General features: G+C 43.9%; 1 protein-coding gene and 1 non-coding gene across 13 annotated transcripts; both read right to left on the reverse strand.

Moving 5' to 3' along the window:
- Positions 1-50248: 50248 nt before the first annotated feature.
- On the reverse strand, positions 50249-50446 carry LOC112129502 (U2 spliceosomal RNA). The gene has a single exon (XR_002911896.1). It is a non-coding gene; the product is annotated as a U2 spliceosomal RNA (small nuclear RNA).
- Positions 50447-65193: 14747 nt separating this feature from the next.
- Positions 65194-216804, reverse strand: WDR59 (WD repeat domain 59). 12 transcript variants are annotated; one of them, XM_054534137.2, is made up of 27 exons: positions 216508-216629; positions 197588-197637; positions 188298-188433; positions 183261-183346; positions 181505-181585; positions 180274-180311; positions 174478-174566; positions 169876-169992; positions 152695-152772; positions 150706-150862; positions 145651-145730; positions 143859-143991; positions 143602-143726; positions 139929-140093; positions 137542-137637; positions 137221-137377; positions 136630-136699; positions 131647-131800; positions 127414-127470; positions 121373-121506; positions 120185-120266; positions 117417-117529; positions 115879-116029; positions 115391-115463; positions 113975-114101; positions 113366-113508; positions 65194-65219 (listed from the first exon to the last, which is right to left on the reverse strand). In XM_054534137.2, exons 1-27 carry the CDS (start codon positions 216589-216591, stop codon positions 65209-65211), a joined length of 2787 nt encoding a protein of 928 aa, XP_054390112.1. In that variant the 5' UTR covers positions 216592-216629; the 3' UTR covers positions 65194-65208. The 12 variants fall into 12 exon arrangements, with proteins under 12 accessions (XP_054390112.1, XP_054390111.1, XP_054390108.1 ...); XM_054534136.2 differs by lacking the exon at positions 65194-65219 and adding an exon at positions 84580-85090; XM_054534133.2 differs by lacking the exon at positions 65194-65219 and adding an exon at positions 101340-102219 and having other exon boundaries at positions 216624-216804.
- Positions 216805-224173: the final 7369 nt, after the last annotated feature.

The following is a 224173-nucleotide window of genomic DNA, read 5'->3' on the forward strand; positions in this document are numbered from 1 at the left end:
CTGGTCTTGAACTCCTGACCGCAGGTGATCCGCCCGCCTCAGCCTCCCAAAGTGCTAGGATTACAGGCGTAAGTCACCGCACCTGGCCTTTAAAATTTAAAGTAGTTTATCAGTCTTTTATTTTATGATTATGGCTTTTGTATCTTAAGAAATATTTGACTACCCCCAAATTATAAATATATTCTTCTATATATTCTTTTCTTCTGGAAGCTTTATTTTTTTACTTTTCATATTTAGATCTAAAATTAACTTGGGATTGATTTTTTTAGTATGATGTAAGATAAGGGTCGAGATTAGTATTTTTTTTCCATGTATATATCTAGTCTATTCAGTAACACTTGTTGAAAAGACCACTCTTTTCTACACAGCTCTGAGGTATCACTTTCACATAAATCAAATGTATACAGTCATGTGTCACTTAATGGCAGGTATACAGTCTAAGCAATGCATCATTAGGCTATTTCATCATTATATGAACATCATAGAATGTGTGTACATGAGCTGGATGTGGTGGCTCACGCCTGTAATCCCAGCACTTTGGGAGGCCGAGGCGGGTGGATTGCTTGAGTCCAGTAATTCGAGACCAGCCTGGGCAACATAGCGAAGGCCTGTCTCTACAAAAATTAGCTGAGCCTGGAGGTACATGCTTGTAGTTCCAGCTACTCAGGAGGCTGAGTTGGGAGGATTGCTGGAGTCTGGGAGGTGGAGGTTGCAGTGAGCCGAGATCATACCACTGCACTCCAGCCTGAGCAACAGAGCCAGACCTTGTCTAAAAAACAACAACAAAAAAAAACTTGCATTAAAGTTCACATAACATAAAATTCATCATTTTAACCATTTTAATACATACAATTCAAGGGCATTAGTACAGTCACAGTGCTGTGCAATTATCATCTCCAAATATTTTCACCACCCCAAAAGGAAACCCCAGATCCACTGGCAGTCCTTCTCCATCCTGTTCTTCTCCCAGCTCCTGGCAACTACTAATCTGTTCTCTGTCTTCATGGATTGTTCTATTCTGGATATTTCATATAAAAGGAATCACACAACATGTGACCTTTGTGCAGACTTCTTTTACTTAGCACAGCGTTTTCGAAGTTCATCCACGTGGCAGCAGGTGTCAGTACTTCATTCCTTTTCATGGCCGAACAGTGTTCCATTCTGTGGATATATCCCATTTTGTTTATCCATTCATCGGGTGATTGACTTTTGGGTTGTTTTTGCCTTTGGCTATTATGAACAGTGCTGCAATGAATATTCAGTTTCTTTCTGTATAAAATAGGGATCAAAAATTGCTGTCCTGGCTGAGTCAAAGGCTGTCAGGAAACTCAAATGAGATAGCACAGAGGAAAGTTTTCTGTGAGCTGCTTGGCGTCGTGCAACTGTGGAGTGGAAGCTGGTGTTGTTATTGTTATGGTTATGGACATGTTCAGCTATCCTGGCATCAGGGAGGAGAGGAAGGGTCCCAGGCCTGAGCTCTCCCTCAATGCCAGCTTGTCACCCAGTGCCCAGTGTTGGTCCATCTGGCAGAGGCCAGCTGCTCACAAATTATATTAGTCCATTTTCGCACTGGTGATAAAGACATACGGCTGGGTGCAGTGGCTCATGCCTGTAATCCCAGCACTTTGGGAGGCCGAAGTGGGTGGATCACTTGAGATCAGGAGTTCAAGACCAGCCTGGCCAACATGGTGAAACCCAATCTCTACTAAAAATACAAACATTAGCCAGATGTGGTGGCAGGTGCCTGTAATCCCAGCTACTTGGGAGGCTGAGGCTGGAGAATCGCTTGAACCTAGTAGGCAGAAGTTGCAGTGAGCCGAGATCACACCACTGCACTCCAGCCTGGGCAACAGAGGAGACTCTGTCTCAGAAAAAAAAAAAAAAGAAAAAGAAAAAAAAGACATACCCAAGACAGGGTAATTTATAAAGAAAAAGAGATTTAATGGACTCACAATTCCATGTGCTTGGAGAGGCCTCACATTCGGAAGGTAAAAGGTACTTCTTACATGGCGGCAGCAAGAGAGAAATGAGAGCCAAGCAAAAGGTGTTTCCCCTTGTAAAGCCATCAGATCTTGTGAGATTGATTCACTACCATGAGTACAGTATGGGGGAAACCACCCCTATAATTCAATCATCTCCCACAGAGTCCCTCCCAAAGCACATGGGAATTATGAGATACCATTCAAGATGAGATTTGGGTGGGGACACAGCCAAACCATACCACAAGTGTATCTAGATATCAGTGCTTGGCCATTCGGATATAGCAATCAGGGAAAAGGGCCAGTTAACAATAACTTGCCTTGGAGTTCTACATCATTATTTGGTCTTGTTGCCTGTGGACCTGAGTTGGACGGAATAACTTTTGAACAAATCTGCTGGGTGCATTTAGACAGGTACGACAGGCAATGATTGGAGTTACTGAGAAACTCCCTAGTGCTCTAGGCTAGCTATAACCACAGTGCAGAGTAGTTTCACTTATTTACTCCCTCTATCTTTTTCAAATTCCTGCTCTCTGTCTTGAGCTGGGAACATAAAGGAAAGGGAAGACATCATTTATATGCCCCAGATTGTGGAAAAGAGCATGTGAAGCTGGAGGGCATTTCTAAAGCAACTCCCTCCAAAAAATTATCTAAACTGCCATGGTGCTGAGAGGCAGGGGGAATGTACACATATTTAAAAAGAGAGGGTTTAGTGAAATTAATAGAAAAGTCTCCTAGGAAGTGAGTACTTAGGTGACTATTAGAAAAAGGAAGGCTGGGCTGGGTGTGGTGGCTCAAGCCTGTAACTCTAGCACTTTGGGAGGCCGAGGTGGGTGGATCACTTGAGGTCAGGAGTTTGAGACCAGCCTGGCCAACATGGCAAAACCCCATCTTTACTAAAAATACAAAAATTAGCCAGGTGTGGTGGCGCACACCTGTAATCCTAGCTACCTGGGAGGCTGAGGCAGGAGAATCGCTTCAACCCGGGAGGCCAAGGTTGCAATGAGCCAAGATCATGCCATTGCACTCCAGCCTGGGCAACAAAGTGAGACTCCATCTAAAAAAAAAAAAAAAAAAAAGAAAAAAGAAAAGAAAAAGAAAAGGGAGGACTACAGATGGGTATATATTACCCCAGCAGTCCCAGAGTCTCTGCTTGGGGGGTCAGGGCCCACATCCCATCTTTTGTGACATCTACCCACTTGCTGGGACATACTATGGTGTGTGGGGTTGGAGTGTTGCTCCCTGTCTGCCAAATGGCCGTCCCATCTGCACAGCCAAACACTACTATACAACCCTAGAGCCTTCTTCCCCCTGTTCCCACTCCCACCCCCAGATCACATGGAAGAGAGCAATCGAGGCCAGAGCTACGGAGTCTCGGGTCCTTGCAGAGAGTTGGGGGCTGCTATATTTTCACTTCCTGCTTTGACCAGCTCTGGCCCCAATGTGTTAATGGGAGTATATTCAATGGCATCTTAATTATCCAGGCTGTCATTATGTCATTGCTCTTAGGTTGTTGAACATAACATACAACTTCTTTGTGGATCCTGACTCTCACTCCCCTAAATCTTTGCCAGCCTTTGATGGCACCTTCTTCCATCACTAGCATATTTTCTTTTTCCTGCCTCTAAAGAGGAGATATTTCCCAAGGTCGCCCGTGGCACTCCACTCTTCTGCCTGTACTCTTCCCCTTGATGACAGTATACACTTCCTCTACCTAACAACCATCTCTAGCTGTTGAACTATACACCCGTAGCTCCCTCTCTGACCCTCTTTCAAGCTCCAGAAAGGCATTTCTGATCACCATGTGACAACCATATCCCAAACTCAACCTGGCACATCCAAACCCATTATCTTGTTCCTAAAACGAGCTTTTCTATTTCTGCCATAAAACTTTAGATACTCAGCAAGGAACCTCAGAATCCTCTTTTATTTCTCCTCTCCCACCCTCCCCAAACCAATCCACTGCCCACGTGTGTCAATTCTACCTCAGAGATGACGCTCATGTTCACCCCAGCCATCAGCTGTAGATCCTTAACGTTACCATAGACCTGTGAGGACCATAGACCTCACGTGATTTCATTCAGCAAAGGGTGTTTAGTTAACTAGTTGACTACCAGGACAAATTAGAGTATGTAATACAGTCAGTCTGGCTCTGACTCACCATGAATTCCCATATTGGGAGGACTACTTGAGCCCAGGAGGTCGAGGCTACAGTGAGCCGTGATCGTGCCATTGCACTCCAGCCTGGGCAACAGTGAGACCCCGTCTCAAAAAAAATTTTTTTTGGGCTGGGCATGGTGGCTCACACCTATAATCCCAGCACTTTGGGATGGTGAGGTGGGCGGATCACTTGAGGTCAGGAGTTCATGACCAGCCTGCCCAACATGGTGAAACCCCATCTCTACTAAAAACACAAAACTTAGCCGGGCCTGGTGGCGCATGCCTGTAATCCCAGCTACTCAGGAGGCTGAGACTGGAGAATCGCTTGAAGCTAGGAGGTGGAGGTTGCAGTGAGCCAAGATGGCGCCACTGCACTCCAGTCTGGGTGACAGAGGGAGACTCCATCTCAAAACAACAACAACAACAACAACAACAAAAATTTCCCATACTATTCTCTGAGAACAGAGAATGTTCTAGTTGTCCTGGACATTCTTCTCCCTTTTTAACCTGTCTTCGGTTGGAGAAGTAGGAAGCAAACATACTAGAGAAACATGGCAGAGCTGCCTGGTTCTTTCGAGTATCTATTTGAGAAAGCTGGAAGAATTCGCACCAAGATGTTATTGGAAGTCACCTTCCTTTTCCATACGTATATTTCCTGCTTTTTTTCCCCCATAGTGAGCGTGTGTGGACAGTGGGGTGAGAAAAATAACTTTTTTAGATTAATGTATTTATTTATACAAGCAACACATAGATATATTGTCACTGTATAAAAGATCTGCAGATCAGGGGCAGGGGATGACCACAAGGGGTCATGAAGGACCTTTCTTGGGGTGATGGAAATACTCTATATCTTGATTTTGGTTATAACATGATGGTACATATTTGTCAAAACTCATAGGACTATATACCTCAAGGGGTGAATTTTACAGTATGTAAGTTATATCTCAATAAACTTGACTTAAAAGAAAAGAGTTATACTATAGAAAAGTTTACAGAGTGAGTGAGGCATGTCCTCTCACAGCCCTCCCTGCCCAGCTCAGTCTCCCCAGTTCCATTTCTCTGACAAGAGGCAACCACAACTCACAGTTTAGCATATTTCCTTCTGGTCTCGCCCACCCATCCCGGCCCCACATAAATTTTTTAACTACAAAAATTTCAAACTTACAGGGAAAGTACAAGCATAACACAATGAACACCCTTAAACTCTGCACCTGGATTTGCATGATTGTTAACATTTTTCTCTGTTTGCTTCTCTCTCTCTCTGACACACACACACACACACACACACACACACACAGAGATAAGACACACATCTATGTACATACTTTTTTTCTGAACAATTTTGAATAAATTATAGTCATTGTACACTTCACCTCTAAATATTTTAGCAGGTGTCTCTTAAGAACCAGGATGCTTTTTTCCATAACCACAATACAATTGTCATTCTCAGAAAAATGTTAACATTAGTGTGACATCTAATATGTAATCCATATTCAAATTTCATCCATTATCCAAATAATGCCTTAAAAAAAAAAAAAGCTGGGCCAGACATGGTGGCACATGCCTATAATCCCAGCACTTTGGGAGGCCAAGGTGGGCAGATCACGGGGTCGGGAGTTTGAGACCAGGCTGGCCAATATGGTGAAAACCCATCTCTACTAAAAAATACAAAAATTAGCCAGGTGTGGTGGTGCATGCCTGTAGTCCCAGCTACTCAGGAAGCTGAGGCAGAAGAATCGCTTGAACCTGGGAGGCAGAGGTTGCAGTGAGCTGAGATAGCACCACAGCACTCCAGCCTGGGCAACAGAGTGAGATTCTGTCTCAAAAAAAAAAAAAAAAAAAAGCTGATTTTGCTTTAAAGTCCAGGGCCTTATAATAAAAGATACACATTGCATTTAGTTGTCATTTCTCTTTAGTTTTCTTTAAGTTAGAACAGTTTTTCATATCCTTCTTTTGTCTCTTGTGACATGGACAATTCTGAAGAGTCCTGGGCATTTCTGAAGAGTCAAGGTTGTTTTGTAGGAGGTAGCTCAATTAGGATCTGCCTGATAGTTTCCTCATTACTAAATTCAAGTACAACATTTTTAGTAGGAATACTACATAGGAGATGTTGTGTCCTTCCTGGTGCCTCATAGCAAGAGGCATATGAGGTCAGTTTGTTCCATTATTGGTGTTTTTCACTGTAATCATTTGGTTAGGATCATGTCTACCAGATTTCCTCACTGTAAAGGTACATTTTCTCTTTTGTAATTAATAAAAAATCTGTGAGATGATAAGTAAATATCATCTCACATAAAGATATTTACTTGTCATCTCACAGATTTTTTTTATCTTACTAGGAGACTTAGTAAATATCCTATAATAATGTTCTTGCCTGAATCAGTTATTTCTGATTGTAACATGGTGATTTTCTATCATGTCTTCTGCATTTATTTGCTGAAGTTATTTTATTGAAAAAAAACCCTAAAACTTTCTCTTGAATGTGTTATAATCCATTTCTGCCATTATTCATTTTTCCACTCAAGTTAACCCAAATTTGGCCAGTGGAAGCCCCATCAATCTGGCTGTATTCTTTTGTCAAGTCTCTACTAGTTTTTTTTAACTTTTTTTTTTTTTTTTTTTTTTTAGAGCTAGGGTCTAGCTATGTTGCCCAGGCTGGTCTCAAACGCCTGAGCTCAAGCAGTCTTCCCACCTTGGACTCCCAAAGTGCTGGGATTATAGGCATGAGCCACCGCACCTGGCCATCTCTACCAGTTTTTAAGCACTTCCTTACTTTCTGGCATAACAAGATATTATAGACTCTCCTCGTACTTTCTGTGTCCCAGCTCTGGAATCATCCACTTCTTCAAAGAGCCTTAGTTTCTTTTAGTAGGGAGTGGGATTTTGAAAATAAGATCAGAGCACTATGTGTGCTCATTGCTAGTGGGGTGTCATTGCTTCCTGGAGCTTTCAATGCTCCAAGCAAGAAAATGTGTTTCTTAAAAGATCATGAGTTCATACTGATCCCTGTGGTTCAAATCCAGTATTACTGGATTCTTCTTCTCCTTCTTCCATTCCATATTATTATCTACCTTATTCTACAATGGTTTCCAACCAACATCAGCATGTGTACTTATTTGCATAGCCTGCAATGGACACAAGATATGTTCAGAGTTGTTACACAAGTACTACGACAAACATACTACATCAATTTCAGAAGTTTTGGGCAGTTCTTGTCATCAGATATATCAGTCCAGAATTGTATAATGACTTTCGGGACCGTTTCTCTATAAGACATTAAATATTATGTTTTATGACTATATCATTGTAAAGAATATAATCTAGACTGGATTCATCATTATATAGTAATTATTATCATGTTTCTTATTTTCTTCTGAGTTTTTGGATGCGTGTAGCCTGTTATTTTGGCCTGTATTTTTTATTGTGGCAAAATATACATAGCATAATATTTATAATTTTAACCATGTATAAGTGTACAATTCAGTGGCATTATATACATTCACAATGTCGTGTAACCAGCACCACTGATATGGCTTGGAGTTGTGTCCTTGCCCAAATCTCATGTTGAATTGTAATCCCCAGTGTTGGAGGAAGGGCCTGCTGGGAGGAGATTGGATCATGGGGGTGGATTTCCCCCTTGATGTTCTTGTGGTAGCGAGTGAGCTCTCATGAGATCTGGTTGTTTGAAAGTGTGCAGCACCTCCCCCTTCGCTATCTGTCTCTTGCCTGCCATGTGAAGACTGCCTGCTTCTCCTTTTGCCTTCCACCACGATTCTAAGTTTCCTGAGGCTTTTCCAGCCATGCTTCCTGTACAGCCTGTGGAACCATGAGCCAATTAAAACTCTTTTTTTTATAAATTACCCAGTCTCAGGTAGTTCTTTATAGCAATGCGAGAACTGACTAATACAACCACGCTATACCTAACACCTTTTCGTTTTCAACGAAAACTCTGCACCCATTAAGTAACAACTCCCCCTTCTCCCTCTCCCCAGCCTCTTGCAACCCCTATTCTCCTTTCTGCCTCTATGAATTTGCATATTCTAGGTACATAATATAAGTGGAGTCATACAATATTTGTCCTTCTGTGTCTGGCTTATTTCACTAAGCATGATGATTTCGAGGTTCATTCATGTTGTAGCATACATCAAAACTTTATTCCTTTTCATGGCTGAATAATATTCCATGTATGGCTGTGCCACATTTTGTTGATCCATTCATCTGTTAATGGACACTTGCATAGTTTCTACCTTTTGGCTATTGTGACTAATGCTGCTATGATCATTGGTGTACAAGAGTTTGTTGAAGTCCTTGCTTTCAATTCTTTTAGATGTGTGTCTAAGAGTGAAATTGCTGGGTCAGTAGTCCTATGTTTAACCTTTTGAGAAACTGCCTGTTTTCTATAGTGGCTGCACCATTTTACATTCCCACCAGCAGTGCACGAGGGTTCCAATTTCTGCACATCTTCACCAATAACTGCTATTTCTGTTTTAAAAATCATAGCCATCCTAGTGTCTCTTATGATGTTAAAGAAAGTAAAATTGGCTGGGCACATGTCTGTAATCCCAGCACTTTGGGAGGCCAAGGCAGGTGGATCACCTGAGGTCACGAGCTCGAGACCAGCCTCACCAACATGGTGAAACTCCGTCTCTACTAAAAATACAAAAATTAGCTGGGCATGATGGTGCATGCCTGTAATCCCAGCTACTTGGGAGGCTGAGGCAGGAGAATCACTCGAACCCAGGAGGCAGAGGATGCTGAGAGCCGAGATCACTCCACTGCAGTCCAGCCTGGGCAACAAGAGTGAAACTCCGTCGCAAAAAATAAAACAACAACAACAACAGAAGGAAAGAAAGTAAAATTAATACCTGTTTGTGGCTCTTAAAAGTATTGTGAACTGGGGCCGGGTGCAGTGGCTCACGCCTGTAATACCAGCACTTTGGGAGGCCAAGGCGGGCAGATCACGAGGTCAGGAGATCGAGACCATCTGGCTAACACGGTGAAACCCCGTCACTACTAAGAAAATACAAAAAAATTAGCCGGGCGTGGTGGCGGGCGCCTGTAGTCCCAGCTACTTGGGAAGCTGAGGCAGGAGAATAGCATGAACCCAGGAGGCGGAGCTTTCAGTGAGCCGAGATCGCGCCACTGCACTCCAGCCTGGGCGACAGAGCGAGACTCTGTCTCAAAAAAAAAAAAACAGGGTGTTTTGAATTGGACTCGGTGGTGCATGCCTGTAGTCCCAGCTACTGGGGAGGCACAGGTGACAGGAACTCTTGAGGCCAGGAGTTTGAGTCCAGCTTGGGCAACATAGCAAGACATCCAATTCCCCGACCAAAAAAAAGCATCATGGGACCCGCCTGATGAAGTTAGTCCTACATCTCACTGACAGTACCTGATAGAGTACAGTGCTCAAAACAAATACTGATTCACTGTTTCTTCAGTGTGGTTGTCATCAGTTTGGTATACATACAGTCCTGTGTTGCTTAACAATCCGAATATATTTTGAGAAATGCATTGTTACGTAATTTCATCACTGTGTGAACATCATATCAGGTACTTACACAAACCTAGGTGGTGTAGCCCACTACACACCTAGGCTATGTGGTAGGAGGCTGTGAACTTGTACAGCATGTTACTGTACTGAATGCTATATGCAATTGGAATACAGTGGTAATTATTTGTGTATCTAAACATAGAAAAGATACAGTAAAAATATGGTAGAATCTTATGGGACCACTGTCATACATGCAGCCTGTGGTTGACCAAAATACGTCAACTTCCATATGTAGTACAAGACTATACTTAGTTTCATTGTTTCTGTTGTATTCAGTTCTAGGGATTTCCCTCCTATGCTTGTGAATTCAATATTATTATTATTGGTTTTTTTTTTTTTTTTTTTTTTTTTTTTGAGACAGAGTCTCTCTCTGTTGCCCAGGCTGTAGTGCAATGGCATGATCTCAGCTCACTGTAACCTCTGCCTCCCGGGTTTAAGTGATTCTCATGCCTCAGCCTCCTGAGTAGCTGGGATTACACATGTGCAGCATCACACCTGACTCATTTTTGTATTTTTAGTAGAGACAAGATTTCTAGTAGAGACAAGATTTCACCATGTTGGCCAGGCTGTCAAGAACTCCTGACCTCAAGTGATCTGCTTGCCTTGGCCTCCCAAAGTGCAATATTATTTTTAAGTATGTAAAGAATTAATCTGGTTCAAGACTATACTTAAAAATCCCCTCAGCAAAGTCCATTCACTTCACTTCCCTATACCTTCCACCCTGTTCCATTTCCCATCGTAGTTAAACTGAATTCCTTAGTTTCTGGCTTATATTCCCTGTGTTTCATCTTGTTATGTATTTGTTATGTAATTATATGCTAATAATAAGCATATATATATATATATATTCTTATTTCCCTTCCTTTCTTACACAAAAGAGTGGCTACTATAAATATTCTTTTGTACTTTTCTTTTTCCTCCGAATGAGTTAGATTGTAAGTTACTCCATGTTAATTCATTTTCTCTCATAGCTTCATGGTATTTCACTGTGTGGATACACCATAGTTTATTAAACCAATCTCCTCCCTGTGTATGTACATTTAGATTAGTACTGGTATTTTGCAATTATAACTTATTCCAGAATAAATGTCATATGCATATGATTTTCGTATGACTTTGATGAGTATCTTCAGGGAAAATTCCTAAAAATGAAATTGCTGGATTAAGGGGTAAATGCATGTATAGTTTTGTTAGACAGGGCCACATACCCTTCTGTAGAGGTAGTACCCTTTTGTATTCCTGCCAGTAACATATGAGAGTCCACAGAGTATGTGGTTAAACTTTAGAATGCTTGTCCGTCTGATAGGGAAGAAATTTTGTTGCCTTAATTTGCCCTTCTTTTATTATGAATCAGGTTTTAATCTTTTAAAAGCCTTTCTGCTGAGTCTCTTTCTACTTAAATACATCCTTCATCCTGACTGTTGCCAAGTTAAACATATTTTAGCATTTTCCTAAAGCTTTCTGTATCCCTCCTTCTAGCATCAATTTCCTCTGCCATCTGTCACAATCCGTATTTCAACTATATCTCCAACTCTTGTCCACATATCAGAAGAGCAGACCGATTGAATTCATTACCCCTAAATACATTCCACCTTTTCTTGCCTCTGAGATTTTGCCCACTTGTGGTAATGCCATCTTTCTGGGATGGCAAATATTCTATTTTCATGGGTTGATATTTTGTCTATATTTCAGGGTCCAGCTCAAACATCCACACTGATTTTCCCATTGATATTTGTTTTGTCTGTGTATAAGCTGTACAACCTATCAGACTTTAGATGCTATACCAGTGACTTTCTCTAGGGGAAAGGGGACATATCAAATCACTCAAAGAGGACTTTTCTTTTAACATACATGCTCATCAGTTTGGCTCATCTCTCAACCCCAGGTGTATAAATGTTTCTGGAGCAATTTGGCATGTTCTAGGGGATGTGGTGAGGAAAACAGATAAATTCTCTTCTAAGGAGCTTAAATTCTTGGTGAGGCAATTGATAAATAAATTAGTAAATAAACAGGAGCTTAGGAAGTGAAAGTCAGCAGAGAATTTAAGCAGGGTGAGATGGTGACTTTCTTTTCCATTCAAGATGGAAGAGAACAAATTTATCTTTCTGCATGAAACAGCCAAAATACTGGGCAAAATGCATGAAACAATGGCTTCAAGACTTTGGACATCAGGCAACCAAAGGCAGTGATCCCTGAGACGTGGGGTAATAAATGAGGTGAGCTTCCTGATTGACCCAGTTTACTGCCTGGAAAGAGTTTCCAGGTCATAGTGCATGGGTAGGGAAGTGAGGTTTGGGATGGGGAATATAGGCAGAGCTCAGTGGTCATCCTCAGTTGAAGAGATGGAGCTGGGAGTTGGGGGACACCCAGGTGGCTGGAGTTCTCAGGGGAAAATACCAGAGTGGAGAGAGATGCACAGAGAACTCCAGAGATCTACAGAGTGTTTCCCTCAAGTATTTAGCTGATATTGATGAACACATGTGTGTGAAGAAACTGCTGAGAATCAGTAAAAACCAACTGAAAGTGATAGAGGGAACAATCCCTGAAGCTCACACAACCCAACATTCCACTGGCCAGACTGGAAAATCTCATAATTCTCGGGACATTGGGTTGAATACTCAAAGTGCTTTTACCTTAGTTGTGGAAAATAATTAGCTTCTCTTGTCTCTACTAAAACACTTTAAAGGCAAGTCCCCCCAAGGACAAAGAAGCAGAAAAATACTGCCTCTTTGGCAGTATTTTAACAGGATATTGGTAAACAGTTATGAGAAAAATTAGAAACTGTCCCACAAATTACAAATGATAAAGCTGATAGAATCAGTAGAAAGGAGCGTTAAAACAGTTATTGTAAGTGTTCTCACATGCTCAAGAAGCTACAGGAAAGACAACACCTTAAGTAGACGCACTGAAGACAGAAAAGAAAATATCCAAATCAAACTTCTGAGATGAAATCTACAATGTCTGAGATGACAAATACACTGGAGAGGATAAAGGACTGTTTAGAAATTGCAGAAGAAAAAAGCAGCGTTCACTGAAGATACATGCTTCACTATGAAGCTATAGCAATAGAAATTATCTAAAATGAAATACAAAGAGAAAGAAGACAGAAACAAAATCAGTAGAGAGTTGGTGAGCTGTGAGACAATTTCTAGCAGGCTAATATACGTGTAATTGAATTTCCAGAGGGAGGGAGGGAAACAAAAATATTTGAGGATATAAAGGCTGATAGTTTTCCAAATACGATGAAAACTATATATTCCCAGACCCAAGAATTTCAACAAACCCCAAGCACAAGGGGCATTAAGAAAATTACATTAAAGAACATTATAAGCAAATTGCTTAAAACTGGCAATAATGAGAAATATCCTAAAAGTAGCTGGGGAGGGGAATGGGCAGGGGGACGCATTACATACTAAAGCAGCAGTCCCCAATCTTTTTGGCACCAGGGACTGGTTTTGTGGAAGACAATTTTTCCAAGGACAGGAGTTAGAAGGATGGTTTTGGAATGAAACCGTTCCACCTCAGATCAACAGGCATCAGTTAGATTCTCACAAGGAGTGTGCAACTTAGATCCCTCACGTGCACATTTCACAATAGGGTTTAAGCTTCTACAAGAATCTAATGCTGCCACTGATCTGACAGGAGGAGGAGCTCAGGAAGTAATGCTTGCTCACCCACTCACCTCCTGCTGTGCGGCCTGGTTCCTAACAGGCCACAGACCAGTACCGGTCTGCAGCCCAGGGGCTGGGGACCCTTGTTTAAAAAACAAAGATAAGGATGACAACAGATTGCTCATTGAAAACAATGCAAGCCAGAAGACAATGGAGCAACATCTTTAAAGCACTGAAAGAATAAATCTTGTCAACCTAGAATTCTATACTCAGTGAAGATATATTTAGAGAACAAAAAAGAGTAAACAAAGACCTTTTCGGACATAAAAAAACTGAAGGAATACACTTATAGCAGACCTATACTATAAGAAATAAAGTCTTTCAGACAGAAGACAAATGATACCATATGGTAATACTGATCTATTGAAAGAAATGAACACCAGACATGATAACTATGTTGGAAATTTAAAAAAAATTATTATTATTTAAATATCTTTTTAAAATATTGTTTAAACAAGATGTATGTCGGGGATTATAACATATGTATAAGGAAAATATATGACAAAATGAATTTTACGAAGGCAGGAAGAGGAGAAATAGAAAGATACTGTTGTAAGGTTCTCACAGTATATGTGAAGGTTCATAACATCACTTGAAAGTAGACAGTTAAATATGTATTCCATAAATTGTAAAAACAACCACTAAAATAACAAAATGAAGAGTTATAGATAATAAGCTAAAAAAAGGGGTTAAGTGGAAACATAAAAAACACTCAATTAGCTGGGTGTGATGGCTCATGCTTGTAATTCCAGCAGTTTGAGAGGCTGAGGCGGGTGGATTATTTGAGGTCAGGAGTTCAAGACCAGCCTGGCCAACATGGTGAAACCTTGTATCTACTAAAAATACAAAAATTAGCCAGGCGTGGTAGCGCATGCCTGTAATCCCAGCTCTTTGGGAGGCTGAGGTGGGAGGATCACTTGAACCTGGGAGGCAGAGGTTGCAGTGAGCCAAGATTGCACCACTGCACTCCAGCCTGGGTGAGAGTGAGACTGTCTCAAAAACAAAAAACAAAAAACAAAACACTCAATCCAAAAAAAGTCAGTAAGATAACAAAAGGGGAACAACAAGCAAATAGGACAAATAGAAAACAAGGAGCAAGATGGTAACCCTAAACCTAACCATATCAATAACCACATTAAGTGTAAAGTTTGTCTGGGTAAAGTGACATACTTGTAATCCTAGCACTTTGGGAGTCTGAGGTGGGAGGATCACTGGAAGCCAGGAGTTTGAGACCAGCCTGGGCAACATGGCGAGACCCCCATCTCCACAAAAAATAAAAACAAAAATTAGGCAGACATGGTAGCATGCACATGTAATCCTAGCTACTCAGGAGGCTGAGGCAGGAAGATCACTTGAGCCTGGGAGATTGAGGCCGCAGTGAGCTATAATCATGCCACTGCACTCCAGCCTAGGCAACAGAGCAAGGCCTTGTCTCTAAAAAAGAAAAAATTTACGAGATTGGGTAGTTAAAATCCAACTATATGCTGCCTACAAGAAATCTCACCTTAAATATGAAGACATAAATAAATTCAAAGTAGAATGATGGAAGATCTACCACACAAACACTAATGACAAGTAAGCTGAAGTGGCACTATTGCTATAAGACAGAATAGATTCCACAGCAAAGAATATTACCAAGAATAAAAAGTAATCATAATAATTATTAATATATATAATTAAAACAATAAAGTAGCTAATAATCAAGAGACCATAATCTTAAATTTAAAAGAGTGGTAAGATACGCCTAACATAAAATTTACCATCTTAAATATTTTTAAACGTACAATTCAGTAGTGTTAAGTATACTCACCTTGTGCAACCATCACTGCCATCCATCTCCAGAACTTTTTCATCTTATAAAATTAAAACTTTATACACAATAAACACTTATGTTTTCCTTCTTCCCTCAGCCCCTGGCAACTGCCATTCTATTTTCTGTTTCTATAAATCTGGCTACTTTAGATACCTCATATATGTGGAATCATATAGTATTTGTCTTTATTTATCTGGATTATTTCAGTAAGCGTAATGTTTTCATAGTACATTCATGTTACAGTGTACATGAAAATTTCGTTCCATTTTATGGCTGCATAATCGTCCATTGTATGGATATACCACATTTTATTTTTGATGAACATTTGGGTTGTTCTCTCCTTTTGGCTATTGTGAACAATGTTACTATGAATTTCGGTGTAAACAATCCTCAATTTTTATATCCGTAATAGCAGAAATTCAAAATACAGGAAGGAAAAGTTGACAGAACTGCAAGGAGAACAAATTCATAATTTGTTCATAGTTCAAAAACAAATTCTTAATTATAGCAAGAGACTTCAGCACCTCTCTCTCTCAATGATTGATACATTATGTAAACAAAATCAGTAAAGGTATAGAAGACTTGAACGATGTTATGAAAACAACCTGAACTAATTGACATTTATGGAACACTCTATCACACAACAGCAAAATACGTTTTTTTAAAGTTTGCATGAAACTTTTATCAAGATAGACCATATTCTGGTCCATAAAGCAAGTTCAGTCAATGTATAAGGACTTAAGTCATGCAAAGTATGTTCTCTGACCACAATGGAATTAAATGAGAACTCACTATCAGAAAAATATCTGAAAATGCCCTAATATTTAGAAACTAAATATGCTTCTAAATAACTGATGGGAAAAAAAAAGAACTCAAAAGGGAAACTAGAAAGTATTTTGCATTGAATGAAAAAGAGTATAACTCATAAAAATGTGCTAGATGCAACTAAAGCAGAACTTTCAAGTTTACAGTGCCAAACACCAAACATCAAACACCAAACACCTGCACTGGAAAACATGAAAGTTCTCAAATCAATGACCTCAGGTTTAGGAAAGTAGAAATAGAAGAGCAAATTAAACTCAAAGAAAATAGAAGAAAAGAAATGTTAAAGATTAAGACAGAAATCAATGAAGTAGGAAACAAAATTTAAAACAGAGACAATGAAACCAAAGTTAGTACTTTGGGAAGATCAATAAAATTGGGAAATCTCTAGCCAGACCAATAAGGAAGAAAAGAGAAAAGACACAAATTACCAATATCAAGAATGAGAGAGGTGGCTGGGTGCTGTGGCTCACATCTGTAATCCCAGCACTTTGGGAGGCTGAAGTGGGCAGATCACTTGAGGTCAGGAGTTCAAGACCAGTCTGGCCAACATGGTGAAACCTCGTCTCTACCAAAAAATACAAAAATTAGCTGGGCGTGGTGGCACATGGCTGTAGTCCCAGCTACTTGGGAGGCTCAGGAGAATCGCTTGAACCCAGGACGTGGAGGTTGCAGTGAGCCAAGATCACACTACTGCACTCCAGCCTGGGTGACAGAATGAGACTCTATCTCAAAAAAAAAAGAGAGAGAGAGGAGAGATCAATAGAATCTGTCATTGTTAAAATATTGGTAAGGGTATATCACAAACAGATTTTTCTCCAATAAATCTGACAATGAGATAAAATAGACTAATTGTTTGAAAGACACAAACTACCAAAGCTTACTCAAGAAGACATAGATCACCTAAATAGCCCTATAACTGTTAACAAAATTGAATTTATAGTTTAACGTGTACTCACAAAAGAAATTTTAGATGGCTTCACTGGTTAATTCTATGGAATATTGGCTTCACTGGTAGTTGGACCAAATTTTTTCAATATCTCTCATAAAGAGAAATACCAAATATGTAAGGAAGAAATAATACCGATTCTATACAAACTCTTCCAAGATTCAAAGAAGTAGCAATACATTCCAACTCATACTTTGAAGTCAACCTTACTCTTATACAATACCAGAAAAAAAAAAAAAAACATTTTAAGAGGCTAGGCATGGTGGCTCATGCCGGTAATTCCAGTGTTTTGGGAAGCCAAGGTGGGAGGCTCTCTTGAGGCCAGGGGTTTAAGACCAGCCTGGGCAACATAGTGAGACCCTGACTCTATAACAAGTAAAAAAATTAGACAGCTGTGGTGGCACATACCTGGTGTCCTAGCTACTTAGGAGGCTGAGGCAGGAGGACCAATTGAACCCAGGAATTTGAGGTTATAGTGAACTATGATCATGCCACTGCACTCTAGCCTGGGTGACAGAGCAAGACTTTGTCTCCAAAACAAAGCAAAACAAAAAGCATTGCAAGGAAGTAAAACTACGGACCAATTCATCAACGTTATTGCAGAAATTCTTAACAAAACTTATGCAAATAAAATACAACAATATTTTCAAGAGATAATACATCATGAAGAAATGGGTTGTATTTCAGGAATTCAAGTTTGGTTTAACGTTAGAAACTTAATAATATTCACCATATTAACAAACTAAAAAATGTAAAACCATGCAAGTCTCTCAATAAGTACAGAAAAAGCATTTGACAAAATCCAGTCAAATCCATTTCTGTCATCCAATCATATCTACTCATCAAAGGAGGAATTGAAGGGAACATCTTCAACCCAATAAAAGATACCTACAAAAATCCAATAGCTAATACCAAATGTAATGGTAAATGATTGAATATATTCCCCCTAATTTCAGGAAGAATGCAAGGATTTCAACAATAAAAGTGTTGAATACCACTTTTATTCAACATTATACTAAATATTATATCCAATGCAATGGGCAACAAAAAGAAGTAAAAGACACTCAGATTGGAGAGAAAGAAGTCAAATTGTCTTTATTCGGAGATGACATGACTCAGTCTTTCATGATTAAGTATGATGTTAGCTGTGGGATATCTGTAGAGGTCCTTTATCAGGTTGAAGAAATTCTCTTTTAATCCTAGTTTGTCAAATGGTTTTATCATGAATGGTATTGAATTTTGTTAAATGCTCATTTTGCATCTACTGAGTATGTTTTTTTCTTTATCCTATTGATATGATATATTATTCATTTTCAAATGTTAAATGAACTTTGCATTCCTAGGATTAATCCTATTTGGTTGTGTTGTATAACCCTTTTTATATGCTGCTGGATTTGGTTTGCTAGTATTTCATTGAGGTTTTTGTTTGTAAGTTCATAAGAGATGTTGGTCTATAATTTTCTTGTGATGCCTTTGGTATCAGAGTGGTACTGGCATCATAATGAATTAGAAAGTGTTACCTCTTCCCCTATTTTTTTGATGAATTGCAAATAATTGGTATAAATTCTCTAATTGTTTGGCAGAGTTCACCAGTGAATCTGAGCCTAGGCATTTCTTTGCGGATAGTTTTCAAAATTACTAATTCAGTACCTTTACCTATTGTAGGTCTATTCAGATCTTCTACTCCTTCTTGAGTCAGTTTTGATACTTTGTGTTTTTCTGGGAATGTGTCCATTTTATATATGTTATCTGATTTGTTGGCATACAGTTCTTAGCGTTTCCTAACAGTCCTTTTATTTTATTTCTGTAAGGTTGTAGTAATGCTGTCTCTTTATTACTGATTTTTGTAATTTGAGTTCTCTGTCTCCCTCCCTCCTTCAGTCTAGCTAAATATTTTTGTAATTTGAGTTCTCCATCTGTCTCCCTCCCTCCCTCTTCAGTCTAGCTAAAGATTTGTCCATTTTGTTGATCTTTTCTAAGAACCGACTCTTGGTTTTGTTGATTTTCTCTATTGTTTTTTATTCTCTATTTCATTACTTTCTACCTTAATCTTTATTATTTTCTTTCTCTGCTTGCTTTGGGTTTAGCTTACACTTCTTTTTGTATTTCTTAAGGTGTAAGTTTAGGTTATTGGTTTGAGATCTTTCTTCTTTTTAAATATAGGTATTTATAGCTATGAATTTCCCTCTAAGCATTGTCTTCACTATATCCCATAAGTTTTGGGATGTTGTGTCTTCATTTTCATTCATTTCAAAATATTTTCAAAACACTATGTACCCTATAAATATGTACAATTGTTGTATGTCAATTAAAAGATACTAATTTCCCTTGTCATTTCTTAATTGGCCCACTTGTTATTTAAAAGTGTGCTGTTCAGCTGGTGCAGTGGCTCACACCTGTAATCACAGCATTTTGGGAGGCCGAGGCAGGAGGATCACCTGAGGTCAGGAGTTTGAGACCAGCCTGGCCAACATGGTGAAACACCGTCTCTACTAAAAACTACAAAAATTAGCTGGGTGTGGTGGCGGGTGCCTGTAATCCCAGCTGCTTGGTAGGCTGAGGGAGGAAAGTCGCTTGAACCTGGGAGGCAGAGGTTGCAGTAAGCCAAGATCACGCCACTGCACTCCAGCCTGGGCAACAGAGGGAAACTCTGACTCACACACACACACAAAGTGTGCTGTTCAATATCCACATATTTATGAAGTTCTCAATGTACCTTTTGTTGTTAATTTCTTTCTTTCTTTTCCCTTCCCTCCCTGTCCCTCCCTTCCCCCTCCACTGTCCCTCCCCTCCTTCTCCCCTCCCCTCCACTCTCCTCTCCTGCCCTTTCCTTTTGAGATAGGGTCTTGCTCTGCTACCCAGGCTGAAGGGAAATGGCATGACCATGGCTTACTGCAGCTTCAACCTCCTGGGCTCAAATGATCCTCCCACCTCAGCCTCCTGAGTTGCTGGGACTACAGGCACATGCCACCACCCCGGGCTAATTTTTAAAATTTTTGTAGAGATGGGGTCTCACTATGTTGCCCTGGCTAATCTTGAACTCCTGGGCTCGAGTGATCCTCCCACCTCAGCCTCCCAAAGTGCTGGGATTACAGATGTGATCCACTGCACCTGGCTGTTAATTTCTAATTTTACTCCATTGTGATCAGAGAACATACTTTGTATAATTTCAATCCTTTGTGAAATTACTGAAATTCTTTTTATGACCTAACATATGATCTGTACTGGAGAATGTCCCATGTGTACTTGAGAAGAATGTATATTCTGCAGTTGTTAAGTGGAGTGTTCCAGGTATGCATCAGGTCTAGTTGGTTTATAGTACTATTCAAGTCTTCCGTTTTCTTGTTGATCTGCCTAGTTGTTATATCTTTTGTTGAAAGCGAGGCATTGAAGGCTCCAACTATTATTGTCGAATTATCTACTTATCTCTTTAATTTTTTAAAGTTTTTACTTTATATGTTTTGGGCCTCTCTTATTAGGTGCATTTTTATTTGACTGACTAATAAAATTGTATATATTTATCATGTACAACATGTTTTGAAATATGTGTACATTGTTGAATCACTGAGTCAAGCTAATTAACATATGTATTACATACTTATTTTTGTGGTGAGAACATTAAAATCTACTCAGCAATTTTAAAGGATACAATACATTGTTGTTAACTATAGTCACCATGTTGTACAACAGAGCTCTTGAATTTATTTCTTCTCTTGAACTGAAATTGTATACCCTTTGACTAACATTTCCCCAACTGTTCCCCTACCCTAGCACCTGGTAACAATCATTCTATTCGTAATTCTATGAGCTCAACTTTTTTAGATTCCACATATAAGTGAGATCATTTAGTGTTTGTCTCTCTGTGCCTGGCTTATTTCAATGAAATAAGTCCTATTTCATTGGACTTTTCATAGTGTCCTCCAAGTTCATCCATGTTGTCACAAATGACAATATTTCCTTCTTTTTAAGGCTGAATAGTATTCCAATATGTATAAGTACCACATTTTCATTATCCATTTATCTGTTGATGGACAATTAGGTTGATTCCATATCTTTGCTATTGTGAATAATGCTGCAATGAACATGGAATATATAAATGTTAGACCTTCCTGGTGGATTGACTGATTTTTAAATTGACAAATAAAAATTGTATATATGTGTGGTGCTGTGAAAGGAAAATAAATCTCGGGGCCCCCAAATCACTAAACTAAAGGGAAAAGTCAAGCTGGGAACTGCTTAGGGCAAACCTGCCTCCCATTGTATTCAAAGTCACCCCTCTGCTCACGGAGATAAATGCATATCTGATTGCCTCCTTTGAAGAGGCTAATCAGAAACTCAAAAGAATGCAACTGTTCGTCTCTCACCTACCTGTGACCTGGAAGTCCCCTCCCTGCTTCGAGTTGCCCTGCCTTTCTGGATGGAACAAATATGCATTTTATATATATTGATTGAGGTCTCATGTCTCCCTAAAATGTATAAAACCAAGCTGTACCCCAACCACCTTAGGCACATGTCAGGACCTCCTGAGGCTGTGTCATGGGTACACGTTCTCAACCTTGGCAAAATAAACTTTTTAAATTAACTAAGACCTGTCTCAGATATTTGGGGTTAACATTTTAGTAACCACAAAGGGATTCTGAGTGGAGATGCGCCTGACCTTTGACAAATCTCCTATTGGTGCTTGGTAGCAGCTTGAGCTATCTTTATGGCTCAAACCAGTAGGACAATTTGCTGAGGCCTGGAAGTGTTATGAGATCTTTGGGGTGTTGATTTTTCTTCCCAGAAACCTCTGTGGCTGGTGACGCTTTTGCCTGAGTGTTTGTCCTGCATCCAGGAAGAATGAGGTATGCAGACAAGTGAATGGTGATGAAGATGAAGAAGAGCTTTATTTAGTGTTAGAATGGCTCAGAGGAGACCGGAAGTGGGTAGCTGCTCTCTGTAGGTAGGTCATCCCATGGAGTGTTCAGCTCTCAGCAAAGAGGAGGCCCTGGAGGGGGTAGCTCTTCTCTGCCCACTGGTCATCCTGCTGTCTGCTGTTCTCAGCAGAGAGGAGGCCCTGAAGAGGGTGGCTCCTCTTTGTAGGCAGGTTGTTCAGACATCTCTGCAGGTCTCTGAAGCTCTCAGCAAAGAGGGTAGCTCCTCTCTGCAGCTAGTTGTCCCCTTCCTCTCTCTGTCCTCTGGTCTTTGCCCTGCTCTGGCTGAGCCCAGGGCTTTTATGGACCTAAGAGGGGAGGAAGTGCATGCCAATTGGTCGATGTGCAGCCATGGGCAGGCCCAGAGGAGGTGCTTCAAGTCCCTACTCTGGTCTGTGTAACTGGCAGCCCGCCCCCAGCTGTCAGGCCCTCCCTGGTCTGAAGGTGGGACCTTACTGGGGACCTGCCCACTTCTGCCCAGGACTCTGCCTCCTGCTGCCATTCAAGGCCCCAGGGCTCTGCCCCAACCCCGCTCCAAGACCAGTGCCCTCCCCAGGAGAGGAGAGAGGCCAGGCAATGGGAGCAAACGCCCCCCAAGACAGCAGGGAGCACAGGAGGGTGGGGCTCCTTCCTTATCCATAGAACAGGAAGACCTAGGTCTGCAGTTTGGGTGGCTGCAGCGGCACCCAAGGAGCTCCCACCCCAACTCAGAAGGGGCGGGGTTCCCACGGGCTCCATGGAGTGTGCAGCCCCAACCAGCCTCCCTCCTGCAGCCAGTCAGAAGCACCTCCTCCAGAGAATCCCTGATCTCCCAAAATTTGGTCAAGATCTAAAGTTTATTTTTCTGTACAACTGCTTTTTTTTTTTTGGAGTTTTACTTGCTTTCAACACAAGGAAGGCAAGTTTTTCCTGTTTCCATGACAATGGACGGCAGGTAACTCCTTTATGGAGTTTGAACTCGCTCCCAACAGGGAAGACGAGTTTGAGTTTTTCCTGCTTCTAGGATGGTAGAGAGCAGGCTTTGGCCTAAGACCCATCCCTATGTAAATAACTGAATTGGGGTTTGTCTTGGCTAAAGTTAAAATTAACAACCAGCTGGTCTTAATTTCTCCTTACCATTAGAGTGCTCAGAAATCATATAAGTTGTGCAATCATTTGTTTCACTCAACTTTTTCTGTTGTTTGTTTCTTTTGTTGTTGTTTCAGTCTTTTTCCTATCGGGTTTGACCAACTCTATCCAACTTGATCATATCTGAAGGAAAGTTCCAAATTATGGGGAACAAGACCTTTGAAGTGGCTAAATTCCCCCACCCACAATAAAAGGTGGGGTGGTGGGGGGAGAAAAATGGCCAGCAAAAGGAGAAAAAAGGGAAAGATTTTTTAATTTTGACTACTTAAGGCTTTCTTTATTTACATAAGAGGGCTACATTTTGCTAGCCATGACAAACTGAAAGAGCAATGGCTGTTGCCCCATGCTGCAGTTCCATAGCTAAGGTTCTGCCTTCTTTTTTTCCACCACAACAGCCTGGATTTGGTTCCTAAATCAAGCCCTTTCTGGTATGATACTTGGTACTTCTGAAATAGCAGCAATTTGTCCTAGCTGAAATATGGTAATAAATTTTAAAAATATATATATTTAAAGGAGCTCAATGGTTAAAAGTCAGCTTAATTAAAAGCTAACATCTAAGATGTGTGTGTGTGCGTGTGTGTGTGCATGTGTGTGTGCATGTGTGTGCGTGTGTGCATGTGTGTGCATGTGTGTGTGTGTGCGTGTGTGTGTTTGTATTTAAAAGGCCTTCATGTTTTTGTTTTTGTTGTTTTCTCCTACAACCTTGTCTTTTTTTTTTGAGCAAAAGTTTTTTTTCTTTTCAGTTGACTGAATTCTGTTTTCTTCATTTACTTCTGCAGTCTCTCCTTTCTCTTGCACCCTGTGCTGCATGAGGGATTTAAAATAGTTTATAATAGCCTGGGGTTCCTTAAAGAAAATAGAGAAGGTGCCAGGCTCCCTTCTGGGGAGAAAACTCTGTTTTTCCTTATGGAACCCCAAGAGTGTAAACAGACAAATTCATTTCAGCTCTTAAACTGATTGCTTTTGTATTGTGTTACCTGATTTTTTTACTAAAATAGCTATTGCAACAGAAGCTACTCTTGAGTTTTTAAGGAAGAGTGTAGTTTAGACACTTAGAAATGTCTTTGTTTAAAAACAAATTTTTTTTGAGACAGAGCTTTGCTCTTGTTGCCCAGGCTGGAGTACAATGGTGCCATCTTGGCTCACTGCAACCTCCGCCTCCCTGGTTCAAGTGATTCTCCTGCCTCAGCTGGGATTGCAGGTGACCACAACCACATCCAGCTAATTTTTTGTATTTTTAGTAGAGACAGGATTAGTTATGCTGTTAGTCACGTTAGTCAGGCTAGTTTCGAACTCCTGACCTCAAGTGATCTGCCCGCCTTGGCCTCCCAAAGTGCTGGGATTACAGACTTGAGCCACTGCACCCAGCCTAAAAACGTTTTTTTTTTTTAAAGTGCACTGTAAAAGCATCATGTGGTCTAACCTCATAATAATTCTCCCTTTTTTGGAGTCTGAAGGTTCAGTGTGGGCTCTGCCCAGAGCTCAGAGATCCAGTTTAAAAATAGGTAGTCCCGATCTAAATAAAATTGGTCTCCTTGTACAATCCTATGATAAGTTTCTATAATTTTATGTTTGATTTGATATCATCTTTAATCTCCCTCTAGCACCACCAGACTTTTTCTCTCTGTACCTTGAGATGTAAATTTTGCTATCTGATTTTTCATCTAAGAGTTGTTTCCTTCAATATGCAGATTTATGGGTATTTAGCTGACAATGCCAGGGTAATGAAACAGGTTATCAAGAGTTTGCAAATCTAAGATAGGAAAAAAAAGGAGATCTTAGGAATCTACAAGAGTTATTTATACCGATATGCCTAATACGTCTATGTATTTATGTGTTGTGTACCTAATGTTTCACTACTAAAAATATATAAAAGAACTATAATTAATTAGCTTAAAGGAAAATAAAAGCGCTTAAATCAAATACTTTATCAGAAAAAAGGAAAGACTAGTCAAATGCTTTTCTAAGTTTACATAACATAATATATAAATAAGCTAGCTTTAAAATTATTGGTAATGTTAGAAATGTCTTAAGAATTGCCAGCATACATTTTTGTTTGCATTTATTGATCAAGCAATTTCATACTTATCCCTGCCAAATACTATGAAGTGTCAAAATTTGGCATGGGGTTACAAAACTATAAGCCCATCCCAAAACAGAATGATCTTTGCTTGTGTAATTTTTAATAAATAAGACATTGATATTGGCTTAATGAAAATAGTTACATCTTGAATTATTTAGTAAAATCACCATAACTTCTAATCTTGTGGCTTTAGGCAGTCTAGTCCATAGGCAGGAATATTTTTTTTGAGAAAGGACTGTTATTGTCTTCGTTTCAAAGCCAAACTATAAACTACATTCCTCCCAAAGTTAGTTCGGCCTATACCCAGGAATGAAGAACAGCTTGGAGGTTTGAAGCAAAATGGAGTCAGATCAGATATTTTTCACTGTCTCAGATATGGTGATTTCATAATTTTAAATGATGACTATCACAGTTTTCATAAATAATCTAGGTAAATAAAATAAAATAATTAGGTAATGTAATGGGATAAATACTTATAGACAAACTTCTCATAATTTAGAATCTAAAGTTATATTAAATAATAGATATTACATTATTTGGGTATTTTCCAATAAAAATATATTGTAGGAAGACATTCTAAATATATATGTGTCCTTCTAAAAAGGTGAATAATTTTTGTCTAATTCAAAGCTTATTTAAAGGTTATGTATAAAATGAGGTAAAAGAAACCAGGAAATAAGAGAGATGTAAACAAAGTTAGAAATAAAGAAGTATTTTTGGTAAGAAAAAGAGAAACAATTTTATATGAGAAAGAATCTTGTATGGTAAATTTTGTCTAGAATAAAATGACTGATTGTTTAAGAAAGAGGGATGTTCCAGACAAACCAGAAAGTCCAAGCATGCCATGAAGGGTCTGTGTAAGTCACAATAAGAGGATTTATTTTAAAAAAACTAAAAACTTTTAAATGATCAAGTTGTCTATAATTAAAGGGAAATTATAATGGTCTTTCTAGAGATTGGGTTTGATGTAAAAGAAAACACATATACACTAAATAATTGGTTAGAACAATGATATTTCCTTAAGGGGTTGATTTACTCTTAAAAAATTACAAGATTTTTTAATTTTTAAAAATTTTAACCCAAAGTTCAACTTTTATTGCATCTCATCGTTTTTGTTTTCTCTCTGCTTTTAAAAGGTGCAAAATAGTAATGCTCTCCTTCAACTCATTTTCAGCTCATATAAGGTTTTTTTCCCCTTTGGGTTCTGTTTATTGTGGCCTGATTCTAACAATGTTTTCGTAAAGGTCTAAAGGAAATGTTTTCTTCCAACATAATATTCTGTGAATTGCAGAAGGTCTTTTCTTGGCCTTTTGGTAACTGGCCTAACAGATTTCATGTCTTATCAAATAATTCTTATCCCATTATTATTAAGTTTTGGTTTGCTTAGAAAAAAAACAGATCAAAAATTTTTTCAATTAAGGTTATTACATCCGTGTATCTTTCTGTATGTGCTTTTAAAGTCCTTGTAACATTGAGTTGCTGGGCTTTGACTCCTGGGTCTAAAAAGGACACCAAATCCTGCTAACTCTTAAACACTGACAGCAATTAAAGCATCGTATTCAGGTCTGGTAGAAGATGCCAATCAAAATAAACTGCATTCCTAAGACACAGGGCCAGAAACTAAAGCTATTCAACTCCTCAAGGTCCAGGGACTATCACAGAAGAGGCAGGTGCATGAGATTGTAAGGGCCAATTTTGAGAGATAAAAGAAGTTCAGTTTCTCTATAAATTAACCATTAATGTCAAAGGCATACTGATGCAAGACCAGCACATGAGGCCCTGTGTCAGATTAACAAGGTTTTCTTGAAGTATTAACCAACTCCTTATTAAAGGTTATAAAGGTTATAAAAAGACTTATGGAAGTTACATGTTATGGTCAAAATCAACATTTTAGAGATTGTTTATAAAATTTTGAAAAACAAATTTAATTGGCTTCATGCTATTTTTATTAGGGCTTATTGTTTGGAAAATTAAGTCTCCTCTCTCAAAGAATGAAGGTTGTCACCTTTTTAGAAGACCCTTGAGTTATCACTTTGGTTAAATGAATCACTTATTTTACAATGACCTGTGATCCTATTTTGTGATATCAAGAGTTTTAAACCTTTGGTATTTGACAAACTTTTCAAAATCAAATTACACATATCTTTTTATGACCTAATTAATCTTTTTAGATATTAGGTTCCCTAAAGCCCAAAAATGACATATTTGGCCTATTTGGTATAAAAATTATACAGGAAGCATTGTCAAACATGAAATGGTTTGGTTTTCTTTGGGCTATATTTGTATAAACATGTTATTGGTATGTGTTCCAAAATTATGGGAACTCCTATAATTCTTATATGACTTTGTGTACATTATTAGTAGTAATAATAATAATTGTTATGTTAAATTTTTGTGTGCCACAGAGGTAACAGATTTCCTTGTCAATTATGTCTTTGACTATAGCTGCCCTAAAACTTTTTGTCATCCATGGACAATTGTTGTCTTGTTTTGGTTCTCTTTAAAAGGTGGTTTTATAATCTGCTATAAAACTCTAATAGGTGCTCTTGAATGCAGGTTTCTGATAATTTTGGAGATCGTGACATCAGAATAGAGGAAAAACTTTCAGGACTCATGGAGAGCTGAAATGTTCATGAATATCAAGCAGAACAGGAATTAACTACAAGGACTGAACTAATGGATGACTGAAATAATCTTTTTGACTTTTTGCTTAAAATGTTACTGATCTTTCGTTTTTCAGCATCAAGGAAACTTTTCTTTTGTGCTATTGACAGCTTTTAACAATTAAGTATACTCCTACAAACAAAATTTGGAGCATATTTGTTTCTCTTCACCTGATTTCTCCAGAATTTGGAAACTATTTTGAGTATTCTTAACTTACGGCTATATAGTTATTTGCACAAGTGCAATAAGAATCTGTTTTCATTTGTAACAGGACATGATTGGAGCAACTGGTTATTTTACCAAGTTTTGACTGGAATGGTATACTTTCCTTTAAGGAATCAAACTTGACTTTTAGAGCCAATAAAAGCCCCTTGGGAAAACTGGCCTCATACCTTATCTACACAGTCCCTGTACATGATTCTTGACCTGTGATAAGAAATAAATGTCACTTTCTGACAGGCCTGGGAGCCCCAAGTTATCTTGAGACCTCAAGGGGAGAGGAATTCACCCAACTCATAGGTATTTGATGGTACAAATCCATGGCTGGGCTTGGCTTTAAAAAAGTCTTATCTGAGATTCCTTCTATGGAGCAAAGTTCCATCAAAGCCAATTTAAAAAGCCTATGTGAAGAATAATTATTCTAGCTGCACTTTATACAAATAATCTGGCCAAGTATAATAAAGCAAATTGGTCCTATCATGATTTGTCTTTAGTAAAAATGGCAAACTGGGGAGAGAAAAATTATGTTTCAAAAACTAAAGTACACCTGTTGTTAGATTCTAGTCTTGCCTAATGTTTTTCTGTTTTTATTATTTTCTACAGTCTGGACTGAATTCCAACTTTTCCTGGCTACAAGTCTCCAAAATAATGTTTTCATTTTTTTCTTTCTTTTCCTTTTCCCCCCATTTTTCCTAATTTGAAATCACTGAAAACTAAGCTGTGCTTTCTTAAAGCCCTGCAAACTGAAACTAGACAACTTAAACTTCAAAAGAAAGTAACAGCAACGTTTTACACACATAAGCCACTTTTATACCTGCCTACTGATGTATGGACTTCAGAGTAAGGTGGCCTATATCAATTTTGCAGGATTGTTCTTTTGTTTGTTGTAGTTTTTCTCCCTTCTTCCTCCTATTTTCTCTTCATAGGACATAAGACTTCACAACCTGCTAAAAATGAGCTTTCCTAATAACTTGGAACTTATCTGTCTAGGAATAAACTGTCTTAGCTGTGAGAGAGCAGATGCAACCTGAGACCAGAGACTCTTTTTCTTCCAAAAATGCTTTCTCCAAAAGATTTTAGAAACAAAAGGGGGAAAATGTGAAAGGAAAATAAATCTTATGACCTCAAAATCACTAAGCTAAAGGGAAAAGTCAAGCTGGGAACTACTTAGGGCAAACCTGCCTCCCACTCTATTCAAAGTCACCCCTCCGCTCACTGAGATAAATGCATATCTTATTGCCTCCTTTGGAGAGGCTAATCAGAAACTCAAAAGAGTGCAACCATTTGTCTCTCACCTACCTGCGACCTGGAAGTCCCCTCCCTGCTTTGAGTTGTCCTGCCTTTTTGGGAGGAACTAATGTTTATCTTACATATACTGATTGATGTCTGATGTCTCCCTAAAAGGTATAAAACCAAGCTGTGCCCTGATCACCTTGGGCACACGTCAGGATCTCCTGAGGCTGTGTCATGGGTGCACATCCTCAACCTTGGCAAAATAAACTTCCCAAATTAACTGAGACCTATCTCAGATATTTGGGATTCATAGTATATAATATGTTTTGACATGTGTGTAGATTGTAGATTGACCCATCTCATATTACAAAATGTCCTTCTTTATCTCTAGTAACATCTTAGGGACACAGCGTTATGCTGTTAGAAGCCATACTAGTATTTCATTTAGGAGCTCTGCATTATTTAGGCAGAGGTTTGTACAAAGTTATTATGTGTGAAGTGTTCTGTAGTTCTTAACACACACACACCTGCTCGCATTCTCACTTATTATCTTAGCTTGCCCTCTAAGCTACCAGATCTGTATTCAAATTCTTTCTGTCCCTTGGAAATCCTATGGGTAAGTCTTAAACAGAGCAACATATAACCCTGAGGGCCAAATCCTGGCACAGACCTCAAGGCAAGTGCCTGTTGAGGAAATATCTTGTTCACACAATGAACTTGTGGGCAGGATGCCCAATACCCAGACAGGATCATGGCCTTGCTCCTTCTATCTGCTGCCACACCCAGCTCTGTAGCTTCCCTGAGCCCAACTACAAAAATAATCTGCCACTTATGCAGGGGGTACACCAAGTGGCTTCCCTGCTGAAGCTGAGGAAGGGGAATCTCCAGATCTACTTGGAGGAAAGGAGAAGTCCTCCAAAATGCCCATAGAAAGTAGAGCTTATGAATAACCCATCCCTCCCAGCATCCAGAACACCTAACCCAGGGCCTGGCCTGCATTGCCAGCCTCCCGAGGTGCAGTTATTGAGTACTGAGAAGCCGCCAAGGACTCAGCCTCGTCTCCCTCGGTGTTCTCCAAATGGTGGGATGATCTTCCTGTGATAACATTGAGTGCCAGAGTTTAAAAAAGCCATCCCCTTTTCAGTTTTTCCTCAAGTCATTCCAATCATGTCAAACAGAAAGCCTTTGTTTGATGCTACTAAGTCTTTAAGCCTAGCTGGAATTGATTAGCAGTAACAGAATTGTTTTGTCTTTGTTGTATTTGTCTTTATAATTATCTTATATTTGTGGCAAAGTATACTGGGTTTTCCATTTGCGATAGGGATGTAAACTTTCCATTTTATATGAATTAATTTCAGTTAAAAAGTGAGTCCCTTAAAGAAAGTTATTGCATATTTAAATAATAATGGGGTGGCAAAATTCATGAGGGTTGTGTTGGCTGTGCTCAGAAATGAAAGGCAAGGCCCAGCTGGGTGTGGTGGCTCACGCCTGCAATCCCAGCACTTTGAGAGGCTGAGGTGAGAGGATCGCTTGAGGCCGGGAGTTTGAGAGCAGCCTGGGTAACACAGCGGGACTCCATCTCTATATTTATAATAAAAGAAAAAAAAAAGGAACGCCCCTAAATATGACATGGGCGAATAGTTCCTACCAAGTGATCCTGGCCATGTATGCCCAAACCCAAAGAGGGTTGCAAAGGAGGACATTTAAATTGGGGGCTCTGCCAATGTTCCTCACTTTGGGGGGCCTGGGAGCAGGTGTTGGAGTGAGGGCACAGGAACAGCAGCCCGCTGTCTGTGACACCTGGGCTGTCTGTGACACCTGGGCTGTGCGTGGGCCTCGCCAAGGATGCGGAGCGCAGAGCCGCGCTTCACCACTAGGTGGTGAACGCACGCTCCCAGCATGAGCGGCGCCCACCCCGGGAGCAGCGTGGCCCTTTGCAGCCCGAGCTGCTGGAACAGGCTGGGACACGCCTGCCCTCTCGCGGCCCCCTGCCCGAGGGGCCCTGCACACCCGGAGCCGGGCTTGGCGAAGTCAGTCTCAGACCCCTTCAAAACCAAATCTCAGAGCTGCTTGAGCCACAAGGAAATGAAATAACTCCTAATGGAGACTCTTAACCTTACTTTGTACACAGACTGGTTACGCTGTGGCGCTCCTCTCAGAATAACCTTTTTAAATGCATGAACTAGATGGGAATAAATAACAAGATCTAGGAATTTGGAAAAAATGAGCACAAGTGACTTTTCCAGGTCACTGTAATGACTGTAATATGACATGAACATACCTTCCATTTCTATCGGCACTGCTAATACCACTATGGTTTATTTGCTGCCTGCATTCATAATTGAAGAAAATCCCAAGTATCACTTAAAGGTGAGTGAGAATAAGGATTTAATTATTTTCCTTTGCAAGTTCAGGGACCCCATAAATTCTATGCCCACGGTTAAGAAACCTTTAGTGTCTGGCAGTTTCCAGATGGGGCGAAAAAAAATAGAAAAAAAAAACCCTTAGTGAAAATCGAGGCAAGATTAAAGAAATTTAAACTGAGCACAACAGATTTCCCTGTCCATTTCCTGTTTTGCCCCAGCTTTAGTGCTCAGGGCCTCCTCAGTATCCACTCTCTGCCTTGACCGTCAGGAGCTGTGAGCAGCACGGGACATGCATGATCGTAGGGTAAGTAGGGACTGGGAGGGGGCTAAGATATCATCCAGGCTCAATTGTTCGGCTTCCAGACACTGAGACAGAGAAGGGAGTTGGCACCTAGCATCTCCTACTCATTCAGGTCAGAGCTAAAGATCCACGCTCCATACCCATTTCTCCATTTCAGCCTGGGGGACAATTGGGAGGGGACTGGTAAGCCTCCCCAAGAAAGTAACATGAGCTAAGACTTGGAGGAGGCATGTGGATCTCAGGGGAAGAGCATTTCCCTCTTCCCCTGAGAAGAGGAGGCATGGTGGGAACCATTCACTCAGGTCATATATAGAGGCCTTGCTTTTTTTCTTTTATATAGAGATGGAGTCCCGCTAAGTTGCCCAGCCTGGTCTCAAACTCCCAGCCTCAAGCGATCCTCCCACATTAGCCTCTGAAAGTGCTGGGATTGCGGGCGTGAGCCACCATGCCCAGCTGGACATTGCTTTTGATTCCTGAGCACGGTCAACACCACCCTCATGAATTTTGCCACCCATTATTTTTATTTATCATCATTATTATTTTTTTTTGAGACCTAATTTCACTCTGTCACCCAGGCTGGAGTACAGTGGCGTGATCTCAGCTCACTGCAACCTCCGCCTCCCAGGTTCAAGTGATTCTCATGCCTCACCCTCCCGAGTAGCTGGGATTACAGACGTGCACCACCACGCCCGGCTAATTTTTGTATTTTTAGTAGAGGCAGGGTTTCACCATCTTGGCCAGGCTAGTCTCGAACTCCTGACCCCAGGTGATCCATCTGTCTCAGCCTCCCAAAGTGCTGGGATTACAGGCATGAGCCACTGTGCCTGGCCCCATTATTATTTAAATATGCAATAACTTTAAGAAGAGGAAACAGCTGGTGCAGCAGCCCTGGTGGATAGGCCTGTCATGCTTCCAGAAGAAAGCCATGTAGCTGAGGCAGAGTGAAGCGTAAATGAGATTGGAGAGGTAGCCAGAGACCCGATCTAGAAAATCATCCTCTTATAAGGACTTCGGCTTTTGTGCCGTGAAAAACGTGGACCTGGCATAGAGTTGCTGGTGTTTGAATGTGTCTCCCAAAAGTCCATGTGTTAGAAACTATGCCCTCATGAATGGGTTGATGGATTAATGAGGACTCTGCTGTCATGAATGGATTCATGTTGTCACCATCGGGGAGTGGGTAATCATGGGAATGCCTTTGTTATCAAAGCGAGCTCTCTCTTATACATGCTTCGTTTTGCCCTCTTGCCACGTGATACCCTCTGCCATGTTAGGATGAAGGTAAAAGGCCCTCACCAGATGCTGGCACCACATCCTTGGAATTCCCAGCCTCCAGAATTGTGAGCTAAATAAACTTCTTTTGTTTATAGATTACCCAGTCTATGGTATTCTGTTACAGCAACAGAAAACGGACTAAAAGAGGGTTTTGAGCAGAGGAGGAATGAAATCTGACTTAGTTTTAATCAAGGTGATCACATGTTCTGGTTTGCCAGGGCCAGTACTGGCTTACTCCTGTTATCCATTGTAATTATCAATAGCATTTCTTTTTGCTCTCAAAGAAGGAGTCAATTATGGTTGCTTTAACAGCATGGCCTGGCTACTATACTGAGAATGGACTGGAGGGGGCAAAGATGGGAAGAGGGAGACTAGTCAGGATGCCATGGCAAATGATCCACGCAAGAGATAACAGCAGCTTTGACCAGGGTGGCCGCAGTGGAAGTGATGAGAAATGGAGAGAGTGCCCAAATTTAGCTTTTGTGATGTGAATCCAAGACATCGATTAGACTTCGAAGTAGTAGCCATTGGCCAAGAGGCAGATGCTGATTGTCCATGATGAGCCCCTAGTTCCTGTGCTCCGTCCCTTCTGCCTGTTACTACCTGGCCGCCACACACTTGTTGAGGATGCAGTCGGATGTAGGGGAGAAATGATGCTACAATCTGGAGATGATGGGGACAGACCTGGCTGTCCTACCCAGAGCCTGGACCAGAGACTCTCATGTCTAATAGTGACCCAGCTCCAGGGAGCTGTACTCTCCCATCATTTTCCTGTCCCAAGCAGAAGCCCAGGGTTTAGAGCGAACAGTATGCGGGGCAAGTTGTGTTCATAGTTCAATATGCAAATGTTCTCTATCGCCTTTTGCTAGGATTTCACACACCCTATATCCAGGATCAGCTACATAATTCGCAGGGCCCAGTGCAAAATGAAATTGCAGGGCCCTTTCTTCAAAAATGATTAAGAATTTCAAGATGGGGACAGCAGAGCATTAAACCAAGCACAGGGACCTGTGTGATTTACACAGGTCACACATCCACAAGCTCAGCCCTGCCTATAACTGAAAGATGTTTCATAATCACTTCTGGAGCTTAGGAGCGAAGCTCCTGTTGTCTGTGAGAAAGAAGAGGACATAATCCTAGATTAACAGAACCTTAAATGACAATTTCCACTTCTACCACCTGAATTGGAAATACTTATTTGTCTGGTGGACACCCTGATGCCAAGTGGATATTATAAGAAAAGACTGCCAGAGCCTTCCAGGTGATCTTGAAATCTGGGTCAAGCTGAATTCCCTGATAGGATGCCTACAGAAACCCTGGGGCAATGCACGAGGAAATTGCTGGAAGGAGAAAGTTCTTTGTGGCAACCCAGGGACAAACCAAGACAAGTAACTAGGTGATGTGCCAGGTAGTAGAGTTGCAGCAATGAATAAAGTGCCAGCAGCCCCCACACTGAGCTAACCCGGTCTGATATGGTGACCGTAAGTCCTGTGAGGCTTGAGGGTGGGAGGAGATGAACAGTGACATAAGTGTGCAGAAATGAGGACAAGACAGGGTCCTGCCACAGGTGAAGGGGTGGGGTTTTAGGGATGCTGCCTAGGAAGGGACTGGAGGGGCAAGATGAGTTTGGGGGTCTTGTAGAGGATTTGACGCTGAAAATAACTCTTTAGAGATAGTAATCCTTTCAGATGCTTCCCACAGTCCACATGGGTTTCTCTCTCCCAGCCAGTCAAGTCTGGCCTGACCCTCTCCATTTTTTGCTTATGATCTTTGCCCTAGTCTCTCCCATTTGATCTGAGGTCCTCCAGAAGCCATCCATGGCCCCACTGAGCCCCAGGAAGCTTTGAAATGTTTAGTAAGCATATCAATCATGGTCCATTCAGGAAAACAGCAACCACAATAGTTATCTTACCAGAGAGAATTTAATAGAGAGAATTAACAAATACTGGAGGAAAGGACAAAAAACAGACATTGTAACTTCAGGAAGTAACTCCCACCCCAAGGACTGGGAGAACAAGGGGGAGAGGTGGGTTTATTAGAACCTAGGAATAGATAGAGGAGTGTGGGGAAACCTCAGCTCAGGCTTCTGAGGAGAGGGCACTGCCAGGCGGGTGCTGGTGCCTTGGAAGGTGGATGGATGGTCCTGAGAGCCAGGACTCAGATCCCTATGGAGTGGGCACTGCCTGGCTGCTGCTGCTGCTGCTTTCTCTGATGGGGGTGATGAAGCTGGCTTGGGGAGCATACAGTGTCACTCTCAGAGGGCCAGGCACAATGGCTCATGCCTCTAATCCCAGCACTGTTGGAGGCCGAGGCAGGTGGGTTGCTTGAGTCCAGGAGTTCAAGACCAGCCTGGGCAACATGGCAAAACTCTGTCTCTACGAAAAAACAAAAACAAAAATTAGCCAGGCGTGGTAGATTGGGCCTGTGATCCCAGCTACTTGGGAGGCTGAGGTGGGAGGATCGCTTGAGTCTGGGAGGTGGCTATAACCAACACAGTGCCACTGCACTCCAGCCTGGGCGACAGAGCCAGACCCTGACTCAAAAGAAAAAAAAAAAGTGTCACCCTCAGGGTAAAGAACAGATGCTGTGGTGACGTTGGCGGGAATGGAGAGCAGAACAGGATGAAGCCGCTCCCTTCTCCCATCTTCCAGCATTTCAGTCTCCCTCTAGTACCACCTAGTGGTGCTTGGGCTCTGCCGAGAACCCAAGGTGGAACCAGCTGAGGGCAGAAATGTGGATTCCAGAGTCCCTTGATCTTGATCTGAATGTTCCCCATGCCCCTAGCTGAGTGCACATCCTCTTGTCCTCTCTGATAGCCAGGGCCACACAGCCACTAGCTCCCTATCCCCCACCCCAAGAACTCCAAGCATTACTGCCTGCCCTGCTTCCAGAAGTAGCACCCCCAAGAAATTCAAGCGAGAGCCCCTATCTCTAACAGACCCTGCTCTGTCCCTACTGTGGAGCACTGAGAGTTTTTCTATTCCTCCCCCTGTTCCTTCTAAACCAAAAAAGTTCACGGTCTTGTTGAAAAGCCCATTTCCCTAAGAAACCTCCTCTACTCTATATACACACATTGGTCCTGACTTCATAGTCTAGTAACCTCAAGATGAAGTTTCCCCTTCATCTTTTTTTAAATTAATAATAATCATATTTATGAGGTACATAGTGATGTTTCAAACATATAATATGTGGTGATCAGATTAGGATAATTCCCTATTCCACATATCCATCATCTCAAGCATTTATCATTTATTAGTGTTGTGAATATTCAATATCCTCCTGGCTATTTGAAACTACATATTCTTGTTAACTATAGTCATCTTACAGTGGTATATTCAGAGAAATGATGAACTTTCCCTCCTATCTAGCTGTAATTTTGTATCCTTTAACAAAGGTCTCCTTTTGCCACCCTTTCCCCACCCTTCCCAGCCCCTAGTATCCTCTGTTTTACTTTCAACTTCCATGAGATCAACTTTTTTTTAGCTTCTACATGAGTGAGAAAATGCAGTGTTTAACTTTCTATCCCTGGCTTGTTTCACTTAGCATAATGTCCTCCAGTTCCATCCATGTTGCCACAAATGACAGGATTTCATTCTTTTTATGGCTGAATAACATTTCATTGTGTATATACCACATTTTCTTTATCCATTAATCTGTTGATGGACACCTAGGTTGATTCCATATCTTGGCTATTGTGAATAGTATTGCAGTAACCATGGGGATGCAGATCTCCTCGATAGACCGATTTCCTTTCCTTTGGATAAATGTCCAGTAGTGGGATTGCTGGATCTTATGGTAACTCTACTTGTGGTTTTTTTTTTTTTTTTTTTTTTTTCTTCTTTTATTATTATTTATTATTATTAAACTTTAGGTTTTATGGTACATGTGCGCAATGTGCAGGTAAGTTACATATGTATACATGTGCCATGCTGGTACGCTGCACCCACCAACTCGTCATCTAGCATTAGGTATATCTCCCAGTGCTATCCCTCCCCCCTCCCCCCACCCCACAACAGTCCCCAGAGTGTGATGTTCCCCTTCCTGTGTCCATGTGTTCTCATTGTTCAATTCCCACCTATGAGTGAGAATATGCGGTGTTTGGTTTTTTGTTCTTGCGATAGTTTACTGAGAATGATGATTTCCAATTTCATCCATGTCCCTACAAAGGACGTGAACTCATCATTTTTTATGGCTGCATAGTATTCCATGGTGTATATGTGCCACATTTTCTTAATCCAGTCTATCATTGTTGGACATTTGGGTTGGTTCCAAGTCTTTGCTATTGTGAATAATGCCGCAATAAACATACGTGTGCATGTGTCTTTATAGCAGCATGATTTATAGTCCTTTGGGTATATACCCAGTAATGGGATGGCTGGGTCGAATGGAATTTCTAGTTCTAGATCCCTGAGGAATCGCCACACTGACTTCCACAAGGGTTGAATTAGTTTACAGTCCCACCAACAGTGTAAAAGTGTTCCTATTTCTCCACATCCTCTCCAGCACCTGTTGTTTCCTGACTTTTTAATGATTGCCATTCTAACTGGTGTGAGATGGTATCTCATTGTGGTTTTGATTTGCATTTCTCTGATGGCCAGTGATGGTGAGCATTTTTTCATGTGTTTTTTGGCTGCATAAATGTCTTCTTTTGAGAAGTGTCTGTTCATGTCCTTCGCCCACTTTTTGATGGGGTTGTTTGTTTTTTTCTTGTAAATTTGTTGGAGTTCATTGTAGATTCTGGATATTAGCCCTTTGTCAGATGAGTAGGTTGCGAAAATTTTCTCCCATTTTGTAGGTTGCCTGTTCACTCTGATGGTAGTTTCTTTTGCTGTGCAGAAGCTCTTTAGTTTAATTAGATCCCATTTGTCAATTTTGGCTTTTGTTGCCATTGCTTTTGGTGTTTTAGACATGAAGTCCTTGCCCATGCCTATGTCCTGAATGGTAATGCCTAGGTTTTCTTCTAGGGTTTTTATGGTTTTAGGTCTAACATTTAAGTCTTTAATCCATCTTGAATTGATTTTTGTATAAGGTGTAAGGAAGGGATCCAGTTTCAGCTTTCTGCATATGGCTAGCCAGTTTTCCCAGCACCATTTATTAAATAGGGAATCCTTTCCCCATTTCTTGTTTTTGTCAGGTTTGTCAAAGATCAAATACTTGTAGATATGTGGCATTATTTCTGACGGCTCTGTTCTGTTCCATTGATCTATATCTCTGTTTTGGTACCAGTACCATGCTGTTTTGGTTACTGTAGCCTTGTAGTATAGTTTGAAGTCAGGTAGTGTGATGCCTCCAGCTTTGTTCTTTTGGCTTAGGATTGACTTGGTGATGCGGGCTCTTTTTTGGTTCCATATGAACTTTAAAGTAGTTTTTTCCAATTCTGTGAAGAAAGTCATTGGTAGCTTGATGGGGATGGCATTGAATCTGTAAATTACCTTGGGAAGGATGGCCATTTTCATGATATTGATTCTTCCTACCCATGAGCATGGAATGTTCTTCCATTTGTTTGTATCCTCTTTTATTTCCTTGAGCAGTGGTTTGTAGTTCTCCTTGAAGAGGTCTTTCACATCCCTTGTAAGTTGGATTCCTAGGTATTTTATTCTCTTTGAAGCAATTGTGAATGGGAGTTCACTGATGATTTGGCTCTCTGTTTGTCTGTTATTGGTGTATAAGAATGCTTGTGATTTTTGTACATTGATTTTGTATCCTGAGACTTTGCTGAAGTTGCTTATCAGCTTAAGGAGATTTTGGGCTGAGACAATGGGGTTTTCTAGATATACTATCATGTCATCTGCAAACAGGGACAATTTGACTTCCTCTTTTCCTAATTGAATACCCTTTATTTCCTTCTCCTGCCTAATTGCCCTGGCCAGAACTTCCAACACTATGTTGAATAGAAGTGGTGAGAGAGGGCATCCCTGTCTTGTGCCAGTTTTCAAAGGGAATGCTTCCAGTTTTTGCCCATTCAGTATGATATTGGCTGTGGGTTTGTCATAAATAGCTCTTATTATTTTGAGATACGTCCCATCAATTCCTAATTTATTGAGAGTTTTTAGCATGAAGGGTTGTTGAATTTTGTCAAAGGCCTTTTCTGCATCTATTGAGATAATCATGTGGTTTTTGTCTTTGGTTCTGTTTATATGCTGGATTACATTTATTGATTTGCGTATATTGAACCAGCCTTGCATCCCAGGGATGAAGCCCACTTGATCATGGTGGATAAGCTTTTTGATGTGCTGCTGGATTCTGTTTGCCAGTATTTTATTGAGGATTTTTGCATCAATGTTCATCAAGGATATTGGTCTAAAATTCTCTTTTTTTGTTGTGTCTCTGCCAGGCTTTGGTATCAGGATGATGCTGGCCTCATAAAATGAGTTAGGGAGGATTCCCTCTTTTTCTATTGATTGGAATAGTTTCAGAAGGAATGGTACCAGCTCCTCCTTGTACCTCTGGTAGAATTCGGCTGTGAATCCATCTGGACCTGGACTTTTTTTGGTTGGTAAGCTATTGATTATTGCCACAATTTCAGCTCCTGTTATTGGTCTATTCAGAGATTCAACTTCTTCCTGGTTTAGTCTTGGGAGGGTGTATGTGTTGAGGAATTTATCCATTTCTTCTAGATTTTCTAGTTTATTTGCATAGAGGTGTTTGTAATATTCTCTGATGGTAGTTTGTATTTCTGTGGGATCGGTGGTGATATCCCCTTTATCATTTTTTATTGCATCTATTTGATTCTTCTCTCTTTTTTTCTTTATTAATCTTGCTAGCGGTCTATCAATTTTGTTGATCCTTTCAAAAAACCAGCTCCTGGATTCATTTATTTTTTGAAGGGTTTTTTGTGTCTCTATTTCCTTCAGTTCTGCTCTGATTTTAGTTATTTCTTCCCTTCTGCTAGCTTTTGAATGTGTTTGCTCTTGCTTTTCTAGTTCTTTTAATTGTGATGTTAGGGTGTCAATTTTGGATCTTTCCTGCTTTCTCTTGTGGGCATTTAGTGCTATAAATTTCCCTCTACACACTGCTTTGAATGCATCCCAGAGATTCTGGTATGTTGTGTCTTGGTTCTCGTTGGTTTCAAAGAACATCTTTATTTCTGCCTTCATTTCGTTATGTACCCAGTAGTCATTCAGGAGCAGGTTGTTCAGTTTCCACGTAGTTGAGCGGTTTTGAGTGAGATTCTTAATCCTGAGTTCTAGCTTGATTGCACTGTGATCTGAGAGACAGTTTGTTACAATTTCTGTTCTTTTACATTTATTGAGGAGAGCTTTACTTCCAAGTATATGGTCAATTTTGGAATAGGTGTGGTGTGGTGCTGAAAAAAATGTATATTCTGTTGATTTGGGGTGGAGAGTTCTGTAGATGTCTATTAGGTCCGCTTGGTGCAGAGCTGAGTTCAATTCCTGGGTATCCTTGTTGACTTTCTGTCTCGTTGATCTGTCTAATGTTGATAGTGGGGTGTTAAAGTCTCCCATTATTAATGTGTGGGAGTCTAAGTCTCTTTGTAGGTCACTCAGGACTTGCTTTATGAATCTGGGTGCTCCTGTATTGGGTGCATATATATTTAGGATAGTTAGCTCTTCTTGTTGAATTAATCCCTTTACCATTATGTAATGGCCTTCTTTGTCTCTTTTGATCTTTGTTGGTTTAAAGTCTGTTTTATCAGAGACTAGGATTGCAACCCCTGCCTTTTTTTGTTTTCCATTTGCTTGGTAGATCTTCCTCCATCCTTTTATTTTGAGCCTATGTGTGTCTCTGCACGTGAGATGGGTTTCCTGAATACAGCACACTAATGGGTCTTGAGTCTTTATCCAGTTTGCCAGTCTGTGTCTTTTAATTGGAGCATTTAGTCCATTTACATTTAAAGTTAATATTGTTATGTGTGAATCTGATCCTGTCATTATGATGTTAGCTGGATATTTTGCTCGTTAGTTGATGCAGTCTCTTCCTAGTCTCGATGTTCTTTACATTTCGGTATGATTTTGCAGTGGCTGGTACCGGTTGTGCCTTTCCATGTTTAGCGCTTCCTTCAGGAGCTCTTTTAGGGCAGGCCTGGTGGTGACAAAATCTCTCAGCATTTGCTTGTCTGTAAAGTATTTTATTTCTCCTTCACTTATGAAGCTTAGTTTGGCAGGATATGAAATTCTGGGTTGAAAATTCTTTTCTTTAAGAATGTTGAATATTGGCCCCCACTCTCTTCTGGCTTGTAGGGTTTCTGCCGAGAGATCCGCTGTTAGTCTGATGGGCTTCCCTTTGATGGTAACCCGACCTTTCTCTCTGGCTGCCCTTCACATTTTTTCCTTCATTTCAACTTTGGTGAATCTGACAATTATGTGTCTTGGAGTTGCTCTTCTCGAGGAGTATCTTTGTGGCGTTCTCTGTATTTCCTGAATCTGAATATTGGCCTGCCTTGCTAGATTGGGGAAGTTCTCCTGGATAATATCCTGCAGAGTGTTTTCCAACTTGTTTCCACTCTCCCCGTCACTTTCAGGTACACCAATCAGACGTAGATTTGGTCTTTTCACATAGTCCCACATTTCTTGGAGGCTTTGCTCGTTTCTTTTTATTCTTTTTTCTCTAAACTTCCCTTCTCGCTTCATTTCATTCATTTCATCTTCCAGGGCTGATACCCTTTCTTCCATTTGATCGCATCGGCTCCTGAGGCTTCTGCATTCTTCACGTAGTTCTCGAGCCTTGGTTTTCAGCTCCATCAGCTCCTTTAAGCACTTCTCTGTATTGGTTATTCTAGTTATACATTCTTCTAAATTTTTTTCAAAGTTTTCAACTTCTTTGCCTTTGGTTTGAATATCCTCCCGTAGCTCAGAGTAATTTGATCGTCTGAAGCCTTCTTCTCTCAGCTCGTCAAAGTCATTCTCTGTCCAGCTTTGTTCCGTTGCTGGTGAGGAACTGCGTTCCTTTGGAGGAGGAGAGGTACTCTGGTTTTTAGAGTTTCCAGTTTTTCTGCTCTGTTTTTTCCCCATCTTTGTGGTTTTAACTACTTTTGGTCTTTGATGATGGTGATGTACAGATGGGTTTTTGGTGTGGATGTCCTTTCTGTTAGTTTTCCTTCTAACAGACAGGACCCTCAGCTGCAGATCTGTTGGAGTACCTGGCCGGCCGTGTGAGGTGTCAGTCTGCCCCTGCTGGGGGGTGCCTCCCAGTTAGGCTGCTCGGGGGTCAGGGGTCAGGGACCCACTTGAGGAGGCAGTCAGCCCGTTCTCAGATCTCCAGCTGCGTGCTGGGAGAACCACTGCTCTCCTCACAGCTGTCAGACAGGGACATTTAAGTCTGCAGAGGTTACTGCTGTCTTTTTGTTTGTCTGTGCCCTGCCCCCAGAGGTGGAGCCTACAGAGGCAGGCAGGCCTCCTTGAGCTGTGGTGGGCTCCACCCAGTTCAAGCTTCCCGGCTGCTTTGTTTACCTAAGCGAGCCTGGGCAATGGCGGGCGCCCCTCCCCCAGCCTCGCTGCCGACTTGCTGTTTGATCTCAGACTGCTGTGCTAGCAATCAGCGAGACTCCGTGGGCGTAGGACCCTCTGAGCCAGGTGCGGGCTATACTCTCCTGGGGCACCGTTTCCTAAGCCCGTCGGGAAAGCACAGTATTCAGGTGGGAGTGGCCCGATTTTCCAGGTGCCGTCTGTCACCCCTGGAAGGGGAACTCCCTGACCCCTTGCGCTTCCCGAGTGAGGCAATGCCTCGCCCCTGCTTCGGCTGGCGCACGGTGCGCTCACCCACTGACCTGCGCCCACTGTCTGGCACTCCCTAGTGAGATGAACACGGTACCTCAGATGGAAATGCAGAAATCACCCGTCTTCTGCGTCGCTCGCGCTGGGAGCTGTAGACCGGAGCTGTTCCTATTCGGCCATCTTGGCTCCTCCCTCCCTACTTGTGGTTTTTTGAGGAGCCTCCATACATAGTGGCTTTACTGGTTTACATTTTTTTTTTTTTTTTTGGAGATGGAGTCTCGTTCTGTCACCCAGGCTGGAGTGCAGTGGTATGATCTCAGCTCACTGCAACCTCCACCTCCCAGGTTCAAGCAATTCTCCGGCCTCAGCCTCCTGAGTAGCTGGGATTACAGGCGCTTGCCACCAGGCCTGGCTAATTTTTTATATTTTTAGTAGAGGCGGGGTTTCACCATGTTGGCCAGGCTGGTCTTGAACTCGTGACCTCAGGAGATCTGCCCACCTTGGCCTCCCAAAGTGCTGGGATTACAGGCATGAGCCACTGCGTCCGGCCTTACTGGTTTACATTTTCACCAGCAGTGTATAAGAGTTCCCTTTTCCCCACATCCTTGCCAGCATTTGTTTTTTGTCTTTTTGATAACAGCCATTCTAGCTGGGGTGAGATGATACTCCACTGTGGCTTTGATTTGCATTTCCCGGATGATTAGTCATGTGGAGCATTTTTTCCATCTATTTGTTGGCCCATTTGTATGTCTTCTTTTGAGAAATATCTGTTCAAATCACCATTTTAAAATAAGATTTTTGTTTTTTTTGCTGTTGAGCTGTTTAAATTCCTTGTATATTCTGAATATGAATCTCCTGTCAGATGAATAGTTTGCAAATATCTTCTCCCATTCTGTAGGTTGTCTTTTCACTCTATTGTTTCCTTTGCTATGCAGAAGCTTTTTAGTTTGATGTAATCCCATTTGTTTATTTTTGCTTTTGTTGACTGTGTTTTTGAGGTCTTATTCATAAAATATTTCCCCAGACTAATGTCCTAAAGCATTTCCCGTATGTTTTCTTCTAGTAGTTTTATATTTTGGGTCTTATCTTTAGTTCTTTGATCCACTCTGAGTTGATTTTTGTATAGCATGAGAGATGAGTGTCTAGTTTTGTTCTTCTGCATATGGATATCCAGTTTTCCTGGCACTATTTATTGAAGAGATTGTCCTTTCCCCAGTGAGTGATCTTGGCACCTTTGTCAAAAATCAGTTGGCTATAGATACATGGATTAATTTCTGCATTCCCTGTTCCACTAGTTTATGTCTATTGTGCTGTTTTGGTTACTATAGCTTTGTAGTATGTTTTGAAGTCTGGTAGTGTGATACTTCCAGCTTTGTTCCTTTTGCTCAGGGTTGCTTTGGCTATTTGGGGTCTTTTGTGATTCCATACAAATTTTAGGATTTTTTTTTTCTATTTCATTGAAGAATGTCTTTGGTATTTTAATAAGAATGGCATTGAATCTGTAGATTGCTTTGAGTGGTGTGGTCATTCTAACAATATTGATTCTTCCATCTATGAGCATGGGAGGTCTTTCTGCCTGTTTTTATCCTCTTCAATTTCTTTCATCAGTGTTTTGTAGTTTCCCTTGTAGATGTCTTTCACCCCCTTGGTTAAATTTATTCCTAAATATTTTAATTTTTGTAGCTACTGTAAATGGGATTGACTTCTTGATTTATTTTTCAGGTAGTTTGTTGTTTGTGTATAGAAACACTACTGGTTTTTGTGTGTTGATTTTTGTATACTGCAGCTTTAGTGAATTTATTTATCAGTTCTAAGCGTCTTTTGGTAGAGTCTTTAAGTTTTTCTATATATAAGATTACGTTGTCTGCAAACAGGGACAATTTGACTTTATCCTTTCCAATCTGGATGCCCTTTATTTCATTCTCTTGCCTAATTGCTCTGAATCCTCTTCATCTTGATAAGGTATCTCCAAGATAATTTCTCTCTACCTTAGAGATAATGAAAATGTGACATGAGAACAGCCAGATGAATATTTGTCCAAAGAGTAGTCTGATTCTCATGCAGCCTTGGGGAGAATCCATAGACAGGACTAGGTGCCATGCTGTCTTTCCCAAAGTGTGACTGTAGCAGACCTGGTGCCCTGCCCATATTTTCTTTCCTGGGCTGGTACACCTTGCCCTCTAGCTCCTGGGTGTTGCCACTGCTCACACACCTACCTCTTTCTCTTGCTCTTGGTAGACAGAGCACCTTGCCTGGAGATGCCTTGTAGGTTATGCACCATCTTCAGGGCGCAGCCTGTGGCCAGTGACTAATGGAGGTGGGTATGTAACAGCCCAGCCCCCTTATCTTGGCAGGGGTACAGGGGCAACCTCTGTAGTAGAGTTTATTATACTCCAGTGCTCCCTGTGGGGTTGGGCTAAGGCTAAACTTAGCCTGAACTTGCATCTTTGCTTGGCTTATTCCCTGCCCTATACCAGTTTCTCCAGAGATCCCTCCCTCAAAAATCATATACACAAGAATCACCATTTCAGGTCTTGCTTCTGGAAAACCCAACCTATAACAGTGTCCCACCCAACACCAGTCCTTTGAGATGTTGATGAGAAATAAATTTAATGGCCAAGTAAATTTGAGCAACTGTGCAATTTTATTCTTCTCCTAGAGAGTCAAAATGCCTATTAAAGGTCCTGAAAAATCCTGCAATGAAGAAACCTGCTTACCCTTGTTCCGTCCTACCAATATCAGACACTTCAGGGAGACCCATCCAGGCAACGTGCCTCAAGGAGCCAGTCAAGCTCAGAAGGAGTAGGAGAGGGAATGGGAAAGGGGTATTGGGCAGAATCACTATTCTAGAGTATTCTAAGACAACAGTCTATTCCAAGACTGGCTTTAAGGTTTGGATTGGGTTTGGTTGAGGATTAGAGAGAGGGTTTGTTCTGTGGCTGGCCTGTAACCCTGGGGAAGCTTCCAGACCAGTGGTCTCTCAAGTCCAATCCTGAACACAAATGATGAGGTTAGAGCCAGCCCAATCCCCAGCATATGGGTGTGGAAGCCTCATGTGTCCTGGCCTGCTGGCTTCACTGTTAACCACTGTTATGACTCCCTCAGACCTTACTCTGCCCAAAGACTACACAGCATGACCATCTCTTCTCCTTTCACTGCCAAGCTGGAAAGATATTGTTTGACTAGAGAAAATTGGTAACTTTTTGTTAACTGACAAAGTCCCAGATCCAAATTCAGTCTAGGAGACCAGTTTATCATAATCCAGCTTCTCTTTTCTCTTCTCCATGAGGGTGTATGGGACTTAGTGTCTATTAACGAAGAGGGTTGACAGGTCCACGGTGATGGGGAAAAGTGATACCAACACAAACATGGCGGATCTGTTCATCATGGTAATCAGGTCACAATGTATACAAATATCAAAACATCATGTTGTACACTTTAAATAAATATATACAATTTTTATTTGTCAGTTATACCTTAAGAAAGCTGAGGTGGCTGGGCGTGGTGGCTCATGCCTGTAATCCCAGCACTCTGGGAGGCCGAGGTGGGTGTATCACTCAAGCCCGGGTGTTCGAGACCAGCCTGGCCAACATGGCAAAACCCTATCTCTATAAAAAAATTACAAATATTAGCCGGGCATGGTAGCAGGTGCCTGTAATCCCAGCTACTTGGGAGGCTGAGGTGGGAGGATTGCTTAAGCCAGGGAGGCATGGCAGAAGTTGCAGTGAGCTTAGATCGCAGCACTGCACTCCAGCCTGAGTGACAGAGTGAGAACCTGTCTAAAAAAAAAAAAAAGGAAAAGAAAAGAAGAAGAAGAAAGCAAGCTGGGGAAAGAATTTCACAATTCCACTTAAGATTATAAATCACATATGAAGTTTGCTTGAATAAGCCAGCTTATACTTCACAAATAGTTGAATTATCCCCAGATATTAAAAAAAAAAAAGGCCATGAGAATCAGTGGCTTGAATGTAGGAAAAAAATGTCCAGAAAGAAAAAAATAAAGGCCAGGCACAGTGGCTCACACCTGTAATCCCAGCACTTTAGGAGGCCAAGGCGGGTGGATTACTTGAGGTCAGGAGTTTGAGACCAGCCTGGCCAACATGGTGAAACCTTGTCTCTACTAAAAATACAAAAAATTAGCATGCACCTGTAGGCCCAGCTACTATGGAGGCTGAGGCACGAGAATTGCTTGAACCCAGGAGGCGTAGGTCGCAGTGATTCAAGATTGCACCAGAGTACTCCTTACTCCAGCCTGGGTGACAGAGTGAGACTCTGTCTCAAAAAAATAAATAAATAAAATAAAAATATACTTGATGAGAATACCAGCCCGTGTTGACTGATGCACTAGCACAGTGAACTTGAATCATCCTGATTTTTGTAAGTATGAGATGACCGATTGCCTAGGGCAGTGCTTTCAGAGGCCTGAGACCAAGAAGATGGCAGTACAAGAGGAAACCTGTAGTGTGGACATGGAGGCCTGTATGTACTTGAGAAGACTTATTGCGTGGACACGAAAAGCTGTGTATGCTTGAGAAGACGTGTGGCATGGGTGTGTGAACCTTGGGGACTAGTGGTATGGACAGGGAAGGCTATGTGCTTCTGAGGGAACATGTGGTTTGTTTCCAGAACATGTGGTTTGTTCTCCTGTTAGACACAAGGAGACTTGTGATGTGGACACGATGTTTGTCTGTGATCCAGAAACCTGACCGTGTGGACATAGAAGGCTGCGAGCACCTAGGGGACTGGTGGTGTGGACACTGATGGTTAGTGTGCAGAGGGGAGACACTTGTGCTGTGGCCACAGAAGACAGTATGTGTTTCAGAAGGACTTGTGGTGTGGGCGGGGGTGCCCTTGTATCCCTGAGGGAACTTCTGGAGTGGAGGTAGGAGGCTGTGTGTCCCTAAAAGGACTTGTGGTTGTGAAAGTAGAAAGCTGTCTATATGTGATGTGACTTGGCCGAGCGCAGTGGCTCACGCCTGTAATCCTAGCATTTTGGGAGGCCGAGGCGGGCAGATCACGAGGTCAGGAGATCAAGACCATCCTGGCCAACACAATGAAACCCCGTCTCTACTAAAAATACAAAAATAAGCCGGGCGTTGTGGCACGCACCTGTAATCCCAGCTACTTGGGAGGCGGAGGCAGGAGAATCGCTTGAACCTGGAAGGTGGAGGTTGCAGTGAGCCGAGATTGCGCCACTGTACTCCAGCCTGGAAACAGAGCAAGACTCCGTCAAAAAAAAAAGAAAGCTATCCATATGTGATGTGACTTGTGGTGCAGACACCGAAAATCGTGTGTTCCTGAGGGGACTTGTGATGTGGACAGAGAACATAGAAGGCTGCATAACTCGAGAGTATCAGGGACTTGGGAGTTTAAAAAAACAAGGCTGTGTGAACTTGAAGGGACTTCTGGTGTGGACCCTGGATGTGGATCAAGAAGGCAGTATATACCTGCAAGGGGTCATGACGTGCACACCGAGGTATGTAGACTCAAGACAACTTGTGGAGTGGATTAGAAAGCTGTTTGTTCCCAGCAAGACTTGTAGTGTAGACACAGGAGGAGGTTATACACGAGGACACGTGTGATGTGGCACAAAGGCTATGTGCACCTGAGGAGACTTCTTATGTAGATAAAAGGCTGTGTATGCCTTAGAGGCTTGTGGTGTGGACATAGCAGTTTTGTGACACTGAGGAACTTGTGGTGTAGACCAAAAAAAGAAAAAGAAAAAGAAAAGAAAAGACTGTGTGCATCTGAGGGGACTTTTCATGTCCAGGGGAATTGTGGTGTGTGTGGGTTGGGTAGGGAGGCTCTACGCATCTGAGGCCCCATCTGTGTTAGACGAGAAGGCTGTGTGTATTGGACGCAACTTGTAGCGGGAGGTAGAGCTCCTGTGTACCTGAGGTGCCTGGCGGGGTTGGTGTGGAAGATTCTGTATACCTGGGAGTGTTTGTGCTGTGGACACAGGAAGCTGTGTTAACCCAGGGGACTGGTGGTGTAGACCCAAAGGCTGTGTGTGCCACAGGGACATGTAGTGAGGAAGTTAAAACCATGAGGGAACTTGTGGTATGGACACAGCTCTTTGGGTTTTTTTGTTTTGTTTTGTTTGTTTTTTTTAAACAGGGCCTCACTCTGTCACCAAGGCTGGAGTGCAGTGGCACAAACATGGCTCACTGCAGCCTTGACCTCCCAGGCTCAAGCCATCCTCCCACCCTCAGCCTCTCAGAGTGCTGATATTACAGGCATCAGCCACAACACCCGGCCTGGACACAGTTCTAATAAAAAGACAGATAATAACAAGTGTTGGCAAGGATATGGGGAAATGGGCACCTCTTATGCTGCTGATGGGAATGTCAAATGGTGCAGCCCTTTCGGAAAACAGTCTAGAAGTTCCTTAAAATGTTAAGCATAGCGTTACCATAGGATCCAGCAATTCTACTCCTAGGTGTACCCAAAAGAAATGAAAATGTATGCCTACACCAAAACTTACCTGTAAATGTTCATAGCAGCGTTATTTATAATAACTAAGAAGTGGAAGCAACCCAAATGTCCATCAACCAATGAAAGGACAAACAAAACATGGCAGAGTAGCGCCCCCTTATCTGTGGTTTCGCTTTCTGCGGTTTCAGTTACCCATGGTCAACCATGGTCCAAAAATAGGTGAGTACAGTACAATAGCATATTTTGAGAGTGAGGCAAGAGACCACACTAAGTTTATTACAGTATATTGTTATAATTGTTCTATTTTATTTTTATTGCCATCAATCCCTTTCTGTGCCTAATTTATAAGTAAACCTTATCATAGATATGTACGGATAAGAAAAACATAGTGTATGTAGGGTTCAGTACTATTCATGGTTCCAGGCATCCACTGGGGTTCTTGGAACATACCTCCTGCAGATAATCGGGGACTGCTATATATCTGTAAAATGCTAGCAACCCTTCGTGCCGCACGCCTTGGGTTTCATAAGTCTCATCTCAGCTTCTGTTTTCATGTTGCCTTCTGTCTATGTCTCTGTGTTTTCTTTTCTGTCTTCTATAAAGACACTCATCATTGCATTTAGGGCCCACCCTAATCCAGGATGATCTCATCTCACGCTCCTTACCTTAATTACATCTGCAAAGACCCTTATTCGAAATAAGGTCGCATTCTAAGATTCCACGTGGAAAAAGATTTAGGGGGCCACAATTCAACCCGCTACTAGGCGTGATGGCTACAGAATACAGGGTTTCTTTCGGGGTGATAAAAATGTTCTAAAATTGATTGTGGTAATAGCTGTCTAACTTTGTGAACAGACTGCAAGCCATCGAATGGTATACTTTAAATGGGTAAATCATGTGGCACGTGAAGAATAAAGCTGTTATTAAAAAAACAAATAACAGCCCAGGCATTGTGGCTTCACACCTGTATCCCAGCACTTTGGGAGACTGAGGCGGGTCAATCGCTTGAGCCTAGGAGTTTGAGACCAGTCTGGGCAACATGGCAAAACCCCATTTCTACCAAAAATATAAAAATTAACCAGTCTCATAACCTAGCATCAAAATAAATAAGTAACTTTAAAATTAAAAATTAAATTTAAAAAATTTAAATAAAATTTTAAAGTGACAAGAACAGATACTACACTTGATCTTAGCCAAAAGGCCGAGAAGCAATAATAAATTTTTAAAACGCAGAAGAACATTCACAGCATCTTCTTGCACCCTCTATTACTCATGCGGCCATGCCTGGTAGAAACGAACAAAGCATTGCCTCTCTTCCAGCATCTTCAGCATGGTAGGACTCCCTGAAGACAGAGTCATTGAACATCTCGCTCATGACGTTGTTTTTGAAACAACTCCAAACTTTCAACTGTTTTTGAAAGACAGAAAATTGGCGAGTTAACAGGGCCTTTTCTTCTTTTTCAAGACAGAATATCGCTGTGTTGCCCAGGCTGGTGTGCAGTGGCGTGATCATGGCTCGCTGCAGCCTCTACTTCCCCAGCTCAAGTGATCCTCCCCTTTCAGCCTCCCTAGTAGCAGGGACCACAGGCACACACCACAACACTTGGCTAATTTTTTTTTTTTTTTTTTTAGAAATGAGGTATTACAGGCTGCTTTTAAACTCCTGGGCTCAAGCGATCCATCTGCCTTGACTTCCCAAAGTGTTGGGATTACAGGCGTGAGCCACTGCGCCTGACCCAGGGCCTCAAAGTGCCCTAGACCTCAAGATTATCACAGCAGAAGTTGAGCACTGACTTCCCAAACCTTCACTTGGCTTCACTTGGCACTGTATTTTTAAAAATCATTACTATACTTGGATGTTCTCACAAGGCAAAAGACAAAAAACAAAAAAATTCCAGCAATGTTTATCCATTCCTCACTAACTGGACAGACAAGGACATGAGGCCAAATAGTAAGATGAAGGTTCAAATATCAAAATATCCCTGACATTGACCTGGCCCTTTGCTGGGCTTGTCCGGCTACTGGGTTTTCATAGGGTAGGGAAGTTCATGGTGTCTTCCATGCCTCTGAAATGTGATTGAAGATTCCGAAGGGAGCAAACCCACAGCAAATCAGCACCTTTGAATTTCCTGCTGATCTCCGGAGAGAGAAGGACCCAGCTCAGACATCACTTCCTCCATGAAGACCTCCCTGATGCCTGGGACCAGCCTTTCCTGCTGTGTACCCCTGTGGCACATGACACATTCCCCTGTTAGACCACCTCCACATGGCCTGATTCATAGCAGATATTCAATAAATTGGGTGGATATAAACCTAATAAAGTATATTGTACCAGAAATTAGATGGGAGCCACAAAACACAAGCGACTCATAGAAACTTAAATTTTCTTGTAACCACATTTAAAAAGGTAAGAAGAAACCGGTGAAATTAATTGTAATACTATATTTCATTTAACCCAACATACTCCAAATATGATCAAGGCAATATGTAATCAATATAGAAACTACATTTCACTAAACTATAGAAACCTTATTTCACCTGACTTGGAGCTCGCCCTATGGGGTAGGGTAGGGGGAGCCTTTCCCCAAGCACATTTGTCAATAACATTTGAAGCAATTGTTTGATTTCACGGCTGACTGAGATCATGGTGAGGGATTTTATTTTATTTTTTAATGAAGACTTTTTTTTTTTTTCTTGAGATGGAGTCTCACTGTTGCCCAGGCTGGAGTGCAGTGGCATGATCTCAGCTCACTGCAACCTCCGCCTCCCGAGTTCAAGCGATTCTCCTGCCTCAGCCTCCTGAGTAGCTGGGATCACAGGCCAAATCCATCATGCCAGGCTAATTTTTGTATTTTTTAGCAGAAACGGGGTTTCACCACGTTGGTCAGGCTGGTCTCGAACTCCCGACCTCAGGTGATCCACCCACTTCGGCCTCCCAAAGTGCTGGGATTACAGGCATGAGCCACCGCACCCGGCCCTAAATGTAGTAAGTCTTTAGAACCCAGTACATTTTTCTTTTACGCTTACAGCACATCTCAATCCAGATAAGCCACATTTGTAGTGCTCAGTAGCCACATGTGGCTACCATATTGAGCAGCACAGATTTAGGGCATCTGCAAAATATAGCAGTTATTATGCTGAGCCCTTTACAGCCACATCCCTGTGACACAAACGATTAGAATCAGCCTGCTCCACCTGCCTCGTGCTTCTGCCACCCTAGGTGATCCGCTAAAGGATTCGCTTGGATTATTGTGTTTAATCTTCCCAGCAGTCCTGTAAATAAACACCATTATGACACTCACTTTCCCCATGAAGACACTGAGGATAAGAGATATTAGGAAACTAGCCCAAAGCTGCATATCCACTGAGTGAGGTAGCCAAGCCAGGAAGCCTTAGGCAGAAACTTTTCCCACAAACAGCCTCCACATGGTTTCCCCAAAGCCCCACATGCACCTTCTAAAGCAGGTTCCTATTACAGGGCATTTTGAAATAGAAGCCTATCTGTACCTTCTTTCAGGCTGAGTTAATACAGATTTAGCTCTAAATATGCATGCATTTTAGCCAACTGAATTCTCACCACCACAACATCATTGGCTGCTTAAAATGTTATTAAGAAATCAGGTGTGGGCTAGATTGCATCCATCTATCCACTTTTAGTTCAGAAGTTAAAAGGTTGTAATTTACTTTTCTATTGATTTGATTTATGATTTCCAGTTATGCAGGCTGTTGTTTTTCAAACAGAGATCAGAACAGGAAATGGCTGTTTCGACTTCTATCCATGTTTTGCAATGTGATTTAAATTGTTCTGAATTTTTGGCTTAGATGTGCCAAACTGCATTACCTTCAACCTTCTCCAGTAGCTTGCAGGGTGTATAGAACTAGCCACAAGCAGCGTCATTCAGAAGCAGTTTAGGGAAAGCAAGGACCCCAAGTTCTTGTGGCAATTTCTATACTATCTGGACATGGGATTCGTAAGATTAGTATGTTTTCTGTTTGCTTTGGGAAGGGGTAGAGAAAGCAAGGAAAAAAGTGCTATGATCCCTGTCTGCGGATTCTAAAGGCCTTAACATTTCTGGTATCATGTAAATTCTGTTGTTTTGCTGGCTCAGTAAGGTTGGTTTTTTAAATGTGGTGACCAAACAATGACTTTAAGTAGCAGTTTCTCAGATTTTAGGGTTTGGTACAAATCACTTGGATGCTTATAAAAATACAGATTTTCACTCTAACCCTCTGGAATGTTGATTCTGTATATTTGGGGTGGGGCCCAAGAATCTACAGAACTTCCAAAAATTCTGTTCTCCACAGGGCAGTGAGAAAACTGGCAAAAATCATCAGGATCAACTTTTTTTTGGAATTCTAGAAATTAACCAAATGGTTGCAGCAATCCAGGAAGCGTTTATTCAAGAAAAATGGCTCTTGGTAAGAACAGCTAGCATTGTGATGTTTTTACTTGCTCCAGTCCTAACCCCTTCTCTCCAGCTCCATGGTAACCTTGAAAACCAACAGCCTGCACTCATGAGGAACTCCAGTGGTCTGGCAGCCACCAGAAGGGGCTGAGGTTGGAGCGCCTTTGAAGTCTGTTTCCCAGAGAATTCTCATGATTTGACCTATCTAGTGGTTCCCCCGGAAAACCACTTGCAAAGCTTTATTTCACCTGACTTGGAGCTCACCCCATGTGGTAGGGTAGGAGGGGGGGGGGCTTTTCCCCAAGTGCATTTATCAATAACATTTAGAAGCAATTGTTTGATTTCATGGCTGCCTGAGATCATGGATAACAGCCAGATCAAACAACAGGCTTAACAAAAAGGCTTAAGAGGAAAAGCTTGGGAATGAGATTTTCATAGAGCTTTGATAAGCTCTGATATATTCCCAGGAATCTAGAAGGCCAGGCATGTGTAGAGTTGTGTCCATGCTCAAGAATGACATGAGAAATCCCTAGGCTGTCACCTCTGGCTGACTTTGAGGCTCTGCACAAATGGGAAGTGAAGGCTAAGGTGGAGTTGCCAATTGTACACTCCATTGCTTATTGAAAGCACACTCCAACATGCACACAAAACCCCTTAACAAAGACTTATTGGTTCCAGTTATTTAAGGAAATCTCTGTCCAATCACTAGTTAACCACTAAACAAATCACACAGAGGCTTCAGTGGCTAACACAACCAAGGAATAAAGACTTTATAAAATTACTTCAGAAATGTCATTAATCAAATTAACAAGAACAAATAGCAGCAACAACAAAATCTGGTGGGAGAGTGAAGAAAGATCTTATTTCCAGAGTTGCCATATTATATTACTTAAAATATCCAGTTTTCACTTAAAGATGAGACACATAAACAAAAAAGTATAATCCATACATAGGGAAAAATAATCAATAGAAACTGTCCCTGAGGAAGTCCAGATGTTGGATTTACTAAAGATTTCCATTTAGTCACCTTCAATATGTTCAAATAAATGAAGGCATTTACAATGAACTAAAGAAAAGTTTGAGAATAATGTCTCACAAAATAGAAACTATCAAAAGATAAAATTATAAAAATAACCAAATATAAATTCTGAAATGGAAAAGCACAATAACTGAAATGAAAAATTTACTAGAGGAGCTCAACAGCAGATTTGAGTAGTCAGAAGAAAGAATCAGACAACCTGAAGATAGATAGATCAATTGAGATTATCCAGCCTGAGGACAAGCAAGAAAAATGAATGGAAAGAAAAATGAGCAGAGCCTTGGAGACCTGTAGAACACCATAAGTATCCCAACAAACACATAATAAGACCCAGAAAAAAGGATAGAAAGGAACAAAAAGAATATCTGCAGCCTGGGCAACGTGGCAAAACCCCATCTCTAAAAAAAAAAAAAAAAAAATATATACAAAAATTAGCTGGATGTGGTAGTGCACACTTGGGGTCCCAGCTACTTGGAAGGCTGCGGTGGGAGGATTGCTTGAGCTCAGGAAGCAAAGGTTGCAGTGAGCCAAGATGGCACCAGCCTGGGTGACAGTAAGACCTTGTCTTAAAAATAATTTTTTGAAGAAATAATAGCCAAAAACGCCCCAGTTTTTTTAAATTTACACATCCAAGCCCAACAAACTCCAAGTAGAATAAATAGAAAGAGAACCACACCAAGACACATCATAATCAGATTGTTGAAAGACAAAGAGAGAATCTCAAAAGTAGCAAGAGAAAATTGACTCTTTACATTCACAAGAGCCTTGTAATATTAATAGCTGATTTCTCATTAGGAACCACAGAGGCCAGACAAAAGAAACAACATTGTCAACTAAGAATTCTATATCTGACAGAACTATCTTTTAAAAATGAAGGAGAAATTAAGATGTTCTCAGATAAACAAAACCTGAAAGGATTCATTACTAGCAATCCTGCCCTATAACAAATATTAAGAGAGTCCTTTAGCCTGAAATGAAAACTCTAGACAGTAGTAACTTGAATTCATATGAAGAAATAAAGAGCATTTGTAAAGATAACTGCTTAAACATAAAAGGCAGTATTAATGTATTTTTGTTGTAACTCTTTATCTCTTATCTGAAAAGACAATTGAGTAAAGCAAAATTATAAATCGGTGTTAATGTGCACATAATCTATAAAGATATAATCTGTAAGACAATAATGACACAAAGGAGGAAGGGGAGAATAAAGATTTTGTGTAATACTGACATAAAGCTGTATTAATCAGAACTAGATTCCTGTAAGATGTTCATTATAATTACCAGGGCAACCAACTCAAAACATATAGAAGTGACAATGGAATTGAAATGGCACATTAGAACATATCTACTTAACACAAACAAAGGCAGTAATGGAGATGTGTTTGAGTAAGCAGACCAAGGACCTTGGGGAAGAGAACGTGCAGTGTGAGAAGATAAGTAGGAGATTTGGGCAACATTCTAGTAAGTCAGACCCAGCCTTGTTAGCTAAGGCAGGGAGTTTGGAGTCTGTTTAAAGGGCAAAAGTGCAGTGGATTCTGTTGTCTCTATCTCTATGTCTCTGTCTAATCAAGAGAATGAACAGCAGGCAGAGTCCTGAGTGTATCTCCTGTCTTCTAGGGACCCCCAACTGATGCAAGCATATTTCTTAATGTTACTTTTAAAATTATTTTATTTCATTTTATCTTTTGAGACAGGGTCCTGCTCTGTTGCCCAGGCTGGAGTAGAATGGCACAATCACAGCTCACTGCAGCCTCAGCTTCCTGGTCTCAGGTGATCCTCCCACTTCAGCCTCCCGAGTAGCTGGGACTACAGGGACACACCACCATGGCTTGCTAATTTTTTGTAGAGATGGAGTTTTGTCATGTTGCCCAGGCTGGTCTCCAACTCGGGCTCAAGCGATCTGCCCGCCTCAGCCTCCCAAAGTGCTGGGATTACAGGTGTGAGCCACCACACCGGGCTAATTTTCGTAGAGATGGGGTTTCACCATGTTGCCCAGGTTGGTCTTGAACTCCTGGGCTCAAACAATCCTCCCACCTTGATCTCCCAAAATGTTGGAATTACAGGCGTGAGCCACTGAGCTCGGGTCTGATGCAAGTATAAACAGTGTGTAGAACCAAACTAAGAAAGTCCAGCTTGGTTTAGACCATCAAATAATTATTCAAGGAAGAACAACTCCTTTGAATGCATAAGAATAATTTATAATGAGCTACTGTGGTATGTTTTTAGTGAGGTGAACCTTTTGTTTCTGTGTAAGTTTCAATGATTTTCCTGCGTTCTTGCTCACACTGTTCATTTATTGATTTGCATTTTGTGTGAAGTCAAATGTCTACTTGGATTTCTTCTGGATTATCACAGTGCTGAATTAATGAAGCTTAACTTCATAAAATACAACTTGCTGATGGCCTGACCCAGGATTTATCCTTTCTTAATCTCTTGGTGTGACTCATGAAGGACGGAACCCCGCTAATCCTTGCTCTTCATCCCTGTTGCCAGAAGCAGGGACATGGGGCAGGTTCCTGCAGGCATGTCACCCTGAGTGCTGAACAGCTAACGACCTGGACAGGGACAGGGTTACCATGCTTGAAAAGCAGTTGTGGAAGGACTCACTGTGGAATTCATAGGAAGCTCCCGAGAGAGTTGAAGGCTTGCACCTCACACTTCACAGAGGGATATCCCTTTCTTTAATCGCACTTCTAAGAATGAAATTTCATTTCCCATGCCCTGAATTTTTTTTTTTTTTTTTTTTTTTTTGAGACAGGGTGTCACTCTGTCGCCCAGACTGGAGTGCAGTGGTGCAATCATGGCTCACTGTAGCCTTAACTCCCTGGGCTCAAGTGATCCTCCCACCTCAGCCTCCTGAGTAGCTGGGACCACAGGCACACACTACCACACCCAGCTAATTAATGGTGTTTTTTTTTTTGTTTGTTTGTTTTTTTTTTGTAGAGAAGGAGTTTCGCCATATTGCTCAAGCTGGTCTCAAACTCCTGGGCTCAAGAGATCCGTCTGCCTCGGCCTCCCAAAGTGCTGGCATTACAGCTGTGAGCCACCATGCCTTGTCTATCAGAGCTTCTTACAAGCACATCTAGCAAGTGAAAAGGAGAAAAATTTAATGGGAAACTTCCTCTCCACCCCACTTTCTACAATTCTAATATTGATTTTCATCCTATTTCCCACTTTTAGTCTTTCCTTCTATAAAAGATATGTTGACCACTTAAACGTTTTCATTTATTTATTCCTTCAACAAGCATTTACTAATGCACCACCCCACCCTTTGGGTATGCAAACATGACTATGTTAGTCATAATTCTTGGCTTCAAGCCACAGAAAACAACTCTACACAGAAAGGGAATATTCTGGAAGAAGCAGATGGGCGTCAAGGGCTTGGAAAATGATCAGGAAACAGGACTGCAGAAGAGGACTAGGGAACAGGAAGATAACCACTATTTTTCAGCAGAAGCCGTTTGGTCAGGACGCTACTACCAATGCCACCACAGGGTACCACTGCTGGACACCACCATCCCTGTGAATGATGCTCAACTGTTTGTCTTTGTGCCACTTGTTCAAGATTCTGTGCCCCAGGAAGGAGAAAGTGATTGGCCAAGCCAGGTCCCATGTCCACGCCCTGGTCACTTGAGACAGGGAAAGGGTGTTTCTCATCCTTTCATACTTCCAAGGTGGGAGGGAAAACATACAGTGGTGGGGGAGCTCAAATTTAGGAAGGGAGGCTGGGCGCGGTGACTCACGCCTGTAATCCCAGCACTTTGGGAGGCAAGTGGATCGCTTGAGCCCAGGAGTTCAAGACCAGACCAGCCTTGGCAACAGAACAAGACCCTATCTCTACAAAAAATACAAAAATTAGCTGGGCGTGGTGGCATGCGCCTGTAGCCCCAGCTACTCCAGAGGCTAAGGTAGGAGGATCACTTGGGCCCAGGAAGATGGAGGCTACAGTGAGCCATGATTGTGCCACTGCGTTCCAGCCTGGGTGGCAGAGTGAGATCCTGTCTCAAAAAATAGATAGATAGATAGATAGATAGACAGACAGACAGACAGACAGACAGATAGATGGATAGATAGGATGGGAAGGGAAGTTTGGAGGCTTGGCAACCAAAACCAATGACACATTTCAATAAGCATGGCACTGACCTTGTCCTTGAAAAGTGCCCCATCTTGAAGGAGAGAAAGACAGTAAATAAACCAAACCCAACACAAAATAATAAACACTGTGCTAGAGACATGATCAAGACAAAGCTCCCCGGAGTCAGATGAGCAGGAGACAAATCTTGGTTCTGTGAGGTGTAAGCTGTGTGAGCTTGAAAAGGCATTTAACCTCTAGTTACCTTCTCACTTGTAAAGAGAAGTTAATAATAGTCATGCCTTCAGAGGCTTTTATGAAATGAAGTATGGCAAGCAGACAGCATCATGCCTGATACACCAGATCACCCCAATCAATGTTAGCAATGATGGGTACCTCAGAGAGCTATGGGCACGCTATCGATTTTTGCTGAAAGGTCTTTTTGTTTTTTGTTTTTTGAGACGGAGTCTTGCTCTGTTGCCCAGGCTGGAGTGCAGTGGCTTGATCTTGGCTCACTGCAACCTCCACGTCCCGGTCCGCATCCCGTGTTCAAGTGATTCTCCCACCTCAGCCTCCTGAGTAGCTGGGATTACAGGCACCCACCACCACGCCCAGCTAATTTTTGTATTTTTTCTTTTTGTTTTTTTGAGACGGAGTCTCGCTTTGTTGCCCAGGCTGGAGTGCAGTGGCATGATCTTGGCTCACCGCAACCTCCACCTACCGCGTTCAAGCGATTTTCCTGCCTCAAGTCTTCCGAGTAGCTGGGACTACAGGCACGTGCCACCACACCCGGCTAATTTTTTGCATTTTTAGTAGAGATGGGGTTTCCCTGTGTTAGCCAGGATGGTCTCCATCTCCTGACCTCGTGGTCCACTCACCTTGGCCTCCCTAATTTTTGTATTTTTAGTAGAGATGAGGTTTCACCATGTTGGCCAGGCTGGTCTCGAACTCCTGACTTCAAGCCATCAGCCCGTTTCAGCCTCCCAAAGTGCTGGGATTATAGGTGTGAGCCACTGCACCCAGCCTTGCTGAAAGGTCTTTTGTTCACTCACACAAAACTGAGGCCCTGGGGCTCTATCTACTCACATTTTCCTAGAAAACAGATTCATTTGAACTTGATTTGCCTTTGGAAGTGGGTAAGTGACTCTGCCTGAAAGCAAGGCGTAACTGCAGTCATCTCTTCCACATTTCTTCCCAGTTCCTTGTTTAACTCAGAGAGAAGTGGAATGCGTGCAGCAGCAGCTGGTCATGATACTTGCATCAGATTCTCAGAAGGCTGGGCAACTTCAAAAACAAAGTCGGAGACTGGGCAATATCCTGAGTCCTCATCTCTACAAAAAATGTTTAGAAAGTTATTTGGGGCCAGACGCGGTGGCTCACGCCTGTAATCCCAGCACTTTGGGAGGCCAAGGAGGGAGGATCATGAGGTCAGGAGATTGAGACCATCCTGGTGAACACAGTGAAACCCCATCTCTACTAAAATATATATATATATATATATATATATATATATATATATATATTAGCCGGGCATGGTGGCGGGCGCCTATAGTCCCAGCTACTCGCGAGGCTGAGGCAGGAGAATGGCATGAACCCAGGAGGCGGAGCTTGCAGTGAGCCAAGATCACACCACTGCACTCCAGCCTGGGAGACAGAGTGAAACTCTGTCTCAAAAAAAAAAAAAAAAAGTTATTTGGGTGTGGTAACATATGTTTGTAGTTCCAGCTACTGGGGAGCCTGAGGGAGGAGAATCACTTGAGTCCAGGAGTTCGAGGCTCCAGTGAGCTGTGATCACACCACTGCATTCCAACCTGGGTGACAGAGCAAGACTCTGTCTCAAAAAAAAAAAAAAAAAAAAAAGTGCTGGGAGCCTCTGCATTCTGCAGTAGAAGGAAGCTGTGCAGAAGGAGGCTTCAAGAATCACGATGTCAGGGGAGGACCTGGAATGGCAGGCACATACCCAAATACGGACGTCCAAAGAAACGAGCTGAAGTTGAAGAATATTGCCCCCCACCACCGGCCCTCCACCACCCAGCCATTATCTAATATTCTGGGATTGTTTAGGGAAAATGTTTTTCTTCATTTCCACTGTCTTGTCGTGTGATCTCTACTAAGTCGGAATCACTTCACGTCTTGGTTTTGTCCTCCAAAGCAGCACCGTCCAGTAGAACTTTCCAGTAGAATATTTGGAAATATTTTATATGTGTACTCTCCAGATATGGTAGCCACTGATTATTATTATTAGTTTTTGAGACAGGATCTCACTTTGTCACCCAGGCTGGAGTGCAGTGGTGCAATCACGGCTCACTGCAACCTCGACCTCCAGGGCTCAAGTGATCCTCCTGCCTCAGCCTCCCAAGTAGCTGGGACTACAGGTGCATGCCACCATATCTGACAAATTTTTTTGTTTGTTTTTTGTTTTTTGGTAGAAATGAGGTTTTGCCACGATGCCTCAGCTGATCTTGCTCAAACTCCTGAGCTCAAGTGATCCTCCTGCCTCAGCCTCCCAAAGTGCTGTGATTACAGGCATGAAGCACTGTGCCCAGCTGACACTGATAATTAAGCACTTGAAATGTGCCTTCTGTGACTGAGAAACTGAATTTTAAATTAAATTAAATTTAACTTAATGTAATTTTGTTTGTTTTTATTTTTAGAGACAGGGCATCTCTCTGTCGCCCAGGCTGGAATGCAGTGGCACAGTCATAGCTCACTGCAGCCTCAAATTCCTAGGCTCAAGTGATCCTCCCACCTCAACCTTCCAAGTAGCTGGGACTACAGGCATGTGCCATCATACTCATTTGACTTTTTTCATTTTTGTCTCACTTTGTAGCCTGGGCTGGTCTTGAACTCTCGGGCTCAACTGATCCTCCCACCTCGGCCTCCCAAAGCGCTGGGATTACAGGCATGGGCCACTGCGCCCGGCAAAACAAGCCATTCACCCTTTGTGGAGTTCAGACTTTCTTGCTGTCTTGCTCTTTGCCTCATTGACTTTATGCTATATTTTCTGGGCCAGAAGAAAACGCTACAACAATGCCTTTTGTTTTGTTTTTTTGGCTTAACACAACACAAATTTGTTTATCTCAGAAGTCCAAAGTGGGTCTCTGGGGCTAAACTCAGCAGAGCTGCTTTTCTTCTAGAGGCTCTCGGGGAGAATTTGTTTTTTGGCCTGTTCCAACATCTAGAGGCCACCCATGGCCTCGACCTATGGCCCCTTCCTCCATCTTCCAAGCACATCACTCCAACATCAATTCCACCTTCCTATCTCCTCTCTGCTCTGATCCTCCTGCCTCCTTTTGAGACAGAGTCTCACTCTGTCACCCAGGCTGGAGTGCAGTGGCATGATCTTGGCTCACTGCAACCTCCGCCTCCCAGGTTCAAGCGATTCTCCTGCCTCAGCCTCCCGAGTAGCTGGGACTACAGGTGCATGCCACCACACCTGGCTAATTTGGCGACAAAGTGAGATCCTGTCTCAAAAACTAATAATTTTTTAGTAGAGACAGGGTCTCAAATGTTGACCAGGCTGGTCTGGAACTCCTGACCTCCGGTGATCTGCCCACCTTGGCCTCCCAAAGTGCTGGGATTACAGGCATGAGCCACTGCACCTGGCCTCCTGCCTCCTTCTTAGAAGGACTCTTATGATTACACTGGTCCCACTCACTTAATCCAGGATAACCTCTCCATCTTAAGATCCTTAATTTAATCGCATTTGCAAAGCCTTTCCTACCATGTAAGGTGACATGAATTCACAGGTTGCTGGGATGAGGCTGTGAGTATCTTTAGGGGAAAAGGGGTGCATGACTGTTGTCCAGGTGGCCTTGGACCAATTCAGTTCCTCCCTCTTTCTCACTTCTAGTTCTCAAGAACGATTGTAGAATGTGCTGAGAACGCAATACCTTCAGATAAAGAGGAACCAGTAGAACAGCCCAGGCTCTGTTTCTGTCCCTCCTAGAAAAGGATGCCCTTCACTCCTTAGCCCAGCAAGTCTCATGACTCCTAAGGTATAAAACCCAGGACAGCGTCCTTTCCAGGGTCCCCCAGCTGTGGTGCAAGTGGGTTCCATCCACCCCAGGAAGCTCTCCTGAGCCTCGGGGGACTGGCTCTCCATGAATCCTACGCTTCTGCCATCCCTTGCTGCCTATCTGTGAATAATAAAGTTGCTTTGTGGCCGGGTACAGTGGCTCATGCCTGTAATCCCAGCACTTTGGGAGGCTGAGGCGGGCGGATCACTTGAGGTCAGGAGTTTGAGACCAGCCTGGTCAACATGGCAAAACCCAGTCTCTACTAAAAATATAAAAATTAGCCAGGTGGCAGGGTGGTGGCAGGTGGCTGTAATCTCAGCTACTCGGGAGGCTGAGGCAAGAGAATCGCTTGAACCCGGGAGGCAGAGGTTGCAGTGAGCTAAGATTATGCCACTGCACTCCAGCCTAAGTGACAGATTGAGACTCCATCTCAAAAAAAAAAAAAAAAAAAAAAGTTGTTTTTGTAAGTTGTGTGAGTGTTCTGTCTCACTGGACTCATGCAAGTAGTAGAAATTGCAGCTGAAATGCAGTGGGCTAATGTGGTGCCAGTGTATAGGGAATCAGCCTTGCAGGGGGCACTGTTAAGCGTACCAGAGTAAGATTTTCTACTGTAAGCTGCCTACAACAAGGCTTTTACAAATGAATAGAAAATAGCATTTTAATTCTGGTCCTGATTTTTTTTGCTCAGCTCTTGTTTACCAACTTGGCATCTTGTGGCCAGAGCGAGCCGGCATGGGAACTTCAGAGAGTTTGCAAAACCCCTTTAAAACTAAGCTGCATAAATATCATTTGAAAAGGTTAGAGACAATGGGTGCTTATGGCCTCTCTTCTCTGTGAGCTTGCCAAGGCACGCCAGGTTTTACTCCTTTGGGATGTTTCCAACTACAAAGTACTTTTCCACTCCCAAGATCACACAGCCTTCCAAATGAAATATTTAAAAAAAAATCAGAGTCTGTGAGAAAAAAGAATATCTATATATATACACAAATATATATATACACAAATATATATATTTACATATATACACAAATATATATATTTACATATATATTTACATATATATTTACATATATACAAATATATATATTTACATATATAAAGACATATATGTATATATGTACATATATGTGTATATATGTACATATGTACATATATGTATATGTGTATATATGTACATATGTACATATATGTATATATGTATATATGTACATATATGTGTATATGTATATATGTACATGTGTATGTGTATATGTACATGTATACATGTATATGTACATGTATATGTATGTGTATATGTACATGTATACATGTATATGTATGTGTATATGTACACGTATACATGTATATGTACATGTATATGTATGTGTATATGTACATGTATACGTGTATATATATGTATATATATGTGTGTGTGTATATATATATATACAAATATATATATATTTACATTTAGGTATTTCCAGAGATTTTTATTTCAGATATAATAGAAACTCATGTTTTCGTATAACATATGGACTGATCAACAATAAGAATGGGCTAAATGAGCTAAGGTAAAAGGAATCTTTAGATTAGTCTGTGACTTTAGATTGGAAATGTGTTAATAGAAAAGGGAGTGATATAGGATACTTTAAACAATATCTTTGCCTGAAAGCCCAAGGCCTGTTCTAAGTCAGTGGATGTCAGTTTTTTGTATCACTTAGTGAACAATGACTGTAAGATATTTTTGCGTTTGTGGTACACAGATGTCACAATCAATTTGTTGCATCACAGCATTTTTGTAAATGTTTTCCTATGATCTTTCACCTATAGAGATGTGAAGAAATAGAAGGAGTAGAGGCAGGCAGTTGAAGGGTGAACGAGACAGTCGCCTGCAGATGCCCAACAGCAGCCAAGTCACATGTTGTCTACTCTTGACCTAGTCAGACGGTGGAAAAGCAGTGCCGATTATAGCCCTGGCCTTTCAACTGAAAACTTGTAATGAGAGACACTTGCTTCGTTTCTCAGTGGCCATTTCTTTACCTGAAAAGAATACCAATAGGGATGAGAAACTTAGCAAGGGGACACTCTTCACGTTTTGTTAGAAGTTCTGAGTTCAGTTTGTCAACACTGCAGGATGGCGGCTGATGGGTGGATGCCTCAACATAAGGAGAGTGCAGGATTCAGCTCACTCTTAACAGGCAGCAGGAAGAAACCCAAGTTGGGGGTAGGGGGAGAGTTGCTGAATTCCTTCTACTGAAATCTGAAAAGCAAAATTGGTAAGAATGACATTTGAAAGATCATTGGAATGTATGATGCGCTGGGTCGAGAAATTTACAATAAACTCCAGTTTGAAGATGTGGCGTCAAGAACCACACACTGAGAATGGATCACGCTGGTCCGCCTCCAGTTTGTTGAATCCAGGTTCCTGTGTTCCGGCTGCCTTTGGCCAGTAGCCCTGAGTCACCCTTTATCTGTCAAAGAATAAACAGGTTTTCTTCATTCAATGAGCAAATAAACTATTGTTTCCTTGCAATTTATATCTTGAATTGTGAAGAACATTTGTCCTGTAGAGTCTTCTATATTCTAGACCTTTTTGGTTGCATCCCTACACACTTCCTGTGAACTGGTGTTTACAGTACAAGCCCGAGACACTCACTCAGCTCTGCTTAAGTGGATTCATGAATTTGCAATCCTAGAAAGGCATAAAAAATAAGCATAGGCTGGGCATGGTGACTCACGCCTATAATCCCAACACTTTGGGAGGCCGAGGCAGGAAGATCACTTGAGCTCTGGAGTTCGAGACCAGCCTGGGCAACATAGCAAGACCCTGTCTCTAAAAAATAAAAATTTAAAAATTTTAAAAATAAAAAACAAAAAAAAAAAGAAATAAGCATATAGGTGACAAAGAAAATAAGTTTTAACACAAACTATATCAATCCTGGTGTGAAAAGTTGTGTAATCATTGTGTTTCTTTTTATATGCTTTCTTCAGTTTTCAGTGGTTTGAAACATTTCAGGCAATCTGACATACTAGAGAATTTAACATACAATTTTAATTGTAATCCTTAGGAAGCTCTAGCTATTTAAGCGTGCAATCAACGTTTAAATGCTAAAGAGTCCTGACTTTCTAAATAGATAAGTTTGATTTTCAACATCTAGAAACACTTTAAGATTTTGATCTTACTAAAGGTATATTTTGATTAATGTATATTTGACTTATAAGACTTATCTAAATCCCTGTCAAGATTTTATTCTTCAATATGTAAGGCTGTCTCTTAGGTGCCTGCAAAATTCAGATTTAAAGAAAGAGCTGAACTTTCCTATGTGAACTGCAGGGTAAGTTCTTCTTTTAGAAGAATATACAATATTGAGTGTAGGAGTGAAAGCCTTAGAGTATCATCATTCCACAAACGCTAAGAAAGTAATGATTCTAGACCATCAGCTGCCAAAACCATCAGGTGAAAAGCCAAGGGGACACACTCACAACAGATGCATCTGGCTAAAAATATATATATATTTATTTATTATTTTTTGAGACAGAGTCTCGCTCTGTCACCCAGACTGGAGTGCAGCGGCGCAATCTTGGCTCACTGTGGCCTCTGCCTCCTGGGTTCAAGCAATTCTCCTGCCTCAGCCTCCCAAGTAGCTGGAATTACAGACATGCACCACCACACCTGGCTAACTTTTGTATTTTTAGTAGAGACAGGGTTTCACCATGTTGGCCAGGCTGGTGTCGAACTCCTGACCTCAAGGGATCCACCCGCCTCGGCCTCCCGAAGTGCTGGGATTACAGGCGTGAGCCACTGCGCCCAGCCCATCTGGCTGATATTAATAAAACCTGAATCCATTCATCTCCGCATCACATCACATCACAAACAGAGGAACAGCCAGACATTCGTCTCCTGCTGGAAGTACACAATACCACCTAGAACACAGTCCTGCCAAAAAACCACTCCTGAGTGTGATCACTTCTCTAGGTTAAAGTTGTCAAATGTAGCAAATAAAAATGTAGAATGATTAAAAAAAAAATACAGGGGCTAAGCGCAGGGGCTCATGCCTATAATCCCAGCACTTTGGGAGGCTAAGGTGGGCATATTGCTTGAGCTTAGGAGTTCAAGACCAGCCTAGGCAACATGGCGAAACCCCTGTCTCTACAAAAAATACAAAAATTAGCCAAGCATGGTGGCTTGTGCCTGTAATCCCAGCTACCTGGGAGGCTGAAATGGGAGGATCACTTGAGCCCAGGAGGTTGAGGCTGCAGTGAGCTGAGATTGCATCACTGCACTGCAGCCTGGGTGACAAAGTGAGACCCTGTCTCAAAAGAAAAAAATACAGGATGCCTAAATATTACAGGGGGCACACTTACACTAATAAAATTATTCATTGTTTAGCTGAAATTCAAATTTAACTGGGCAGGCTGAATTTTATCTGGAAAATGTACTCTAAATCTAAACACCAGTTCACAGGAAATACATAGAGACACAGCCAGAAAAGTCTAAAATGTAGAAAACTCTACAGGACAAATGTTCTTCAAAAAATAAATTGCAAGGAAACAATAGTTTATTTGCTCACTGAAAGAAAAAAATACCCTATTTGTTCTTTGACAAATAAATTGCAGGAATGAAAGAGGGAGAAAAATCTATAGATTCTTTAGATTAAAAGGGACTTGGGCCAGGCACGGTGGCTCGCCCCTATAATCCCAGCATGCTGGGAGGCCAGGGTGAGGTGGGCAGATCACTTGAGGTCAGGAATTCCAGACCAGCCTGGCCAACATGGCGAAACCCTGTCTCTACTTACAAAAATTAGCCTGGTGTGGTGGCATGCACCTGTAGTGTCAGCTACTCGGGAGGCTAAGGCATAAGAATTGCTTGAACCCGGGAGGCAGAGGTTGAGCCAAGGTCACTCTACCACACTCCAGCCTGGGCAACACCGTGAGAGGAGAGGAGAGGAAAAGAGAGGGGAGGGGAGGGGAGGAGAGGGGAGGAAAGAAAGGAAGAAAAGGAAGAAAGAAACAAAAGAAAGTAAGGAAAGGAAAGAAAAGAAAGGAAGGAAGGGAAAAAAAGAAAAGGAAGAAAAGAAAGAAAAAGAAAAAAGAGAAAAGAAAGAAAAGAAAAGAAAGAAAAGGAAAGAAAGAAGACTTGAGAGGCATAGCAATAAATTTAATGTGTGGACTTTATTTGGACTTAATAAACATTTATGATACAATTAGGAAATTTGAAGACCAATAGAATATTTAGGAGTTATTGTTAAAAATTTTAAATACCATGATTGTGTTTTACAAAAGAATTTCTGTCTCTTAAATATACACCCTGAAGTATTATGAATGAAATGATTACAGTGCCTGAGATTTGCTTCAAAACAATCCTGTGGCAAGGTGCGAGGGGAAGAGAACAGAGATGAAACAAGATTAGCCGTTGCTGCTGGGCACTGTGGCTCACACCTCTAATTCCAGCTCTTTGGGAGGATTGCTGGAGCCCAGGATTTCAAGGCCAACCTGGGCAACATAGTAAGACCCTATCCGTACCAAAAAATTTAAAAATAAACCGGGCATGCTGGCACGTGCCTGTAGTCTCAGCTTCGAGGCTAATCATGCCACTGCGACCCAGCCTGGACAACAGAGTGAGACTTCATCTCCAAAAAAAGATTAGCAAGTGTTGATAATTTCTGAAGCTGGGGGAGAAGTACGTGGGTTCACTATATTAGCCTATCTTTGCACATATGTTAAAAATTTTTAGAAGTTTTTAAAAGGGGGGTTAAGAAAAACTAAGATTTTAAAAGTTTTTAAAAGGGGGGTTAAGAAAAACTAAGATTTAACTGTATAACTTAATAAATTGAATATTAAGACATCATCTGTAAGTTTGCGTGCCTTCATAATTGAAATAAATGAAAATTTAAATTAGAATTCACTGAAAAAAAAAATGCCATTTTTCCAATCTGTTTACAGACCACTTGAATCTACCCAGTGATTCCTCTGGAAACCTGGGGGCGTGTGAGGACACCGCCCTACAGAAAGTGAAGCACGGCCAGAGCTGCCTGGAGCCCTGCCTGCGCCAGCTCGTCTCCTGCCTTGAGTCCTTTGCGGTGGGAAGCAGGAAACTGTTGTACCAACTTATGCTTCGGTGTTTTGTTTCCTTTCTTTCTCCTAAAATCATGGATTTTCTGGTTTTGTAATGTCAGGTCTTTATTTCGTAATTCAGCTTTAAGACAGGTTGTGGATTTTTTTTTTTTTTTTTTTTTTTTTGAGACGGAGTCTTGCTCTGTCGCCCAGGCTGCAGTGCAGTGGTGTGATCTTGGCTCACTGCAAGCTCTCCCTCCCGGGGTCAAGCGATTCTCCTGCCTCAGTCTCCTGAGTAGCTAGAATAACAGGCACCTGCCACCACGCCCAGCTAATTTTTGTATTTTTAGCAGAGACAGGGTTTCGCCATGGTGGCCAGGCTGTTCTTGAACTCCTGACCTCAGGTGATCCACCCACCTCGTCCTCCCAAGTGCTGGGATTACAGGCGGGAGCCACTGCGCCCAGCCTGGTTTGTGGATTTTTAAATTTCAGAACCAGGAAGACAGCGCTTCCAGCAACCCGTTTGCGCTCCCCAACTCTGTCACACCCCCCTTACCGACATTTGCGCGGGTGACCACAGCCTACGGGTCGTACCAGGACGCCAACATTCCCTTTCCTAGGACTTCTGGGGCCAGGTTCTGCCGAGCAGGTGGGTCTCTTTGGTTCTCTGATTCTAGATTCTGAGAGGGAGCAGCTGAGAATGTCATAGATTCTGTATAAACATCTTCATCAGAAAATGTTTGCTTTTACTCCGGAGAACTCAAACGAGACTTTCATAGTAGCGTGGCAGGGTCTGAGGTCCAGTCGGTGTCTGTGGACTCATCCTAAGAGTGTGCACCAGAATGGGGGTCTTAACTTTCTTCATTCTGATGAGCTTGGATTTGAGTCTTTACTCAGAGCCCCGATTCTTAGCAGGGGACAGTCCCCTGGTAGGGAGGCTTAGAGTCCCGCTGATGACTCTGCCCAGGCCACATACATCCTCTCTCTGGACCCTGGAGTGCCGACCTTTGTTCCTGGTAAGGGTCACTGCAGTCATGAGTCTTGCAGCTTATGAAAATGTGTCTTACCCTCAGGTATACAGAGAGAGAAGAAAGATTGGCCAGTCCTGCCTCAGGATTTCCCACGTCCAGCTTGTTGACACCGATGGCTCACGTGATGTCTCCTCCTTTAGGTTACCTGGTGTATTTCACAAGGCCCATGACGATGCATCGGGCGGTGTCTCCCACAGAGCCTACTCCGAGGTGAGTCTGGGAGATGCAGAAGCCGTTCTACGTTCCTGGGGCCAGAAGTGGCCAGAGATCTGGGAAGGACCACTGAGTTTGTCTTTGGACAATGCGTTTTAGTTCTTCAGTAAACTCCCATTATAAGATTTGAGAAAGATGGAAGTTTATTATAAAAAAGCTGAAATTTCTGCTCTAAGGTTTCTATCAAACCATTTGAAGTAGCTTGACAAAAGCTATTGTCAAAACAAGGCAAATTCTTTTTAAATGTGCTTTTCTCCTATTTTTTGTTTGTTTGAGATACGGTCTCACTCTGTTGCCCAGGCTGGAGTGCAGTGGCACAATCACGACTCACCGCAGCCTTGAATTCCTTGGGCTCGGGTGAGTTTTAAATGTGCCTTTTTAAAAAAAAAAAAAAAATGTGCTTTTCTGCTTTTTTTTGTTTGTGATAGGGTCTCACTCTGCTGCCCAGGCTGGAGTGTGGTGGCACAGTCACGGCTTACTGCAGCCTCCAACTCCTTGGGCTCAGGTGATCCTCCCACCTCAGCCTCCTGAGTGACTGGGACTACAGGTGTGCACCACCATGCCCAGCTAATTTCTTTTCTTTTCTTTTCTTTTTCTTTTTTGTAGAGACAGGGTTTCGCCATGTTGCCCAGGCTGTCCTATTGTTAAAGTATTATTTATTTTTTAAAATTATTTTAATGTTATTATTTAATTTAATTAATATTAAATACAACCAAAAAAATAACAGAATGATCATCTGTAGTTCCATAACACTAATATGCCACTTCTAACCTTACCAAGACATGTAATTTTTAAAAATTACATAAGTAGGCGAGGCCCAGTGGCTCATGCCTTTAATCCCAGCACCTTGGGAGGCTGAGGCAGGCGGATAGCCTGAGGTCAGGAGTTTGAGACCAGTCTAGCCAACATTGTGAAATACTACTAAAAATACAAAAAATTAGCCAGACGTAGTGGCAGGCACCTGTAATCCCAGCTACTCGGGAGGCTGAGGCAGGGGAATTACTTGAACCTGGGAGGCGGAGGTTGCAGTGAGCCGAGATCGCGCCATTGCACTCCAGCCTGGGTGATAGAGTAAGACTCTGTCTAGAAAAAAAAAAAAAAAAAAATTAAGAAGTATGTTGGGAAAACTTAAACAATGAGGACGTTTTAAATTACAATGTGAAAGCCCTTCTTTTCCTTTTCCATGTCTCTGAGAGAGCCATGTTTAATAACGGAACATATTTCTGTCCAGTTGTCATTAATTTTCTGTGCTTTATTTTCTTTCTTTGTTTTTTTACAGATAATCTAGTGCAGCAGATAGGAGGGTGGACTTCAGAGCCAGACTGCTGGGTCCAAATTTTGGCCCTGTCATTTTATGACCTTGAGCAAGTTATCTCAACTTCAGCTTCAGTTTCTTCAACAGTAACATGGGGATGATCATAGCACCTACCACCTGCAGTTGCTGGGAAGATTAAGTTCCTCTAAAAACATTTGAAAGGCCGGGTGCAGTGGCTCACACCTGTAATCCCAGCATTTTGGGAGGCCGAGGTGTGAGGATCACTTGAGGTCAGGAGTTCAAGACCAGCCTGGCCAACATGGTGAAACCTGTCTCTATTAAACATAACAAAAAAAGTAGCCGAGTGTGGTGGCACATGCCTGTAATCCAGGAGGCCGAGGCAGGAGAATCGCCTGAACCCAGGAGGCAGAGGTTGCAGTGAGCTGAGATCGTGCCACTGCAGTCCAGCCTGAGTGACGGAGTGAGACTCTGCCTCAAAAATAAATAAATAAATAAATAATAAAATAAAAATAAGAAAAGCATTTAAAACACCACCTGGCACATTGGAAGTCCTCTATGTTTCCTGTTTCGATTACTGGTTTTTAAAACTTTAGGGTTATACAGTAGACTTCTGGTTCTGCAGTCTGGTGACCAAGATATAATAACTTGCAGACCTCCCTGCTGCAAACCCCTGAAGGTGCTGGACACAGTATAATCAGCATAGTTGTGAAGCATGAGCTAACAAGAAAGAAAGGGGACTGAGTGAGGTGTGTGAGCAGACACTGCTGCTTTGCCGAGAAGTGGCCAGTCTCTGCAGTAACCTGGGCAGATGACACCTGGGTCCCATGAGAACTGGGGTTCAGTACTAGGGAACACCTGCATCACTCCCAACTCCTTATTGGAGTAGAAAACAGTCCACTTTTCTCAAAGGGAAACAATATCTATATCTGGACTTTGGATTAGAGGGAAAATTGTTCCTATTAGAATGTTTTTCAACTGACAGTCCTTTACTGAGGTATAGTTGACAATACACAAATCTGAAGATTATAGCTCGGTGACCAACACTCATATTAAGATATAGAACATTGTCCTCACCCCTAAAGGTTCCCAGTCCCTTTTCCCCAGCCCTTCAGCACCCAGAGGACACCACTATCTTGACTTGTCATCATAGTTTAGTTTTGCCTGTTCTTGAACTTCATCGAACTGGAATCGTGCAGCATGGCCTGTTTTATGTCTGGCTTACTTTGCTCAACTTCATGTTATTGACATTGATCCAAATTGCTGCAAGTGTCAGTATGTCCATCGTACGAATATAACACAGTTTATTCATTGTCTTATTGATAGATATTTGCATCATTTCCAGTTTTTGGCTGTCATGGGCAAACCTGGACACATATGTTCATAAAAAGACTTGTATATTAATTCCTACACCTGACAAGAATTCCTCAGTCATTGGATAGGTGTATGTTTGAGAAATTACCAAAAGGTTTGTGCCCAGCAGTTGTGCCATTTACCCTGTCACCAGCAATGTTTCAGAGCACTGGTTGCTGCACGTTCTCTGCAAAACGTGGTACTGCCAATCTTTTTACACTTGATCTTGGCCAAATGGCCGAGAAGAGATTGCTAATCTTTTCAAGTTTAGCCACTGTGGTGATGAGAGAAAGAGCATGCAAACTGGAAGCAGCAGTGTGTTTATAACCCAATCTCAGAAGTGAGATGGTATCACTTCCCCCATATTGTATTACTGACAGGGATCAAAACAAAAGAATACAGACACTCGACCCAAACATATACTTGTACACCAGTGCTCACAGCAGCTTTATTCCCAATAGCCAAAAGGTGGGAACAGCTCAAGTGTCCATCAACAGATGAATCAACAAACAGAATGTGGTGTATCCATGCAATGGAATATGATTCCTCCACATAAAGGAATGAGGTTCTGATACACGCTACCACATGGATGCACCTGCAAAGCCTCATGCTGAGTGAAATAAGCTACACACAAAAGGACAAATATTATGATTTCACCAGGTATAGGAAAGAACTCCGAACAGGCAAATTCATAAACACAGAAAGTAGAGGTTACCAAGGGCCGGGCAGTGCAGAGAGTGGGGCATTCTTATTGAATGGGTATGAGGTTTCTGTTTGGGAAGATACAGTCCCGGATTTGGATAGTGGTGATGATTGCACAGCATCATCAATGTACTTAATGCCACTGAACTGTACATTTTAAAATGGTAAAAATGGGGGAAAATGTTTAAAATGGTAAATGTTTATGTTATATATATTTTACCACAATTTAAAAAAAAAGCATCTATTCACAAAGCGGGTCTGTGCTGTGTACTAATTAAGGTCCACTTGATAACAAATGCTCTTTTTATAATTAATTTTTAAATTCGTTTTTCTTTATATTTATTTTGTTTTTACCACAATAATGCCTAAGAAATGCTTTTTTTTTTTTTTTTTTTTCTTTTTAATTGGCTTCCTCAAATGCTGGGGAGCAAATGCCAACTCCTTTTTCCAGAACGCCTGTGCTCTCTTTGCCTGTGAACAGTAACAACAAATGCTTATATCTGGTCTCTTGGATGTCAACTTGGAAAAGCTAAATGATTTTTCAAAATTGTTACCAAGGCTTTCTTGTGGTTGCCTAAGAAATTCTCATAAGCTCGAAACAATCATTTCTGAAATCTTAGAACCAGGAGATAAAAATCACGATACATTTGCCAAAGTCTACCCCGAGGTTTTTGCTGTAACTCGGCTACTAGTCATTCAAGGCATAAAGGGAAAGCAGGGGGGAGGTTCGAGCCCTCAGCCACAGGTCCACTGTGTGTGCATGTCAGTTACACTACCAGGGAAACAAGAAACGAGTATCCTACACAAGGGAGAAAAAAGTTTGTACAGCTTTTATCGTAAAGGAAAACTTAAACCTTAAAGGTTAAAACTTAAACCAGGCTGGGCGCAGTGGCCCATGTCTGTAATCCCAACACTTTGGGAGGCCGAGGCAGGTAGATCACTTGAGGTCAGGAGCTCGAGACCAGCCTGGCCAACATGGAGATACCTCATCTCTACTAAAAATACAAAAATTAACCGGATGTGGTGGCGCATGCCCGCAGTCCCAGCTACTTGGGAGGCTGAGGCAGAAGGATCACTTAAACCCCAGAGGCAGAGGTTGCAGTGAGCTGAGACTGCCCCACCGCACTCCAGCCTGGGCGACAGAGCAAGACTCCATTTCAAAAAATAATAATAACTGAAATCAAACATCGTGATTGTCTAATCCAGATGGAGAGGCCTTACATTACAGTAGGCAGATTAGAGGTGGTGAGTGATATAAGTGGTGAAGGGTGGGCTTCCAGGAGCTGCTCAAATTTGTGGGGCCTGGAAACCACACACAGGAAGCCCCAAGAAAGCTCCTCTAAGCACAAGGGGCATTGGTCGTCTGCTGTGTCAGACTGCCACGTGGCCAGTGGGTCACCAGCACACCACAGGGTCCATTCACAGGTGGGTCCCCAGCCAATGGGCGGGAGCGGGAAAGAGGGGTCCATGCCAAGGCCAACCTAGGTTTTCAGAATGAAAGAAGAATGGGTTCGTTCGGGAATCTGACCATGTGCCTCTGACTCCAGCTCTGCCAAACACTAGGCACCACTCTTAACTAGGTCTCAGTTTCCTCATTTGTAAATGTGGGAAGAAAATACCCCCCGTTCAGCGTTGCTATAAGGATGAAAGGTAATGAACTATTTATAAAGTGCCTGTTGTTTGGGGTGCTCAGATGAATGGGGGCCACCATGCTGAAGTCTGCCTTTGTTATTTAAAATAGTTTTAATGATATGCTCTATGGGAACTCTGTCCTTTCTGCTCAACTTGCAGTGAACCTAAAACTGCTCTAAAACATAGTCTATTTTTTAGAAAAGCAAGGTTCCCTTTGAGCATCACTGCCAACTTTGGTCTTCCTGCTGCTCTGAGGTAACCAGTTATCGGTTTGGTGTGTCCTTCCAGAATATTCTCTATGTATTTACAGATATATACATGTACCATAGCAGACATAACGCATCATTTCGTGTTTTGTTTTGTTTTTTGAGATGGAGTCTCTCTCTGTTGCCCAGGCTGGAGTGCAGTAGCGCAGTCCCTGCTCACTGCAACCTCTGCCTCCCGGGTTTGAGCAATTTTCCTGCCTCAGCCTCCCGAGTAGCTGGGACTACAGGCATGTGCCACCATGCCTGGCTAATTTTTTTGTATTTTTAGTAGAGATGGGGTTTGCCATGTTGGTCAGGTTGGTCTCAAACTCCTGACCTCAAGTGATCAGCCCGCCTCGGCCTCCCAAAGTTCTGAGATTACAGGCGTGAGCCACCACGCCTGGCCCATTTTGCATATTTCTGTGTGCTTGTTGATACGGTTTGGCTGTGTGTCCCCATCCAAATCTCATGTTGACTTGTAATCCCCAGTGCTGGGGGAGGGACCTGGTGGGAGGTGATTGGATCATGGAGGCAGATTTCCCCCTTGCTGTTCTCGTGACAGTGAGTGGGGAGAGAGAGAGCGAAGTGGAGTGGGGGAGGGTGTTACACACTTTTAAACAACCACATCTTTGCTCTTTCTCTCCTGACACCACATGAAGACATGCCTTGCTTCCCCTTTGCTTCTCACCATGATTGTAAGTTTCCTGAGGCCTCTCCAGCCATGCAGAACTGTGAGCCGATTAAAACTCTTTACAAATTACCCAGTCTCAGTCATGTCTTACAGCAGGGTGAGAACAGACTAATACACTCATCTCGATCTCCTTTCTTGCTGTCATCTGACTGTTCTATGAATCTTGATTAAAAGTATGTGATCGTTAAGATACTGACTTATACATCATTTGTTGGAAGGAAGAAAAAAAAGAAGCAAGAGAGGAAGAGACGAAAAGATAAAAACTGGGTTTGTTACTTTGAAAGTGGAGTTGGCCTGACAAAATTAGTCATAATTGCGGGTGAGACAGAGGAAGGCAGCCCTGACACCCTTGGCTGTGTGTTGCTGTTCTGCTGGTGAGCACACACAATTTCACACAGCGTCTGCATCAGACAAGGATCTCCACGATGGTGACGGATCAAGACAAAAATCAAGACCACTTGGTTATGGTGTTTGAACACAGACAAAACCTGAACATTTTCGAAGCCACAAATACCAACCATTGCCCCGACTTCTCCCAGCCAGTATGAGGGATGGCTACTTCTTTACCAATTGCAGCTATAGCCTCACTCTCATCTACCCTTCCTATAATTAAGCTTTAGTAAGATATCCAATCATAGAATTATCCTTGCTTCCAACAGCAACATCTAACCCTGAGCAAATCTCCACTTCCATAAACCCACCCCCAAATCACCAGCCAGAAGTGCAAATCCTGTAATAAGGCCCTTAGAGCACTTTCTTTCTGAAATGCCCCAGGTTTCCATGGTGCAAGGTTTTCCTTCTCTGAAATGAGCAATAAACCCAACTTGCTTAACCGCAGGTGTGTTCCTGCTGGTCTTCAGCTGGAGGTATTCACAGGGATTTTCTTTAAAACTTGAAAAACAATGGATCCGGTGGCTCACACCTGTAATCCCAGCACTTTGGGAGGCCGAGACAGGTGGGTCACCTGAGGTCGGGGGTTCAAGACCAGCCTGGCCAACATGCTGAAACCCTATCTCTACTAAAAATACAAAAATTAGCTGGACATGGTGGTACGTGCTTGTAATCCCAGCTAATCGGGAGGTTGAGGCAGGAGAATCGCTTGAACCCAGGAGGCGGAGATTGCAGTGAGCTGAGATTGTGCCACTGCACTCCAGCCTGGATGACAGAGCAAGACTCCATCTCAAAAAAAAAAAAAAAAAAAAAAAGAAATCAAAGAAAAACAATGGATCCTGCCCTAAATACTCATAGGCCAACCCTCATTAATAACTGCTTCCCACAGTGGATTTAATGACCACCTTCCCGATACCCATTTCCCATTTCTCTTGGTAACCACCACTAAACCCACTTTTCAAGTAACCCCTCCCAATCAGCCTACCTGTCCAACAAGTTGACTTCCAGGAGCCCCCAAGACCCAGGCACTCAGAGATGAAGCCAGAGTAGATCTTTCACAGGGCCCAGGAAACTTCCAGGCCCACCTGCAGGGCCCCAAGCTGACTGGCAAGCACTTAAACCTTGCTGGTGGGCGGCCCAAGGCTTCACTACACCTGTCAGCCCCTAGACCTCAGCAGCCGATTGGTATAGGAAAAGCAGATGGATGGACTGGAATTGTGAATGGGATTATTTTTCCATGATTTAAAATGTGTATATGTGCAGAATTTTGGTTTTTTAAAGAAAAACTACTAACATAAATTTAAGTTCTTTGTCATGTCTTTTTTTACTTAATATATTATCATTATTTGCTCCAAATTATTCCAAATCCCTTGCACTCAAATCTCTCAGAACTGACTTCAGCTGGCCTGTTTGAGTTATTAACAAAACCTCTCTTCCCTTTTACTCTCTGCAATCAGCTTTTGAGACTATTTAGAAGAAAAGTCAAGTTCTCTTGGGTGACACTATTATTCCCATGGACTATGTAATAGTCACAATGCCAAAACTCTTTAGGGAGGGACTTTTCAAATATAATTTTAATTTTCACTATCTATTAAGTAAGCTATTAACCTTAATGTCAGGCTGATGACTTCTGGCCATATTGGCATAACATTTGAAATGTCAAACACACCCATAAAAGCTGCCTCGTAATAAATCTGTTGATAAGCACACATTCTTTGGGTGTGTGCTTTATTTGACCCATATAAACATTTGGCTCCAGGTGTAGCCATCCCTATTAAAACAAAGTGGAGGAATGAATGAAAGTGGTTTGCACCCAACAATGGGTGCTGAGTGCTGCCTCCAATACGTGTCATTCTCAAGAAAAAAAAAAGAAAAGACTGGCCGGGCGCGGTGGCTCAAGCCTGTAATCGCAGCACTTTGGGAGGCCGAGGCGGGCAGATCATGAGGTCAGGAGAACGAGACCATCCTGGCTAACACGGTGAAACCCTGTCTCTACTAAAAATACAAAAAAATTAGCTGGGCGCGGTGGCGGGCACCTGTAGTCCCAGCTACTGGGAAGCTGAGGCAGGAGAATGGCGTGAACCTGGGAGGCGGATCTTGCAGTGAGCGGAGATTGCGCCACTGCACTCCAGCCTGGGCTGGAGTCTCAAAAAAAAAAAAAAAAGAAAAGATTAATAATAAAATACATGTCATTCTTCTTAGCCATGCACTGAGCAGCCTGCAAAAACTTCCCTTTTTATATTTAAAAAAGTTTTGTTTTGGGTTTTTGTGGCAAGAAAACCTTACAATATTTAACTAGCTTTTGTTCTGTTTAGTTTTTGTTTTAAGACAAGGTCTCACTCTTTCACTCTGTCACCCAGGCTGGAGTGCAGTGGTGCAATCATAGCTCATTGCAGTCTCAACCTCCTGGGCTCAAGGGATCCTCCCGCCTCAGCCTCCCAAAGTGTCAACTAGCTTTTGTTTACATGTAAAAACTCAAAGAAACATTAAAAAATCAAACAGGGCCAGGCGCAGTGGCTCATGCCTGTAATCTCAGCACTTAGGAGGCCGAGGCAGGTGGATGGCTTGAACTCAGGAGTTCAAGACCAGCGTGGGCAACATGGTGAAACCACGTCTCTATAAAAAATACAAAAAAATTAGCTGGGTGTGGTGGTATGTGCCTGTAGTCCCAGCTACTTAGGGGGCTGAGGCAGAAGGATTGCTTGAACCCGGGAGGTCGAGGCTGCAGTGAGCCGAGATTGTGCCACTGCACTCCAGCCTAGGTGACAAAGTGAGACCCTGTCTCAAAAAAAGTAAATAAATAAAATCAAACAGTACAAAACATTAAAAATATAAAAGTAAAATTCTGTTCCCACCCCAACTCCCTCAGGCCGATTCGCCAGAGAAAATTCTCATTAACAATGTGGCCTTCCAGAAATTATCTATGTATTTATAAATGTTTCTTCATCAATTTATAAATACATTTAGAAATGTACATTTATATATAATTGATATATATTTATATATCAATTATATATATTTAAACATTGATATAGTTTATATATATCATTTTTAAGAAACAGAACCACACTGGCCGGGTGCAGTGGCTCACGCCTGTAATCCCAGCACTTCGGGAGGCCAAGGCAGGCAGGTCACAAGGTCAGCAGTTCAAGACCAGCCTGGCCAACATGGTGAAACCCCGTCTCTACTAAAAATACAAAAATTAGCCAGGCGTGTAGGCAGGTGCCTGTAGTCCCAGCTACTCAGGAAGATGAGGCAGGAGAATCACTTGAACCCGGGAAGCAGAGGTTGCAGTGAGCCGAGACCGCGCCATTGCACTCCAGTCTGGGTGACAGAGCAAGACTCCATCTCAAAAAAAAAAAGAAGAAAGAAAGAAATAGAACCACTTTTTTATTATTATTTTTAATTATTATTATACTTTAAGTTCTAGGGTACATGTGCACAACGTGCAGGTTTGTTACATATGTATACATGTGCCATGTTGGTGTGCTGCACCCACTAACTGGTCATTTACATTAGGTATATCTCCTAATGCTATCCCTCCCCCCTCCCCCCACCCCACAACAGGCCCTGGTGTGTGATAGAACCACGTTTTATATGTATTTTGTCTATGTGTTCTTTGAACAATATTTACAGCAGCACATATAATCCGGATCCATGTTTTCCCAGTGTTTTGTAGTATTCCATTGTATGAACATATCCACAATTTCTTTTATCAGTTCCCTGTTGATGAACATGTATTTAGGTTGCTTCCCCTTTTTCTCACTGTAATAAACAAAGTGAAAGTAAACATTCTGGCCAGGTCCAGTGGCTCTCATCTATAATCCTAGCACTTTGGGAGGCTGAGGTGGGAGGATTACTTGAGCCCAGGAGTTCAAGACCAGCCAGGGCAACACAAATGACACGCCCCCATCTTTACAAAAAATAAATTTAAAAAAAGTAGCTGGGCACAGCAGCTCATGTCTGTGGTCTCAGCTACTTGGGAGGCTGAAGTAGGAGGATCGCTTGAGCCCAGGAGTTCAAGGCTGCAATGAGCCATAATCTCGCCACTGCACTCCAGCCTGGGCAGCAGAGTGAGAAAGAAAACCATTCTCATACAAACATTTTTGTGCATTTGCGTAAGCACATCGCTGGGGTCCATTCCCTCTAATGAAGTTGAATGAAAGGACTGAGTATTGAACATTCAGAGCACTGTTGCCAAAGTGTTTTCCAAGAAGGCTTCCCCAATTCACAATGCCATCAGCAGCGTACAACCCTGCATGCTTCCCCACACACTCGCAAACACTGTGTTTTCTCAGCTTTTAATCTTGCCAGCCAGGGAGGCAGGAAGTGCCATGGCCTGTGTACGTGCGTGTGCTTTTAGCCAGTACGCAGTGAGTTCAAGGTTGCTGCCATTTCTGAATACAGGGGCCCAATTAAATAAATGCACATGCAGAGTACTAAGAGGTATAAATGCTGTTTCAAAAGTTTGTCTTTTTTTTTTTTTTTTTTTTTTTTTTTAGAGAGTCTTGCTCTGTCACCCAGGCTGGAGTGCAGTGGCACGATCATAGCTCACTGTAGCATTGATCTCTTAGGCTCAAGCAAACCTCCCGCCTCAGCCTCCCTGAGTAGCCCTGAGGCACGCACCACCACACCTGGCTAATTTTTAAATTTTTTTTGTAGAGACCGAGTCTCACTGTGTTGCCCAGGCTGGTCTCGAACTCCTGGTCTCAAATGATCCTCCTACTTTGTCTTCCCAAAATGTTGGGATTACTGGCGTCAGCCACCATGCCCGGCCTATCCTTATTTCTAAGCATGACTAATTGGCTTTGCAGCCTAAATTGGAAAGATTTTCACGTACTAAGTAGCACTTTTGTGCCACTTTCTGATTACTCCTTGATCTCAAAATGTCAAGCTAAGAATCAAGAGAACCTCAAACTATCATAATTACAATTTTGATTCAATTATTTAGAAAGGCCACCTCATGTACAGGCACGGTGGCTCACACTTGTAATCCTAGCACTTTGGGAGGCTGAGGCAGGAGGATCACTTGAGCCCAAGAGTTCAAGACCAGCCTGGGCAACTTAGTGAGATGCTGACGCCATTAAAAAAAAAAAAGTCAACCGGGCGTGGTTGCTCACACCTATAATCCCAGCACTTTGGGAGTCTGAGGCAGGTGGATCACAAGGTCAGGAGATCGAGACCATCCTGGCTAACACGGTAAAACCCCATTTCTACTAAAAATACAAAAATTAGCCAGGCATGGTGGCACGCACCTGTAGTCCCAGCTACTTGGGAGGCTGAAACTCCCGGTTCAAGGAGAAACACTTGAACCCGGGAGGAGGAGGTTGCAGTAAGCCGAAATTGCACCATCACACTCCAGCCTGGGCGACAGAGCGAGACTGTCTCAAAACAAAAAAAGAAAAAAGTCAGCACAAGTCATTTGAAATCATGGTAATGGTAACAATTCATAGGGGTCACCATATTGTATGTTTATATCAATATTCTCAAGAATATGCTAAATAGAAATCAAGTATAAGTATGGTAAATCTTACACCTTTTCTTTACCTCTAATGAACAGCTTTGGAAGAAGGTAATTACTGTTGTTATGAGAAGTCTTAAAACCCTTACTGGCCAGGCGCGGTGGCTCATGCCTGTAATCCCAGCACTTTGGGAGGCGAAGGTAGGCGGATCACCTGAGGTCAGGAGTTCAAGAACAGCCTGGCCAACATGGTAAAACGCCATCTCTACTAAAAATACAAAAATTAGCTGGGTGTGGTGGTGGGCGCCTGTAATCCCAGCTACTCGGGAGGCTGAGGCAGGAGAATTGCTTGAACCCAGGAGGTGGAGGTTGCAGTGAGCCGAGATCGTGCCATTGCACTCCTGCAAGGGTGACAGAGCGGGTGACAGAGCGAGACTCTGTCAAAAAAAAAAAAAAAAAAACCTACCAATAAACTTTTTATTTTAGAAGATTTTTAGATTTACAGCAAAATTGCAAAGATGTACAGAGTTCCTATATCCCACGCCCAGTTTACCCTATTTATTAATAAATACAGTGATCTCATGTACAGGCACGGTGGCTCACATTTGTAATCCTAGCACTTTGCGAGGCTAGGATTAATATTAATATTGTACATTAGCATGGTACATTTGTCATCATGAATGAACCAATATTGGAACATTATTACTAACTAAGGCTCACACTTTACTCAGATTTCTTTAGTTTTCACCTAATGTCCCTTTTCTGTTCCAGGGTCCCATCCAGGATCCCACATGACATTTCGTTTTCTTCTCTCCCTCCGTAGGTTCCGCCTGGCTGTAAGTTTCTCAGATTTTCCCTGGTTTTGATGATCTTGACAGTTTTGAGGAGTGCCAGTCAAGCATTTTGTAGACTGTCCCTCAGATGGGATTTCTTTCTCACGAGCCTAGCCTTAGGTTCTGGATTTAGAGGAGGATGGCCATAGGGGCAAAATGCCTTCTTCACTGCATCATACCTACTATGATATCATATCATATCATACTACCGACATGACTTTTATCACTGTTGGCGTTGACCTTGATGGCCTGGCTGAGTGAAATACATTTCTAAACTTTCCCTGTTGGCATAAACAAGGATACAGGGCGTGATGAGTTGAGTCCTGATGGTTTCCAACGTAAATCATGGTGGTGAGGTTGTGTATTAAGGGGCAGGAAAGGCACGTTCTTTCCAGGAGGTCCCATCAGGAGAGCAGGAAGAACTCTATGCCAGAGCATAAAAAACTTCAAGGCGCCGGCACGGTGGCTCACGCCTGTAATCCCAACACTTTGGGAGGCCGAGGCGGACAGATCACCTGAGGTTGGGAGTTCGAGACCAGACTGACCAACACGGAGAAACCCCGTCCCTACCAAAAATACAAAATTAGCCAGGCGTGGTGGCACATGCCTGTAATCCCAGCTACTCGAGAGGCTGAGGTAGGAGAGTCGCTTGAACCCGGCAGGCAGAGGTTGCGGTGAGCTGAGATCGTGCCATTGCACTCCAGCCTGGGCAACAAGAGGGAAACTCCGTGTCAAAAAAAACAAAAACAAAAACAAAACAAAACTTCAAAGCATATTAGAAATTTAGAAATGCATTCTTCAAATGTATTGAGATAAGACTATTACCCGCACTTTGCAGAGAAGGAAATTGAGGCATAGTGCCAAACACACCAGCAAGCCGAGATGCAAATCCACATTGTCTGGCCACAGGGTCCAGGCTCTTAATTACTACCCACTGACTCACCAATGCGATCCTTTGTCTTAACTTGCATTACCCTGATTACTGGTGAGAATGGCATCTTTTTCGATTGATTGGCTATTGGACTTCTGTTCAAGACCTCGATTTGGAGAGGTATATAAAGGGGGACCCATGAGGAACAGGTTCAGATTTCCAGAGTCAGAGCTGGCAGAGACCTCGTGGGGGGGCATCGCCTGCTCAGAGTCAGGGCTGGGTAGCATCGCTGGTATCAGCACCTAGAATCATCTCAGAGTATAATTTAGGCAATTAGCCACCTTGGCTAGGATGGCCAGATTTTGCAAATAAAAATGCCAGATATCCATTTAAATTTGAACTTCAGGTTAAGAACAAGTATGTTCCAAATGACATCAGATTTGCCTGAGGATCCTGTATTTTATCTGACAGTACCCGCAGTGGCTGCCTTAGCCTTCAAGCCTGGTTTTCCAGCCTCCCTGGAATTTCTGTGAATTACTCAGTAATTCTTTTTTTTTTTTTTTTCTTTTTTGAGATGGAGTCTTGCTCTGTCACCCAGGCTGGAGTGCAGTGGCATGATCTTGACTGACTGCAACCTCCACCTCCCAGGTTCAAGCAATTCTCCTGCCTCAGCCTCCCAAGTACCTGGGATTACAGGCACACACCACCACACCTGGCTAATTTATTTTTATTTATTTTTAGTAGAGTCAGGGTTTCACCATGTTGGCTAGGCTGGTCTCGAACTCCTGACCTCAAGTAATCCGCCCACCTCAGCCTCCCAAAGTGCTGGGATTACAGGTGCGAGCCACCGTGCCCGGTTCAGTATCTCTTTCATAAATCTCTTTCCTGCTTAACACAGCTGTAGTGGAGATTGTTGTGTGCCACTAAAACCCTTTACACTGTGTCTTTATCAATGTGGAAAAATAAATGAAAGATCTAGAAGGCTGAGTGTTTTAAGAAAAATGGGACAGAACACAATTTTATATACATATATATTTTTTATTATATATTAGTTTTCTTATATATATTAGTGGTATATTTTATTTTAGGTTCAGGGCTACATGTACCGGTTTGCTATTTAGGTAAACTCGTGACTTGTGGGTTTAGCGTACATATTATTTTGTCACCCAGGTACTAAGTGTGGTACCCAATAGCTGGCTTTTATTTTCCTGAACCTCTCCCTCCTCCCACCCTCCACCCTCAAATAAGCCTGTGTCCGTGGTTCCCCTCTTTCTGTCCATGGAGAACACAATTCTCTATGGAAGAGAAAATAATGCAATATGCTTAACATGCTAAGTGCCTGCCTGGAGAATTCTACTTAATGTGGTTATGAAACAAATCATAACACCTGCTTGCTTCATGGACTTACATTACGTGCCCGAACCCTGTAGGTTTTGGAGTTTGTAACACCTGGAATAGTTCTGCATTTTTATTTTATAGATGAGTAATTGGAGATTGACAGAGGTTCTGTGTCTTCTCTCAGTCACACAGCAAAGCTGGAGTGAGCACAAAGGTCTCCACATTCACAGATGCTATTCCCACTGCTCCGAATTCCTAATCCAGAAAATTCGTTCCAATAAGTTTCACGCATACAAAAATGTATCATAAAAGAGCAGGAATCATGTCTAATTAACAAGTGTGCCCCCACAAAGGGTAGCATAATTGCCTGAAACTGAACAGATACTCCTTAAATGGATGGATGGATGGAAAAGTAGAATCAGGCCTTTTAAAAAATAGTCAGTGATTTAAATATTAATTTATTGAGCACCATGAAATTTTTGCCAACCCAAAGTCGACCTTTGAATGATAGGACATAATCAGGCAGGTAAAAGGAAAGGTGGTCAGCTTCTCTCATAAGGATCTTAAAATTTTTATTTTATTTTATTTTTTTGAGATAGGGTCTCACTCCATTGCCCAGGCAGTTCAGTGGTGTGATCCTGGCTCACTGCAACGTTGACCTCCTGGGCTCAAGTGATCCTCCCACCTTAGCCTCCTGAGTAGCTGGGACCACAGGTGTACACCACCATGCCCAGCTGTATTTTTTTTTTTTCTTAGAGACAGGGTCTCCCTATGTTACCCAGGCTGATCTCAAGCTCCAGGGTCAAGCAGTCCTCTCACCTCAGCCTTCCAAAGCGCTGGTATCACAGGCATGAGCCACTGTGCCCGGGTTTCATAAGGATCTTTATAGCTCATTGGTGCACCCTCTTAACCAATGCAAGAATTCCCTCTACAACAGCTTTGACAGACGTTCCCAAGAGAACTCTTCCAGTGAGGGGGAGCTCACTAACTCATTACTGGACAATTTTAAGTCTCCCCTAGTGTAATCTAGATACCCCCAACCCCCTCCCCTGTCCTGCTGAAGTCACCTTTAAGAACTAAGGAAGGCAGTGGGTACAGCACACCAACATGGCACATGTATACATATGTAACAAACCTGCATGTTGTGCACATGTACCCTAAAACTTAAAGTATAATAATAATAAAATTAAAAAAAAAAAAAAGAACTAAGGAAGGCAGATTGTGAGTGTCCTCCTCCAGTATTCCCCGTATTGAGCAGTCTGTCCAGGCAGTCACTTGCCTGCCACCACTGCCTACAGTTCAGTGTCCACATTCATCGTCTTCTCTCTGGGGCCTCTCCGTCCACCATGAATTCCAGTCCTCTTCTGTCACTTTCCCCGCCAAACAACACTGATACACTGTGTCTGGTAGACTTTTCTGAAGGGTTAGTGGTCGTCGACAGTAATTATGGCACCAAACATAGTGGTCGTTTGAGGGTAATTAGGGCACCAAACATAGTGGTCGTTGAGGTTAATTATGGCACCAAACAGGAAATAATTTCAAACTTAATGAGAAAATAGCCATTCCCCACCTTGGCAAATTTTTCACTCCGTGAGTCCTGGACTTTCCCCAGACCTCCTCACGTTTCTTCCTTCCTTCCACGGCTCCCCGGGGAAAGCAAAAATTCTTCCCATCTTACCAGGCAGTAGAATTGGACTTTATTTTTTGTATCTTCCTCCTCTGACTATAGCCAGAGGCAGTTCACCTTGCACAGCCAAAGAGGCTCATTAAGGTTATTTCCCTAAGCGGAAATACTCTCAGGTGAGTTATGTCATAGCCATTATATGTGAAAGTCAGTACTATCGATTGATTCAAGTTATTTTTTTCTGCTACACCTAAACTGAGCTGAAATCTATATCCTTGTAACTTGATTCCATTAATCCTACTTTTGATTTCTGGAACTACAGAATAAATCTAATTTACTTTTAGCCATTAAAAGTCAGCTTTTCAGGCCAGACTTGGTGGCTCATGCCTGCAATTATGGCAGTTTGGGAGGTTGAGGTGGGAGGATTGCTTGAGGCCGGGAGTTTGAGAGCAGCCTGAGCAACGAGGCAAGACCCTGTCTCTACAAAAAATTTAAAAATTAGCCAGGCATGGTGGCACGTGCCTGTAGACCTAGCTACTTGGGAGGATCACTTGAGCCCAGTTTAAGGCTACAGTGAGCTGTGACTGCACCACTGCACTCCAGCCTGGGCAACAAAGTGAGATCCTGTCTCTTAAAAAAAAAAAAAAAAAGTCAGTTTTTCATATCTTCTCTATATCTTCCCTTTACCAGGTTAAAATTTTCCAATTTTGCAGTAATTCTTTTTTTTTGAGATGGAGTCTTGCTCTGTCGCCCAGGCTGGAGTGCAATGGCGTGATCTTGGCTCACTGCAACTTCCACCTCACAGGTTCAAGTGATTCTCCTGCCTTAGCCTCCAGAGTAGCTGGGATTACAGGCGCCTGCCACCAAGCCCAGCTAATTTTTGTATGTTTTAGTAGAGATGGCGTTTCTCCACGTTAGCCAGGCTGGTCTCGAACTCCTGACCTCAGGTGATCCACCCACTTTGGCTTCCCAAAGTGCTGGGATTACAGGCGTGAGCCACCGCACCCGGCCAGTAATTCTTCATTGTATATAGTTTTCAAATTTGTCACCACTTTGCCCATCCTTTGAACTGTCCCTCTAACAACGTCCTCGAATTGAACACACTGATTCACAAGTGGGTTAATAAAGTAGAATAAATGGGGCTATTTTTCTCTCTCCATTCAGTGAATTATGAAATTTCATTGACCTTTTTGATCATAAATGCACACTGTTGCTTCATACCAAGCAGTTCGCTAAAACCTCTGGGTCTTTTTCATGGGAACGCCCTCATCCTGCACTTCTACAGTTATTTCCAACCAACTGGAGACTTTGCATCCATCCTTCATTAAACCTTTTTCTTTTTTTTTGAGACAGAGTCTCGCTCTGTCGCCCAGGCTGGAGTGCAGTGGTGCAATCTTGGCTCACTGCAACCTCTGCCTCCTGGGTTCAAATGATTCTCCTGCCTCAGCTTCCAGAGTAGCTGAGATTACAGGCATGCACCACCATGCCCAGCACATTTTTGTATTTTTAGTAGAGACTGGGTTTCACCATGTTGGCCAGGCTGGTCTCGAACTCCTGACCTCAGGTGATCTACCCACCTAGGCCTCCCAAAGTGCTAGGATTACATGCGTGAGCCACCGCACCCAGCCCCTTTGTAAAAGTTATCTTTTCAGCCTGGATCTACAACCATCATTTGTTGAGATTTTTTTCATCTGGATTCGATGCAATTATCCAGCACATGAATTACCTATCTCAGCTCTCTGGCTTCGACCCATCTTAAATAGAAGGATATGTTGTCTGTGAACTGTCCCCACCATGGTAGCTACACATTCTTGCCGTTAAAGCAATGTGATAGAGCAAAAGAAGTCAGGCTCACCTATAGGAGAGCTGGGTTCCAATCCTAGCTTTGTTGTTCTTCCTGTGAACTACAGCAAAGGTCTCTGAGCTTTATTCTCTCAGAATTGTCAAATGAGCTGTGTCTCTGATAGGGCTGGTTTGAAGGTCAACGGTGAAATACACAGAAAGACATGAACCTGGTTTCAGCTCATTGTTTTTATTCTTTTATCTTTTATTCGTTACTTCAGTTCCACCTTTGAACTCCAATGCTGGACTCTATGTTGTTGGAGTCCCCCTACCACCTTACTGACCAAGCTCCTGGATTTGATGTGACCACATCCATCTTCCTTATTTATATGTGCATTGTAACTGTGTTTCTCATTTTAAAATGTAATTCCAGGCCAGGCGCAGTGGCTCATGCCTGTAATCCCAGCACTTTGGGAGGCCGAGGCAGGCAGATCACCTGAGGTCAGGAGTTCGAGACCAGCCTGACCAACATGGAGAAACCCCGTCTCTAGTAAAAATACAAAAAAATTAGCTGAGCATGGTGGTGTGTGCCTGTAATCCCAGCTACTCTGGAGGCTGAGGCAGGAGAATTGCTTGAACCCGGGAGGTGGAGGTTGCAGTGAGCCGAGATTGCGCCATTGCACTCCAGCCTGGGCAAGAAGAGTGAAACTCTGTCTCAAAAAAAAAAAAAAAAAAAAAGTAATTTCATGTTAATGTGTAGAGCTCTGATTTTAGCAATAATGTGTAAGACACGTTCATGACCAAGAAGGTGAGAGGCAAGATTTCAAACAGCTTTTCTGATGTTATGTTTGTTCAATCATTGCATCAATAAATCCAGAATGAATTATAAGTGAGCTGATCTTTCATTTCACAACTAGAGAAGCGAGTGTAGACTAGACTGAATTAACCCTTAACCTTACCTGCATTTCAGATGGATGACGCGCTCACCTGCACTAGGTCTCTGCTGCCACCTAGTGTTAATAATTTCTCAGCTTTAAAGATGTCAGTGTTCAGGAAGAGACCAATGTTCTAAAAATTACACTCTCAGCTCTAAAAATTACACTCCGAGCTCTTGCAGCCATCTCTTACGGGATCTCCAACTCTTTCAAGGCCTTTTGTGGGAAAAACAAGAAAGAGTGTATCCTCTATTTATACTGCACAAGCAACCAGAAGCTTGGGACAGTTAAAGCTGAAAGAACTTTCAATCCGGAAGCACCCAAGGGGAAGAGAAAATGCCTCCCGAATGGCAATTCAGGCCTATGACAGCAAAGAGCTGAGTTCAGTGAGAAAAGAGCTGCTATTTCTATTTCATTGTTTTTCTCATCCTTTATATTGTATCTTGGATTCACGTAGCAAAATAAAGGCAGTAGTTAGAGATTGTGTTGTAATTTATGTTGCTGTCAGAGAAAAAATATTTATGATAGAAGAAGAGCTTGGTCCTCATGTCTTTCTTTCTTTTCTTTTTTTTTTTTTTTGAGACAGAGTCTCGCTCTGTCACCCAGGCTGCAGTGCAGTGGCTCAATCTCGGCTTAGTGTAACTTCTGCCTCCCAGGTTCAAGTGATTCTTCTGCCTCAGCCTCCCGAGTAGCTGGGATTTCAGGCACACACCACCATGCTCGGCTAATTTTTTTGTATTTTTAGTAGAGATGGGGTTTCGCCATGTTGGCCAGGCAGTCTCAAACTCCTGACCTCGGGCGATCCACCCACCTCGGCCTCCCAAAGTGCTGGGATTACAGGCGTGAGCCACCGCGCCTGGCTGTGGCTGCGGTTTTCTTACGTTTTTCAGTTAGCCCACTGTGAAAACAGCTTATCCATGGGCCTTCCCATATGCTAATAGGCATTCTCCCTGATGGCACTCTCCCTGATGGCAGCAGTGGGATTTTCTGATATCTGGTTTGGGAGGAAATAACCAGTCTCCTGAGATGAGTTGTCTATTTCCAAAGTGATGGCGAACACCATGGTTGTCCACTATTCCTGAAAGTTCTATTGCTTTTCAACCACAAGTGTAACTGGAAAATAATTACGACTACCATAAGGGAAATATAGAAAGAGAACTCAGAACACAAATTAGATGATATGGCTTGGCTCTGTGTCCCCACCCAAATCTCATCTTGACTTGTAATCCCCATAATCCCCACGTGTGGAGAGTGGGACCTGGTGGGAGGTGAATGGATTATGGAGGTAGTTTCCCCCATGCTGTTCTTGTGATAGTGAGTTCTCATGAGATCTCATGGTTTTATAAGTGTTTGACAGTTCCTCCTACGCACATACTCCTCACCTGCCACCATGATTGTAAGTTTCCTGAGGCCTCCCCAGCCATGCAGAACTGTGAGTCAATTGAACCTCTTTCCTTTATAAATTACTCAATCTCAGGCAGTTCCTTACAGCAGGGTGAAAACAGACTAATACACTAGATATGCTTATTATTTAACATCAGACAACCCTTCTAGTAGTGGCAAACCAGGGCTGAACTCAGTTCCACTGAGTCTACCACCTAAATATCTGATTCTTTCCTCTTCTCTCCAATGCTACTCCTTATCAAAAAGAGTTTCACTCACGATTGTTACTCCCTTTACTCAAAGGAAAGACAAAAATTTTTACCATGACCCACACAACGAGCTCCTAGTTTCTTTGCTTGTCAGGCAAGGGAGCACACACCATGCATGGCTCTGCCAGAAGAGAGAGCAGCTGGGGTGTTGGTGTGTGTGTCAGGGGGTGAGTGTGCTAATTAAGCATCAAATTCTGCTCCCTAGGTAGGACAGAATGAGTCTATAAGCCCCTGTGCAATTCGTTAAAACAAGTCCCACTGGCAAGGTGTGTGGCTCACACCTGTAATGCCAGCCCTTTGGGAGGCCGAGCTGGACACTTGAGGTCAGGAGCTCGAGACCAGCCTGGCTAACACGGTGAAACCCCATCTCTACTAAAAATACAACACGGTGAAACCCCATCTCTACTAAAAATACAAAAAGTAGCTGGGCATGGTGGCAGGCACCTGTAATACCAGCTACTCAGGAGCTGAGGCAGGAGAATCACTTGAACCCAGAAGGCAGAAGCTGCAGTAAGCTCTGATTGTGCCACTGCACTCCAGCCTGGGTGACAGAGTGAGACCCTGTCTCAAAAAAAAAAAAAAGAAACAGTCTTCAGTTATGTCCAGAGAGGGTCTAGCACAGCTAAGTTGATGTTCAAAATTCAGAATTGTTCATAGCGTTTATCGGACCCAAGTGTGGTGAATCACAGTATCCAGCTTTTTTTTTTTTTTGAGACGGAGTCTTGCTCTGTTGCCCAGGCCAGAGTGCAGCGGCGCGATCTCGGCTCACTGCAACCTCCGCCTCCCAGTTTCAAGCGATTCTCCTGCCTAAGCCTCCCAAGTAGCTGGGATTACAGGCGCCTGCCACTGCGCCTGGCTAATTTTTGTATTTTTAGTAGAGATGGGGTTTCACCATCTTGGCCAGGCTGGTCTGGAACTCCTGACCTCGTGATCCACCCACCTTGGCCTCCCAAAGTGCTGGGATTACAGACGTAAGCCACCACGCCTGGCCCACAGTACCCAGCTTTTAAAAAATAATTACACTTTTTATTTTGAGAGAATTGTAGATTCACATACAGTTTTAAGAAATAATACAGACAGCCAGGCGCAGTGGCTCACACCTGTAATGCCAGCACTTTGGGAGGCTGAGGCAGGCGGATCACCTGAGGTTGGGAGTTTGAGACTAGCCTGACCAACATGGAGAAACCCCATTTCTACTAAAAATACAAAATTAGCCAGGCATGGCGGCGCATGCCTGTAATCCCAGCTACTCGGGAGGCTGAGGCAGAAGAATTGCTTGAACCCAGGAGGCGGAGGTTGCAGTGAGCCAAGATCTCGCCATTGCACTCCAGCCTGGGCAGCAAAAACGAAACTCTGTCTAAAAAAAAAGAAAGGAAGGAAGGAAGGAAGCAAGAGAGAAAGGAGGGAGGGAGGCCGGCCGACAGGCAGACACTCTGTATGCTTTGCCCAGTTTCCCCCAATGGTAACATCTTGCAAGACTACAGTACAGTATCACACTCAGGATACTGACATTCAGACAATCCACCCATCTTCCTCAGATTTCCCCAGTTTTACTTGCACTCGATTGTGGGTATTTAGTTCTATGCAATTTATCACGTGTGTAGGTATGCACTCACCACAACGATCAACACATGAAAAGGTCCCATCCCCACAAGGGTCCTTTGCGCTGCCCTTTTATAGCCACACCTCCCAACCTCCTGCCCCTACCAACCGCTGACGACCGCCCAACTCTTCTCCAGCCATAACCACCCAACGGGTTCATTTGCCTGCTGCCCAGACAGAGCCCATTTATCAAGACAGGGGAACTGCAATAGAGAAAGAATTTAATTGGCACAGAGCTGGTCGAACAGGAGACTGAAGTTTTATTACTCAAATCAGTCTCTCCAAAAGCTCAGAGCCTAGGGTTTTTCAAGGATAGTTTGGCAGTCCAGGGTGCTGCTGATTGGTTGGGGGTGCAATCCTAGGGGTGTTGAAAATGGTCCTTGCGCACACTGAATCTGCTTCTGGGTGGGGTCACAGGACTGGCTGGCTGGCAGGAATGGAGCCATCAATAGTCAGAAATGCAAAAACCTGAAAAGATGGCCAGGCGTGGTGGCTCACGCCTGTAATCCCAGCACTTTGGGAGGCTGAAGCAGGCGGATCACTTGGTCAGGAGTTCGAAATCAGCCTAGCCAATTTTTGTATTTTTAGTCTCTATTAAAAATACAAAAATTAGGCTGGGTGCAGTGGCTCATGACTGTAATCCCAGCACTTTGGGAGGCCAAGGTGGGTGGATCACGAGTTCAGGAGTTTGAGACCAACCTGACCAACATGGTGAAACCCTATCTCTACTAAAAATACAAAATTAGCTGGGCATGGTGGCACATGCCTGTAATCCCAGCTACTGGGGAGGCTGAGGCAGGAGAATCGCTTGAACCCAGTAGGCAGAGGTGGCAGTGAGCCAAGATCGCGCCATTGCACTCCAGACTGGGCAACAAGAGCAAAACCCTGTCCCCTCAAAAAAAAAAAAATTAGTTGGGCATGACGGCAGGTGGCAGTAATCTCAGCTATTCAGGAGGCTGAGGCAGGGGCATTGCTTGAACCAGAGGTTGCAGTGAGCCAAGACTGCACCACTGCCTGGGCAAGAGTGAGACTCCATCTCAAAAAAAAAAAAGACTGAAAAAACATCTCAAAAGACCAACCTTAGTTTTTTGAGGTGTTTTTGAGACAGGGTGTCTCTGTCACCCAGGCTGGAGCGCAGTGGCACAATCTCGCTCGGCTCACTGCAACCTCTGTCCATCTCCTGAGCTCAACTGATCCTCCCTCCTCAGCCTCCTGAGTAGCTGGGACTACCGGTGCATGCCACCATGCCCAGCTAATTTTTGTATTTTTTATAGAGATGGTGTTTTGCCATGTTGCCCAGGCTGATCTTGAACTCCTGAGCTCATGCGATCTGCCCACCTTGGCCTCCCACAGTGCTGGTGTTACCGGTGGAGGGTCTGGACTGCAAGTTTTCCAGGTTCTTGGCGTTTTGAACAAAGAATTGGATGAAACGCACAAAGCAAGAAAACAATGAAGCAACAAAAGAGATACATTGCAAGCACACTCCACGGGGTGGGAGCAGCCCAGGAAAGAGGCTCAAGGGCTCTGGTTACAGAATTTTCTGGGGTTTCAATACCCTCTGAGGTTTCCCATTGGTTACCTGGTGTACACCCTGTGTAAATGAAAAAGATATTTCCTGTTATTGCTGAAGTGTTTCCATTTGATTTTGTTCTAGGAAGCCCTTAGGTTCCCTACTTCCAGTCCCTATTCTCTTGCCTCACTGGTATTATAGGCTTAAGACACTGTGCCCAGCCCCAATCTTAGTTTCTACAATAGTGATGTTATCTGCAGGAGTAATTGGGAAGTTACAAATCTTGTGACCTCCAGAATAATGGCTGGTAATCGTTTATGTCTACAGCGTAGCAGAATTCAGGCTCTTCTTATCCTCCTAAACTGGTGGTCTTCCATCAGCTTCACAAAGGCAGTTTAGTTTTGGAGAAGGGCTATTATCATTTAAACTATAAACTACCTGTCTCCCAAAGTGAGCTTGGCACAAGCCCAGGAGTCATTAAGGGTAGTTTGGAGGTTAAAGGCAAGATGGGGGTTTGTTAGATCAGGTCTCTTTCACTGTCATAATTTTCTCTCTGCTCTAATTTTTAATTTTTGCAAAGGCAGTTTCACAGCTCTACAGTTTTGCCATTTCAAGAATGTTATATAATAACAGTTATCAGCCAGGCGCAGTGGCTCACGCCTGTAATCCCAGCACTTTGGGAGGCCGAGGCAGGCGAATCACCTGAGGTTAGGAGTTCAAGACCAGCCTGGCCAACACGGTGAAACCCTGTCTCTACCAAAAATACAAAAATTAGCCAGGAGTCAGGTGGCGAGTGCCTGTAATCCCAGCTACTTGGGAGGCTGAGGCAGGAGAATCGCTTGAATCTGGGAGACGGAGGTTGCAGTGAGACGCGATCTCACCACTGCACTCCAGGCTGGGCAAGAGAGTGAACCATCTCAAAAAAAAAAGAAAAAAAGAAAAAAAAAAGAGTCATGTGGAAGGTAACCTTCTAGGGTTGGCTTTTTTTCACTCAGCGTAATTCGCTTGAGAGTCACCTAGATTGCTGTGTGTATCTGACGATATAGGAGTGAAGAAGAAACTACTAAGGCAGATAGTGAGGTTATAGGAGTCCTCAGGAAGGTTTCCTTTTTAATGAAAAGCAGCTCCCAAATCATTTTCTTTTCTAACAAAGAGCAGCCTGTGAAATCGAGCTGCAGACATAGATAAGCAAGCTAGAAGCTTGCACAGGTGAATGCCGGCAGCTGTGCCAATAAAAAAAGGCTACCCGGGACTAGGCATATTCAACATGGCGGCTCCATCTTCCCTTCTCTTTGCCAAACCACGTGTACGGTAATGAAGAGACAGCCTGGCGCCAGCCAGGCAAAGACCCCATCCACATAATAAGATTACCGTGGGGCGACCAGCTTCCTCGTGTGCTAAACCTCACATCTGGTCCACCCAATCTGTGGGCCCTATGTAAATCAGACACTGCCTCAATCCCGTCTATAAAATCTGGTGCACTCAGCCTCAGGCCAGAATTCCCACTAGGGTGCCCCTCTCTCTCACAGGAGAGAGAGCTATTCTCTCTTCTCCTTCTTTCGCCTATTGAACCTCCACTCTTAACCTCACTCCATGCGTGTCCGTGTCCTTGATTTCCTTGGCATGAGGCAAAGACATGCCAAGACATGCCCCAGACCACAACACCGCTTCATTTCTGGGGTTCATTCCCTTTTATTGCGGAGCAGCATTCCACAGGACAGAGGCTAGAGTGTGTTTAACCATTCGCCTACTGAAGGACACGTAAGAGAATGTCAGTTTGGGGCTATTAAAATCTGCCGTTTTAGTCTTTGTTTTCTGTTTATTTCCTGTGTTTCTTGTTCTTCTGTTTCTTTTGTCTTGCCTTCCTGTGGGTAGTAAGACTTGCCCTCACATATAAGCTCCTATGCTTTTTTCTTTTTTGAATACATATTTTTAAAATATAGAGATAGGGTCTCACTATGTTGCCCAGACTGGTCTGGAACTCCTGGGCTAAAGTGATCTGCCCACCTCGGCCTCCCAAGTGCTGGGATTACAGGCGTGAGCCACTGTGCCCAGCCTCCTGTGCTTTTTCTAAACTCTAGCTGCTTTCTCTCCCTGGGAAGCAGCGCTGAGGCTCCCTATACCTTCTTCATAAGGAGATGGCTTTCACCTCTTTTTGCCTTGTGTCTGTGTTTTTCTGATTTGTGAAAATAAAAATAAGCCCTACTTATGGAAATCATATGGAATCAAGGCAGAGAGAACAAAATAGTAACAATATTTAAAGTGCTTCTATAATTAGAAAAAAGACAATCAAGATATAAAAATCTTTTCTTAAAAATGTGTGGGTCAGATAGACCTGAGTGTGACTTGAGACACTGCTTTCCTTTTCTGGGTGTGATACTGTGATTTAAAAATGTATATCCGGTCTCTGCCCTGGTTCCTGACATAGAGCTCCTCAACCCTGTCATTTCCTGAGCAATAGGGCTGCTATTTAGTCTTTGATCTGGGTTCCTAACACAGAGCTCCTACGACCTTTGTAATTTCCTGAGTGATGAGTGTCTGACACAAAGCTACTAAATCCCTTGGAATTTTGTGAGAGGAACAGCTTTTGTTCTAATGAGTGGGTTCTTCGTGGGCTCCCGGACAGCCTCAGGATGCAGGCTGGTTGCCAGGGGAACCAACCCTGTGTGACTGTCCAATGTATCTCTTCATCTGGCTGCCCACCTGTATCCTTTGTAAGGCCCTTTATAATACCTAAGTAGCCAGGTGCAGTGGCGTGCAGCGGCTCATGCCTGTAATCCCAGCACTTTGGGAAGCTGAGGCAGGAGGACTGCTTGAGCCCACGAGTTCAAGACCAGCCTGGGCAACATAGACCCCATTTCAACTAAGAAAAAAAAAAGAAAAGAAAAATACACAAATAAATGCAAGTAAAGTGTTTCCCTGAATTCAGCACATCTCCTAGTGAAACCTGAGTAGGATGTCATTGGAACCCCCAATTTAGAGCCGGTAGGTAAGAAGGCACAGGTCACACAACCTAGGACTTGAGACTGGCATCTGAAGTGGGGGGCAGCGTTGTGAGGGTGAGCCCTTAGCCTGTGGGATCTGACACCATCTCCAGGTAGATGACGTCACAACCTGGGACTTGAGACTGGCATCTGAAGTGGGGAGCAGCACAGGCTCCACTAAGAAACTACACACAGCACCCCCAATGCCATGGTGTCTTGTCCTTGGCACAGTCCTTCCCTGCGCCCTCCCGCTCTTCCTCATTGAAAACACACTTCATATGAACTCAGCAAAACCCCCCTCCTCTGTGCAATCTCGGCCCTTGGTGGAGTTCCTTCTTTCCTCGGAGGCCAACAGCACGTTTTGGTGTAAGCACTTACATATTTAAGTTTCCCACTAGACTCCGCCTCCAGCAGGCCAGAGACCACATTCTGTATGGTTCATCTTTGCCCAAGTGTCTATTCTCATGTCCAATACTTGATGAATTGTACCAGACCTTCTCAGATTTGAGGAAGAAATACTAAATTAGTGATATTGTGGCGACATAAACTTGCCAATGTGACAGAATGCCAACATGGGAGATTTAGTTCTGATTCTGACAAAGCCATTAGATTCTAAGAAGGATGCAGAAAGCCAGGTGTGTTTCCCCCATGCCCGGGACCCGCCACTGGGTGAATCATACCCCATGGCTGGCACCACCTTGAGGGTGGGCATGCAAAGGTGAGCCATAAAGAAGAGGGTGTGATTTGTCACCCTGTTTGCTGAACTATTTTGCCATAATTAGCAAAACCAACCCTTTAAGAAATTGTTCAGGGGCCAGGCACGGTGGCTTACGCCTGTAATCCCAGCACAGCACTTTGGGAGGCCGAGGCGGGCAGACCACTTGAGGTCAGGAGTTGGTGACCAGCCTGGGCAACATGGTGAAACCCCGTCTCTACTAAAAACACAAAAAAAATTAGCCGGTGTGGTGGCGCACACCTGTAATCACAACTACTCAGGAGGCTGAGGCACAAGAATCGCTTGAGCCTGGGAGATGGAGGTTGCAGTGAGCAGACATCACGTGTGCCACTACACTCCAGCCCGGGCAACAGAGAGAGACTCCATCTCAAAGACCCTGACCCTAGGGTGGCTACAGCCTAGGTCCTCTCCTGAGTTCCTGCTGCACTAAACCACTAAAAAGGAGCTGGCTTTCTCCCCAATCCTACCAGCCACCCAGGGAACCACTGAGTAAGGCAAGGAGCTCCCAGCAGGTGAACTTGGTGTCTTCAGACTGAATGCATTTTTATATTAAATTAAACAAAACATTGTTGGCTGGGCACGGTGGCTCACGTCTGTAATCCTAGCACTTTGGGAGGCCGAGGCGGGCAAATCACTTGAGGTCAGGAGTTCGAGACTGGCCTGGCCAACATGGTGAAACCCCGTCTCTATTAAAAATACAAAAAACAGCTGGACATGGTGGCACACGCCTGTAATCCCAGCTACTCAAGAGGCTGAGGCAGGAGAATCGCTTGAACCTCGGAGACAGAGATTGCAGTGAGCTGAGATTGCACCACTGCACTCCAGCCTGGGTGACAGAGCAAGACTTTGTCTCAAAAAAAAAAAATTGTTAAAGCGACATCAATTCTATCTATGTGACATTACTAAGGAAAGCATTATACCATTTGTGTCTTGGGGGGTTAGGGACAGGGACAAATAGTCAACCTGGTGGTTGCCCTGAGGCTCGCCCCTTCCCCCATCCTTTCCAGTAGGCTGCCTGAGCAACCTTTTGTTTCTGGTGCACAAATAAGACTGCTGGGCCTGTTTTCTTGCAAACGTACTTTCAAACTAGCTTGTATTGCTTTTATTCATTTATTTTTTTTGAGACGGAGTTTTGATCTGTCACCCAGGCTGGAGTGCAGTGGCGCAATCTCGGCTCACTGCAACCTCCGCCTCCCGGGTTCAAGCGATTCTCCTGCCTCAGCCTCCCGAGTAGCTGGGATTACAGGTGAGCGCCACCACGCCCAGGTAATTTTTGCATTTTTCGTAAGGACAGGCTTTCGCCATGTTGGCCAGGCTGGTCTTGAACTGCTGACCTCAGGTGATCCACCCACCTCAGCCTCCCAAAGTGCTGGGATTACACGTGTGAGCCACCCCACTTGGCCTTGTATTGCTTTTAAAAACAAACAAACAAACAAACAAAAAGACTCAGGTGCTTGTAATCATCTATTCTGCGACTGACAGAATATCGGCCATGGCCCACAACCACACAACCAACCTGTTTCCAAAACGTGAATATTTTAAAATATTAGACTTTTGTTCTGGTAACTTGGAAATTCAAAAGGAATTTCCATATTGAAGGATGACATTATGTAATATTTTAAACTTGAAATTTCTTCACACCCATTATTAAGGTTTTTCAGTCTTGAAAGCCAATGTTCCTCTAACAATAAAACAAGAAAAACATCTCATTCTTGATGGGGACAGATAGGTACAGATTTTTACATTAACGTAAGCAGTGGGGAACAGGAAAAGATTGTTCTCTGCAAATGGCGCGATTTCACTGAGGAACGCAACAGATCCTTTCTCTCTGTGTAAATCAGCTAACCTAATCTGTGATCATCATTAAAATAGAATTTGCATGCGCAAATTCCCAGCTGGGCCTCCTCCTGTCATCCTCCCAGCGGCCCCCCCGCCCTGCTCACTCTACTGAGACACTGGCACCTTACCTCAGACCACAGCCCAGCACTAAACCTCTGGTTCCACTGCACAGGATCTAAGTTCTTTCCTATATCATGAAGTTTCGTGCCCAATAACACAGGGGACGAGGTATAAGCTTCATCCAAAACAGTGTTGTGAAAATGTTTTTGACCCCAACTTTCAGTAAGAAATGAGTTTACACTGTGATCTGGTATACACCTGTGCACACGTGTGCTGCACACGCGTAAACAAGTTACACAAAACATTTTCCTTAGCTATGTATGGTACATTCTGATCATTTTTCTCTTACACCGCTTCATTTTTTTAAATGCTGGTTTTCCGCACTAGATCAATGTCACAATCCACTGATGGGTCCTGACCTGAAGTTTGAAACACATGAATACACAATACTCTCCCATTATGAGACATGTTCTAGTCCCTAAGTTAATCTACTTGGAACTGTAAAATTCTAAGAAACAGAAATAGATATTTCAGTAGAAATAATAAAAAAGATTTCTTTTCACTGGCACATACAAAATGTGAAGTTGAAAATCATTCTGAAATTAGCCAGGCATGGTGGTGCACACCTGTAGTCCCAGCTACTCGGGAGGCTGAGGTGGGAGGATCACTTGAGCTCAGATGATAGAGGCTACAGTGAGCTATGATTGCATTACCACTCTCCAGTCTGGGTGACAGAGTGAGACCCTGTCTCTCTCTAAAAAAAAAAAAAAAAAAAAAATTTAACTTTAAAAAAGAAAATCATTCTGAAGAATTGGTGGACACAGGTGTTATAACTACTCAGAACACAGGCAAAAACAGGCAGTTTGCGAGGGAGCCCAAAGGAAGAGTGAGGGCACTCACTGGAACCCAGCCCATCTGAATAGAGGCACGGAAGACTTTGGTTTATTGACAGGGTCTCACTCTGTTGCCCAGGCTGGAGTGCAGTGGTGCAATCAAGGCTCACTGCAGCCTCGACCTCCTGGACTCAAGTGATCCTCCCACCTCGGCCCCTCAAGTAGCTGGGAACACAGGCATGTGCCACCACACCCGGCTATTTTTTTAATTTTTTTTTTTCTTTTTTTGAGACAGAGTCTCACTCTTGTCACCCAGGCTGGAGTGCAATGGCATAATCTCGGCTCGCTGCAACCTCTGCTTCCCAAGTTCAAGCGATTCTCCTGTCTCAGCCTCCCCAGTACCTGGGATTACAGACGCCCGCCACCATGCCTGGCTAATTTTTGTATTTTTAGTAGAGATGGGGTTTCACCATGTTGGCCAGGCTAGTCTCGAACTCCTGACCTCAGGTAATCCTCCCACCTCGGCCTCCCAAAGTGCTGGGATTACAGGCATGAGCTACTGCGCCCGGCCTATTTTTTAAATTTTTTGCAGAGATGGGATCTCCTTATGTTGCCCAGGCTGGTCTCGAACTCCTGAGCTCAGGTGATACTCCCACTTTTGCCTTCTAAAGTGTTGGGATTACAGGCGTAAGCCACAGTGCCTGGCCAAGGGAGACTTTTCTATTCATGCTGCACGGCAATCTTGTCCTCCTTTTGCTAGAAGAATAAAGACTCTTGGGGCTGGGAAGAACCTTAAATGTCAAATTCTATTTTCTCTTGTCAGATGACAAAAGTGTATCAGCATTTCCTTTAAAAATCAGAGCACTGACTTTGGTCCTATTCAAAATAGCTACCTTCAATTAGAAGTAGGGTAAAAAATGATTCACCAAATGTTGTTTAACTTTCTCTTTTTTTTTTTTCCAAATAATTACTAGAATTTTATTAGCCAAGGGATAGCAGCTGGAGGAGAAATAACAAAAAAATACATCTTAAGAATCCTTAAGTACAGTGCATATTTACAATTTAAGCGTCATATTGTAGAAGGCCACTGTCCGTCAGCTCAGTAAATGTACCAGCTTCTAAAGCCATGATGCCACAGGCCCATTTGTTGATTAAATTCCTACCCACTGTCCTCCAGCTCAGGAGACTGTCTTTTCCATCTGACTCTGGTCTCTGCATTGGCATCAGGAGAACGCTGCTCGGTGGTTTAAGGCTAACACCTTAACACTGGCCCTGGGTAACACTGGCCCTGGAGCCAGGTGCTTTTCTCCATGAAAACTTCCACCTTGGTAGTTCAGCCGACATAGACAACACACAAAGCACAGCTCTGCACTTCTGCCCTCATCTTCCCACAGTGGCATCCACACCAGGTAGCCAAACAGAAGAGAAGGCAGAGGCCCACCAAGAGCTGACGCTGCACAGTCCTGGGGGGACCATCCTCCCGTCTCACTGGGGACGAATCCAGGTTCTGGAGCCTCTCCCCTGACAGACAGCTTGTCACTGGCATTTATGGGCCCTCTGGGATTTCAGACAATACCCAAGGTCTGTAGGTTCAGAAAGTGCTTTCAAGCAAGCAGTGGCACCCACACCCAGTGGGACACACCTCCTGGGTCCGAAACCACTCCATCATGTGGCTGGTGTGGCCACCGTGCCCACAAGTCAGGCAGAAATTGGATGATCCCCGCACAGCCACGTGGCAGATGGCACACTGGAACGTGAAGCCTTTGCAGATGGCACACTGTGTGCCACGGACCTCACTCCGGCAGTGGCTGCAGTACACGCCGAACTCTGGAAATGGGCAGGGATGGGCAAAACAAGAGGCAGCATGAGTTTAGTTCTGAAAAAGGAAACGGGCTTGCCAGGAAGAAGGACGTCTTCCTCTTAAATCTCTAGCAGATTCTCTTAGACCAGTGGTTTTCATTTTCTGTTTCTTTATTTTGTTTTTCTTTTTGAGACAGAGTTTCATTCTTGTCACCCAGGCTCGAGTGCAATGGTGCAATCTTGGCTCACTGCAACCTTCACAGCCCGGGTTCAAGTGTCCTGCCTCAGCCTCCCGAGTAGCTGGAATTACAGGCACCTGCTACCACGCCCAGCTAAGTTTGTATTTTTAGTAGAGATGGGGTTTCGCCATGTTGGCCAGGCTGGTCTCGAACTCCTGACCTCAGGAGATCCACCTGCCTTGGCCTCCCAAGGTGCTGGGATTATAGGCATGAGCCACTGTGCCCAGCCTGTTTTTTTTTGTTTTTTTTTTTTCACACCAGAACTCCTTCTTCTGAGCCACTGCACCCGGCTGAGTACTGTATTTTCTCAGGGGCTCCACGTGGAAACCCAGTGCCCCACAGCAGGGGGCAGCTGTCTCTGATGCCTCTTCCCACCCCGACTGCTGGCCTGGCACGCAGGAGGTGTTGAACAGGTATCAGTTGAAAGAACTGAATGACTCGGCAGTAATGCTTCAACAGAGGGCAGACTGGCTTTACCAACGCCTGCTACTGCCCACTTGCCACTGGCCCAAGTCAGGACACCAGGATGCTGCTCCACCGCTGGGCGAGGACTGGTTCCACTGGGCTACCCTGAGTGAAACCTGCTCTATCTACTCTGCTGGCAATAGTCCCCTCATCACCTGACCCTCCTGCCTCTGCTGGCTTTTGGACGAAAGGCCATTTCTTGCTTAAGTCCTCTGACTGCAGGGGCAGTGGGTGGGGACTGGGTCCCATCGCTGCCTCCAGACCATGACCTTTCTGCTGGAGGCCAATGTCATCCATCTTCACCAGCCTTTCCCCCTTTTCTCTGTGTCATCTGAGGACATTCTGGAGACACATCCCCATTCACTGAAGACTTGTTCTTGGCTCTCAATTTTCTCTCTACCCCAGTTCTTAGATGATCCTGGAGATCTCCCAAACCTACACCACTAACCCAGTGCCCACCTGGCCATTCAGGTCTTTGCCCTCATCCCTAACCCACCACCACTAACCCTTCGGTCCACCTGCCCCTTTCTAGCTGCAATTTGCCCTTTGGCCAACCTGAATTACATGGACTCACTTTATAATCACTTGTTTTGCAAATGCCTTCAATTCCTTTGCCCAGCTCCTGCGCCACCTGGCAAAACCTCTACCCTGGATGAACCGTATCACCTGCCTACTCCATGCCTGCCCGCAAGAGGCTGAGCAATCCTGGAGAAAGGCCCATGTTCAAGAAATGCATCTCACTTCATACATGCGATCACCGACGGACACAACATCTAGCCCTGTGCGGAGCCTGTGTTTCCCTTCTGTCCCCGAGATGGTGACTTCGGGCCTCCGCCACGTTCTACAAACTCCTCCCTCATGCCTTTTCTCCCAGCTCCTGCACCTGCTGGCCTCTTCTCTCATTCCCTTTGTTGTTACACCAGGCATCTTCCAATCTCCCACCTCTCCTTCCCTCTTACAACAGAGGGAGGGTCCTTTCTTCCAGCAGAACTGGCTACTCTGTTGAATGACAACTGGTGGTCAGAAAAATACACCAATAAAAACTCCTCTGATATGTGGTACCTAAGGGCATATTTTATGATAGTCCCAATTAAGGCAAATCCTGAGACAAATCAGACTAGTTTGATAATTTTGGTTTAAAAATAGCTATGTCTTCTCCCTCTAAGCATAATTTTTTATATTATGTACAAACTTTGGTTATGTTCTCATGAAAAGCCTAATTAGTTGAAAACTCTCAAATTTTCATTACTGGTTTTATTGGCCAACATTTAACATTACGAGAATGTAAATATTGTGTGTTCAGGTAAATTTAATTCTCATGTTTAAAAGGGTTTGTTCCTTGGTACTTGAGATAACTGTAAACTTCATTATTCTCCGTATCTATCTGGGTAAAATTATTCAAATGTCATCTCACAGTATCATTAATAATTGTGTTTCTCTACAGTGAATCGGATTAAATATAGTTTTCAAGATCCTTATTAACTTTAAGACCCTGAACTAATATTTCATTTTGTTAATTAGCGAATGATCTTTGGGGGGATCTGGACAATTTCTAAGGAGATCTAAATTCACAAAGACAGAAAACATAAAAACCCCAGGACGCTCTCCCTTGCCTCTGCCCTGTATATACACAATGGAATGGCTCAGCATATGAACCGGTTGAGAAGGATAGGCAGATGCCCGTGGGCCTTGCTGGTGCGTGCTTCCTCTCACCACTTTAGGGCATACAAAGGGATGTGGAATGTGTTCCCAAAAACAGAGCTGGCAAGGTGTCTCACACCTGGCTGCCTTTGGAATTTCCCTGACAATCCACTAATCGTGCCGGTCGCTAACGGTTCCAGGTTTTCTCTGGGTCTCTGAGGGAAGAAAAATGACTCTGGGAGGCTGGGGCTACACTAGATACAAATTGCAAAGCAGATACCACTTGCAAGTATGAGATATGAATCTGTATTCAAGATAATTGATGTGTTCTATTAGTTCATCAAGGGAAATGTTCCAGTTTTATTAAAACAATCAATCAATGTGGTGAGGGTATTGTCTTACTGAATGTGCTGATAAAGTCAGTATATTTTAAAGTTAAAAGATTTAAATTTGCTGGTTTTTTGTGTATCTCAAAACACACACACACACACACACACACACACAGGTATCTTAACATTTTTAAACAAAATTAAACGATATACACTTTAAGAGGAAAAAAACAATAATTCCAAAGAAAACTGTTTAGTGACGAAGAAAACGTCAAATGTGATTCTGTGCCTGGATAAGAGAGGTTCCTTATAGCACCAAAATTATCTCACTTGACAGCTGGTTAATTTTTGGTGTTTTTTGTCATGCTTTTGAATCACATTAAACAAAAATCTACTTCTGAAAAGTCTAGCGTTCTTAATTATTTACTGCTGTGTTTGTTTATTTATTTATTTTTTTTTTTTTTTTTATTTTTGAGACGAAGTCTCGCTCTTGTCACCCAGGCTGGAGCGCAATGGTGCGATCTCAGCTCACTGCAACCTCCGCCTCCCTGATTCAAGCAATTCTTCTGCCTCAGCCTCCCGAGTGGCTGGGATTACAGGCGCCTGCCAACATGCCCGGCTAATTTTTGTATTTTTAGTAGAGAGGGGGTTTCACCATGTTGGCCAGTCTAGTCTCGAACTCCTGACCTCAGGTGATCCATCTGCCTCGGCTTCCCAAAGTGCTAGGATTACAGGCGTGAGCCACCGCACCCTGCCTGCTGTGTTTATTTTAAATATCATCATTCTGAACCAAGTATTTTACAATGTCTTGTCTTTAGGCATATAATAACTTATGCTTATATCGAATCACCTCTGACAACTCTTTCTCAAACTGCCTTTTCCCAAATTTGGAAGAATAAAGCTCTCACTGTCTTCTACAAACGTCAGCTACCTGTATAACTCCCCAAATGACAAGTGGCCAACACTACAGATTTGTTCCCTCACTATAGGAAGGAGGGAAGCCAGACATGATTGGGAATGTCTGGTATTCTCTATACTTTTAACTGGTTTAGCATTATTGTAAGAGCTCTTGTATTTATTAAACCCACAATATAAGAAATCAAATAGGGACGTTCAACCTCCCTGGGGAACTGTATTCAAGTACAAGATTATTAATGGGAATTTTTCAGCAACTTCTTTCAAGATCAATAGAAGGATACTCATATCTATTACAAAGACTGGCATATCTTTCAACAAATTTATTTTTTAAATTTGTTTAAACATAAACAAATTTATGTTTAAAATGAAAATACAGTACTTGGCCAGGTGCCGTGGCTCTCACCTGTAATCCCAGCACTTTGGGAGGCCAAGGTGGGTGGATCACCTGAGGCCAGGAGTTCGAGACCAGCCTGGCCAACATGGCAAAACCCATCTCTACTAAAAACACAAAAATTAGCTGGGAGTGATGGCGCACACCTATAATACCTGGAAGGCTCAGGTAGGAGAACTGCTTGAACCTGGGAGGTGGACGTTACAGTGAGCCAAGACTGTACCTCTGCACTCCAGCTTGGGTGACAGAGAGAGACCTTGTTCCCACCTCCCCAACCAAAAAAAAGAAAACAAAAGTAAAAAGAAAATATAGTACTCCTTTTGTTTGGCAATAACCTTACAAACATTTTACGGGATGAATTAAAAGAGCCTGGAGATTTGTCAACATCCTCAGTGTCCAAAATATTTTAGTGTTGGGTAACCACTAACTGAATCCTTAGGAAATGATTCTGCTCCATAGGATATTGTTATCATAAACTAGCCAGAGCCATTTCGCTTTATTGCCAATTGCCAGTTTCTGCTTTTGCCTCACACTTGCCTAAAGTCACTTGCTATAAACTATAGGTCAGAAATAGAAACTTAGAGAAGACATGTCAAAATAAAGCCTCTTTAGGCACTATTAAAGGTACTCTTCACTACTGATATTACTGAAGAGATTCCTGAATACCAACTTTCCAAATAAGCTGACACCGGCCAGGAGCAGCTTCTCATGCCTGTAATCCCAGCACTTTGCGAGGCCGAGGTAGGGGTATCGCTTGAGCCCAGGAGTTTGAGACCAGCCTGGGCAACATGGCAAGACTCCATCTCTACAAAAACATTTTTTAAAAAACTAGCCGGGCATAATGGTGTATGCCTGTGGTCCCAGCTACTTAGGAGACTGTGGTGGGAGGAGTTGAGCCCAGCAGGTAGAGGCTGCAGTGAGCTGTGATCATGCCTCTGCACTGCAGCCTGGGTGACAGAGTGAGACCCTGTCTCAAAAAACAAACAAACAAGCCAAACAAATAAGCTGACACCATTACCACCAGGAGACACTTGTCAGACTGTGGGATGGATCAGGATTTCTAGGACTTTTTGGTTCAGAAGCAGATGACTTCAGTGAAAGTAGATGGGTAGAGAATCCAAGATAATTAGAACAAGAATTACTTAGCAGGGACTGAATACAACTGATGGAAAAATTTAATTCTGGCTAATGATCTATTTTCTACTAGAAAGGAGAAAACATTCTTTCTTCTTTCTTGCTCCATCTCTACCCTCAGTTTAACACGTTATATACATTGAAATGAAACACTCTGGAAACGGTATCTTGTTCTAACTACCTTCAGGAGGAAAAAAAATCCAAAAAAGATCTTAATATAGACTATAAGATACCAGCTCACCAGGAAAAGCTTAGAACAATAACTCCATAGGAAATATCATATGTTGATTAATCTCATCTGCAAAAGTGCTCAGAACAATGGGTAAGTACCACACAAAAGCCTTTTCTTTTCATGACAAAACACCTATACAGGTTCAGTGAGAGTCTGCTGGGGCTGGGTGTGGCAGCTCATGCTTCTAATCCCAGCACTTTGGGAGGCTGAGGTGGAAGGATCACTTGAAGCCAAGAATTTGAGACCACAATGGACAACAAAGTGAGACTCTGTCTCGAAGCTGCCCTCCTCCTTATTATGATATACATGGATAGATCAGATTTACAGCCAAGGTCATGCCCAAAATGTCACATTTAGATTCAAATCTCATTTAAATTAGGTATGATACGGCAGGGTGCGGTGGCTCATGCCTGTAATCCCAGCACTTTGGGAGACCGAGGCAGGCAGACCACGAGGTCAGGAGATCAAGACCATCCAGGCTAACATGGTGAAACCCCGTCTCTACTAAAAATACAAAAAATTAGCCAGGCGTGGTGGTGGGTACCTGTAGTCCCAGTTACTCGGGAGGCTGAGGCAGGAGAATGGCGTGAACCCGGGAGGTGGAGCTTGCAGTGAGCCGAGATTGCGCCACTGCACTCCAGCCTGGGGGACAGAGCGAGACTCTGTCTCAAAAAATAAATTAATTAATTAATTAAAAAAATAAGTTAGGTATGATAAGCCATTATGAAGGGGAGGAGATGGCTTCATACGTGGACATGAAGCCCACAAGTCCTCCCAGGAAACTACTTTGGCTTAGGGAATCCCAGCCTTGCACAAAGTACAGATGTCATTTCCTGACAGGCCAGAAACACTGACTACCCTGAGGATCACAGGTAAGAGGCACAGGATGACAGGATAGGTTTTGCAGGTGAAACTTGATAGAGGTGAAATGAATCATTCTTGGGTCCTAACAGACAAACTAATAAAGACCATAAAAATACTCCCAGCACACAGAACAATCAAAGTATGATTCCAAGGCTTCTCAAAACTTCCAGGAGGAAGCAAACTCCAAAGGCGCAGGGTCATATGGCTCCAGTTTGTTAACCATACAACAAAAAGTTTTGTGTATTAATCAACATCACCTATTACACAAAAGTAAATAAAACTGGCCAAATAAATAAGATGTTAAATTAATATACTGAACCAGTAAACTGCTGAACGAAATTTAGTTGAGCAGATCTGTACCTCTATGGAGGGAATTCTCCCCACGGGGAGGCAGGGAAAGCAATCACTTTGCTCTGCCACCATTAAGACCAAGCGCATCACATACCACAATCAGAAACAAAAACAAAAAAATCATCTTATATCCTGAGACTTTCTTTAAGGGAATACTCTATCTAGCAGTATCTCCACAAAACTAATGAAACCATGAGCCCCGTCTGTAAATATTGAATCCTAATGAAACTAACTTTGTCCCTCAAATTTGCTATGCTGAAGTCTGTGGATATGGGATGATCCTTGCAGACAAGATTAGCACAGAGGAAACTGCTGCCTTTCCAGTGCAAAGAGAAGACCTGTGGTCTTGGCAGCCTTGGGGTATTTTTCTTTTTTTTTAATTTTAATTTTTTTTTTTTAGAGACATAGTTTCACCATGTTGCCCAGGCTTGTCTCGAATTCTTAGACTCCAGCAATCTGCCTGCTTCAGTCTCCCAAAGTGCTGGGATTACAGGTGTGCACAGCTGCACCCAGCCTATACTTTTCTTTCAATACCTGCTGTGTCCTGTATTGAAGCAGCCCAATTCCTCCAAAGTCAGGACTACCTTGTAAAACTTTGCAAATGAAAATACTTCTTGGCCAGGCGTGAGGGATCATGCCTGTAATCCCAGCACTTTGGGAGGCCCAGGTGGGTGGATCACGAGGTCAGGAGTTCGAGACCAGCCTGGCCAACATGGTGAAACCCTGTCTCTACTAAAAATACAAAAATTAGCCGGGCATGGTGGCACATGCCTGTAACCCCAGCTACTCAGAAGGCTGAGGCAGGAGAACCGCTTGAACCAAGGAGGTGGAGGCTGCAGTGACCTGAGATTGTTCCATTGCACTCCAGCCTGGGCGACAGAGTGAGACTCCGTCTCAAAAAAAAAAAAAAAAAAAAAAAAGAAAATACTTCTTTTACTGCTTTTGTCTGTGAGTTCATCTTCCACAATCCTGCCCTGCTTTATAAATCTTGTGACATTGATTTTACTGGAATTAGGATACATTATTCATCCTTAACTATCATTAAGTCTTCCTGAGTTTATATTTCAGACTCTCTGACTGCACTACAGACATGACCCACCAAACCACACTTTATATTTCTTTGTACATCCCACAGAATCCAGCATGACACTTTATAACAGCAGATGTCAATAAGGGTTTAGCCGACTGATGGGTTGATACATCAGCTCTGTACCTCCATGATTCATGTGTTTTCCTGAAAACTAATTTTTAAAAGACAAATTGCTCCAGGCCATCATTAATCTTTTCCTGAGATACTTTCATACATTTAGATGCTCTGAAAAAATATGTTGCCCAAATAGCATTTTGTGCCTTTACATTTCTTCAAGTACATATACCAACATAATCCCTATTAAAATAATCTTTGAAATTCACTACCTAAACCTATGTATTATTCTAGTTTGTTTCTTCAAATAGCAATTACCAGGTATGGTGTCTCACACCTGTAATCCCAGCACTCTGGGAGGCCGAGGCGGGCGCATCACTTGAGGCCAGTAGTTCGAGACCAGCCTGGCCAACATGGCGAAACCCCGTCTCTACTAAAAATACAAGCAGTATTTGTATTGTATTTTAGTATCTCTACTAAAAATTCCTATTAATTGTATTGTATTTTAGTATCTCTACTAAAAATACAAGTGGCATGGTGGCAGGCGCCTGTAGTCTCAGCCACTTGGGGAGGTTGAGGCATGAGAATCACTTGAACTTGGGAGGCAGAGGTTGCAGTGAGCTGAGATCGCATGACTGCAGTCCAGCCTGGGCGACAGAGCAACACTCTGTCTCAAAAAAAAAAAAAAAGAAAAGAAAAAGAAAGGAAAAGAAACTATACCTACACAACTTAAAAGAGTCAAATAATTCTATGCATCTTATTACAAAACCCAGCATTCCCTGACACTGCCCACCCCATCACTCCCTAGATGAAATCCTTTCCATTCATTTAACTGTTTCTTTTGTTTTTTTGTTTTTTGGTTGTTGTTTTTTTTTTGAGACAGAGTCTCACTGTCGCCGAGGCTGGAGTGCAGTGGCACAATCTCGGCTTACTGCAACCTCCGCCTCCTGAGCTCAAGTGATCCTCCTGCCTCAGCCTCCCAAGTAGCTAGGACTACAAGCACATGCCACCATGCCCGGCTAATTTTTGTATTTTTAGTAGAGATGGAGTTTCACCATGTCAGCCAGGATGGTCTCGATCTCCTAACCTCGTGATCCGTCCACCTCAGCCTCCCAAAGTGCTGGGATTAAGGTGTGAGTCACTGCACCTGGCCACACCCGTTTTTAATTTCAATGTCAAGCCACGTCCCAGAGGTCCCTGAGCCACCTGAGGGTTCTGCAGTGTGTTTTGTGCTTCTGACAACAGTTCAGGGTTCAGCTTTATCAGGCCCTGCAAAATCAGCTGCCACTAAGCTATCCACTTCCCAGATCCCAAATTTTATTGCCAACATTACTTCTTGTACAGTTAGGCTTTTCAGAAGAGCTCTGTACAGACATTTTGGTGGGGTCCTGGAGAAGAGGAAATCAGTGTATGTTTAGTCCACTACATTTGGCACTTCCATTTCATTCCGTAAAACACCTCTCTCTGCTCACTCTTGCTTTTCCTCAACACTCACTAGGGTCTCATTCTAAGTCTCTCTGCCTTGCTCTTCCTGTACGACCCTAGCTCCAGGTATTGGTTTCTCTCAAGGCCCAGCGCGGACGGCCTCTCTCTGCACTCTTCCTTCCCAGCCCCAGCTCCAAGGTCAACACACCCATTCCCACAGCTGGAATGCCATCCACATGCTGGGGATCCCCACATTCCCAGTTCTAGCCCCAGTCTCTTCTCTGAGAGCCCAACTCACATCCAACCGCCTATGCAACTTCTCCAGTCCAATATCTCACACACGTCACTGACTATCGCAAGCTAAGCCCACAGTGTTCTTCCAGTCGTTTCCATCTGGGAAGCTGGTACTGCCATTGACCCAGTTGCTCATGCTGGAAATCTAGGAATCGTCCAAGTTTCATCTTTCTTCCTGATCCCACATCCAAGTTATAAGCAAGTCACACTGAGTCTAGCTCTAAAGTATATTTTAACCCATCCATCATCTCTCTCCAACTCTAGCGATGCAACCCTCAGACCGGGCTGTCCGCCTCTGAACGCTACAACGTCTCTGAATGGGGTTCCTGCTTCGGATCTGCCCTCCTCCCATCCTTTCCTCGTAGAAAGGCCACAATGACCCTCTTAAAACACAACCCAAAGCACATTGCTTACTTCTTATGCCCTTGGAAGCTTACCACTGGACTTGGATACAATTGAAATTCTTTTTGTTTTTTGAGACAGAGTCTCGCTCTGTCACCCAGGCTGGAGTGCAGTGGCGTGATCTCGGCTCACTGCAACCTCTGCCTCCTGGGTTCAAGCGATTCTCCTGCCTCAGCCTCCTGAGTAGCTGGGATTATAGGTGTGCGCCACCACGCCTGGCTAATTTCGTATTTTTAGTAGAGACGGGGTTTCACCACGTCGGCCAGACTGGTCTCAAACCCCTGGCCTCAAGTGATCTGCCTGACTCGGCCTCCCAAAGTGCTGGGATTACAGGCGTAAGTCACCATGGCCAGCCGAATCCAAATTCTTTACCGCAATTTACAAGCCCCTGCCTGATACAACCCTAAGTTCTCTACACTCTAATTTGATACCACTCTTCTCCCCACTGTACTCCAGCCACACCACGCCACCTTCCTTCGCTTGTTCATGACAGTCATTTCCCTGGGGCCTGTCCCTCAGTGTGGGATGCTCTTTGCACTGCTCTGCACCAATGGCTCCATGGTTCCTTTAAACCTTCAGACCTCAGCTCCTTGGAGGCCTTCCCAACATACCTCAATTCTTCTTCTAAGATTCTCCCTCTCTGTTCTCCCTGCCCCCACGTCGTTTTTGTTTGCTTGCGAATATTTATCACAATTTGAAATTACTTAATTTTCCCCCCCACTCAACTGTAAGCTCCATGGGGGGAAGGAATGTGCGGGCACTGTGCCTAAGAGGAGTTGGACACACAGTGGAATAAATGAAGAAATATCCATCCCTCTCATCCATGCTGGAGTACTGTATATAAACTACTTCTGTTGCAATAGAAATTTCATCCTGGGCCAGGCGCCATGGCTCACACCTGTAATCCCAGCACTTTGGGAGGCTGAGGCAGGCAGATCACCTGAGGTCAGGAGTTCGAGACCAGCGTGGCCAACACGGTGAAACCCCGTCTACTAAAAATACAAAAATTAGCCAGACGTGGTGGCAGGCACATGTAGTCCTAGCTACTCGGGAGACTGAGGGAGGAGAAGTTTGAACGCAGGAGGTGGAGGTTGCAGTGAGCCGAGATCACGTCACTGCACTCCAGCCTGGGCGACAAGAGCGAGACTCCATCTCAAAAAAAAATATTTCATCCTGTTATGAAATGCAAGGGCTTTTCAGAAGCTTGGAATAGACTCAAAATGCCTCAGAAATTTCTGCTTAGAAAAGAGAAGCTGAAACTTCATTCCAAGTCTGATGTTGTGGACATATTAAATTACAGGATCTTTCAGACAGTGACAGGAAGAGAGAGAAATTCATACTCACCGATCCCTTTATGAGGATCAGGAGGACAGGAGACAAACTTCAACACTTCAGCTCGCTTCTCTCTCAGACCCCAACGGTAGAGGATTTCCCCATAGCATTTCTTAAAGTCATCAAATTGCTGGGTATTGGCAGGGTCCAGGAGCCTGGATAAAGTTAAAAAGATTTCCCGTCAATTCCTCTAAGAAAAAACAAGCTTGATCCTAAATGGCACTTAATATACCCTTCTTAAAGCAACAGTCCTGGCCAGGCATGGTGGCTCACACCTGTCACTCCCAGCACTTTGGGAGGCCGAGGCGGGCGGATCACTTGAGGTCAGGAGTTTGAGACCAGCCTGGCCAACATGGTAAAACCCTGTCTCTACTAAAAATACAAAAAATTAGCCGGTCATGGTGGCGTGTGCCTGTAGTCCCAGCTACTCAGGAGGCTGAGGCAGAAGAATCACTTGAGCCTGGGAAGCAGAGGTTGCAGAGATTGCAGAGAGCTGAGATCCCGCCACTGCACTCCAACCTGGTGACAGAGTAAGACTCTGTGTCAAAAAAAAAGCAAGAGTTGTAATTATGGAGAAACTGGAGTCCTGGCATTGCAGCTCTCACCTGGGAGGATGGTTACCTTTTATTTTTATCATGCTGGTCGCGTTCTCGCTCACGGGGATCACTGTAGGTCAGACTCCCAAAGCGGAGCTCTTCTGGTGAGGATTCTCCCCAAGGGGAGGACAAGTGCTCTGCCTCTCTTCCCGCTGAAGAAAAGCAAATGGCAAGGGAAGGTGGCAATCAGAGTAGGCATGGAAAATATCTGAAAAGTCTCATAAGACAGCGTGTGGCCAATGGATTTCCCGGAAGAAAAGTAAGCGAGGCTGAATATTCTGAGAAATATAACTAAATAGAACTCTTTCCTACCCTTGCCTCTTTGCCCAGGTATTTATTACTAAGAGAACTTGATCACTAAGTACACACACATGATGCTAAAGCAAATGATGGGCTGGGTGTCGTAGCTCATGCCTGGAATCCCAGTACTTTTGGAGGAGGCCCAGGCGGGCAGATCACCTGAGGTCAGAGGTTTGAGACCAGCCTGACCAACATAGTGAAATTATGTCTTTACTAAAAAAAATACAAAAATTAGCTGGGCGTACTGGCGCGTGCCTGTAATCCCAGCTACTCGGGAGGCTGAGGCAGGAGAATCGCTCGAACCTGGGAGGCGGAGGGTGCCGTGAGCCGAGATCACGCCATTGCACTCCAGCCTGGCGACAGTAAGACTCCATCTCAAAAAACTAAAAACATAAAAAATAAATAAAGCAAATGATGGCACAGAGATATAATAGAACATTACGTAGTCATTATTTATGAGGACCTTTTGAACAATATTTGCTCATGATATAATGAAAAATAGAATACAAAGTCACATATATCGAATGACCACACTCCTGCACACAAAGAACGGATGAAAATGTTCTAGAACATTAATTGACGCTATTCCTAGGTGGGAGATCAATGATTACAGTCTTCTTCTCTAATACTTTTTGTTTGCTTTTCTTCACTGGGCATGAGCTACTTTTGATATCAGGAAAATTAAGATCATTTTAAAAAACTTTTTTTAAAAAAAATCCAGGAAACACAAATACACCTTACTCAGCAAACAGCTTTATGATCAGCTGGAGTCAGGCCCAGCTGTATTTGTCTACACTGAAAGCATTCATGGGAAGCGGTAGGTGGCAGATGAACATGGAAAGGGCATGTGAAGGAGAAAGGATAAGGGTTAGGTTTTGGGGGTGAACAGTGGGAAGTCCCATTGTCAGTTTCTCAAGGTTACGAGATGAAAAGCAACACAGCAAGGCACAAAGACCCCCAGAAAGTAGCCTGTTCAACATGCAAAGTCACGCCTCCAGCAAGAGTATCCCTATCACAGTAAATGTAAAGAGAAATAAGAAACAAGAAAAAATATGGAGACTAAGCATCAACTAAAGGTTACATATGCACAGCTATGGGAGAACTAAAAATCCAGCGTGGGCTAAGTCATTTCCATACAAACCTATGTTCCAGCCGCCGGTGTTGAGCCCTGGGTCTGACATACTGGAGCAGGAACCAGAAGAAGTAAAGCTAGGCTACAGATGGGAAGAGAAGAACCAACAGGACTAGCATGAGAATACCATTCCCCATGACAGTTCACATTAAGAAAGCAGCAGGCCAAGCACGGTGGCTCATGCCTGTAATCCTAGTACTTTGGGAGGCCAAGGAAGGTAGAACACCTGAGGTCAGGGGTTCGAGACCAGCCTGGCCAACATGGTGAAACCTCATCTCTACTAAAAATACAAAAATATACCAGGAGTGGTGGTGCATGCCTGTAATTCCAGCTATTCAGGAGGCTGAGGCACGAGAATTGCTTGAACCCAGGAGGCGGAGGTTGCAGTGAGCTGAGATCATGCCACTGCACTCCAGTCTGGGCGACAAAGTAAAACTCCATCTCAAAAAAAAAAAAAAAAAAAAAAATCAGACAAAACCAGAAAAGGACAAACTTACATATCGACTATGGGACACCACAAGATTAGAAGAACGGTTGGGAAAAGGCCCAAAGGGGTTTGGTATCCCCTGAGGCCGAGACTGGGCTTCAAACACGCTACAGAGCATCGCCAATGTCTGAACATCCCGGAGCCGGCAATAGTGAGCTAACCTGAGGAAAAGGTGACAGGAAAGAAAACAAGTCAGGAGGAGGGATTGAGGAGGAAAGCGATCACAGTCATGGCGTGTTACTGCCACAGGAGTGGGAAGGGAAGATTCTTGATTCTGCCTCAAAAACCCATCAGGAAATGGGGCTTTCTACAGATCCAGCGGTTTGACCTACTTTGAGTTTGCCTAAACTTGTTTTGGAATATAAGGCATCGACGTATTACAAATGATCTAAAGAACGCATCTCAAAGCCTCTGGCTAACTTTCAGGCATGGGCTTAAACATGAATATGGCTTCTCCAAGAACTAAGTGGACTAACCTGACATCTGAGTGAGCTAATACAGGCTTTGTCTGTCTTCCCAGCTCGAAGGAAGAATCACCTTGCTTTTGGGGGATTCCCACACATGTCATTTACATAACCTAAAGCTACATGAAGGAGCTCAGAGGACACTGGACCGCCACAGTATGCTAGCAGGCAATCGACTCTGGAGGTGCAGTTATGAAGATGAGCTATTAGGTAAGAACAACAAGGAGTGTTTCTATCCTTTAGGTACTCATATCCCCTTTGTCCTTTCAGGAAGATTATGCTGGAATGTGAGTAAGGAATCAGAGGGGCTTTGCCTTTAAGAATGAATAATATTACTGTCTTCCTATCACTCAATGTCTAATATTTGTGTTTTCACACTCACTATCTTATTTGAGTGTTACATGAAGTAGGTAGAGCAAACCTTATCATCCCTGTGTTAGCGACAAGGAAATGGAAGCATGAACACGTGTCCCAGGGGTGGCCTTAATGCGTAAATAAAACAAACCTCAGCCTGAAAGCAGGAGCGTTTCTCTCCCCAGGCCCTGGGCCTCCAAGTTATGGAGATTCAAGCGGTTTCACTTGGTGTTAAATTATTTTGTATAGTATATCCCAGTTTTTCATTTGTCAGTGCAATAAACTGAACACAAAGGCAATGTTTTCTCGAATTGCCTAACAGGGTGAAAGTGTCATGGTCTTTGGCAAACATGAACACCAACATGCAGTTCTCTAATCCATTCTCAAGGGTGAGACCCTAGAGCTTTCAAGAAGAAACTTACCATCTCATGAGCTCAAACTCCTGTGTTCAGACTGGTGTGATTTATGGACTAAAGCATGAGTCTCTAAAGGATACATGAGTCTCAGGGGTCTCAAATCCTTGTTATAAATGACAAGTACTGTATAGTTCTGTCTGCTATAAGAAGTTTGTTCTGCACAGAAATTATTTCAGCACTGAAAGGAAAGATCCTACTCCTTCCTTTCATTCCTCGGGCCTCTGCACCTTTCTCTTAGGTGGTGACATTTCAAGTGTTTACAGACCAAAAATGGACATCACTCATTTTTCTCACTTTTAGCTCTCAAAACCTACAGGGACTCCAGCAGCTGCCGCCCAAATGGATGTCGAGCCCAGGGTGTTTCCAAATCTGGGTCAGATTTCGGACCAAGGCAAAGATCTGTAGCTACCGTAGCCAGCGACCAAACCTGGACAGATCAAAGAGAAATGCAAACTCAAACTGGCAGCAAACCGAAACCATGAAGCAATCCCACCTGTCTTCCATATAAAACCTGATGCCTTGCTACTCTGGGGGCAGCAAAAGCTGCAACCTTATTGAAATGCATAAGTTTAGGCCCCACTTAGACCTACTGAATCAGCGTTTACATTTTAACCAACTCTTTAGGGGAGTTATGTGCACTCTAAAGTTTGAGAAACACTAGGCTTAAAAACTTTTCATTAAGCAAACTTCAGAGAAATGACACAGTGTAACAATTTCAATGGGTCATCTACTTAACCACTAACTCATATGACTTTTTATTTTATTTTACTTTTTTGAGACAGAGTCTCGCTCTGTCGCCCAGGCTGGAGTGCCATGGCACAATCACGGCTCACTGCCACCTCTGCCTCCTGGGTTCAAGCCATCCTCCTGCCTCAGCCTCCTGAGTATCTAGGATTACAGGCGTGTGCCACCACACCTGGCTAATTTTTGTATTTTCAGTAGAGATAGGGTTTTGCCATGTTGGCCAGGCTGGTCTGGAACTCCTGGACTCAAGTGATACACCTGCCTCAGCCCCAAAAAGTGCTGAGATTACAGGTGTGAGCCACCACGCCCGGCCTCACATGACTTTTTAAAATGCTGTTTCATCAGTAAGTTGGGTTGGCAGGGAGGAAAAAAAAGGCAGTCTGTAACGCATTTAAGATCTGTCCTTCTTTACGTAAATAATGAAAGACTTTGTTGCCTTCATTATAAAAGTTTCAGTATCCTCTCTGAAGCTAAAATATAAGAATAATAACAATAGGCCAAGACAAAATGGATTTGGCTTTCTTTTTGTTGACATCAAATCTGAGGACTACCTCCCGACCTGAAATCCCATGGGGCCTGGAGCCGTCGCGCAGAAACCAATAGCCTCTAAGTGTCTATTAAGTCCAAAGCACAGGCTAAACCCATCATGTCATAAGCAAAGCCTCCACCCCCTCAATACCTTTAAAAATCAAATACGGCAGGCCCTGTGGCTCACGCCTGTAATCCCAGCACTTTGGGAGGCTGAGGTGGGCAAATCACCAGGTCAGGAGTTCCAGACCAGCCTGGCCAATATGGTGAAACCCTATCTCTACTAAAAATACAAAAATTAGCAGGGCATGGTGGCACATGCCTGTAGTCCCAGCTACTTGGGAGGCTGAGGCAGAAGAATCGCTTGAACCTGGGAGGCAGAGGTTGCAGTGAGCCGAGATCACGCCACTGCACTCCAGCCTGGGCGACAGAGCGAGACTCCGTCTCAAAAAAAAAAAAAAAAAAATCAAATACTATTTTCTGGAAAACCTTAGTAGCAGCACATCATTGTATGCCCATTAACTGGAAAACATTATACTAGACTCCGAGATGCTCAAAAGAAAGAAGACATGGACTTTGAATCAAGGAGTTTACAATCTAAGGAGAAAGAATAAGCAAAGATACTGAGAAACAGGTCGAGAAGCATTAGGCATGCAAAATCAATTAAGTCATGTGGCACCAACATACTTGAAAAATATACAGAAGGTATTGTCAAAAAGGAGAAACTTCAAGTTCACATTCATCTCTATAATCAATAACCTAGTGAATCAGCACTAGAGGGAGTTAATGACTTTCTGGGATGAGATAAGATGTTTACTACCCTGGCTGACAATTTAGGCGTGTTATTTCCTCACTGATAATACACATTTCCTGAATGCCTTCAACAGAAATAGTGACTCTTGCATTTACTTCTGCAACTCTTTGCAAAACAGTAAACATAGCTTCAACATGAGCATAAAGAACAAAAAGGCTGGGTGTGGTGCCTCACACCTGTAATCCCAACACTTTGGGAGGCCAAGGCAGAAGGATCACTTGAGGCCAGGAGTTCAAGACTAGCCTGGCCAACATGGTGAAACCCCATCTCTACTAAAAAGTGCAAAAATTAGCTGGGCTTGGTGGCATGCATCTATAATCCCAGTTACTTGGGAGGCTGAGGCAGGAGAATCGCTTGAACCCGGGAGGCGGAGGTTGCAGTGAGCCAAGATCATGCCACTGCACCCTAGCCTGGGTGACAGAGTGAGACTCCGTCACAAAAAAACAAAAACAAAAACAAACCACTGAATGGTGTATTTTAAATGGGCAAATTGCATGGTAGATGGGCTATATCTCAGTTAAGCCGTTTAAAAAAATACAGAGACAGTTTGTTATAATACAGATATGTTGCTGCAAAGACGAAGAAAATTTAAATATTTGACATGTTCAATCATATTTTAAAACTGAACATCTCTATCTAAAGGAGCACTTTGGTAAATATTTCATAAAATGAAGCATTTTAGAAAGAAGGTGCAAATGACAAAGAAATAGACACGCAAGTTTAGCTACACAGCAATCACTGATACTGGAACAGAAAAGAGATGTATAATAAAAAAAATTCATCAATGCTTTAGGACCTTCCCAACTAAGCACCAGGAAGAAAACATTTCCAGCATTTGAAAAGCCACTCTAACCCTACAGACTGGCAAAGAAAATGGAAAAGGAATTCCAAATCAAGACACACACTTTGAAAATGTCATTAAACACCAATGACAAAGTAAAAACAATTTGCTCCTGAAGAAAAATCCAAATCTCCACCAAAAGGGATAGACAATACCTGGACAAGATCCTTTCTTCCAACGAGCAAGGCAGAGGCGGCATTCTTCTGACACGTTTCCTGAATATCATTCACATTCAATCTGAAATTTTTTTAAAAGAATTAAAAATTTCTTTCTAGTGTAACTTCCGAAATCAACGACTCTCGGTTTAACAAAAAGACGAGAACCTGCCTCTTTGGTTGCCACTCAAAATGTTTTAATCCGTGTTGGCCTTGGGCCCCCTTTCTATCTGACTCAGAGGAAAAGCTTAACTAGAGCTGATGCTAATACATCTGTGGTTTCCAGGAACTTGAAATTGCGCACCTCTTTAAAGTCAGGAGGGGAGGCCATACTCAAATACCAATTTACCAACCAGCTTTTCTATGGAGTTCCCAAGCCTTGAGGGTTGAATAAAAATGAATTGAAATACATGCAACACTGACTATGGTTCCTAACAGAAAGAGTAGTGTGCTGTGTATAGACTACAAAGGAAACACTTTCTGTTATGAGTTCGAGTTTAGGAAGAGGCAGCGGAACTACAGGTGGCCTCTGCATGCCAATTACTCACCTCTCACTTCCGTCCAAACAAAAGCAGCTCTGCTTTGTATAATAGCTCTTCTGCTTTGTAAAGTAGCATGCCTTGTACAATATCCACCCCCTTTGAATGTGGGTGACACCAGTGAATACTGATGGGATATCACTTCTGTGATTATGTTATTAAGCAATTGACTTTGAAGTCACCTACAGAGAGACTATCCTGGGTGGGGATGACCTCATCAGGTGAGGCCTTAGAGGGAAGGTAAAGCATGTGTGAGCCATTCCTGCTGGTCTCAAGACGAAATTTACAGATGAGTTCTACAGCTGCAAGGGTCTGAATTCTGCTGACAACCTGAACAAGCTTGGAAGAGGAGTCTGTGCATCGGGTGAGACCACTGCCTGGCCAACACCATTTCAGCCTGCTGAGACCCTAAGCAAGGACACAGAAAAGCTGTGTCCACACTCGCGACCCACAAAAACTGGAAGATAAGAAATGAATATTGTTGGAAGCTGCTAAGTTTGTGGGAATTTGTCCACAGTAACAGAAAGCTAATACATTGACCTTCTCCTAAAACTGCTTTTGAAGAAAGGATTCCCACACTCAAAAAAAAAAAAGGTTTGCTAATCCTGGCTAAATGATGAGTGCAGCAGACTTGAAATTTTGTACTTACATGTACAGTTCTCCCAGCGATTTGTGAACAGGCAGGAGGCAAGCAACATCCTGGATGATGACTTTCCCAGCAGCCTTGATCTGTCGATTGCCAGAGTCTGATCCCTCACGCTTACTTTTCCATCGCCTTGATTTCTAGGGGTAGATGACAAGATGTAACTAACGGGGACTTTGACAAGTGGAAACCAACAATTGCAGAGCTCATCATATTGGGGTCATTGGTAATTTGCACTTTTTAAAAATTACATCATGCCCACAATTATGGGAATCAGCATCTGTAGGAAATAAAAGGATGAGCTCTTGATCCAAAAATCCTAACAGGAAAATAAGCACCTACTGCCAGGCTAGATACATTCTGCAGGTGCTCAAAAACACATATCAGGAAGCCAGGATTAATACATTAATTAATGAATTTGAAAACAGCAAGTAAATAAGTTAGTAAAGGCCACAAAAATGTGGGAGAACAATTTTTAGATTGAATTCAGTCCTAGGTTCAAAATTCCTGCCTGAAACTAATCAAAATTTTTTTCCTTAGGCAGTTTGAACAGCGTTTGTTGAAAATTTATTTCAGACATAGCAGTGTGGGCTCTGAAAACCTTCACCTATAGTAGGAAGACAGAGAAACTTTGCAGCTTGAGGAGAATTACCCTGTTTTTCTGGCAGACTTGAATTATTTCTAAAAGTGATCGTTCTCAATGTCAAAAATACCTGATTCGAGGGGCTTGGGTAAGGGACATGGAAGATTGTGGGCAAGTATCCCATTTCCCCAGGCTTACCTATGGGTGGCTACATGTGTGAGGAGCCTGTATGTGTGAAATGAGAGATGTCCTGGAAAACTTGAATTATCAGAGCACAGCCCCATCTGGAATCTTTAAAATGACAAGCCAAGGAGCAGGATTCCATTTTATTGCCAGAAGTTAAAAGGGGGGTCACCAAAGTGATTCAACTAAGGAAGGAGTGACATATTTATTAACAAAAAAAGGCAAAAGGAGCTAGTAAAAAGGCCTCCAATTTGGAATGAGAAAACGAAGATTTCCAGGTCTTACTACTACAGGTACTGGCTCAGCAGGACCCTGGGCAAGTTTTTATTTGTTATGAACTTAGTCTAAGACATGTCACTTTGTTTGCTCACTGACAACTTATGGCCAATCATGACCTCTGTTGTTCCAATCTCACAAGATTAATGAGCATACAATGAAGAGGTAGGGGTGCAAATTAAATGGAAGAGTGTACTCTAGAAACATGTAATTATTATGAATGTATATAAGCTCTCAGGAATTTAAATCGGATCATTATTTAGATTACTCACAAATAAATTCATTTTCTGTAAGTGATTTTTATACAATCATTCTTCCATAAATTAGCCTTGGTCTAAAGTCAGGGGTTTCTGACCACTGATATCCCATTTAATACCTAAAGTTGTCCAATGCATGTAACTTCCTATAGGGTTATCATGTGTCTTGGAACCTACTAAATTCAGGACATGTGGAGTTAGTTCAGGGCAGGTAAATGAAGAAGTTTAGCTGAAGTATCTGTGAACTGTTTATCATCATTTGTAAATGCATGTTACACTATCAATTTGGAACTTTAACCCGTTTGATCTTTTTTTTTTTCTTTTGAGACAGAGTCTCGCTCTGTTGCTGAGGCTGGAGTGCAGTGGTGCGATCTCGGCTCACTGCAACCTCCGCCTCTGGGGTTGAAGTGATTCTCCTACCTCAGCCTCCCGAGTAGCTGGGATTACAGGCATGCACCACCATGCTCAGCTAATTTTTGTATTTTTAGTAGAGACAGGGTTTCACCATATTGGCCAGGCTGGTCTTGAACTCCTGACCTCAAGTGATTCACCCACCTTGGCCTCCCAAAATGCTAAGATTACAGGCGTGAGCCACCGCACCCGGCCCCATTTGATCTTAAGAAGCAGTTCAGTGACTATTTACCATTTATCCATACCCACATCATTATTCTGCAATACAAAGGGAAGCTTTATCAATTATTATGGGGTAGCCCTTCCATTCCTACTTGCCCTGGTTTTCTAAAAAATTATGTGCATACACACAAAAGTGCTATCCTTTTAGACACAATCATCCTGACATGGGTGTAAGTAAGGGGAGGATACGTTAAAGAGCAAATAACCTGTCAGAATGGGCTGGAGCCAGGCAGTGTTACTGACCTAAGACAGACGTAGTCACATGTGCACTAAATACTATGGCAGGGCCTGTTTTAGGGAGGGTCATTTAGCCTATGTCTACCCTGTAGTGACAGTGAACAGCAAAAGGGGCTTAACGAGAACAGGGAAGTTACAAGGTACACAAGCTCATTCACTGTGATTTTCATTCAGGTTTCCAGGACTTTAAAAAGCCCAGGAAACAACACACCCACAGGCCCCACATAACTGGTCATCTCAAGTGAGACTCAGGGCACTGGATTAAAAAAAAAAAATCTATGCCAGAAAGATTCCACCTAGAATGGAATATGATCCGTCTAATTTGGTCTTCCGGATAGGGTGGAAGCCTTCTAAAACAGTGATCCAGGCAGTCACTCTGGTTCTTTATTCCAAAAAGAGAATGAGAAGCACTTAAACAATTGAGCAATTCACTATCGTTCAGTTTAACTACACAGCTGAATTGAAGGCCTCAATGAAGGATGAGGTCTACTAGCTTACAGAACACACTGAAAATAACCATGGGCCGAGTGCAGTGGCTCACACCTGTAATCCCACTCTTTGGGAGGCCAAGGCAGGCAGATCACTTGAGGCCAGGAGTTCGAGACCAGCCTGGCCCTAGCCCACATGGTGAAACTCCGTCTATACAAAATATACAAAAATTAGCAGGGCATGGTGGCATGGGCCTGTGGTCCCAGCTATTTGAGAGGCTGAGGCAGGAGAATTGCTTGAACCTGGGAGGCAGAAGTTGCAGTGAGCTGAGATCACGCCACTGCACTCCAGCCTGGGCGACAGAGCAAGACCCTGCCTAAAAAAAAAAAAAAAAAAAAAAAAAAAAATCACAATTTCCTGACCTTTAAAACAAACCTAATAAAAGCATATCATTAATTATATTAAGATTCATATGCCCAAAGCAGCTCATTTGCAAAACAGACTAGCTCATTTGAAACTGACAAATGACACAAGTCCAGGTATACAAATGTTTGACTGAGGACTTACATTATCAGCTCCTGCTCCTGGATTGCTCACTCTGTGCTAGTATAAGCCTCACTTAACGACAGCTCTGTGACGAGGGACACTACCTCCACTTTACAGATGAGGACCTGAGGCTTACTCTAGGTCACAGCCATCGGTGCTGAGATTTGAACACAGGCCTGTTAAGCTGCTAAGCTCATTCTTGTTAACTTGATTTTCGGTATATAATTTTACATTAAAAAATAATAAATAAACTCTAAGCTCTCTGTTAATATGGAAATTGCTTGGTCCATTTTTTAATGGATCCATTTCCGCATGAAGGAGATTAGCACTGGATTCCAGTGATGCCTGTCCAGCTCCACCCTTCTAGGGTGACTCACTTCTTTAGTCACTTTCTGTCAGCATCGTGACTCTGTTCTGCTCAGCCCTAGTGTCTACTGAAGATCTGCAGTTCCTGCAGCTACACGGCTTCACAGCGAGGCAGGCCAGATTCAGACCAAGATGCTGCAATTCAGGCCAGGCACCTCACACTACTTTGGGATTTGTTAGGATTAGGCACATTCAGACAGAAGAAAACTAAGAGTCTAAAGAGATGTCTTAGGGACTCTTCCCCCATTTGCAGCTTTGGGTTGCAAAGATCAGCAGAAACAAACCTACGTGACCCATCCATACCTGATGCAAATATAGAGAGCGGTCTTTGCAACTTTTTCCAATGATTCTTCAATGAATTATGAAAATCACAGTCTGTGTTTCCTGGGACTTCTTGAGACACCAGGCTTCTAGGTATTTCTGTTTGATCCATATTGGATGGATAAGAGGTGCTTTATGAAACCTCACTCAGCTGCCTTTAAGCCTGCCATAAAGGAGGTTCCCCAACAAAGGATCACCCTAATTAGAGTTGCTACCGGAACCAAACTGTAAAAGCAATTACGGGACAGTGCTGTAAATTTTTTTAATCCAGCAAGAAATAACTGCAAAACTTTGTCAAAAATCTTTAAGGGGCTGCAAAATACTGTCACTGTCGGTTTTTTATAATGTGTTGGTTAGTGGTTTTTAAACATAAATATCTCCCCTTCAGGCTTCAGGGGTCACTTGGTAATCCTGCCTACTGGCCAATTACTCTGGGGTTTCTAATTTAACAAGGCTGTCTAGATGGAGAGGCGAAATCTCAAATCAGATCAGATACTAGTTGGGGTCTTAGGCCCTTGCTGCTAGCTACTGAGTAGATGGACATCTTTTCAGGGTATTTTCCCCAGTGCTCTGGCAATAAGAACCACTCATGTTCCATCCACATCTCGCCTAAGAAATTTTCCCCTTAATATCTTGCTGGCAATGTTTGGAGTCTCTCGTCTCTGCAACTGCCAGGTAACAACATACGGATTTCTTTTAGGATCCTCTGGTTCCAGAGCATACTGACACATGAGGCTAAGGTGTGGTTAATCTTTCTGCACTGGGGAAGGGCGCCATGGTCTAAAAGCCCCTGAACCTCCTGCATTGCTCCAGTCCCACTCTGACGGGCTTAAATATGGATACCTCTATATGCAGTAAAGTTAGTACCTCTGGGAGGCAAAGGATTTGATCTTTTCAATGCTCCATCAATAGAAAATGTCCTGTCCCCACAGATTTCACGAGAAGAAATTGAGGGAAGAAAGACAAAGCAAGACAGACAAATTATTACATGATGAGCACCAGGCTGCCCCTCTGAACAAACCAAGAAGGTGTTCATGGAGTTATGGCAAAGAGGACAAGGAAGAACGGAGTGGGGTGGGGGTTGGGGGGCAGGAGGGAGGCATTGGTGCAAATAGCACTGAATGACAACCAATAGCCAGCTTGCGACTGTACCACCAGTGTTACTGCTACAATCAGAGGCAACATTGATGCCAATAAATGGGTTGAATGTAAAAACAGCCCAAGAATAAGCCACCAACTGCTTTGCAGAAACCCCATTAGCAATGCATAATCCGCAGAGCGGGCACAGAGTCTAAATGAGTCCCTATTTAAACAGCAGTGGGAGCAGGGACTTTTGGACAATCAGTGGAAATTAAGCAGTCGGGTTGGCTGGGACAGGCTTTTGGAAGGTGGCCCCGTTAGTGGCTCCACCTACAAGTTGTTGGCAGCAGTGGTACTTGCTAATCGGGGCTTCTGATTCCAACTGGTTTTCTACGACAAGGATGATTCCCCTGAATATTATTTATACCAAATGAAATTTATACAAAGCCTCACGGCTGCCTTGCACAGCGTGAGGTCACCTTGGCACTACTGAAACATGAAGGGATGGGAGAGGAAGACAGAAGAGGGGAAATGGCCAATAGGAGTGAGTAAGAAAGAAAGAAAAGGAAGAGAGGATGTCCACAGTGGAGGTTTTACTGTCTACGCAAAATATTGATGGTAAGGAAAAAAATTTGTTTCAGAAACTTCCCAAAGGATAAAAACTAGCTTCTGTGTTATGCCAATGAAGCAGGTGGGCACCTCCCTCTGTGAACTAGACCAGGACTGTAAAAGCAGAGACAAAATAGTGGAAGCCTCTTATATCTTCCTCTGCTCCCCCCATGCCAAAGGTAGGCTTTTGAAAGCTCCAAAAAATTACACAAATGCTCCAAGTGAAATTGGTTGAGTTAACGGCTTACAATCAGGGTTCTTTCCAAGAAACCCAGTATTAAGTTTCCTTTGACAAAAGAGTCCATTCAGGATCCCTGACAATATTAGCCATTTGAAACTCTGTGATTGGACAAGGAGGCAGCCCTTGGTGCCTGAACTCCCCCAAGCAAAAAATTGACTGTTGCTGGTCCTGAAAACAGCTAGCCTGTCATTTCAGGTTCCTCAAAGCCAGGCAGGTGGCATTTTATTCTTGGGCCTTGGGTAGAGACAGGATTAGTTAAGGAGAGCATTTGCACAGCGCACAGTACCGGGAAGTCGTTAATTGCTTGTATGGACCAACGCCGCCGGGCAGAGCGAGGAGACATCTGTGCATGAAAACGTTACACCCAGGAGGAGGGAAGAAAAACACCAAGAAAATTAAAAGGGAAAAATATAGAATAAAATGAAAGCTTCCCACACATCCGATGGATTCAAATGTACCATAATACACTGCAATGTTGGGATTGGAACGACTAAAAAATCTGAATCTAAGCACAGCGGTATTCGGCTTCCCTCACCTCCCTCCCACCCCATCACACTCCAAACACAGCTTCAATTTCATTGTTCTTTTAGTCACATTTCAAGGTATATGGAGGCTGACATCAACACAGTTCTGACAAAGGAACTACAAATAGGTTTGAGCAACACTAACACACACTGAGATCATTGTGCAAGTGGAGAAATAGGCAGAAGCCTGTTTTCCCCTGTAGTAGGTAAGAAGGAGAACATATATTGAGAGCACATACTCATTCCTAAAAAGAAGACATTCTTGAATAGGCTCAATACCAAATTTTTTCCGGTATGTGGTTGGGGGGCAATGAGGGAATTGGGTGTCTTGACATTGGGCCTGCAGGACTATCTTCAGAGTGACACCATGGGGAAATGGGAACCCTGGAGAAACGAGAGCAAGGAAGGGGCTAATGCTGAGGAGAGACCTTCTTGAAAGCACCCTGGCTAACAATATGAGTATCCGTTTATGGAGATCAGAAATTATTCTATTAACTTAAAGATCTCTCTAGTTATTTACATCAGAGCTATTTTAGTAACACAAACTAAAGCAAGAGTGGGAGGTTGCAACAATGTTTAAATGTATGCAGGGCAATACCTAAAGCTTATCCTAAGTTCTGGGCCTTCTATCTACCCTAGGAATGAACAACATTTCATCAGCTATTAAGAGTTGGTTCACTTGTCAAATGAATGTTAGCAATTTGATGGCTTTTGAGGCGTCACACGTTTTAAAATTTTTAGGAGCAAACCTTGGCATTCCATCTAGAGAATCTTTGGGTGAATATAACAATATAACCTAAGTAGGGCAGGTTAAAAACACACAAAGCCACAAGAGAAACAAACAATAATCTCTAAATGGCTCTATAAAGATGTTTTGTTATCTCAAAAATACACTACACTGGGCCGGGTGCAGTGGCTCACGCCTGTAATCCCAACACTTTGGGAGGCCAAGGCAGGTGATCACCTGAGGTTAGGAGTTCGAGACCAGCCTGGCCAACATGGTGAAACCATGATTAGCCGGGCATGGTGGTGGGCACCTGTAATCCCAGCTACTTGGGAGGCTGAGGCAGGAGAATTGCTTGAACCCAGGAGGCAGAGGGTGCAGTGAGCAGAGACCGCACCTTTGCACTCCAGCCTGGGCAACAAGAGCAAAATGCTGTCTCAAAAAAAACAAAAAAACAAAAAAACACTATACTGGCTGGGTGAGATGGCTCATGCCTATAATCCCAGCACTTTGGGAGGCTGAGGTGGGAGGACTGCTAGAGCCCAGGAGTTTGAGACCAGCCTGGGCAACATAGCAAGACCTCATCTCTACAAAACACAGACCAAAAAAAGCCCCAAAACCAAAAACCCACTATACTTCCCTCATTGTTATGCCTTAAAAGGCAGTTACATTCCATTCTGTTATTCTCATTCATTTAAAGCTCTCAGGGGCAGAGATCTACAAGGGAATAAAAATATGTAGGAGAAAAATTTGGGCTAAAAATGAAGACCTAAACACAGAGAAATCCAGCCTGGGTAACATAGCGGGACCCCAGCTCTACAAAAATATTTGTTTTTAATTAACTGGGTGATGTGGTGTACTCTTGTAGTTCTAGCTATTCGGGAGGCTGAGGTGGGAGGATCACTTGAGCCCAGGAGTCTGAGGTTGCAGTGAGCCATGTTCACACCACTGCACTCCAGCCTGGGCAATGGGCAACAGAGTGAGGCTCCATCTCTTTAAAAAAAAAAAAAATTCCAAAACCACAAAACACAAACAGAAATTTAGTAGACTGGAATCATTTCCAGAACAAAAGCAACAAAAGCGACATCATTTGACATGTGAAACAAGACAGCTGAGGATTAGAAAATGCTCAAGGGTTATCGACCTTTGTAAGGGAGGTAAAGTAGCCCACATAAGATATCATGGCCATATTGCACTTATGTAATTCCCCCTTTGGCACCTACATAAATGGGATAGATATGAACAAACTTCAAGGAGAGAGAAATTTATGTCAAATTCATCACAAAATGACTGACTTATTCATTTTTATCTTGTTAACCTATTAAGTTGAACCACATGAGTCTTTGTTTAGGTCAAAAATGGTCAAATATCAGCAATTTCGTATGATTTAAGCTAATAATCCAAGGTTTCTGAGGTTCTTGAAATGTTCTATTTCTTGACCTGTGTGATTATTAATTCACTGAACTACACACGCCTTTGATTTGTGAACTTTTCTGTATTTGGTATATATCAATATAAGGGTTTCATATGAAATTATAATCAAAGCATCACCCCATTTTATTTGGTCACTATTTGAAATAAAACATAAAAGGCCACTTACTATGTCTATTACGGGGCTCCAACAGCCCACTTTCTGTGCAGAACAGAACACTGGGAACCACCCCAAACTGAAATTTCACAACTCTTCTCCACTCCCCTGCAGATACCATCTGATGAGAGAATTATCCACGTGCTCTTGGTTCCTCTTTATAATTATGGTGTTTGTAGTAAAAAAAGGCCATACCATCAAAAACATGGACACAGGCTTAAAAGAGGCCTCATCTTGGAACTGGAATTATTTTGATTAGAGTGGGCTTTACACACCCCCACAAAGTCAAAATTACTAGTCAATCTATTCTGCCCAATCTGAACCCAAGCATGGGTGGCACACGACACAAATCGAAGAGGAATTCAGAACTGCCTCTTGGACTGAAAGATCTCTTTGACCTGGCCCTGACACTAAAGAAAACCCCCACATGTACCCAACCATGAGCCTGGCTTTCATCTCAACAAAATGTCTTAGTTCCAACCCGTTTATCAAATCATCTCTCCCATTACCTGCAAACGTGGGAAAAAAGAACTAACAATTTTGAATGGAAAGAACTTGGAGATTATATAGATTAGTGGGTGTTCCAAGGAGGTCTGTGCTAGCCAAGTGGGCAGAATTCCATCAGAGATGTGAGGAAGGGGACTATAGGAAAGTGTCCAGAAAAAGAAAAAAAAAATCATTTTCCCTATTCAACTAAATGGTTTTGCTCAAGACTGGTCTGGTCTCAAACATCAGTTGCTGCCACTCATTTTAGTCACATACAACCCTAAAATAAAGTCAGAGATGGTCAACTCTCAGTGTAAACCAAGAAGGTTGGACATTCTACTGCAATCGAACTGAAGGCACTTCTAATACTTCCTAGAAATGGGTGTTTTGTCTAAAATAATTCAATTTTTTAAAAACAAATATTAATTACAATCCATTATTTCCCATTGAGCGAGAGATAACAACAAAGAATTCCTAAGGACTGAGTTTGTGCAGTGCTCAGTGGTAACTCTGTTTAAAACATCATGTCAGCTAAAAGTCTGTTTAAGCCAGACCTGCAATCTGTCAACACAGAAAGCTTTCTCTGCCAACATTCTCTACATTGTTGGCACCAAAGGTTTCTGACAGCTTAATGATAACTACTTTAGGGACAATGAGTTCTTTAAGAAACTAGGCACATAAGGACAAGCTCAGGTAATTTTTGTATCATCTGGTCCACTCAGATGGGTATTTCCATGTAGACTTAGTATAAAAAAAAGAAAAAACCTTTTAGATAATAACTTTAAGACTTCTCACAACTAAGAAGTTCCAAATATATTAAGATCCCGAGACTTCAGAGGCATCCCTTAATTTGCTGAAAAACATCAGAATACCATGGAAGACTTGAAGCTAAGGTATTCTATCCTGAAATAATGGGAATCAACTCAGTGAATGGAGATTACAAGGACAGGGCTAAATGGGGAGTAAAGATTATGGACCATAAGAACTGCCCCCCCCCCCCACCCACCCATACACACACAATTTATAGCAGGTAAAACCAACTGAAAGGAACAAAGCAATGACTTTCTTGAACAAACTGATTATGAAAGTGAAAGGCTACAGGGGGATTACTAATCTAGCTGCTGCGCCAGGCAGGAGATGAGGAACAAGAATCCAGGAGAAGGAGTAAGAATCAAAGGCCGCGGCTCTGGCACTTACCCGCTCCTTGTAGTAGAAGGAGCTGATGGAGACCTGCTCTTTCTCGCTGCGAGTGGGGCTCCCACTGTATAAACGAAGGTTCCCAGGGGCCTCTGTGCGGATCTTCATGGGCGCGATCAAGCCAGTGTGATAAGCGGACAAGGCTGAGAGAGATCTGTAGTTGAAAATGATAATTATCCACACTGGCTGCAGTCCTGTCATATTTCCAAGTGGTGCTATTCTTAGAACTTGATACCAAGAGGAGAAGACAAAATGAGAAGATGGAAACTCCAGAAAAAGAAGTCAATAAAACTTTTAACACTGAAAAATGCTTTATCTGCAGAAGCACAGAATGCTTCTATGATTACAGACATAAAAAATTCAAAGGAATCAACAAACTACTAGAATAACTGAATTTGAATACAAGGTCAACCTACAAATATCTACTATAGTTCTATCAATTAGAAACGAATATTTGGAAAATAAATATTTTAAAAGCTCATTTATAGTAGCATTAAAACACGTCAAATACCTAGGAATCAATTTAATTTTTGAAAATGTGCATGAAAATACGAAATGTTGCTGAGAGAAATTAAAAGACACATAGAACGATGGAGAAATATACCACGCTAGTGGATTGGAAGAGTCCATATTCTTAAGACGTCAATTTTCTCTAAATTGATCTACAGAGTCAACACAATTCCAATTAAAATACAAGCAGGCTTTTTAGTAGGAACTAATAAGCTGATTTCATAATTTTATTGAAAGACCTAGAATAGCCAACCCGAACTAAACAAGAATAATATAATTGGAGGACTTGACCTATCAGATTTAAAGACTTTAACTATAGAAAAGTACATTATGAATGTAGTGCTGGCGTAAAGGATAAATAGATCAAAGGAAAAAAGAGAGTCCAGAAAGACCACAAATATATGGTCTATTGATGTTCACCAAGGCATCAATACAAATTCAATGAAGAAAGGAAATCTTTCATAAATGGTGCTAGAACAACTATTTTTCTCTACAAAATAAAACAAACTTTGACCCCTTAACTCACATTACATGCAAAAATTAATTTGAAATGGATCACAGACCTTAAATAAGGAATTTAAATCTATAAAGCTTTCATTTTTATTTATTTATCTATTTATTTTTCTATAAAGCTTTTAAAAGAAAACACAAGGCCGGGCACAGTGGCTCACGCCTATAATCCCAGCACTTTGGGAGGCCAAGGCGGGAAGATCACCTGAGAGGTCGGGAGTTCGAGACCAGCCTGACCAACATGGAGAAACCCCGTCTCTACTAAAAATACAAAATTAGCCAGGCGTGGTGGTGCATGCCTGTAATCCCAGCTACTCGGGAGGTTGAGGCAGGAGAATCGCTTGAACCCGGGAGGCGGAGGTTGTGGTGAGTTGAGATTGCACCACTGCACTCCAGCCTGGGCAACAAGAGCGAAACTCCATCTCAAAAAATAAAAAATAAAATAAATAGGCTGGGCACGGTGGCTCACGCTTGTAATCCCAGCACTTTGGGAGGCCGAGGCAGGGAGATCACGAGGTCAGGAAATCGAGACCATCCTGGCTAACACGGTGAAACCCCATCTCTATTAAAAAATACAAAAAATTAGCCAGGTGTGGTGGTGGGTGCCTGTAGTCCCAGCTACTCGGGAGGCTGAGGCAGAAGAATGGCATCAACCTGAGAGAGGTGGAGCTTGCAGAGAGCCGAGATCGCGCCACTGCACTCCAGCCTGGGCAACAGAGCGAGATTCTGTCTCAAAAAAAAAAATAAATAAATAAATAATAAAATAAAATAAATAAAATTAAACAGTGATAAATTGGACCTCATCAAAATTAGGAAAATCTGTTCATCGAAAAACATTAAAGAGGGAGAAAGACAAGCCACAGATTAAGAGAAAATCAATACATACATCTAGCAAAGAATTTGCAACCCAAATAGATAACAACCAGAAATAAATAAGAAATACAGTTTCCCCAAAATGGGCAAAATACTTAACAAGCACATCACAAAAAAACATACCCAAATGGTCAATATGCACACAGAAGCTGCTCGACATCATTCATCATCAGCATGGAAATGCAAATGAAAATGACAGTGAGATGGCCGGGCACGGTGGCTCATGCCTGTAATCCCAGCACTTTGGGAGGCCGAGGCAGGCAGATCACGAGTCAGCAGATCGAGATCATCCTGGCTAACATGGTGAAACACCATCTCTACTAAAAATACAAAAATTTAGCCGGGCATGGTGGCAGGCGCCTGTAGTCCCAGCTACTCCAGAGGCTGAGGCAGGAGAATGGCCTGAATCCGGGAGGTGGAGCTTGCAGTGAGCTGAGATCCAGCCACTACACTCCAGCCTGAGCGACAGAGCAAGATTCCGTCTCAAAAAAAAAAAAAAAAAAAACCCACAGTGAGATACTAGGACACTCACATCACAATGGCTGAAGTTGAAAGACTAGCAATACCAAGTTTTGGAGTGGATACAGAGCAACCAGTGCTCTGAAACATTGCTAGTGACAGGGTAAATGGCACAACCACTGTGCACAAACTTTTGGACAATTTCTCAAGTTAAAAATACATCTATCTGATGACTGAGGAATTCTGCTCCTCAGGTGCAGAAATTAATATACAAGTCTTTTTACGAACATATGTGTCCAGGTTTGCTCATAATGGCCAAAAACTGGAAAGGATGCAAATATCTATCCACAGGACAACGAATAAATAAACTGTGTTGTATTCATACAGTGGACCTACTGACACATGCAGCAATGTGCATCAATGTCAATAACATTAAGTTGAGCAAAGTCAGCCAGACATAAAACAGGTCATGCCGCACGATTCCAGTTCAATGAAGTTCAAGAACAGGCAAAACTACGATGACAGAAGTCAAGATAGTGGTGTCCTCTGGGTGCTGAAGGGCTGGGGAAAAGGGACTGGGAACCTTTGGGGGTGAGGACAATGTTCTATATCTTGATATGAGTGTTGGTCACCGAGCTGTACACTTCAGATTTGTGTATTGTAAATTATCTCAGTAAAGGACTGTCAGTTGAAAAACATTCTAATAGTAACATTTTCCCCTCTAATCCAAAGTCCAGATACAGATATTCCTTCTTTCTCTTTGAGAATACAGGACTGTTTTCTACTCCAATAAGGAATCGGGTGTAATGTAGGTGTTCCCCAGTACTGAACCCCAGTTCCCATGGGGCCCAGGTCACATCTGCCCAGGTTACTGCAGAGATGGGCCACCTCTTGGCCAAACAGCAGTGTCTGCTCACACAGTTCTCTCATTTAGTTCTCTCTCTTTCTTGTTAGCTCAGCTATTCATTCATAACTGATATGGTTAGGCTTTGTGTCCCTACCCAAATCTCATCTTGAATTGTAATCCCCACAATCGCCACATGTCGAGGGAGGGACACAGTGGGAGGTGATTGGATCATGGAGGCGGTATCCCCCATGCTGTTCTCATGATAGTGAGTGAGTTCTCACGAGACTTGATGGTTTTATAAGATCTGACAGTTTCTCCTTCACATACACACTCTCTCTCGCCTGCCACCATGTAAGAAGTGCCTCTTCCCCTTCCGTCACAATTTTAAGTTTCCTGAGGCCTCTCCAGCCATGTGGAACTGTGAGTCAATTAAACCTCTTTTCTTTATAAATTACCCAGTCTTGGGGAGTTCTTTATAGCAGTGTGAGAACGGACTAATACAATGACTATGCTGATTATACTGTATCCAGCACCTTCAGGGGTTTGCAGCAGGGAGGTTTGGAACTTATTATATCTTGGTCACCAGACTGCAGAACCAGAAGTCTGCTGTATAATCCTAAAGTTTTAAAAACCAGTAATCACATCAGGAAACACAGAGCACTTCTGATGTACCAGGTGGTGTTTTAAACGTTTTTAGAGGGACTTAATCTTCCCAGCAACTGCAGGTGGTAAGTGCTATGATCATCCCCATGTTACTGTTGAAGGAACTGAAGCTGAAGTTTAGATAACTTGCCCAAGGTCATAAAATGACAGGGCCAAAATTTGGATCTGGGCACGTTGGCTCTGAAGTCCATATTCCTATCTGCTACACTAGATTGTCTATAAAGAAAAACTTTTTTTAAAGCACAGAAAAAGAATGACTAGACAGAAACATGTTCTGTTGTTAAACATGATTGTCCTTAAAACAGGGAAAACGAAAAGAAGGGCTTTTGCATTGTAATTTAAAACTTCCAGGCTGGGCGTGGTGGCTCACACCTGTAACCCCAGTACTTTGAGAGGCTGAGGCAGGTGGATTGCTTGAGCTCAGGAGTTTGAGACCAGCCTGGCAACATTGCAAAACCCTCTCTCTACAAAAAATTATAAAAATTAGCCAAACATGGTGTTGCACACCTGTGGTCCCAGCTACTTGGGAGGCTGAGGCAGGAGGATCACTTGAGCCAGAAGGCAGAGGCTGCTATAAGCTATGATCACGCCACTGCACTCCAGCCTGGGTGACAGAGCCAGATCCTGTCTCAAAAAAAGAAAAATGAAAAAACTTCCACATTTGTGTTTTCACAATGTACTACTTATGGAATGTTTTAAAATTACATATTGTTTGGTAATATTAGAAGTGGCATATTAGTGTTGTGAAACTACAGATGGTCTTTTGTTATTTTTCCAGTTTTATTTAATGTTAGTTAAATTGAATAATAAAATAATTAAAAACAAATAATAAATAATATGCTAGCAATAGGGGAAAGGCACATTTAAAAATAATTTGCCTTGTTTTGACAATAGCTTTTAACAAGCTACTTCTTCTAATGGTTTGGTAATAACCATATAGCAGAAATCGCAGCTTTTTTGCAATTTAATTGACTTTAATCTTTCTCAAATAAATCTTATAATGGGAGTTTACTGAAGAACTGAAACGCATTGTCCAAAAGCAAACTCAGTGGTCCTTCCCAGGCCTCTGGCCACTTCTGGCCCCAGGAACGTAGAGCGGCTTCTGCATCTCCCAGACTCACCTCGGAGTAGGCTCTGTGGGAGACACCGCCCGATGCATCGTCATGGGCCTTGTGAAATACACCAGGTAACCTAAAGGAGGAGACATCACGTGAGCCATCAGTGTCAACAAGCTGGACGTGGGAAATCCTGAGGCAGGACTGGCCAGTCTTTCTTCTCTCTCTGTATACCTGAGGGTAAGACACATTTTCATAAGCTGCAAGATTCATGACTGCAGTGACCCTTACCAGGAACAAAGGTCAGCACTCCAGGGTCCAGAGAGAGGATGTATGTGGCCTGGGCAGAGTCATCAGCGGGACTCTAAGCCTCCCTACCAGGGGACTGTCCCCTGCTAAGAATCGGGGCTCTGAGTAAAGACTCAAATCCAAGCTCATCAGAATGAAGAAAGTTAAGACCCCCATTCTGGTGCACACTCTTAGGAAGAGTCCACAGACACCGACTGGGCCTCAGACCCTGCCATGCTACTATGAAAGTCTCGTTTGAGTTCTCCAGAGTAAAATAAACAATTTCTGATGAAGATATTTATACAGAATCTATGACATTCTCAGCTGCTCCCTCTCAAAATCTAGAATCAGAGAACCAAAGAGACCCACCTGCTCCGCAGAACCTGGCCCCAGAAGTCCTAGGAAAGGGAATGTTGGCGTCCTGGTACGACCCATAGGCTGTGGTCACCCGCGCAAATGTCGGTAAGGGGGGTGTGACAGAGGTGGGGAGTGCAAAAGGGTTGCTGGAAGCGCTGTCTTCCTGGTTCTGAAATTTAAAAATCCACAAGCTAAAAACCACAACCTGTCTTAAAGCTGAATTACAAAATAAAGACCCAGTATGACAAAACCAGAAAGCCCATGATTTTAGGGAGAAAGAAATGAAACAAAACACCAAAGCCTAAGTTGGTATGACAGTTTCATGCTTCCCACCACAAAGGACTCGAGGCAGGAGACGAGCTGGCGCAGGCAGGGCTCCAGGCAGCTCTGGCCGCGCTTCACTTTCTGCAGGGCCGTGTCCTTCAGGATCTAGAAAAGGCCCAAAACACAGTCAAGAAGAAGAACACATTTCTCTGATAGGTTCTTTTTTTTTTTTGAGACAGAGTCTCTCTTTGTTGCCCAGGCTGGAGTAGTGTAGTGGTACGATCTCGGCTCATTGCAACCTCTGCCTCCCGTGTTCAAGTGATTCTCGTGCCTCAGCCTCCCAAGTAGCTGGGATTATAGGCGCCCACCACCACGCCTGGCTAATTTTTGTATTTTTAGTAGAGAAGGGGTTTCACCATGTTGGCCAGGCTGGTCTCGAACTCCTGACCTCAAGTGATCTGCCCATCTCGGCCCCCCAAAGTGCTGGGATTACAGGCGTGAGCCACTGTGCCTGGCCCTGATTGGCTTTTCTTCTGCAAAGTGGTCAGACACAAGGGTGATGCTGGGAGCCAGGTGCATGGTTAAGTCAAGGCTTCCAACACGGTGTAATAATCTAATTTCTACCTCTACAGAGGTTAAAACAGGATTAATTCCTGAGCCCTCCTAGAGAAGCTCTTTCTTTAATCAAGGCAGCACACATGTGGATTTTGAGAGGGCAGCTTTTAGTAACAGAAGGACTATTATTTCTTTCTAGTGAATTCTGCCCTTTTCCTCACCCCCAACACCACTTGCTCCATGAGAAACGTCAGTACCTTAGAAGTAATACTCACTGGCCTGGATTGAAATTGCTCTCAGTGATATAAGACAAGAGGAATGGATTTCACTTCAGTGAAAATTATAATGTATATTTTTTGTCCTTCAAAAGTATAAATCCTAACACTTCAAACCCATTTATGCCTAATGTTCCATTATTGGAACACTAAGCTTGTGGGAGTTATTTATATCCTACTGCTGAGTCATCGCCAAGGTCTGATTTTTCTTTTGTTTTTTTGAGGAGTTTCGCTCTTATTGCCCAGGCTGGAGTGCAATGGCGTGCTCTCCACTCACTGCAGCCTCCGCCTCCTGGGTTCAAGCCATTCTCCTGCCTCAGCAGTCTCTGTTGCCCAGGCTGGTGTGCAGTCACGTGATCTTGGCTCACTGCAACCCCCACCTCCTGGGTTCAAGTGATTTTCCTGCCTCAGCCTACCGAGTAGCTGGGAATATAGGCATGCGCCACCATGCCTGGCTACTTTTTGTATTTTTAGTAGACATGGGGTTTCACCATGTTACCCAGGCTGGTCTTGAACTCCTGATCTCAGGTGATCCACCTGCCTCAGCCTCCCAAAGTGCTGGGATTACAGGAGTGAGCCACCGCACCCGGAAAAGGTCTGATTTTTCACACACAAAAAAGTTTGCAACCTAATCGTATCATTTTATACTAATAGAAAAATCTAACTTTTTTGTATGTCCAAACTAGGCAACGGCATATTCAGATTCCAAGTTTAACATATCAAATACCACAAGATCTGAGTTACTGGCATTTCAGAGATCCTTAAGCCACTTGAAAATTTCCTGGTTCCATGTGATACCCCCAACAAGGTGGAACAATCAAGTGCCCACGACCCAAACTGGACAAAAAATGAGCAACATTCAGGTTGGCCTGAGTTTGTCAGAATACTTCAGTCCCTTCACTTGTGACACTGCTCAGACTGAACGGGTATGAAGAGGCTCATGGGGCTTTGTCATGGAGATTCCACCTGATTTGCTCTGGATGAACTGATGCATTAAGTCTCTGAATCTGCAGAATTAAACACAGATGCCAGGCTGTGGTGCCTCCATCTGGACACCCACTGTGCAGCTAGCCAGCCTATCTCTAGGATAACACCAGCTCCTTCTACGGGATAAAATTTTTTTTATGACCTTACACATGTTTTTTTCTAATTATAAAATATCTTTTAGCTTCAGAATACATCTTGCTTGTTGTTTCCATGTAAATGAAATTGGATTGCAGGGCTCCTAACCTGGGCTCCTAAATGAAATTGTATTGCAAATCTCCTAACCTGAGATGAACGCATAGTGTTAATGAGATCTGTGGGCAGATTCTATGCAATTCACATATTTATAGGCAATATTTCTCAAATCATATGCAATCATTGTGCAGATTTTTCTGAGGAAGGGTCCATAATTTTCATTAGATTTCAAAGGAAGTCCATGACCCAAAAAAGGTTAAGAACCACTGCTCTGATGTTTTCTGCACAAAGTAAATGGCAAGTGCAGAGGTTAAGCTGCTAATACTAGTGTGTGTATGAAACAGATGACTTCCGAATCTCATCTACTGGAGTTTTCATTCTTCTTTACTAATCAATCTAGACAATGATGCAGAACAGCAAGAAGAATTTGGGAACCCAGACCCCCACCTTTAGCAGCTTAGCTTTCATGGTAGACGTGATGGTTGTGGGGTTAATAAACTGGAAGGAAGGGGCGGCGTTGTTTGGGTACTGCGCAGGGAACTTCACCAGCATCTTGACGCGATGGTTGCTGCAGTGCACAGACACTGTGCAGCTCCTGTCTGCCGCATCCATCTGCAAGGGACAAATCCACAATTGCTTTAGAAACAAACCATAAAGCGTCTTTCAATGCAAGTGCATTTAACTGAACGCTCCATGTTCCTAGTAATTGGGTGAAGGGAAAGAGTCTACAAAGACAAATGTGTGTGGAAGACAATTCATTTTCAAAAAGATTCTTAAATTTTCATACCAGATTCTTAAATTTTCATATCAATGGAATAAGCTCAAAGTTGCCGAGACCAGCTCGGTCGGGGAGACCCTAACCCAGCGGTGCTAGAGGAACTAAAGACACACACACAGAAATATAGAGGTGTGGAGTGGGAAATCAGGGGTCTCACAGCCTTCAGAGCTGAGAGCCTTGAACAGAGATTTACCCATGTATTTATCCACAGCAAGCCAGTGATAAGCATTGTTTCTATAGATTATAGATTAACTAAAAGTATTCCTTATGGGAAACAAAGGGATGGGCCGAAATAAAGGGACAGGCTCTGGCTAGTTACCTGCAGCAGGAGCATGTCTTTAAGGCACAGATTGCTCATGCTATTGTTTGTGGTTTAAGAACATCTTTAAGTGGTTTTCTGTCCTGCATGGGCCAGGTGTTCCTCGCCCTCATTCCAGTAAACCCACAACCTTCTAGCGTGGGCGTCACGGCCATCATGAACATGTCACAGTGCTGCAGAGATTTTGTTTATGGCCAGTTTTGGGGCCAGTTTATGGCCAGATATTGGGGTGGGGTGGGGGGTGGGCCTGTTCCCAACATGTCCCCCTTCTTTGATTTGCAAAGTGATAAAAACAAAGGCAGCTTTGTCATGGTGAGCTACTTCTTGCAGAAGTCAAGATCCACATCTGCAGACTATACAAAGGCAAACAACACAGAGGGCCAGTTTATGGCCAGGTTTCGGGGGGCCTGTTCCCAAGAGAAAGTATTCTTTTTTTTTTTTGGAGACAGGGTCTCACTCTGTCACCCAGGCTAGAGTGCAGTGTGGCATGATCTCAGCTCACTGCAACCTCCACCTTCTGGATTCAAGTGATTCTCCCACCTCAACCTCCCAAATACTGGGACTACAGGCCACCATGCCCAGCAAATCTTTGTTTTTTCTGTTGTTGTTGTTGTTATTTTGCTTTTTGTATTTTGGGAGAGAAGGGGTTTTGCCATGTTGGCCAGGCTGGTCTCAAACTTGTGACCTCCAGTGATCCACCCACCTTGGACTCCTAAAGTGCTGGGATTACAGGCATGAGCCACCACAAAGTTCAAAGTATTCTGACTTTAACAAAGCTTCCTCCCTCCCTCCCAAAGCTGTGGGGCAGACTGAAACTTGTTATATTTACTTTGAGATGGGAAAATAAAGCAGGAAGAAGTTAAATACCAGACTCAACTTAGAAAGTGCTCCTGGGAAAATCCATAGGGGAAGAAAGTAGATTCGGGATTGCCAGGGGCTGAGGGAAGGGGAAATAGGGAGTGACTGCTCATGGGTATGGAGTTTCTTCTGGGAATGATGAAAATGTTCTGGAATCAGACAATGGTAGTGGCTGTACAACTTTGTGAATATACCCACAACAGCCAGATTATGTACTTTAAGAAGGGGAATTCTGGCTGGGCACAGTGGCTCACGCCTGTAATCCCAGCACTTTTGGAGGCCAAGGTGGGCAGATCAACTGAGGTCAGGAGTTCGAGGCCAACCTGGCAAAAACCCCATCTCTACTAAGAATATGAAGAAAAATGAGCTGAGCGTGGTGGCATGTGCCCATAATCCCAGCTATCTGGGAGGCTGAGGCAGGAGAATCGCTTGAACCCAAGAGGCAGAGCTTGCAGTGAGTCACAATAGCACCACTGTACTCTCCAGCCTGGGCGGACAGAGCAAGACTCCATCTCAAAAAAAAAAAAAGATGAATTTTATACTATGTGAATTATATCTCAATAATTTTTTTAACGTACTCTCGAAGAAAGGAATCAAGATCTTAAACTAGATCACTAGGTATCCACACTGTCCTCAAATGAAATGGGACAAAGGGAGTATAAACTGACTTGATACAGATCACTAATTAAGCAAAGAATCCTTTATATCTTTGCATTTCTTGTGTTGCCAACTAGAGACAGCAGCTGCAGTAAAGTGAAAAGAACCACATGTGGGAAATCTGGAGACTTGGATTCACATGTTGTTTCTTACACCAAATAGCTGCTGACCTTGGACACTTCTTCTCTTGATGTCTCCGTTTCCTCAGCTGTAAAGTGAGGCTAAAACCACTTACAGCAGACTTTTTTTTGAGACGGAGTCTTGCTCTGTCGCCAGGCTGGAGTGTAGTGCTGCGATCTCGGCTCACTGCAAGCTCTGCCTCCTGGGTTCAAGCGATTCTCCTGCCTCAGCCTCGTGCATAGCTGGGATTACAGGCGCACACCACCATGACCAGCTAATTTTTGTATTTTTAGTATAGACGGGGTTTCACCATGTTGGCCAAGATGGTGTCGATCTCTTGACCTTGTGATCTGCCTACCTTGGCCTCCCAAAGTGCTGGAATTACAGGCGTGAGCTACCGCACCTGGCCAGCAGACTTGTTTTAAAAGCCACATGAGACAGTTATGTAACAGCACATATCTGGGTAAAGGAAAAACTAATCAAGCTTTAAAACTCCTTTCTGGAGAGATACTCAATTTTCTGAAGCAAAGACTTTCAATACTTGCCCCCAAAAAAGAGTAAATGTTCCACAGGCTACGTGAACAAAGAAGTTTTGGTTGCCTTCTAAATTACCAGGAAATGGCCAGCCTGTGAGGGAAGATGGCACAGCACAGCACAGCACAGAGGGCCCTAGAGGGGCTGGAGGTTTGGCTTCCCAAGTCAACTCTGCCCCTAACTTCAGCAGCAACCTCTGCCAAATCACTAAGCCTCCAGGGCCTAAGTATCTTCCACTACAGTAAAATGAGATGCTGGAGCATCTAAGGAGGAGCTAAGGCACACCAGCATCAGGTTCTCCTTTGGCTCATCTTAGGAGAAAAGAATAGGGTTAGAAAGAAAGTCTGCATCTCTTTATTTTATTTACTTTATTTATTTATTTATTTTTTTTTTTAATTTTTTTTTTGAGACAGTGTCTTGCTCTGTCACCCAGGCTGGAGGGCAGTGGTGCGATCTTGGCTCACTGCAACCTCTGCTTCTCAAGTTCAAGTGATTCCTGTGCCTCAGCCTCTCGAGTAGTTGAAAGTACAGGTGCCCGCCACCACATCTGGCTAATTTTTTTTTTTTTTTTTTTTTTTTTAGTAGAGATGGGGTTTCACCATGTTGGCCAGGCTGGTCTCGAACTCCTGGCTTCCTGGTTTCAAGTGATCTGCCCACCTCAGCCTCCCAAAGTGCTGGGATTACAGGCGTGAGCCACTGCGCCTGGCCAGAAAACCCAGGAAATAAAAAAGCAAGCAGAGAGAGTTCTGTTAAAGCTGCAAAGCTATTTGCTAACCGAAATCATTGCTGAAATGGTTCCCTCTCCCACAAACTGCCATCAGCAAACATGAGATACAGTTGATTAAACTAAGTACCTCCACATTGACATTCCGGATTTGCACATTGATCAGGGAGAATTCCTGCTGCAAGGTCTGAGGCAGCCCCAGTTGATCTGATTTCCTCTCTTCCAGGAGATTTCTAGGGGGATCTTCTTTTAGGGCTAGCAGGAGAGAGAAGTTCAATGTTGGAAAGCATTTTTGAAAATGAAACAGAGAACAGGTCTGGGGTATCTGCCACAACTCTGCAATGCGTAGAGTGGCACCTTACCTGAGACATCAGTTTGTCAAATTACCTTCTTCCTCCCCATGGCTTGCATTGTGCTGGTGATCTGTATCTTCAGTGTGCAGGGTCTTCTCGGGTTCCGGCAGAAGGGAAATACTCTCAATGAACTCATCGACACCATCTAATATGTCATTTGCACAAAGCTGCAACAAAGAGTAGAAGATGTAGCTCTAGAGAAGTCAGTGGAAATGATCATCATGTCTGATTAAAGAGTTCTGACTTAAAAATGGGAATAGCAAAGGATGGGATGTGTCAGCCAAGAGCTGACATAATCAAAATAGATTTTACCCATTGCCAACTCTCCCTGGTTAAACACCCGGGATAATAGACTCTATTATTCAACACTGGAAATTTTTTCATCATGTGCAGAGTTTATGCAAGCCTCAGAAAAAAAATTAATTTAAATGCCAAGCCTTGATGGAGTTATTCAGCTAATCCAGGAGCAAAAATATCATAACCGGCCAGGCGTAGTGGCTCATGCCTGTAATCCCAGCACTTTGGGAGGCCAAGGCAGGTGGATCACCTGAGGTTAGGAGTTTGAGACCAGCCTGGCCAAGAGGGTGAAACCCCATCTCTACTAAAAATACAAAAATTAGCCAGGCATGGTGGTGGACGCCTATAATTCCAGCTACTCGGGAGGCTGAGACAGGAGAATCACTTGAACCCAGGAGGCAGAGGCTGCAGTGAGCAAAGATCATGTGGCTGCACTCCAGCCTGGGCAACAGAGAGAGACTCCGTCTCAAAAAAAAAAAACAAAAAAATCATAACCTCAAGGCAGCTGGTGCAAATTGTACCTTTCGGAAAAAACAGATTGAAAATGCAATAAGGTAATGAGACTTGATAAATTGCTCAAGAGCGACTTCATACTAAGCAGTGTTGAAATTTTTATCCAGTATTTTCTATTCATTCTGTGCAAAGCAATGTGCCAAGCGCTGTGGGAGATCCAACACAAGTGAGACACCTTCCCACTGTCAAGAAATTTAGCCATCAAATGAGGAGAGGACAGAACCCCGTGATAAGGCAGAGCAGAGCAAGGGCCACCAGAGCAGCTCATGCCAGGTACTACTGTGGTTCATGTAAGAAACAGATTATCATTTATCGGGAAAAAATTACAAACAGCTTCATAAAAGCAGTGTTGCTGATGGATGTAGAGGCCTCTAAGCATTTGCAGAGTACAAGGGTAGACTTCTTAGCCCATTTAGAAGAGAAAGAAATGAACCCACAGGGCACATACTCAGGGAGCTACCCATACTATCTTATGCTAGAATAAGGGGGGGAAAGACATTTAGAGGCTCTCTGGCCTTAAAGTGCTGAATACTGAAGTTGGTTCTTAAAGACCTCAAAGCCTTGGTGTGGTACACACCAGCCACTCAGCCAACCAGTAAGTATGTACTAAATGGCTATCCTGCCGGGCAAGGTAGCTCACACCAGTGATCCCAGCACTTTGGGAGGCTGAGGCAGGTGGATCACTTGAGGTCAGGAGTTCGAGACTAGCCTGGCCAACATGGTGAAACCCCGTCTCTACTAAAAATACAAAAATTAGCCAAGTGTGTTGGTGGGTGCCTATAATCCCAGCTACTCAGGAGGCTGAGGCAGGAGAATCGCTTGAACCCAGGAGGCAGAGGTTGCAGTGAGCCGAGATAGTGCCACTGCACTCCAGCCTGGGCAACTGAGTGAGACTCACTCTCAAAAAAAAAAAAAAAAAATTGTTTATCCTGTAACCTCTAATTTCCACAAATCCTGAATCTTACACTTTTTGGTGGATCCAGGTACATTTCTCCACAATAGCACTGCATACATACCCTCTGCATCTGGGAATCCACCCGCCACATTCTCAAGGTCTGATCCCGGGACCACGTCACCAGTTGATAGTCCTTGGACCCTAGAAATCACCAAATAAGAATCCTGGAAATTCTTCTGGACTCAACATCTATTTTGCTACAGGTTGAAATGGAGTGAGATTCATCCACCCATTCAACAAACATCTACTGAACATCTCTGATATGCCAGGCACTATTCTAGGTACCGGGACTACAGCATGAATAAAATAATTTCTATCTTTATAGATCTCGCATTCCAGTGGTAGAAAGAGACAAATAAATATCTGATAAAACATCTGGTATAAAAAATAACACAGGATAAGAGGACAGAGACTGTTGGTGGAACTATTTTTAGATAGAACTCCCCAAGGAAATCACGTTTGAGCAGAAACTTAAATGATGTAAAATACTAACGGGCAAATTAGCAGGTAAAGAGCGATGCTGGGATTTAATGTCATACTAAACTTTCACCTCTGCAAATGTTCGTCCTTTTACATGCTCTTGAGGAGCTGGAGACGAACACATTTTTGCAAAACGGGTTGTTTCAAATGCATCACGGCATCTTACCATTCAAAAGAATTTTTTGGTAAAGTGATGCATCTCTTTGTAAAATGAATAATCAATCCTTAATGTACTTAATTGACTGAATCATATTTTCATCTTAAGTCTGGTCAAAGGGAAATTATCCTGAAAAGGTTCAGGGTGCTTTATGAAATAACTTCATGAAAGATCAGGACATTTGCGGATAATTATGCAGTATCTAGAATCTCCTTCGTGGCCACCTTCAGAAAGCAAATAATTTAGAAATAATTTCATCCAATTTTTTAATTTTATGGATGGGGAAACTGAGGCAAGAGAATATGATCTGTCCAAGGTCACAGGGTGAGTGGGCAGGAAAACAAGAGCCAGTTCTTATTGGTTCCTTCTCTGCGTCACCACCTTCAACCAAAAATTCACTCCTTAATATTTCATACATCACTAGGCACGGCCAGCCAGAGAGCAACTATTCTGAACCACGGCTTGTTACAAGTGCCACCATCTTGCCTCATGTCCACATCAACAATCTTCTGACCCTACATCTGGCTTCTCTTCATGTCCCTGACTTTGAGGAAAAGGTATGCCTAATTCCTTTCTAAATGTTTTAAATTAACTCAACCCCTCGACCTGTGCCTCCCCCGCTGGTCCCAAGGGGACCTTTGCTTCCCCAACTCCCTTGTATCTTCTTCCTGCCTTCCAACAGAGAGGGCAGCAGCCTCTCCCAACTGGCTAATTCTAAGCCTTGCCTTTGAGGGTAACTTCATTCACTAAAACCGGTTACTGCCTCCCCTGTTCATGCCACCCTATGATCTGGCTTCTCTCCTCAATTTGCTTTTGGAATGCCTTTCTTTTTTTTAAATTTTTTGTATTTTGAGATAGGGTCTCACTTTGTCACTCAAGCTGGAGTGCAGTGATGCAATCTGAGCTCACTGCAACAACCTCCGCCTCCTGGTTCAGGCAATTCTCCTGCCTCAGCCTCCCGAGTGGCTGAGATTACAGGCATGTGCCACCACAGCCGGCTAATTTTTTTTTTTTTAATAGATTTTGGTAGAGATGGGGTTTCACCACGTTGGCCAGGCTGGTCTCGAACTCCTGGCCTCAAGTGATCAACCTGCCTTGGCCTCCCAAAGTGCTGGGATTACAGGCGTGAGCCACCGCACCTGGCCTGGAACTCCTTTCTTAACGATTATATGGCTTCCTATTTGGTCAGTTAAATGCTTTTCTCTTACTCTACATTTTGATCTGTCAGCAACACCTGAAACCAAGGACTACTGCTTCCCTCAGGAGGCATCCTTGTCCCCTGGCCACAGTATTCAGACTCACTTCCTACCTCTTTGAGAAATCCTTCCCCACAGTGAAAATCAAAGCATGAAGTGGTCCAATAAAAATTGATGACTACCAGCCTGGGCAACATGGTGAAACTCATCTCTACAAAAATACAAAAAATTAGCTGGCGTGGTGGCACACTCCTGTAGTGCCAGCTACTCAGGTGGCTGAGGTGGAAGCACTGCTCGAGCCCAGGAGGTCGAGGCTGCAGTGAGCCATGTTCGTGCCTGCACTCTAGCCTGGGTGACAGAGCGAGACCCTATCTCAAAAAAAAAAATTGATGTCGAAGACATGGCAGCGAAAGTAAACTGGAACAACCTTCGGTTGAGAAAGAAGTAAAATACAGATGGTTCCCAATTTACAACGGTTCAACTTACAACTTTTTGACTTTATGATGGCGTGAAACTGTCACAATTTTAACATAATGCACAGTATTCAACAAAGTATATGAGATATTCAACACTTTTTTTATAGAATAGGCTTTGTATTAGAGGATTTAGCCCAAATGTAGGCCGATGGAAGTGTTCTGAGCATGTTTAAGGTAGGCTACTTAAGCTATGATGTTCAGTGGGTTAGGTGGGTAAAATATATTTTCTTTTTTTTTTTTTTTCTTTTGAGACAGTCTCGATCTGTCTCCAGGCTGGGGTGCAGTGGCACAATCTCAGCTCACTGAAACCTCTGCCTCCTGGGTTCAAGAGATTCTGCTGCCTCAGCCTCCGAAGTAGCTGGGACTATAGGCATGCACTACCACACCTGGCTGATTTTTGTATTTTCAGTAGAGATGGGGTTTTGCCATGATGGCCAGAACTCCTGGCCTCAAGTGATCCACCCATCTCAGCCTCCCAAAGTACTGAGATTACAGGTGTAAGCCACTGTGCCTGGCCTAAAATACATTTTCTACTTACAATATTTTCAACTTACAATGGGTTTATCGGGACATAACCCCATCATAAGGAACATCTGCATAAAAACACATGCATAATAATTAAATTTGTAAAAGGTTCAGAAACAGGCAAACCTAAACTACTTTTAGGGATTCAAAAATAGGCAGTGAAACCACAAAGGAAAAATCCAGCAATGGCTATCATAAGCATTAGAGGAATAGTGCTCTCAGGGAAAGGAGGGGATGGTGATCAGGTAGCTTCGGGGCTCTTGGCATCGTTTTCTTTCTTGACCTGCATGGCAATTGCATAGATTTTCACTTTATAATTATTTGTTACACTATACATGTTCCATATAATTTTCAAATACATGATATATTTCACAGTAAAAAAAAATTTTTTTTAAATTTAAACTTTCATTTTAGCTTCAGGGGTTCATGTGCAGGTTTGTTACAAAGACAAACTCCTGTCATGGGGGTTTGTTGTACAGATTATTTCATCACCCAGGTACTAAGCCTAGTACCCAATAGTTATTTTTTTTCTGATCCTCTCCCCCTCCCACCCTCCATCCTCAAGTAGGCCCCAGTGTTTATTATTCCCCTCTTTCACAGTTAAAACAAAAAAAAAAGTTAAATAGTAACTCGTACTCAAAATTTTGCTACTGGTCAGGCAGTTCCAATTTACACAACTCACTCACCAGCTTAGACAACATGGGTAACTAAAAATGGGTTCCTAAAAACTTTATTTCCATCCAAAACTACCGGTCAACCCCTCCCCACTGGACTGAGGAAATCACATCATCTGTTTTCTTTTCTTTTTTTTTTTTTTTTTTGAGACGGAGTCTTGCTCTGTTTCCCAGGCTGGAGTGCAATGGTGCGATCTCAGCTCAATGCAACCTCCGCCTGCCGGTTCAACCATTCTCCTGCCTTAGCCTCCCAGGTAGCTGGGACTACAGCATGCACCACCATGCCTGGCTAATTTTTTTTGTATTTTTAGTAGAGATGGGGTTTCACCATGCTGGCCAGGTTGGTTTCAAACTCCTGACCTCAGGTTATCCACCCGCCTCGGCCTCCCAAAGTGCTGGGATTATAGATGTGAGCCACCGTGCCCAACCACATCATCTGTTTTCTATGGCAAAATGCAAGAGATTAAGTTGAAAGCTAAAACCTATGCATGCAATTAGTGAGATAAACCCAGGCAGCCTCATGTTTCTAGAAGCAAGAGAGATTTTGGAAATATGGATAGGAAAGTTAACCGGATGATCAAAAGAGTCTCTTTAATAAATATCCTGGAAGAAGTTTATGAAAGTCACAAACAAGCTGGGACAGAAGATGACTGCTCTAATCCCAGGTCCACTAGAGACCTTTCCTGTGACCCTGGACAAGTCACATCACTCCACCTGCCTGGCTTCCCATGTGCAATATGAAAACTCCAACAAATAAACTTGTATTCTGTCAAACACTTAGAGATCATGGCAAAACAATCTCAAGAAAAGACAGGCTGTATCTAAACCTGCATGGTGAGCTGATGGAGAAACTGAGGCTGCGGCCTCCTGACTCCCATTACACTAGGGCCCTGCATGAGTGAGGGCTAGATGATGAAGCTGCAATAACAAACCACCCCAACACCTCAGTGGCTTACATTTCCTGCTTGCTCTGCATCTCCGCCTCATACTCCTACCAGGATGTGCTGGAAGCAGCTCCATCTTGAGCTTTGCCAACTGATGTGGCAGAGGCAAAGAGGGTGTTTAATTGCACATCAGCCCCTAATCTTTCAACCCAGGAGGGACCACATCACTTCTGCTCATGTGTCATGATCAAAGCAAGTCTATCAGCCAAATCTATCTTCAAAGGGCTGGGAGGTAAAACAGCACTACATGCTTGTGAAGACAACTGAGGGTATGTAGTAGGCAGTACTAAAGACCACCTTGGGTCTCCCTCATCAACAGAGTGGCAAGGGGCAAATGCCCTGGACTTCTGAGCCCAGAGTCTTTCAGTCCCAGAAACAATCCAACAGCAAATCTCTATCTTCCGTCTCTTACTGGAGCAGATCTCTTCCAAGCAAGAGAGACTACGCTGACAATTGTAGAAGAGGACAGAATTTGGAAGAGGAACAGCAGCCTTATATAGTCCCTTTACTCACCTATGACGAAAGGTGGCAACAGCCCTAGCTCTCTGGTTCCTAAAGCCCAGCTCTCTCTATGTCTTCTTTACTGGACTCCATGGCAACACTGACTGGCACTGCTGTCACCAGAGCTCAGAAGGAAAGTGGGCAGCAGGCCTCTCCCACTCACCTTCCTTCTGCTTCCTCCACTGGAACTCCAGCACCACATCATCATGCCCCACGAAGGTGTGGACTGGGGTGTTCAAGTCAAAGACATTCCAGAGGAGAAGGCTATTTTCCCTCCGCAGCTGGGGAACCATCACGGTCACCAATCCATTGCTGAAAGGCTAAGGCAGGGAAGGGAAAAGCAGGTGATTAGATTATTTCAGGGAGAATCGGCTGAGTCTTGAGTTTCCAAACCTGGAATTCTTCCTAAGTAAAATAAATTAGATAATGGAAGGCCCCAACTCATCTGGAGAAATTTTTCCCAAACACCATAAGCTGCACATCGCGTCTACTTTTCTCTCTGCTTATGGAAGGGACCACAGCAAGTAAAAACTCAGGCTGAGGCAAGCGCTTGAAGAACTTTGAAAATTCTAAAATAAGCAAATGGTACTGATTGCTATGCACTGAAACACACTGTTTCACATCCTAGCTACTCTCCATGAGTTACCGCTCAAGAGTTACTGAGTGCTTTCCCAGAATGAGCATGCAGGGCTGACAGGGAAAATCCCTGGAGCAGCAAACCTAATTCTTGCCACGTGGAAATGCACCAGAAACACGCCATCCACTTGAAGCATCACCTTCCCGCCCCCCCGGCACTGCAACTGCTCAAAGGAAAACTTGCTCGCTTCAGGAATGACATGTTTTACTTGGCAAAACCCAATCTACTAGGTAGCTAAGGGCTCCATTCAGTTGATAACTAGACTCTGTTATTTAAGGAATAAACCACAGTCACCAAAGAGCACATTTATTTTCACCACCCCTCCTGGTAGCACTCTTGGACTTTTCTGTTTATTTTTTAAAGCAAACATATTAATCCAGAAAAGTATTTCAATTCATAAGAAGAGTGTCTTGATTTCTTGGCAAGTGATCCCAGGTACAAAACCAACTTAATACCCAAATTACCTTTTTTGCTCCACAATGCTCCATGGTGACAGCCCAATGTATAAAGGTAGCTTTATCCATCCCTGTGCTAGCTTTCAGATTGACATTAAAGGAAATACATTATCTGTCACCTGTGTGGCAATGGAAAATTACTGGAAGGTTGATAATAGCCTACCCACTCTATTTGTAGCATTTATTTAATGGTTTAAAAAGCACATTCATATAAGTTATTTCAAAAGAAAGTCAGCTTGTGAACTACAGAACTGTATATTTTAAAATGGTGGACTTCATCACAATTAAAAAAAAAGGAGGGCATAGTAAAAATTACTATTCATATTCTATAGTAAAGGAAATTTCTGCTCAAAAACATCAAATGGCTTGCCCAAGGGCACACCAGTATTAAATGATAGAGCATGGCCCCCAGCCCAGGTCTTCGGAATTTAAAGCCAGAGTTCCTTCCACCACAATTCACAGACCTCAAGCCTCCTGACCCTCTCCTCCATCTACCCTGCTGCCGGCGCTATCATTAGTGAGTATCTTTACATGGCCTAGCTTCTCTGTGGAGCTTCGATCAGCAATTCTGATGTAGATACTTACCCAACACTCCAAGAATAAATTTTATTTATTTATTTATTTTTTTTGGAGATGGAGTCTCGCTCTGTCACCCAGGTTGGAGTGCAGTGGCGCGATCTCTGCTTACTGCAAGCTCCGCCACCCAGGTTCAAGCGATTCTCCTGCCTCAGCCTCCCGAGTAGCTGGGACTACAGGCATGTGCCACCACACCTGGCTAATTTTTGTATTTTTAGTAGAGACGGGGTTTCACCATGGCCAGGATGGTCTCGAACTCCTGACCTCAGGGGATCCTGGTGTGAGCCACTGTGCCCGGCCAAGAATAAAATTTTACATAGTTAACAGCATTTATGCCATCATTATCACATTTGTCCCACCACTAAACCAACAGAGAAACAGAAAATCACCTCACAAAGCAAATAAGAGAAAATGTCCCTGGGCTCCTTGTTTTTGGAACACCTAAAAAGAAGTTTCCTATCAAGAGGCAGGGTGGCTCACTCACTGTATATCTGGCCTTCCAGACAGGCACCTGGCAAGGAAGAATATTGAGGTATTTCCGAGGCTGGCGGTAATCCCAGAACTAGAAGAGAGCAAGCAAGATCATTTGTGAAATAAATGTCATTAAAAAATTCTACTGAAATAAGCATACCTTTCAACTCATTGCTTCTGGTCCTCTAAAGATACACTTCAACAGCATATTTTTAGTTCAGCTCTTATAACCATGCTACTGTGACAAAGACATAAAGAAACCTCCCTTTCTATTTCTAAAACATTACAGGAGAATTTCTGGACTTTATGAGGACCACTAATCGCAGCAGGTCACTGTCAACAGGCTTGATTATGAAATGACCTTTAGAGCTGAAAATTAAAAGTGACGTGTTTGATCCTGTCTCACGTTTACATCTTGCAGGTAATTTAAGAACAATAGCTGAAGTGTCCTGACTACTCATTACATTTCGGACATATATTTAGAACTTTTTTTCTCCCATTTAATTTTTGTAACAACCATATAACGCATGTTATTAATCTCTTTTTCAAATGTAGAGGCTATATAAAGAAACGACATTCACAAAGAAAAAAGGCAGCTGTGTGAAAACCTAGGAGCCAATCCATTCAAGTCCACACCCGCTGTCATCCTCCAACATCCGAGGTGCAATTCTTGAAACTGTAGAGCACACAAAGTCAGCCACACAAACTACCTTAGAGACACCAATGCTTCTAACGTGAGAGGTACATACGCTTAGAACTCCAGCATTTGTCACAAAGGCAGGAAAGCCAAGAGTGAAACTCGGAACTGTTTAAGCTTAGGAAATTTTTTCAAAAATAGATGACAGCAATCACTCTGGAAATCATTATGGAAATTTCTTTTTTTAATAGAGATGGGATCTTGCCATGTTGTCCTGGCTGGTCTCTAACTCCTGAGCTCAGGCAATCCTCCCACCTCGGCCTCCCAAAGTGCTGGGATTACAGGTATGAGCTACCACTCCCGGCTACTTTGGCAATTTCCTATAAAGTTAAAAGTACACATACCATATGACCCAGCAATACCACTCCTACATAACTGCCCTTGAAAATTGAAAATGTCTATTCACACAAAAACCCATACATGAATGTTTACGGTGGCTCTATTCACAATCATCAAAAACCAAAAATGGTCCAAATGTCCTTAAATGGGTCAACAGAAAATTAATGGTGGCATATACATAAGTGGAATACTACTCAGTACTAAAAAGTCTATGCATTATTAATTTTTAAAACAACTTAGATGACTCTTAAAGGCATTACGTTGAATGAAAAAAAGACAACCTTAAAAGGTTATATACTAGTCCAGGTGCGGTGGCTCATGCCTATAATCCCAGCACTTTGGGAGGCCGAGGCAGGCAGATCACTTGAGGTCAGGAGTTCAAGACCAGCCTGGCCAACATGGCAAAACCCCATCTCTACCAAAAATACAAATATTAGCTGGACATGGTGGCACACACTTGTAGTCCCAGCTACTCAGGAGGCTGAGGCACAAGAATTGCTTGAACCTGGGAGGCAGAGGTTATAATGAGCCAAGATGGCACCACTGCACTCCAGCCTGGGCAACAGAACAAGACTGTATCTCAAAAAAAAAAAAAAAAAAAAAGCATTCTCAAAAAGACCAAATTATAGTGACGGGGAACAGACAAGTGGTTGCCAGAAGTTAGGGGCAGGAAAGGGTATGAGTGCAAAGGAATAACACGAGGTAGCTCTTCAGTGTCATGGAACTGTTTGATACCCTGTGTGGGCAGTTATATGCAACTCTGCATATGTTATATTTCATAGGTTTTCAAGGCTGGTACAGTGGCTCATGCCTATAATCTCAGTGCTTTGGGAGGCTAAGGTAGGAGGATCACTTGAGGCCAGGAGTTCAAGACCAGCCTGGGCAACAAAGCAAGACCCCGTCTCCTCACCTAGCTGATTGGGAGGCTGAAGTGGGAGGACTGATTGACTCAAGGGGTTCCAGGTTACAGTGAGCTATGATCATACCACTGCACTCCAGTGTAGGCAATAGAGCACGACCCTGTCTCAAAAAAAAGTTTTTAATAGAAAAATAAAAAGTGTATCAGACTATATGGAAAACAGTGAAAAAGTCCAATAAGTGTATTTTTTTTTTTTGAGAGGGAGTTTTGCTCTTGTTGCCCAGGCTGGAGTGCAATGGCGCAATCTCGGCTCACTGCAACCTCCGCCTCCCAGGTTCAAGCAATTCTCCTGCCTCAGCCTCCCAAGTAGCTGGGATTACAGGCACGCACCATCACGCCTGGCTAATTTTTTGTATTTTTAGCAGAGACGGGGTTTCACCATGGCCAGGCTGGTCTTGAACTCCTGACCTCAGGTGATCTGCCCACCTCAGCCTCCCAGAGTGCTGGGATTACAGGTGTGAGCCACCGCGCCCAGCTGATGTATAATTATTGTTCCAGAGGAAAGGAAAGAGAAGGGATGGAACAGAAGTAATATTTGAAGAGAGAATAATGGTTGAAAATTTCCCCAAAGTGAGGATGGCCAACAAGCCACAGATGTAAGAAGTACTTTCCTCCTTCTTACAAAAGAAACCAGTTTTGATAATGGCCTTTGATGATCATAACCTTTTCTGTAGAAGGGGATGACCCACACGTGTACTCTCACGCTGGCCTCTGTTTCAAAACTTTTAGAGACTTAATAAAGTATAGGGATATATATTCAGGCCCAAAAATCTCTTACTAAACTTTAAAATATTCAAAATGTTTTAAAACTGGTTTTACATTGTTTTAGAGCAAAAGAAGAGACTTTCCAAAGGTTTTGCTTAGTTTGGTTAATAATTTTGTGAATAAGCCTGAATGGAAATGGAAATGACTTGTCTGGAGTTTCATAATCTTCTGAAAAATCTAGAGTTCGAAGTGGGTGACTTTTTCTCCTCTCAAAAGAAAATTAAGATATCCCAAAGAAATACATAAATAAGCCAAGCTGGAATGCAAGGGAGTGTTCTATGTGCCAACAATGAGGTGTTAATAAATCTTAGAAGCTGTTCCTCTACTTAATGCACAATATGAATGAACGAGTATTACAGAGCACAGCACATATGAATGGGCAAACACCCAGCTGTAAAATCCTGCTTCGTTCCCCAGCCTGCCTGAGGGCTGGATGAGGTTCTTGCATGGGAAGAGGTGAACGCAATCATTTCTGAGCAGACGTGTTAGCGTAATTTTGCCTATTTCCAAAAAAAAATTAATGATTTAGATTGAAAAGTTTAGATGGCATAACTGTTAAATTTAATGGCATCTCTGTTTTGATTCACTATGAAGACTAATAATCAAGTAGCTAAACATAAAATGAGAAAACTCAGGAATTTCTAGGAAGAAGCCAGGCACGGTGGCTCACACCTATAATCCCAGCACTTGGAAAGCTGAGGTAGGCAGATCACCTGAGGTCAGGAGTTAAAGACCACCCTGGCCAACATGGCAAAACCCCATCTCTACTAAAAATACACAAATTAGCTGGGCATGGTGGCACATGCCTGGAGTCCCAGCTACTTGTAAGGCTGAGGCAGGAGAATTGCTTGAACCCGGGAGGTGGAGGTTGCAGTGAGCTGAGACTGCACCACTGCACTCCAGCCTGGGCAATAGAGCGAGACTCCATCTCAAAAAAAAAAAAAAAAAAAAAAAAAAGAATTTCTAGGAAGAAAATAAAAAAATAAAGCTTCTAATAAACTTCTGATGTTTTAGATTTGCTGCTCTTTAAAAAAAAAAAAAAAAAAAAAAACTCAGCTTTCTCATTTTCAGTCTAAGGGACACACTTGGTGGCAGCAAGAGAAACTTTACTCCGCTCCTCTCCCTCTCCCTCCTCTCCCTCTCCGTCTCCCTCTCCTCTCCCTCTCCCTCTCCCTCCTCTCCCTCCTCTCCCTCTCCGTCTCCCTCTCCTCTCCCTCTCCCTCTCCCTCCTCTCCCTCTCCCTCCTCTCCCTCCTCTCCCTCCTCTCCCTCCTCTCCCTCTCCCTCTCCCCTTTCTTCAGTCTCCCTCTCCTTCTTTTTTCGGTCTCCCTCTGTTGCCGAAGCTGGACTGTGCTGCCGTGATCTCGGCTCGCTGCAACCTCTCTGCCTCGGGCTCCTGTGACTCTCCTGCCTTGGCCTGCCGAGTGCCTGGGATTGCAGGCGCGCACCGCCACGCCTGAATGGTTTTTGTGTTTTTGGTGGAGACAGGGTTTCGCCGTGTTGACCGGGCTGGTCTCCAGCTCCTGGCCTCGAGTGATCTGCCTGCCTCGGCCTCCCGAGGTGCTGGCATTGCAGACGGAGTCTCGCTCACTCAATGCTCAATGGTGCTCAGGCTGGAGTGCAGTGGCGTGATCTCGGCTGGCTACAACCTCCACCTACCAGCCTCCTGCCTTGGCCTCTTAAACTGCTAAGATTACAGCCTCTGCCCCGCCGCCACCCCGTCTAGGAAGTGAGGAGCGTCTCTGCCTGGCCGCCCATCGTCTGGGATATGAGCAGCCCCTCTGCCCAGCCGCCCCATCTGGGAAGGGAGGAGCGCCTCTGCCTGGCCGCCATCCCGTATAGGAAGTGAGGAACGTCTCTGCCCGGCCGCCCATCGTCTGGGATGTGAGGAGCGCCTCTGCCTGGCCACCCCGTCTGGAAGGTGAGGAGCGCCTCTGCCCGGCCGCCTGGTCTGGGAGGTGAGGAGTGCCTCTGCCCGGCCGCCACCCCGTCTGGGAGGAAGTGAGGAGCACCTCTGCCCGGCTGCCCCGTCTGGGAGATGAGGAGCACCTCTGCCCGGCCGCCCCGTCTGGGAAGTGAGGAGCGCCTCTGCCCGGCCGCCCCGTCTGGGATGTGAGGAGCGCCTCTGCCCGGCTGCCCCGTCTGGGAAGCGAGGAACGCCTCTGCCCGGCCGCCCCGTCTGGGAAGGGAGGAGCACCTCTGCCTGGCCGCCACCCCATATGGGAAGTGAGGAGCGCCTCTGCCCGGCCTCCCTGTCTGGGAGGTGAGGAGCGCCTCTGCCCAGCCGCCCCGTCTGGGAGGTGAGGAGCGCCTCTGCCCGGCCGCCCCGTCTGGGAGATGAGGAGCACCTCTGCCCGGCCGCCCCATCTGGGAGGTGAGGAGCGCCTCTGCCCGGCCGCCACCCCATCTAGGAGGAAGTGAGGAGCGCCTCTGCCTGGCCGCCGCCCCATCTAGGAGGAAGTGAGGAGCGCCTCTGCCCGGCCGCCCCGTCTCGGAGGTGAGGAGTGCCTCTGCCCGGCTGCCACCCCGTCTGGGAGGAAGTGAGGTGCACCTCTGCCCGGCTGCCCCGTCTGGGAGGTGAGGATCGCCTCTGCCTGGCTGCCACCCCGTCTGGGAGGAAGTGAGGAGCGCCTCTGCCCGGCTGCCCCATCTGGGAAGGGAGGAGCGCCTCTGCCCGGCCGCCACCCCATATGGGAAGTGAGGAGCGCCTCTGCCCGGCCACCCTGTCTGGGAGGTGAGGAGCGCCTCTGCCCAGCCGCCCCGTCTGGGAGGTGAGGAGCGCCTCTGCCCGGCCGCCCCGTCTGGGAGGTGAGGAGCGCCTCTGCCTGGCCGCCCCGTCTGGGAAGTGAGGAGCGCCTCTGCCCGGCCGCCCCGTCTGGGAGGTGAGGAGCGCCTCTGCCCGGCCGCCACCCCATCTGGGAGGAAGTGAGGAGCGCCTCTGCCCGGCCGCCCCATCTGGGAAGTGAGGAGCGCTTCTGCCCGGCCGCCCCGTCTGGGAAGTGAGGAGCGCCTCTGCCCGGCCGCCCCGTCTGGGAAGTGAGGAGCGCCTCTGCCCGGCCGCCCCGTCTGGGAAGTGAGGAGCGCCTCTGCCCGGCCGCCCCGTCTGGGAAGTGAGGAGCGCCTCTGCCCGGCCGCCCCGTCTGGGAGGTGAGGAGTGCCTCTGCCTGGCTGCCGCCCCGTCTGGGAGGTGAGGAGCGCCTCTGCCTGGCTGCCACCCCGTCTGGGAGGAAGTGAGGAGCACTTCTGCCCGGCCGCCACCCCGTCTGGGAGGAAGTGAGGAGCGCCTCTGCCCGGCTGCCCCATCTGGAAGTGAGAAGCGCCTCTGCCCGGCCACCCCGTCTGGGAAGTGAGGAGTGCCTCTGCCTGGCCGCCACCCCGTCTGGGAGGAAGTGAGGAGCGCCTCTGCCTGGCTGCCCCATCTGGGAAGTGAGGAGCGCCTCTGCCCGGCCGCCCTGTCTGGGAGGTGAGGAGCGCCTCTGCCTGGCTGCCACCCCGGCTGGGAGGAAGTGAGGAGCGCCTCTGCCCGTCTGCCCCGTATGGGAAGTGAGGAGCGCCTCTGCCCGGCCGCCCCGTCTGGGAGGTGAGGAGCGCCTCTGCCTGGCCGCCACCCCATCTGGGAGGAAGTGAGGAGCGCCTCTGCCTGGCTGCCCCATCTGGGAAGTGAGGAGCACCTCTGCCTGGCCGCCCCCTCTGGGAAGTGAGGAGTGCCTCTGCCCGGCTGCCCCGTCTGGGAAGTGAGGAGCGCCTCTGCCCGGCCGCCCTGTCTGGGAGGTGTACCCAACAGCTCCGAAGAGACAGCGACCATCTGGAGCGGGCCATGAGGACGATGGCGGTTTTGTTGAAAAGAAGGGGGGGAGGTGTGGGGAAAGGAAGGAGAGATCAGATTGTTGCTGTGTCTGTGTAGAAAGAGGTGGGAATAGGAGACTCCATTTTGTTCTGACTAGGAGAAATTCTTCTGCCTTGGGATGCTGTTGATCTATGGCCTTTCCCCCAGCCCCGTGCTCTCTGAAACATGTGCTGTGTCAACTCAGGGTTAAATGGATTAAGGGCGGTGCAAGATGTGCTTTGTTAAACAGATGCTTGAAGGCAGCATGCTCTTTAAGAGTCATCACCACTCCCTAATCTCAAGTGCCCAGGGGCACAAACACTGCAGAAGGCCGCAGGGTCCTCTGCCTAGGAAAACCAGAGACCTTTGTTCATGTGTTTATCTCCTGACCTTCTCTCCACTATTATCCTATGACCCTCCCATATCCCCCTCTCCGAGAAACACCCAAGAATCATCAATAAATACTAAAAAAAAAAAAAGAAACTTTACTCCATGGCTGTTTTTTTAAAAGATTGTTTCCATGTCACATGAGATTGTATTTAAAGAACCAGATGCTGGATTTGAAGAGGAAAGTATCAAGGATTCCATTTTTTCCCCTTTTCTTTATTCTTTCTTTCTTTCTTTTTTTTTTTTTGAGACAGAGTCTTGCTCTGTTGCCAGGCTGGAGTGCAGTGGCGCGATCTCCGCTTACTGCAACCTCCGCCTCCCAAGTTCAAGCGAATCTCCTGCCTCAGCCTCCCGAGTGGCTGGAACTACAGGCATGCACTAACACGCCCAGCTAATTTTTGTATTTTTAGTGGAGACAGGGTTTCACCATGTTGGCCAGGATTATCTCGATCTCTTGACCTCGTGATCCACCCACCCCGGCCTCCCAAAGTGCTGGGATTACAGGTGTGAGCCACTGCACCCAGGTTTTGTTTTTTTTTTTTTGAGACAGAAGACAGAATCTCACTTTGTAGCCCAGGCTGGAGTATAGTGACAGGATTATGGCTCACTGTAGCCTTGACCACCCCAGTTCAAGTGATCTTCCTGCCTCAGCAGCCTTGTGAGTAGATGGGACTACAAGGGCACACCACCACACCCGGCTAATTTTTTTTATTTTTCTGTAGAGACGAGGTCTCCCTATGTTGCGCAGGCTGGTCTTGAACTCCTGGGCTCAAGTGATCTGCTTGCCTAAACCTCCCAAAGTGCTGAAATTACAGGTATGAGCCACTGCGCCCAGCTTTTTTCCCTGTTCTTGTAAGGCCAGATTTGCCTTATGTGGGATAGCTACATTGAAAGAAGTTATGCAATTATCCTTAGTTTTATGTTAAAATACTCCAATGAAATGGGTGCACTGGCTCACGCCTATAATTCCAGCACTTTGGGAGGCCAAGGCAGGCGGATCACTTGAGGTCAGGAGTTCGAGACCAGCCTGGCCACCATGGCGAAACCCTGTCTCAACTGGAAAAAGAAAATACAAAAATAAGCCGGGTGTGGTGGTGTGCACCTGTAATCCCAGCTACTCAGGAGGCTAAGGCACAAGAATTGCTTGAACCCAGGAGGTGGAGGCTGCAGTGAGCTGAGATCACACCACTGCACTCCAGCCTGGATGACAGGGCAAGACTCTGTCTCAAAAAAAATAAAAGAGACAATACACAGAATGGGAGAAATGATCTGCAAACTATCTATGTGACAAGGGATTAATAACCAGAATATATAAGGATCTCAAACAACTCAATAGGAAAAAAGTCTAATAATCCAATTAAAACATGGGCAAAAGATCTGAACAGACATCTCTCTTTTCTTTTCTTTTCTTGAGACGGAGTCTCGCTCTGTCGCCCAGGCTGGAGTGCAGTGGCGCAATCTCCGCTCACGGCAACCTCGGCCTCCCGGGTTCACGCCATTCTCCTGTCTCAGCCTTCCGAGTATCTGGGACTACAGGCACCCGCCACCACGCCCAGCTAATTTTTTTGTATTTTTAGTAGAGACGGGGTTTCACTGTGTTAGCCAGGATGGTCTTGATCGCCTGACCTCGTGATCCACCCGCCTCGGCCTCTCAAAGTGCTGGGATTATAGGCGTGAGCCACCGTGCCTGGCTGAACAGACATCTCTCAAAAGAAGACATACAAATGGCAAACAGTATATGAAAAGATGCTCAGCATCATTGATCATCAGAGAAATGCAAATCAAAACTACAATGAGATATCATCTCACACCGGTTAAAATGGCTGTTATCCAAAAGACAGGCAATAATGAATGCTGGCAAGGATGTGGAGAAAAGGGAACTCTCATACACTGTTGGTAGGAATGTAAATTAGTACAGCCACTGTGGAGAACAGTATGGTGATTCCTCAAAAAACAAAGAATAGAACTATCATATGATCCAGCAATCCCACTGCTAGGTATATACCCCAAAGAAAAAAAAACAGTATAGCGAAGAGACATCTGCATGCCCGTATTTATTGCAGTATTACTCACAATAGCCAAGGTCTGGAAGCAACCTAAATGTTCATCAACAGACAAACGGAAAAGAAAATGTGGTGCATATACACAATGGAGTACTATTCATCCATGAAAAAGAATGCAATCCTATCATTTACAACAACATGGAAGGAACTAGAGGACATTATGTCCAGTGAAACAAGCCAGGCACAGAAAAATAAACTTTGCATGTTCTCACTCATTTGTGGGAGCTAAAAATTAAAACAATTGAACTCATGAAGATAGAGAGCAGAATGACGGTTACCACAGGCTGGGAAGCGTAGTGGGGTAGAGCAGGGGGAGCCAGAAGTGGGGATGGTTAATGGGTAGAAAAATATAGTTAGGCAGAATGAAAAATAGCCAGTATTTGACAGCACAACAGGGTGATTATAGTCAACAATAATTTATTGTACATTTAAAAACAACTGAAAGGGTATGATTAGAATGTTTATAACAGAAAAAAATGATAAATGCTTAAGGTGATGGATACCCAATTTGCCCTAATGTGATTATTACTCATTATATGCCTGTATCAAAATATCTCATGTGCCCCATAAATATATACACATACGTTACCCATAAATTTCTTTTTAAAAAATGGAAACAGTAAAACAAAAAACAAAACAAAACAAAAAAGTCTCAAATGCTTGCTGAAGGTGTACCTCAGGGAAAAATTAGCAGTGAGTTAAATTAATGGCTGTGAATAGTAGAATATAAAATAAGAAGCTTGACAAAAGGGTAAAAACAAAACACAAAAATCAAATAAACAAAAATGGAAAAAAATTCCAGTACCTTGAAACAAACTTTATGAAAGTTTTTTTAAATTAATATATAAACATAGAAAAAAATTCTGCCAGAAACGCTGGCTCACTCCTGTAACCCCACTACTTTGGGAGGTCAAGGTGGGTAGATCACCTGAGGTCAGGAGTTCGAGACCAGCCTGGCCAACATGGTGAAACTCTGTCTCTACTGAAAGTACAAAAGCTAGCCAAGTGTGGTGGCACACACCTGTTATCCCAGCTACTAGGGAGGCTGAGGCAGGAGAATCATTTGAATCCAGGAGGAGGAGGTTGCAGTGAGCTGAGATGCTGAGATTGTGCCACTACACTCTAGCCTGGATGACATAGAGAGACTCCATCTCAAAAAAAAAAAAAAACAGAAAAGGAAAGAAAAGAAAAAAGTTCAGGTAATGTCTCAGAGCGAGACTCTGTCTCCAAAAATAAAAAGGAAAGAAAAAAGTTCAGGTAATGTTCTAATGAAGATGAATCCCTGGAGAAATTAGACTATGTAATTTGATAATCTGGATTTATAAATATCTATGTGTGTTTTCCCGACTTTATCACAGTATAAATATTGATTTTTAACATACTATTCTGACTTAAATAAGCCTTGGGTTTATTTTCTTATGGAAAGCTTAATTAATTTAAACTTCCTAAATTACATAACTATTTATATGAATTATAGGAGTTATTTCCACAAAATATTTAAAATTACTAAAATATAAAAATTACATTAAATCGAATGAATGAAAACAACTGATGCTTTTAAAAAAATGTTTGCTCTTATGCTCTAATGAAAATTTTTTTTCTTTTTTGAGAGATGGTCTCCCTTTTTCAGGCAGGTTGGAGTGCAGTGGCACGATCTTGGCTCAATACAACCTCGACCTCTTGGGCTTGAGCAATTCTCCCACCTCCCCCTCCCAAGTAGCTGGGACTACAGGTGGTTGCTACCATGCCTGGCTAATTTTTTGCATTTTTTGCAGAGATGGGGTTTTGCCATATTGCCCAGGCTGGTCTCAAACTCCTAAGTTCAAGCAATCTGCCCGCTTCAGCCTCCCAAAGTGCTGGGACTACAGGTATAAGTCACTGCACCCAGCTGAACTTTCTATAATAATAAGGATCACAAGAACTGAGTCTACAGCCTGGTGAACATGGGGAGATCCATCTCTAAAAAAAAACCTCAAAAATTAGCCAGGCATTGTGGCTTGCACCTGTACTCCCAGCTACTCTGGAGGCTGACATGGGAAGATCGTTTGAGCCCAGGAGGTCAAGCCTGAAGTGAGCTGTGATTGTGCCATTGCATTCCAGCCTGGGTAACAGAGTAAGATCTTGTCTCAAAAAAAAAAAAAAAGAAGAAGAACAACAACTTAGCTATTCTATTACAGTATCAAGGTAAATATGTTTAATATTTCTCTAACAAACTCTTAATATAAACTTTTGCTTCTGTGTTATAATATCAACTTAAATTATAATTTCAAAATCTTTAATTTTAAGACCTTGAACTAATATTAATGAATAACCTTTGAATATAGAAATAACGTCTAAGCATAATTTTATATATATACATATACATATAAATTTTTTTTTTTTTTTTAAGAGATAGGGTCTCACTCTGTCACCTAGACTGGAGTGCAGTGGTCTGATCACAGCTCATTGCAGCCTCGAACTCCTGGGCTCAAGCAATCCTCCCGCCTTAGCTTCCTGAGTAGCTGGGATGACAGGTGCATGCCACCAGCCCGGCTATTTTTTTATTTTTTAGAAACAGGGTCTCACTATGTTGTCCAGGCTCATTTCAAACTCCAGGCCTCAAAGGATCCTCCCACCTCGGCCTCTCAAAGTGCTAGGATTATAGGCATGAGGCACCACACCCAGCCAAGAGTATCTTTTGAAAATTGAGTCATGAAACATAATTTTTACACACACACGCAACCATCCTTGCTCCTTATTTTGATACTATTTATTTATTTATTTATTTGAGACAGGGTCTCACTCTGTCACCCAGGTTGGAGTGCAGTGGTGTGATCACACCTCACTGCAGCCTTAACCTCCTTGGCTCCAACAATCCTCCTACCTCAGCCTTCTGGGAGGCTGAGACTACTGGTATGCACCATCACACCAAGCTAATTTGTTTATTTTTTGTAGAGATGGGGTTTCACTACGTTGGCCAGGCTGGTCTCCAACTCCTAGGCTCAAGTGATCCTCCCTCCTCAGACTCCCAAAGTGCTGGGATTACAGGTGTGAGCCACCATGCCCAGTCTTGATTGTTTATTGATTGTCCAGTTAATAGGGTGAAAGGATTTACAAATACCTTTTGATCACATTAGTACACATGCTTACTTCTGCTGCCTTAAAAATGTCAAATATTATCTATGATTGTAAGAGGATGTGTTTGCAAGATAATACATGTGTTTCTTGATTTATCAAGGAGAAAAATGGAATAATTTTGCCTTATATATTACGTGTTGACAAAGCTAGCCAAATGTTATGGATTTTCTTGTAAAACAAAAATGCCTTGTGGAAAAGATTTTTATGCAAAACATTATATGGATAGTACACAAAAGGAATAAAACTAAAATGCCAGCCTAGGCAACATAGCAAGACCCTACCTCTACAAAAAAACAAAATAATTTGACATGATGGCATACACCTGTAGTCCTAGCAACTTGAGAGGCTGAGGTGGGAGGATCACTTGAGCCCAGGAGTTCAAGGCTGCAGTGAGCTGTGATCATGCCACTTGTAGTGCAGCCTGAGTGACACAGTGAGACCCTGTCTCTAAAAAAGAAAAATAACACCTAAAATGTAGGTTTTCTTTCCATTTAAACAGCAACTGATCTCTGAGCACATCATTTGTTTAAAACAGTAAAAACTTAGTCTACACCTAGAGAGCAGAGGTTCACCAAAATACATGTTACTTTTTGTGTTTTTCATAAAGCTCCTGAATCATATGCCTAAATCCCTTGTTTTTTAAAAACGCTACCATTCTTAATAATTTTTATCACTTACTGCTGTATTTAACTTTAGTTTCACTATATATCAAGACTGCAATCATTTCTTATCTTATTTATTTATTTATTTATTTATTTATTGAGATGGAGTTTAGCTCGTGTTGCCCAGGCTGGAATGCATGTGGCGTGATCTCAGCTCACTGCAACCTCCACCTCACGGGTTCAAGCGATTCTCCTGCCTCAGCCACCCGAGTAGCTGGGATTACAGGCATGCACCACCACACCAAGCTAATTCTGTATTTTTAGTAGAGATGGATTTACACCATGTTGGCCGGGCTAGTCACGAACTCCTGACCTCAGGCAATCCACTTGCCTCGGCCTCCCAAAGTGTTGGGATTACAGGCATGAGCCACCGCACCAGCCATTTCTTATCTTTAGACCCTTATATAACAACTCTTTTTTGCCAAATTCAGGTCCTATGTTCAAAATAATAAAATGGTCAAGATGTCTTTTCAGCTTAAACTACTTCTGGGTTTCCCACATGGCCACAGGGTAAACTATAATTCGCCCCTCAACTTATAAAAGGAATGATACTCAAAATAATTAGGTATGCTTGTCATTCTGCAGATTTTTAATGAGCTCTATACCGTGCATGCCTCCATATTATCAAATCCACAGTATGTGGAAAGCTAGCAAAGAAAAGTGCAGCCTCCCCAGATTAATTATAGACAAGTAAAATGTTGTTAATATGAATACATTTCAGCAACTGTTTACTTTTCAGTTTGGATAGAAACATATTCATGTTCACGCACAAAGACTGGCATATAACTGTTGGCAAGATTAATCCTTTTTTTAAGAAAAAAAGAAAGATTTTGTTTCTAGATTTAAATATGTTCACCAACTGGTGACAATTATACAATTTATGGGATTAATTAGAGGACCCTGGAGATTTAATAATATCCTCACTGTTCATAACATGCTCTTGCTCTCAAGGCAATCACTGATGCAGTCTTACAAAACGATTACATGTCATTTGCAAACAGAAGACTTCATTCTATTTCAATCTGATACAGGTAGTTATTATAAATTAACTGGAGCCATTCCATCCCCCCATTCACAGATAATTTCTCCTTTTCATTTACCCTTGCCAAAGGGTTCCTGCTACAAGCTACAAATCAGAAAAAAAGTCCTCTGAAGAAATATCAGGGGCCAGGTGTGGTTCACGCCTGTAATCCCAACATTTTGGGAGGCTGAAGCAGGAACACTGCTTGAGCCCAGGAGTTCGAAACCAGCCTGGGCAACAGAGTGAAACAAAATATATATTTTTTCTTTATATATAGGTATATACATATCTATATAGAGAAAGAGAGATACAAAGAAATATCAGAAGAGCCTTGGTCAAAAAAGAACCAGGTTTCCTTGAGGGTTGATGTCCTAGGAAACAGACTCAAAGCTACATGTTTCTCATCAGAATGTACCAAGGGTGGTCGGACACAGTGGCTCATGCCTATAATCCCAGCACTTTTGGAGGCCGAGACAGGGAGATTGCTTGAGGTCAGGAGTTTGAAACCAGCCTGGCAAACATGATGAAACTCCGTCTCTACTAAAAATACAAAAATTAGCCTGGCATGTTGGTGCACCCTTGTAATCCCAGCTACTGAGGGAGGCTGAGACAGGAGAATTGCTTGAATTTGGGAGGTGGAGGTTGCAGTAAGCCAAGATCACACCACTGCAATCCAGCCTGGGCAAAAGAGCAAGACTCTGTCTCAAAAAAAAAGAAGGTACCAAGGGATTATGTCTGGATTTCCAGGACTCTCTTTGCCTAGAAGGCAGCAATTTTGTGAAACAGGCTGCTGTTAATCTAAGATCAGGAAAAAAAAAAAGATTATGTGAAATGATATGAACTCATTTAATCGCACTTAATGTTCTATTTCTAAGGGCCACATAAGAAAAATTATTTTCTTTCTTCGTGATCTATCCCTAACCTTCAACTCAATTGTTTTGTAGTTAAATAATTTACAAACTGAAGTGAAATACACATTCAGTGATACCTTGCTCCAGCTGACCCCTTAGAATTTAGAAAATAAAAATATAATAAAAATAATTAATATAAATTATAAGCTAATAAATTGTCATATAAACTTAAGAATGATTATGTAGAAAAATTACACATATTGATCCTTATCTACTAAAAAAATGGTTGAATGTTATGCAAAGTCCCTTTTCTAAGTTTCTTCACTTTTTATGATCATGCTATTTACATACATTCAACAAAAATTGTCTTGCTAGCCCTGTGGGAGGCCGAGGCGGGTAGAGCACGAGGTCAAGAGATTGAGACCATCCTGGCCAACATGGTGAAACCCCGTCTCTACTAAAAACACAAAAGTTAGCTGGACATGGTGGCATGCACCTATAATCCCAGCTACTCAGGAGGCTGAGGCAGGAGAATTGCTTGAACCTGGGCGTCCGGAGGTTGCAGTGAGCCGAGATCGCGCCACTGCAATCCAACCTGGGTGACAGAGCAAGACTCCATCTCAAAAAAAAAAAAATTGTCTTGCTTCTAGGATATAGTGGAATAAATCAAATACCATGCCAAAAATCTCATTTCATTAATAAGCTAAGCCTGCTGGTAAAGAACAGAGAAGTCTTTGTATGGGGAAACAATGCCTATAAAGTCCTCCCAGGAAACTGGCTGTTACCTGCTTTATTACCTATGAAACCCCAGACTCACAGGTAGGCAAGATGCCACTGAGTATCAACAAACTTGGGCATCTCATAGAAAGAGGTAGAGTTGAACTGATGGCTTCTGGTTCCTGAACTTGGGAGACAAGCTGATTGGGGTACGGGGACAGAAACCCAAATGCGGCCGGGCATGGTAGCTCATGCCTGTAATCCCAGCACTTTGGGAGGCCAAGATGGGCGGATCACTTGAGGTTAGGAGTTCGAGACCATCCTGGCCAACATGGTTAAACCCTGTCTGTACTAAAAATACAAAAATTAGCCAGGCATGATGGCGTGCATCTATAATCCCAGCTACTCGGGAGGCTGAGGCAGGAGAATCACTTGAACCCAGGAGTGGATGTTGCAGTGAGCCGAGCTCACACCACTGCACTCCAGCCTGGGTGACAAAGTGAGACCCAGTCTCAAAAAATAAATAAATAAATAAAAACAAAAAATCAAACGCAATATGAACGAACAAACAAAAAAGTCACATCTGGCACATTAAAAATAACTTACAATCCTAAGAGATTTACAAACTTCAAGACAGGAGTTAACTTTTAACTTAGTGTATGACTGTAGTTTTGCTAATCATACCACAAAGATGTCATATATGACTATATAAATACAACAAAGCATTAAATAAATGACACTGAATCGTAAAATTGCTAAACCAATTTCTGTGGTCAAACCCCTGTCCTCAGAGACCTGACCACAAAGAGGAACTACTGGAGCAAAGATGACTCTGCCCTGCCATCATTCTGACCAAGGGTGAACATCACATGCCACAGAGAGGAAAGACAAACAAACAACGCTGTACCTTGTGATAAACCAAAAATAATCGGGTTACTGAAACACATAAAATCCTGAGCATTTCCTGCAAGTTAGAGAATCACTAATAAAATGACTCTATCCCTGAATTGTGCAATGCTGATGCCTGAAAACGTCAGAACTTTCTACATATGATAAGCATGTGAGGGAGCAGCTGTTTTTCCACCAGGAATAGACTAATTGTAAACTTCGCAACCTTAACAACTCTGTAGGCTTTTCTCCTTTACTTATATCTGCCATGCATATCTGACTTCCTTGCAGCTTCTTTGCAAGGGAACCTCTTTCTCTTTCTTGAGGCAGAGTCTCGCTCGGTCGCCCAGGTCGGAGTGCAGTGGCTTAATCTCAGCTCATTGCAACCTTTGCCTCCCGGGTTCAAGTGATTCTTGTGTCTCAGCCTTTTGAGTAGCTAGAATTACAGGTGTGCGCCACCACACCTAGCTAATTTTTGTATTTTTAGTAGAGACCAGGTTGGCCAGGCTGGTCTTGAACTTCTGACCTTAAGTGATCTGCCTGCCTTGGCCTCCCAAAGTGCTGGGATTACAGGTGTGAGCCACCATGCCCAGCCAACTTCTTTCCCGTTCTAAGTACTTTTGTCTCTGACTTCCTTTCACAAAGGGAAAGACAAAAACCTTCTGAACAAATTCTAAGAGACGTATCAGAGGAGACGCTATGGCATGTCACTCTGCCACCATAACACAACTTGGTTATGTTGAACAGCACCATGCTGGGTCTTGCTCTGTCACATTTCACTGGTCAACATAACCAAATTTATGTGTTCCGTTGCCCAAGAAGCACATGCACCATGAAATACATACTGCGCTAACACACTGCAGCTTTCCAACCAAGGTGGAATCATATACCCCTGATGCCACCCAAACACTGCTCCTCCAACTTCCCTGTGGGCGCCACTGACCTTCACAGAATTGTCTTGACTGGAGGTAGCAAGAATGTGCTCGCTGTCTGGGTGCCAGTCCAGGCCATGGATTTTGGAGAGGTGGGCGGCTAGATATTCCACTGCTGTACTGGGTTTCTGCAACAGATCAGCACCTAATGTTATCGATTTAGAAAGAACTCTTTGAGTGTCTATCACGTAAAAGTCTGCTAGGTAGTGAGTGAGGATGCAAAAATACTACCAGATACTGTCTCTAGCCTACACAGACTTTGTTTGTTTTGGTTAAGCCAAACAAAACACCATCACCAAAAGACTTATCCAACGCTCCTTCACATGGTCTGGAAATGCGCCTGTGAGCCTCATTTCTTCCCACTTCATTGAAGGATATAAGGTAGTAGGTGCTTTTCACCCCCTTTTTTGTTTTTTGAGACGAAGTCTTGCCCTGTCACCCAGGTTGAAGTGCAGTGGCACGATCACAGCTCACTGCAGCCTCAACTTCCTGGGCTCAAGCAGTCCTCCCACCTCTGCCCTCCAAGTAGCTGGGACTACAGGTGCATGCCACCATGCCTGGCTAATTTTTTTGTATTTTTTGTAGAGATGGGGTTTTGCATGTTGTCCAGGCTGGTCTTGAACTCCTGGGCTCAAGCGACCCACCTGCTCTGGCCTCCCAAAGTGCTGGGATTACAGGCACGATCCACTGTGCCCGGCCTCACACTTTAATAGTGCAATCTGACAATTCCCACTCGCCTTCCCCATGATCACCCAAGAAGAGAGACTGAGACATCCAAATGGACCCAGCTTCAACAAGAGGGTAAAACCATCCATCTTAAAGTGATGGAGCACTAAGATTCTGAAGGAGAATGAACGTACATCACAAGAAAAAACAATACATGATTAATAAGCATAGAAAATAAACAGGCCAGGCACGGTGGCTCACGCCTGTAATTCCAGCACTTTGGGAGGCCAAGATGGGTGGATCACCTGAGGTCAGGAGTTTGTGGCCAGACTGGCCAACATGGTGAAGCTGGTCTCGAACTCCTGGCCTTAAGCAATCCTCTTGCCATGGCCTCCCAAAGTGTTGGGATTACAGGTTTAAGCCACTTTTCCCAGCCCAAAATTTTTGCTGTCTTAAGGGAATAATCCAAACTCACAAAAAGCTTTAGATACAAAAGAAGTTCATCTTGATATTATCTGAAACACTAGAAAACCAGAAAAAAACCTAAATGATCAACAAATGGGAAATAATGAAGCTCAATCAATATACTACAGCTATGTGATACCATATGATGATACAATCTGATGTAGCCACTGAAAATTACACTTAGAGCTTATAGTACGAGGATAATGCATCTGTTCTAATGTTAAATGAAAAAAAAAGTGTACACAATTACATATACAGTATGACAAACTAAGTTTAAAAAAAAAAGCATAAGAACAGAAAACACCAAAATGTTAGCATTTGTCTCTGGGTAGTAGGATTATGAATGATTTTTATTTTTTCATTTATATTTTCTACAGAAAGCAGGTATTACTTCTATAATTAGCATTAGTCTATGAGGTTAAGAGTGCAGTCTCCAGGCTGGGTGGAGTGGCTCACACCTGTAATCCCAGCGTTTTGGGAGTCCAAGGCAGGAAGATCACTTGAGACCAAAAGTCAAGACCAGCCTGGGCAACACAGTAAGATTCCCATCTCTACAAAAAAAAATTTTTTTTTAATTACCTCATCATAGTGGTGCATACCCACAGTCCTAGCTACTCAGCCGGGAGGATCACTTGAGTCCAGGAGTTTGAGGCTGCAGTGAGCTATGATTGTGCAACTGCACTCCAACCTGGGAGACAGAGGGAGACTGTGTCTCAAAAACAAAAAACAGAGTGCAGTCTCTAGAACCAGCCGGCCTGGGTTCAAATTTTGGCAGCAAATTTGTTTCGATTTACTCATCTGTAGAACAGGGATAATAATAGCACCGTACTGGCCAGGCGCAGTGGCTCACACCTATAATCCCAGCACCTTGGGAGGCGAAGGCGGGTGGATCACCTGAGGTCAGGAGTTCAAGACCAGCCTGACCAACAGGGTGAAACCCCGTCTCTACTAAAAACACAAAAATTAGCCAGGCGTGATGGTGGGCACCTGTAATCCCAGCTACTTGGGAGGCTGAGGCAGGAGAATCACTTGAACCTGGGAGATGGAGGTTGCAGTGAGCCAAGAACGCGCCATCGCACTCCAGCCTGGGCAACAGAGGGAGACTCTGTCTCCCAAAAAAAAAAACAACAACAAAAACAAACAAACAAAAACATGTACTTTAGAGGCTAATTATAAAGAGACATTAATCAATAAATGTAAAACTCTTAAAAGAATGCCTATGTACAATAAATGCTCAGTAAATGTTAATATGATAGTCATACATGAGTCTGGATTAAAATCCACTGTTAGCACCTGACACTGAACTTTGTGAAGTCTGTAATGCTTGCTGCCATCAGTGCTGCTTTGACACTACAAAGTGCCAGAGAAGTGAAAATATAATCAACAACTCACCTGAGCAGAAGTCCTAAGTATCATTATTTTTATTTTATTTCTTTATTTATTTTTTGCATCTTGCTCTGTCACCCAGGCTGGAGAGCAGTGGCGTGATCTCGGCTCACTGCAAGCTCCGCCTCCCTGCAAGCTCCGCCTCCCGGGTTCAAGCGATTCTCCTGCCTCAGCCTCCTGAGTAGCTGGGACTACAGGCGCCCGCCACCACGCCCAGCTAATATTTTGTATTTTTAGTAGAGACGGGGTTTCACCATGTTAGCCAGGATGGTCTCGATCTCCTGACCTCGTGATCCGACCTCGTGATCCACCCGCCTCGGCCTCCCAAAGTGCTGGGATTACAGGCGTGAGCCACCACGCCCAGCCGAAAATGCTGTTCTAGTGGCAAATTGAATAAAACCAATCACCATTTAGGAAATAAAGAAGGCCAGGAGCAGTGGCTCATGTCTGTAATCCCAGCACTTTGGGAGGCTGAGGTGGGAGGATCGCTTGACCCCAGGAGTTCGAGGCCAGCTTCAGCAATCTTGTCTCTACGAAAAAAAAATTTTTTTAATTGGCTGGGTGTGGTGGCATGTACCTGTAGTCCCAGTTACTCAGGAGGCTGAGGCAGGAGAATAGCTTGAGCCCAAGAGGTCGAGGCTGCAGTGAGCCATAGTCACACCACTACACTCCAGCCTGGATGATACAGTGAGGCTCCATCTCAAAAAAAAAAGAAGGGGAAAATGGCCATAAAGGAACAGAAGACAAAAACTAACATATAGAAGATGCGGCCAGGCATGGTGGCTCACGCTTGTAATCCCAGCACTTTGGGGGGCTGAGGCAGGCAGATCACTTGAGGTCGGGAGTTCAAGACCATCCTGGCCAACATGGTGAAACCCCATCTCTACTAAAAAATACAAAAATTAGCTGGGCGTGGTGGTATGCGCCTATAGTTCCAGCTGCTGGGGAGGCTGAGGCAGGAGAATTGCTTGAACCTAGGAGGCGTAGGTTGCAGTGAGCCAAGGTCCCCACTGCACTCCAGCCTGGATGACAGAGTGAGACTCCATCTCAAGAAAAAAAAAAAAAAAGGAGATGCACCTTTCCAACCTCTATGAAATCACCTTCTCACCTAAGAGCTATCTAAGGCAGAGGGCTTCCGCCACATAAGGCTTCCCCAGCATGTCCTGGAGCCTAATGCAGCAGACAGGATCTGCCACGCCTGATCTCTGCTCCACTTCTCGCTTCTCTTCCAAATGTATGAAGGGAAGTGAGCAGCCGGAAGATAAGACAGTGGGGACATCCCTGAACAAGCCATCCCCACAACGCCTGAGCATCTCTAGCCCCAGGTCTCACAGGCAGGAAGCAGGATTTACACCCAGGTCTCATGGCAGTGATGCCTCCGTTCATTATTACCTAACAGTCTGAAAGTCAGTGCAGGGGAGGCCTTTTCTCTATGCCGTGACCCTCACTGAGGCCAACACAATCAACTTCAGTAGACTTTTCATGACAGCCACAGCCAAGGACCCAGCACTGTTTCCATCCCTAGGTGTTCATGGGCTGCTGCAGTAAGAACGTATGATTGATACGCAGAATACTTTGAGGCTAATGGGACGTCTAGGCTTGTAAGGGGAAATGTAAGCATCATGAGTGCCCTGCCTTGCTCATCATTATTGGAAGTATTCAGGATGGCAGGCAGCCGAGAACAAATACATTTCACTTTGCAAGCAGGGGCAGGGATAAGAAGCCTGCTGACAATTCTAGAATAGCACCTGGGCTCCACGGCTTAACCCCAGTGATACACGCACTGTTAGTGTCTTTATTTTGAAGGAAACTGAGGTTAAGAGAAGTGACGGTGGCTTACCTGGTGTCATAATTAGGAGGTGGCAAAATGGGGCTGATTTTTTCAACCACTGTTCCTAATGTCTCACTTCCCTAGCTTCCTTCAACACTGGATTGAGACGCAAATATCATCTGGCACTATGAACTTAAAATGGCCATTTACCATGCTGCACAGGGTTCCCCAGACTCTCAAGACAAGTCCTGGCACTCATAAAATCATCTTCACACCCTCTGGGAGGGATCAAAGACCAACAAGGGGGAAAAAAGAGATTACTCACCCTCTTATCCCATATCCGCACATCGCCGTCATGGCTGGTGGCAAGGCAGTTAGCATTTTTTTTATTCCATTTGACCTGGGAGGCACCCGCTGCAAAGAAAAATCAGGGAAGAAAGCTGCTGCCCTCAGTGCTTTCGGAAGCAGAGCGGAGCACAGCCAGGGGAGCTGGATAATGAGTTCTGGCTGAATAAGCCCAGAACCCTTCAAGTTTCTATGACTGCAACAACTCCACTATTCCAGATAAAACGAAGCCAAAAAATAAATGAATTAACACATGGGAACAGGATCATAGTCACCTAATTGAGGAAATAATCTCAGGGGGAAAAAATCTACAGGTCACTCTGAGCAGAATCAGCAGGAAAACATAGTTTCTTACAGAGCAGTAGTTGAGCATGGCACTGCTGGCTGGTAATTGACTTGTCACACAACCTGACCCTTTCTCATCCCCAAATGACACCTGCTCGCACTCCTAATTAGAACAGCCTCAGCTCTTACGCCTGCCCCTTCTTTTTTTAATTGCTGAGCAATAGTCTTAGAAAAACACAGCCTTAGCTGAAGATCAGCTACAGAATAAGCCCCAGTGTTGACCAATTCTGTCCCAAGGGTTACATGCTCCCCGCACCCCATCTCCCCGTCAGCTGTGTCAGCCGTGGCCACTGGCACCACACTGATAAGGGAAAGGGAACACCCTTGGCAGTGTGTGACCTCAGTCCTTTTCCCTTTCTGCCAACACGGAGTGTCATTGATACATTAGTGACAAAAGGGCTATTTAAGACAGGAGGTATAATGTGAAATGCCACAAAGAGCTGAGACATGGAAAACTGGGACATAGTGGCACTTCTAGCTGACTCTTAAAAAATAAATCATTAATCAAGAACCAAACCAGAACTGAAGTGACAGCACTCCTTCCTGCCTCCTCCTGCCCTGGCTCACAGCACACGTGACATTACTGCTGTGACACCTGTCCCTGCCTGGTGTTTATTACTGAGGAAGCCCATAGTAGATCCACAGCTTTGGGGAGCTACTTGATCCAAGAAGTCCAGAGTAGGACAGAGCAATGACTCAGAACCTAACAGGACATACAGCATTAAGCCCAGAACTTGGTCCTGTCCAAGGATATGCTGTGTTGGTTTTGATGAGGCTATTTGTCTGTCTTGTTCCTTCTTGAGACATAGGGTATCTTATGTCATCTAGAACAAATGGTGGAGACCAGTGAAGATGAAGCAAGGAAAGGTATTAGGAGGTGGCTTCTTTGCAAGGAAGGATATCAGCTGGAGGAGAAAGTGAGTGAGAAGAGCTTACTCTATCTCCTTGACAGAGTTACTTAAGAGTCCAAGAGAACACACCTTTCCCAGAGGGGAGGCACCAGAACTCGAGGGCTCCCAAGGGACTCTGGGAAGCCCCCTCAATGCAACCTGCTTTATCAAGATCATTATACCAGAGGCCAGGCGCGGTGGCTCGCACCTATAATCCCAGCACTTTGGAAGGCTGAGGCAGGCAGATTACCTGAGGTCAGGAGTTCAAGACCAGCCTGGCAAACATGGCAAAACCCTGTCTCCACTAAAAATACAAAAATTAGCCAGGTGTGGTGGCGTGCACCTGTAATCCCAGCTACTTGGGAGACTGAGGCAGGAGAATTGCTTGAATCTAGGAGGGGGAGGTTGCAGTGAGCTAAGACTACACCACTGCACTCAGGCCTGGGCAACAGAGCAAGACTGTCTCAAAAAAAAAAAAAAAAAAAAAATCATTACACCAGGGTCAAATGGAGGTCCCGGGCTATGAGAACTCTCAGACACAGAGAACACTCTGGAATAACTCACAACGTGACTCCCTATCCCAAAGGGCATGAATAATGTGCCCCCTGAGAGATAGGGACCATAGGCTCTGGGGAGCAGGCAGTACCCGAGGCTGCACCACTCAGGGTATGCTAGATCCAGCAGCTTATCAAGGTCCACAAGCCTCCCACTTGCCTGTTTTCCCCCAGGGTAGCTCTGCACCACTGAGAAACCTCACGGAGTACAAAGGAAAGAAGTCTTCTACTTCCATTTTTTTAGAAAGATCTATAACAGAAAAAAAAGCAACGAGAACAAGCAGGCTAAAAAAAGAACCACTTTCAGCTGGGCGCAGAGGCTCACGCCTGTAATCCCAGCACTTTGGGAGGCCGAGGCAGGTAGGCCACAAAGTCAGGAGTTAGAGACCAGCCTGGCCAATATGGTGAAACCCCATCTCTACTAAAATTACAAAAATTAGCTAGGTGTGGTGGCCCATGCCTGTAGTCCCAGCTGCTCAGGAGGCTGAGGCAGGAGAATCGCTTCAACCCAGGAGGTGGAGGTTGCAGTGAGCCAAGATCGTGTCACCGCACTATAGCCTGGGCGACAGAGCAAGACTCTGTCTCAAAAAAAAAAAGAACCACTGTCCTTTTTAGGGTTTCCCTAAAACTAATCTAACTTAGAAACCTATAAATGTGGCCAGGTGAAGAGGCTCACGCCTGTAATGCCAGCACTTTGGGAGGCCGAGGTGGGTGGATCATGAGGTGAGGAGATTGAGACCATCCTGGCTAACACGGTGAAACCCTGTCTCTACTAAAAATACAAAAAAATTAGCCGGGCGTGGTGGCGGGCACCTGTAGTCCCAGCTACTCGGGAGGCTGAGGAGAATGGCGAGAACCCGGGAGGCAGAGCTTACAGTGAGCTGAGATCGTGCCACTGCACTCCAGCCTAGGCAACAGAGCAAGACTCTGTCTCAAAAATAAAAAAAAAAAAGAAACCTATAAATGTAAGTAACAAAGTCAGGAGAATGTGATTGAGGCATCTGTAGGCCATCTGTATTTCTATTCAGTTATACGCCCTCTGCGGCCAGTCTATGTCTCAGATCATAAGTACCTAACGCAGGTGGGGGGCGGGGGGCAGAGCAGTAGAACTGCTAAGCACTTAGCACAGAAGCACAGGTGTTTGATTCATATATCCATGCAACAAATGCTTAGTCCCCCTTATCCGCGGTTCCACCTTCTGCAGTGTCAGTCACCCCGGGTACAGTACAAGGAGACATTCTGAGAGAGAGAGAGACAGACCACATTCATATCACCTTTTTTTTCTTTTTTTTTTTTGAGACAGAGTTTTGCTCTTGTTGCCCAGGCTAGAGTGCAATGGCATGATCTCAGCTCAGCGCAACCTCCACCTCCCAGGTTCAAGCAATTCTCCTGCCTCAGCCTCCCAAGAAGCTGAGATTACAGGCATGTACCACCACGCCTGGCTAATTTTGTATTTTTAGTAGAGACGGGGTTTCTCCATGTTGAGGCTGGTCTCGAACTCCTGACCTCAGGTGATCTGCCCGCCTCAGCCTCCCAAAGTGCTGGGATTACAGGCATGAGCCACCGCACCCGGCCACATTCACATAACCTTTATTGCGGTACGGTGTTATAATTGTTCTATTTTATTATTATTAGTTGTTGTTGTTAATCACTTACTGTGCCTAATTTATAAATTAAACCTTATCCTAGTTATGTATGTACAGAAAAAAAACACAGTATATTTGGTTCAGTATTATCTGTGGTTTCAGGCATCCAGTGGGGGTCTTGGACTGTGTCCCCTGAGAATGAGGGGGAATTACTGTATTACTATATTAATTATCTCCTTGGATCAGGCACAAATGCCGTAGTGCACAAATACATACACTCGTCTACAGAACTGACTAAGAAAGAAATGGTTTCTGCCCGGGTGGGGTGGCTCCCGCCTATAATCCCAACACTTTAGGAGGCCGAGGCAGGCAGATCACCTGAGATCAGGAGTTCGAGACCAGCCTGGCCAACATGGTAAAACCCTGTCTCTACTAAAAATACAAAAATTAGCTGGGTGTGGTGGTGCGTGCCTGTAATCCCAGCTACTCGGGAGGCTGAGGTGGGAGAAATGCTTGAACAACAGGAGGTGGAGGTTGCAGTGAGCTGAGATTCCGCCACTGCACTCCAGCCTGGGTGACAGAGTGAGGATCTGTCTCAAAAAAAAAGAAAAAAGAAAAAAGAAAGAAAGAAGTGGTTTCTAACTTCACAAATCGTATCATCCAGCTGCTAATACAATCATGATGCTAAAGGCCTTTACATAAAAAGGCATGGGGGTACAGAGGGAAAAAGAACCATGCACAGTAACCATTTCAGAGCAAACACCAAATGTGTGTTCCGATGCACCAAGGAGATACAAAGGGACAGAATTTAAGAGACAGATAACACATGCTTTTATAAAGGATGCCAAAATATTGACAATTTAGCTTTATCTTTGTGAATAAGTTATACCAGTTCTATTCCACATTCTACTCTCAGGAGGTGCTGGGAATATTCCCTAGTAGCCCCAAATGAGAATTCCAGAAAAGGTCAGTTCCAACTAAGCAATGAAAACAGGCAGATCAGAATGTAACTACAAAGACTTGGTTCATCCATATTAAACGACACCATGGGCCAGGCGCGATGGCTCAAGCCTGTAATCCCAGCACTTTGGGAGGCCAAGGCGGGTGGATCATGTGAGGTCGGGAGTTCGAGACCAGCCTGACCAACGTGGAGAAACCCCATCTTTACTAAAAATACAAAATTAGCCGGGCATGGTGGCACACGCCTGTAATCCCACCATTGCACTCCAGCCTGGACAACAAGAGCAAAACTCCGTCAAAAAAAAAACAAAACACCATGCAGATACAATCAGTGTAATCTAATTGTGGAGAAACCACAGGATGAACTATTGCTTTAATAAACTACAGGAAAAGAAAAACACAAATCCAAAAAGGAGAAGGAAAGAGACTTAAAAAGATGAGAAATGTATCAACCACTTACAGGTATGGACTTTATTTAGATTCTTATTGAAACCATTTTTCAAACAATTTGTAACTAAAAAAAGAGAGAGAGACTATTGGGGAAATCTGAATGCTGCTTAGATACTTGATGATATTAAAGAGTTACTGTTAATATTTTTAGGTATTTTTAAGTATGGTGTTGGGATTCTTCTTTTGCAAGAACTGAAACATACACTGAAATACTTGTTGAAGAAATGATATGATACCTAGCTTCAAAATAATCACAAGGGGGCCGGACATGGTGGCTCACACCTGTAATCCCAGCACTTCGGGAGGCCGAGGCAGGAAGATCACTTGAGGTTAGGAGTTCAAGACCAGCCTGGCCAATACAGTGAAACCTGTGTCTATTAAAAATACAAAAATCACCCAGGTGTGGTGGCAGGCGCCTGTAATCCCAGCTACTTGGGAGACTGAGGGAGGAGAATTGCTTGAACGTGGGAAGCAGGGGCTGCAGTGAGCCGAGGGTGCACTACTGCACTTCAGCCTGGGCAATAAGAGCAAGACTCTGTCTCAAAAAAAGAAAAAAATCACAAGGGGGATGAAGGTGGAGGTGAAATGGTGGGTGGAGGAAAAGATGAAATAAAATTGGACGTATGATGACAAGTGTTGAAGCTGACGATGAACACAGGCAGTTCATTTTCTTCTCCCTGTTTTTACAGCATGTTTGAAATTTTCCACTATAAAAAGGTTACAAACAAACCAACTTGGCTCTTGTCCTTGGACTCTGAAATGAGGTCCTGCTCCACACCCAACAGTCCTAACTGTGGCTTCTGGGAGCAGCCTAAAGTGAGCCCCTTGCAACAACATGGGACTTACAATTCCACTCAGCCATGGCGCAGCCTGGACAGAGGCAGTCAGAGAGGGAGATGGAAAGGAATAGGAAGGAACGGGAAAGAACTAGAAGGAAGAAAATGAAGACAAACCGAGGCGCCAGGGTGAGGTGGGAGAAGTATACACTCACCAACAGCAGACAGTGCAACAGTAGGTTTCCTTGTGTCTCTGAAATATAAAAATAAAAAATCAAATCCCCAATTTATATGCCACCACCCACCTGGTATTTTTCACCCTTTGCACACAATTCTTCGCTTTTCTTTCAGTGGGAACTTGGAGTAGGTAGATCCGCTGTGAGGGCCTTAAAAAGAAGTGTAAAGAGAGACCTGCTGGCCGGGTGCGGTGGCTCATGCCTGTAATTCCAGCACTTCGGTAGGCTAAGGTGGGCGGATCACCTGAGGTCAGAGTTCGAGACCAGCCTGACCAACATGGTGAAACCCCGTCTCTACTAAAAATACAAAAATTAGCCACGTGTGGCAGGCACCTAAAATCCCAGCTACTCAGGAGGCTGAGGCAGGAGAATTGTTTGAACCCAGGAGGAGGAGGTTGTAGTGAGCCAAGATGGTGCCATTGCACTCCAGCCAGGATGACAAGAGCAAAACTCCGTCTCAAAAAAAAAAAAAAAAGAGAAAAAAAAAAGAAAGAAAACAAATTACAGGCCATGTACAATGGCTCACACCTGTAACTCCAACACTTTGGGAGACACAGGTGGAAGGATTGCTTGAGGCCAGGAGTTTGAGATCAGCCTGACAACACAGCAAGACTCTGTCTCTACAAAAAAAATTAAAAAATAAAAATTAGCTGGGCATGGTGGCAAGTGCCTGCGGTCCCAGCTACTCAAGAGGCTGAAGAGAGAGGATCACTTGAGCCCGGGGGTTCAAGGCTATACTGAGCTGAGATGACATCACTGCACTCCAGCCTGGGTGACAGAGTAAGACCTTGTCTCAAAAAAAAAGAAAAAGAAAGAAAGAAGAAAGGAAAGAAAGAGAGGAAGGAAGAAAAGACAGGAGGGAAGGGGGAAAGGGTGGAAATGAGGGAGGGAAGGAGGGAGGGAGGGAGGGAGAGAGGGAGAGAGGGAGGGAGGGAAGGAGAGAGGGAGGGAGGGAGGGAAGGAGAGAGGGAGGGAGGGAGGACAGACTCTAACTAGGGAAGAGTTCTCCTTAAGGTCTTGCCTGGAGAGGTCCTAGCTCTCTTCTCTATCCCCCTACAACTGTGTCTTTCACTCTCAAATAATATATTTGCACTCAAATCCTTGTCTCGAGGTCTGTATCGAGGGGAAACCAAACTAAGACACTTGATCTCTAAAACGAAGGTCCCAAATCACCCCCAACCAAATGGTTATGCCTCCTAATTGTTCTTACTTGATATCCCAAATGTAGATGTAGGTGTCCACAGAGCTGGTAACCAGGAGGTCGGGCTCAAACACCGCCCAGTCCAAGTCGCTGGGACACAAAGAATAAACAGAACAAAGAAAAGAAAAAAAATTCAGAGTCCAGGTCCAAAGCACTAGCACATCGAGTCTCCAGTGGCTTCAGAATGTCATTGTTAATGGGCTTCTTAATGTGGTTTAGGCTGAGAATCTCCAAAGTTCCTTGGGAATGAACATGAGTTTGGAAGGAAACTGTCAGGTCCTTCGCCAGCTATACTATCATCTGCTCCCAGAAAAGAAATGGAGTGCTTCAACTGAAAACATTCTCTTTCTGGGCTGAGCACAGTGGCTCACGACTGTAATCCCAGCACTTTGGGAGGCCAAGGCAGGCAGATCACTTGAGGTCACGAGTTCGAGACCAGCCTGGACAATATGGTGAAACCCCCGTCTCTACTAATAATACAAAAATTAGCCAGGCATGGTGGCGCACACCTGTAATCCCAGCTACTCGGGAAGCTGAGGCAGGAGAATCATTTGAACCTGGGAGGCAGATGTTGAAGTGAGCTGAGATCACGCCACTGCACTCCAGCCTGGGCAACAAGAGTGAAACTCCATCTCAAAACAAACAAACAAACAAACAAAAAACCTTTCTCTCTCTAAATAAACAGATAAAACAAAAGAAAAACACATAAAGTAATCTTTGCTTTATCATTTTCTAAATCAAATTCCACCACAGGCACCCTGGGCAAACCCAACATCCTTAAGCAGTGGCAAACCACCACACTGCCATGCAGCACCCAGAGAGGGCCAGAGGCCTGTGGTGTCCCCTACCCACGCTCTCCTTCCTAGACAGGCAGCGACTGCACAGAACATTCCACCCGACCCAGCTGTCTCACCTTTCCCAGCACTTCCAGGTCAGCTTAGCCCAGAAACAGTGACCCAGGGAAAAAGTGGATCAAGAAAAACTCGAAACCAACTGGAAGCCTCGACTGGGAGGCGGCTGTGCCCCTGGATAATGAACTGTGATGCAGGAGCTCTGTAACCGCTGCCGCCGGAGAGAAAGCCAAGGGCCACTCCCTGACATCCCCATGTCCTCCCAGGCACCACTGACCATGAACTGGGGGATTCTGCTGCATAACCACTCCCCTCCTATGACGAAAATCAGCTCTAGGCCAGGCGCGGTGGCTCACGCCTGTAATCCCAACACTTTGGGAGGCCAAGGCAGACGGGTCACTTCAGGTTAGGAGTTCAAGACCAGCCTGGCCAACGTGGTAAAACCCTGTCTCTACTTAAAAAAAAAAAAAAAAAAACAAATATTAGCTGGGCGTAGTGGTGCACACCTATAATCCCAGCTATTCAGGAGGCTGAGGCAGGAGAATCACTTGAACCCAGGAAGTGGTGGGTGCAGTGAGCCAAGATCGCACCATTGCACTCCAGCCTGGGCGACAGAGTGAGACTTTGTCTCAAAAAAAATCAGCTCTAATCCTTTACCCTGGACTGGACTATATCCGTCCGGGATGTGGTCTGGGATGGGGGTCAACAGCTACACGATGGTGCTTCCTAAATGCCGTCTGTTCCTCACTGTGCTCTTCACCATCTTCTCAGTGAATGCTAATAACCCGCTGACCACCCGGGACCTGTGCAACACAGATGATCAAGCCATGCAAGGAGGATGGTATCATCATTTCGTTCCCAGGGGACTGTGACAAAGCAAGACAGCCAAGGAGCTGTGGAGGGCTGGTGCCTACCTGATGACACGAGTGTGGCCTTGTAAGGTTGTGCCAACTTCCCCACTGCCGTCTTTCCACTTGTAAAGGTCTACTCGTTGGTTACTCTGAAAAGAAGGGAAAGGAGGACACAGGCAAGTACGTTGTGATATATGCCCTTGCCCCAGTCAGCTTAAGGCAGAGAAGAGGAAGCCAGGGATCTCATGCATGGCAGAGATCCTTCAGGCTGAACTTTTCTTTAAAAAGCCATCAGGAATAAGTACAATTAACATTAGCTTGAGCTAACTTCAGCTCAGTATGTAGGTCTGTGAATCTCAAAATGGAAAGGCAGGACTATCTTAAGAGATGCATCTTGAACAGTCACAGCTGAACTGAAGGTGAAGAAGCACTTCTGCACACGAGCTTCATGGGCCAGGAAAATGTCCCGGCCACTAGAGGAACCTCCTCCCTCTGAAGGTCACACACTCGTCTCCCTAGCTGCTGGTACACTGGATGTCTCCAGCTCACCCTTCCATGACCAAATGCCCAGAGTCCACCTACCACAGGTTTTTGTTTTTGTTTTTCTTGAGATGGGATCTATATTGCCCACGCTTTTCTAGAACTCCTAGGCTCAAACAATCCCCTTGCCTCAGAGTCCAGGATAGCTGGGATAAAGTGTGAGGTGTGAGGACTGTGCCATCACAACTGGGTCCCACGACACTTTAAAAACATAGGTGCATAAGAGAAAAAAGAGGCTGGGCTTAGTGGCTCATGCCTGTAATCCCAGCACTTTAAGAGGCTGAGGCAGGAGGACTGCTTGAGCCCAGGAGTTCAAGACCAGTCTGGGCAACACAGCCAGATCGCATCTCTACAAAAAAAATTAAAAATTAGCCAGTCATGGTGGCGCATGCCTGTGGTCTCAGCTACTTGAGAGGCTGAGGTGGGAGGATCGCTTGAGCCTAGGAGGTCGAGGCTACAGTAGGCCGTGATTGTGCCACTGTACTCCAGCCTGGGTGACACAGCAAGACCCCATCTCAAAAAAAAGAAAAGAAAAGAAGAAAGATCCTCAAAAGGGTGTCCCAGAAGGCAAAATTATTTAACACTCATTGAAATATGCCTGTATTTAATTTCTTAAAGGGTTAAGCAGAACGTGACAGGGAAAATGGACCAGAAGAAACCACAGCTACAATAGAAAAATAACTTCCATCAAAGTACATTTCACTTAAATACACAACAAAACAGCAAAGGCTCCCGACATATCATGAGTTTATGAAACACACTGAAAGTGATAAAGATTACTAATAGGCTGAGAACAATGGCAGGCTACTTAATAATTTTTGAAATTTTATATATATATATATATATATATATATATATAATGACTGATTGTCATTTTAGCTCAAAGACAGACAGATGTATAAAATTCTGAGATTTTTATCCTGAAATACCAGTTTCCAAATTGAAAAAGGTAAGATTTTTGTGAAAAGGTTAGGATTCAAAATAGCTTCCAAAGAGAATAGGAATGAAAAGAAAAGTTCCCTCTTCTAATAATATTCCCTGCCATTTCTGGAGGGTCTGCTAGTGCCAGTCCACCTTAACGAATCTGGCCTCTGACTTCTTCCAGCACACGACACAGCGGGTATCATCACCCACATTATAGATGAGGAAAGCAAGGCTTAGAAAATTGTGGGGCCTCTCAAGATAAAAGACAGAATGTTAAAACTAGGACTTGACCTCAGATTTCCCTAACTAAAGCTTTCTCAAAAGGTTGCCTTCCAGCCAGGGGCAGTGGCTCACACCTGTAATCCCAGCACTTTGGGAAGCTGAGGCAGGCGGATCACTTGAGGTCAGGAGTTAGAGACCAGCCTGGTCAACATGGTGAAAGCCCATCTCTACTTAAAAATACAAAAATTAGCTGGGCGTGGTGGCACGTGCCTGTAGTCCCAGCTACTTGGGAGGCTGAGGCACGAGAATTCCTTGAACCTGGGAAGCAGAGGCTGCAACGAACTGAGATGGCGCCACTGCACTCCAGCCTGGGCAACAGAACGAGACTCCGTCTCAAAAAAAAAAAAAAAGAAAGAAAAAGAAAAAAAGTTGCCTTCCAACCAAGAACAAAAGAAAAAAACAGATAAACTTCAATAAAATTAAAGCTTTTGTGCATCAAAGAACACTGTCAAGAATGTAAAAAGACAATCAACAAAAGGGAAGAAAGCATTTGCAAATCATACATCTGATAAAGGTCTAATATCCGGAATATATAAAGAACTCCTACAACTCAACAGTAAAAATGCAAACAACCCAGTTCGAAAAAGGGCAGAGGCAAGGCCGGGCACAGTGGCTCATGCCTGTAATCCCAGCACTTTGGGAGGCCGAGGCAGGCGGATCATGAGGTCAGGAGATCGAGACCATCCTGGCTAACAGGGTGAAACCCTGTCTCTACTAAACATACAAAAAAATTAGCCAGGCATGGTGGTGGACGCCTGTAGTCCCAGCCACTTGGGAGGCTGAGGCAGGAGAATGGCGTGAACCCAGGAGGTGGAGCTTGCAGTGAGCTGAGATAGCGCCACTACACTCCAGCCTGGGCGACAGAGCGAGACTCCGTCTCAAAAAAAAAAGAAAAAGGGCAGAGGCCTTGAACAGACATTTCTCCAAAAAAATGACATATACATGGCCAATAAGATACTCAACATCCTTAGTCACTGGGGAAATGTAAATTAAAACCACAATAAGGCTGGGTGCAGTGGCTCATGCCTGTAATCCAAGCACTTTGGGAGGCCAAGGTGGGTGGATCACCTGAGGTCAAGAGTTTGAGACCAGCCAGACCAACATGGAGAAACCTTGTCTCTAGTAAAAATACAAAATTAGCCAGGTGTGGTGGTGCGTGCCTGTAATCCCAGCTACTCGGGAGGCTGAGGCAGGAGAATCGCTTGAACCCGGGAGGTGGAGGTTGTGGTGAGCCGAGATCGCACCACTACACTCCAGCCTGGGCAACAAGAGTGAAATTCCGTCTCAAAACAAACAAACAAACAAAAAAACAAAAAACATAATAAAGTACCACTTCACACCTTCACACCCACTAGGATGGCTACAATTTTTAAAAAACACAAAAAATAAATTTTGGAGAGGATATGGAAAAATTGGAACTGTGCATTGCTGATGGGAGTATAAAAGGTTTAGCCACTGTGGAAATAGTTGGTGGTTCCCTCCAAAAGTTAAACACAGAATTACCATATGACCCTGCAATTCCACTCTAAGGTGTTTACCCAGAAGAAGTGAAAACAAGTACATCCACGAATATGTTCATACCAGCTCTATTCAATAGCCAGCCAATGTCCTCTGATGGATGGATGGATAGATAAAGAATTACACAATGGAATATTATCCACTCATAAAAAGGAATGAAGTTCTGATACCTGCTATAACATGGATGAACTTCAAAACATTATGCTAAGTAAAAGAAGTCAGACACAAAAGGCCACTATTTTATGATTTCAGGTCTATGAAAGATCCAGAATAGATCAGTCCATTGAGACAGAGCGCAGACTGGTGGTTGCCAGGGGTTGCAACGGAGGGAAGAATGGGGAGAAACTGCTTAATGAATAAAGGGTTTTACCCTGGAGGGACAGAAATGTTTGGGAATTGGATAGAGGTGGTGGTTATACAACACTGTGAATGCAGTGAAGGATACTGAATTGTTCACTTTAAAATGATTAATTGTTAAAGAACAAATTTTAAAAAGGCTGTCTTTGTTAGCACTCCCAAACAAATGCAGTGTTAATCCACTGAGTACAACTACTGAGGCGTCAGCCTAAACCCAATCAGAAGTGATTTCGCTTCCCAGAGGACATCTGACAGTGTCTGGAGACATTTTTGATTGTCATAACAAGGGGAGGAGAGCATACTACTGAGATCTAGCAGGTAGGGCCAGGGATGCCGCTGAACTTCCTACAACGCACAGGACAACCCCCACCACAAAGAATGACCTAACAAGCCAGTAGTGCCAAGGTTAAAAAACCCTGGACTAGACGATCAGGGGCCGAGGGTGAGAGGGGAATAAGGGTCCCGAGGTATAAACCAACTAAAAGAGCTCCTTCTATCACCCAGGAAAGAACTGAGAGTAGAAAGGCAGAAAGACTGACTCTCCCTTTCTCTTTCAGAATAGCCCTGAAAATCAGCGCAACCTTGGACATCCACAATTAAAGGCAGATCCTATTTTGGAAATAGCTGGGAAGGGCGGCTTTCTGTTCCTTCTCAGCCTGACAAAGTTGCTCTTCTTTCTTTGCTCAGATGCTTTCCTTCTGCAGACTGCCTTTCCTGACAAGAACAGACTGAGACAGACTGTAGAGTGGTCCTGCCCCTGGTGAATCAGAATTCCTTTAAATACTCTCCTGACAGCCCAGTGCAAAAAGAGCAAAAATTTAGATCTCTCATTATTCTAGAATACAATGTGACACAGAATCTGGAGAAAGATGCCAAAGAGGTTGTAGTCCAGAATCTTTTTGTATAAAGAAAAGATTTTTGTATTAGAAAACCTAACAAAACTTATACATGTTTTCCCTAGGGAAAAAAAAAAATCACACATAAACAGGCACATAAAATTTGATGGGGTTAATGAAATCTAATGATTCCCAATCAAGGAAGAATCCCTTCCTTTGAATGGAAGGGTAGGGGGAGTCTTCTGATCCCTCTGAAAGCAATGAAGGTCAACTCCACACCAGCTCGCCAATTACCCTCCTTAGAATGTCTTTCAAAGTCATCTGCCATTTGGCCACTGGCTAGTTACATTGCTGCTGATGAAACAGGTTCTCACCACTCACAGAAATGGATGCATCTGCCTGTTTCCCTTTCAAAATCTGAATTCAGTCCCTAGAAATACAAGGCCTGACACCGACGGGACCAGCGAGCATTCCCACATATATTTAATCTGTAACTTGCCTCTGTCTTTTTCTCAGAACCATCCAAACCTCTTTTCCAACTGAGCAATGAGGACTGCATTCTCTTCTCTACATAGGACATAGATCTGCCAGCCCCAGATGACACATTTAACAGCATTCTCCTGTATTCCTTAAATAAGCTCACCGAAGCTGCAAAATAGTGTGCAAAGCTGTCATGAGGATTCCACTGCACAGCTCCAATGTCCCATTTGCTCTGGCGAGAGATCTTTCGGTGACCTTCAAAAGGGGCATCTAGATTGACGATGTACAAGAATCTGCGGCTAGAGACCAACACCAACATTATAACAGTATAAAAACACAACATCATTAGCATTAAGATAGAAAAGCACAATTGGAATTGCATACAATTTGCAAGCAGTGCTCCAAAAAACCCAAACACACATGGCATTTATTTACTCTGAAAGGCAAAGAAGTGACAAGTATAACTCAAGGTGGCTGTCACACAAAGGGAAGAAGTGTCCCTGTGAGAGTCCCACCTCCAGAGATGGCCTTCCCTACCACATCCATCCATGAGAGTCTGGCCTCCTCCCCTGGATTCACCTCCAACCTGCCCTTCTCCCAGCCTTTCCCAATCCCCCAGCTAGGGTTAATTACTAAATTAATTAATTCCACATTACTCCCATTGCATAGTTTGCATTTTGACCGCAGCATTTATCTTGTAGCAGGACTACTAATTTAAGGCTCTTGTCCTGAGTCAACTAAGTGTTCAGAGAATGAACCATGTCTCGAATATTTTTTTCTTTTTTTTTCTTTTTTTGAGACAGAGTCTTGCTCTGTCACCCAGGCTGGAGTACAGTGGTAAGATCTCGGCTCACTGCAACCTCCGCTTCCCAAGTTCAAGCAATTCTCCTGCCTCAGCCTCCCAAGTAGCTGGGATTACAGGCACCCGCCATCACGCCTAGATAATTTTTGTATTTTTTATAGAGACGGAGTTTCACCATGTTGGCCAGGCTGATCTCGAACTCCTGACCTCAGGTGATCCACCCGCCTCAGCCTTCCAAAGTGCTGGGATTACAGGCATGAGGAACCGTGCCTGGCTGTCTTGAATATCTTTGTATGCATCACATCACCAGGCACAGTGCTCTGCACTCAACAAATGTGAGTTAAATTAAACATATCACTTATTACTTAGCCAAAATCCTGCAGAAGCAGAAAATCTCAAAATTCCCCTTACTACTTCCTGGTCAAGAAAACTAAACTAAATCTATCAGGAGGGTTAACAATAACCACAAAAAGGAATAATAATTAAAATAACATATGAAGCGCCAGTCACGTTTAAGGTTCCAATCAACATGAAGGATCTGAAAACAGGGAGGTTCTGCATTCACCTATTTTCTTTTTAAGTAAAATACCCTTGGTGTGTGAATCAACATTTCTGCAGCCATCAGCTATCGATTCTTTGCTAGAGACCACTCCAAGCCTCTGGAGATCAATGAGAATAGGCAGGCTCAAAAATGAAGAAAAAGATTAATCATCCCTGCTCAGAAGAGCCAGGAAATGGCATCCAAAACTCTAGGTGGTAGCAGAACTCTGAGGAGAGATGATGGAGGGAGAAGAAGAAAAGCCAGGGGAATACACAATTTCACAGAATTTACAGGACTTCTAAGAAAGTGCAGAACAAATATCACATAGAATCTCTGGCCTGCGCCAAAGGAATCACCTGATCCTGCGATGGCCAGCTGGCATCGTCCCATCAGAAGAACAACAGGACAAGGCTAGTAGCTATACATGTGAGGTGAGTATCAATAGGGGAGTGCAGAGACCTTACAGGGCAAATGTACAAAGGGTGAACACGCCTGATGGAACATAAGTGTTTATCTTCATTTTCCCCAATGCTCCACTACAATAAAAGTAAAGAAGACAAAAAACCTCCAAAGACAAAGAAAATGAGACAAGAAATGAAAAGCAGGTGGGCAAATGGTAATCGATCTAAAGAAAGCTAAATAGCCCAGGCATGGTGGCTCACAACTCTATTCCCAGCACTTTGGGAGGCCAAGGTGGGTGGATAGTCTCAGGTCAGAAGTGGGAGACCAGCCTGGCCAACATGGTGAAACCCTGTCTCTACTAAAAATACTAAAAAATTAGCTAGACATGGTGGCAGGCACCTGTAATCCCAGCTACTCAGGAGGCTGAGGCAAGAGAATTGCTTGAACCTGGGAGGCAGAGGTTGCAGTGTGCTGAGATCACGCCACTGCACTCCAGCCTGGGCGACAGGCTGAGACTCCATCTCAAAAAAAAAAAAAAAACAAACAAGCTAAATAAAGCCAAAGTACATGGAGAGAGAAGTGAGTGCGAAGCAAGTTGCTTCCCCCCAACTGGAGGCTTTAGTCTCAAGACAAGGGCAAGGGGTAGGGCTAGAAGACAACAAGCAGAACAAAACTAGGAGACCTGTTTGAAAGAGCACTAAGCAGGCCAGGCACAGTGGCCCACGCCTGTAATCCCAGCACTGTGGGAGGCCGAGGTGGATGGATCACCTGAGGTCGGGAGTTCGAGACTAGCCCGACCAACATGGAGAAACCTCTGGCTAATAAAAAAAAATTAGCAAGGCATGGTGGTGCATGCCTGTAACCCCAGCTACTCGGGAGACTGAGGCAGGAGGATCACTTGAACCTGGGAGGCAGAGGTTGCAGTGAGCTGAGATCGCACCATTGCACTCCAGCCTGGGCAACAAAAGCAAAACTCCATCTCAAAAAAAAAACACTAAGGAGAGGGTTATGTGCAACCCATCCAGCCAGGTGGTTGCCTCAGTGGAGAGTGGGTGCTATTCTCCCCTAGAGCAGCCCCAGACCTGGGAAGTGGGAAGTGCTGCACTAAGTCACTCCTCTCTCTATGCGGCACTCACGACTCCGCCTTTTACTCTTCAGATAGACTTCTCAGGAGAAAATGACCAGCCCAGGAAAAAACAAAAGCAAGCAAACAACAACAAAACCCTGGAGATAATGACATTTGGACATCCACTAACAGGGCCTGGTTCCCACCTGATCTCCTCCACCATCTACCCACTTAAAGAGAGATGCCAGTCGCTCTTTAACATTAGCAGCCAACGACGTCAGTCACTGGAGGAAACCTAAAGGATAGAGACTCATGCAACAGAAAGAAAAAAAGCTTTCATGGTTGGAAGCAGCAGCTCACACTGGAACTCTTAGTGCTGCAGGCCGAGGCAGAAGGATTGCTTGAGGCCCGGACTTAAGACCAGCCTGGGCAACCTGGCAAGACCCTATCTGCATAAAAAAAAAAATTATAATAAAATAAAATAAAATTAGCCAGGTGTGGTGACATGTGCCTGTAGTCCCAGCTACTGAGAAGGCTGAGACGGGAGGACTGCTTGCCCAGCAATTCAAGGCTGCAGTGAGCCATGATTGCGCCACTGTGCTCCAGCCTAGGTGACAAAACAGAAAAAGAAAAGGAAATAAAAAACTCCTCCCTTGCCTCCCCACTGCCCTCCAAAATAATAACAATATGAAAAAAAACAGAGAAAGGAAGAAGAAAAGAAGGAATTCAAAGGAAACAGCGATAAATGCAGAAGAGAAAAAATCTTGGAACCAATATTCTCCAAGAGTTAAGAGACAATATAAATAATAATAAACATTAAAACAATAGTTGAAGTTTTTTGAAAATTAAAATAGTTGAAATTTTTTTAAAAATCTGAAAGTAGTGTTAGAAGCTAAAGTTTAGGCCGGGCGTGGTGGCTCATGCCTGTAATCCTAGCACTTTGGGAGGCCGAGGCGGGTGGATTGCCTGAGCTCAGGGGCTTGAGACCAGTCTGGGCAAAACGGTGAAACTCCGTCTCTACTAAAATACAAAAAAGTTAGCTGGGCATGGCAGCATGAGCCTGTAATCCCAGTTACTTGGGAGGCTGAGGCAGGAGAATTGCTTGAACCCAGGTGGCAGAGGTTGCAGTGAGCCGACATCGCGCCACTGCACTCCAGCCTGGGCAACGGAGTGAAACTCCATCTAATAAAAAGAAAGAAGCTAAAGTTTAAAACTCCCAGAATGCCAAACTGACAACAAGGCCAGAAGAAAAGTCATACAAGATATCCAACATTGACTACTAGTAGGAATTCCAACAAGAAAGAATGAGAAGAGAAAATGAGGTCGGGTACAGTGGTTCACATCTGTAATCCCAGCACTTCGGGAGGCTGAGGTGGGTGGATTGCCCAAGGTCAGCAGTTTGAGATCAGCCTGGCCAACATGGGAAAACCCCATCTCTAATAAAACTACAAAAATTAGCTGGGCGTGGTGGCGCTCACCTGTAATCCCAGCTACCTGGGAGGCAGAGGCATGAGAATCACTTGAACCCAGGAAGCAGAAGTGGTTGCAGTGAGCCAAGTTTTCATCACTGCACTCCAGCCTTGGTGACAGAGCAAGATTCCATCTCAAAAATAAAAAAAATAAAAAAATAAAAAGAAAGAAAATGGGAAAATAAAAGGGAGAAAATGATCAAAGACATAATACAGAAAAATTTCTCTAAACTAAAAGATACAGATTTCCAGATTTGAAGGACCTTCCAAGGTTCTAAAAAAAATTTCTGTATCTTAATCAGAATGGTGATTATGAGTATATATATTTATAAATTTTAGGTATTTACTGAAGTTTACCACACTTTAAACAATACTACACATATTGTAAAATTCAGTATAAGAAAATGCCATGTGCAGTGGCTCATGTCTGTAATCCCAGCATTTTGGGGGGCCAAGGCAGGAGGATCACTTGAGCCCAGGAGTTCAAGATCAGCCTGGGCAACATAGGGAGACCCTGTCTGTTCAAAAATAAAAAACTTAGCCAGACAGGTGTGGTGGTACATGCCGGCAGTCCCAGCAGTTCGGAGGTTAAGGTGGAAGGATCACTTGAGCCCTGGAAGTCAAGACTGCAGTGAGCCATGATCTGCATTCCAGCCTAGGCAACAGAGTGAAAACTTGTCTCAAAACAACAACAACAACAAAAAACCCAATATAAGAAAATGAAAGTTCTAAGTCTTCCAAGAATCACCACACTGTTTTCCACAATGGTTGAACTAATTTACATTCCCATCAACAGTGTAAAAGCATTCCTATTTCTCCACAGCCTCACCAGCATCTGTTGTTTCTTGACTTTTTAATAATTGCCACTCTGACTGGTGAGAGATGGTATCTCATTGTGGTTTTGATGTGCATTTCTCTAATGATCAGTAATGATGAGCTTTTTTTCACATGTTTGTTGGCTGCATAAATATCTTCTTTTGAGAGGTGTCTGTTCACGTCCTTTGCCCACTTTTTAATGGGGTTGTTTTTTTCTTGTAAATTTGTTTAAGTTCCTTGTAGATTCTGGATATTAGACCTTTGTCAGATGACTAGGTTGCAAGAATTTTCTCCCATTCTGTAGGCTGATGATAGTTTCTTTTGCTGTACAGAAGCTCTTTAGTTTAATTAGATCCCATTTGTCAATTTTTGCTTTTGTTGCAATTGCTTTTGGTGCTTTTGTCATAAAATCTTTGCCCATGCCTATGCCCTGAATGGTACTGCCTAGATTTTCTTCTAGGGTTTTTATAGTTTTGGATTTTACATTTAAGTCTTTAATCCATCTTGAGTTTATTTTTTTATAAGGTTTAAGGAAGGGGTCCAGTTTCCATTTTCTACATACGGCTAGCCAGTTCTTCCAGCACCACTTGTTAAACAGGGAATCCTTTCCCCATTGATTGTTTTTGTCAGGTTTGTCAAAGATCAGATGGTTGTAGACGTGCAGTCTTGTTTCTGATATCTCTATTCTATTCCATTGGTCTATGTGTCTGTTTTGTACCAATACCATGCTGTTTTGGTTACTGTAGCCTTGTAGGATAGTTTGAAGTCGGGTAGTGTGATACCGCCAGCTTTGTTCTTTTTGTTTAGAATTGTCTTGGCTATACAGGCTCTTTCTGGGTTCCGTATGAATTTTATAGTTTTTTCTAATTCTGTGAACAATGTCAATGGTAGTTTAATGTGAACAGCATTGAATCTATAAATTACTTTGGGAGGTATGGCCATTTTCATGATATTGATTCTTCCTATCCATGAGCATGGAATGTTTTGCTATTTGTTTCTGTCCTCTCTGATTTCCTCGTACAGTGGTTTGTAGTTCTCCTTGAAGAGGTCCTTCACTTCCCTTGTTAGCCGTATTCCTAGGTATTTTATTCTCTTTGTAACAATTGTGAATGGAAGTTCATTCATGATTTGGCTCTCTGCTTGCCTATTGTTGGTGTATAGGAATGCTTGTGATTTTTGCACATTGATTTGGTATCCTGAAATTTTGCTAAAGTTGCTTATCAGCTTAAGAAGCTTTTGGGCTGAGACAACGGGGTTTCCTAGATATAGGATCATGTCATCTGCAAACAGGGGCAGTTTGACTTCCTCTCTGTTTATATTTTATTTTTTTTTTCCTCTCTTCCTATTTGAATATTCATTATTTCTCTTGCCTGATTGCCCTGGCCAGAACTTTCAATACTATGTTGAACAGGAGTGGTGAGAGAATCCTGAAAGACCTAGAGGCAGAAATACCATTTGACCCAGCAATCCCATTATAGGGTATGTACCCAGAGGAATCTAAATCATTCTATTATAAAGATATGGCCAGGCACGGTGGCTCACGCCTGTAATCCTAGCACTTTGGGAGGCCGAGGTGGGTGGATTGCCTGAGTTCAGGAGTTCGAGACCAGCCTGGGCAACATGGTGAAACCCCGTTTCTACTAAAATACAAAAAATTAGCTAGGCGTGGCAGTGTGCACCTGTAGTCCCAGCTACTCGGGAGGTTGAGGCAGAAATGCTTGAACCCGGGAGGCAGAGGTTGTAGTGAGCAGAGATCATGCCACTGCACTCCAGCCTGGGTGACAGAGCGAGACTCCGTCTTCAAAAAAAAATACAAATAAAAATAAAGATACATGCATGCATATGTTCAGTGAAGCACTATTCACAATAGCAAAGACATGGAATCAACCCAAATGCCCATCAATGATAGACTGGATAAAGAAAATGTGGTACACACACATCATGGAGTACTATGCAGTCATAAAAAGGAATGAGATCATGTCCTTTGCAGGGACATGGATGGAGCTGGAAGCCATTATCCTCAGCAACTAACACAGGAACAGAAAACCAAATACCACATGTTCTCAGTTTTAAGTGTGAGCTGAACAGTGAGAACACATGGACACAGGGAGAGGAACAATGCACACTGAGACTTGTTGGGGGTCCAGGGGGAAGGAGAGCATTGGGATAAATAGCTAATGCATGTGGGGCTTAATACCTAGGTGATGGGTTGATAGGTGTAGCAAACCACCATAGCACACGTTTACCTACATAACAAACCTGCACATCCTGCACATGTATCCTGGAACTTAAAATTAAATTAAATTTTTTTAAAAAAGAAAAGAAAATACTTCAGGAGGCCAAGGCAGAGGCAGATGGATTGCTTGAGTCTGGGATGTCAAGGCTGCAGTGAGCTGAGATCACATCAGTGACTACACTCCAGCCTGGGTGATAGAGTGAGACCCTGTCTCAAAAGAAAGAAAGGGGAAAAGGGAGAAAGAGAGAAAGGGTGAGTGAGAGAGTGAGAGAGTGAGAGAGAGAGAGAGAATATGAAATGAGGCCAAGGTGAGAGGATTGCTTGAGCCCAACAGTTCAAGACCAGCCTGGGCAACAAAGCAAGACCCCCATCTCTAAAAAAAAAAGAAAAAAAGAAAGAAAATGAAATATAAAGCTTCAAGATCATGTTGAAAAATAGTAAAAATGTGTGCCAGGCACGGTGGCTCACGCCTGTAATCCCAGGACTTTGTGAGAGTGAGCCGGGAGGATCACTAGGTCAGGAGTTCAAGATCAGCCTGGCCAATATGGTGAAACCCCATCTCTACTAAAAATACAAAAATCAGCTGGGCATGGTGGTGGGCGCCTATAATCCCAGGTACTCGGGAGGCTATAATCCCAGGCAGGAGAATCACTTGAAACCAGAAGGCGGAGGTTGCAGTGAGTCGAGATCATGCCACTGCACTCCAGCCTGGGCAACAAGAGTGAAACACCACCTCGAAAAAAAAAAAAAAAAATGAGTAGGGAGCTGGAGGCAGAAAAGAGATACCAACTTTCCCTTACCTAGGCACCTAGTATGACACACAAAAAAATGATATCAATAATTTTCTCTGGAGAGGTGGTCAGAGGTAGGAAGGAAATTTACTTTTCATTGTATATCCTTCTGAACTTTTTAAATGTTTACCATGTTGTATGCTTTTTTAAAAAAGGTAAAACACAATTTCAAAATAAATTAATGAAGCTGATAGAAAAGAAAATATTTTCACTGATTTGTAAATGGGTTCATAAACAACTACATTAATGGAAACACAGTGGATCCTAGAGGTAAGGACTGTACTCGAGAGCAACATGAAAGGGAAAGGGGACCAGGACCAACAAAAAAAATTTCTGGCTGGGTATGGCAGCTCACACCTGTAATCCCAGCACTTTAGGAGGCACTTTGGAGGCCAAGGCAGGTAGATCACCTGAGATCAGGAGTTCGAGGTCAGCCTGGCCAACATGGTGAAACCCTGTCTCTGCTAAAAATACAAAAAATGAGCCGGGCGTGGTGGCACACACCTATAATCCCAGCTACCTGGGAAGCTGAGGCAGGAGAATCACTTCAACACAGGAGCCAGAGGTTGCAGTGAGCCGAGATCGTGCCATTGCACTCCAGCCTAGGCGACAAGAGCAAAACTCCATCTCAAAAAAAAAAAAAAAAAAATTTTTTTTTGAGATGGGGTCTTGCTATGTTGACCAGGCTGGTCTTGACCTCCTTGGCTCAAGTGATCCTCCTGCCTCCACTTTGCAAGTAGCTGGGACTACAGGCCATGCGTGGCTTGATTATTACATTTTATCCCAATAGTACAATGTTAGGGTTATTAGAAAAGCAGAGATGGCCCTTAATTGGCAGAGTCTTAAAAATTTTGAGCCAGAAGATGCTACAGAAACTATGTCATTCAGTTCCTTCATGATGAAATCAAATTCCTTCATGAGAAAACCAAAGTCCAGTTAAGCCAAACTGAATAAATGTCCAGGGGCTCACAGTTAGTGGCACCGTCAAACTGGAACTCAGATTCCTTCAATCCTAGAAACCACCTGCTTGACCATAATAGATTACATCCTTCAGGTATGTAGTAGCAAACATCCTTGAGTCTTGTAGTAAACAGAAAATTGCAATTTCAAGTTCAAGCTACCAGTCACTAAAACTTCAAAGGTGTTTTACTGCTTACCTATTAGGGCAGAGATTAAAATAAACTTCAAATAATCCCTCCAAGTAGCCCTGAGACAAACAGGATATCAGAACTAAACCCTATGATCATAATCCTTAAATATTAAGAATAGCTTCCAAGTTCCCAGAATCCCCCTGATTTGCCGAGTTTACAAACTCGGCAAGCTCACTTACCCAGAAAGCACCGCATGCTGCCCAAGACAGTCCACAGACATCGCAGTTGCCTGAGAGAGAGAACACAGAGTCAGTGCTGCCAGCAAACCCAGCCGGGGATAGAAGGCAGAGGTCTCTGTGGCTCTTCCTCTTCCTATCTCCCAAGAAGTCCCCAGCTCGCAGGTATCATTAGTTCTCTACAGTGGATGCTTTTACCCACCCACTTCTAATTCGCAACCAAATTTCACATTCACTTTTTTTATTTTTTGTAGAGACAAGGTCTTGCTATGTTGCCCAGGCTAGACTCGAACTCGTGGTCTCAAGTGATCCTCCCATCTCAGCCTCCCAAGTACACATTCATTTTTGACAACAGGGCAGTTGCTATCTGTTACCCCCACACCAAGACTACACGCAACCAAGCTGGTACATTCTAAATTAAAAAGACAGGCTGGCCGGGGTGGCTCACACCTGTAATCCCAGCACTTTGGGAGGCCAAGGCAGGCAGATCACCTGAGGTCAGGAGTTCAAGACCAGCTTGGTCAACATGGTGAAACCCCGTCTCTACTAAAAATGCAAAAATTAGCCTGGTGTTGTGGCAGGCACCTGTAATCCCAGCTATTTGGGAGGATGAGGCAGGAGAATCGCTTGAACCCGGGAGGTGGAGGTTGCAGTGAGTCAAGATCGAGCCACTGCACTCCAGCCTGGGCAACAGAGTGAGACTCCATCTCAAAAAATAAATAAAAATAAATAAATTGAAGAGACGGAAGTCCTGGAGCCCATGGGGAGGCTGATTAGCTCAGAGAAAACAGCAGCTACTATGTACAAAGAGCCTTCTTCCAAGTGAAACCTAACCTGGACACCCCCACCCCACACACACCCAAGACACCCGTGACTTTTCAAAGGGCATGGACTTCTCCTCAAGCCATATGGCAGTTGGCAATATTCAAACACCACCTCTGCTGAATCCAAGATCATACGCTTGATACTGACATCCCCAGGCCACATTCACTCTGAAATTTCTAGTGCATTTAACTGGTTTCTATTTCCCGGGTCTCCCAATTCCCAGGGAGCACTATCACATCGTTTCAGGATCCAACGTCTAACTCCCAAGAGATGGCACTGAGTCCAAAGAATGTGCATTCAGGCTGAGCACAAGGCTTGTTTTAATCCGGGCAGTTATTGCCCTGAATTTCTTTGGACAAGTTCAAATCCTGCTGCACTCTCATGCCAGTATCATGAAACAGTTTGTGCCACTGTTTGGTTATTAAATGCTCTAAGTTCTCTCCAAGAGAGTATCAACGAAGAATCCATTTTACACATTCTGCCACTGCCACAATCACAAATCACAAATGGTAAGCACCTTCTTTCCCTCACCCTCGCTGGCCTTATTTAGTGGGTTTCTCAAGTCGTCCACCCTCAAGAAACATCATAAGTAATACTGGGGACAAGAAGCCAGAGTACTCTCACCGGAGGCTGCAAAGAGATTAATATGCATCCTTCAGTGCACCAGTCAGGAGCAGACAGAAGCCCAGAAGGAAAGGCAGGCAGTGAAATTAGATGCCATTTCCAGGATTCCTCTGTGCAATTTACAGACGGTAAGGAGATGATAAGGAGGAGGGCAAGACAGTTCCTCTAACAAGATCTGTGTAATCTTTCTGGGGAGTCTGTGGTAGGCAGAATCCTAACAGATAGCCCTGAAGATTCCAGGCCCTTGGTATATACACACCTTTTCCCTGCCATTCAACATTCACTGAACACGAATCTAGCTACTATTGGGAAGGGATTTTATGGATGTAATTAAGGTCCCAATCAGTTGACCTTAAGATAGAACTCGGCCGGGCGCGGTAGCTCATGCCTGTAATCCTGGCAATTTGGGAGGCCAAGGCGGGTGGATCACCTGAGGTCAGGAGTTCGAGATCAGCCTGGCCAACACGGTGAAACCTCATCTCTACTAAAAATACAAAAATTAGCCAGGCGTGGTGGCAGGCACCTGTAATCCTAGCTACTCAGGAGGCTGAGGCAGGAGAATCACTTGACCCTGGGAAGCAGAGGTTGCAGTGAGCCAAGACATGCCATCGCACTCCAGCTTGGGCAATAAAGCGAGACTCGGTCTCAAACAAAACAAAAAAAAAGATAAAAAGACCTCAAACAACCCAAATGTCCACCAATGGAGGAACAGATAAACAAAACGTGGTACAGACATATAATGGAATATTATTCAGCCTTAAAAGGGAAGGCAATTCTGATACATGCTACAACATGGATGAAGCTTGGAAACATGCTAAGTGGAGTATCCCAGATGCAAAAGGACAAATATTATATGACTCCACCTAAAGCAGATGAACTCATAGAAACAAAAAGTAGAATGGAGGTTGCCAGGGTCTACAGGAAGTAGAGAATGCGGAATTACTGTTTAATGGGTACAGAGCTCCTATTTGGGATGATGAAAAGTTAGAGGACGGGGAGACTGAGAAACTGAGTCTCATCAGCCCTTTAAATCTATGTCTAGATGTCAGAGACAGGAAGTCAGAGATTAAAAGGGTGAGAGATTCAACATGAAGATTCTCATTGCTGGCTGCAAAGACAGAAGGACATGGCAAGGACCTGAGACAGCATGTAGGAGCTGAGAGTGCCTGGACTTCTGACCTACAGAGCTGTGAGCTAATAAATGGATGTTGTTGTAAGATGCTAAATCTGGACCGGGTGCAGTAGCTCACACCTGTAATCCCAGCACTTTTGGAGGCCGAGGCAGGCGGATCACCTGAGGTAAGGAGTTCAAGACCAGCCTGGCCAACAAGGCGAAACCCCATTTCTACTAAATATACAAAAATCAGCCAGGGGTGGTGGCATGCATCTGTAGTCCCAGCTGCTCGGGAGGCTGAGGTAGAAGGATCGCTTGAACCCAGGAGGTGGAGGCTGCATGCAGTAAGCTGAGATCTTGCCACTGTACTCCAGCCTGGGCGACAGAGCAAGACTATGTCTAAAAAAAAACAAAACAAAACAAAAACGGCAAATAGACTATCATAACTCATCCATATCAGAGGAAGTTATTTTAAAAAAGAAAAACTACCACTACCACCACAACACCACCTATGTGATTTTCCCCACCACTACCCTAGAAAAAACAGGTTACCACCATGTTTGCAGGAGCACACTGAGGAAGGTTACACTAAGCTGTCCCAAAGAAGGAATGGAGAAAGGGAACACTGAGCAAAGGAAATGAAAACGACCTAACCAGAGAAAGTGAGTGCTTTGTGGGGAAAAGGAGTCTGCAATCCAAGCCCTCTCCACCCTCAGCACACCCGGTGGGGAATTCTAGACATGGGTTAAGAACCACGGGACTGTGGGATTTTTGTATGACCACACTGCAAGTGAGGAGGGGAAGCCCTGCAAGGACTGAGATAGAATTTCCCAGCCGTCTGAAGAAAGGTGCCTGCTGAAGATTAAAGACAGGTTAGAGATGTAAAGTGGCATTTTATATCCACTTACAGATTAAATTTAAACTGGCTAGTTATAAACATATATATATATAACACATATTTGTTTTGTTTTTGAGACGGAGTCTCGCTCTGTCACCCAGGCTGGAGTGCAATGGCACGATCTTGGCTCACTGCAACCTCCGCCTCCCGGGTTCAAGTGATTCTCAGGCCTCAGCCTCCCAAGTAGGTGGGATTACAGGTGCATGCCACTACCCCTGGCTAATTTTTTGTATTTTTAGTAGAGACGGGGTTTCACCGTGTTAGCCAGGATGGTCTCAATCTCCTGACCCTGTGATCCACCCACCTCAGCCTCCCAAAGTACTGGGATTACAGGTGTGAGCCACTGTACCCGGCCTGTTTTTTGTTTGTTTGTTTGTCTGAGATGGAGTTTCACTCTTGTTGCCCAGGCTGGAGTGCAACGGCATTAGCTCACTGCAACCTTTGCCTCCCGGGTTCAAGCGATTCTCCTGCCTCAGCCTCCCAAGTAGCCGAGATTACAGGCATGTGCCACCACATCCGGCTCATTTTTGTATTCTTTGGGTTTCACCATGTTTCTCAGGCTGGTCTCGAACTCCTGACCTAAGGTGATCGCCAGCTCAGCCTCCCAAAGTGTCACATAGGTTGGAGTACAGTGGCACGATCTCAGCTCACTGCAGCCTCAAACTCCTAGATTCAAATGATCCTCCCACCTCAGCCTGCTAATTTTTGTGGAGTTTTGGGGGGTTTCTTGAGACAGGGTCTCAACTTTCTGCCCAGGCTGGAGTGCAGTGGCTCAATCTCAGCTCACTGCAACCTCTGCCTCCTGGGTTCAAGTGATCCTGTCACCTCAGCCTCTCACATACCTGGGACCACAGGCGCATGCCACCACACCCAGCTAATTTTTTGTATTTTTGGTAGAGATGGGGTTTCACCATGCTGCCTAGGCTGGTCTAGAACTCCTTTCCCTATTATTAATTTTTGTCAACTTTGTCAAAGATCAGTTGGTTGTAGGTATGTAGCTTTATTTCTGTGTTCTCTATTCTGTTCCATTGGTCTATATATCTAGTTTTGTAGCAGTACCATGCTGTTTGAGTTACCACAGCCTTGTACTATAATTTAAAGGCAGGCAATGTGATACCTTGTCATTTGTCATTTCACTTAATTCTACTTATCTTCTAAGTCCCAAGACATACCACCCCTAAAAAGCTCTCCCAGAATGGCGTGAACCCAGGAGGCGGAGCTTGCAGTGAGCTGAGATGCGCCAGCCTGAGGGACACAGAGAGACTCCGTCTCAAAAAAAAAAAAAAAAAAAAAAAAAAAAACAGCTCTCCCAGGGACCTCTCTAAGCAGGTTCCACCTTTTCCAAATGCACTTTCTCTGCCCCTCCATCACAGAACTTGCCACAATTTGCTTTGTGTTTAGTTACTTTTATACGCATCTTTCTTCTCCAACTAGCTGATGAGTCCCTGCTGAGCATGGTCTATTTCATTTCTCCCAGAGCACCCAGGAAGGTGCTTTGTACACAGAGGTGCTCTGTAAAAATCTGTAGTATGAAAGATGGTTGTTGTGGCTGGGCATGGTGGTGCACACCTATAATCCCAGGACTTTGGGAAGCCAAGGCAGCAGGATCGCTTGGAGCCCAGGAGTTCGAGACCAGCCTGGACAACATGGTGAAACAACATTTCTTAAAAAAAAAAAAAAATTAGCCAGGAATGGTGTACGCACTTGTAGTCCCAGCTACTTGGGGGGCTGAGGGGAGGATAACTTGAGCCCGAGAGGTTGAGGCTGCAATGAGCCATGTTCACACCACTGCACTCCTGGCTAAATGACAAAGCAAGACCCTGTCTAAAAAAAAAAAAAAGCCAAAAAAAAAGATGGTAGGTCAGAACCAAGTCAAAATCAGGGTTCTTCCAGCTCACGTTGTACCAAGGTGTTCCTTGACGTCTCTGAGAATATTTTTGGTAGTTTCTCTTGATAATTCCCCTTAAAAATTTATCACCCACGAGTTTATCTAAACTTTTAAAGTTCATTTGTTTCGTTAATACCTCCTAGGACAATAAACTTCAATAGCTCACTGCCTGCTGTGTGAGACATTCTATTAGAACAATGTGATGAAAAAAATTTTGTGTTTCTGACAGTGGTCCCAAAAAGAGAGAAAAAAAAGATTTGTGTACCTTACCCATACACTTTATACTGTAAAATTTTCATCAGTTTTCCTTCCTTTCTTCTTTTTTTTTTTTTTTTTTGAAATGGAGTCTTGCTCTGTCACCCAGGCTAGAGTGCAGTGGCGCAATCTCAGCTCACTGCAACCTCCGCCTCCTGGGTTCAAGCAATTCTCCCGCCTCAGCCTCCTCAGTAGATGCGATTACCGGTGTCTGCCACCGTGCCTGGCTGTTTTTTGTATTTTTAGTAGAGATGGGGTTTCACCATGTTGGCCAGGCTGGTCTCAAACTACTGACCTTAAGTGATCCACCTGCCTGGGCCTCCCAAAGTGCAGGGATTACAGGTGTGAGTCACCGCACCCAGCCTCTCTCTAAGAGAGTGTCTCACTCTGTTGCCCAGGCTGGAGTGCAGTGGCACTCACTGTAACCCCAAACTTCTGGGCTCAAGTGCTTATCCTGCCTCAGGCTCCCAAGTAACTGGTACTACAGGTGCACACCACCACACCCGGCTAATTTCAAAATTTTGTGTAGAGATGGGGAGTCACTATGTTGCCCAGGCTGGTGTTGAACTCCTGGGCTCAAGCAATCTTCCTGCCTCAGCCTCAGCCTCCCAAGGGGCTGGGGTTATGGGCATGTGCCACCATGCCCAGCCAAACTCTTGCTTTTCCATACTGAAAAGTCCTCCTCAACTGTAGGAAAACAAACTTACTGTCCAGGACTGCTCTCTATCAAAACAGGCATCTTTAAACAGAAGAGAATGAAGTTCTTCTTAGAAGCCTTTGTTCCTTCAACTGCAAGAAGGATGGTGACTTTTGGCACACTTAACACTTTAGGAATTACTTGCCCTTTATGAAATGAGAATTGATGGTGATATTTGATTCTTATTCTCTTGGAGTAAGTATAATTAATAATTTGGAAACGTCAAGCTAACTGATGGCTAATGAAGGAAATCAATTCCATAAGACTCTATTAGACTACAAATTGCTGCTGTCCTCATTTAAAAAACTTCTTGGTGAGTCAACTTCCAAAGGCAACAGTGTTCTGAAGCACTTGGTTTCAGCAATCCAAAGCAACAGACCACAATTTATCAAAGGGAGGAAAAATTCTGCCCTTTCTCCAGGCATAAAATGGAGGTAGCCTGTTGCAGCAGGAACGGTATGCATGGGCTTTGCAGTCAGAATTCGATTAAAACTCATGTCTAGGCCAGGCACGGTGGCTCACGCCTGTAATCTCAGCATGTTGGGAGGCCGAGGTGGGTGGATCACTTGAGGTCAGGAGTTTGAGACCAGCCTGGCCAACATGGCTACTAAAAATACAAAAATTAGTCAGGCATGGTGGCGCACACCTGTAATCCCAGCTACTCAGGAGGCTGAGGCACAAGATTCACTTGAACCTGGGAGATGGAGATTGCAGTGAGCTGAGATGGAGCCACTGCATTCCAGCCTGGGTGACAGAGCGAGACTGTCTTAAAAAAAAAAAAAAGAGGTTTTACAGACTAAAGCCACAAACTGAAAACCACTGATTATTAAAAGCGTCCGACCATTTCAAAGGACAAGATCCAATTTCTACTTAAATTAGATATTGGCCAGGCACGGTGGCTCACGCCTGTAATCCCAGCACTTTGGGAGGCCAAGGCGGGCAGATCACCTGAGGTCTGAGGTCGGGAGTTTGAGACCAGCCTGACCAACAAGGACAAACCCCGTCTCTACTGAAAACACAAAAAATTAGCCAGGTGTGGTGGCGCATGCCTGTAATCCCAGCTACTCAGGAGACTAAGGCAGGAGAATCGCTTAGAACCCAGGAGGTAGAGGTTGCAGTGAGCCGAGATTGCGCCATTGCACTCCAGCCTGAGCAACAAGAGCAAAACTCCGTCTCAAAAAAACATAAAATTAGATATGAACACTGCTGCCAAAGCTGGTTTGTTTTGTTTTTCAGATTGGGGTGGGGGTGGGGGGCGGGTCTCTCTCCATCACCCCAGCTGGAGCACAGTGGCGTTGCAGCCTCAAACTCCTGGGCTCAAGCAATCCTCCTGCCTCAGCCTCCTGAGTAAATGGTACCACAGGCACAAGCCACCATGCTCAGCCAAGTTTTTCATTGTCTGTAGGGATGGGGTCTTAATCTGTTGCCCCGGCTGGTCTCGAACCCCTGGGCTCAAGTGATCCACCAGCCCTGGTCTCTCAAAGTGCTGAGATTACAGGCGTGAGCCACCATGCTTGGCCCAACAGTTTCTGAGCCATCCTTGTCTAACACTCACTACACGTTACCTATCGGAGACTCTTGTTCACACGCTCAGCAATAGGGGTGTTGCTCAGGAAGTCTTCTCTTTCAAATGAGAACATTCTTTGAATGTCATGGTGGATTGTAAAATTAAAAATTAATTAATTCAGCCAGGCGCAGCAGCTCATACCTGTAATCCCAGCACTTTGGGAGACCGAGGCAGGCAGATCACCTGAGGTCAAGAGTTCAAGACCAGCCTGGCCAACATGGCGATACCCTGTCTCTACTAAAACACAAAAATTGGCCAGGCGCAGTGGCCCACGCCTGTAATCCTAGCACTTTGGGAGGCCGAAGCAGGTGGATCACCTGAGGTCAAGAGTTCGAGACCAGCCTGGCCAATATGGTGAAATCTTGTCTCTACTAAAAATACAAAAATTAGCTGGGCATGGTGGCAGGCACCGGTAATCCCAGCTACTCAGGAGGCTGAAGCAGGAGAATTGCTTCAACCCAGGAGGCGGAATTTGCAGTGAGCTGAGATTATGCCACTGCACTCCAACATGGGTGAAAAGCAAGACTCCATCTCAAAAACAAAGAAAAAAATTGATTAAATTTAATTAAATGGAAACATTCTCACTTTCCCACAAACTAAAATGGCACGCACTAGGTACTACTAGGTACGTCACCTTATCTTTCTGGGGCTCACACTCCTCATCTGCAAAATGACAGGGCAGAGGAGAGGGCTATTTTGTCAGGCCAAGTGTGTTGCTTCCTTAGGCCAGTTTTCTAATTTAATAATAATGGTAATTAACATTTATCAACTGCTTAACATATACTGACCACTATGCTAGGTGCTCCGCACAGATATTGTCATTTAATCCTCACAGCCAGTCTACAAGGTAGTGTGCAGAAAAGAGTTGGCACAGCGGGCATGAGGCTACTATCCTTGTGAGGCCTGCTTGCAAGGGTGGCTCTTGGCTGCTATCTAGAACGTGGATTTTAGGAGCATTCCACTGCTCCTTAACTGGTAAGAGAGCCTCCCTGTGCCTCAATTGTACGTACAAACGATGTGGTTTACACTGAGTGCCTGCTTTCCTTCTGAAGGTCTGGAATTTTGGTACCTGTTAAGGCAGAGGGTGCCTACATGACCAGCCCCAAACAGAAACTGTGGGTACTGAGTCCTTAATGAACTTCCTTGGTACACAATGTTTCTTGTTTCACACACATTGTTCCAGTTACATGCGGGAGGAATTAAGCGTATCTACAGTGAGGGGACTCTGGGAAGCTTCGGCCTGGTTTCCTTCTGACCTCATGCCATTGGCCTTTTCCCTTTGATTCTGCGTTGTGTCCTTTTGCTGTAATATGTAATAACTGCAAATATGACAGTGAAGCCTCCTTGTGAGTCACTGAGACTGGCGTGGCCTGGGGAACCCCCAACACAAGTAAGCACTACTATCCTTGTTTTATGAACGAAGGAAGTCAGTCTGGCGCAGAGGCTCACACCTGTAATCCCAGCACTTTGGGACGCCAAGGTGGGTGGATCACCTGAGGTCAGGAGTTCAAGACCAGCCTGGCCAACATGGCGATACCCCGTCTCTACTAAAAACAAAAAAATTAGCCAGGCGTGGCAGCACACACCTGTAATCCCAGCTACTCGGGAGGATGAGACAGGAGAATCGCTTAAACCCAGGAGGTGGAGGATGCAGCGAGCCGAGATCGTGCCACTGCACTCCAGCCTGGGAGACGGAGCAAAGACTCTGTCTCAAAAAAAAAAAAAAAACAAAAAAACAAAAAACAAGGCTGGGCACAGTGGCTCATGCCTGTAATTCCAGCACTTTGGGAGGCCGAGGTGGGTGGATCACCTGAGGTCAGGAGTTCGAGACTAGCCTGGCCAACGTGGTAAAACCCCATCTCTACTAAAAATACAAAAAATTAGCCGGACGTGATGGCAGGTGCCTGTAATCCCAGCTACTTGGGAGGCTGAGGCAGGAGAATTGCTTGAACCTGGGAGGTGGAGGATGCACTGAGCCGACATTGTGCCACTGCACTCCAGTCTGGGCAACAAGAGTGAAACTCCGTCTCAAAAAAAATAAAAGTAAAAAAAGAAAAAAAAATTTAAAAAAGGAAAACTGAAGCTTAGAAAGGAAGTAACTTGCCCAAGATCACATGGAAGACAGGTGGCATAACCTAAATCTTAACACAGTCTGGCACGAAATCCTTAACGTCTTTGCTCTTCACTTCTCCCATTCATCACATCTTTATATTAAGTTTTCTAGAAAAAAAAAATAGGCCAGGTGCAGTGGCTCACGCCTGTGATCACAGCACTTTGGGAGGCTAAGGTGGGAGGATCACTTAAGCTCAGGAGTTTGACACCAGCCTGGGCAACACAGTGAGACCCCCATCTCGATTTTAAAATACACATATATAAATTTATTTTAAAAAGAAAAAATATTACACAGTATACATATTAATAGTCGCTTACACCAAAAGTCCTACTCTGCCCCTCCATCTCTATAGCTTTTTGAAATGAACATTGTATGAAACTAGAAAAGTAGGAACCAAAGCTGGATTGCTCCATAAAAACATACAGATTATTAATTATTTATAATTTTGCTCCTAGCCAAATAATTTCTTGAGTTGTGTTTTTTTGTTTCAGTTTTTATTAGAGTAAAACACAGTCCTCAATCTTTATCTTTGTGGCAAAGCTGTTGTAATGCTGAGACTAAAAAATCACCAACCATTATTAGGTCAGCAGAGAGTATACTTTCTGCTGAGATGATTCATTTTCAATTTCAAGGTAACAGAAAATATTGAGGAATTTCTTTATGAATCTAGGATACGAACGTTTTTCTTTTTCTTTTCTTCTTTTTCTTTTGAGACGCAGCCTTACCCTGTCGCCCAGGCTGGAGTGCAAGGGCGCAATTTTGGCTCACTGAACCTCCACCTTTTGGGTTCGAGCAATTCTTCTGCCTCAGCCTCCCGAGTAGCTGGGACTACAGGTGCCCACCACCACACCTGGCTAATTTTTCGTATTTTTAGTAGAGACAGGGTTTCACTGTGTTAGCCAGGATGGTCTCGATCTCCTGACCTCATGATCCGCCCACCTCGGCCTCCCAAAGTGCTGGGATTACAGGTGTGAGCCACCAAGCCCGGTCCAAACATTTTTCTCAAGAAGACTTAAAAAGAATTTGGGAGGCCATGGTGGGTGGATCATTTCAGCCCAGGAGTTCAAGACCAGCCTGGCCAACATGGCAAAACCTTGTCTCTACAAAAAACACAAACATTAGCCCAGCGTAGTGGTGTCTGCCTGTAGTTCCAACTACTTAAGAGGCTAAGGCAGGAGGATCATTTGAGCCCAGGAGGCAGAGGTTGCAGTGATTCAAGATCATGGCACTCCAGCCTGGGCAACATTGCGAGACCCTGTCTCAAAACAACAACAACAAGAAGACTGGAAAAGCATAATCCATAAATTTAACTGCATTAAAATTAAAGTTCTGTTCATCAAAAGACAGCACATAGTTGGGAGTGGTAACTCACAAATATAGACCCAGTTACTTGGGAGGCTGAAGCAGGAGGATCATTTGAGACCAGGAGTTCAAGGAGGCAATGCACTATGATTGTGACTGTGAATAGGCACTCCAGCCATAGTAACAGCCAAACCGCATCTCAAAAAAAAAAATTTTTTTTTTAATTTTTAATACCATAAAAAGAACGAAAAGGCAAGCTACAACTTGGGAGAATGGATTTACAATATATATAACCATACAGAACTGGAATCCAGAAAAATTTTTATACTCTTCTTAATCTATAAGAAAGAGACAATGCAGCCGGGTGTGGTGGCTCACGTCTGCAATCCCAGCACTTTGGGAGGCTGAGGCGGGCGGATCACGATGTGAGGAGATCGAGACCATCCTGACTAACACGGTGAAACCCCATCTCTACCAAAAATACAAAAAAATAGCACGGCGTGGTGGCGGGCGCATGTAGTCCCAGCTACTCGGGAGGCTAAGGCAGGAGAATGGCGTGAACCCGGGAGGCGGAGCTTGCAATGAGCTGAGATCGTGCCACTGCACTCCAGCCTAGGTGACAGAGCAAGACTGTCTCAAAAAAGATAAATAAATAAATAAATAAATAAAAATTGGCCTTGATACTTATCTACTTATAGCAGCTTTCTTCAGTCACTAAAAACTGGAAAAAAAACTAGATGTCCATAAACAGGTGAATGAATACACAAATTGCAGTCTATATACTGGAACGCTACTCATCAAGAAGAAGGAATGGACTAACAGATAGCCTCAACAACGAGAATGAATCTCAAAAGCACTAGGCTAAGCAAAAGACACCAGGTGGGGTGGTGGCTCATGCCTGTAATCCCAAAACTTTGGGAGGCCAAGGTGGGAGGGCTGTGTGAGGTCAGGAATTCAAGACCAGCCTGGGCATCAATTGCCAGATCCCACCCCAACAAAAAATTTTTAAAAATTAGCCAGGCCTGGCCAGGCGCAGCGGCTCACACCTGTAATCCCAGCACTTCGGGAGGCCAAGGTGGGTGGATCATGAGGTTAGGAGTTCAAGACCAGCCTGGCAAAGATGGTTAGCTAGGCGTGGTGGCGGGCGCCTGTAATCCCAGCTACTCAGGAGGCTGAGGCAGAGAATTGCTTGAACCCAGGAGGCAGAGGTTACAGTGAGCCGAGATCGCGCGACTGCACTCCAGCCTGGTGACAGAGTGAGACTCCGTCTCAAAAAAAAAAAAAAAAGAGCCAGGCCTGGTGGCATATGCCTGTCAACTCAGTTATTCAGGAGGCTGAGATGGGAGGACACTTGAGCCCAGGAGCTGGAGGCTGCACTCAGCAAGGACTGTGCAACTGCACTCCAGCCTGGGCAACTGAGGAAGATTCTGTCCCTTCAAAAAACAAAACAAAACAAAAATGAAAGCCAGACTCAAAAGGATACACATCATATCACATGATTCCATTTGTTACAGAAATCCCATCAGCAGCTGCCAGAGATAAGGGATGGAGATTGAGTACACAGGGGGACCAAGGAACTGTTTGGAGTGATAGAAACGTTCTACATCATGATTACGGCAGTGGTTACATGACTACAACCATTTGTCAAAACCCAACAAACTCTACAATTATACCTGCATAAACCTGGATTTTTTTTTTTTTAAATCACTCTGGCTATATGGAAAATAAAATGGAAGAGGGAAATGCTAGCGTGCAGGAAGAGTTGTCTCCAAGTATGTTCAGCTGCTTTGGACATACAGAGCTTGATTTTCTCGCAGATCCTGAAGTGGAGACACGAAGTAGCAGCCGCCGTGGGTCTGCAGTTCTTCTCTTCAACACAGGAGTCATCCACTGCAGCACTTTTGCACATATCATTAGGTTAGCCTTGTAACTGCACATTCTAGCATCTTACCTTTCCTTGAGAGTGAAAACTGATCTCCACACTTCTCAGTACTCTGAACTGTACTTTCCAATATCATAGCCATTAGCCACAGTGGCTATTTAAATGGCAATTAAAATGTCATAAAATTGAAAATACATCTGTCGCGCTAGCCCCATTTCCATCATCACTGGAAGTTCTACAAAACAGTGTTGCTCTGGGCTGGGTGCGGTGGCTCATGCCTGTAATCCCAGCACTTTGGGAGGCCGAGGCGGGCGGATCACGAGGTCAGGAGATTGAGACAATCCTGGCTAACACAGTGAAACCCCGTCTCTACTAAAAAATACAAAAAAATTAGCTGGGCATGGTGGCGGGCGCCTGTAGTCCCAGCTACTCGGGAGGCTGAGGCAGGCGAATGGCGTGAACCTAGGAGGCGGAGCTTGCAGTGAGCCAAGATCGAGCCACTGCACTCCAGTCTGGGCGACAGAGCAAGACTCTGTCTCCAAAAAAAAAAAAAAAAAAAAAAAAACAGTGTTTCTCCGGAAGATTACCTGTAAGTTGCGGTTTTTTTTGTTTTTTTTCAGATGGAGTCTCGCTCTTGTCACCCAGGCTGGAGTGCAGTGGCACGATCTAGGCTCACTGCAACCTCCGCCTCCTGGGTTCAAGCGATTCTTCTGCCTCAGCCACCCGAGTAGCTGGGATTACAGGAACCCACCACCACACCCAGCTAATTTTTGTATTTTTAGTAGAGATGGGGTTTCACCATATTGGCCAGGCTGGTCTCGAACTCCCAACCTCGTGATCTGCCTGCCTCAACCTCCCAAAGTGCTGGGATTACAGGTGTGAGCCACCACACCTGGCCTTTTTTTTTTTGAGACAGAGCTTCACCTTTGTCACCCAAGCTGGAGTGCAATGGCATGATCCCAGCTCACTGCAACCTCCGCCTCCCGGGCTCAAGCAATTCTCCTCCCTCAGCCTCCCAAGTAGCTGGGATGACAGGGGTGCACCACCACGCCCAGCTAAATTTTTTGTATTTTTAGTAGAAACGGGCTTTCACCATGTTGGCCAGGCTGGTCTCGAGTCCTGACTCAGGTGATCCATCTGCCTCGGCCTCCCAAGGTGCTGGAGTTAAAGGCGTGAGCCACCACGCCTGGCCTAAGTTTTCTTATAGTGTTAACGCTCATTGATGCCAGGAAGCACTTCACAGTAGTTGCCAAGCAGCACAAGCTTTTCATTATTAATTAGTGACAGTAATATCCCAAAGCATTGTTTCATAAAGTAAATGGCACTTTTATAAACTATAAAAAAGACTTTCACACTTCAGACTGGGGTTTTCCTCTGAAAAATCTAAAAGTCTTTTTTTTTTTTTGATACAGAGTTTCACTCTTGTTGCCCAGGCTGGAGTGCAACAGTGGGATCTTGGCTCGCTGCAACCTCCACCTCTCAGGTTCAAGCGACTCTCCTGCCTCAGCCTCCCGAGTAGCTGGAATTACAGGCACACGCCACCATGCCTGGCTAATTTTTGTATTTTTAGTACAGATGGGGTTTCACCGTGTTGGCCAGGCTGGTCTCAAACTCCTGACCTCAGGTGATCCACCTGCCTTGGCCTCCCAAAGTGCTGGGATTATAGGCGTGAGCCCACACCTAGCCAAAAAATCTAAAAGTTTTAATTTTAAAAAATTATTTTCAAGCCAGGTGCAATGGCTCACATCTGTAACCCAGCACTTTGGGAGGCTGAGGCAGGCATATCACTTCAGGTAAGGAGTTCGAGACCAGCCTGGCCAACATGGCGAAACTCCATCTCTACTAAAAATACAAAAATTAGCCGGGTGGTGGGGCACACCTGTAATCCCAGCTACTCAGGAGGCAGGAGAAGTGCTGAAACCCAGGAGGTGAAGGCGGCAGCAAGCCGAGATTGTGCCACTGCACTCCAGCCTGGGCAACACAGCGAGACTCCATCTCAAAAATAAAAAAATATATATTTTTAGGCCAAGGTGGGAGGATCACTTGAGCTCAGGAGTTTGAGACCAGCCTGAGCAACAAAGTAAAGCCCCATTTCCACAAAAAAACACACAAAAAATTGCAGGGCTTGGTGATGTGCACCTGTATTTGCAGCTACTCAGGAGACTGAGGTGGGAACATCACTTGATACCATAAGGTTGAGGCTGAGGTGAGCCAAGACTGCACCACTGCATTCCAGCCTGGGCGACAGAGTAAGACCCTGTCTTACACATATATTTTTTGTATTTTTTTAGAAAATACATATACATATATATATACATATATGTATTTTTTTTGTTTTTTTTGTAGATGGAGTCTCACTCTGTCGCCCAGGCTGGAGTACAGTGGTGAGATCTTGGCTCACTGCAACCTCTGCCTCCCAGGTTCAAGCAATTCTCCTGCCTCAGCCTCCCAAGTAGCTGGGATTATAGGTGTGTGCCACCACAGCCGGCTAATTTTTGTATCTTTAGTAGAGACAGGCTTTCACAATGTTGGCCAGGCTGGTCTCAAACTCCTGACCTCAGGTGATCCGCCTACCTCGGCCTCCCAAAGGGGTGGGATTACAGGCGTGAGCCACCATGCCTGGCCATATATGTATATTTTTTAGGCCAGGCACGGTGGCTCACGCCTGTAATCCCAGCACTTTGGGAAGCTGCAGCAGGAAAATCGCTTGAACCCAGGAGTTCAAGACCACCTGGGCAAGATGCAGAGACTCCTATCTCTATTTTTTAAAAAAATGCAAAATGAAAGAAATTTGAATATTTTAATGAAAAATTTTTAAATAAAATTATTATTTAAAAGATGTGGAGTGTTTTGAAAAGTTTATTGCTCCTATTCATAAAGGCATTATGAAGAGGTTTTGACTTTTTCTTTCTACATTAACAAAACAGTTAATAAAATGGGTTCCTGCCCCTTCCAATCATCACCAGAATCACCCACAAAACCATGCTAATTCACATAAAGAGGAAGCCTTGTAAACAGAAAAATCAGAACAAAAAAACAGAAACTCCCACAAGGCAGTAAAATTACCCAATTTACTTAGTTCTCTATGACAACTGCTGTTGAGGTTTAATTATTTGCTACTACTTCATAACATCCTAATATATGTGTCAGCACCCCTCTCTCTGCAGGTCTCTTCAATTACATCTCTATAAAGAGGCAGGGGTGAGACTACCTGGGTTTCTGTGAAAATTAAAGGGTTTGCAGATTAGTAGCTTCCAAATTAGCAGGCTTAGAGGCATGATGCACGATTCTATTCTGTCCTAGTTCCCAGTGAAAGCAATTAACAAGAAAGAAAACAGGAATATGGTTCCTTTTCTGAGGAGTCTGGCGCCTCCCTAGGGAGAGCAGGTCTCATGGAGACTCCGTGCTGACAGTACTTGGAGATCCTTAATCCAAATGCTACTGCTCAAATTCTCAGTAGAGGCTAGTGATCAGAGGGCACCACAGAGAAAAATGGTGGGTAGCTCCTCCACTCACTCATCCTCTGGCAAAAGACAGGATGGCGTTTCGGAAAGAAGAAACCACATCACCCACTTATACTAATCCAGATCTCCCTCAGCATAAATCACCTGTGCCTGGCACAGTGCATACCGGATGGGAGCTCAGTAAATCCTTGTTGAATAAATGAGTGAATAAAAGTGTGGCACACAGAAGGTATTCGATAAATATTAGTTGAATAAATGAAGAGAATGGCCGGGCATGGTGGCTCACACCTGTAATCCCAACATTTTGGGAGGCCAAAGTGGGAGAATCGCCTGAGGCCAGGAGTTCAAGACCAGCCTGGGCAACACAGCGAGATCCTGTCTCTACAAAAAATAATAGGCCAGGTGTAGTGGCTCACACCTGTAATCCCAGCACTTTGGGAGGCCAAGGCAGATGGATAACTTGAGGCCAGGAGTTCAAAACCAGCCTGGCCAACAGAGCAAAACCCCGTCTCTACAAAAAATACAAAACTTAGCCAGGCATGGTGGCATGCGCCTGTAATCCCAGCTACTCCAGAGGCTGAGGCACAAGAATCGTTTGAACCTGGGAGGCAGAGTTTGCCGTGAACCGAGATCATGCCAATACCAGACTACAGTATGGGTCATAGAGCGAGACTCGGTCTCAAAAAAAAAAAAAAAAGGTAAATAAATTTAAAATTGAAGGGAATCACCAAGACACTGTCCTAGGTGCTGGGGAAGAGGGGACGTATATGACAGGTTCAGAGCTACCCACTATGAGTAAAGTAGTCTAATGAGCTAAACAAGGGCTCTGGGGTCGGATCCAGCATCCAAATCCCAATGCCATTGGCCACATTATGGGAAGCGTTAGCCAAGTCACTGGGATCAGTCAAAAGGGGATTGGTTTCTACTTCTGGAAAAAAGGAATAACACCTACTTACCTTGCATGGTTATTTTATGAATTAGAAAAAGATGTAGATAAAGCGCCTCGAAGGAGGCCTGGCATATGGAAGACATGGCAAAGAAAAATGATAAAACTCTCTAGTAAGTGCTAACATTTCTTGAGGGTTACCATGCACACTTGGTTACTTGAGGGTTACTGTGCCACACATCCTAAACATATGACCACATAAAATCTTCACTTGAGGCTGTGCTCAGTGGATCACACCTGTAATCCCGACACTTTGGGAGGCTGAGGCAGGGGTTCGCTTAAGCCCAGGAGTTCCATACCAGCCTGGACAACACAGGGAGACCCCATCTCTACAAAAAAAAAAAACACGAAAATTTAGTCGGGCATGTTGGCGTGAGCCTGCAGTCCCAGCTACTGGGGAGGCTGAGGTGGGAGGATAGCTTGAGCCTGGGAGGTCAAGGCTGAACTGAGCGGTGATTCACGCCTCTGCACTCAAGCCTGGGTGACAGAGCCAGACCCTGTCTCAAATAAAATAAAATAGGCCGGGCGTGGTGGCTCATGCCTGTAATCCCAGCACTTTGGGAGGCCGAGGCGGGTGGATCACCTGAGGTCAGGAGTTCCAGACCAGCCTGACCAACAAGGTGAAACCCCGTCTCTACTAAAAATACAAAAATTAGCCAAGCGTGGTGTGCGCACCTGTAATCCCAGCTACTTGGGAGGCTGAGGCAGGAGAATAGCTTGAACCCGGGAGGCAGAGGTTGCAGTGGGCCAAGATGGCACCACTGCACTCCAGCCTGGGCAACAGAGTGAGATTCCATCTCAAAAAAATAAAATAAAATAAAATAGAAAATTAAAAAATAAAATCTTTAGGCCCTTGTAAGTACGACGATCTCCCTTCTACAGGTGAGAAAACTGACGTGTAGTAAGTGATGACAGGGTAGGGGCTGCGGGATTCGAACTCGGGCAACACGTGCAGTGTCACTCGTATCCACTACACGGTATTTTCCACTGTGATGGCATTAAGAACCACTTAATCGCGTAGACGCTGCAACAGGCACTTTGCAAACAGTGTTTCATCGAATTCACCCCAACAGCATCTGAGGCTCAGAGGAGTCCCGCGACTTGCCTTAAGTCGCCACACGCGGCTAAGGCCTCGGAGAGCCGTCACCCCTCGCTCCGTACCCTGATCGTGGGAAGCCTCCCCTCAGCACTCACGGTGCGCAGTCTCTGCCTCAGTGTCACAAGGCGGACCCCACTCCCCTACCCGCGAAGGGAGCCCCGAAACTCCGTCCGTGCCCGCCCCGATTGCCCCCGATGGTCGTCTTCCCTCACCCGACCGGGTCTAAGAGGTCAGGTAAGCCCCGCCTACCTCCTCAGTTCGGGGCCGAGGGTCTCCTCGTAGCCCCCGGGACGGAAGCAGCCGCGTGGGGGAGGGGAAGCGGGGAGGACGCATGCCCAGAGGGCTCCACTCGGCCTCCAGCTCACCTGGGAGTCACGAAACTCTACAACCACGTTCTCGCTGCTCCATCGCGCCGCCATCTCCCCCGCCCGGCCGCCGCGGCCCCAGGACGGCGCCCTCCCACCCCGCCGTCCCCAGTATCCCTGGACCGTGCGCCCCTCACAGCCCGAGAATCAGCCCGACACGCCCCGTGCCCCGGGTGCTCCTGAACGCAAGCCATTGGTTGACCCAAGAATAGGCTCCGCCCCTTCTTCCTGGGTCCTCCAATTGCTGCACCGCGCCTGCCACAAACAGGCACGCCCTCACTCACTTCCGTCCCTCGGTTTGAGTCGCCCACGCTCCTCGCGGTTGCGGGCACTCCCCCTGCCGCGAGCTCTGCCGGGAGTTGTAGTCCAAGCTCGAGCAAGCGTGGGTGACCTGGGAAGGGCTCTCAGGTTTGGGTTTGGGTGAGGTGAGGTGCCTGTTGTCCTCACTAGCTCCTCGCTGGAGTCCCCAGCATTCGTCCAGACCCAGTCTACAAATCAAAATCAACGTTCGGGGCGGGTGCGGTGACTCACGCCTGTAATCCTAGTACTTTGGGAGGCCGAAGTCAGGAGTTCGAGACCAGCCTAAACAACATGGTGAAACCCCGTCTCTACTAAAAATACAAAAATTAGCCAGGTGTGGTGGCGGGCGCCTGTAATCCCAGCTACTTGGGAGGCTGGGGCAGGAGAATCGCTTGAACCCGGGAAGCGGAGACTGCAGTGAGCCGAGATCACACATTGTACTCCAGTCTGGGTGACAAGAGCGAGACTCCGTCTCGAAAAAAAAAAAAAAATCAACGTTCGTGCAAACCGGAGATACCTCTTCTCCTGATGCCTATCCCATCGAGATATTTAACAGTCTGAATGTACAATTTATTGTTTCATACAATACAGCAGCGCCTCCCGTAAAAATGAAGGTAGACTTAAATGTGAAAATCCAGCTGTTTTCTTGATCCGCAGGCCAATGCTCTACTTCTGAGCTATATACCCCTCCTGCAATCCAGCTGTTTGCTTTTCTTTTCTTTTCTTTTTTTCTTTTGAGACGGAGTCTTGCTCAGTCACCCAGGCTGGAGTGCAGTGCCGCGATCTCGGCTCACTGCAAGCTCCGCCTCCCGGGTTCACGCCATTCTCCTGACTCAGCCTCCCGAGTAGCTGGGACTACAGGCGCCCGCCACTACGCCCGGCTAATTTTTTTGTATTTTTAGTAGAGACGGGGTTTCACCGTGTTAGCCAGGATGGTCTCGATCTCCTGACCTCGTGATCCGCCCATCTCGGCCTCCCAAAGTGCTGGGATTACAGGCGTGAGTCACCGCGCCCGGCGGCTGTTTTCTAATAAGCCAAACATTAAAACAGACTTGCCAGAATTTTTTATTTTGTTCTGGAAAATATGGTTCTTTTTCATTTTAAAATGTATTCATGTGAATTAATGTTTAAATGAAGTAATGAATAAATATATTTTTTAAATTCTGTATACTACATATAGAAGTTTTTGGGGGCCGGACACAGTGGCTCATGCCTGTAATCTCAGCACTTTGGGAGGCTGAGGTGGACGGATGGCTTGAGCCCAGAAGGAGGCTGCAGTAAGCTAGGATCACATTACTGTACTCCAGCCTGGATGACAGAGCAAGACCTTGTCACAAAAAAAAAAAAAAAAAAGTTTTTTGGATTTTCAGTAATTTTTAACAGCAGTGTAAAGGGATTCCAAGATCAAAAAGTTTGAGAACCACTGTACTAACATGGTAGGTGGTGATTAACTTTCCTCTTCAGTCCCACACTCTTAAATGTTGATTTAACTGGTTTAGCTTCAGTTTCCCTATAGAAGGGAAAAATCGCTTACCTCATTGGATTGTTGTAAGGAAGTAAGCACAGGGCCTGGGATGTAGAAAATGTTCAACTATAAACTATTAATTCAGTTCTAGAAGCCAGGAAATCAATAAAAATAAAATAAAATAAACTGTTATTGTTGTTGTTAATATTATCACTATTTGTATGTGCAAATCATTGTATGAATAGAGGTAAGAAAGTGTGGTCTCTTCCCTCCTGGAGTATTGGCTATAAGGGGGAAGACAGACTTGTTGACAGATTAGGGCGACTAACTGGTTGCCTGGACCTTTTCATGTTTTATTTTTATTTTTTTGGAGACTGGGTCTCATTCTGTCACCGAGGCTGGAGTGCAGTGGTGTGAGCATAGCTCACCACAGCCTCCAACTCCTGGGCCCAAGCAATCCTCCTGCCTCAGCCTCCCAAGTAACTAGGACTACAGGCATGTGTTACTATGCCCAGTTATTTTTGTTTTTTTTTTTTTTACTTTTTGTCGAGATGGTCTCACTATGTTGCCCAGAGTGGTTTCAAAGTAGTGGCTTCAAGAGCCTCTGGATTAGCTGGGACTATAGGCGTAAGCCACCATGCCTGATCCCTTTTCATATTTTAGCACTGCATCACCAAAAAGTCTTGCCTCCCAAGAAACCCATAAGTTCCAGGCAAACTGGGACAACTGGTTACAACAGGAATGTGCTTGGCAGAATGACTTGTATATTATAATAGATTTGCAGGCAATATGGCAGGAGAGAAAAGCCTAAATAGGCGACCCGAAATGGCATCTTGAAATCTTGAAGAGCATGGCATCTGAGCTTTTTTTTTTTTTTTTTTTACTGACACGGAGTCTCCTTCTGTCGCCCAGGCTGGAGTGCAGTGGTGGGTGGGTTCATGCCTCCTGGGTTCACGCCATTCTCCTGCCTCAGCTCCCAAGTAGCTGGGACTACAGGCGCACGCCGCCACATCTGGCTAATTTTTTGTATTTTTAGTAGAGATGGGGTTTCACCGTGTTAGCCAGGATGGTCTCAATCTCCTGACCTCGTGATCCGCCCTCCTCGGCCTCCCAAAGTGCTGGGATTATAGGCATGAGCCACTGCGCCTGGCCTGACATCTGAGCTTTTCAGTATAATGCTGAGATATTGATACAGTAGACTATGAAAAAAAAAAACAAAAACACTTCACCATTAAGAGTGTGAGCAAAAGCTGGACATGTTTGCTCACACCTGTTATTTGACAGAATCATTTAAGTCCAGGGGTTCGAGACCAGCCTGGACAACATGGCAAGACCCTATCTCTAAAAAAAAAAAAAAAAATTTAAAATTAGCCAGGCGTGGTGGCATGCATCTGTAGTCCCAACTACATGGGAAGGTGAGGTGAGAGGACTGCTTGAGTCTGGGAGGTTGAGGCTGCAATAAGCTATGATCATGCCACTGTGCTCCAGCCTGGGTGACAGAACAAAACCCTGTCTCTAAAAAAAAATTAAAATTAAAATAAAGTCATTTTATTCCTGACTGGCTACCTCATCCATTATCTTCATGTTTCTGGAATTTGTGATACAAAGAACAATGTATAGCCAATCAGTAGCTTATGTTATTTTGATGTAAATTCTTAGTAAAGACCTTAGGAACTGCCCCTTCTTTTTCTTAAGAAACCCACTGTAGGCCAGGTGCGGTGGCTCACGCCTGTAATCCAGCACTTTGGGAGGCCAAGGAGGGCGGATCACAAGGTCAGGAGATCGAGACCATCCTGGCTAACACGGTGAAACCCCCATCTCTACCAAAAATACAAAAAATTAGCCGGGTGTGGTGGCGGGTGCCTGTAGTCCCAGCTACTCGGGAGGCAGGAGAATGGCGTGAACCCGGGAGGCGGAGCTTGCAGTGAGCTGAGATGGCACCACTGCACTCCAGCCTGGGCGACACAGCGAAACTCCGTCTCAAAAAATAAATAAATAAATAAATAAATAAATAAATAAAATAAAAAATTAAAAAATAAAATAAAATTAGCCAGGCGTGGTGGCGGGTGCCTGTAATCCCAGCTACTCAGGAGGCTGAGGCCGGAGAATTGCTTGAACCTGGGAGACGGAGTTTGCAGTGAGCGGAGATAGGGTCACTGCTCTCCAGCCTGGGCAACAGAGTGAGAATGTGTCTCACGAAAAAAAGAGCCCTGCTTAGGCGTTTGAGTTTTACTTTGGACATAGATACAGATAGAGACATAGCTCTTCTAAAGCTCTCTGTCTTTGTATACATAGCTTGGTAATTTGCTTCCCACCAAAATGAGTGGGATCTAAGATCATCGTGCCTGAGCATTTCTGCAACCCTCCCCCACTCCCACCTCTTTAGTTCATATTTATCTAGTTCTCAAAATCTGCCTGTCATGGTTCACAGGCAAAGATAGTACTTTGGCTTTCAAGTCCTTGGTGCACTCTATTCTCCCAATGTTTTTTTTTTAATTAAGTAGGAAAAAGGTTCAGCAGAATTTTGGGGAGAGGGAGCAGGAGAACCTTTCCAATTGCCTCCTCCGATCCTGCTTTGGAGTCTCCCACCCATATATCATGACACTGTCATGAAATAGTGGGGACTCTGCCAGGTGCAGTGGCTCACGCCTGTAATCCCAACACTTTAGGAGGCCAAGGCGGGCGGATTACCTGAGGTCAGGAGTTTGAGACCAGGCTGGCCAACATGGAGAAACCCCATCTCTACTAAAAATACAAAAATAGCCGGGTGTGGGGGCAGGTGCCCTGTAATCACAACTACTCGGGAGGCTGAGGCAGGAGAATCGCTTGAACTCGGGAGGCAGAGGTTGCAGTGAGCCAAGATCGAGCCACTGCACTCCAGCCCAGGCGATGGAGCAAGACTCCGTCTCAAAAAAAAAAAAAAACAAAAACAAAAACAGAAAGGAAAGGAAGAAAGAAAGGAAGGAAGGAGAGAGAGAAAGAGTGGGGACTCTGGAGCAACATCCAGAGCTCTCTGGCTGCTTCTTCATTGCTATTCACCCCTGAGATCCCCATGTAACTGTTCTTTCCATGTTGACCAAAAAAATCAAACAAAATCAAAATCAAACTTTTTGTATGTATTTTGGAGACTTTTTGTATGTATTTAGAGACTGTATTTCCAGACTCAGGCTGGAGTCCAGTGGCAATGGCGCCATCTCGGTTTACTGCACCCTCAACTTCCCAGGCTTAAGCAATCCTCCCACCTCAGCCTCTCGAGTAGCTGGGACCACAGGTGCATACCACCACACCTGGCTAATTTTTGTATTTTTTATAGAGATTGGGTTTGGCCATGTTGCCCAGGCTGGTCTCAAACTACTGAGCTCAAGTGATCCACTCACCTTGGCCTCCCAAAGTACTGCTCTGTAAAATATTTAAAGAGGTTTATTCTGAGCCCATATGCATGCCATATGAGTGACCATGGCCTGGGGGACAGTCTCAAGAGGTCCTGAGAAAGTGCACCCAAGGCGGTCAGGGTATACATTGGTTTTGTACATTTTAGGGAGACAGGAATTTTAGGTAAAATCATAAGTCAATACATGGAAGGTATACATTGATTCAGCCTAAAGCAGCAAGATATCTTGGAGAGGGTGGTTACAGGTCATAGGTGGAGTCTAAGATTTTCTGATTGGCAATTGGTTAAAAGAGTTCAACTGTGTCTAAAGACTTGAAGTCAGTAGAAAGAAATGAGTTAAGATGAGGGAGGCTATAGAGACCAAGGTTCTTGTTATGAAGACAAAGTTTCACAGGCATCAACCTTCAGAGAGAATAGGCAGTAAATTTCTCGGGGCCTTAAAAGGTGTCAGACTCAGTTTACCTCTTTAAAAAAAAAAATTAAGGCCAGGCAAGGTGGCTCACGCCTGTGATCTCAGCAGTTTGGGAGACCAAGGCAGATGGATCATTTGAGGTCAGGAGTTCGAGACCACATGGTGAAACCACATCTCTACTAAAAATACAAAAAATAATTAGCCGGGCGTGGTGGCGCATGCCTGCAGTCCCAGCTACTCCAGAGGCTGAGGCAGGGGAATGGCTTGAACCCAGGAGGCAGAGGTTGCAGTGAGCTGAGATGGCGCTGCTGCATTCCACCTTGGGTGACAGAGCAAGACCTTGTCTCAAAAAAAAAAAAAAAAAAAATTAAGATGGGGTTTCACTATGTTGCCTAGGCCGATCTCTAACTCGGGCTCAAGCGATCCTCCTGCCCCCTTGGCCTCCCAAAGTACTGGGATTGCAGGTGTGAGCCACCACGCCCGGCCTCTTAATCTCTCTTAAATGCAGGAAAGTCTTAGCTGCGTTCTCTACAGATGCAAAATTTCTCCCACAACAGAATGCTTTGAAGAGCCATTTCAAAATACGTCAAAGAAATATATTTTGGGGTAAAATACTTTTATTTCCTTCAGGGTCTGCTATCTGTTATATGATGCTATACCAGAGTCAGGTTGGAATTCGGTATCTTATTGCCACAAAGTGTCTGTTCTGTCAGTCTTATGGTCTCTATTTTAACCTTAACGCTGGTCAGTTGTGCCTAAACTCCAAAAGGTAGGGGGTATAATGACCTTCTTTCCCATGATGGCCAGAAATTCAGTTTTTCAGGTTTCTCTGGGGTCCCCTTGGCCTGGGGGGGTGGTCCATTCTGTCAGATGGGGGACTTAGGATTTTGCATCTGAATCAGAGGCTGGGGACCACTGAGGGTCCTTTGTCAAGTAGATCCCACTTTGCCACAGAGGATTTATCATGAAACTGTGTTTTTTCAGGGCACTTGCTAGCCAAGTGGCAGGAAAGCAGGGTACACAGCAAACCCAGAAATCCAGGGCCTGGGCTGGGCTCTTATCAGCAACTAGCCATGCAATTTGAACATGATCGTTTATCTTTCTAGTCTTCTGTTTGCTCTTCTGCAGAATTTGGAGCTAGCTGACTACTCAGTTCGTTTACATCTGGGAACCTTGGACCCTTGCCCTGAGTCCCAGTAATAATTTCCCTCTCTTCATCAATCAACAAATATTTATGAACATGGTCTTGTGCTCAGCCTCCCGGCCATGTGTATTTGGTTACTCATTATGCTGATTTCTCTAAGCTGTCTCCTTTCTAGCAAAACAATAAAATTTAAAGAACTCCAAGAGGGCCTGGGAGGAAGTTTCTCACTGAAAGGCATTTGTCCACCCACAGTGGGGTGATAGGGGTGCTGGGGATGCCCTCCAAAGCCATGGGAAACCCTAGCCTTCCTCTGGCTCACAGAAACAGGGAGGTGGACGGGAGTTCCCCACTGCTTCTCAGGAGTAGGCCCTCACAAGCCATTGCCCCTATTTTCTGAACAGTGCAAGTCCCAGGCTTTCTATAATAGGATATGCACTCGCATTTGCAAAGGGCTTTGGCAGCAAAAATTTTATCAGCTCTTCCTCCTGACTGTTGTGGTAAGTGGATCAGTGGTTTATTGTGAGTACAAAACAAGATAACAGGACATTTTCTTTTCTTTTTTCTTTTCTTTTTTTTTTTTTTTTTGAGACAGAGTCGCCCTTTGTTGCCCAGGCTGGGGTGCAATAGCACGATCTCCGCTCACTGCAACCTCTGACTCCCAGGTTCAAGCAATTCTCCTGCCTCAGCCTCCCGAGTAGCTGGGACTACAGGCAACTGACACCATGCCTGGCTAATTTTTGTATTTTTACTAGAGACAGGGTTTCACCATGTTGGTCAGGCTGGTCTTGAACTCCTGTCCTCAAGCAATCCACCCGCCTCAGCCTCCCAAAGTGCTGGG

The sequence above is a fragment of the Pongo abelii genome, chromosome 18, assembly GCF_028885655.2.
Source record: "Pongo abelii isolate AG06213 chromosome 18, NHGRI_mPonAbe1-v2.0_pri, whole genome shotgun sequence".
Classification (NCBI taxonomy): domain Eukaryota; kingdom Metazoa; phylum Chordata; class Mammalia; order Primates; family Hominidae; genus Pongo; species Pongo abelii.

Coding starts and splice junctions, on each gene's coding strand:
- WDR59 (XM_054534132.2), bottom strand. CDS start 216,591: ATGCGTCCTCCCCGCTTCCCCTCCCCCACGCGGCTGCTTCCGTCCCGG. Junction 143,992..145,650: donor TGGATTCCCAGATGCAGAGG/GTATGTATGCAG, acceptor TCTTTGTTGCAG/CTTTGTGCAAATGACATATT. Junction 140,094..143,601: donor TCCGGAATGTCAATGTGGAG/GTACTTAGTTTA, acceptor TGTCCCTTGCAG/ATGGATGCGGCAGACAGGAG.